At 48.6% G+C, this 282,340-nt stretch overlaps 4 protein-coding genes and 2 pseudogenes across 14 annotated transcripts; 4 read left to right on the top strand and 2 right to left on the bottom strand.

Moving 5' to 3' along the window:
- The first annotated feature begins 13,112 nt into the window (after positions 1 to 13,112).
- On the top strand, positions 13,113 to 40,933 carry EIF4EBP2 (eukaryotic translation initiation factor 4E binding protein 2). Its single transcript, XM_010362844.1, has 3 exons — positions 13,113 to 13,553; positions 32,179 to 32,364; positions 34,121 to 40,933. Exons 1-3 carry the CDS (start codon positions 13,409 to 13,411, stop codon positions 34,150 to 34,152), a joined length of 363 nt encoding a protein of 120 aa, XP_010361146.1. The 5' UTR covers positions 13,113 to 13,408; the 3' UTR covers positions 34,153 to 40,933.
- A 5,118-nt stretch (positions 40,934 to 46,051) lies between these two features.
- On the bottom strand, positions 46,052 to 55,711 carry NODAL (nodal growth differentiation factor). The gene is made up of 3 exons (XM_010362846.1): positions 55,482 to 55,711; positions 48,592 to 49,289; positions 46,052 to 46,402 (listed from the first exon to the last, which is right to left on the bottom strand). The coding sequence occupies exons 1-3, from the start codon at positions 55,672 to 55,674 to the stop codon at positions 46,250 to 46,252; spliced, it is 1,044 nt and encodes a 347-aa protein (XP_010361148.1). The 5' UTR covers positions 55,675 to 55,711; the 3' UTR covers positions 46,052 to 46,249.
- An 18,325-nt stretch (positions 55,712 to 74,036) lies between these two features.
- LOC104661994 lies at positions 74,037 to 87,691 on the top strand (annotated as a pseudogene).
- PALD1 (phosphatase domain containing paladin 1) lies at positions 74,099 to 186,291 on the top strand. Of its 9 annotated transcripts, XM_030941440.1 has the most exons (21): positions 95,144 to 95,520; positions 125,776 to 125,907; positions 143,165 to 143,378; positions 146,088 to 146,190; positions 146,750 to 146,929; positions 148,146 to 148,310; positions 149,474 to 149,634; positions 149,849 to 149,924; positions 150,672 to 150,823; positions 151,177 to 151,276; positions 151,492 to 151,596; positions 154,817 to 154,912; positions 155,288 to 155,416; positions 155,885 to 156,001; positions 156,085 to 156,240; positions 156,570 to 156,752; positions 158,098 to 158,238; positions 158,459 to 158,530; positions 164,432 to 164,572; positions 182,239 to 182,394; positions 184,398 to 186,291. In XM_030941440.1, the coding sequence occupies exons 3-21, from the start codon at positions 143,194 to 143,196 to the stop codon at positions 184,548 to 184,550; spliced, it is 2,571 nt and encodes an 856-aa protein (XP_030797300.1). In that variant the 5' UTR covers positions 95,144 to 95,520; positions 125,776 to 125,907; positions 143,165 to 143,193; the 3' UTR covers positions 184,551 to 186,291. The 9 variants fall into 9 exon arrangements, with proteins under 9 accessions (XP_030797302.1, XP_030797303.1, XP_030797304.1 ...); XM_030941442.1 differs by lacking the exons at positions 95,144 to 95,520; positions 125,776 to 125,907 and adding an exon at positions 74,099 to 74,207; XM_030941443.1 differs by lacking the exons at positions 95,144 to 95,520; positions 125,776 to 125,907 and adding an exon at positions 95,007 to 95,111.
- Positions 185,096 to 186,291, top strand: LOC104661984 (annotated as a pseudogene). The gene has a single exon (XR_747914.2). The product of XR_747914.2 is annotated as an uncharacterized LOC104661984 (transcript).
- Positions 186,292 to 216,331: 30,040 nt separating this feature from the next.
- PRF1 (perforin 1) lies at positions 216,332 to 223,321 on the bottom strand. Of its 2 annotated transcripts, XM_010362850.2 has the most exons (3): positions 222,431 to 223,321; positions 220,140 to 220,682; positions 216,332 to 218,632 (listed from the first exon to the last, which is right to left on the bottom strand). In XM_010362850.2, exons 2-3 carry the CDS (start codon positions 220,676 to 220,678, stop codon positions 217,504 to 217,506), a joined length of 1,668 nt encoding a protein of 555 aa, XP_010361152.2. In that variant the 5' UTR covers positions 220,679 to 220,682; positions 222,431 to 223,321; the 3' UTR covers positions 216,332 to 217,503. The 2 variants fall into 2 exon arrangements, with proteins under 2 accessions (XP_010361152.2, XP_030796826.1); XM_030940966.1 differs by lacking the exon at positions 222,431 to 223,321 and having other exon boundaries at positions 220,140 to 220,685.
- Between the last annotated feature and the right edge of the window lie 59,019 nt (positions 223,322 to 282,340).

The raw sequence follows: 282,340 nt of genomic DNA, 5'->3' as shown, positions 1-282,340 counted from the left end.
ATGGAGTTTCACTCTGTCACCCAGGCTGGAGTGCAACAGCATGATCTCGGCTCACTGCAACCTCTGCCTCCTGGGTTCAAGTGATTCTCCTGCCTCAGCCTCCCAAGTAGCTGGGACTACAGGCACCCGCTACCATGCCTGGCTAATTTTTGTAGTTTTTAGTAGAGATGGGGTTTCACCATTTGGCCAGGCTAGTCTCAAACTCCTGACCTCAGGTGATCCTCTCGCCTTGACCTCCCAAAGTGCTGGAATTACAGGTGTGAGTCACCGTGCCCAGCCAAAATTTTTTTTTTAATTAGCCAGATGTGTCCAGGCATGGTGGCTCACGCCTGTAATCCCAGCACTTTGGGAGGCCGAGGCGGGCAGATCACAAGGTCAGGAGATTGAGACCATCCTGGTGGTGAAGCCCTGTCTTGACTAAAAATAGAAAAAAAAAAAAAAATTAGCTGGGTATGGTGGTACGCACCTGTAATCCCAGCTACTCAGGAGGCTGAGGCAGGAGAATCACTTGAACCTGGGAGGTGGAGACTGCAGTGAGCTGAGATTGCACCACTGCACTCCAGCCTGGTGACAGAGCAAGACTCCGTAAAAAAAAAAAAAATTAGCCAGATGTGGTAGCATGGACCTGTGATCCCAGCTTTGTGGGAGGCTGAGGCAGGAGAATTGCTTAAGCCCAGAAGGTCTATGCTGCAGTGAGCCCAGATCACAAAACTGTACTCCAGTCTGGGCAATAGAGGGAGGCCCTCTTAAAACGAAAACAAAAACAAAAAGAAGGCCGGGCGCGGTGGCTCACGCCTGTAATCCCAGCAGTTTGGGAGGCCGAGGCAGGCGGATCACGAGGTCAGGAGATTGAGACCATCCTGGCTAACACGGTGAAACCCCGTCTCTACTACAAATACAAAAAATTAGCCTGGCATGGTGGCAGGTGCCTGTAGTCCCAGCTACTCGGGAGGCTGAGGCAGGAGAATGGTGTGAACCCGGGAGGCGAAGCTTGCAGTGAGCCGAGATCGCGCCACTGCACTCCAGCCAGGGCGACAGAGCCAGACTCCATCTCAAAAAAAAAGAAGATGCCAAGAAAGAACAAGGAAAAGCAGAAGAGACCAGTGTCCAGAAATTTGAGGGAGGACAAAGGGTCAAAAAAAGAGAACAGTCAGAGGAGGACCAAAATATCCACTGGATGTAACATCAAAGCAGTTTCTGACTGAGTAGAGGTCAAAACGTAAGTGAGGAGTGAATGGATGGAAATGAGACAGTGTTTGGCAAGTGTAGACAATGCTTTTAGGAAGCTTGGCTGGAAAGAAAGAGGAAAGCATGGTCATAGCTAGGACCTGGGGAAGGTTTAAGGCTGGAGAGACTTGGACATATTTAACCTCTGATGCCAACAAAACAGAAGGGACAGAGAAAGTCCAGTTGAAGATACTGGAGAACACAAGACTAAGAATGCTGAAGCCTCTCAACTTTATTTTTATAGCACAAAATGGGGCCTTTTGGATAATGCTTTATCTTAGCTCAGGCTACCATAACAAAATACCATAGACCAGGTAGCTTAGGCAATAGAAATGTACTTTCTCACAGTTCTAGAGGTTGAGAAGTCCAAGGTGCTGGCTGATGGTTCTGGTGAGGGCTCTTTTCCTGGCTTGTAGATGGCCACCTTCTTGCTGTGTCCTCACATGCTTACTCCAGGTTCTCTTCCCGTTCTTTTTTTTTTTTTTTTTTTTTGAGACAGAGTCTCACTAGGAGTGCAGTGGCATGATCTCGGCTCACTGCAACCTCCGACTCCCTGGTTCAAGTGATTGTCCTGCTCCAGCCTCCTGAGTAGCTGGGATTACAGGCACATGCCACCATGCCCAGCTAATTTTTGTATTTTTAGTAGAGATAGGGTTTCACCATGTTGGCCAGGATAGTCTCAATCTCCTGACCTGGTGATCCGCCCGCCTTGGCCTCCCAAAGTGCTGGGATTACAGGTGTGAGCCACCACGTCTGGCCTCTTTTCCTGTTCTTAAAAGGGCACCAGTCCTATTGAATTAGGGTTCTACCCTCACGGCCTCATTTAACCATAATTAACTTTTTATGGGCTCCATTTCCAAAGACAATCACTTGAAAGGTTAGGGCTTCAACATGAGAATTTTGAGGGGAATTCCATCCATAGCACCCCATGGACTCACCTTTCTATCTATCAGCTATTTGGCATTTTGTGGGCTTTATTACTGCCAAGCTGTAGCTCCCTCCTCCTCACTGCACCCCTCTCTTCTCCCCCTGCATTTCCCTTCTCTGACCATGAAGGTAGAATTCACAGGGAGGATATGGTTAAGAAAGTTATCTGGAGATCAGAATACAAGATGTTCTTCTAGAAGGAGGAAGGACCCTGGAGTTTCCAAGAGAAGCCAAGCCCTGGGGTGGCTCAGTGTGACTGTTTTATGGAAACGTATTCCCATCAAGGATGTTCCTAAACATGCTTTAGCTCCAGTTGTTCAGATATGTCACAATAAAAGTGAGTTTTGTCTGGGCACAGTGGCTCATGCCTGTAATCCCAGCACTTTGGGAGGTCAAGGAGGGTAGGTCACTTGAGGTCAGGAGTTTGAGATCAGCCTGGCCAACATAGTGAAACCTTGTCTCTACTAAAAATACAAAAATTAGCCAAGTATGATGGCAGGTGCCTGTAATCCCAACTACTCAGGAGGCTGAGGCTGGAGAATTGCTTGAACCTAGAAGGCAGAGGTTGCAGTGAGCTGAGATCACACCACTGCACTCCAGCCTGGGCAGCAAAGGGAGACTCTGTCTCAAAAAAAAAAAAAAGAAAAGAAAAACAAAACCAGTGAGTTTTTAGGACTACATCATTAAACTTTTCCGTGTGCCATTTTAGCCTCTAACCACTGAGCAATCCAGCCCCTGCCTATCACTCCACTTCTCCTCACTCTGAATGTCCTACAAATCATTTATTTATTCAAAAGATATTTATTGACCACCTTACATGTGCCAGACACTGTGCTAGTCCCTGAGAAAAAGTGGAGAATATGACAGGCTGCTTTCATAGAACATACAATTTTAGTGGAGGGGCAGATATTAATTGAATCCTCACACAATTATAACCGGACAGGTCCTGTGGAGGAGAGGCACACAGGGACATGAAAGCCTATCACAAGTAGATTGGGTCTTGGCAGAGAGGGTAGGGAGGGCTTCCCTGACAAAATGAATCTGACTGGGAATGGGATTACAAGGGGTGCATAGGAGTCAACTTGGTGAATATTAGAGAATACATTAGTTTCCTGTGCTGCATATAAGAAATAATAATGAATTTGCTCAGTCTTTTTTTTTCAAACAACAAGCTCAATGGTTTAAAATAACACAATTATTTTTATTATTATTATTTTGAGAAGGAGTCTTGCTCTGTCGCCCAGGTTGGAGTGCAGTGGCATAATCTTGGCTCACTGCAACCTCCGCCTCCCAGGTTCAAGCAATTCTCCTGTCTCAGTCTCCCGAGTAGCTAGGACTACAGGTGCTTGCCACTACACTGGCGAATATTTGTATTTTTAATAGAGATGGGGTTTTGCCATGTTGGCCAGGCTGGTCTTGAACTCCTGACCTCAGGTGATCCACCCGCCTCACCCTCCCAAAGTGCTGAGATTACAGGTGTGAGCCACTGAGCCCAGCAAAAACAACACAATTATTATTATCATTATTTTGAGATGTAGTTTTGCTCTTGTTGCCCAGGTTAGAGTGCAATGCCATGATCTCAGCTCACTCTAACCTCCGCCTCCTGGGTTCAAGCAATTCTCCTGTCTCACTCTCCTGAGTAGCTGGGATTCAGGCACCTGACACCACACCCAGCTAATTTATTTTTTTTTTAATTTTTATATTTTTAGTAGAGATGGAGTTTCACCATGTTGGCCAGGCTGGTCTTGAACTCCTGACATCAGGTGATCCACCTGCCTTGGCCTCCCAAAGTGCTGGGATTATAGGCGTGAGCCACAGCACCCAGTGAAAACAACAGAATTATTATTATTATTATTATTATTATTATTATCATTATTTTGAGATGGAGTTTCGCTCTTGTTTCCCAGGCTGGAGTGCAATGGCACAATCTCCGATCACTGCAACCTACGCCTCCCAGGTTCAAGTGATTTTCCTACCTCAACCTCCTGAGTAGCTGGGATTACAGGCACACACCACCACATCAGGCTAATTTTTTTTGTATTTTTTTTAGTAGAGACAAGGTTTCACCATGTTGGCTAATCTGGTCTCAAACTCCTGACCTCAGTTGATCCACCCACCTTGGCCTCCCAAAGTGCTGGGAGGTGTGAGCCACTGCACCCAGCCCAAAACAACACAGTTATTATATTGCAGTTTCTGCAGAAGTGGGTCCCTCACAGTGCTTCAATTAAGATATGAGCCAGGGATGAGTTCTCATGTGGAGGCTTAATTGGGGAAGGGTCCACTTCCAAGTTCTCTTGGTTCTTAGCAGAGTTTATTTCCTGTGGCTATAGGACTCATGTTTATTTAAAGCTGGTGTGCATGACAGAAGAATCTAGAGTGAGTCTACTGGCAAGATGGAATCTTACATAACTTAATATAAGCACAGGAGTGACATACCATCACCTTTGCCATTTGGAATCACAGGCCCAACCCACACTTAAGGATGTGAGCACCAGGATGTGGGGATCATGAGGGCAACCTTAAAGTCTGTTCACCACAGAGAACAACAAGGTAAAGGGAATAGCATGTGCAAAGACCTTAGAATGGGAGGAAGCATGGCCTGTTTGAGGAATCGGAGCACAGAAAGTGTGAGAGAGAGGGTAGGAGAGGAGGATAGACCATGCAGGGCCTTATTCAAGATCCCAAGAGTTATGGGGAACCATGGAAGAAAGAGTGATGGTGCAATCCAATCTACATTGCTCGTTATTGCTACCCCACAGCTTCTGAGTCCAGTTCAGTGTGGATAGATGAATTACCCATCCAAACCCAGCCAGAAGATACAGATGCAAGGAGCTGTCACCAAGGCAGGTGGATCCCATGGCTAGATGGGAACTCCATGAAGTCTGCCCTTGTTCACCCCTGAGTCCAAAGCCAGGGCCATACCAGGAGCTGGACAAATACTTCTGAATGAATTCATTGATGGATAAATGGAAGCCAAGTAGCTTGTCTAAAGCCTGCATGGAGAATCAGATGCCCAAGAGTCAAGTCAGCATCTTCCACCCTGAATCCAACAGTGCCCACCCAGTCATCGTAAAAATCTGGGCTCCACCCAAGAGAGGTAAGAGGTTCCCCTGGGCAGAGGGAGCCTCTTATCTCTTGCCTCAACTTGGTGAGGACTTGGCTCCCAGGATCTGTACGCAGTGTTCTTTGCCTTGGGCTGTGGCTGGCACAGAGCAGGGCACAACATTCACTGTTTGGATGACAGTGCATTTCCATTTCAAAAGTGCTCTCTCTGGTTGAGCTCAAGCTATGAAAACCAGCACATCCCACCAGGTATGGTGTGGCATTAAGCATCCTACCCACTTTGATGGTTGCTTTCACCTGAAGTCCAGGGGTTATGGGGAGTGGTACCCATGAAGAATCTTCTACTAAATATCAGGATCAAGAGGAAGAAAGACGTGAATGACAGGTGTTGAATTGTAGTAAGTAGGCAGAAAATAATACCGGTTTCAATAGATGACTTTATTAGGCCTATGTAACACTGAGCAAGCTGTACCTCATTTTCTGAAGTCTATAGCTACACACAAAAGGCATCACCTGACAAGATCTCCAAATGAGGGAAATACTAAAACTAAAGCATGGATCCCTCCAGCATACTGGGCAGACAGACACACTGCTAGCCTGCTACTCCTCTCCAGCCCTAATGCCCCTGGCACCTTCCTGAATCCAGCGTGGTGCTTAATTGCCTTTCCCATCAGCCATGCCTTGGCTAGGCCTGATAGTCAATCCTCAGTAGAGCGGTCTCTGAATGAAGGGATTTTCCTCCTATTTTTTTGGACAACAGGCTCAGAGCTCATGGTCATACAGCAAGCTGGTGTTTAGAGCTAGCATTTAAACCAAGGTATGCATGATGTCAAAGCCTAGGCAGGTATGCCTGATGTCAAAGCCTAGGCACAGTGACCTGTTCCCAACAACTGTGAGAGGCCAGAGAAATTTCTAGAGATACAGCAGATCACTCTGGACAAGGTAGCTACTCTGAGGCTGCTTCCTCCTTTGTAAAATAGGCATAATAATGCCTACTGTGTATGGCAGTGGTATTAGAGATAACATCTCTAAAAGACGCGTAACACAGCACCTGACACAGCCTGGACACGTAAACATGCTATCTGTTATTATGATCATTTTCTCAACACATTCTGCCTTATATTTCAGGAGCTCAGGAGATGGATGCTGCTCACCCCACAATGAGTTAAGCAGATGTGCTGATAAAGGGTGGGTGTCCAAGGGACACCTTGCATTCTTTAGGAGTGCAGGAAGCCAACAGGTGCAGGAGAAAATGCAGAGGGCCAGTAACCAGGATCTTGTGTTCTAGTCCCAGCTCCACCAGGTCCTGGCTATAGGACCTCAGGGAAGTCACTCAACCTCTTTGAGCCTCAGCTTCATCTGTAAAATGTAGATAAGAATAATAAGCAGGCTGCCTCCATCACTGGGCTGTGGCTCAGCTTAAATGAGGGTAATTGTTGTTAAAGTGCTTTGTGAAGTGGAAAAGTGTTATCTAAATGTAAGGGGCTATTATCCTTACAACGATATAGATCTAGCATGAGTGGCTACATCACAGAGGGTGGAAACCAGCTTCCCTCTTCCCCTGGGAAAGACACAACTAGAGGGAACAGGGGCAGCAGGTGATTGCAGGTGATTAGAAAGAATGGGTTTTGGGAAGCCAAAGTGGCTGAACATTGGAATCGATGACTGCAGAAGGGATACCCCTAGGTCAGGAACACTGGACCACTTCCTTTTTTTTTTTTTTTTTTGAGACGGAGCCTGGCTCTGTTGGCCAGGCTGGAGTGCAGTGGCATAATCTCTGCTCACAGCAACCTCCACATCCCGGATTCAAGCGATCCTCCTGTCTCAGCCTCCCAAGTAGCTGGGATTACAGGTGTGCACCACCACGCTCAGCTAATTTTTGTATTTTTAGTGGAGACAGGGTTTCACCATGTTGGCCAGGCTGGTCTTGAACTCTTGACCTCAAGTGATCCACCTGCCTCGGCCTCCCACAATGTTAGGATTACAGGCATGAGTCACTGAGTCTGGCCATTTTTTTTTTTTTTTTTTTTTTTTTGAGACAGTTTCCCTCTTTTGCCCAGGCTGGAGTGCAATGGCACAATCTCGGCTCACTACAACCTCCACCTCTTGGATGCAAGTGATTTTCCTGCATCAGCCTCCCAAGTAACTGGGATTACAGGCATGTGCCACCATGCCTGGCTAATTTTGTATGTTTAGTAGAGACAAGGTTTCACTGTGTTGGTCAGGCTAGTCTCAAACTCCCAACCTCAAGTGATCCACCCACCTCGGCCTCCCAAAGTGCTAGGATTACAGGTGTGAGCCACTGTGTCCGGCATTCATTTCTTTCAAACTCCAGTAATATCGATTAATTTAAAAAATTCAGAGACTGGGTTGCCCACATGTGGGATATCTTTCATGTTTGATCCTGGAAGTACATCAGGTATGAATCTAAAGTTTCCTGTGTCTGTGGGGTCACAATTGCATCAGCAGCTCCCCAGTCCCCACCTATTTAGATAAACTCATTCAGAGATAATATCCACCTGTACATTTGAGGCCATGTAGAGGGCCTCCTTGTCTCCCATGGTAGGCTCTGGGGATGGGGAAGAAATAGATTTATCCTTTAAATTCTCACCTGAGGCTGGACATGGTGGCTCACACCTATAATTCCAGCACTTTGGAAGGCTGAGGTGGTGAGAGGATCACTTGAGAGGAATATTTGAGACCAGCCTAGACAACAGGGTGAGATCCTAAAAAAAGTTTTAAATGGGCAGGGCACATGCCTGTAGGGTCCCATCTACTCTGAAGGCCGAGGCAGGAGGATTGCTTGAGCCCGGGAAGTTGAGGCTGCAGTGAGCCGTGATCATACCACTGCACTCCAGCCTGGAAAACAGCAAGACCCTGTCTCAAAAAATCAATCGATAATAAATAAAAAATATAAACTTGACTGGGTGCAGTGGCTTGCACCTGTAATCCTAGCACATTAGGAGGCTGAGCGGGGAGGATTGCTTGAGCCCAGGAGTTCCAAGTTGCAGTAAGATATGATCTCCAGCTTGGGTGACAGACCAAGAGACTGCCTCAAAACATATAAATAAATAAATAAATAAATAAATAAATAAATAAATAAATAAATAAAAATTCCTCAGCATAAGCTCCATCAAGTTTAAGACATTTTGGTCACTCCAGACCCTGTTTGCCTGGGTATCAGCAGCAGAGGTTAAAAAAAAAAAAAAAAAAAAAAAAAAAAAAAAAAAAAAAGACATTTTGGTGAAAATACAACTGCTATGTGCCTGGGCTATCTTTTGGGGGCAATAAAAATGTTCTGGAATTAGATAATGGTGATGGATAAACAACTTTGTAAACATACTAAAAACCACTGAATTGTACATTTTAAAAAGGTTGACTTTTGACTGGGCACGGTGGCTCATGCCTGTAATCCCAGCACTTTGGGAGGCCGAGGCGGGTGGATCACGAGGTCAAGAGATCGAGACAATCCTGTCCAAGATGGTGAAACCCCGTCTCTATGAAAAATACAAAAATTAACTGGGTGTGGTGGCACACGCCTGTAAACCCAGCTACTCAGGAGGCTTAGGCTGGAGAATCGCTTGAACCCAGGAGGCGGAGGTTGCCGTGAGCCGAGGTTGCGCCACTGCACTCCAGCTTGGAGACAGAGCAAGACTCCATCTCAAAAAAAGAAAAAAACGTTGACTTTTATAGTAGATAAGTATATCTCAATAAATCTGTTACCAAAAAAAAAAAAAAAAAAAAGCAAGTTTTTAGAAAGTGTGAAAAAATTAGTTGAGTGAGTTTTTCTTTTTTGAGACAGAGTCTCGCTCTGTCGCCCAGGCTGGAGTACAGCGGCGCTATCTCGGCTCACTGCACGCTCTGCCTCCCGGGTTCATGCCATTCTCCTGCCTCAGCCTCCCGAGTAGCTGGGACTACAGGCGCCTGCCACCACGCTGGGCTAATTTTTTTGTATTTTTAGTAGAGACAGGGTTTCACCATGTTAGCCAGGATGGTCTCGATCTCCTGACCTCGTGATCCGCCTGCTTCGGCCTCCCAAAGTGCTGGGATTCAGGCGTGAGCCACCACGCCTGGCCTTGAGTGAGGTTTTTTAGGGTTTTCTAGAGGTGAAGAAATCCATAGATACACAACCACACTCACACACATGCACATGCACACACACATTTTATTTCAAAAGAGCACAAAGGCAATTTTGTGCTGCTACTTCTGAAACCAGACAGTTATAGACTTTTTTGTTTTTGTTTTTGTTTTTTGAGACAAAGTCTCGCTCTGTCTCCCAGGCTGGAGTGCAGTGGCACTGCAACCTCCACCTCCCTGGTTCAAGTGATCCTCCTGCTTCAGCCTCCCAAGTAGTAGCTGGGACCCAATGTGCACCATGATGCCTGGCTAATTTTTGTATTTTTGGTAGAGATGGGGTTGGTTTCACCATGCTGGCCAGGCTGGTCTTGAACTCTTGAGCTCTTAAGCTCAAGTGATCCACCTCAGCCTCCCAAAGTGCTGGGATTACAGGCATAAGCCATTGCGCCTGGCCTGACTGTTGACTTTTAATTGAGGAAAAGGTGCAGGAGACACCAGAGGTCCTAATGGGAAAATCTAAAACCTCAATTACCAAGGCAGGAGGATCACTTGAGTTCAGGAGTTTCAACATGGTGAAACCTCGTCTCTACTAAAAATACAAAAAATTAACTGGGTGTGGTGGCGCGTGCCAGTAATCCCAGCTACTCGGGAGGCTGAGGCAGGAGAATCACTTGAACTGGGGAGGCGGAGGTTGCAGTGAGCCGAGATCATGCCATTGAACTCCAGTCTGGGCGACAGAACGAGACTCTGTCTCTAAATAAATAAACAAATAAAATTAAAACCTCAGCCGGGCGTGGTGGCTCACACCTGTAATCTCAGCACTTTGGCAGGCCAAGGCGGGTAGATCATGAGGTCAGGAGTTCGAGACCAGCCTGGCCAAGAGACTAGCCTGGCCAATATGGTGAAACCCTGTCTCTACTAAAAATACAAAAATTAGCCAGGCGTGATGGCAGGCACCTGTACTCCCAGTTACTTGAGAGGCTGAGGCAGGACAATTGCTTGAACCCAGGAGGTGGAGGTTGCAGTGAGCCGAAGATCACGTCACTGCACTCCAGCCTGGGCAACAGAGCAAGACTCTGGCTCAAAAAATAATAGTAATAAAAAATAACACCTCAATTAATTTCAGTATGACTTTGTCAAGAGGCAATTATTTGCGAAGCACTTTATATGCTAACTCACAGGGCTACCAGATGAGGTAACATGGTTATTGCCACATTACAGATGAGGCTCAGAGAGCATAGGTACCTTGCCTGGGGTCACATAGCTTGTAAACGGCAGAGTTGGGATTCAAATCCAGTCTCTTTGTTCCGAAACCTGTGCTCTCTTCACTTCCCCCAGGCTGCCTGGGAAAATAAATAAAAAGCCACCTGTCCCCAAAACTTCCAAATTGTACTTTGGTTCCTTTATTCCATTTCATCCCATCTTTAGTCCTAGCCACTGTGTCTTTTTTTTTTTTTTTTTTTTTTTTTTTTGAGATGGAGTCTCTCTCTGTCACCCAGGCTGGAGTGCAGTGGCACGATCTCGGCTCACTGCAATCTCTGCCTCAAGGGTTCAAGGGATTCTCCAGCCTCAGCTTCCCAAGTAGCTGGGACTACAGGCGCATGCTACCACGTCCGGCAAATTTTTTTTTTTTTTTTTGGTATTTTTGTAGAGACAGTGTTTTACCATGTTGGCCAGGCTGGTCTTGAACTCCTGACCTCAGGTGATCTGCCTACCTCAGCCTCCCAAAGTGCTGGGATTACAGGCGTGTGTCACCACGCCCAGCTTAACTTTTTTGTACCATCTTCACCCTTTGCTCTGGCCAGAAGGGTCTCTCCTCAGTGTCCCCAGAACACCCCCGGAATTTGTAAATAAAGACAGTTCAAAGAGTGATACACTTTATTTTTTAATTAATTAACTAATTTTTTTAGAGACAGGGTTTTACTCTGTTAGGCTGGAGTGCAGTGGCGCAATCATAGCTCACTACAGCCTTGAACTCCTGGGCTAAAGATATCCTCCTGCCTTAGCCTCTTGAGTAGGCTGGAACTATAGGTGCATACCACCATGTCTGGATAATTTTTTATTTATTTTTATTTTTGCAGAAATGTGAGAGGAGGGTCTTGCTTTGCTCTCCAGGCTGGTCTTGAACTCCTGGCTTCATGCCATCCTCTTGCCTGAGCTTCCCAAATTGCTGAGATTATAGGTGTGAGTTACTGTGCCCCTACTGGACTGATGCACTTTATAAACCACACACTGTAAGCTCTACACAAATGTAAACTAGTATCTTCTCCTTTCCTTCCACTAGAAGCGTCTCTGTTGGCATGTCCAAAGTCTCAGAGTTTTTCAAGGTTAAACTCAGTCCTCTGCAACTCTGGCAGCTTCCAGATGGCAGGATAGGCAGGGGACTGTTTTTTCTGGATTCTTGGGACACTCACCACAAAATCAGTACCATGTAATGCCCTGGCCTGCCCTGGGCTGCGTAAGTTCTTTTGTCTATGTTCTTGCTAAGGACCTGTTTGACCCTCTAAGCAGTGAAGCAATAGCTGTTTTCCACTCAACCTCTCTTACCCTTATTTTTCTCATTTGCAAAATGGGAATGATGGTAGCTATGTTGGCCTTACCCATGAGTCTCTTCCCAGTCCCACCTTGGGCATGTTGTGGGCAGAAGCAGTGCTGCCCTAGTGCAGCGGTTCTCAAAGTGTGATCTGCAGAGCCACTCAGGGATCTGAGACAATCTTCTTTTCTAACTACATACCTGTGTGAAGCTGGGTTTTCTTCATGTACTTGAATCAACACATTACAACAGCTTGAACACAGAAACAGATATGAGAATACAGCTGTCTTCCATTAAGCCAGATATTAAAGCATTTGCAAAAATATAAAATAATGCCACTGTTCTCACTATTTGTTTTAGATAATTAAAAAATATATAATGTCAACATGTAATAGATTATTATTTTATGAATTAATAAACATTTAAAACATTCTCAGTTTTAGTTTCTTTTTTTTTTTTTTTTTTTTTTTTTTAGAGACAGGCCTCACTCTGTGGCCCAGGCTGGAGTGCAGTGGCTATTCACAGGCACAATCCCACTACTGATCAGCAGGGACTCAGTTTTAATTTCTAATACAATAATTATCAATACATATAATCCACACAAACAAAAGCTCTTGGAAATCCTCAATAATTTTCAAGAATATAGAGGTACTGAGACCCAAAGTTTGAGAACCCCTCGAGGAAATAATAGAGTTCCAGATCTAGATTTTTTAGGTACTTCGTGGTCTAACCCTCTCCTATGCCTCAATTTATCTCTAATACAGTAATACTCATTGTTGTGGCGTGGGTGCCTCTTGGTTTCTTCCGTTTCCTAATGTTTAGATCTTGCTTTATGTGTGTATACGGGGATGGTCTTTGGAAGGATACATAATTAACTGGTACAGCGGTTGAGGGGAGTTCGGAAACTGGGAGAAAGTGGCACCATAAACCTTTCTGCTCTGTTTGATTTTAAAATACAGTACATCGTGGATGCAGTGCCTGAATTAATAATGAACAATTAAAAGTAAAATTACATTTGTAATGCATAGGAATGCATGAGAAACTCAAGTCTACTCAAGTAAAGTGTTAAACGACAAAGACAAACAATAAGACGAAGAAAGTTATCCTTGTCTGCCTTCACCGGACTCACAAACACTTAGCTCAGGTTCCCTCTGGCTCCTCTCCCGCCCGCTGGGGTTAAGCCACTCTCATCCTCAGCCCCGCCCCTCGGCCCCACCCCCTTCAACAACTGCAGCCACGCCCCTCACTGCCTCGCCCCGCCCCGCGGCGACGTCACCTCCGGCCAACCCGCTTCCCCAACTCCGTCTGGCTCCCGCCTTCGCCCGCTTCCGGTCGTCGTCGTCGCCGCTGCTGCCGCTGCTGCTGCTGCTGAGGCTGCTGGCGGAGGCCGGAGGATCGGGCGGCGGCGGCGGCGGCGGCTGAGAGGGCGGCGGCGGGAGCGGAGCGGGACGAGAGAACGAGAGGAAGCGAGCGAGGAGCGCGCAGAGCGCGCTTTTCCGTGCGCCTGAGGAGCCGAAGCAGCCCCGGCCCCGCCGCCGCCGCCTGGCCGCCGGACAAAGCCGAGAGCCCGCGCCCACAGCCATGTCCTCGTCAGCCGGCAGCGGCCACCAGCCCAGCCAGAGCCGCGCCATCCCCACCCGCACCGTGGCCATCAGCGACGCCGCGCAGCTACCTCATGACTATTGCACCACGCCCGGGGGGACGCTCTTCTCCACCACACCGGGAGGTGAGCGCCGGCCAGCCGTCCGCCGCGCCCGGTGTCCCGCCGCGGTCCTGTAACTCCTCGGCGTCTGGGTGCCCGGCCGCTTCGCCCCCGCCCCAGCTCCACCGAAGCCCCGGGGACGCTGCCCTTGGGCTCGCCCGAGCGTTCGGGATCCTTTACTTCGTGTTCTCTCTTGCCCGCAGCTCGAGTCCGCGCGCGCCCCACTCGGGAATGTGGCTGTCCTGTCGCGAAAAAGAGCTCTTGTTTCCGCTTCGTGGCAGGCTTACGCACTCGACCCAGTTTTCTCTCCCCTCTCTGCCTCCTTCCCGGGCGGATTTGGCTCCACTTGGCCTTGCATTCCATTCTACATTGCCTGTCTCTTGCAGATTGTGCAAATTAATGCGTGATTTTGAAGCTGGCTCCAGGCCTTTTTAAAAAAGAACTTTGGGAGAGGAATTCGGCCCCGGGATCCTGCGATGGCTTGTTTTGCTGCTTTTAGAACACCGGGAGGAGGCTAGAATGCCCAGTGTGGAAGCCTCACCCAGCATTATCCCGCTTTGACAGCATTGTTTACTTTGCTGGACGAGGCCCCACGGGTGAGGGGAATCCCCAGGCCGGGAGGATAGAGTGATAAAATAAAGCTCAAGTAATAGCCAAGGGAAAGTAGGTGGGGGTGGTAGGGCGCTGGCAGCTGTCTTTCGGCGGCGACGCCTTTTAAATGGATTGAAGGACCTTTGTCAAGGACACCCCAGTTGGGTGGGGTGGTTGCTTGATGCTGTGAAAGGGGCTAGAGAGAGGCAGTCCAGAGAGAGGGTGGTTCCCTGGCATTGCTTTTCAAAGCATGACCAGGAACTGTTTACAAATAAGTAACACTGGGGTAGAGGTGAAGCTTGGTCACGGGAAAAGAGCTCAAAGGTTGTCTGTGCCCTAACTGGGCTGTCCTCCAGAGGGAGGAGCCTGGAAAGCGATTTTGAGGAGCCTTATTGAAGGGAACGGGGCCTCCTTTTTAACTTCAGAACTTTGTCTTCTTTTGGTGCTGGGGTGGCCTCCTGCTAGAGGGTGGGGACTTCGCAGCTCCTGCCGTCTAGAAGATTGCTAGCCTTGTTCCTGTGGGCAGGGCTCAGGAGCCGTACCGCAACCAATCCGGTGCAGTTAGGCCTGGACCATCCTTAAATCAGTTGCACAATAGCAAGGCCTGTGGAGTAAGACCTTCTTGCCAACACCAAGGGATAAAAATCTAGGAGAGAGCTTTACAGAGAAATTCAGCCAGGCCGCTCTAGGTGGGGGGGCTGCCTTGGAAGGCTTTTTAAATGACCCAGGCAGAAGTTCATTAATATGTATGGAGAGCTGGGTTTAAGGAAATGTTAACTTTGCAGAATAGTGGAGTTATTAGGTGGCTTAACTCATGGAAGAAATCTCCCCCCCCCCGATGTGACCAGTTCAAGACCAAGTCATGTGTTTGAGCATGGGACAGAGTCTCGCTCTGTCGCCCAGTCTGGAGTACAGTGGCAGGACCTCGGCTCACTGCGTTCTCCACTTCCTGGGCTCAAGCAATCCTCCCACTTCAGCCTCCTGAGTAGCTGGGACCACAGGCACGTGCCACCACGCCTGGCTAATTCTTTTGTATTTTTGGTAGAGCCTGGGCTTCTCCATGTTGCCCAGGCTGGTATTGAACTCGTGGGCTCAAGTTATTCGCCCCCTCAGCCTCCCAGAGTGCTGGGATTACAGGCATGAGCCACTGCACCCGGCCAAGATCTTGCTTTTTAATCCTGAAAAATTTTGGCAGACCAGAATCTGCTCCATATAAGAGTTGTCTTGAACTGATAGCTTTTAAGAAATAGATACTGCCGGGCGCGGTGGCTCAAGCCTGTAATCCCAGCACTTTGGGAGGCTGAGACAGGTGGATCACGAGGTCAGGAGATCGAGACCATCCTGGCTAACACAATGAAACACCATCTCTACTAAAAAAATACAAGAAACTAGCCAGGTGAGGTGGCGGGCACCTGTAGTCCCAGCTACTTGGGAGGCTGAGGCAGGAGAATGGCCTGAACCCAGGAGGCGGAGCTTGCAGTGAGCTGAGATCCGGCCACTGCACTCCAGCCTGGGAGACAGAGCCAGACTCCGTCTCAAAAAAAAAAAAAAAAGAAAGAAAGAAATAGATACTGTTTTCTGAGGTGATGGAAAGGGATTGATAACTTCTTCCAGAATTCTTTGTGGTATTGCTCAGTAAATGCCTGTGCTTCCAGCAGTTCAGAACACTTCATAGTAACAACTGCACTCAGCTATAGTTTATTTGGGAAAGGAACTAAACTTTCAGCTATATATTAATCCCCTGAGGGAAGAGCCACCTAGACACGTTTTTGGCTTATGTCAAATAGTCAAGCTACCATGCTTTTAAAAATAAGGGCATAGTCTTTAAGCGTTGCTTCAAAGATAGAAGCCTGTCTCATAGCCTGGATTAATTCTTAAAGTGCTTTGCAAAGATTCTGCCAGAAATACTGATTCATTACCCCTCCTCCTAACACGCAATCACTGTTTTCTCAAATATCACTTAACTTCCCCCCAAATTGTTTCTACACACAGTTTTTTTTGTTTTGGATTTAAATACTTGTCATCTTGGCTCTTCTTTAATGTTGAGCCTGTATTTATTGGGAGAGCCCATCGTAATCTTTGGATTTTTTATTGTTTGTTTGTTTTTTGTTTTTTGGAGACGGAGTCTCGCTCTGTCGCCCAGGCTGGAGTGCAGGTGGCGTGATCTCGGCTCACTGCAAGTTCCGCCTCCTGGGTTCACACCATTCTCCTGCCTCAGCCTCCCAAGTAGTTGGGACTACAGGTGCCCACCACCACGCCCGGCTAATTTTTTATATTTTTAGTAGAGACGGAGTTTCACCATGTTAGCCAGGATGGTCTCGATCTTCTGACCTCATGATCCACCCTCCTCGGCCTCCCAAAGTGCTGGGATTGCAGGCCTGAGCCGCCGCGCCCAGCTGTATGTAATCTTTGAATTTTTAACATGAGGGCTTACCTAATATCTTTATAAGGACATGGTACTGTTGCAGTTGGATTTAATCACTATTACAGCAATGAATGCTGTTTAGGTGTTCTTTACTTACTGATTGAACTTCCCACTCTGATGGTTTGTGTATCTCTAATGCTACATTCATCTTCCTGTCACCATGTAATTTTATTTCCCTCAACCAGGGTGCAATAGTTTGTTATCTGGCCACCCCCAGATGCCTGGATTAATGTGGTTAGGTATCATTAGTAAATTTTGTGCACCCAGGGCAGTGGTTTGCACAAAAGGGGACAACAGACAAAAGTAGGAAATACAGTCCTTGGTCTGAACAGGTTTAAATTCTTGATTTGGGGGTAGGGGCAGACAGATAAGATTTTTAGTTCTGAAAGGGTAGAGTCAAGTGCTAACATGTATTTCAGACTTGAAAACATTTAGAAAAATGAATGGTAGGTTTGTATTGGAAATCTCTGTTTAGTAGGTAAGGGAGGGTATTAACATTTCCTGCCTCAAACTTCTGGAAACCTTCTGGAGGGTCACGTACATGTCAGAGCATTCCAGCATAACAACAGTTGATGGATCGAATGCCCTAAATGATCAGACTAAGCAGGGACATTCACAGCCTAGCAAATTGAGTTTCTCCCTCCTTGAAGAGTCCTTTATTCATTGGGGATCAGAGGAGATACAGCTTACCCTTGAGGTTTCTCAAAATTGCCTTCCTGTGGTTTGGGAAATGAGAAGTGGGTGAAAACACACTTGCTGTAACCTCTTGGATTTCTCATATTGCTAGAAGAGTACCCTTTCTCATTACAAAGGAAGAAGGGATTTTGTGTTGGGCAAATTTCAGGGCAAAAAAAAAAGCTCTTGGATTTTATTTTTTTTCTATCTTCCTGTGGAGGAGTGGATGATATTTGGTTCTTCCATTGAGAAGCTACTTCTGCCCTCAAAAGAAGGTAAAGTTACTATAGTCGGCTCCACTTTTAATAACACTGGTGACCTGGAAGAAACCTAATGCTTTCATTTTATTATTGAGAGAAACTGGGACCCAGAGAAGTTAAGTAACTTGTTAGTATTAAACAGCTAATTATTGTCCTTGGGTCCCTCAAATTTAATATCCTTATCACTATTCCATTTTTTTCCTCCACTATTTTGAGATGCTTATCTTACTAGGAAAGGAAGTTTGCAAACATTTTTAAAGAGACTTTTCTACCTCCAGAATGCTAGCTAATATGATTCTTTCTGCTACCTTATTTCCTTTCAAGGTGCTGAACTGCCTCCTTTTAGAAGAGTTGTTTTGCTCTGGGGAATGAGCGGAAACATAGACACGTCTTTTACCCTTTCTCTTTGCCTTTCTTTTCCAGCACAGCATTCTCATCAGCCATGGAAAAGTATGCTGTTACCATAACAGGGGCAACAGAGGGGAACTAACTGTGATGGTCTGAAATTTTGTCTGGGCTGTAGCTCTTCCTTTCTGCCTCTCGGATAGTTGATGTAATTGTTTCACTGGGACAGAATTTCATAAAGGCTGTTGGATGGGTTTGGAAAAAAGGAGAAAGCAGGAAGAAGGGGAAATAATCCACTTATTGTGAACTATCCCAAAATAAAGAGTGTTGGGGGTGAAGAGAACTGCTTTTTTTTTTTTTTCTTTTTTCTTTCTTTGAGACAGTTTCACTCTTGTTGCCCAGGCTGGAGTGCAATGGTGCCATCTCGGCTCACCGCAACCTCCGCCTCCCAAATTCAAGTGATTCTCCTGCCTCAGCCTCCCGAGTAGCTGGGATTACAGGCATGTGTCACCACAACCGGCTAATTTTGCATTTTTAGTAGAGACGGAATTTCTCCATGTTGATCAGGCTAGTCTCGAACTCCTGACCTCAGGTGATCCGCCCACCTCGGTCTCCCAAAGTGCTGGGATTACAGGCGTGAGCCACCGTGCCTGGCGGGAGCTGCTTTTTAATCTGGTTCCTTTCTTGGGAGGAGTAAGTAGAGTTCTGAGAAGGAAAGCCAGCTTCTGACCATGTCATAAAATTTCTAACTCGGTATCCTTGGGCTGAGTTTATTCTAGGCCAGTAACTTCTGAACCAACAAATGGTGCTTATTGAACTCTCTAAGTTATTAGCCAGAGGACTTCATTATTACATATGAGAAGTGCATAAACAACATAGTTTAGGGTGTTCAAACCCTTTGCCTTGTGTTTGAGGAAGATGGCATTTACTTGTATCAGAGTAACACAACGTATGTTGTCATTTTGTGGGAGATTCAACTTTAATCTCATATTCATCAGCTGCCAATATATATGTAGAAGAGAGTATACCTCAGTTTTTATGTTGGGTGCATTTTTGCTGGCAAGGGACTGAATTCTAAGCCTGAGGAAGGCAGTAGTCCTCATCCTCAAGGCAGTGTACTGTGTGGAGGGAGCGCCCCTGCCTGACCTAAGCCAGCTATAGTCTGGCAAGGGAGAAGAGCACAGGTGGATAGTGCAGCATGCACAACAGAGTTGTGCACAGCTCCCTGCCGCTCTCCTGAGGCCTGCTGTGTGCAACAGGAAGAAGGAAAAGTCACTAGCCTGTAAACTGGCACTACTAAGGTTATTCAGCAGAAACTTTTTGAGGATAGGAGTCTTAAAGACAGTTTTATAAGAGGGATCTTGCATGGTTTGGAGACTCTGTAGGCTTGATTGTGTGTGTGTGTGTGTGTGTGTGTGTGTGTGTGTGTGTGTGTCGATTTGCAGATCAGATGGGGTAAAGTTAACATGGAGAAAGTTAGTTAATCTGGTTACAGAGGAAGAGAGCCTGAGCAGGAGGACAGTTTATTGGTGAATGGCAGAAAAACTTTCATCAAATTGGTGTTTATAAGTTTTTTTTTTTTTTTTTTGAGATGGAGTCTCGCTCTGTTGTCCAGGCCGGAGTGCAGTGGCATGATCTCGGCTCACGGCAACCTTCACCTCCCAGGCTGAAGCAATTCTCCTGCCTCAGCCTCCCGAGTAACTGGGATTACAGGTGATTGCCACCACGCCTGGCTAATTTTTGTATTTTTTGTAAAGATGGGGTTTTACCGTGTTGGCCAGGCTGGTCTTGAACTTCGGACTTCAAGTGATCCACCTGTCTTGGCTTCTCAAAAATGCTGGGATTACAGGCATGAGCCACCGTGCTTGGCCTTTTAAAAGATTTTTGACATTTATTTTATTTTATTTTTTATTTTTTTGAGACAGAATCTCACTCTGTAGCCAAGGCTGGAGTGCAGTGGCATGATTTTGGCTGACTGCAATCTCCGCCTCCCAGGTTCAAGCAATTCTCATGCCTCAGCCTCTGGAGTAGCTAGGATTACAGACATGCACCACCACACCTGGCTAATTTTTGTATTTTTAGTAGAGACAAGATTTCACCATGTTGGCCAGGCTGGTCTGAAACTCCTGACCTCAAGTTATCCACGCACCTCGGCCTCCCAAAGTGTTGGGATTTCTGGTGTGAGCCACCATGCCCGGCCTGTGGGCTCAAAAGATCTGAAATCCATGAAAGAAAACCCTGTGCGCTCTCTTTAACACCAAGTAGCTGTCCACGCAGTATGTAGCTGGTTCTCAGGCCACAGCTTGAAGCCAAAAGCTCAGAAATCTTTGAGTGTTTACATTTAAATAAATAATCGTTCAGCTCTCTAGGACAAATGCTTTGACAAACAGAAACTGTTCATTTTATTGAGTAGTTTTAAAAAGTAAAAACTTTAAAAAGGATAAACAAGGATAAACTGGAAAATACAATTCAGTGCTTGTGTATTCCTTGGGATTTTCTGTATACAAGATCATGTTATCTGTGACTAGAGATCGTTTTATATTTTCCTTATCAATCTGGATGCTTTTAATTTACATTTCTTGCCTAATTGCCTTACCTAGAACCTTAAGTATTGAATAGACGTGAGTCATCAAGAATGGACATCCTTGCCTTGTTGCTGTTCCCTAAGAGGGGGAAAAACATTCAGTCTTTCACCATTTCACTATTAAGATGTTAGCTGTGTTTCCATAGATGTCCTTTATCAGGTTGAGAAAGTTTCCTTCTACTCCTAGTTTGTTTTTATCATGAAATGTTGTTGGATTTTGTCAAGTGCCTTTTTTCCCTCTATTGAGATGGTCATGTGACTTTTGATTTTCATTCTATTGACATGACAGATTAATTGATTTTGCGATGTCGAATCAGTCTTGGATTCCTTGGATAAATCTCACTTGGTCATGGTGAGATTTATGGTCCTTTTCACATATTGCTGAATTTGGAGCTGGGCATGGTGGCTCACACCTGTAATCCCAGCACTTTGGGAGGCTGAGGTGGGCAGATCACCTGAGGTCAGGAGTTCGAGACCAGCCTGACCAACATGGTGAAACCCCGTCTCTACTAAAATACAAAAAATTAGCCAGGCATGGTGGCACATGCCTGTAGTCCCAGCTACCTGGGAGGCTGAGGCGGGAGAATCACTTGAACCTGTGAGGCAGGGGTTGCAGTGAGCCGAGATCATGCTACTGCATTTCAGCCTGGGTAACAGAGCGAGACTCCATGTTAAAAAAAAAAAAAAATCAGAATTTGGGTTGTTAATATTTTGTTAAATTTTGCATGAGGGATATTAGTTTGTATTTTTCTTGTGATGTTTTGGTTTGGGTAATAGCAAATTCAATTTTAATTTTTTAAGAAATGGTCTGTTGTTTATAGCAAAAGTGCTGACTGTTTACTGGTGAAGATAGACCATTGCAGCTTAGGTTCTAAGAAGCACTTACCAGAAAGCATGAAAGGCTTGCAATTCTTCATTTTAAGATGTCATGATTAATCATTAGTGCCTCAGAGAGGAGCTCGTCTCATTATCAAAGACTGTTTATGTTTGTGTTAGGTGTTGGACTGCTTCTACGTTAAAATGGAACTGTTCTCTGGTCTGATAAGTTCCTAGAACTTTTATGAATTGGCAGCAGATAAAAATAGTAACCTAGACCAGGATATCCAATAGGATTATTTCAAGTTCCTTACTATAAGTAAAAATGGAAGATGTTGATAGATATCCATTATTTTATTTATTTGTTTGTTTGTTTTTGAGACAGCCTCACTCTGTCACCAAGGCCAGAGTGCAGTGGCATGATCTCAGCTCACTGCAACCTCCACCTCCAGGGTTCAAGTGATTCTCCTGCCTTAGCCTCCTAAGTAGCTGGGACTACAGGTGTGCACCACCACGCCTGGCTAGTTTTTTGTATTTTTAGTGGATACGGGGTTTCATCACGTTGTCCAGGCTGGTCTCGAACTCCTGACTTAAGGTGATCCACCTGTCTTGGCCTCCCAAAGTGCTGGAATTACAGGCATGAGCCACCGTTCCTGACCTACATATCCAGGTACCCAAGAGGAGTGAAAATGAATTTGGGAGGTAAGCAAATAGTTGGAATGAAAGCCAGATTTGAATCTGAATGTTTTCTGCATACCATTAGCAGTGATCTTTCTTTAATTTTTTTTTTTTTTTTTTTTTTTTTTGAGACAGAGTCTCTCCATCACCCAGGCCTGGAGTGCAGTGGCACCATCTCAGCTTAGTGCAACCTCCACCTCCCGGGTTCAGGCAGTTCTCCTGCCTCAGCCTCCCGGGTAGCTGGGATTACAGGCACCAACCACCATGCCCGGCTGATTTTTGTGTTTTTAGTAGAGATGGGGTTTTAACCATGTTGGCCAGGCTGGTCTTGAACTCCTGACCTCAAGTGATCCTCCCGCGTCGGCCTCCCAAAGTGCTGGGATTGAACCACCATGCCCAGCCCTGTTTCTTTTGTTAAGATAAAAATTGTCTCTGTTGATTTATTAGCACTTCAGGGATTTGATGGTTGTGCACACTGAATGTGGTTTGGCCACCACCCGTCTCCCTGGAGAATACAGAGTTAGGCAGCTTTTAATTTCCTCTGGGTTATTTGCCACAGAGCTTTTCAGGAGTCTCTCTTCATCCACAGTCTCCATGAAGAACAGATGTTTAAAACTGAAGTTCATTCATGAATGTTCTATAACTCAGTCAATAAAACATGGACCTTGTTTCTACCTAAGTTGAAAGAATAAAAAGCAGAGAAAACGCTTTGTTAAGTCCTTTCTGTTTTTTCCTTTCTTGTTTTCCCTTTTTATGGGGGTGGGAGAGAGAGAGACAGGCTTAGACTTCTTTTCTGAGTGCATTAGAAGCACTTACTGCTTGTTCATCTTGTATCTGTTTCTGATCTTTTGGTGGGCCCTTAACATGAGGCATAGCTGGAGAATTGTCAAGAATTCCTAGTAGAAAATTGAAGTTACATGCCAAATGCTTTGTCTAGGCTTGAAGGATACCTTCCTCCTCATGGTCCCTGCTGCCCTAGCAGTGTTGGTCTGTATGTATGTATTTATAAGATATTTTGTAAGCATCTTTTTTCTTCCTTATAATGATTTTTTAATATACTATCTCTTGATGTTTTAAACATACATAACAAAAATTTCCATTTTAGTCACGCAGCTCAGTGAGATTAAATATATTCACTGTATTTTGCAACCATCACCACCATCCATCTTCAGAACTTTTTTCATCTTCCTAAACTGAAACCTCATACCGATTAAACAATAACTTCCCATTAAGCACTACCACCGCAGCCCCCCGGCAACTAATCATCCTATTTTGTGTCTTCATGAATTTGACTACTCTAGGAACCTCAGTTAAGTGGAACCCTGTAGTTATTGTCCTTTTGTAAATGAACATTCATCAGTGTTCATGCTTTTTTTCCTCGCCATTTTGCTTTTTTTTTTTAACATTTTTTTTTTATACCTATGAAAGCAACAAAGTTTTAAAAGTCATATAGTCTTATTGGCCACACAACAAAAAGCAACATTCCAACGTCCCATTCCTTTATCTCCATTTCCACTCCCAGAGAAACCATTTTAAATTCATTTAGCTAATGTGCACTGCAGCCTTGACCTGGGCTCAGCCTCCTGGGATCACAGGAGTGCCACCAAGCACGGCTAATTTTTGAAATTTTTGTAGAAATGATTTGTCACCATGTTTCCCAAGCTGGTCTTGAACTTCTGGGCTCAGGTGATCCTCTCGCCTCAGCCTCCCAAAGTCCTGCCATTATAGGTGCGAGCCCCCATGCCCAGCCTATTTCTTAGTTCTGGATATTAACAGTTCGTTTTCTGCTATGGCAGATGAGGATTTAGTTGCTATATACACCCTTCTCGCAATGTATATACTTCTGTCCCCTATCCTCTTAATTTAACTTTCTTACCCTTTTTCGTTAAACTAACATGTATGTAGTATTTACTAAATTTAGGTAATATTGAATGCAGATGTGGCTGACATTGTTGGTTTCCTGCTCAATAGCCATTCCCTCTTCTTGCTTGCTGCCAGATTCCTTCAGTTTTTTAAATGGCAAGGTGCTAAGCCCCGGGATATACACCATGATAGCTCTAAGCCAGTCGTAGTTTCCCCAGTGTTTGGTCTGGTGTGCATCGGAACCATTTCTGGCCAAATGAGATATAAAGGAAGTCTGCTGGTGGCTTCTGAAATTTTCGCCTTTGACAGAGAAAGTCCCAGGAGGAAAGCCCTGTTTGACTTCATGTTCTCCTTTCCTGCTTGGAACTCTATTTTATGAGGATGTAGGTCCATCTCAGCCTTTTTGGAGGGCTTGTGGGCAAGTTACTTAATGTTTCCTTCTCCAGGCCGTCTATTTGCATGAGTAAATGCTTAATTCTAATTCTGGAAGCAGACTTAGTTAAATAGAATGTTATGATGTGGGGGGTCGTCTCTGTAAAAATATAGCTAACAACTACCCTGTAAGTTAACCATGTTGCTGGGCACGGTGGCTCAATCCTGTAATCCCAGCACTTTGGGAGGCCGAGACGGGCGGATCACGAGGTCGGGAGATCAAGACCATCCTGGCTAACATGGTGAAACCCCATCTCTACTAAAAAAAAAAAAAAAAAAAAAAAAAACTAGCCGGGCGAGGTAGCGGGCGCCTGTAGTCCCAGCTGCTGGGGAGGCTGAGGCAGGAGAATGGTGTAAACCCGGGAGGCGGAGTTTGCAGTGAGCTGAGATCCGGCCACTGCACTCCAGCCTGGGCAACAGAGCGAGGCTCCGTCTCAAAAAAAAGAAAGTTAACCATGTTCTAATGAATTTTCTCTGTGTGATTTTATTTCAGCTTACATAGTTTCTTAAGTATATAGCTTACTGCATGGATTATTTATCATTTAAAGTACTTGATATTGAAAGAGGCCCTTACGCTTGAATGACCTTGTTTCTATACTAGCCATCTTGGCAAGCATAACTTTGGGCTTTATTCATTGACCTTGTTTTCTGCAGTTTGAGAATCACTGGTGTTTAGATTCAAAGGTAGATAGGGTTTTCTCCCCTCTCTATCAAAGGGACTTAGTTTTACTCTCAAATTTCCCTAGTAATGTTAGTATCTAGAAAGTCCTGGATGAAAGTATTAGATTTATCCTAATATCTGGTCACTAAGGGATGAAAAATTTATAAATAGCGAATGTTAACCTAGATCTAAAGCTTCCTATTCTGAAATCCAAACAGGAAGACTAAGAAAAATATGTACATTTTTGAAACAAAACCAAAATTAAACTTAAACAGTGTAAAAGAGCATAAAATGCCAATAGACTGCTACTTTCAACAGTTTCTGTGTACAGTGCTTTTGCTGGCTACCATTGTTGCTGTAAATAATATATGTATACTGTGATTTCTTGATTTTTTTAACATTAGACAATACTGTTTTTAACATTAGACAATAATGTTTTTTAACATTAGACAATACTCCCCGTTATGAAAGATGAGGAATATAAGATACTTTTATTACTTTCTGTCTCGTTTCTCATCCTTTCTCAATTTACTAATTTCTGTAAATTGTATTATCATTTTTGGCTCTTCTAGTAGTTATCTTTAAAACTCTGAATAATATGTGTGTCAACCTGTCATCTTTAGCTCTTCACTATATAAAAGTACACCATTCACCTGTCTTCCTGCTTTTACTTTGCTGATATGTAACCTCATTATTTTTATAATATCAGGGTTTGTGGGCAGGCGTGGTGGCTTATACCTATAATCCCAACACTGTGGGGCCAAGGCAGGAGAATTGCTTGAGCCCAGGAGTTTGAGACCGGTCAGGGCAACACAGTGAGACCCTATGTCCACAAAATATAAAATTGGTTGGACTACAGTCCCAGTTACTTGGGAGGCTAAGGTGGGAGGATCACCTGAGCCCAAGAGGTCAAGGTTGCAGTAAGCTGTGATCGTGCCACTGCAGTCAAGCCTGGGTGATAGAGCAAGACCCTGACTCTCAAGGGAAAAAAAAAAAAAATTAGAGTTTGTAACATTTACATACTCTTCCTTAACTGTAATTCTTCTATGCTTTTACTATAGTTTGATTGTAAACGTTGAAAATCAAACAGCATATACAATATTGTGATTTTTTTCCCACAACTTTCCAATATAAGACTAAGGAGCATGATTATTTTCATAGAAAAGGAATGGAAAATTGTTTTTTAGTTTTTGTAACACTCCATCAATTGATCACAATCATGCCCCATTTTAATATTGTGTTATATGAGCTATGGATTTCTTGTGTAGTCTGTTTTCCTTCTTCAGTAGCTTAAGGTTAGCTTGTTTCTAGTTACTTATGGCTGCACTGGTTGACATTAAATTGAGCTGACATAGTGTTGGAGGGAGTTTGGGTGAAATGGGAATTGCTAGGAATTCCTTGCTTCAGAAAATGTACATCTGTGCATGCATATGTATAAGAGACCTTAAATATTTTAGATTTTTTAATAGATTATCTTGGAATTGATGTAAGTTTGTAGTAAACATAATATTCAATAAAGGAAATAAAGGGTTTTTTCCTGCCATTTTATCCATGATTGAATCTTAATTTTTTTCTTTGAATAATTTTGGTTTTTTAAAAGTTCAGTTTCTTTTGCGTTACACCCTAAAATCATTAGTGATTAACAAGCTGATTCCCTATTTTTGTTTTATACCCACTACAATTGAGTTTTTTTTAGCTTGCAGAGATTACTAAAATTCAAAAACTTATAAATACTATACTTTCATAGTCATATTTTCCCTGGCTATATTTGAGAACATTTACAGCATTAAGACACTGCTTCTTCACTGTGTCTTGTTGTCTGAATTATTCACTGTGTTGGCAATCAAAATCAAACATATCTTAGGAATGCATTAAAAAACTATTAGAAATCATAGGTGAGTTTGCCAAGGTTGCAAGATAAAAGAGCCATATAGAAAAACCAGTTCTGGGCCCGGCACAGTGGCTCACGCCTGTAATCCTAGCACTTTGGGAGGCCAAGGCGGGGAGATCACTTGAGGTCAGGAGTTTGAGACCAGCCTGGCCAACATGGTGAAACCCCATCTCTACTAAAAATACAAAAATTAGCTGGGCGTGGTAGCACATGCCTGTAATCCCAACTACTCGGGAGGCTGAGGCAGAAGAATCACTTGAACCCAGAAATGGAGGTTACAGTGAACTGAGATCACAACCTGCACTCCAGCCTGGGCGACAGAGGGAGACTCCGTCTCAAAAAACAAAAAACTGGCCAGGCTTGTGCCTGTTATCCCATCATTTTGGAAGGCTGAGGTGGGCGGATGGCTTGAGCCCAGGATTTCGAGACCACCCTGGGCAACATGGTGAAACCCTGTCTCTACAAAAAAATACAAAAAAAAAAATTTTTTTTTTTTTTTGGGTGATGTGTGCCTGTAGTCCCAACTGCTAGGGAGGCTGAGGCAGGAGGACTGCTTGGGCCCAGGAGGTATAGGTTGCAGTGAGCCAAGATTGCACTTCTGCCCTCTAGCCTGGACGACAGAGCAAGACCCTCTCTTGAAAGAAAGAATGAGAGAAAGAGAAAGAGAGAGAAAGGAAAGGAAGAAAAGAAAAAGCAATCCCACTTAAAATAGCATGAAAACAATCTGATAGGAATAAATTTAGTCACAAAGCATTAAACTTTTACTCTGGAAACTACAAAATATTGTTGAAAGAAATTAAAGAAGACCCAAATAAGTGGAAAGACATTTGGTGGTCATGGATCAGAAGACTTAATATTGTTAAGATGGTAGTACTCCACAAATTGACCTTCACATTCAGCACCGTCCCTATCATAATCTCAGCTGGCTTCTTTGACAAGCTGACAAAATTCGTACGGAACTTTAAGGGACCTAAAATAACCAGAACAATCTTGAAAAAGAAAAACTAAGTTGGAAGATTTACACTTCGTGGTTTCAAAACATATTACACATCAAGACAATGTGGTACTAGCGTATGGATAGACATATAGATCAATGGAATAAAATTGAGAGTCCAGAAATAAACCCTCACAGTAATGACCCATTGATCTTCAACAAGGGTGCCAAGACAATTCCATGGAAAAAGAAGAGTTTTCAACAGATAGTGCTCATACAACTGGATATGCACACAGAAAAACAAGGTGGACCAGATGGCTCAAAGACCTAAATGTCAGAGCAAAAGCTATTAATGTACAACCTTTAGCAGAAGACAGAGGCAAATCTGTATGACCTTGGATTAGGCCGTGGCCTAAGATACAACTCCAAAAGCAAAAACAAAAGAAATTTTAAAAAAAACATACATTGGATATCATGAAAATTAAGAACTTTTGTGCATCAAAGAACGTCATGAAGAAAATGAAAAGATAACCCACAGAATAGGAGAAAATATTTGCAATCATATAAGAGATTTATATCCAAAATAAAGAACTATCATAATTTAGTAATAAAGGTTCTGAATAGACAGTTTCTTCAAAAGAAGATATATGGTGGAATGGCCTGTAAGTACATGAAAACAGCATGTTCAACATAATTAGCCATCAGGGAAATACAAATTAAGATCAAACCACAGTGAGAAACCATTTCATATCTGCTAATGTTGGCTATAATATATAAAATTTAGAACTCTCACACACTGCTGATGGGAATGTAAAATGGTACAACCACTTTGAAAAACAGGCAGTTCTGGCTGGGCACGGTGGCTCACGCTTGTAATCCCAACAGTTTGTAAGTCTGAGCCGGGCAGATCATGAGGTCAAGAGATCGAGACCATCCTAGTCAACATGGTGAAACCCCGTCTCTACTAAAATACAAAAATTAGCCGGGCGTGGTAGCATGCGCCTGTAGTTCCAGGTACTTGGGAGGCTGAGGCAGGAGAATCGCTTGAACCCAGGAGCCCAGAAGGCAGAGGTTGCAGTGAGCTGAGATCGCACAGTTGCACTCCAGCCTGGTGACAGAGCGAGACTGTCCCCCCCAAAAAAACAAAAAAACCCGGCAATTCTTCAAATGGTTAAAGGTAGAGTTACCATATGACCCAGTAGTTCTACCCTTTTTTTTTTTTTTTTTTTTTTTTGAGACAGGGTCTCACTCTGTTAGCTAGGCTGAGCGCAGTGGTACAATCATGGCTCACTGTAGCCTACATCTCCTGGGCTTAAGTCATCCTCCCACCTCAGCCTCCCCAGCAGCTGGACTATAGGCATGCATCACCACACCTGGCTAAGTTTTCTATGTTTTTAAGAGACAGGATTTTGCCATGTTGCCCAGGCTGGTCTTGAACTCCTGAGCTCAAGTGGTCCACACACCTTGGCCTCCCAAAGTGCTGAGATTACAGATGTGAGCCATCATGCCTGGCCAATTACACTTTTTTAGTTTAGTATATACCCAAGAGAAAGGAAATGTGTTCACACAAAAACTTGTACGTGAATGTTATAACAGACAAAAAGTGGGAACAACCCATTTATCAGTTAATGGACTGTTGTTTTTATCGACTTGCCAGTCCATCAACTGATAAATCGATAAAGTGTGATATATACATACAATGAAATATTTGGTAATGAAAAAGAAATGAAGTACTGATAAATGCTACAACATAAACGAACTTTGAAGACATTATGAAAGTGAAAGAAGCAGTCACAAAAGACCATATATTGTATGATTCCATTTATATGAAATGACCAGAATAGGTAAAAAAAAAAAAAAAAAAATAGAAAGTAGATTAGCGGTTGCCTAGGGCCAGAGGGTGTGGGGAGATTAGGTGGCATCTAAGGGGTGGAGGGGAGGTTATGGGGTAATGAAAAGGTTCTAAAATTGATTATGGTGATGATCGTACAGTTCTGTGAATCAACTAAAGCTATTGAGTTATACACTGTAAGTGGATGAATTGTAAGTGAATGCTATTTCAGTAAACTTGTAAAATACCGTATCTTATCGGCTCTTTAAGATCATAGAGGTTCTTCAGAGTTTCTCTTACATCTCACACATTTAGGCAGAATCTGTACTACCTATATCCTAGTTGGTTTAATTGCAATTCTTTAATGTATGTGTTATTGCTGATACGTAATTTAGAAAGCTTGCTTCTGTGCTGTGCTTTTTCACCACGTCATCTCCACAATTGCCAGGCTTGATGTACTACAGAAGTAAGAATAATCTTGTTCCAATTTGCAGGTTGACTCATCTGTCAGTGAAACCTCACCCGTCTGAGATCTAACCATGAACAAAAATGGGGTAACTCAAACAGATAGGCAAAGTCCATCGATAAAGCTCCTTCCCTTTGTTCATTGGAAGACCATCAGACCCCCTTTCAGCCTATTTGCCCTTATTTTACATAGCGTGCTAATAAGCAAGTTGCTGATTTCCAAACACAGCAGACTAGAAACACCAAGTTAAGGGTGTTCAAGGTGTGCTATACAGATTGAATTGTGTCTCCCCCAAATTCTTATGTTGAAACCTTAATTCCCAACATGATGGTATTAGGAGGTGGTGCCTTTGGGAGTTAATTAGGTTGAGTTGAGGTCATAAAGGTGGGACCTTCATGATGGGATTAGTGCCCTTATAAGATGGAACACCACTAGAGCTGTGGCCCCCTCACCCCCATGTAAGGGACACAATGAGAAGGCAGCTACCTACAAGCCAGGAAAAGAGCCCTCACCAGAAACCATCTATGCTGGCACCTTAGTGTTGGACTTCTAGCCTCCAGAACTATGAGACAATTTCTGTTGTTTAAGTTGTGCAGTCTGTGGTATTTTGTTATGGCAGCCTGAGCTGACTGAGTCATAGTAGTAGCCTGGAAAAAAGGCAGCTCTTAGTCTGACAAGAGACAAGGACACTGTGGGGGAAGGGTGCACCAGCACAGCCTTGACCACCTGAACTCTGTATAGTGATGTTCAGCTCTACAGAGCATTAGCTTGATAGGGCTTGAGACTTCTTAGGTCACAATATAGTATAATAAACAATTTTCATAGTAATGACTGTGATTCCTTAAGAGGGTTGAATCGTTTTCTGTTGAAGGCCATAAAGGGCTTTAAAATCTGTATTAGAAGTATTTCCATTCAAGATAATTGAAGTTGTTCACCCTTTGAAAGTTGAACTAAGTTTTGTGCTACCCAGAATACCTTGTTCCTCGTAATATCTAGATGCCTTTTTGAGTGCTACTCTAGTTTTTGTTTTTCAAAGCAAAGAGGATGAAGGTAAGTTTCTACTTTCCTTGTCCTAAAATTATATTTGATTTAAATTTTGAGACAGGATCTTGCTCTGTTGCCCAGGCTGGAGTGCAGTGGTGCAGTCATAGCTCACTGTAGCCTCGAACTCCTGGACGCAGGCTATTCTGGCTCAGCCTCTGTGGTAGGGAGTTCAGACCAACAACACCTCACTTGGCTCTTTTTTAAATAATTTTTTTGGAGACAGGGTCTCCCTATGTTGCCCAGACTGGACTCAGACTCCTGGGCTCAAGCAGTCCTCCTGCCTTGGACTCCCAAAGTGTTGGGATTACAGGCATGAGCGACCATGCCCAGACTCTCTTGTCTTTTTGATAATAGCCATCCTAAGAGATGTGAAGTGATATCTCATCATGGTTTTGATTTGCATTACCTTGATGATTAGTAATGTCGAGCACCTTTTAATGTACCTATTGAACATTTGTAAGCAGCATTATTGTTTATCAGTTAAAGTGTATTCTTCGGAACTATTGTTTTTAAAACATTCAGGTAGTACTTTACTGGTAAGCAGATTGTTTTGTAGAATAGAGAGGGACTGCCAGTTTCAGCTTTGACAATAGCTGTGAGAAGAAAGTCTCAGTCCTTCTTTGGAAAGCCTTTAAAAGGGGCTGTTTATTTTTTCTCATACTTGTTTATTCTTTCATTTAAAATTTTTTCCTTTTTTTTTTTCTAGTATCATAAATTTAAAACTTTTTTTTCTTAAAGATGTTAATGTTAGGGCCTAGGTCACGTATAAATAAGACATAGCCCTGACATAAGAAACTCAGAGTCTATAGAGACAGATGGATAAACAGGAGTCCTGTAATACGTGATGTATGTAAGATAGAGAGGAAGAACCCTTTAAAAAAGTGAGGGGTGGGGATGGCTTCATAAAGGAAGTGATGGTTGGAGCTGAGTCTTGGAGGATCAGCAGGAGTGTCCCTGGCAGAAGAGAAAGAGGGCATTCCAGATGGCAGAGGAGCCTGTTTACAGGCAGGGAGGTTAGAGATTATGCTTTTGACTTCAATTGTAAAATCCTTAAAAGTTAGGATTACATGGGATTTAAATTAAATTGCTGGATAGTATTATATGGTGATAACCCCTTAAATTTTTTCAGACTCTTTTTAACCCTGTTTTCTAGGAACTCGAATCATTTATGACAGAAAGTTTCTGTTGGATCGTCGCAATTCTCCCATGGCTCAGACCCCACCCTGCCATCTGCCCAATATCCCAGGAGTCACTAGCCCTGGCACCTTAATTGAAGACTCCAAAGTAGAAGTAAACAATTTGAACAACTTGAACAATCACGACAGGAAGCATGCAGTTGGTAAGAGAATGGTGGTGGTGGGGACCTAGAGCGTGGCTCTTAGAATTTGAATGTTTGTTTGCTGTAGGTTAAGAAGCTATTGATTCTTCAGTTGTTTTTATTTTTTGTTTTTTTGTTTTGAGACACAGTCTCATTCTGTCACTCAGGCTGGAGTGCAGTGCACGATCTCAGCACACTGCAACCTCCGCCTCGTGGGTTCAAGTGATTCTCCTCCCTCAGCCTCCCGAGTAGCTGGGATTACAGCCTGCTACCACACCTGGCTAATTTTTGTATTTTTTAGTAGAGACGGGGTTTCGCCATGTTGCTCAGGCTGTTCTTGAACTCCTGACCTCAGGTGATCCGCCCGCCTCAGCCTCCCAAAGTGCTGGGATTACAGGTGTGAGCCATCGCGCCTGGCCAGTTCTTCAGTTATAACTAATACTCAGTTATATGTCTGTAAGGTTTCCCTCCTCCCCCAAAGGTTTCTTGAAATGCTCTGAAAACCCTGAGTTCTAAATCACAAATCTGATGTAGTTAGTAGGAGAAAAGAATCCAGAATCAGTATGATAAACCCCAAAAGTGACTTCTCAAACCATGCTTTAAGGACTACCTGGGCTTCACTGGACTAAGGATAACACAGAAAACAAAACAATTTCAGGCCGGGCGCGGTGGCTCACGCCTGTAATCCCAGCACTCTGAGAGGGCGAGGTGGGCGGATCATGAGGTCAGGAGATTGAGACCATCCTGGCTAACACAGTGAAACCCCATCTCTACTAAAAATACAAAAAATTAGCCAAGCGTGGTGGCGGGTGCCTATATTCCCAGCTACTAGGGAGGCTGAGGCAGGAGAATGGTGTGAACCCGGGAGGCGGAGCTTGCAGTGAGCCAAGATTGCATCACTGCACTCCAGCCTGGGCGACAGAGCGAGACTGCGTCTCAAATAAATAAATAGAAAGAAAGAGAGAGAGAGAGAGAGAAAGAACGGAGGGAGGGAGGGAGAGAGAGAGAGAGAGAGAGAGACAGAAAGAGAGAGAGAGAGAGAGAGAGACAGAAAGAGAGAGAGAGAGAGAGAGAGAGAGAGAGAGAGAGAGAGAAAGAAAAGAAAAGAAAAGAAAAGAATTTTCCTAGCCCCCATTTCCATCACCCTCAGGCAAATAGACCTTGTTTCTTATATGAATTTCTTTTTTATAGTATGAGGAAAAGCAGTATGGTTTATTTCCTCTATTTTCCAGAACTGCCTTTAAGATGTACCTAAATTACCCCTCCTCCAAAACATTATTTTATTCTTTATCTCTGTAGAAGCAGAATGGTGAGGTAGGAGTGGCCAACTCCTGAAATACTCCTCAGGGACTGTACTTAGTGACCCCCAGATGTGGGCCAGCATTCTGCTTTGTGATATTTCAGATGAGTTTTTTAATGGACAAAGTGTCAGTTTGGAGCAGGGCCAAGTCCAAAGCCTCCAGAAGAATGTGCTCTCCTGAGAGACAGCAAAGAGCTCCCCAGGAGCTGCTATTTATTCAACCTGAAGACAAAGAGACACTGGGGATGTTTTCACTTGTGTCCCTTTCCCCAAAGCTTCCCCCCATGGGCAGTGGAACTGCCATTCTTCTTTTTCAGATTAAGACCAGCCAAAGCAAAGCAGAGTAATTGTTTCAAGGCAGCAGAGAGTGGGACAGTTTGAATTATTTTTTGTCTCTCAGACAGAGGGAATGACAGTTAAAACTGTTGTGCTTTTTTGCGTATGTGCTAAACTCTTCATTTTATTTGTCCTAACTAGGGGATGATGCTCAGTTCGAGATGGACATCTGACTCCCCTGCAAGGATTAGAAGAAAAGCAACACTGATACTTGTGTGCACCTGATTTGGCCAATAGGATCAACAGTGAAAAGACAGAAGAGGCAATACCAGCAGTCCCCATTACAGTCTCCACCTCCCCCTCTTCCTCTGGGTGCCAAATGATGGGAAGATGAGCTTCATCTGACCATTTCTTCTCCCTGTTTCCTGTTCCCCTTCCCAGTTAAACAGGTTAGATTGAAGGCTGTGTTTCTGTAGAGCTAAGCAGCCCTTAGAGGACAACAGTTCAACTCTGACTTTCCTAGTTGTTTTTTTATTGAGAGCCACCCTCCTACCCTGTAATTTTGTCCCACATCGAATCTCAACCTACCAACAACTGCCTGTCTGGGAAGGGATACAGAGGCTTGGTGGGCGTAACACCATTCATGTTCCTTACCCTCTGTCTCTCCTCCGTGTATCCCACCTATGGTTCAGTGTTGCAAGAGTCTGGGCTTGGGATCTTTACTACCAGCAGGGGGAAATGATAAAAAAGAGAGCTGCTTTCCCTTTTACCTTGAGGTATTTGTCCCTCGGGACAGAGCACAGCTTGTGCAACTCTGGTAGCATTACCCTGTGACACTGTTTTGAGGTCCACTTTCTTTCCTCTGGGAGGAGTGTCTTCTGTCTTTGGTATTATAGTTCATCTTCCCGTTCTTTTACTTAGTGCATTTGTACAGATATTTTTAACTCTGTACATCAGAAGAGAGCCCTTGCTAACCAGTTTTGCTCTTCTTCTGCCACTCTTCCCTGCTTGCATTTTGTTGCTGGCAGAGTCCTCTTGTACTTCAAGAAAGCGAAGTGATTTTGTCTGCTCCTAAAGCAGGTCCATACCAAGTAATAGAGGCACTTTAGCCTCTACTTGGTGGGTAAAGCCTGATCATAGTATTCTGTCAGATAATGCCTAAGAATGACCTCTGAAGAACGTTGACCCATTTGAGTACCCGGTCTCAGACGTCATTTTTAAGTCCAGTGAGCATTGTGATAGTTGTTCTTAGATTGCAGTTTCTTATGTTTTGAGTTTGAAGTTGATTTTCAGAATGTTCTTAGAAAAGAACTGCATTTTTTCCTTTGTGGATCTGCTTTGTTTGGCTATTGGGATAGATAAGCATGGGCTTAAAAAATGTGTTCCTCCCAGTTTTCTTGCCTTTCCTGTTGTACTCTGAATTTCTCTCCCTACCTTCCTCACTGTCTTCCTCTCTCCTTCCTTTCCTTCCTTTTTCTCTACCAGGCCATTTCAAATTTACATCAAAGATACCTCAAGTGTTGGTATCTGAGAATATCTGTCACTCCTCTTATCTGAGAAGTGACCTTTTATTTTTAAGATGACTACAGACCTATTTTTAGATATGTTTTCAGTACAATTTTGAACAGCAACTTTTTAATTAAACATCTTCCAGTGTTAGGAAGATGAGAAATGTTCATAGGCGAGTCTGCTGTTCTATGTCACCATCTTTTGTCTCCCCTAGTCCCCCAGGAGCTCTTTCCTTTCCCCTCTAGTTTTGAGTGTGCATGTTTGGAGTTTGTAGTGGGTGGTTTGTAAAACTGGACCATTCTGCCTTGCTATGGGTTGTTCATGAAAGCCTCATTCTTTTCTCTGACCCTTTAGCTTTTGCATTCACCCTCCTTCCCACCTACCTCTCCTGGAACTATTGAGCAGCATAATAATCCCAGGAGAATGATTCCCCTCATAGAAAGACTAAAGCATCCATCCCCTTATAGTTAAGTAGCCACTGGTGTCCTGGGAATTTCTGGTTGGATTTGGTGCCCTGAACTTTTTATTAAAAAATCAGATCCCAGGGTGAGAGTAACAGCCATTTGGCCAAGAAAGAAACCTGTTTTTCTTTTGAACTATGAAAAGACCCTGTTTGTGAATACATTTTAGAAAGAAGAGAGGAAGGATGTCTGCAGAACTTTGTTCTGTTTTCTGCTACAAAAATGTGAATAGTTCAGAGTGAAAATCTTTTGTGATGGTTGATGTCTCAGGAATAAGCTGGATCTCCAATGTTTTGGGGATGCTTTGAGTCTCAAAAAAATTGATAATCAGAAAAGTATTTTTTGTTTGTTTGTTTAATGTATCCCTGTTCTGTTTAATTAAACTCCAAGTCTCATTTTACAAATTCTTGGAAAAACCTAAGTTGCGCTGTAATTTACATAAGAAGCATGCTCAGGACCTCTTTGCACCCTGGGGAGCCTGATTCTTTGGGAATGAAGCTTTTCGTTCTTCATACACTGGCCTTGGCATCCTGTGGAATTTGACCCAACTAGCAGCTAGTCAGTCAGTCCGTCAGTGAGCGGAAGAGTGAACTGTTCTTGATCTTTATTGCTATGTGTGAAAACTTGGCTTCCTCACTAAATGGTGGGGAATGGATTTAAAGCATGAGCTTTAGTAGTATCAAGATGCCATTTTCGTTTTTCTTGCCGTCTTGGGGAGCTTCTGCATGTGACCCCCTAATCAGAAGGCATGTTTTTAGTATTTCTTGGGAGTGTCAGCTGTATAATGCGGCAGCTGTTCAATCCCTTACCCTTCTCTGCAAGGACCTCCTTAAGGCTTGGTGCAGTTCTTCCCCAGAGGCCACCACTACTAGACAGTCTTTGACCTCCATAAGTTGGCATTTAAAAAATAATTTCACAAGATACGAGATAAACTTCCAATAGATGATACCTTTGTGTCATGCCTCATAGAATTATTTTTAGAACAGGCCAGAGTCTATTGGGTGGTTTGCCTCTGCATGTTTGGAGGGAACCTCACAGATGAAACCCTTAATGAATGTGTCCTGGGTTTTTAGAGGGAAGGAATACTCAAGTTACCACTTTGACTGAGACAGCTCTTAACATCTTAGTTCCCATTTGTAGTTTTCTTTTTGCGAGGAACCTATGCTTCTATACTTGTGGGGACAATTGATCTTAATGAGAAGTGACTTTCCTTCAAATTCCAACAGCAGACATGCATTGTCATGGTTCTGCCTTCTTTATAGTGTGGTTTATTGAGTTCAGCAGTTCTCACGTGCTGTTTAAATAGGTACAGCATTTTCAAGGGCACAGATACAGAGAAGCTGACTTTCTAGGTGCTGGGCTTCCAAGCCAAGAGTTTTGCCCTTCCACCTGTATTAGTTATCTGTTGCTGTGTAACAAATTACCCTAAATTTAGTATGTTAAAATAGTAAACATTATGTGTCAGTTTCTGTGGGTTAAGAATTTGGGAGTAGTTTAACATGATGGTTCCGGCCCAGGGTATTATGAAGTTACAGTCAAGATGTGAGCAGGGGCTGCAGTCAGCTGGAGCTGGAGATACCACTTCCAAGTTCTCTTTTTGTGGCCGTTGGCAGGATGCCTCAGTTTCTTCCCATGTGGGTCTCTGCATAAGGCACCTGGCTTCTCCCTGAGCAGCTGATCCCAGAGATTGTGGGGCAGGGCCAGGAGAAAGCTGCAGTGCCTTTTAAGAAGGACTTTTGGAAAGGACACACCATCACTTCTTATCCTAGTCTTTAGAAGCAAGCCACTAAGCTCAGCCTTCACTCAAGGAGAGAGGAATTACACATACCTCTACCCCAGTGGAGCAGTAGCAAATAATTTATGGACATATCTTAAAAGCACCACACCCCAACTGAGGATGAAAGTAGGTCAACAGGGAGGTAGGTTTAATGTAGATAGGCTGAAAGATAGATTGCTATCAAAAACAATTCTCCAAGATGTGCATAACCAAACTGGACAGAAGGCAAACTCCCCAAAGCTACCTGCTGGTTTTGAGAGAGTGGTAAGAAATGGCAATTCCTAGCAGTAGTAGAAAGTAATATACCTAACTACCAACAGCTCAAGTATGCTTATTTGCACGTCCTAGACTTGGTGTCCGTAAGACTTATTTACCACTTTTATTTTCCTGTAGCTAGGAATTAATGAAAGGAACTGGGGCCTTCCAGCTGAGCCACTAAACCTGTCTTGTTTGGAATGGGGACTGTCCAGCAAAGGGAGCAAACATGAATTAGATGTTAAGCTATTGAGCTGAAGAAAAGAAAGCAGTTCACATTTAGGTGAAATAGATGATGTTATCAGGAAGCCAGGTTCCCACCAGAGTGGGTGCTTGGTACCTGGTCTCTCCAGTCTCAACAGACTCAGGTCAGGTCTCTCACCCAGGAAGCAACCACTCAATAAAGTAGGGAACATCTGAGAATGACAAATGTCAGTGCTTGATTGCTCCTCTAAATCCAGTGCACAGGTTAACCCTGCATGCCCGCCCATCTCTTCCTGGGCTTCTTGATGGCAATGTGTTCTTAAAGAACTGGTCTTGTGTTCTCCCTCAAGACAAACTTAGGTTTTTCAGTTCAGCACATTCTAGTGAATGGCTACTATGTGTTTCTGGCACTCATTCCTAACCAAGTCTTCTTTCTTTTCTTTTCTTTCTTCTCTTTTCTTTTTTTTTTCCTGAGGCAAGAGTTGCGACCTGTCGCCCAGACTGGAGTGCTGGAGTGCAGTGGTGTGATCTCGGCTCACTGCAGCTTCTTGCCTCCCAGGTTCAAGTGTTTCTCCTGCCTCAGCCTTCCGAGTAGCTGGGATTACAGGCATGCACCACCACGCCTGGCTAATTTTTAATTTTTGTATTTTTAGTAGAGATGGGGTTTCATCATGTTTGCCAGGCTGGTCTTGAGCTCCTGGCCTCAAGTGATCCACTCACCTCAGCCTCCCAGAGTGCTGGAATTACAGGTGTGAGCCATCGCACCCGGCCAAATATGCAAATTCTTGTTTGGATTTATGCTCTGCCTCTTCCCAGCATTTTCTTATCTGTAGCCCTGATTGCTTGAGAGTATATTTGGATAAGAAGTACTGCTGTTGAGGGAACTATAAGAAAAGGATACTTCTTCCAGAAGTAAATAACTCATCTTTAGAGTACCTTTAAATGAATTTTGTTTTTCTTTCTTATTTTGAGGTGGATTGGTCTTCTCTTTTTTTGGGTTTCCAGCTCTTTGAGACTCTCAGACCTTATCTTTCCAGCTCAAACACCATTGGTTAAATTCCCTCATTCTCATTAGAATGCAGCCTGCTGAGTATGTGGGTTTCACTGCTGGAGTCCATCCTTTAGCCAGTATACATAGAGGGCCTGCTTCAAATCAAGGCAACTGGTGAAGGGCTCAGCATGTTGGCAGCAGTATCCAAGAGATTGAATCTGTTTCCATTTTCCTCATCTAGGATAACAGCTGCTTGAAGCCAGGGCTCTTAGCCCTTTGCATTCCCCTTTAGAGAGGAAGCCACACTGCCTTTCTGTGTCTGGTTCAGAGCTCTTCCTTCTTGGCATGTTTTCTGGACTACATGCACATGGGCAGCTATTGATTAATCTGCAAAACCCAGTCATTTGCCTACCCATAATATCTGGGAAGGCGTGGTATTTGTTTTAAAGAAACGTTTCTTTGGGAGGGCAGTTTCTGTCTAGACTTTGAGGTGGACTTAGTTACCCTACAGTTCTTTAACTCTCAGTTTTTAATAAAAGATGAAATCAGATATTGATGCAGTTGGGTCACAATTCTTTAGAATGCTTCTACCCCAGGGCTGCTTCCTGTTCCTAGTCATGGTTTTCCAGTTTAGTAGTGGAGTTTCTTGAGGCTAACTTACAGAAATTTCTAACTGAAAACTTTAAGAGTTATTGATACTTACTTGTTTTTTCAGTTAATCATTTACATCACCTTTCCTACTCTCTGGAATTTAAACTTATTTCTCTAGGCTGGTCCTGGAAGTTGATAACCTTTTGGCAAAGCTTAGATTTAGGAGAAGGCTTATGAGTCCCTGTCCAGAGGGTCTGTAGATTCTCTTTGCTTATGACTCTCTGCCTGCAGCCCTGGCAGACCATACTGTATGTCATGGATACCCAGTGGAAATATTACTGAGATGAAACACATTTCCCAGGGTATTTAAACTCTCACTCTGCCACCTTTCTAAGGGTGGGAGGCTGGCAGAGAGATGCTGCAATGCTTGATAATCATTTGGCCACACTGAAATTTCCAAAGGGAGCTTTTGCCGGTGCTTTAAAACCAAAACACCTGGACACTTAGAAAATTCCATGAATCTAGCACAAAATATCCATTCTTGCCCAAGTGTATCCCCTTTCTCTCCAGCTTAATCTTTTTTTTTTAAAGCCCAGGCCAAGGGTACTTTTAACTGGAAACCAGGGGAGGAGGGAAGAACACTAGCAGGGAGCTAAGAGGCAGGTTGCTGGGTAAGCCATCCTGCTCCTACCTGGTGCCTGTATCTGAATTGCTGAGTGCCGTGCGCCAGTGCCTTTCCTTCACCTGCAGATGGAGCCCATCTCTTTCCACCTGGGTGAGGAGACCCTCTGCTACTCCAGGGGTAAACCTTAAAGAAGGTGTCTTGAAGAGCCCAAAGGACACTCACATGCTAAGGTGTCCGTTTTATGCATCTTTAAAATATTTTATTTAAGAAAAAAATAGCCCTGCCCTGTCTTAGTGCCACTAATGGCCCAGTTCCATCCATTCTGAATGGAAGAGCAGAGACTGCCAGCACTTTCCTTGGTCTTCCCTTTGTCTCCCATGATGTGTTGTCCCCTCATCCCTCCCATCCATTTCACTGTGTGTGGATGGATAGCAGAGGGTACCACGCAGTCCTTGAGGCAGTCCTGTGTGATTCCATGATCAGTTGTTTTTGTATTCTAACTATCCTTCCAAACCAGCAGATGTTTGGAAATTAGGGAAAAAATTAAATTCTCATCAATGGTTGCTGTTATAGTTAAATCAATAAAGATCTTGAGTATCAACTTGGTGTTTTAATTTTTAAAAAGTATCAGGTGAAATCCTGCTAAGGTTATTTTACTTTTCAGGAGTTTAAGCTGGGAGATGGGCAGAGGTAGTTGGCTCTTTATCTGTTAGTTCTCCACACTTGGCGGAGCATGCACTTTGTCCATGTGGACCTGTGTATGCAGAGGAGATGGTGGGACTCTCAGGGAGCATGACCCGGCTCCTGTGCTCAGGAGCTTGGAAGCAAACATGTATATGCTGGGCTGACGGCACCCAAGCATGTCCTTCTCTTAAGTACTAGTCCTGAGGAAGCCCAAACAACTTTTCCTTTCTCAGAAGAGGGGCTGCCTGTGCCCCCGGGAGCACTGGTTAGATGTCCATCGTGCCTGCTATCTCAAACCAAGCTGTGCTGCATGAGCGTCAGATTCCCTGCTGTTACTAATCCAGCAGGTCTCATATATTAGTCCGGAGAACAAGAATTCTTTCATGTGAACAGAGGTCCACAGAATAAAACTGGACTGGAGGAAGCTTTCCCATTGGAACTGTGTAGAGGTTTGGGGCACAGGCTTTGGAATCAGGCAGCTTCAGTTCCAGCTGTGCAGCTTAGTAGCCGAATTACCCAGCAGAATTCTTACTCTACAAGCCTCAGTTTTCTCTAAACTAAGGTTAAGAAATAACTGTTTGGCCGGGTGTGGGGGCCCACGCCGATAATCTCAGCACTTTGGGAGGCCAAGGCAGGCGGATCACGAGGTCAGGAAATTGAGACCATCCTGGCTAACACAGTGAAACCCCGTGTCTACTAAAAATACAAAAAAATTAGCCAGGCGTGGTGGTGGGTGCCTGCAGTCCCAGCTACTCGGGAGGCTGAGGCAGGAGAATGGCGTGAACCTGGGCGGTGGAGCTTGCAGTGAGCTGAGATCGCGCCACTGCATTCCAGCCCAGGCGACAAGAGCAAGACTCTGTCTCAAAAAAAAAAAAAAAGTGGCCGGGCGCGGTGGCTCAAGCCTGTAATCCCAGCACTTTGGGAGGCCGAGACGGGCGGATCACGAGGTCAGGAGATTGAGACCATCCTGGCTAACACAGTGAAACCCCGTCTCTACTAAAAAATACAAAAATCTAGCCGGGCGAGGTGGCGGGCGCCTGTAGTCCCAGCTACTCCGGAGCCTGAGGCAGGAGAACGGCGTAAACCCGGGAGGCGGAGCTTGCAGTGAGCTGAGATCCGGCCACTGCACTCCAGCCTAGGCGACAGAGCCAGACTCCGTCTCAAAAAAAAAAAAAAAAAAAAAAAGTAACTTTTCCAGGTGGTTGTGAGGCCCAATTGATGTCATAAAGAGCCCAGTGCCTAGTACACTCAGTTCAGTAAACAGCAGTTAAAGGACTCAAGCACAGCCTGGTTGACATGGACACCCAAAGATTATTCAGCCCCCTCTCCCCTTCCCTCCAAGTGTGTAAGTTTAGGAGTGGAACAGGTTTGAGCACTGCAGCTACCACCTACTCATGGAACCTGTAGAAGAACTAAAGAATCTAAGGGAAGATGGGACCAAAACCTTAAAAGCCCTTTCCTACATCCTTTACTGTGCCCTAAAGGCAATTAGGATAGATAAGGATCTTACTGCTAATGAAAGGGAAGACTTTTTTTTTTTGAGACTGAATCTTGCTATGTCGCTCAGGCTGGAGTGCAGTGGTGGGACCTCGGCTCACTGTAACCCCTGCTTCCCAGGTTCAAGTGATTCTCCTGCCTCAACCTCCTGAGTAGCTGGGATTACAGGCGCGTGCTACCACACCCGGCTAATTTTTGTATTTTTAGTAGAGACGGGGTTTCACCATGTTGGTCAGGCTGGTCTCAAACTCCAGACCTCATGATTCGCCCGCCTCAGCCTCCCAAAGTGCTGGGATGACAGGCATGAGCCACTGCGCCGGCCCGAAAAGACTTTTAAAGATGGAGGCAAACCCCAGGTTAGGGGTGCTATCCCAAGGTCACAGCCACTCCCCACATCTCTATGGATCCCGTGCTTCTGTTTCTTAAACAATGTTTCTAATTTCTCCAGGCTTACATACTGCCAGGCCCACCCACTTGCCCAGCCAAGGAGTGTAATGTGTCCAACTTTTCTCACAACTGACTTGGCACTGCTTGAGAGCAAGTTAAAATAACTCTTGAATACTCTTAAAACCCTAGGTTCAGGCCAGGTGCAGTGGCTCACATCTGTAATCTCAACACATTGGGAGGCCAAGACAGCACCATAGCTTGAGCCCAGAAGTTGGAGACCAGCCTTGGCAACATGGTGAGACCCTGTCTGTACAAAAAAAATCTAAAAAATTAGTTGAGTATTATGGTGCATGCTTGCAGTCCCAGCTACTTGGAAGGCTGAGGTAGGAGGATTGCTTGAGCCCAGGATGGCAAGACTGCAGTGAGCCATGATTGTGCCACTGCACTCCAGTCTAGGTGACAGTGAGATCCTATCTCAAAACAACAGAAAACATCCAGGTTCAGACAGGACACAATTCTCCTAGGTAGTATTTCCTGTGACGTACAGAGCCTTCAGCAAGCACATGGCCTAGAGCATGGAGCTATTCCCTAGACTCCAGTACGTAGGCTTTGCCCCAATTACTTCTGTCCAGGCAACAGAATGACTCTGCTGCTGACGTAGCAAACACTGGGCTTTCAGCAGGGGTCAGCAAAACACAGAGTTTCACTACTTTGTGCACTACTTTTGTTTGACATGAGGCAATGCCCTGTCGTCAAGGGTTTGTTCTTGGAGTCAGTAGAGCCGCTGACTGTAAACACTCCCACAAGCTGTAGCTACAAATAGCTTGACCTTTTGCTCTCTGGCACCAGCCATGTAAGAAAGTCCTGGGGTGATTTTCGCTTCTAAGAACTAGTTCAGTAGTATAATTGGGTTCAGATTTTTGGTTAGGCTAAGCCTTGGATCCCAAGATAGGTGAGCACAAACCTCTAGTTGCTATTAAGCAGTAAGTGCCCCTAGGGCTCAAGAGACCAGAGCTCAGCTCTTGGCCCTGCCACCGCTAGCTGTGTGGTCAGGCCCCGAGGTCTCACTGGGGTCTCATTTAGGAATGGGGATCAGACAAGCTGACCTCACAAGTTTGCCCCTGCTCGGCTGTTCTGTACATGGTCAAATGCAGAATCCTGTTGTGATTCTGAATTGTTGGGTCTGGGCAGTCTATTTCTAGTCTAGGCAGTGAACAGCTGGATCAGCTTTGTTGTGGAATCAAGGCACTGAGGTTTCTCAAGCCCAGGCCTGGCTCTAGCAAATCCAGCCCCTTTCTGGGCCACGACTATGGTATTGACCCAACCAGGGTTCAACACAGTTCTGAGCTCAACAGGGTTCACAAGTGATTGGAATCATTTTCTTAAGGCTGTAGCGTAAGTGGGTAGGCTTCTTGGGAAAGCAGGATCTGGTAGATATACTGTGGGCTCATATTCCCAATAAAGTGGCCCCTTTGCTCCATGAAACTACAAAAAAAGTGTTTCTGCTTTGGCAGTGTTCAGTGAGATCAAGCTGTTAAGAGCAGAATTGCTTCTTTTGTTTGTTTTATTTAAATAGAGACAGGTTCTCACGATGTTGCCCAGGCTGGTCTTGAACTACTGGATTCAAGCGGTCTTTCCACCTCTGCCTCCCAAAGTGCTGGAATTATAGGCGTGAGCCACTGCACCCAGCCAGAATTGTTGCCTCTGAGGTCTTTTTACCTGGAAGATACTGTGGTCAGGGGTTTTGGGGAATAGAGCTGCCTCATTCAGGCTCCTTTTGCTGTGCTGCCCATGTGGAACCTGAAATTAAGTCCGTCTTAGAACCCTGAGTAACAGAAGAGCTAATAAAGGTTATATTAAGGGCATATGGCAGGGACTGGGTTTAGCAGGCTTTATAAGCTTTAGAGGGAGATAGGGATAAGGCAGACTTTCCTATTCAGTCTACAGCTTAAAGCTGATGGCTCTTCTGAGCCTGACAACAGACATTTAATATGAATGTGTTAGGATTCACCAGTGTTCCTTTTTCTTTTGTTTCTTTTTTTTTGAGACGGAGTCTTGCTCTGTCGCCCAGGCTGGAGTGCGGTGGTGCGATCTCAGCTCACTGCAAGCTCCGCCTCCCGGGTTCACGGCATTCTCCTGCCTCAGCCTCTGGAGTAGCTAGGACTATAGACACCCGCTCCGCCACCACACCCGGCTCATTTTTTTGTATTTTTAGTAGAGACGGGGTTTCACCGTGTTAGCCAGGATGGTCTCGATCTCCTTACCTCATGATCCACCCGCCTCAGCCTCGCAAAGTGCTGGGATTGCAGGCGTGAGCCACCGTGCCTGGCCCACACCAGCATTCCTTTTACAAGTGGAGTCTGGACAGTGAGTTGCTCACCTGAGGTCACACAGCTTCCAGTGGCTGAGCTGTGACCATAGAGCCAGTATCTTGCCACCCAGGGCAAGGCCTTCACTGCTGGATAGGAAGCTCAGAGGCCTCATTAATAGCACACATTGAGAGATTGAGGTGAATTGTCACCAACTTTAATAGATTCAGGTTGTGTCTGAATCTAAGCAGACTGACATGGGGATGTCTGAAGGCTCCAGCTTCTGTAACCCAACATGGCCAGTCCTCTTGGATGAGTTCCTGCCTCTGCCTTCACAAGCACCAGCTGGCCCAGGAGAACTAGACAATGGCTTTATTGTTGTACAGCTCATTAGCAGAAACCCACTCCAGTGAGCCTCTGGACACAGCCAGTAGATTGCCACTGGCCAGCCAGAAAGCTGTGGGGCTCCCCCAACCCAGCCTGAGGCAATGAGAGTGACGGACTCTTTTTAATCTATACAGCGATCCTTAATCTTTGGGGAGGGGCACAGGTCACACACAGCCTACTTTGGAGAATACATGAAAGCTATAGGTGACCTCATCCCACCTCCCACCATGTTGGGAATACATGCACGTATGTCTTGCATGTATTCTCAACATCCCACCATGTTGGGAATACATGCACGTATGTCTCAACTTTCACATACAGTTTCAGGGGGTTCACAGGTTTTTTAAAAATCCAGTAGAGAACTCAACGCACTTGTGCTTTTCCTCGCCACTGTCTTTTCAGTAAAGAGAACATACAGCAAGCCCCCTGCACGGGCTTCTTCCTCCCTCTTCCTGACAGCGGCCTCTGTGCTTGGCCAGACTCCACTGAGCCCTTCATTTACAGAGTGGGCAGCCCTTCCTCTTCAGTTCCGGTGGGCAGAGCAACTTTGCCCCTCTCTCTTTCTCCTTACTGGATTAGATGGCTATCATGTCTTCCAGGAGCTTCCCAGTCTTCTAGAGTGCAGGCAAATCCAGTCTCCCTCCAGGATGTCATCAGAGGCACCCACATTCTTCCACAATCATGTCTTTATGGTGATCTAGGAGCACTCTGCCATTGTCCACATACAGCATGCTCAGCGGCTTGGTCTTCACTGGGGCACAGCAAGTAGAAGGGACTCGGTGGGGCTGGTAACGTTTCAGCAGACTCTGTAAAGGAAAGGAAAGGAATGTCAATTCACATCCTGATGGACAGGTCAGAATAGTAGTATTTCTGGGTAAAGAGTAAAAAAGTTATGGAGTTAAAGTCATTTCCTGAGTGCAAAAATAGAAGAAAATTATTTTCATAAAGGAATTAGCTTGCCAATATATCATCAACTCTAAAGTCTAAACTAACTTTAGCTCTGTGCTTGTTTTGTGAAAACAGCCTTTAAACAGATTTTAAAAAATCACATGTATCTGGGTAGAGTAGTAGCTAATTTTTTTTTTTTTTAGTAGTAGCTAATTTTTATGTTCTCTTATTATTCTAATCTAAAGCAAATACCTTTTTTTTTTTCTTTTTTGAGATGGTCTTGCTCTGTTGCCCAGGCTGGAGTGCAGTGGTGTAATCACAGCTCACTGCATCCTCAACCTCCTGGGCTCAGGTGATCCTCCCACCTCAGCCTCTTGAGTAGCTGGGACTACAGGTGCATGCCACCATGCCTGGCTAATTTTTGTATTTTTTGTAGAAATAGGGTTTCGGCATGTTGCCCAGGCTGGTCTTGACCTCCTGGGCTCAAGCGATCCACCCACCTCAGCCTCCCAAAATGTTGGAATTACAGGAGTGAGCCACCATGCCCAGCTGTGAATACCAATTTTTAAAATATTCCAAGAAACTCATGGTTTAGTTCTAGAAATATGAAGCAGAATAGTTAGTCATGTGGAAATTCTTATGGGATTTGCTGTCAGCCAGAGAAGGACAGAGTCAATAGGAGGAAAGGTAACAAGACCTTGGCATTTTGGAACCAGGCCCTGTCCCTGTGGTCTAGTAACATCTTTTTAGATCAGAGTGTCAGAGTTGGCAATTGGAACTGCCTGGGTCTTTGTGGTGCTGCAGGTGGGCGATGAAAATCAGCGGGCTTGGGTGAGGCTCAGGACAGGTCCTTGGAAGCTCTAGCACCCCCGGTGACTCCTTGTATGACCTTAGCCCATGTGCTCACGCTCTCTAGAGACCCTGAACCCTGCCTGAGGCTTGGCATACTGAGGATATACTGCAAGTCCAGGAGATTCTCAGTCTAGACTTCATGGAGTAAAATGAAAACATTTTGGTCCCATATGACCTTTGACAGCAGGGCAGGGCCACCTATAACATCAGATCTACCATATTAGGTTCTATTTTCTGTTCTCCATCTTATTCTCTTTCTTAACTCACCAGCCCTGTTCTTCCTCCACCACCTCCTAGACCTTAGGCTGACTAGTGGCACCAAGTGGCAGCCTCTGGTCTTGTCTACTTCTTTTTCTTGTTTTTGAGACAGAGTTTCGCTCTTGTTGCCCAGGCTGGAGTGCAATGGCACGATCTCGGCTCACTGCAACCTCCGCCTCTTGGGTTCAAGTGATTCTCCTGCCTCAGCCTCCCGAGTAGCTGAGATTACAGGCACGTGCCACAATACCCGACTGATTTTTGTATTTTGTGTCACCGTGCTGGTCAGTCTGGTCTCGAACTCTTAACCTCAGGTGATCCACCCACCTCAGCCTCCCAAAGTGCTGGGATTACAGGCATGTGCCACCGCACCTGGCCGGCCTTGTCTACTTCTGTAGAATGAGTAGTCAATTCTCAACCAAAATACTGTAGCTGGAACAGTGTGATTCCAACCATGGCCCCATAATGCAGCCAAACGTGCCTGTTACCTACCAACTACTTTACATGTCATATGCATGTCATCTCATTAACCCTGCAGCATCCCTATGAAATATGGCATTGCCCTCCTCATCTTACAGGTGGAAAAATTGAAGCTTGAGAGAATAAGCAACCTAATCAGTACCACACAGCTAATAAGGAGTCAAATGCAGGCCTGCCTGTCCCCAAAGTCCAGATTCTTCCTTTCCTAGAATGTCAGGGCTAGGGAAGTGCTGAGACCCTCTGGTCTAACCCCATCCCCTAATTTTATGAAAGACAAGGATAAAGTCCCAGGGAAACAATGTGTTCAAGCCTACCCAATGACGCATGACCCCATACAGGCTTTATAAGGATGTTACACTCGGTCATCTCTACATCCCTGGTACCTAGCACAGGATCTGGCGCATTGGAGATGCTTGAATAACTGTGAATGCAGGAACGTAGTCATTTAATAGCTAAGCTAGAGCCCTGTCCCCCAAGGCTGGCTTACTGCCTCCCCTTCCCCTCATGCCTGGCATCCCACCTGGATGTATGCATGGTTGGTTGGATGAAACTCCTCCCCGACAGGATTAGGACACTCGCCCTCGCAGCGATAGGCATTGTACTGCTTGGGGTAGATGATCCAGGAGCCCCATCCAATCAGGTTGAAGTCCACCTGGAACTTGACCTTCCGACACAGTTGACTTCTGTCTGGCAAGTGATGTCGACGGTGCCTCTTGCCCCACTCCCAGGACAGCTGTCCCTCCTGGGCCCGCCAGGAGCTCTCGGCTTCCCACAGCAAGGTGGACCCACCCAGCCGTCTCTGCTCCTGCGAGAGGTTGGAGTAGAGCATAAGGAGCACATTGGTGGCAGGCGGTGTCGGGGGCCGCTGCCAACACTCTCCAGCTACCCTGGACATCTGCTTCTCCAGGGTCCCAGGGCGCTTCAGCCACTTGGAGAGTGGCCTGGTCACCTCCAAGACCATGTTGCCCAAGGAAAAGGTGACCTGGGACAAAGTGACAGTGAACAGGTCCATCTGAAACCGCTCAAAGCAGCTGGCTGAAGCCTGCTCTGTGTCAGGCTTTGGCTGGTGGAAAATCTCAACGGCAAATGAGCCCTCCGTGGGGAGGTCCATGGGGCTGGACAGCTGCAGCCGGAGCTCTGCCCATGCCAGATCCTCTTGTTGGCTCAGGAAGGAGAAGTCAAAAGCAAAGGTCCAGTTCTGCCCGTCCACCTCCACATCTGGGTAGAAGAAAACCAGGAAGGAAGCAGGGTGAGTGAGGGTCTCCCCCAGCCTCAGTCTGTGTCACAACCACCATAGCTCTTGCTGGAGGCCTTACCTTATATAGAATTACCTTCGAATTCTCACCCCAACCCTGTGAATTGGTAAGATTTTTGAGTCCCTTTTACAGATGAGGAAAACTGAGGCTCACAGTGGTTAAAAGACCTGACCAAGGTGTCATTCTTGGAAGGTGGCAGAGCCAAGAGTAAACCTGGATTTGCCCAACTGCCAAGCCTAGACTCCGAATCACTGTTCTTCCAGTCCCCCTTCCAAGATAACTTGTAAAGCCAGAGGACAGTCAGTAAAAATGTGATGAGTTGCATCTCCCCCTCCCCTCTCTCCTCTGGTATATAAAGTCTGACCAACATGGAGAAACCCCATCTCTATTAAAAATACAAAATTAGCTCAGTGTGGTGGTTTGCACTGGTAATCCCAGCTACTCGAGAGGCTGAGGCAGGAGAATCATTTGAACCCAGGAGGCAGAAGTTGCAGTGAGCCGAGACAGTGCCATTGCACTCCAGCCTGAGCAACAAGAGTGAAACTTCTGTCTCAAAAAAAAAAAAAAAAAAAAAAAAAAAAAAAAAAAAAAAAAAAAAAACAAGACAAAACAGAATGGCCTGTTTTACAGACACATTGAGTTAAATGTGAATATCATGGAAAAGCTCAGAGCTCTCAGGGAGGCACAGGCAATAGAAGCCAAAGACTGGGCCGGGCTCAGTGGCTCACGCCTATAGTCCCAGCACTTTGGGAGTCTGAGGCGGGCGGATCACAAGGTCAGGAGATCAAGACTGTCCTGTGAACGGTGAAACCCCGTCTCTACTGAAAATACAAAACATTAGCCGAGTGTGGTGGCAGGCATCTGTAGTCCCAGCTACTTGGGAGGCTGAGGAGGGAGAATGGTGTGAACCCAGGAGGCGGAGCTTACAGTGAGCTGAGATTGCACCACTGCACTGCAGCCTGGGCGACAGAGCAAGACTCCATCTCAAAAAAAAAAAAAAAAAAGGAGCCAAAGACTGGTCACCCTCTGCCCACTCCCCGGTTCCTAAGAGTTTTTGGCAACCTTACAAATAGGTTTCTAAAGGCTTTTTAGGCATGACTACCCACCTACAGGATGCTCGCCCATTCCTTTCCCAGGTCATTCACACACCTAGGGCACACAGCAGTCGCATGCACCCAGAAGCTTCCAGAAGGCTGAAAGTGGGAGTTGCCCCATTACAATGCAAGGTGGATTATTTCCCAAAGAAATTCACTTTCTCTCTGACCAAAGATACTCTATGAGACAATAGATGAATAAACTGTTAGATGCTCAGACTGGACCTACATCAGAGATCAGCACCTGGAAGACACACACACCCAGCCCTGTTCCACTCACCCAAGACAACCAAACCCATACTGGATGACAAGGAGTAGGGGAGCACACTCCATTTATTCTGGTCCTGGACTGATTTTCCCTGATGTCTGGGAATAGCACAGATTTGTGGATTTTCAGGTCTATAACTTATAGTGATGCCAGGCGCGGTGGCTCACGCCTGTAATCCCAGCACTTTGGGAGGCCGAGACGGGTGGATCACCTGAGGTCGGGAGTTTGAAACCAGCCTGACCAACATGGAGAAACCCCGTCTCTACTAAAAATACAAAATTAGCCGGGTGTGGTGGCGCACACATGTAATCCCAGCTATTCAGGAAGGCTGAGGTAGGAGAATTGCTTGAACCCAGGAGGTGGAGGTTGCGGTGAGCCGGGATCGCGCCACTGAACTCCAGCCTGGGCGACATCAGCGAAACTCTGTCACAATAAAAAAAGTGATGAACTTTCTTCAAGCTCAGTTTCTGTTTCTTTGCAATGGGAATAATGCTGCACCACCCTCTCTGATGATCACAAGGACCCAGGGAAATAAAGAGGTTTGAAGGTTTATTGCTAAATAAAAGTCAGGTGTTATTCATTAGAAATAAGACAGGGCGTTTGTAACTCTTTGTGAATAGACTCTGGAGGTAGTTATGATCTCTAATGTAGTTCTAGCCTGGCTGCATAACAGTTTATTCATTGACTATCTCCTAGAGGATCTTTGGTCAGAGAGGAAGTGAATTTCTCTGGGAAATCCAGCTTGTATTGTAAAGGGGCCACTCCCAATCTCAGCCTCATGGCAGCTTCTCCCAGCCCATCTCCAGCAGCTCTTTTTCACTTAATTTCCACTTCCCTCCTCATTAGCACCTATAGGAGGCAATAACCGGCCCCTGACTAGCAGCTTTCCCCAGAAGTGTGGGGAGGAGGCTAACATTACTCAGCACCCACTGCTGCCACCTGTACCTGGAGGCTTGGGGCAGTGAGTTTAAAAACACTTTATCTTGGCCAGGTGCAGTGGCTCACGCCTATAATCCCAGCATTTTGGGAGGCTGAGGCGAGTGGATCACTTGAGGTCAGGAGTTCGAGACCAGCTTGATCAACATGGTGAAACCCTGTCTCTGCTAAAAAAAAAATACAAAATTAGCCAGGCATGGTGGTGCACGCCTGTAATCCCAGCTACTTGAGAGGCTGAGGCAGGAGAATGCCTTGAACCCAGGAAGTGGACATTGCAGTGAGCTGACATTGTGCCATTGCACTCCAGCCTGGGCAACAAAAAGCAAAAACTGTCTCAAAAAAAAAAAAAAAAAAACTCGGCCGGGCGCGGTGGCTCAAGCCTGTAATCCCAGCACTTTGGGAGGCCGAGGCGGGCGGATCACGAGGTCAGGAGATCGAGACCATCCTGGCTAACACGGTGAAACCCCGTCTCTACTAAAAAAATACAAAAAACTAGCCGGGCGAGGTGGCGGGCGCCTGTAGTCCCAGCTACTCGGGAGGCTGAGGCAGGAGAATGGCATAAACCCGGGAGGCAGAGTTTGCAGTGAGCTGAGATCTGGCCACTGCACTCCAGCCTGGGTGACAGAGCGAGACTCCTTCTCAAAAAAAAAAAAAAAAAAAAAAAACAACTCTTTTAGAAGAAGGCACTCCTGCTCAATGGTTAAGAGCAGGAGCCCCTGAGTCCCCCCATGATGGCTCAAATTCTGTCACTTGCTGTTTGACATTGGTCAAGCTACTTTCCTTCTCTGAGCCTCAGTTTCCCTCCCTTAAAAGGGAGATGGTAAGAGTAGCCACCTCACAGGGGTGTTAGGATTAACTGAGATAATTCATGTAATGTGCTTTGCCCAGCACAACCAAAGTTCAATAAACACTGGCCATCATCAGCTGCCTCATTATTGCCCACGTCCAAGAGTTAGAAACGAAGGTGTCCAGACAGGCCACAAGGGACCTGGACAGAAGTGCAAAGTCCCCTGTGAACAGGATGGACAGTGGGCAAGGCTGGGTAGGGAAGAGACCGCTCCTTCCTGCTGAAAGAAGTCTGTGACTCCACCACCCTTCCTGCCTTCTCCCACTGCTGCCAGGGTGCCCTGGGACAGGGCTGATAGGTTCTCTGGTTCATCTGAGAATAAGAGTTCTAACATTGTGGGTGTCACTGGTGCCTGACACAAGGTAGGAATGTTCTCAGAAAAAAACAAACACATCCAAATACAACAAATGTGATTTTAAGGTGGGTATGAGGAAGGGGTTCATGGACACCCAAAAACCCATTCATATGCTGAATGCCGACTTAGCCACACAGATGCCCCTGATGTCCTCCTGGCCCACCTCCAGTTCTTTTTTTTTTTTTTTTTTTTTTTTTTTTTTTGAGAGGAGTCTCGCTCTGTGGCCAGGCTGGAGTGCAGTGGTGCAATCTCAGCTCACTGCAGCCTCCACCTCCTGGGTACAAGTGATTCTGCTGCCTCACCCTCCCGAGTAGCTGGGACTACAGGTGTGCACCACCATGCCCAGCTAATTTTTGTACTTTTAGTAGAGACGGGGTTTCATCATGTTGGGCAGGATGGTCTTGATCTCTTGCCCTCATGATCCGACCACCTTGGCCTCCCAAAGTGCTGGGATTACAGGTGTGAGCCACCGCGCCTGGCCCCACCTCCCGTTCTGAAGAAGAAAGTGGCTGGGCTCACGCCCTTGGGTTCTCTTCCTGTCACGGACACCACTGTCCCCAGACAGGGCTGTGAGGTAGGGCTGTGAGGGCCTGACACTGAGTGCCCACTCTACATTTTCATAAATTATAAGGGTCGTTACCACCAGTGGCTTCCCGTGTGCCAAGTGTTTCACAAGCATTCTCTAAATCTCCTCGCTGTTCCTCTCATCTCACCATTTGCAGATGAGAAAACTGAAGGTACAAGGCGAAGGTTAAACAGCAACAGATACAGATGTAAACCCAATCGGACTCCGACATCCCTTTCACGCAACTGCGGTGCAGCTTATTCGAAATAAACCCAAGATGGAAGAAGTGGGGCTAGGACATCACTTCTCCTCCAGTCTCCTTCCAGGCGGGCTCTTTCCACTGCTCTTAGAAAATGAGGCCGATTCACAACCTAAATGTGCCGCATGCTGCTATACACTCAAAAGCAGTGTTTAGGCCCGGTGCGGTGGCTCACGCTTGTAATTCCAACACTTTGAGAGGCCGAGGCAAGCAGATCACGAGGCCAGGAATTCGAGAGCAGCCTGGTCAGTACGGTGAAACCCTGTCTGTACTAAAAATAAAAAAAAAAACAGCTGGGCGCGGTGGCGCACGCCTGTAGTCTCAGTTACTTGGGAGGCTGAGGCAGGAGAATTGCTTGAACCTGGGAGGCGGAGGTTGCAGTGAGCCGAAATCGTGTCACTGCACCCCAGCCTGGGCGACAGAGGGAGACTCCGTCTCGAAGAAAAAACAAAAAACAAAAAACAGTGTTTAGCTGAAAGAGAGCAGTCTCCTAATTTACAGAAGGGAAGGCAGAAAGAGAACCCAAGACGCGCCAGGGACAACAGGGAATCAGGAGGCAGGATTTGAGGCCTAGAACCCAGTTTTCCAGATGCCTGTCCATCACCGCACACATCTCGAACTTTCCAGAAGGGAGTGAACTGGAAAAGCGCTCCCTCCCTTCTTTGACCCCTCCCATCCCCGGCCGCTTTTCGGTGGAGGGGCCGAGCAATTCAGCAAATTTCTCATTGCCCCGTCCCCGAGGGTGTCCCCTGGTCTGGCTGGTCCCCAGATGACCCTTCCGGAGAGGGTCACTGGCTGGCTGACCCCAGACGCGGGAGCGAGGAGCCCCCGGCACCAGGTCACAAGGGGCGGGCAGGCGGCAGGTCGGATCAGATTAGCCGATGTGGATTGCGCCCCAGTCCCGGGGAGGGCCGTCTGGCCCCCCCAGGCGGAGGGAGGCGCGGGCGGCCGCGACTGCCTAGGTGGCGGGATGTGGATTGAGGCGCGGAAGGGGCTCCCTCACCGCAGCACCCACCTGCTCGCCTCGCTGGGTGCCCAGAAAGCGCTGCCAGGTCCTCGAGGGCGATACCCTCAGATCCCTGCCGTCCTTGACACCCACTCCCCTGCAAATCATGGCCCCGAACCCGGGGTTAACTGAGACACTTGACACCTCCCCGGCGCGGCTAGAGGACCCTAGGCTGCCACAGTTCGCGACTTCGGGACAGCCCATCCCTGATCTCCGGACCGTGAGCCCGAATCCCCGATGTTACCAGCTCAGCTGCCGATACTCCCGACGTCACACCCCGGGACCCCTTCACCCTCACTCGCAGAAAGAAAAAAAATTCGCCAAGACAGAACCATTTCAGTAATACCAACGACCATTTACTGTGCCGTGCCGGGTACTGCGCTGAGCCTTTCGCGCGCATTCCACAGTCTGATAGACGAGGTGCTATTTATTACACCTATCCTACAGATGCGCAGACCCAGGCGCCGGGATAAGCAGCTTCACCAGACGGCAGCGATCAGCGCCTCCCACCCTTCCGCGCTGCACTCTGCGCAATCCCAAATCAAAACTCAGAGACTATGGTCCCTGTCGAGGACACACCCTGAACGCTAGAATCTCTACCCGACTCGGCCGTGGATACGCCCCCAGCCACCGACGCTGCTCCCGGAGCCTGCTGACGCGGAGACACCGGCAGAGCCAGGCCCTGGGCTCGGGACGCCCAGGCGGCCGCATACCCGGCTTGGAGCCGCAGCCCCTAACCCAGAGCACTTCCCGAGTCCGCCGGCTGGAAGCTGCGGAGGCGCCCCGGGGTGCCCAGCGGACGGGCGGCAAGCGGCATAGCCTACCTTGTGCCTGCAGGCTGCGGATGATGTCCGCCCGCGGCAGCGGGTTGCCGTAGAGGCTCAGCATATACGCCAGAGGCGACGACGACGAGGGTTGCCCCCGCGTACGCAGGTGCGCAGTGGCCACTGTCGCATCACCCGCCTGGAGCAGGGCCCACCAGGCGTGCAGGAGGAAGGGCAGGCAGTGGGCGTGCATGGTGGGCTGGCCAGGCCTGAAAGCAGCACCTCCAGCCCTTATATCCTGGGTCTCAGCAGCCGCCCCGCCCCCACCTTTACTCCCTCCGGGGAAGTTTTAAGATCATATAACCCCCGTCCGGAGGGTGGGGGGCAGAGAGACCTCCTGCTGGGGATGGGCGAGACTTGATCCTGGTGCGGAGGAGGCCCGCAAAGCTGGCGGAGGACCTAGTTCCAGGGACGGGATCTAGGGCTCCTGGTTTGCCCGGTCTGGACACCCTGGCACCCTGCTCCTCTAGGTACCAAAGGCCTTGATGCTGAGACAGAGCAGGCTTGTCCCGGCAGACTCCCAGGTCAGAACTGCGACTTCCTTACTCGGCCTCACCTGGGATCCCTGCCCCATCCTCTCCACTCAGGCTGCAAATGGACCGCTGGCTCCTCAAGAAGCAGGAAGAGTATGCCAAGGGATCCTCGCGGCCCTCAGGCAGACTTTGGCCCAATCTAGCCGGGGCAGCCTCCCTGGCCACTGTCTAGATGGCCTCGGGGAGCACCCTTGGCCCTACCAAATACTGAAGTGCTCTCCTGGGGAAGACAGAAGGCAGGAGGGACTAGGACGATGACTTCTTGGTCTGAAAAGGGAGTGTTCAGCAGAAGCTGGAGCCCGAAGGAGCCAACGGGATGATCCTGGTTCATCAGGCTCTTCCCCCACAGGCAGACATCACCCCAGTAATTTCAGGAGGAAAGGTGTTACCCTTGTTGCCCACATCCCCCAATCCCTGCCTGGTGTGGCAGGGCCACAGTAGACCTGGGTGTCGGCTCAGGGCCACTCACTTTGATCTCTGGGCCCTGCTTTCCTTATTTGCACAAGAGTGATCCTTGTCTGGCCTCCTCCCTTCCAGGTGCAAAGTCAAGTCAGGGCTGGAATGACTTTTAAAGAAATGTAAATCCCTGCTCCAGTGTCAGGCCCCATCCTTTTTCCTTTACACCTGAGGGCTCTTTCTCTTCCCAGCTCCCCCCACCTACCTAGCCTTGACAAGCACGTTAGCTGCTGGCCAACACTTACTGAACACTTACTAAGTGCCAGGCACAGAGCCAAGTGCTCTATACACCTGGCTTCTTTCACAAGATGCCTCTAGCTCAAAAGAACTGTAGGCTGCTGGCCCGGCACAGCGGCTCACACCTGTAATTTCAGCACTTTGGGAAGCTGAGACTGGCAGATTGCCTGAGTCCAAGAGTTCAAGACCAGCCTGGTCAACATGGTGAAACCCTGTCTCTACCCAAAAATATAAAAATTAGCCAGTCATGGTGATGTGCGCCTGTAGTCCCAGCTCCTCTGGAGGCTGAGGTGGGAGGACTGCTTGAGCCTGGGAGGCGAAGGTTGCAATAAGCCAAGATCGGGCCACTGGACTCCAGCCTGGGTGACAGAGTGAGACCCTGTCTCAAAAAACAAAACAACAACAACACAACAACAAAAGAACCATAGGCTGCGACCTGAGCAGGTGTTAGAAAATGGAGAAAGGTCCAGCAGGCTCAACTAGGAGCTCCAAGCCTTCGTCCTCTGTCTTAGGGGAAGAGGCTGTACCACCTAGCTGGGGGCCTCACCTAAGATTCAGGAGACCTGGGCTGTCCACCACACCAGCCCTGGACAGTCTGTTAGTTTCCTAAAGCTGGAACTGTCTTGTTCATCCTGCTGTCACACAGTATATACCATCATCATCATTGGAACTCAAAAATTCTGTGTTAAGTAAATCATTCAGGCCAGGTGTGGTGGTTCATGCCTGTAATCCCAATACACTGGGAGGCCAAGGCTGGAGGATAGCTTGAGGCCAGGAGTTTGAGACCAGTCTGGTCAACATAGCGAGACCCTCTTAAAAAAAAAGAGAGAAATTTAAAAACAAGTAAATAATTCAGTGAGGCCAGACGCAGTGGCTCACGCCGTAGTCCTAGCACTTTGGGAGGCCGAGGTGGGCAGATCACCTGAGTTTGGGAGTTCGAGACCAGCTTGACCAACATGGAGAAACTCTGTCTCTACTAAAAGTACAAAATTAGCTGGGTGTGGTGGCACATGCCTATAATCCCAGCTACTTGGGAGGCTGAGGCAGGAATATCTTTTGAACCCAGGAGATGGAGGTTGCAGTGAGCCAAGATTGCACCATTGCACTCCAGCCTGGGCAAAAGCGAAACTCCATCTCAAAAAAAAAAGAAAAAAAAAAAAATTCAGTGATAGGCACAGTGTCTGGACTTGCCTGAAGATAAGCATCACCTTGGTGTTTGTTAAACTATTGATTCCCCCCCCCCCTTTTTTTTTTTTTGAGATGTAGTTTCGCTCTTGTTGCCCAGGCTAGAGTACAATGGCACGACCTTGGCTCACTGCAACCTCTGCCTCCCCAGTTCAAGCAATTCTTCTGCTTCAGCCTCCCGAGTAGTTGGGATTACAGGTCCCCACCACCATGCCCGGCTAATATTTGTATTTTTAGTAGAGGTGGGGTTTTGCCATGTCGTCCACCCGCCTCAGCCTCCCAAAGTGCTGGGATTACAGGCGTGAGCCACTGCGCCTGGCCAAAGTATTGATTCTCAAGTCCAGACCCAGACCTTCGGATTTAGAATTTGGTGAGAGGGCGTGGTCATCTACATATTTCACAAGCACCCCAGTGATACTTTTTTCTTTTTTTGAGACAGTGTCTCACTCTGTCACCCAGGCTGGCGTGCGGTGACATGATCTCGGTTCACTGCAGCCTCTACCTCCCGGGTTCAAGGGATTCTCCTGCCTCAATAGCTGTAATTCCTGCCTCAGGAGCTGGGATTATAGGCACATGCCACCATGCCTGGTTAATTTTTGTACTATTAGTAGAGACAGGAGTTTCACCATCTTGGTCTCGAACTCCTGACCTCGAGTGATCTGCTCGCCTTGGCCTCCATAAGTGCTGGAATTACAGGCATGAGCCACCATGCCTGGCCCTCCAGTGATTCTGATCAGCCAACTTTGGGACCCACGTGGGCTAGGGTTCTTGCTGCAGTTTGTAACCCACCTCTCTACATTGTTTCCTCATCTGCAAAACATGCCTAGAGATTACTCCTCCCATGTAGACTAAAGGAAATGAATGTAAAAATGCTTTACTGGCCGGGCACGGTGGCTCAAGCCTGTAATCCCAGCACTTTGGGAAGCCGAGACGGGCGGATCACGAAGTCAGGAGATCGAGACTATCCTGGCTAACACGGTGAAACCCTGTCTCTACTAAAAAATACAAAAAAACTAGCCGAGCGAGGTGGCAGGCGCCTGTAGTCCCAGCTACTCGGGAGGCTGAGGCAGGAGAATGGCGTAAACCCGGGAGGCCGAGCTTGCAGTGAGCTGAGATCCGGCCACTGCACTCCAGCCCGGGCGACAGAGTGAGACTCCGTCTCAAAAAAAAAAAAAAAAAATACTTTACAAGCTCTAAAACCTGATGCCATTGTAGAGGATGATGCATGTGGGTATTATTGTGGGTGGTCCATGGTTGTCATCTGACTTCCCCAGCCTAGAGACTCAGCCTCAGCCCTCTGTATCACACCCGTCCCCAGAGGCAGAAGGCACCCTCATCCAGGTCATGCACATATAAATACAAAAATGACAGGTTGTGGTTAGTGCTGTGGGAGCCTCTGACCAGGACTCAGGTTCCAAGGATGGCAGTACAGGGAAGGCACAGACAACTAGATGGAGGTACGGGAGTCAGACTCAGTGAAACCAATTCCAGAACCCAAGTCTACCAAATCGCCATGTGGCCTAGTGTGTAGGTGGTCCCTGTTTAAACATGCTCAGCTCAGCTCAGAGCACCCTCATCCACTGAGACTGGGAAGGAACAAAAACGATGGCATGCTTTCCATCCTGGACCAGAAGCTTCTTCTTCTTCTTCTTCTTTTTGAGATGGAGTCTGGCTCTATCACCCAGGCTGAAGAGCAGTGGCACAATCTCAGCTCACTACAACCTCTGCCTCCTGGGTTCAAGCAATTCTCATACCTCAGCCTCCAGAGTAGCTGGGATTACAGGTGCCCATCACCATGCCCAGCTATTTTTTTTGTATTTTTAGTATGTTTAGTATGTTGGCCAGGCTAGTGTTGAACTCCTGACCTCAAATGATCCACCCGCCTCAGCCTCCCAAAGTTCTGGGATTACAGGCATGGGCCAATACACCCAGCCCAGAAGCTTCTTGAAATTAGGGCTAAAGCTTTATTCATCACATGTCCCTTGCACTACAGGCACTTAATGGGTGCTCACTAACTGTTTAAGGTAAAATGAATGATAACCATAGCTAACATTTATTGAGCACCTAATGCACCAGACATTCTGCTAATAATTGCATTGATTTTATCCTCATCCCCACTTCAGACATCATCAGAAAACAGAAGCTCAGATAATTTACCCAAAGCCACAAATTTACAAGTGGAAACAGCCAGTATGTGAAGGGTCAGTCTGCTTGTTGCCCAAACCCGTTGCTTCCCCATAGAAGAGGAGTGAAAATGTGCTTTGTACTAAGACTTTTAAGAAAACTCTCAAATAATGTCTTGCCTTTCCCAGGGTCCAACAGCTGCAGACAGCTCATTTCTGATGTGTATTGGCTTAGAGCCCTGTGGAGGCCTGGAATTTCTCTCTGACCCACAAGAGCAACTGTCTGACAAAGCTCATCCATCTCTGAACTTTCTTGGGCTCTGGCACTATCCCTGGAAGAACCTGAATCTCTGTTGCTTTTTTAGGACCGAGGCTAACAGTCACCCTCACTTTTTAAAGACCTTAGTTGGTCCAGGATCTCTTTCATATAAGAAAAACCAGAAGTGCCCTTTTCCCAGGTGAGGAATGACACCTTCTCGTTTCCTCTGCCCCAGACAGACTGACCGTCAGATTCCCTGACCTGGGAGATAACCTTTGAGGCCATCCCAGCTGGCAGGAGGGTGGGGGCAAAGTCTCTTGAGATTCTCAGATGCTTTCCAGTGCTCTCCATCGAGACATTTGGGACCCTCCCTTGACATGAGCAGCAATGTGTGACATGGTTAAGTGCTTGGACCCTGAAGCTGAGCCTCAGGAGGCAGAATCTGGATGCTTCTCTGTCACTTCCTACCTAGGGATATTAGACCAGGCACTTAGCATCCTGAAGCTTCTGCTTGCTCAGCTGTAAAATGCAGACAAATAATATCTACTGACAGGAATGCTATAAATAGTAAATGTGTGTGAAATGCATAGTGCACGTAGTATTTAGTCATTCATTCATTCATCAAACAAATCTGCTTGTCTAGTGAGTCTCTGGCAGGCTAACTCAGAGCTAGATTCTCAGGGAATCAAGGACATGTGTTTAGTGAGCATTTCCTGTACAGCCAGGGTGACACTGGCTGCCTTTGCCTGTATATGTTGCCTACATAAGCAATCCTGTTCACCCCTCACTGATGTTCTCTGTGTGGCAAGCCTTTCAGGGATGGAGAAACTGAGGTACCCAGGAATTAAAGCTTAAGCTGTGTGAGGGTGGAGAGCACCTGCTTCATCATATCCCTCTGTGCCTAGCATAGCTCCTGGCACACAGGTACCAGTGAGTATTTGTTAAGTGATTGAATGAACCCTGTATTCCCAAAGCAGGGCCCCCAAGCACCCTTGCCTTTCACTTGTTCTTTCCTCCTGCTGTTTGTACTTTATCTCCCCTAGTAAACTCCTAAACTCCTACTCATCTATCAAGACATAGTTTTAAAGTCTCCTCTTCTACAAACCTGTAACTGCCCCCGAAGCAATTTAGCAGAGCCTTCTTCTTCCTCCTCCTCCTCCTCTTCCTCTTCCTCCTCCTCCTCCTCTTCCTCTTCCTCCTCCTCCTCCTCCTCCTCCTCCTTCTCCTTCTTCTTCCAGAGTCTCACGCCAGGCTGGTTTCTTCTTCTGACAGAGTCTCACTCTGTTGCCAGGCTGGAGTGCACTGGTACAATCTTGGCTCACTGCAACCTCTGCCTCCTGGGTTCAAGTACTTCTCCTGCCTTAGCCTCCCGAGTAGCTGGTATTACAAGTGAGTGCCACCAGGCCTGGCTAAAGTTTGTATTTTGAGTAGAAATGGGGTTTCAGTATGTTGGCCAGGCTGGTCTCAAACTCTTGACCTCAGATGATCCATCCACCTCGGCCTCCCAAAGTGCTGGGATTACAGGTGTGAGCCACCGCGCCCGGCCAGCAGAGCCCTCTTCTAAGTAAAGCATCAGGGCGGAGTGTGGTGGCTGGTGCCTGCAATCCCAGTGCTTTGGGAGGCCAAGATGGAAGGATCGATTGAGACCAGGAGTTTAAGACCAGCCTAGACAACATGGTGAGACTCTGTCTCTACAAAAAATTTAAAAATTAGCCAGGCCGGGCGCGGTGGCTCAAGCCTGTAATCCCAGCACATTGGGAGGCCGAGGCGGGTGGATCACAAGATCAGGAGATCGAGACCATCCTGGCTAACACGGTGAAACCCCGTCTCTACTAAAAAATACAGAAAACTAGCCGGGCGAGTTGGCGGGTGCCTGTAGTCCCAGCTACTCGGGAGGCTGAGGCAGGAGAATGGCGTGAACCTGGGAGGCGGAGCTTGCAGTGAGCTGAGATCCGGCCACTGCACTCCAGCTTGGGTGACAGAGCGAGACTCCGTCTCAAAAAAAAAAAAAAAAAAAAAAAAAAATTAGCCAGCTTCTGCCTGTAGTCCCAGCTACTTGGGGGGCTGAGATGGCAGGAGGTCAAGGCTCCAGTGAGCCATGATCACACCACTCCACTCCAGCCTGGATGACAGAGTGAGACCCTGTCTCAGGAAAAAGAAAAAAAAAAAGGAAGAAGAAAATCAACAAAGTAAAGCAGGGGGACCCCTGACTCCTTTCTCTCTGAGACCCCAGCCCCTGGTTTATAACTGCCCACTGTTTGCTGGAATTTGCAACCTACGTGAATGAATTCAATCTCGCAAAGGCAGGTCTAAGACAAGTCTCTTGCTTCTACCTTTAGTCTGTGCCCCCAACTGTTGGTCTTGGAGGCTGATGCCCAGGCTGAGAGGTGCCATCCAGCGACTCTGCTGGGCACATGTGGCTGTCTGTGATCTCAAGCTAGAAATGAGCCTCCATCTTCCGCCCTGTTTTCCAGAGCCCTCCCCTGCAAACCCCTTGGAGCCCAGAAGCACTCCAGCCCCATGCAAACACCTGCCCTTCCCCAAAGTTCAAAGTGGTTCTTTCTCTGCCCAAAATGAGTTTGCCTCCTTTTCGTTCAACAAAACATTCCTATTTATCCCACAGATCCAGCCCAAGAGTCTCTTCTTCCATGAAGTTTTCCTTATATGATCTCTCTCCCCTCAGGCACTCTCCCCCTGAGACCCCTTCCTTATCCAGGCTCCGATCCCAGCCATTCTTTGTTTATGGGACAAGATCTTCGAGCCCCTGGGAGTTTCCCACCAGCAAGCCTGTTGCTGGTTTGCACTGTATTCTTCAAAGTGCTGGGCAAAGGGCCTGGTATACAGTAAATGGAGGTTGCAAACCATGCCTGCAGCTGGCCCTGGCTGATGCGGTGTTTTGTCTGCCACCAACTATGTTTTTAAAAGTTTTTTACTGACTGCCATGACTCACACCTGTAATCCCAGTAGTTTTGGAGGCTGAGACAGGAGGATCACTTGAGTCCAGGAGTTTAAGACCAGCCTGGGCAGCATAGCATGACCTCATCTCTAAAAAAAACAGAAAAGTACATCCAGGCCAACATGGTGAAACCCTGTCTCTACTAAAAATACAAAAATTAGCCGGGCATGGTGGTGCTTGCATGTAATCCCAACTATTTGGCAGGCTGAGGTAGGAGAATCGCTTGAACCATGGAGTCGGAGGTTGCAGTGATCCGAGATCGCGCCTCTGCACTCCAGCCTGGGTGACAGAGTGAGACTCCACCTCGAAAAAAAAAAAAGAAAAAGAAAAAAAAATTATCTGGGCGTGGTGGCCTACGCATGTAGTTTCAGCTATGCAGGAGGCTAAGGAGGGAAGATGGCTTGAGTACAGGAGGTTGAGGCTGCAGTGAGCCATGATTGTGCTACTGTACTCCAGTCTGGGTCACAGATTGAGACCCTATCTCAAACACAACAAAACGAAAACAAAAAGAAAAGTCTTGAAGATGCCGGGTGTGGTGGCACATGCCTGTAATTTTTGAGATTGTTCATAAAACGTTTTTGTTTTCTTTTCTTCATTTGAGAAATGGAAAGAAAGGTCTGGGCCCTCATTTCAAGACGGTAAAGGTTCCCTAAAGCCAAATAGTCACTATTTCCTTTAGGCAGGGTCTATTCTCTTTTTTTTTTTTTTTTTAAGACAGAGTTTTGCTCTGTCACTCAGGCTAGAGTGCAGTGGTTCGATCTCGGCTCACTGCAAGCTCTGCCTCCTGGGTTTACGCCATTCTCCTGCCTCCGCCTCCCAAGTAGCTGGGACTACAGGCGCCCACCACCACACCCGCTCATTTTTTGTATTTTTAGCAGAGACGGCATTTCACTGTGTTAGCCAGGATGGTCTCGATCTCCTCACCTTGTGATCCACCCACCTTGGCCTCCCAAAGTGCTGGGATTACAAGTGTGAGCCACCGTGCCCGGCTGGGACTATTCTCTTAAGTGCTAGAGTCAATCCTTAACTTATTACATCTATTTGCCTGGCCCTGGAGATCCTTGTCATATTTTACTTTATTTTAAAATTATTATTAGTTTTTTCTTTTCTTTTTTTTTTTTTGAGATGGAGTCTCACTCTGTCGCCCAGGCTGGAGTGCAGTGGTGTGATCTCCGCTCACTGCAAGCTCCGCCTCCCGGGTTCATGCCATTCTCCTGCCTCAGCCTCCCGAGTAGCTGGGACTATAGGCGCCCACCACCACGCCCGGCTAATTTTTTGTATTTTTTTTTTTTTTTAGTAGAGATGGGGTTTGACCGTAGCCAGGACGGTCTCGATCTCCTGACCTCGTGATCCGCCCGCCTTGGCTTCCCAAAGTGCTGGGATTACAGGCGTGAGCCTGGCCTATTATTAGTTTTTTGAGATGGAGTCTTACTCTGTCACTCTGGCTGGAGTGCAATGGACTGATCTCGTCTCACTGCAACCTCTGCCTCCCAGTTCAAGTGATTCTCATGCCTCAGCCTCCTGAGTAGCTGGGATTACAGGCATGTGCCAGTACGCCCATCTAATTTTTGTATTTTTAGTAGAGACGGGGTTTCACTTTGTTGCCAGGCTGGTCTTGAACTCCTGACCTCAGGTGATCCGTCCCTCTCAGCCTACCAAAATAGTGGGATTACAGGTGTGAGCCACTGCTCCCAGCCCCCCTTGTTACATTTTAGATGAGAGAAAGACACTCTGGAGTCAGTTAGGAGTGTTTGGGTTGGGCTCATCTCATTGTCCTTCTCCAAAGGGACTAACTCATGCATTGTGGGTAGGTGGCCCAGGCTGGACAAGATAGACATAATCTATTATTCTATAAATGCTTACCATAATGTGTTTGCACTCTCCTATCAATCCTATGAAGTGGATTGGATGGTTACTCCCATTTTACAGGTGAGGAAACTGAGGCTCAGAGAGGTTAAGCAGCTTGCCAAGGTGGAGAATCTAGCAGGTGGTAAAGTTGTGAGGGGCTCTAAGTCGCTGTGACTTGAGAACCCACACTGGATGCTCCCTTGTCCCAGTAGAGTCACTTATTATTACTTTCCTTGCACAGAGAGGTCTTTCCCAGCTTCCCCCATCTAAACTGACATCCTGCACTCTGTTCTATCACTGTTTATTTTCTCCACAGCTCTTCCATGGTCAGAAATTACCTTGTGGCTGGGTGCAGTGGCTCATGCCTGCAATCCCAGCACTTTGGGAGGCTGAGGCGGGCAGATCACTTGATGTCAGGAGTTTGAGACCAGCCTGGTCAACATAGTGAAACCCTGTCTCTACTAAAAATACAAAAATTAGCCGGGCATGGTGGCACATGCCTGTAAGTCCAGCTACTTGGGAGGCTGAGGTAAGAGAATCGCTTGAACCTGGAAGGTGGAGGTTGCAGTGAGCCGAGGTCGTGCCATTGCGCTCCAGCCTGGGCAACAAGAGCAAGACTCTGCCTCAAAAAAAAAAAAAAAAAAAAAAAAAAAGAAATTACCTTATTTTGTTTTGTACTGTGTGTTTCTTTTTTATCCTTTCCCCTCCCCAGCACTAGGCTGGCTGTAAGCAGCTTCTCTGCTTAGTTCATTGCTGGACCCCAGTCATTAGCACAGTTCTTGACACATGCAAGTGTTCATAGTACATGTTTGTTGAATGAATGCATTTAACCCGGTGTCTGCATTGCAGGACACAGAGGTAAGAAGGCAAAGACAGGGAAGGCGCTTCTTGGTCCGGTGGCCACTAAAAGGACATAAGTCCCTCAGGTCAGCAGCTTCCAATGCTTTCAAGTTCTTCCACCTCACTCTCCTGAGCACATGGTCGGGTACACAGTGGGTCTCAAATACTGGGTGCACTGCCTTGGCATGCCGACGTCTGGACATCAGCAAGACAATGCCTTCTGTGTCCCCATCTCCTTATGGACACGATTCATGTTACTGCACCTTCTGTGTGCATCACTCATGCCTCCAGTCTCTCTCATGGTCCTTGCAGGAGCTATGTGACCTAAGCAGGGCTGGTAACACCCTCAGACAGAGTGACTGGCCCCACATTGTCCAGCTGGCAGGGCCTGGCCTGTCTGACTCTGAAACTTAGGCTCCTCCAGCTCCCGTGGCCCCCCAGCCTCTTGGGGTGGAGCCAAGTCGAGGCTTGTGCTTCCCACAGGGTCAGGAGGTGAAGGCACAGCCTGGCCTTGGAACCCCCGCGGAATGGGAAGGTTTTGTGAAACAAACAGAGAGACCACCAGGAGGGTGCCCTCCCCTCCCACCCCGGAAGCTTCTCAGAGATTCCCACAGCCCAGCCAGCTGCCTCTGCCTTCTACCTTCCCACTTCCCCTCCACGGGGAGTCACTGGTGCTGAAGTTAAGCTGGAATTTGATGACCTAACTCTGAGCCTGGGGGTGGGAGAAAGGCTCTGTGCTTGAGAGGAAGAGAGAGAGAGAGAGAGAGAGAGAGAGAGAGAGAGAGAGAGAGAGAGAGAGAGAGAGAGAGAGAGAAGCCATGAATAAGAATCAGAACTGACAGGGCGCGGTGGCTCACACCTGTAATTCCAGCACTTTGGGAGGCCAAGGCAGGCGGATCACCTGAGATCAGGAGTTCAAGACCAGTCTGGCCAACGTGGTAAAACCCTGTCTATACAAAAAATACAAAAATTAGTCGGGCATGATGGTGGGTGCCTGTAATTCCAGTTATTCAGGAGGCTGAGGCAGAAGAATTGCTCGAACCCAGGAGGCAGAGGTTGCTGTGAGCCAAGATTGTGCCATTGCACTCCAGCCTGGGCAACATAGTGAGACTATGTCTCAAAAAAAAAATGAGGCCGGGCACGGTGGCTCACGCCTGTAATCCCAGCACTTTGGGAGGCTGAGGCGGGTGGATCACCTGGGGTCGGGAGTTTGAAACCAACCTGGCCAACATGGTGAAACCTCCTCTCTACTAAAAATACAAAAATCAACTGGGCATGATGGCGGGCGCCTGTAATCCCAGCTACTCGGAAGGCTGAGGCAGGAGAATCGCTTTAACCTGGGAGGCAGTGGTTGCAGTGAGCTGAGGTGGTGCCACTGCACTCCAGCCCAGGCGACAGAGAGAGATTCTGTCCCAAAAACAAAACAAAACAAAACAACAAACAAACAAACAAACAAAAACGCCAGGCGCAGTGGCTCACGCCTGTAATCCCAGCACTTTGGGAGGGCGAGGCAGGCGGATCACGAGGTCAGGAAATCAAGACCATTCTGGCTAACACAGTGAAACCCCATCTCCACTAAAAATACATAAAAGTTAGCCGGGCGTGGTGGTGGGTGCCTGTAATCCCAGTAATCCCAGCCACTCGGGAGGCTGAGGCAGGAGAATGGTGTGAACCCGAGAGGCGGAGCTTGCAGTGAGCCGAGATCTCGCCACTGCACTCCAGCCTGGGTGACAGAGCGAGACTCCATCTAAAAAAAAAAAAAAAAAGAATCAGAACTAAGAATAAACACTAAATAAACTAAGAATAACACTAAGCACTTAGGGAGTGCTTACTGTGTGCCGGGCACTGACTGTGCCAGAGTTTTAGATGTGCAATTAACTCATTGTCTCCCAAAATTGCTTGATGACGGTTATCACTGGGAGCAATTATTAATCATAAAGGGAGCTCTAAAAGTCCTAGTGCTCTGTTTTAGTCATATTTAATCTTTGATAACTTCAAAAGTATAAATGATAGAAACTTACAAAACCAGCTTCTGATAATTTATTGATATTTCTTTTATACTTATTTAGTTTTGCGATCTTTGAGTAATATATTTTAAATTTTATTGTTTTGTTTCTATCAACATGTGCTATCTTCAAAAAGCATTTATATTAAAAACATATTATTCAAAATTCAAAACCATCCAAAAGACCATGGATAATTCAAGTTCAAAGCTGAACAGATAATGACCAGGCATGGTGGCTGTGATCTCAGTACTTTGGGAGGCCAAGGCAGGAGGATCACTTGTGCCCAAGAGTTCAAGGCTGCAGTGAAATATGATCACACCACTGCACTTCAGCCTGGGTGACAGAGTGAGATCCTGTCTCTTAAAAAAAAAAAAAAAAGTGAATGAGTAAACAAATTGTGGTATATCCATATATTGAAATACTATCTGACAATAAAACGGAATGCGCTATTGATACACATGAAGGGGATGAATCTCAAAACAATGATACAACAATGATGTGGAGTGAAAGAAGCCCAACAAAAAGTAGTATGCACTGGATGATTCCATTTCTATAAAATTCTAGAAAATGCAGACTAATGTATAGTGACAGAAAGCAGATCAATGGGTTGCCTAGGGATGGGGGAGAGGGAGGGATAACAAAGGGCAGAAGGAAAGTTTTGGGAGTGATAAACATGTTCATTTTCTTTCTTTTTTTTTTTTTTTGAGACAGAGTCTCACTCTGTCACCCAGCCTGGAGTGCAGTGGTGCAATCTCTGCTCAACGCAACCTCTACCTCTGGGGTTCAAGTGATTCTCATGCCTTAGCCTCTGGAGTAGCTGAGGTCACAGGTGCGCACCACCGTGACTGGGTAATTTTTGCATTTTTGCATTTTTAGTAGAGACAGGGTTTCACCATGTTGGGCAGGCTGGTCTCAAACTCCTGACCTCAGGTGATCTGCCCGCCTTGGCCTCCCAAAGTGCTGGGATTATAGGCATGAGCCACTGTGCCTGGCCTATTAATTTTCTTAATCGTGGTGATGGTTGTATATATATATATATCAAAGCTTATCAAAATGCACACTTTAAATATTTGCAGTTGTAGCCTGGTCAACATGGTGACACCCCGTCTCTGCAAAAAATATAAAAATTAGTTGGGTGTGGTGGTGCATACCTGTAGTCCCAGCAACTCCAGGGGCTGAGGCAGGAGGATTGCTTGAGCCTAGGAGGTAGAGGTTGCAGTGAGCTGAGATCATGTCACTGCACTCCAGCCTGGGTGACAGAGTGAGACCCTGCCTCAAAAAAAAGAAAAAGAAAAAGAAAATATTCACAGTTGTGGGTTGATTATACCTTACTAAAGCTGTAACAATGAAATTCAATGTAATAAACTTTAGAACTATAAAACTTGGCTAGGCACAGTGGCTCATGCCTGTAATCCCAGCACTTTGGGAGGGTGAGGCAGGAGAATTGCTTGAGGCCAGGACTTCCAGAGGAGCCTGGGCAACATGATGACACTGCGTCTCCACAAAAACTACAAAAAGTAGCCAAGTGTGGAGGCAAGCACCTGTAATTTCAGCTACTCAGGAGGCTGAAGTGGGAGGATAGCTTGGTCTCAAGAGATTAAGGCTACAGTGAGTCGTGATCGTGCCATTGCACTCCAGCCTGGGTGACAGAGTGAGACCCTGTCTCAAAAAAATTACAGATATCTCTGTATGTATCTTATTTGAAACTCATAAAACTAATATGTGTAGAAAATTTAAATAAACTTTGATGTTCTTTGTAAGTTTGTAGCATTTATACTTCTGAAACAGTATACTCAATAGAATATACCTCTATTAGAGCTTACAAGTGCTCTAAAACTTTTAAGGATATCAGTCTTGTAGGTCTATTGCCTCGGGGGCCCTGGAGTGGGACCCAGGAATCCTTGCTCTTTCAAAGAGTCTTAGGTGGGCCGGGCGCGGTGGCTCAAGCCTGTAATCCCAGCACTTTGGGAGGCCGAGACGGGGGATCACGAGGTCAGGAGATCGAGACCATCCTGGCTAACACGGTGAAACCCCATCTCTACTAAAAAATACAAAAAGCTAGCCGGGCGAGGTGGCGGGCGCCTGTAGTCCCAGCTACTCGGGAGGCTGAGGCAGGAGAATGGCGTAAACCCGGGAGGCGGAGCTTGCAGTGAGCTGAGATCCGGCCCCTGCACTCCAGTCCGGGTGACAGAGCGAGACTCTGTCTCAAAAAAAAAAAAAAAGAGTCTTAGGTAAGATGGGAAACAGAGCATGAACTCTTCTCTCTCTCTCTCCCTTTCTTTCGCTCTCTGGCTTTTCAGAAACACATGAAATAGGTATTTCTAAAGATGAGGGATCTGGGGCTCAGAGAGGCTCGGTGACTTGCCCCAGGTCACACAGCTCATTAACAGCGGTGCTGGGATTGAAACCCAGGCAGTCTGACTCCAAAGTCCACACAGACAGGGGTTCGGGGCACTTACATCATCTCAAACTCCCCAGTCCCTATTCCTTGTTGGCCACTGACCCCAGAGCTCTCAAGAGCCCCAGGCTGGTGCATCCCCCACTAACATCAAAGGGCCGCAGGCTTCAAAGGCAGGTGAGGAAGATGCACATACCCCATACCTGGCTGAGTATGCAGGGAAGCCTGGGAGAGCTAATACGATTAAGCAGAGACCCAGTGGGGCCGGAAGTAGCTTCCCTGAGTAGATCATTCACTGGAAGTGACTTGCATACATTCTCACCCACCAACCACCCTCAGAGTCTTTCATTCTAGGTCTACTAACAAAACCTCTGGACACTTGGGAATTAGGACAGCAGTGGGGGCTGTGCCAAGTATGTGTCCATCCCATAGATGGATAAATTTGTTTGAAACCAGTTACTACCAAATTTGTGCCAGGCATGGTGCTGAGTGCTTCGGACATGTCTCATTTTTATCCTGAAATTAAGTACAGGGTAACCATGTTAAATGTATGACTCCAAGGAGCTCCTTTGATGTTGCATTCTCTAGGTATAATTATTCCCATTTTACTGATGAGCAAATGAAGGCGTGGAATACCTGCCCAAGGTCAAGTAGGTACTAAGTGGCTAGAATTGGAGCCCAGGACTATTTTGATTCTAACCTCCATTCCCTGCCTTGGCTGTCAGGAGGGAACAAACAGCTAAGACCCCAGCATGTTCTCCTAGCCCTTTCCCTTCACTCTGGGTGTCAGGAGTGGCAGGGGTTAACTCTGTGTCTGTTTGCCCACATATTACCCCACATATCTTTAGGGAATGGGAAATAGACAATCTAAAGCTGAGATCACCTCCTCATGATTCGAGATGTTACAAAACCACAAGGCCTCCCCGACCTTCTTCCATTGCTCCCATGTTCATGCCACCATCCCCCAATCATTCTCCCACCAACCTGCGCTGCAAACACTCCCTGACAAAGGCTGCTGTTTCAGAGCCAGAAAGTGCTGGGGTTATGAGGAGTGAGGGAGGCTCCAAGCCCAGGGCTACTTCCCCCCAGCTCCTGTCTTGGCCACACCAGCCTCTTTCCCAGGGGAGCTTCCAGTCCAACCTTCCCAGCCTATTCTTGCCTACTCCTGCCCTCCCACCCCGCCCCTCAGCTCTGTTTTTCTGTCCTCTCTGTCCCTGTCTGACTTTCCTTCCCCACTGGAAGATCTAAGGTCACATACCCTTTCTCTGCCTGTACCTGCCTCAGGTCCTAAGCTGGTTTAGCAGGGATGGTGGGGTCAGCAACAAAAATTTGGAGGGACCCGCCCTGCTGGGAAAATAGTCCTTGCTGGGAAAGTGCAGCCAAGGAAACTCCCTGAGGGCAGAGGTGGGGGAGCGGGAGGGTTGTTTAAATTAGTACCAGTTAGGCTGGGGTATGGGGGGCAGGACACCTAGATCCTGCTCCCAGCTCAACCCAGACCAGCACATGACCTTGTTGAGCCTCCGTTTCCACATCTAGGATGATTCCTAGCCCTGTCTCCCACTGTCTTGTGCTTGGTGGAACTCTGAGGCCAGCGGGTGGAAGTGTCTCCTAACATTCAAGGCCTGCACAGCTTCTTCACCCTCTCCTCTACCCACTCTTGGATGAAGTGCAGCCGATTCCCACACACACCAGCCCCTGCTCTCCCTCCCCCGCCTGCTTAGTTCTTATTTATTGTGCTATTGTGCTTTTTTTGTTTTGTTTTGTTTTGTTTTGAGATGGAGTTTTACTATTGTTGCCCAGGCTGAAGTGCAATGACGAGGTCTCGGCTCACTGCAAACTCCACTTTCTGAGTTCAACCGATTCTCCTGCCTCAGCCTCCCAAGTGGCTGGGATTACAGGCACCTGCCACCACACCCGGCTAATTTTTGTATTTTTAGTAGAGACAGGGTTTCTCCATGTTGGCCAGGCTGGTCTCGAACTCCTGACCCCAGGTGATCCACCTGCCTCGGCCTCCCAAACTGCTGGGATTACAGATGTGATCCAGGACACCCGGCCATACTGTGCCTTTTTTTTTTTTTTTTTTTTTGAGACGGAGTCTTCCTCTGCGCCCAGCCTGGAGGTGCAATGGAGCAATCTCAGCTCACTGCAAGCTCTGCCTCCCGGGCTCACGCCATTCTGCTGCCTCAGCCTCCGGACCACAGGCACCCACACCATGCCCGGCTAATGTTTTGTATTTTTTTTAGTAGGGACGGGGTTTCACCCTGTTAGCCAGGATGGTCTCCATCTCCTGACCTTGTGATCCGCCCGTCTTGGCCTCCCAAAGTGCTGGGATTACAGGCATGAGCCACCGCACCTGGCCTTTTTTTTTTTTTTTGAGATGGAGTTTCGCTCTTGGTGCCCAGGCTGGAGCACAATGGCATGATCTCGGCTCACTGCAACCTCCGCCTCCCAGGTTCAAGTGATTCTCCTGCCTCACCTAGTAGCTGGGATTACAGGCACCCGCCCCCATGCCCGTCTAATTTTTGTATTTTTGGTGGAGATGGGGTTTCACCATGTTGGTCAGCAGGGTCTCGAACTCCTGATCTCAGGTGATCCACCCGCGTTGGCCTCCCAAAGTGCTGGGGTTACAGGTATGAGCCACCGTGCCTGTCCTGTATTGTGCTTTTTAAACACAAAATGAACGCCTATTCGCTGTAGAAAATGTGCAGACTATATAACGGTATATACAGGAAGAGAAAAATCCCCTGTAACCCCGTGATCTAGATATAACCATGGTTAATCTTTTGGGGGTACATTCTTCCTGCCCCCTGCACTTAGGTATTGATGTGCACATGCATTTATGTGCACTTAGGAGAATCACACCATGTGAACTGTTCTGTAAACTACTTCTTTTATGAAACCTGAATATCTTTCCAGGCCATAAAGCATCCTCTCCACTACCATTCAAAAATAAACGTTGGCTGGGTGTGGTGGCTCATGACTGCAATCCCAGCCCTTTGGGAGGCCGAGGCAGGCAGATTGTTTGAGTCTGGGAGTTCGAGACCAGCCTGGCCAATATGATGAAACCTGGTCTCTACTAAAAATACAATAATTAGCTGAGCGTGGTGGTGGATGTCTGTAATCCCAGCTACCCAGAAGACTGAGGCAGGAGAATCGCTTGAACCTGGGAGGGGGAGGTTGCAGTGAGCCGAGATCTCACCCCTGCTCTCCAGCCTGGGCTACAGAGTGAGACTCCGTCTCAAAAAAAAAAAAAAAAAAAAAAAAAAAAAAAAAAAAAAAAGGTTGCTTAATTCTTTAGGCCTCCTCCTCCAGGAAGCCAGCCTGGAGGATTTCTCTAGCCCAGTCAGCCTCTCTCAAGGTCCTTACACCAACTTCTGTGTTATCCACTTTCTCTTGGACTGTGAGCTTTCAGGGGACAGAAGGCCCCTCCGGACCCTTTCACTCAGTGCCCGGTGTACGTAATAGGTGCTTAATAAATGAGGCTGGAAAGGGTACTTTTCTTGATTGCTGTCAGCAGGAGGAGGCCGAGGCAGAGGAAAAGAGCACTGGACTTGGAGTCGGCGTGCCTCCCTGTCTCTAGGTTCGCGTTCTTGTTTGCAGCGAAGGGGCATAGCGGTCCGTGCGACGCGGGGCCCAGCCCCGCTTGCCCCGCCCGCCCCGCCGCGCCTGGCCGGGCGCCTGGCACAGCCTAGGCGCCCAGCCGAGGCCCCAGCCATGGCAGAACCGACGGAGCCCGGTGAGGTGAGCGCGCCTGGCCAGCCCGCGGGGCTGGAGGCGGAGGCCCAGGCGCCCGCCCCCGTGGGAAAGCGCGCGGAGGGCGACCCGGGTGAGTCAGCCTGCTAGCAGACGGGCTGCGGAGAGAGAGGACCGAGGCCGGAGGCGGCGGTGAGTGTTCCCGCCGGGCGGGTAGCGTAGTCGCCGCCAAGGGGGACCCGCCCCTCTCCCTTCTTCCCCGCATTGCGGGTACCGCCGCCGGGGCCGGGGCACGAGCCTAGCGAGACAGAGACGCTCCGGCGCGAGCTCCCGCCCTGGCCCTGTGGTCCGGAGGGGTGGGGGTTACCCAGGGCTCTGCCCTCAGCAGGGTGTGTCCCCTCCCATCTGTCTCGTCCCCTCGCTGGGTTTCTGTTCAGTGGCCTCATTCTGTTGCTGCTGGTGGGAAGGGTGGATGTGCCTGCTTGGTAAATTGTGGGGCGCCACCAAACGCGGGTGGCCCCCATTTGGTGCCAGGTTGGGCCTAGTGCGTGGGCAGGAGAGGCGGGATGGGCTCTGCACACCATCACCGCCTTACCACGGTACTGCGCTACTAAACAAGGGGTTACTGCTGCTCCTGGGCTCAGGAAGAGAGCGGCTCCCCCACCTTTATCCCCCGCCATCCGCCTACCCACTGCTTCACCCTTCCCCCACCCCGCCCCACTCCAAGTCCCAAGGAGCCCACCCAGTTTATAAGAGCCACTGCCACCGTTTGTCCAGCGCTCACTGGGACGCTGCCTTGTTATAAACATTTTGCACAGTTACCTCAGTTAGCCCTCCCGCTGGCACTATACTGACGGCTGCCTTTTCAGATGAGGAACCAGGGCTCGGAGAGGTGAAGTCACTTGTTCAAGGTCACTGCAGTCAGAGGCGGAGTTACCCTGAGGCTAATTGAAGCTTAAGTTTCAGACCCTTGCAAGGCCCGGACCTAACTTTTGCATTTGTATTTTTGTGTTCTTTTCCTTTAGAAGCCCCCTCCCCCAACAGTAGGAGGGTCAAGCCCTTCAAAATGGATCTCTCTGGCCGTGCCTGGTCTGTCTGCTGTCCTCTCTGGCACTGCCCCGGATGGGTAGGGATGGGGGATTGCTGGGGCTGGGCAGTGCCAACCTGGCAGGGAGGGAAGGACGTCCAGATTTGGTCAAGGGGCCCACATGCCCTCTGCATGAGTCTTGGCAGACTCCAAACAGCCTGCTGTGTGCGGAGCCAGCTTAGGCAGAGCCCTCCTTGTGACGTTGGGATCTTCTCTGGGACTCAGCTGTCCTCATCTGAGTTAGGGGTGGTTATTATGGGGTAACTGCAGACAGGAGGTGAAAGTGGAAGGAACAGAGGCTGGAAAGCTCGGAGCCCTGCCTGTCCTGCATTCCCCCTCCCACTCCCCCCTCAGCCACCCCATAGGTGCCTGCCACTCTGCCCTGTGCCCTCGTCTTCACAGCCAGCCCTCTCCTCTACAGCTGCCGCATCTTCTCCACAGCTAAGTTGTCCGTGGTGCCGTCTCCCTACACTCCCCGCTTCACGGTCACCCTTCACCCCGTTCCATTGTTTGCCTCCTGCCTCCACCCACCATGGCGTCTGCCCTGGCTTGGGTTGTATAGGAGAGATTCCGTGTTACCAAATTGGCTCCAGCCCTGCCTGGCCGCACAGCAGCCTTTGACACGGTTGAAATGCTCCCCACCTCTTAGCTTTTGTGCGGCTAAGCTTCCCTTTCGCCGTCTGGGCCCCTGCTCAGTTCTCTTTGTCTTCTGAGCCTCTTCCCCCTGCCCCAGGCCTCCCCTCCCCTCGGCCCGCCCTCCAAGGCTGTGCTTGGACTTCTTTTTTCCCCTGCCACTACCTGCCTCTCCTAGAGACCCTCACCCATCCTGGGGCTTAAAACCCACCAATGCCCATGGTGCCCGGCCTTTGTCTACCCCAGACCAGTTCTCAGAGCTCTAGACCCCTGCACCCACCGGCCCACTCGTGCGTCTCCCGTGGGCTCCCTCACAGTCATCTCTGGCTCCACTCATCAAGACTGAACTCCTCTGTGCCTTCTCCAGCGTTCTCTCTGCAGCCAAGCCCCTGATTGCTGATTCCTTCCTCCCCCAACACCACAACATCCAACCCCAAACCAGCCCTGTGGATCCCGCTTCCAAAATGGCTCTCTAGAATCCACCTGCTCCTCCCCATCTCCTCTGTCACCACCTGGTCCCAGCCACCATCATCTCTCTCCTGGACAACTGCAGGGGCCTCCCTGCCTCCACCCTGACCCTCCAGAATCCACTCCTCTCAGGAGCTACTGCGCTAGATGGGATGGCATCACTCCCCTCACTGACACCTTCAGTGCCTCCCATTGCCTGTAGGATAAAATACAAGCTCTAGGCCGGGCCAGGTGGCGCACGCCTGTAATCCCAGCACTTTGGGAGGCCGAGGTGGACAGATCACCTGAGGTCGGAAGTTCAAGACGAGCCTGACCAACATGGAGAAACCCAGTCTCTACTATAAATACAAAATTAGCTGGGCATGGTGGCGCATGCCTGCTACTCAGGAGTAGTAATCCCAGCTACTCCGAAGGCTGAGGCGGGAGAATCGCTTGAACCCAGGAGGCAGAGGTTGCAGTGAGCTGAGATCGTGCCACTGCACTCCAGCCTGGGCAACAAGAGCAAAACTCTGTCTCAAAAAAAAGAAAAGAAAATGCAAGCTGCAGAACCCCGGCTGGCGGGCCTCAGCCTTCTGGGCTCATTGCTGTGCAGCTGCAGCAGCCTTCTTTCTGCTTCTGGAGTGTGATGTGGGTGTTCCCATTGTAGGGCCTTTGCCCCTGCTGTCCCCTCTGGCTGGAATGCCCTTTCTCCCACTCTTTGCCTGGCACACATCTAATTAGCCTTCAAGTCTTAGCTTAAGGATGACCTCCTTGGAGAGGCCTTCCCCACGACCCCCTGTCACACTCCCTAAAAGCACCCTGAGTACTTACTGTCAGCTGGAATTATGCCTTTATTTCTAGGGCTATGGGTTAATGTCTGCCACCCTCACCAGACTGCAAGCTCCACAGGGCTGTCTGGTTTACTGTCTGTGTTGCTCTGCCTCTCCCGTGCCTAGCATGGTGCCAGGCACACAGTGGGCACCCAGGAAACACGTATGAAGGAGAGGCGTGGAGACCCAGCTGCCAAGGTTGTCCTGCTGCCATCTGTCCAGCAGGTGGCCTCCCAAACCAGAGCTTCACCTCTGGAGCTGGGTACCCATGGCAGTCCTCAGATTTTGGAACAGCTCCTATGCAAATCCTGGGGCCCCCACTTGAGAACCACATGGCAGATGTGTCTTCAGTACCAGAGAGCCCTTGGCACTTGCTTTTTTGAGATTTACGATTTAGCATTGTGACTTTTTTTGTTTTTTGTTTTTTTTTTATTTTTGAGGCAGGGTCTTGCTCTGTCACCCAGGCTGGAGTGCAATGGCACAATCATGACTAATTGCAGCCTCAACCTCCCTAGCTCAAGCCGTCCTCCCACCTCAGCCTCCTGAGTAGCTGGGACTACAGGCATGTGCCATCATGCCTGGCATATTTTCATTTTTTTTTTTTTTTTTTTTGAGGCGGAGTCTCGCTCTGTCGCTCAGGCTGGAGTGCTGTGGCGCGATCTCAGCTCACTGCAAGCTCCACCTCCCGGGTTCACACCATTCTCCTGCCTCAGCCTCCTGAGTATAGCTGGGACTACAGGCCCCTGCCACCACGACTGGCTAATTTTTTGTATTTTTAGTAGAGATGGGGTTTCACCGTGTTAGCCAGGATGGTCTCAATCTCCTGACCTTGTGATCTGCCTACCTCGGACTCCCAAAGTGCCGGGATTACAAGCGTGAGCCACCATACCCGGCCATATTTTCGTATTATTTGTAGAGATGGAGTTTCACCATGTTGCCCAGGCTGGGCTTGAACTCCTGATCTTAAGCGATCGTCCCACCTCAGCCTCCCATAGTGCTGGGACTACAGGTGTGAGCTCCCACCCTCAGCTTGGCATCAAGATTATCTACCTGCATGTCCTGCAAGGGGACTAGGGGCAACTCAAGCCAGAGACCTGATCTAACCTGTCTTTTTTTCCTTGCTAGTGCAGAGCTCAGAAAACGAATGACTAGTAGGGAAACTGAGTGACTCAGTCAGTGGAGAGACTGCTCCTGGAAGTTAACATTAAGGCTTTGGAGCCCCATGCCTGGGTTCTAATCCTGGCTCTGGGGCTTCCTCGTTGTGAGGCTTAGGCGAATTGCTTAACTAACCTATGCCTCCCCTGTAAAGTGGTAATACTACCTGCCTCAGGATTGTTGTGAGACTTGAATGAGGAAATACATGAAGAGTATTTTTTCTGGTGCCTGGCACGTAATCAATGCTCAGTAAATGGGAGCTTGTATCACTGAACAATTCTTTACCCCTACTGGAAGCCCAGTCTCAGCTGGGGAGAGGCTGCCCACTGTTGCACTGGGCACAACTGTGCATGCTTGTGCAGGGCATGCACACACATATGCAGGAACAACACACAACTCTCCCAGCTGTGGCGTGAGCTGGCCAAGGTGCCTCCCTTGCCAGAACAAGGGAGCCTGGCAGATGCCTTGTGCCCCCCAGCACTGTGCCTCCTGTGCCCAGTGCCATTGGCTTGGCAAGACAGGTTGCCATGGCAGCAGGTGATTGGGCCTGCAGGCGGGGACAGTGGCTGGCCTTGGCTGAGCTCTCTGGCTTTTTAGAAGGGGGTGGCTTGCTGCCAAGGCACAGGCTTTCCTGTTACTTGGCTGCATCCATGGCCACACCCAGGAGCCCTTGTGGGCTCCCAGCCCTGGGAACTGGGAGACTGAGCCAGCCACTCACTCTGGGCATTCCCCCAGGCCTGGACACATGCCCCATTGTCCATCACTCACACTCCACTAGAAAGATCTGGCGTGGGTCTTTTTCCTCTACCCCATGGTGAACTCCTGGAGAGTTCAGATTGCACCCAACACATTGTAGGTCTCTCTGGAATGTTTGTGGGGTGAATCAAAAAACAAAAAATGAACAGGTAGAGCAGGTAGAATTATGACTTTACTCTCTACTCACCACCTGGAGGAGAAGAGGTGGTGAGAGGAGTGTAAAGTCTCCAGACACAATTCTACCTGCTCTAGACATTAATATCTAATTAATAATATTAATGTAGTACCCACTGTGTGCCAGACATTGCTCTAGGTGAAGCCAAGATTTGAACCCAGATGGATACATTCCTGCTGTCATGGAGCTAATATCCTAGTGGAGGGAGACAGACAATAAACAAACAGTCAAACAAAACCAGGAAAACATCAGATAAGGACTACAGGTGCTATCTGAGAATTACAATAGGGGATGCAGTAGGGAGGAGCTGAGTGGCCGCTTTAGATGTGGGGACAGGGAAGGCCTCTCCAAGGAGGCGACATTTAAGCAAAGACTTAACTGGAAGAAAGGAAGATCTGGATGGGGAGCCTTCTAGGAAGATGTACAAGCTAGTGCAAAGGCCCTGAGGACAGACCACACTTGACCAGTGTGGAAAGAAGTGAGGTTGAACTTAGTAGGTGAAGGGGATGATGAAGATACACATACAGTAAAATGTACTAATCCTAAAGTTACAACTTGATGAGTTTTCACACATGCATTTGTCCGCATAACCCCTACCTAGATCAAGCTATAGCACCCCAGCACGTTTCCTCAGGTCCCTCCCAGTCAGTGTTGCCACTCACCCATGGGCTGCTCTTCTGGCCTTGATGATTGTCATAGGCTAATTTTGCCTGTCCCTGGACTTCATATAAGTGATGAGATCTTATGTTGTATTCTTGTTTGTATCTTTTTCTTTGTTTTTTTTTTTTTTTTTTCTTTTTTCTGAGACAGTGTTTTACTCTTGTTGCCTAGGCTAGAGTGCAGTGGCATGATCTCGGCTCACTGCAACCTCTGTCTCCCGGGTTCAAGCAATTCTTCCACCTCAGCCTCCTGAGTAGCTGGGATTACAGGCATATGCCACCATGCCCAGCTAATTTTTTTGTATTTTTAGTTGAGATGGGGTTTTATCATGTTGGCCAGGCTGGTCTTGAACTCCTGACCTCAGGTGATCCGTCCGCCTCAGCCTCCCAAAATACTAGTATTACAAGCATGAGCCACTGCTCCTGGCCTGGCTTCTTTCATTCATCATTAGCTTTTTTTTTTTTTTTTTTTTTTTTTTTTTTTTTTTTTTTTGAGACGGAGTCTTGCTCTGTCGCCCGGGCTGGAGTGCAGTGGCCGGATCTCAGCTCACTGCAATCTCCGCCTCCCGGGTTTAGGCCATTCTCCTGCCTCAGCCTCCGGAGTAGCAGGGACTACAGGCGCCCGCCACCTCGCCCGGCTAGTTTTTTGTATTTTTAGTAGAGACGGGGTTTCACCGTGTTAGCCAGGATGGTCTCGATCTCCTGACCTCGTGATCCGCCCGCCTCGGCCTCCCAAAGTGCTGGGATTACAGGCTTGAGCCACCGCGCCCGGCCATCATTAGCTTTTTGATGTTCATCCATGATGTTGCTTTGTATCGGCAATTCACTCATTTCAGTTGCTGGGGTATTCCAGGCTAAAACTGTACCTCCTTTTTTTTTTTTTTTTTTGAGATGGAGTCTCGCTCTGTCGCCCAGGCTGGAGTGCAGTGATGCAGTCTCGGCTCATTACAGCTTCCACCTCCCAGGTTCAAGCTATTCTCCTGCCTCAGCCTCCCGAGCAGCTGGGATTACAGGCACATACCACCATGCCTGGCTAATTTTTTGTGCTTTTAGTGGAGATGGGGTTTCACCATGTTGGCCAGGGTGGTCTCCAACTCCTGGCCTCAGGAGATCCACCCATCTTGGCCTTCCAAAGTGCTGGGATTACAGGAGTGAGCCACCATGCCCGGCCTCTACATACACTTTTAAGTAGCTTATATATGCTGGTGAAAGTTCCCCTGGTTCTCTTCCATTTTACAGGTGGGGAAACTGAGGCTCAGAGAAGGGAATAGACTTACCCCTGGTTACTCAGGCAGTTAGCGGCTGACACTGGTACTGCTGACTCTGCAGAAGTCAGAGGCCCTGGGTTCCAGGGAGGGAGGAGGAGAGAATGAATATTTACTAAGCACCTACTATCTATCAGGTCCTCCATAGGTATTATGTCATTTGCTGTCATCCTCAAAATAACCCCACCAATTAGGCGTGATTATGTTAGTTTTGCAGGTGAGGGGCCTAAGTCTAAGAAACATATTTACAGAGTGGAGTCAGGACTCAGGCGGGCCAATCTGACTCCAAAGCCTGACACCCTCCAAGACATCACGCTGCCACTCAGGGAGGGGTAAAGCCTCCATGTGCCAAGGCTGCACAGGCAGAATGCAGAACTCACAGGTGAATGAAGAGCTTGAGGGGGCTCGTTGGATTAGGCTGGTCCCTCCTCAGGATGGAGGACAGCAGGCAGAAAGGTCCTGGTCTTCTGTTTTGAACCCTTGACAGGGTCCCACAGACATTTACCCTCTGAGGCCCCAGTTTCATGGTTAACTTGCTGTTAACTTTGAGCCTGGTACTCCCTCTCTGGCTCCTTTTAGCTCTGCTCTTCTGAGTGGGGTTTGGACTGGGAGTCTCTTGCCCTTTACTGTTCTGATCCTGCCCCATGCCCCAGGGCTGTTACCGGGGAGGCTGGAGGGGAGAGGGGCTTTGAGACCTCCAGGGTCTCTACCTCCTCCACATGCTGGTCTTCCTGATTCAGAACCGGACCTCAGGCACCCTTGGGACTTTGTGGGGAGGCCTTTTGTTGGAGGAGGACAATTATTTTCTTGCATTTGGTGGGTTGTCTTTAAAAAAAAAAAATTGTGTGGCCGAGCGCGGTGGCTCAAGCCTGTAATCCCAGCACTTTGGGAGGCCGAGACGGGTGGATCACGAGGTCAGGAGATCGAGACCATCCTGGCTAACATGGTGAAACCCCGTCTCTACTAAAAAATACAAAAAGCTAGCCGGGCGAAGTGGTGGGCGCCTGTAGTCCCAGCTACTCGGGAGGCTGAGGCAGGAGAATGGCGTGAACCTGGGAGGCGGAGCTTGCAGTGAGCTGAGATCCGGCCACTGCACTCCAGCCCGGGAGACAGAGCGAGACTCCGTCTCAAAAAAAATAAATAAATAAAAAATAAAAATAAATAAAAAAATAAAAAAATAAAAAAAAATTGTGGTAAAATATACATAACATAAAGTTTGCCATTTTAACCTTTTGTTTTTTCTTTTGCTTTTTGAGGCAGAGTCTTACTCTGTCGCTCAGGCTGGAGTATAGTGGCGCTATCTTGGCTCACTGCAACCTCTGTCTCCTGGGTTCAAGCGATTCTCCTTTCTCAGCCTCTGAGTAGTTGAGATTATAGGCGCCCGCCAGCATGCCTGGCTAATTTTTGTATTTTTAATAGAGACGGGGTTTCACCATGTTGGTCAGGCTGGTCTCTAACTCCTGACCTGGTGATCTGCCCACTTCGGCTTCCCAAAGTGTCAGGATTACAGGTGTGAGCCACTGTGCCTGGCCATTTTTAACGTTTTTAATTAAACGCTACAGTGGCATTAAGTACATTCTTGTAACTGTGCAACCATCAGCACCATCCGTCTCCAGAACCTTTACATCTTCTCATCCTTACCCATTAAACAATCACTGAGGCTTTTAAAATAGTGGTTTTTGGAGATGGCGGACAGCCCTCCTTGAGAAGCGTGGGGGAAGTTGTAAGAGAACGTGAGAGAATGTGGAACACTCTGGGGAGAAGGGGCAAGAATTTGAGAGGAGAAAGCAAGGGCCCCGGGGCAGGCAGGCTTAGCAAGTTCACCTCCGGGATGCTGCCAGGGCTCCAAGAGTCCCCTGCATGGGCCCTTTCCTTCCTTCCACAGCCACCCCAGCCCACCATCCTGGACTCGCCCTCTCTCCCTGTAAGGAAACAGTGGGCATTTTAACAATTTCGCGGCCGGGCGCGGTGGCTCAAGCCTGTAATCCCAGCACTTTGGGAGGCCGAGACGGGCGGATCACGAGGTCAGGAGATCGAGACCATCCTGGCTAACACGGTGAAACCCCGTCTCTACTAAAAAATACAAAAAACTAGCCGGGCGTGGTGGCGGCGCCTGTAGTCCCAGCTACTGGGGAGGCTGAGGCAGGAGAATGGCCTAAACCCGGGAGGCGGAGCTTGCAGTGAGCCGAGATCCGGTCACTGGACTCCAGCCCAGGAGACAGCGAGACTCCGCCTCAAAAAAAAAAAAAAAAAACAATTTCGCTTCCTCCTGCCAGGAGCAGCCCACTCCTGCACCCTCTTCAGATACTTGAAGTTGGGGACAACTTCTGACGGGCGGGCCTAGTGGGTGCAGAAAGGGACTGGTCCACAGGTCTCTAAGTGTCAAACATCAAGTAGGTGTGAAGTCAGAGCCAGGAGACCAGCTTCTGGGGGGTATGGGAGGTGTTGAGTGTTGAGAGAGCAGGGTTGCATTCTCTTCTTGACCCCCTTGGGAAAGAGGCCCCCTGGGGAGCTGGAGGTGGAATCACAATTAAGGCCTCTTCTGGTCCTAGAGGTTCCCACCAGCCTTTGAAAGTCCTCGGATGTTTAGCTGGAGAAGCCTGGGGGACGGGGTATGAGATGGTGTTTCTCAAATATTTGAGAGGCAGCCCCCTGGGAGGAGGTACCTATGCTCTGGTGGTCCCAGTGGCGGAGGTGGGGGGTGGGAGGCAAGGGGAAGTAAAAGACTAGCTGGAGAGTGAGGGGAGCCACTGAGATATGGATGTCGGGTTCATGTGTGGAGAAAGGTGAAGGACATCCTAACACCCAGCACGCATCTCAGAAGCGGATGGCCTCTGAAGGAGTAAGATCGCTGTCACTGGGAGGATTCAAGTCAGGCAGCAGTTTAGTAGCCGAACACAAGAGCTCTGGAGTCAGAGAGGGCTGGGGGACATTGAGCAAGTTCCTCAATTGCTGTGTGCCTCCATTTCTTCATTTATAAAATGAGGATAGAAATGGAATCTGCTCTAGGGGTTTTGTGAGGAGTGAGTTCATGATTCTGACACAGTAGCCAGCACTGAGAACACACCCAGGACAGGACAGGAGTGCATGGAGGGGATTCTTGGATGAGGCGGACAGTTAGATTAACTCCTCACTATGAGCTCCCCTGCCCTGATTTTCATGGAAGGAGTGCCCTGGGGCTCATTGTGACAATGTCCCTAGGTTATCGGAAGTGCGCCACCTGCCACCAAATGGGCAGTTTACCCGCCCCTCCCACCGCCTCCCACGGATGGGGTCTGAGGACAGTACCTTGTGATAACGCACAAGGCAGGGGTTATTTATCCCATTTTACAGATGAGGAGACTGAGGCTGAGAGGCTCCTTGGCTTTCCCAGTGTAGACGTGGGGAGGCAGGAATGAGACGAGGATTCGGGTTTCCAGAAGCCTGGTCAGGGGCCTTGACCTGTCGTGGTGGCCCTTATGGAGCCTGGCCCCTGGGCTTCCCTCTGTCAGAGTAGTTGCCTGTCTTACTAGGAAGAAGGCAGGTGCGGTACACCAAGCAAGGTTTTTTTTTGAGATGTAGTTTCGCTCTTGTCGTCTAGGCTGGAGTACAATGGCGAGATCTCGGCTCACTGCAACCTCCACCTCCTGGATTCAAGCGATTCTCCTGCCTCAGTCAGCTTCCTGGGTATCTGAGATGACAGGCACCCACCACCACACCCAGCTAATTTTCGTATTTTTAGTAGAGACGAGGTTTCACCACATTGGCCAGGATGGGCTCGAACTCCTGACCTCAGGTGATCCATCCAACTTGGCCTCCCAAAGTGCTGGGATTACAGGCTTGAGCCACCGCACCTGGTCACCAGGCAAGGTTTTTAAGGAAACTTTCTTTCCCTAGAACCCGTGTGGAGCCCCCCTTCCCTGCCTTTGCCCCACAAGGAGCCCCTGCCCAGGACTTCTTATGGACAGGGTATAGTGGGCAGAGCACAGCAGCCTCACCCTAGCCCATGAGGCAGGACTCTGTGTGTGTGTGTGTATGTGTATGTGTGTGTGTGTATTTTTTTTTTTTTTTTTTTGAGATGGAGTCTCACTCTGTCGCCCAGGCTGGAGTGCAGTGGTGTGATCTTGGCTCATTGCAACCCCTGCCTCCCAGGTTCAAGCGATTCTCCTGAGGCAGGACTCTTATTATGGCCTATAGTAGATGAAGAGACTGAGACTTGGGGCACACAGCTGGTAAGGGACAGAGCTGGGATTTAAATCCGGCAGCCTGGCTTTAAAGCTTGCCTTTGTCTACCCACAGTGGAGGGGGCACAGTACCATCTCAGAATCCATTACCTCTAGCCGCGGAAGGTACCTTGGATTTAGGGGCTGCATGTATTCCTTCTGAGCCTTGGCCAGCACACCCTTAAGAGGAGCTGGCATTGCTGGGGCCCCTGCCAGCTGGAGTTGGGAACATCTCACCCCAGGCTGGCAGGCGGCTAAGGGTCCCTTGGAACATGGATTCTCAAATGTGAAACACTCTACCATGGCCTTAAACCCTCCTAGTGGGCTTTCCCAGGCTCAGCTCTGGAGATTCTGGCTGAGGAGGGCTGGGCGGAGCCTGGGAGTCTGTCGTGTAACCCCTCTGCCAGTGATTCAAATGCACACACAGGCAGGCGGGGGAACAACTGTTTACTCCTAACTGCCGGACTGTGAATGCCTGTCTCGGATTGTCTGGGGGTGTCTGGAGGGGCCTTCCAAGCCAGCGGAACTCCCGCGTCTGCTAGTTGAAGTGAATGTGCATTGCATACATTATGCTTCTGAGTTTGCTGTAGAGGTGAGCAGGCTGATAAGCTGGGCTGGGTTCCCCTGGGCCACCCTGCCTGCTGCTGGGTGCCTGCAAGATGCAAAGGGTGGGTGGACTGGCTGGTGTCTGTGCCTTCTGAGAAGCCTAGATCTCAGTCAGCACCACAAGGAAGGAGACTGAGTCAGGTTGTCAGTTCCTCATTGCTGGGAATAGTCAAGCAGAGGCAAGGGGGCTTAGTAAAGGGCTGCTCCAGGTCTGGCAGGGTTCACTGACTTGCTTCTCCAACTGTTTCTTTTTTCTTTTTCTTTTTTTTTCTTTTCTTTTTTTTTTTTTTTTTTTTGAGACGGAGTCTTGCTCTGCTGCCCAGGCTGGAGTGCAGTGGCCGGCTCTCAGCTCACTGCAAGCTCCGCCTCCCGGGTTCACGCCATTCTCCTGTCTCAGCCTCCCCAGTAGCTGGGACTACAGGCGCCCGCCTCGTCGCCCGGCTAGTTTTTTGTATTTTTTAGTGGAGACGGGGTTTCACCGTATTAGCCAGGATGGTCTCGATCTCCTGACCTCATGATCCGCCCGTCTCGGCCTCCCAAAGTGCTGGGATTACAGGCTTGAGCCACCGCACCCGGCCCTTTTTTTTTTTTTGAGACGGAGTCTCGCTCTGTTGCCCAGGCTGGAGTGCAGTGGCGTAATCTTGACTCACTGCAACCTCTGGCCCCCAGGTTCAAGCTATTCTCCTGCCTCAGCCTCCCGAGTAGCTGGGATTACAGGCGCCTGCCACTACACCTGGTTAATTTTTGTAGTTTTAGTAGGAACATGGTTTCACTATGTTGGCCAGGCTGGTCTCAAACTCCTGACCTCAGGTGATCTGCCCGCCTCGGCATCCCAAAGTACTAGGATTACAGGCATGAACCACCACGCCCGGCCCTGACTCTGTTTCTTTTCTTTTTTTTTTTTTTTTGAGACGGAGTCTTGCTCTGTCGTCCGGGCTGGAGTGCAGTGGCCAGATCTCAGCTCACTGCAAGCTCCGCCTCCCGGGTTTACGCCATTCTCCTGCCTCAGCCTCCTGAGTAGCTGGGACTACAGGCGCCCGCCACCTCGCCCGGCTAGTTTTTTGTATTTTTTAGTAGAGACGGGGTTTCACCGTGTTAGCCAGGATGGTCTCGATCTCCTGACCTCGTGATCCGCCCGTCTCGGCCTCCCAAAGTGCTGGGATTACAGGCTTGAGCCACCGCGCCCGGCCTGACTCTGTTTCTTTAAACTGCATTTGTTATGTCTGTTGTATTCTGATGGAGGGAGGGGTGAATGGTGTGATATTTGGGGGCTGCTTTAAAACACTCCAACAAGGAAAAGGAAAACAGTAGATGAAGCAAGTGTGGCAAAATCTTGATAACTGTCATATCTGGACAATGGGTATATAGAATTGATTATACTATTCTCTACATTTGTGAATATGTAAGAACGTTCCAAATTAAAATGACAAATGACTTAATTATTAGAATGTCAGAAATGCATGGTGTAAAAAACTCAACTATACAGTAGGATAGTGGGACGTCAGTCTGATCTCCTCTCCCAGGCCCCAGTCCCTTTTAGGACTAAGTCCTCTTTCCAGCCTCTTCTACAGCCTTCCAGAGGTTGACCGTGTGTATACAAGCCTATGAGTGTAAGTGTGGTTTATTATTTTATTTTTTTTTTGACACAGGATCTTACTCTGTCACCAGACTGGAGTGCAGTGGCGTGATCTCGCTAACTGCAGCTCTGCCTCCTGGGTTCAAGCGATTCTCCTGCCTCAGCCTCCCAAGTAGCTGGAACTACAGGCACGCACCACGACGCCCAGGGAATTTTTGTATTTTTAGTAGAGACGGGGTTTCTCCATGTTAGCCAGGCTGGTCTTGAGCTCCTGACCTCAGGTGATCCATTGGCCTTGGCCTCCCAAAGTGCTGGGATTATAGGCATGACCACCTCGTCCAGCCTCAGTAGTATTATACATTTATTACTCTTATCCCTGGATACTGGGTTTCCAAGCTCACTGCATATTTCTGTGTGTGCACCTGGGTGGGTGTAACTGTTGGGACAGGATTCTGTGGTTGGAATCCATGTGACTTATTCATCACCCTAGAGACAGATACCGAGGCTGCCTCCAGCACCCACTGTCATGGTCAACACCACTGTGGCCATCCTTGTCCACGTCCACCTCTGAACCTTGCCCCTTACTGTAGCAAGCATTTTTTCTCAGCCCACATACATCTGCCTTGGGTTTTATAATAGCTGCATGGTGTTCCTCATGTTGGATGTTCCATAGTTTAGCTAATCACCTCTCTATTGACAGACCTTTCAATCTTCTCTTTCATCATCTCACTCAAACTATGAATAGCCTTGTTCAGTTGTCAGTTTGCACACATGCAAGCACATTTTTAGGCGAAAGTCCTAGGGATGGAATTGCTGAGGCAGAGGGTCTGTGTCCTTGTCATTTGCATGGATACTGTCAGAAAAGTGTGAGAATGTCTCTTTCCCACCCATCAGCAAAGCTGTCTTCTAGCACTCAGGTTCTTTGAGACTCAGAGTGGTGGCCTGGCTGGGATAACACAGCCAGTGAGGGTTGGCACTGAGCCTGGCATGCAGGAAACTGAACCCTGGCCTTTCCAAGGCACCACTTCAGCTTCTTCATGCCCAAAGCTTCACAGAGTCTGGGACCTTCCTAGCAAGTCTATGGGCCTCAGCCTTTGGAATGTGCCCGGTAAGCAACCCCTCCAAGTGTCCGCTAGCCTAGAGCAGTGTCAGCCTTGGAGCTCGTCACGTGAAAGCCCCTGGGAGGTTGTGTCAGGCCCAGCCTCCGTAGATCCCTGACCCCTTCCCCACCCCCACCTCCCCTGCAGCGTCTTCATAAATGGCTCTGTCGGAGTTAGACATCCTTGGGAGCCCGGAGTGGGGTTGCCTGGAGACAACTGGCAACAGATCTGAGTTATTTATTTATTTATTTATTTATTTATTTATTTATTTATTGAGATGGAGTTTCGCTCTTGTCGCCTAGGCTGGAGTGCAATGACGCGATCTCGGCTCACTGCAACCTCCATCTCCCGGGTTCAAGTGATTCTCCTGCCTCAGCCTCCCCAGTAGCTGGGACTACAGGCGCCTGCCACCATGCCTGGCTAATTTTTGTATTTTTAGTAGAGATGGGATTTCACCACATTGGCCAGGCTGGTCTCAAACTCCTGACCTCAGGTGATCCGCCCGCCTCAGCCTCCCAAAGTTCTGGGATTACAGGCGCGAGCCACTGTGCCTGGCCAGATCTGAGTTATTTAAAGGAGGGAGAGGGTGGGAGGGAAGGGGTGACAGCCTGTTTATTCAGGGATGGATGGTTCCGCTGCTGCAGGGTTTGGCAGCCCCCTCCCACCCCTCGTCTTTCCCAGTGTCCAGAGCCGGGGACTCTGTAGCGAGACCCAGTAGAAGGCCACTTGGAGCATCTGTCTGATGGCAGTAGGGGTTGAAGAGTCTCTGCATGCCCCAGGGGGCTCTGTACGAGTGCTGGCTCGGGGAGCGAGGAGGTGTGGGCAGAAGGACCAAGCCTCGGAGAGAAATCTTCTGATGTCGATAACCACAACTCCTATTATGAGCTTCCTCTCAGACAGCTTTTCGATAAGAATTTTAAATTTATTAGTTTATTTGATCTCAAAACTCATCAAGGTTGGTATGACTATCCCCATTTTACAGATGTGGAAACTGAGACTCAGAGACATTAAGTGACTTGCCTGAGATCACACAGCTAAGTGGCAGAAACCAAATGAAAACTCACGTCTGTCTGATGCAGAAGCCAGAACAAACCTCCGTATGTTGCTAGAGATGGCAGGGCCCTTGAATGCACCCACGTCTCCCCACCCCGTGCTGACCTGGAAGGTTCTGCATCCTGCCCTGCTGTGTGCCACCAATCGTGTTTCTCCAGCACCCTGGTCCCACCCCAACCCTGCAGGAAACACAGGGTTCTGAAATGATCCGAGACTTGTCTGCTTTTCCCACAGGTCTGTGAGCACCTCGAGGGCAGGGCAGGGTCTTACTCATCTCTGTGTCCTGAGCCCAGGGTCAGGCACATAGTGGGTACTTAAAGAGCATTTCCACACGGAGCTTGGATGTTGGAGCAGCTCTCCCTCAGACAGGGGCCAGCTGTCTATCTATGGGCCCTCACTCTCTCCCCGATAGCCCTGCAGGGACCAGAAGAAATGATCCTTCTTTTTTTGTTGTGTACTTGTTTACTGTCCTCCCAGCCCACTAAAATGTCAGTTCCATGAAGGCAGGAACTTGTCTGCCTCATTCACTTCTCAGGGGATAGAACAGTCTTGGAATATAGAAGGGGCTCCATAAATGTTTGTTGACAGACTGACTGACTAATTTTTTTTTTAATTGAGACAGAGTCTTATTCTGTTGCCCAGGCTGGAGTACAGTGGCGTGATCTCAGCTCACTGCAACCTCTGCCTCCCAGTTTCAAGTGATTCTCATGCCTCAGCCTGCCATGTAGCTGGGATTATAGGGGCGTGCCACCATGCCTGGCTAATTTTTTTGTATTTTTAGTAGAGATGGGGTTTCGCCATGTTGGCCAGGCTGGTCTCGAATTCCTGACCTCAGGTGATCCACCCGCCTCAGCCTCCCAAAGTGCTGGGATTACAGGTATAAGAAACAGTACCCTGCCTGACTGACTAAATAAATGAATGAAATATATTTGTGGAATGAATGAGCCAGGATTCCTTCCTCCTTTTCTCTCTTGATCTGATGGCGCATCTCCTGAAGAACGTTCTGGAGCTAGAATCACCCTCCTGCCACATGTCCTGGGTGCTCTTCAGTCAGGCCCTTAAGTGGTCCCGTGGGGAGGGAGGGGAGCAATATCTGGTGCCTGCTCTTAGGAATCTCATTGTTCTGTGCAGCATGTTCAAACTGCAGGTCACGGGCAAAATCAGTGTATTGCCCTGCAGTCAGCAATAACAAAAAGAAATAGAATAAGATAGATTAGAGGGCCGTGCGTGGTGGCTCACACCTGTAATCCCAACACTTTGGGCGGCTGAGGCAGGTGGATCACCTGAGGTCAGGAGTTCAAGACCAGCCTGGCCAACATGGTAAAACCCTGTCTCTACTAAAAATACAAAAATTAGCTGGGCATGGTGGCGGGAACCTGTAATTCTAGCTACTCAGGAGGCTGAGGCAGGAGAATTGCTTGAACCCAGGAGGTGGAGGCAGCAGTGAGCCGAGATTGTGCCACCGCCACTGCGCTCCAGCCTGAGACTCTGTCGAAGGAAGGAAGGGAGGGAGGGAGGGAGGGAAGGAAGCAGGATGCATCCAATGCAGTAAGGCTAAGCGTTTTTTGTGAATAACACACATTCACATATCTGTGTAGCCGGCCCCGATGTAAAATGTATTTACTTTGGGTCTTGGTAAAAAAAAAAGGTTTGAATCTTGTGTGTGAATTTGGGAGTTGGGGGATGTAATCCTTAGGCTTAGACCCAAAGAAGGGTATAACCAATTAAATGAATAATCCTGCCCATAGTATGATGCCGATAACCGAACATGTATCCTGTGCCAGGCGGGGGTGCTCGGGTCCCAGTGCCTGGCAGGGAAGGGAGGGGAAGGAGTCCTGAGTGGACAGAGATCCCATGGGCAGATAGGGGAGGAGTCCAAGGCAAATTGCCTGGAGGAGGAACCTGAACTCAGGCTCCAAACACCCTTCTGCCCTGGCAGGTTCAGGGCTAGGTCATAGTGTGAGCTTGGGTGGCAACAGTAATGACAGGAACAGTTGTCATCAGTAAGTACTGGCTGAGTGCCAAGCACCTTTTATCCTCCAGACTTTCCCAGGAAGCAAGAACTGCTCTTCGCATCATTTTACAAATGAGGAGACTTGGAGCAGTGTGGTAACTTGTAGCATAGGGGTCACATGGTGGTAAAGTTGCTGTGGCTAGATCCAAGCCTAGGTCTGCCCTGCTTAAAGCCCTTGTCTTTAGGATTGCACACAGAAGGGGGCCGAAAAAATGGGAGTGCTGGATGCTGGAGATGGGGCAGTGGGCCTGGAAGGGCAGATGGCAGACAGGGGATCTGTCTGTGTGGGGACTCAGGCATCAGGGATGAGTTTGCCTGAGGCTCAGAGACCACTGGGCTCAGGGGGAAATCGCAGGCCCCAAAACTCCCACCCTGGAGGGTGCACATGATTCCTGTTCTTGGCAGTAATGCAGTTACAAGGAGCAAGGCCAGGCCAGCCCGTGTTCTGATGTTGTCCACTCCTCAGGCCCAGTGTTCCCCAGCTGTGGCAGATGTCAGGGGAGTGGGGAGTAGAGAAGAGCAGCTAGGGCCTGTTTCCCGTCTTTGATCAAGATTCATCTTTGCTGGTTTGAATCCAGCTCCTCTGCTTTCCAGCGAGTCATTTGTGCCTGTCAGGAAATAATTTTTGGTTTAAGCGCTCTCTCGAGGGAATCTGGGGTTCCCACAGCTCATGTTTCTGCCCAGGGACTGAACTTGGGAGCTCTCTCCTGAGAGCACCAGCACCTTGCTTGGGCTGATGGGGCAGTGGACGACCACAGGCAAGTCTGTGGGGGTATGAGTAACAGGTTACTTATATTCTTTGCAGCAGCAGCTCGTCTGGTTTTGGACTGTGGCAGGTGCTTTGTGTGTGTGCTACACGTAAACACACATACACCCATGCTCACTCATAAAGCCACACTCGCTCCCACTAGACACTTGCACAAACATGGATCCCTGCAAATATGAGTTCACACACGAACAACACAAGCATGATAACATGGTGTCTTGGGCGCTTGTGTGTGTGGGAGGTGGGTGCTGGCAGTGCTGGTGGAGTGCTGGGTGAGTGAGGGTCAGTCCCGACTTCTCTCCTTCCTGAGATCCTGGTCTGGGACCCATGAATCTTTTCTCAGGGGATTTTGGGCTTCTGCTCTGAGCTTCCAGATTTCTCAGGAATCTTCTGCTGCAGTTTGAGCCACTCAAATTGGCTCAACTGAGAGCTAGCTCGACTGATTCTTTCTGCCTGGGGCTGGGGAGACAGCAGAGTGCCTTCTCTTCGGTGTACCCAGGGCTGCTCTGTGGCCTTCTCTCCTTCAACATTTGGTCCTTGTTCCTCTCCCAGGCCCAGGGCGGGTCAGATCTGACTGTGAATCTTTCTTGTGGTTGCAGGAACTCTCCTAGCCCCATGGCCAGCAGATGGCCAGGGCTGCAGGACTTGCTATTCTGAGTAGGGACTTGGCAGGCCCTCTGTGGGGCTGGTGGTGGGCTGGTGAGGCTGGGCACTGTGGTTTGGATGCAGTCTGTGGCTTGACCTCGAGGAACCTCCAAGCCCTCAGCCCCCTACCTACCAGCTGAACCCTGAGGCTGTTAGAGCCAGAAGGGTTGTGACTGCAGGCTTTCCTGAGAACATCTTGTCCTGGGCTTTTCTGCTTGGTTCAACAGGAACACCTACTGTGTGTGTGGTGAGTACAAATGAACGTATGAAGACGTGCCAGGCACTGTGCTGTGGACCAAAAGACAGGTCAGACACAGGTAGGACATAGCTTTTGTTCTCTGGGAGCTAGAGAGGCACACAGTCGTGGATCCCAGCATCTGCCGGGCAGGGGGTGAGGTGAAGGGAAGCAAAATGTGTATATTTGTATGTGTGTATGTGCATATGTGTATATGCTATGTTTATGTATGTATATATATGCAGGCATGCCTATATGCTGTTTATGTATGTATATATGTGTGTTGGCATACATATATGTGCACGTATGTGTATACATGTGTGCATATGCATGCACATGTATGTAAATGTGTATTTTGCATCTGCTCACACACATGCCTGCCCCTACCTTAGTCCTGGCTTAGAGGAGGGCATTATCCTGGAATGCATCCTCAGGATGGCAGGCTTCAGTTGGGGAGTCTGGCAGGGGGTGGGATGGGATACCCGGCTGTGGCAAGAAGAAGAAGGAAACTGTGGCCCAGGATGGAGTCCTACAGTGTGCCACACATGATGCCTGGACATTACTTGCCCAGCTCACTGGCTTCTCAAACACCTCTTTGAAGGAGGATAAAGCCATCTTATGGATGCAGAAGTTGGGAATCTGAGAACTTACATCACTTTTCCCAGACCACACAGCCAGTAAATTGTGAGCCACTTTGAGCCTAGCTCTGCTGAACTCTGAAGGTCAGGTCTGTTTCCCAAGCCCACTATGGGATTTTCTCTGCTGCTGTCGTTTTTCACACACCTTGGGTGGCGCAGGAGGAGGTATGGAGCTGAGGGCAAGTTTCCCTGGGCCTGTTTCCTCATTTGTTAAAATAGGGATCAGAAAAGTATTGACCTTACAACATCGCGAAGCACTTAAGACCTAGGTGCTCGGGACATGGTGAGACCACCACAATGGGTCATTTCTCTCAGCGCTCTCCAGCCTGACAGAGGTGGTGCCTACATTGCCTTCATTCTGGGGCAACCCCAGCTCGCCCAAATCCCGCTCCGTCCTGAAAGGGGGTGAGGCACGTGGTAACAGGTGAGAAAGAAGGATTTCCCGAGTGTGGAGCGGCAAGAGGGAGGAAGTGACTCACCAACCACAACAAAGCCCATCTCTCCGCGAGGAAGCACCAGCCAGCGAGGAGTGAACGCATGCACGTGGGTGCATTCACCCACGTGCTCGCGGGGGCGTGTGGGGCCCTCGGGGCTGGCTGCCACCTAGTGCTAGTCCGCGCGGGTGGGGTGAGGGGTGGTGGGGGGCAGGCCTATGGTGCGGGTCACTGCCTGAAACCGCATGATGGGGTGGGGGCAGAGGGACCCCTCTCCATCCAAAACTCTGCTCTGCCGTTCCCCTTTCGCCTCTGGGGGCCGAGGGGCGCGTTTTCTTAGGACCCCGGGGCGTGGGATGAGCCCCTGCTTGGGAGGACAGTCTGCTGTTTAGGGGCTCCCCTTCGACACGTGGGAGGCAAAAGTCCAGGGCGCACGATCGTTTAGCTCCGGTCGCACAGCACAGCGAGGCCAGCCTGGAGCCCACGTGCTGGGCTCGGTCCCGCCGAGGCTCGGCCTGCCTGTAAAGCAGAGAGGGGCGAGGGAAGCCGGGCCAGCGGGTCTCGCCGGTAGACGGCGTCCGGGACGGGGTGTGGCGCCCAGAGCGCTGCAGCCTCTCGCAGCCAGGAGGCTGGATGTAGTGTTTGGGTGTCTTCCAGAAGGAGCCGCACTAGCGACGAGGGAAGAGGAACTGGCTTCCCGGGCAGTCTCCCCCGCCCCAAACTTTTCCTCCTCGCGGAGGGAGGGTGGGCGGGCGGAGGGAGGAAGCGCGGCCGGGGAAGGTGGGGCCCGCGTTCCGCCCGCCCAGGGGCCGCGGCTGGGGTGAGTGTGTCTTTAAATCCGAGCCCCCCGCCCCTCGCGGTGGGGCCGGGGCTAGCGGTCCGGGCGGGGGCGGACGCGGTGATTGGCGGCCCGGCCGGATCCGCCCCTCGGCGCTGGGGACGCGGGACGCGGGGCGCGGGCAGCAGCTCGGCGCGCAGGGGCCGGGGCGCTCAGCTCCAGTTGCCGGTGAGTGCGGGCTCCCTCTCGCGTGGCCTCGCCGGGTCCGCCTGGCCTGTCCACCTCCGGGGCCGCTTCTGCCCCCGCATGGGCTGGGGAAGTTGGGAGGAGCGAGCCGGAGCCAGAGCCCCCGCCGGACGCGCCCCGCCGCTGCCTGACTCGGCGCCCGCAGTCCGGGCGCAGCGCGCCTGCCGTAGGAGCACGGATGTCCCCCGGAGCCGCGGGCTGGCAGGTACAGACGTGTCCCGGCCTGGGGCTGGCGAGGGGCGGGCAAATCCAGAATCCCCCGGCAGCCCCCATTCCGAGGCTGCTCCAGACACCAACTCCCCATCCTCTGGGGAGGTGAGGTCCTGGGCCTTCACCCCACACTAGCTCAGTATTGGTCGCTGGGAGGCAAGAGGGACTCACAGGGAGCAGTTGCTGTGTGGTTCTGTGTGTTGAACCTTGGGCTACCCCCTCTCCCGAGTTCCCTGGGTTTGGTGTAGCCATGGGCTGGCGACAGTTCCACTTTTCATTGCCAGACCTGGGAGCACGGCCAGGAGCTAGGGTTCCCCGCAAAGTTAGGGGGAGATTGGGGAGAGGGAAGCCGCTTCATGACCGAGATGGGGTCCTGGGACTCATCGCTAGGGGGCGTGAGGCCCGCAGATCCAGGATGAGTCCAGAAGTCTCAGCGGGCACACGCTTTGATTCTTGGCCCAGTCTGGCCCTCTTCCTCTGTAGGCCTGGGTCTCTGAGGAGAGTACATTTTTCAGTTTCAGAGGGTTTTCCTGAAGGGGCAGTGACCTGTCAGAGAGAGAGTGGCCTATGGGAGACCGGCAGCACCGGGCTCCTGAAGGTGGCCGGAATGGTTGGAGCTCTTTCATGTCTCTTGGGTTGTCAGAGATGGGAGTAAAGCTTCATGGCCCCGGGAATATTCTGGGCATCGCTACTCTCCCAGCCAGAGGCCCAGGCACCAACTCCTTAGCTTCTGGGTAGAACAACCTGAACCCAGTGGCTGAGCACCTTTTAAATGCCAGGCAGGGCACTGGGCCATACCCCTGGAGTGTGCGGGTTGGGGAGATTTGGAGGATTCTGTCCTCAGGAGGCTCAGCCTCTGGGAGGAAGACAGGACATAAACACACAAAGTTCCCCGATACAGGGTTTTGATACCAGTCCTGGACTGGTGATTGTGGAAAGCCAGGAGGCTACACACCATTAATTGCTACATGAGTAATACAGGCTGCGAGACTGCCAGGGCAGCAGAGATCCAGTTCCATGCAAGCAAGCAAATGTGCTGAAATGTTCCAGCTCCATGCCCACCCTTACTTATTACCCTGCTCCAAGGGCAGGGAGCAGCAGGGGCGCTGAGGAGGTTCTCCTGCACCCATCCCCACCCACTCCCAGGTTTGTTTGTTTCCTGCTGGTGGATTTCTGAAGTAACCCATTTGGTTTCTTGGCTTGGACTGAGCATGGGACTCTCCTAGTTGCCCTGTGGCTCCTGGGGTTTGGGATCTAGAGCCAGCCTTGTAGGAGGTTCAGAGGCAAACAGGAGGAAGTCCTCACTTCCTTTCTGAACAGCCTCCATCGCTGGGGGTTGGGGGTAGGTTGGGAGGCTGGCAGGCACTGGGTCAGTTTCCTGTGAGTGCAGACAGACCCCAGGTGGTGCATGCACCCCTCTCTCTTCCCTGGCCAGTGTTGGGGGTGGGCACAGTAGGGCCCAGGTGGCTTCAGGTGGGTGGTTCCTGGCACAGCTCTGACCTCACATCTGTGAGGCTTTGCTGTATCTGGAGCCCTGCCCCCTCCCTCACTGTCCCTGGCAGGTTTCTGTTTTTCTGGAGCACTTTGCGGAGGTGGCAGTGTGCTCATGCTCGTGGCCTTGGGTGCAGTTCTGGGAGTGGGAGTTGCTGAGCTCACCCGAAACCCTTGGCTGGCACTGTGAGAACTTGTGTGAACACACTTGCCTGCCTCAAAACAGGTGGTGCACAGACGTGGGTTACCCAGGCACCTGTGGGGGATACCCATGGGGGCAGAGACGTGAGTGCACGTGTGTGCTCAGGTTTACAGCTGCGTGGGCAGAGACATAGAGGAACTGGATGCATATGTACATGAGGATAGACACAGGAGGATGATGGGGGTGAGCAAACTACCCGGGGACTACAGACATGTGCGGGGACAGACATACATGAAGGCATCAGCGTGGGCCACATATGGCCTGCAGACACGTGTATAGAGATACACCATCGCTGGGATCTGAATCTCCCCACGTGGGAGGCAGACATGTAAGTGGACAGACATATAGGTAGACCCACCAGAGCACAGACGGGGGTGGGAACCGACATTCTTAGACATAAGACTTGGAGCCACAGGGAAGCTGCTCAAGTACCTGGGCAGAATGGAGTTGGCTGTGAGCTCCTGGGGGGCACAGACACATATGCTTGCCAGAGCCAGCTGACAGCAGAGGCCTGGAACCAGACACAGGTGGGTTCTGAGAGGTGGGCCGAGGTACGCGTTGCCTGGGTATCACCCTTTCCCTGCGTGACACAGTGCCTGGGAGTGGTCCTGTTTGGGGTGGTGATGCTACAGGTGCTCTGTGGTGGAGCTTATTACTAGACTCTCACTTTGGGGTTTGAGGACCCCCAAAAGCTCAGTCTCCTGTGTTTTCCTCTGAGAGTCATTTGGCCTTTCCACCTCTGCATTACAAGCCTGGGCTGTGCCTTAAGCGCCAGCAGGTGCTCTTTGAATTTTGATTCTCATCTTTTCTGGGTCTCCAGAGGCTTCCTGAAGTGAGGCTGTGTGGCCTGGGTGGAGTGCTCCAGCTATTCTTTGCCTACCAGACTAGAGGAGGAACTGCCTGGGGATTCTCCTGAACCCAAGCCTGCGGGTCTTTGACAGGGATGGGAGATTCCCCAGGGGAGAGAGAGAGCACATAGGGCTGCATCTGTGATGAGAGCCACTGCCTTCTGGGGCGGGCTCCTTCTCCACTAAGCCCCGGGCTTGCACAGGGAAGGGGTCCGCCACCTTGCTATGCTCAGGTCTACCTCTGCTCAACCTGGCACCTGAGAGCCAGCCCAGATTCTAGATATGGTTTGATACTAATGCACCATGTAACCTCCAGCAAGTCAGTTAATGTCTTGGTTTCCTCATCTTTAGAGTGGGGCCACTAACCTCTACCTCCTTGTGGGTTCAGTGGGAGAAAATCAGTGCAAAGTATGTGGCCCAGTGCATGGCCACATGGAGTGAGTGCTCAGTTGATGTCGGGGTGGGGGCCTTTGATTATGAGCCGTCCCCTGTGGCCAGGACTCTGTCCGGCTTCCTCAGCAGCTGGGTGCATGGCCCTGGGCCTCTGGGTGAGTCCTGGAGCAGGCTGGGTCAGGCTGGGTGGGCCAGGCACCTCTCATGTGAAAGCTGGAGGGCTTTGTCCTCAGTCTATGCCCACTAGTCCCTCCTTAGCCCTGTGGGACCTCCATACACGGGGTCAGGAAATGGCAGGCTGGGCAGGCGTATGGAAGCTTGGGCCTGCTGCCTGCTGGGCCTCTGGGAGGGGAGCCAGTGGTTTGCTAAGAATAGTCCCGAATCATGGCTCTCGCCTCCCAGAGGGCAGCCCAGCCATGTGCCACCCCTGTCTCGGGCCAAGGCACTTGCAGATGGGCTTTTTATGTTTCCTGTAACTGGTGCTCAGCACAGGATTCTGCCTGGGAGCAGCAAGCTTAGTCTGGGAGGAGGCTCTGTTTGCCTTCCGAGGCTTTTGACTGGGACCTGGGGAAAGAGAAGGTCTGGAAGCACTGGCCTTTATAATCCCTGAGTTCCTCTTCCACTCAGGGCTTTTCCTGACACATCTGCCTTGACCATCTTCCTACCTGCAAATAGACCTGTTGTGATTAAGAACACTGGCTCTGGAAAGAAACCACCCGGGTCTGAATTTCTGCTCCCTCATTAGCCGTGTGGCCCAGGGCAAGAAACTTAACCTCTCTGTGCCTCAAGTCCCTTGTGTCACAGGGTTAAGGATAACAGCTCCCTTATGAGAATGTCACAAGGATGAAAGGAGGTAATTGCAGAGAGCCCCCAAGGCACTGGCTCCTAGGAAGTACTCCATAAACATTAGGTGCTTCTGTTGTTACCATGATATTATTCTCTCGGCAGAGGCCAGGGTGCTCAGCACAGGACCAGGTGGTGGGAAGGGACCAGAGTGGCATCTTGATGTGGGTTCCTGAGCTTTTTGGCCCTGGGTTCAGTATGAGGTGCAGGGGCTTCGAAGGTAGATTAAACTCAGTCCCCACCAGGAGGTGAGCGAGGTACATGCAGACGCATGTCTGGTTCTGTGATGGGGTCTGTGCTGGTTATGGTTTGAGCCGGAGGGAGGAAATGGCTGGCATGGGGGTGTGTGTGATACTTCACATGGGCTTTGAGGGATGGCCAGGAGTTTGCAAAGGGGGAGGGCAAGGCTTCCGCAGCAGAAAGAGCAGCGTGGCAGAGGTATGACAGCCTTGGGAAGCGTTTTGTATATTTCCCGTAACTGGCATGTGGGCTGGCTTTGGCTTTAAGGGGTGCGCCTGCTTGGGCTGAAGCTGAGCACTGATGAGAGAGGCAGGTGGGGTGTCTAGCTCATCTGCACACCTGTGGAAGGCAGTAGGGAACATCTTTGGGAACTGGGTGTGTCACTGCCAATGCTCTGGGCTCCTAGGGAGTTGGGGCTTTCAGAAATTCCATGAGGAGGGAGGATGTGGTGCTGCGAGGGCTGTGGGTACCCTGGGAAATGGCCAACAGGCTGGGTATGGCCCATGGGTGGGGAGAGGGGTGGGTGCCCTGAGATGACCTGGGACCCTGCCAGCTTCTGCATCCTGCTGAGCCCCAGGCCCTTCCTCTCTGTGGGCTGTGCTGGCCTCTGTCTGGCCTTCCCAGAGTGGAGGCCTGGGACGCTGGGACATTTTTTGAAGATTCTATTTAGAAAGCATAGAGGGGACTTCTCCTCCCCTTTTCCTTTTCCTGGAATGGAGAATCTCCTGAAGGAGTTAACCCCTTTCCTGCTGGTCACAGAGTGGCCCGTAGATGTGTCCCCCACTTTTTTTAGGATCACTATTTTATCGTTGCCCTTTCTGTTATGCGGGATGTGTACATCAGGTGCTGAAAGGTACAACACATTCTGCAACTGAGCGCCACCTTCCGAGACTGAACCGGCAAAGAAAGTACACTGAACATCAGCATGTGGCGATATATATTTTATTTGTTTGTTTGTTTTTTTGAGATGAAGTCTTATTCTGTTGCCCAGGCTGGTGTGCAATGGCACGTTCCCAGCTCACTGCAACCTCTGTGTTCCAGGTTCAAGTAATTCTCGTGCCTCAGCCTCCTGAGTAGCTGAGATTACAGGTGCCCACTACCACGCCCAGCTAATTTTTGTATTTTTTTTTTTTTTTTTGAGACAGAGTCTCACTCTATCGCCCAGGCTGGAGTGCAGTGGCGCAATCTCGGCTCACTGCAAGGTCCACCTCCCGGGTTCACACCATTCTCCTACCTCAGCCTCCCGAGTGGCTGGGGCTACAGGCACCCGCCACCACACCCGGCTAATTGTTTTGTATTTTTAGTAGAGACAGGGTTTCACTGTGTTAGTCAGGATGGTCTCGATCTCCTGACCTTGTGATCTGCCCGCCTCGGCCTCCCAAAGTGCTGGCATTACAGGCGTGAGCCACTGTGCCTGGCCTGTAATTTTTGTGTTTTTAATAGAGATGGGGTTTCACCACATTGGCCAGGCTGGTCTCAAACTCCTGACCTCAGATGATCTGCCCATCGTGACCTCCCAAAGTGTTGGGATTACAGGTGTGAGCCACCATGCTCGGCCCCAATATTTTTCTAAAAAAAGACTAAAATGGATTTAAATTGATTAGCACTGTTAAATCACATCTAATATTTGATACTACATGGTTTAATATAGCTGAATGATGCAATGATGGAAAATGTGTTTACATCAAAGAATACAACCAAAATGAAGATAGCAAACAAAACCCATATTTTTTTTTAAACAGGAAAATACTTTTGAAGTATACATGTAACCGCCCATTCTTTTATTTTATTTTATTTTATTGTGTTTTTTTGAGATGGAGTCTCACTCTGTCACCCAGGCTGGAGTGCAGTGGCGCGATCTTGGCTCACTGCAAGCTCTGCCTCCCGGGTTCAAGAGATTCTCCTGCCTCAGCCTCCCAAGTAGCTGAGACTACAGGTGCGTGCCACCACACCTGGCTAATTTTTGTGTTTTTAGTATAGACAGGATTTTGCCATTTTGACCAGGTTGGTCTCGAACTCCTGACCTCAGGTGATCTGCCTGCCTTGGACTCCCAAAGTGCTGGGATTACAGGCATGAGCCACTGTGCCTGGCCAAAACTGCCCATTCTTTTAAAGAAAATTCACTGCAAGCAAAGTTATCAACCTTCAGAAAATACACACATAGCATTGCTAAGCATCCCCCATTCCAATATGCATACTTGGAAAATACAAAGTTAAATTGTAAACAATAGGTGAGCTTCATATTTGTAAGAATATGGAAAGAAATCCCATTTTTAGCAGTGTCGTATAAAGAACTGTCTTTTCATGTGAAATTCATGAATTGTCCTTCTGTTGGGATCATACTTCACAAACCACCATGTTTTTGAGATGAGATTACAGTGCGAGATAGAACATCTTAGCAATGTTATCTTATTATTAAAGTTAAATTTTTTTAAACTATTTTTCAGAACACCTCCCTTAAGTATGTAGGATTCGTTTTTAAAATTCTTCCTAGAAAAAATATACAAACGAGAGGTATGTTTATTCCCTGTTATACTTCTGGAAGGCACTTCTATGGTGGAGAAAGGGCTTCTTTCTCTTCTGTTCACTGATTGTTTTTGTCCTTGGTGTGTGTTAAAATGTAAGATTTCAGGTTAGTTGTCTGAGCAGACTTTTTTGTTGTTGTTTTTGGGACAGAGTTTCGTGCTTGCTGCCCATGCTGGAGTGCAATGGTGTGATCTCAGCTCTCTGCAACCTCCACCTCCTGGGTTCAAACGATTCTCCTGCCTCAGCCTCCCAAGCAGCTGGGACTACAGGTGTGTGCCACCACACCCGGCTAATTTTTGTATTTTTTTTTTTTTTTTGAGACAGAGTCTCGCTCTGTTGCCCGGGCTGGAGTGCAGTGGCTGGATCTCAGCTCACTGCAAGCTCCGCCTCCCGGGTTTACACCATTCTCCTGCCTCAGCCTCCCGAGTAGCTGGGACTACAGGCGCCCACCATCTCGCCCGGCTAGATTTTTGTATTTTTTAGTAGAGACAGGGTTTCACCGTGTTAGCCAGGATGGTCTCGATCTCCTGACCTCGTGATCCGCCCGTCTCGGCCTCCCAAAGTGCTGGGATTACAGGCTTGAGCCACCGCGCCCGGCCAATTTTTGTATTTTTAGCAGAGATGGGGTTTCCATGTTGGCCAGGCTGATCTTGAACTCCTGACCTCAAGTGATCCACTTGCCTCAGCCTCCCAAAGTGCTGGGATTACACGCGTGAGCCACCATGCCCAGCCACAAACTTCTTATTACAACCACGGAAGGGGCACACATGGGTCCTGTCTCCGGTATGGATTCACACACATGTGCGCAAATTGAAGTCCAATAAAAAGTGTTTCCCGCAGACCCACCGTGTGCCATGAAAGAGCTTCTTTCCAGCACAGACTGGTTGGTGTCGTTCTGGTTTTGAGCTCTCAACAAGAGCTTTGCCATGTTCTTCACAGATGAGGACTCTGGGACTGTGGCTGTGCAGATGTTTTGTCATTGCAGAGTTATCCAAGAACATCTTTGTGCTCCCTTTATGAGGGCAAGCTGTTGTTCTTGGAGCATTATTTTATTTAATTTTTTTTGGCTTCATTCTAGCAAGTTATGCCCATTGTTTAGGATTTGAGAGGTTACTGCCAGGTGCTCCTCCAGGAGGAGGTTTCAGGAGGCAGGTTATCTTCAATGGTCAGTCATTCAATCACTGTTGACATATCAAGGTCAATATCTTTTTTTTTTCCTCGGGGGACCACATGGTGACCAAGAACTTGCCCTCCAGGTTCTTGATCTACACCTGCTTCTGCTCCCACTTCTTGTTGCCTAGGTTGGCACCATCACCACCCACCACATTTCCACGTTGACGTCTGCCCTGTAGTGACTGAGCCCTTCATCCTGGGACCATTGAGGTTGGTGCCAACCCCTGCACTTCCCAGGGACAGCCCTCTCTCAGGGCCCCGGGACCCTGGTTGGCAGGGCCTAGAAGGCTTCGTCAGCCAGTCAGGCACTGTGGCTCACACCTGTAATCCCAGCACTTTGGGAGGCCAGGGCAGGCAGATCACTTAAGGTCAGGAGTTCGAGACCAGCCTGGCCAACACAGCGAAACCCCATCTCTACTAATAATACAAAAATTAGCCAGGTGTAATGGTGGGTACCTGTAGTCCCAGCTACTAGGGAGGCTGAGACTGGAGAATAGCTTGAACCTAGGAGGCGGAGGTTGCAGTGAGCTGAGGTCGCGCCACTGCACCCCGGTCTGGGCAACAGAGTGAGATTCTGTCTCTCAAAAAAAAAAAAAAAACCCAAAAAACTCATCAGCCTGATCCGAGTGGTGGTTTAGCTTTGCCTTTACCATCATCTTCAGGTGTGCTCCCTCCCTTCCTCCCGAGGCAGCCCTGTCTGCTGGAGCACAAGGACTTCTGGAGTTTCCTGCAGGTGTTACCCTGCTGGCTCACCCCAAGGCCTGGTGGGAAGCTGATTTCTGAATGCCTCAGAGAGAAGGGCCCGCCATAGAGACGAGCCCCAGAGTTGCAGAGCCCTTTGGGGAGGTGTGGAGTAGTCTCTGCTCCAGGGGGCTCTGAACTGGGCCCTAAGGCATCAGATAAATAAGCCCTGGGCTGGCATTTGACTGTCTCTCTGAGCCTAGTTTTCTCACCTGCATAATGGGTGTGAACATTTTCCCCTGCCTATCTTTAATTGTTTTTTTTTTTTTGGAGACGGAGTCTCACTCTGTTGCCTAGGCTGGAGTGCAGTGGCGTGATTGCCGCTCACTGCAAGCTCCGCCTCCTTGGTTCATGCCATTCTCCTGCCTCAGCCTCCCGAGTAGCTGGGACTATAGACGCCCGCCACTACCCCTGGCCAATTTTTTGTATTTTTAGTAGAGATGGGGTTTCACCATGTTAGCCAGGATGGTCTCGATCTCCTGACCTCGGGATCCTCCCGACTTGGCCTCCTAAAGTGCTGGGATTACAGGCATGAGCTATTGCGCCCGGCCTAATTTTTTGTTTTAACTGAGGTGAAATCCATTTAAGTAAAATAAACCATTTTAAAGCCCACAATTCAGAGGCATTTAGTATAGTCACAATGTTATGCAACCACCGCTTCTATCACATTCTAAAACATTTTATCACCCCGAAGGAAAATCCTGTACCGATTAAGCCGTTACTCACCATTCCCTTCTCCACCACTGTACTTTTTTTTCTTTAAAAAAAAAAAAAAACAGTTTTGTTGAGATATGTACACCATAAAATTCACCTGTGTGAAGTGTGTACTTTGGTGAGTATTGGTAAAAGTCATGGGCATGCAGCCACCTCCTAGACAAGTCTGGCAACATTTTCCATCACCTAGAAGGGCCCTATATTCCCTTGTAGCTGGTCACCACTCCCACCTTGGGCCCAGGCCCACTCATCTACTTTCTGTCACTATGGATTTGTTTTTTCTGGATTTTTCACATACATAGACTCATATAAAAGGTAGCTTTTAGTGACTGGCCTCTTTACTCAACGTGATGTTTTCTGAGATTCATCTCTGTTATTGGATGATTTAATCAGTTCCATTTCTTTTTTATTGGTGAGTAGTATTCCAGTGTGTGAGATATGTTAAAAATAGTGTAGGCCGGGCGCGGTGGCTCAAATCTGTAATCCCAGCACTTTGGGAGGCCGAGACGGGCAGATCACGAGGTCAGGAGATTGAGACCATCCTGGCTAACACGGTGAAACCCCGTCTCTACTAAAAAAAAAATACAAAAAACTAGCCGGGGGAGGTGGCGGGCGCCTGTAGTCCCAGCTACTTGGGAGGCTGAGGCAGGAGAATGGCGTAAACCCAGGAGGCGGAGCTTGCAGTGAGCTGAGATCCGGCCACTGCACTCCAGCCTGGGCGACAGAGCGAGACTCCGTCTCAAAAAAGAAAAAAATAGTGTAAAATTTCTCTTTGTTTTTTTTTTTTTTACAAGGGCCTCATTCCTATTACCCAGGCTGCAGTGAAGTGGCGCAATGTTAGCTCACTGCAGCCTTAACTTCCTGGCCTCAACGGAGCTTGCAGTGAGCCAAGATCCGGTCCCTGCACTCCAGCCTGGGCGACAGAGCGAGACTCCGTCTCAAAAAAAAAAAAAAAAAAAAAAAAAAAACTTCCTGGCCTCAAATGATCTTCCCACCTCAGCCTTCTGAGTAGCTGGGACTACAGGTGTGCATCACCACGCCCGGCTAATTTTTGTATTTTTAGTAGACACGGGGTTTTGCCCTGTTGCCCAGACTGGTCTTGAACTTCTGGACTCTAGTGATCTGCCTGCCTTGGCCTCCCAAAGTGCTGGGATTACAGGCGTGAGCCACCATGCCTGGCCTAAAATAATGTTCACAAAAGATTCAAGTAGTAGCTTCATAGAAAGTAAAATGTCAAAGTCCCCTTTCCCCTCCTTCCCCTCTCTCTGGTCCCTGGAAGTGACACTATCAGCAGTGTGCCGAGTGTCCTTTGGTCTTTTTTCTGTACCTCTACATGAATTTGTGTGGTTTTTGATTTTTGGGTTGAGCTCAAACTCAGTCTATGTCTGTGGGGCCTGCTTTCATCCGGCCATGTATCATGCAGAGGGACCCCAGCACTGCCATGGGAGTTCTGAGCATGTGCCCTGAGCTGGAACCCAGCGAGGCTTTGGGAGAGATGGGAAGAAGCCTTCCTGGAGGTGGTTAATGTAGAGCAGGTCCTGGAGAAGGGTGGCATTGGATCAAACAGCATCAGTGTCCAAAACAGCCTCTGTGGTGACCCGTCCTGGTGGTCTGGGTGGATGTGTCCTCCTGCCGCTTCACCACTGACCCCAACTTGGCTGCCACTGGTGGGGGCTTCTTCCCGTCTCTCTGAAGTGTCACTGGAAGGAATAGGTCCAGGACAGGGCAGTTTGTTGGGTTGACAGAGGAGGGACCCTTGGGAAGTTGCCCCTTGCCAAAGTCTCTTTAGGCAGCTTATAGGGGCCTCCCAGTAGCCGTCTTGCCTGGCCTGCGTGGGTGGAGGATGGGATGCCCGTGGCCTCTGAGGAAGGGGCTGCCTGGGCTCAGATTTTCACCCTCCTGGCTCCACCCCAACCCCAGCCAGTGAGACCGCAGTCAGTGGGGTCCCAGGGGCTCTGAGTCTTATGTTATGCTGCTTTCCTTGACGCTGCCGTCAATGTGTAAATGAACCCCATCCCTTGCATCCTAAAGTTGGTTGTTTTCATTGTTTTTAAGTCTTTCCTAACTTAACAGTTCAAAGTAGTGCCTTAATTGTAAGACATGGGTTCCAGGAGATAGGAATCCTGTGTGGTGGTTCCAGGGCAGCCACCTGCTCACCCAGGATGGGGTTGTCTTGTGACCTGGGGTCCCATCCTGGGCTCAGGAGTCCTGTAGGGGGAGGGGGAGGACCTGGCAGGGAGCTCTGCATAGGTGGGTTTGTGGATGTCTCCCTTTCTCCAGCTCAGTGCTGCTCAAATGTGGGTAATACATGGACTCCCAATTCACAGCCCTATTGAGATCTAATTCACATGCTGTACAATTCACCCATTTAGTAGGTTTTTTTTTTTTTTTTTGAGACGGAGTTTCACTCTGTGGCCCAGGCTGGAGTGCAGTGACACGATCTGGGCTCACTGCAAGCTCCGCCTCCTGGGTTCACGCCATTCTCCTGCCTCAGCCTCCCCAGCAGCTGGGACTACAGGTGCCCGCCACCACGCCCGGCTAATTTTTTGTATTTTTTAGTAGAGACGGGGTTTCACCATGTTAGACAGGATGGTCTGGATATCCTGACCTCGTGATCCACCCGCCTCGGCCTCCCAAAGTACTGGGATTACAGGCGTGAGCCACCACGCCCAACCATTTAGTAGCTTTTAATACATTCAAAGAGTTGTCGTCTCACCACAGTTTAATTTTACAACATTTTCATCAACCTCAAAAGATACCCTGTACCCATTAGTAGTCATTCCCCACCCCCAGCCCACTAGCATGCTCTCTGTTGCTATAGATTTGCCGATTCTAGACATTTCATATAAATGAAGTCATACAACATATGGGTTTTTTGTAGACTCCCTCTCTCTCTCTCTCTTTTTTTTTTGAGACAGAGTCTCGCTCTGTTGCCCAGTCTGGAGTATAGTGGTGTGATCTCAGCTTATGGCAACCTCTGCCTCCCAGCTTCAGGTGATTCTCCTGCCTCAGACTCCTGAGTAGCTGGGATCACAGGTACCTGCCACCATGCCCAGCTAATTTTTGTATTTTTAGTAGAGATGAGGTTTCACCATGTTGGCCAGGCTGGTCTTGAACTCCTGACCTCAGGTGATCCATCTGCCTCGGCCTCCCATAATGGTGGGATTACAGGCGTGAGCTACCGTGCCCGGCTCTCTCTCTCTCTCTCTCTTTTTAAAGGTCTCACTCTGTTGCTCAGGCTGGGGTGCAGTGGTGCAGTCATGGCTCACTGCAGCCTCAACCTTCTGGGCTCAGGTGATCCTTCCTTCTCAGTCTCCTGAGTATCTAGGACCACAGGCGTGTGTTTAAAATTTTTTCTTTTTTTAGACGGAGTCTGGCTCTGTCGCCCAGGCTGGAGTGCAGTGGCCGGATCTCAGCTCACTGCAAGCTCCGCCTCCTGGGTTCACGCCATTCTCCTGCCTCAGCCTCCCAAGTAGCTGGGACTACAGGTGCCCGCCACCTCACCCGGCTAGTTTTTTGTATTTTTTTTTTAGTAGAGACGGGGTTTCACCTTGTTAGCCAGGATGGTCTCGATCTCCTGACCTAGTGATCCGCCCGTCTCGGCCTCCCAAAGTGCTGGGATTACAGGCTTGAGCCACCGCGCCCGGCCTACAATTTTTTTTTTAAATAGAAACGAGGTCTTGTGTTGCCCAGGCCTTGAACTCCTGAGCTCAAGACTCCCTTTTGAACAACAACAACAAACCCCTCACTTGCTGATTGACATTATTCTTACTGTACTATAACTGAAATGTGTATAAGACCAGGCATAAACACCTTAGACTTAAAGTTTTTACAAAACTATTTAAAAATCCAGGAAATAGTAGTAAAACTAGAAAGCCAACTCATTTCCAATGAACAATATGACTTTAATTGGAAGGATGTTAACTGCACCTACACTGCCAACCTTGGGTTGATGGAGAGAACTGTGCCCTTGGACTTCTCCTGTGTCCCCTGCCTCTGTTTCTTGGGCCTGCTGTACAGGAAAGTATTAATAATGTTGGGCTGATGGGACGGTTTGGTGTAATCAGACCTCACATTTAAGCCTAGACTGCACGTGAGCAATCCCTGAATGTCTCTTTTAATAGGGCATCGCCTGATACCTGGAAAGCTGGCTTGTTTGATTGAAGATAAGCATGGAATAGTGGCATTATTGAAATCTGCTTGTAGTGGCTCTTAAACCCACTTCTTGTAGGAACCAGGAATTTGGCACAGAGATGGGCTTTGCTCAGTTCATGCAGATGCTCTCAACATGCACATGGTCCTGACTGCTAAGAAGCTGGGCCTTTGAATGGGCACCTCCAGGCTGCCATGGGCTATGGGGTGGCTCTGTTCTTCCTCCACACCCCCTTTTATTCCTATTTGAATCACAGCCTTTCTTTGTGCTGTGTGAGATGATACCATTTGGCCTTCATGGAGAAGGAACTGGATTGTAAACACAGGAGCAAACTTGAGGCTCAAATTGTAGGGCACTGCTTGCTTATGAGATGATTATTCAGAGGACCAGGGGATGCTCTCATTACTTTTTGAAATTAACATTAAAAATAATCCTTTTAAAGTGTACAATTCAGTGGCATTTAGTACATTTGCAATGTTGTGCAACCATCACTGCAAACATTTCCAGTTCCAAAACATGTTCATCACCCCAAAAGGAAAACCCCATCTATCCATTAAGTAATCCCTCCCAGTTTCCCCTCCCCCAGCCTTCGGCAACCATGGATCTGCATTCTGTCTCTGGATTTACCTATTTTGGATAGTTTGTATAAGGGGAATCATGTCATATGTGACCTTCTGTGTCTGGCTTTTTTCACTTAGCATAGTGTTCAGGGCTCATCTGTGTTGTAGCAAGTATCAGTACTCCATTCCCTTTTATGGCTGAATAACTTTCCATTGTATGGATAGGCCACAGTTTGTTTATTCATTTATTGTTTGATGGACATTTGGGTTGTTTCCACCTTTCAGCTATTGTGAATAGCTGTTTGGCTGCTATGAATGTTCATGTACAAGCATTTGTTTGGATACTTGTTTTTGATTCTCTTGGGTATACACTCAGCAGTAGGATTACTTGGTCATATGGTAAGTCTTTAACTTTTTGAGTTTGATGTTCTGGAATTAGACAGTGGCGATGGTTGTACAACTTTGTGAATATACTAAAAAACATTAAGTCATATACAGACGGTCTCTGACTTACGATGGTTCCACTTAACGCTTTTTCAACTTAACGATGAGTATATCTGGATATAACTCCGTGGTAAGTCAAGGACCTCCTTACATCCTGCGATTTGTATCACTCTACCATTGTAAAGTTGAAAAAGTGTAAGTGGAACCATCGTAAGTCAAGGACTGTCTGCTGTGTTACCAGAATTAAATACGTGTTTGACTTTTTTTTTTTTTTTTTGAGACAGAGTCTTGCTCTGTCACCCAGGCTGGAGTGCAGTGGCGCGATCTTGGCTCACTGCAACCTCTGCCTCCTGGGTTCAAACGATTCTCCTGCCTCAGCTTCCTGAGTAGCTGGGATTACAGGTACCCACCACCACGCCTGGCTAATTTTTGTGTATTTAGTAGAGATGGGGTTTCACCATGTTGGCCAGGCTGGTGTAGAACTCCTGACCTCAGGTGATCCGCCCACATCAGCCTCCCAAACTGCTGGGATTACGGGCATGAGCCACCTCACCCGGCCTTGACTTATGATATGTATAATTTATGATGGGTTTGTCAGAATGAAACCCCATGGTTACATCAAGGAGCATCTGTACTTTAAAGCGTGAATTTTGGGTATGTGAATTATATCTCAATTTAAAAATTTCACAGATCCCTAAGCAGACATTCATGGAGTCTGGATTGAGTCATGTTCTCAGTTTTGGCAACCCAGGGTCCTGCATCACCTCTTGGGAATCCTGGGGTCTCCCTTGGTGGGTGAGGACACTGTGTCTCACTCCATAGTCCCATTTTTGGGGGTCGTCGGTACGAGCTATAGGAAGCAAATGGGCTCACTGGCTGCCTGCCCCCCTACCTTGGCTCATTCTGGCCCTTTCCAGCTGCTGCTGCTGCTTCCTTGTTTTGAGTCAGGGCCTTGCTCTGTTGCCCAGGTTGGAGTGCAGTGGCATGATTGCAGTTCACTGCAACCTTGAACTCCTGGGCTCAAGTGATCCTCCCACCTCAGCCTCTCAAAATGTTGGAATTACAGGCATGAGTTACTACTTGTAGCCCATTTCTGGCGCCTAAACAAGAGATGCTTACTGTAGAACTGTTTCCTTAGTTTCCCCACCCGTGGAGTGGGTCTGTGAGCAGCCCAGCCATGGCCACAGCCTGGGCTCTGCAGACAGTGATGTCTGTCACGGGTCAGACATGCCGTGCTGACTTCCTCTCCGGATCCTCTTTTCCTCTGTCTTTTGTGTTGCTTTCCACAATGGTCTGTGTGAGCCTCAGGACCAGTTCCTCTTTTCCGATGCTGCTTCCTTCTAAGATTGCAGCTGAGGGTGGCGGTGGCCCCCTTCCCTTGTCTCTCTGTTCAGTCCTCACTGCACACTCACTTCCCCCCAGTCTGGCCCGTCTCAGTTGGCGGCAACCCCATGCTTCTGGGTGTCCAGGCTAAACACTGCAAAACTGTCTGTGGTTTCTCTCTTTCTCTTACACTTCAGAAAAGACGTGCCAGGAGGTTCACTGGCCTCACCTTCAGCATGGATACAGGATGAGCCATGTCTTCACCTGTCCTCTGCCGCCGGCCCCACTTCCAGCATCACCTGCACTGTTGCAGTGCCACCTGATGTTTCTGCTGGTTTCTGCCCTTGTCCCCAACCAACTCTTCTAACACAGCAGCTAGCAGACCTTGTCAGAACTTAAAACTCAGGTCAGAGCACTTCTGTGTTCCAAGCTCCCTAGGGGCTCCCTGTATCCTTACAGTGAAAGCCAGTGTCCTTACTGTGGCTTGCAGGACACCACCATCCAATACCCAGCCTCATGCTCACCTTGTCGCAGCCCCACTGGCTAGCTCATGACTCTTTCAGTACCCTAGGATCACCCACCACAGGACATTTGCATAGGCTAGCCCCGCCACCTGGGGTGCTTTTTCTCCAGAGAGGCACAGGGCTGCCGCGCCACTTCCTTCAGGTCTTTACTCTCATGTGAGGCCTCCCCTGCATACCTTGTCTAAACTTTCACTTCTTGCCTGCATCTCCTTGTGTACTATTTTACTAATTTATATAGTTTATTTCTGTGTCTCTTGCTAGGATGCATGAGGCAGGGATTTTTGCTCTGTATTTCTGGCTCTTAGAACAGTGCCTCACACATAGGTGGTGTCCCAGAAATGTTTGTAGGATGGCTACAGGAAGAGAGAATGCATGAGCCCGTTTTACAGATGAGAAAATGATCCTCAGAAAGGTGGAGTGGAACCTGGTCTCTTGACTCCCTGGCCAGGGCTCTCTGGCTGAACCACAGTTGCCACCTCTTCTTCCTCATATCCCTGACTCCAGAACAGCCATGTGAACCTTGTGGGTTTGAGCGTTCAGAGCTCCCTTAGAAGTTCCCCTTGTCAGCGGGGTAATGATGGAACTGGCAGCTACCTCTGGGCATTTGCATGGAAAGGATGGTAAGAGCCTGCTCCTGTGGACAGGGGCTTGCTCTGTGTGAGGCACTGGGCTTGGCAGATTACAGGGATTTCTCAGTTAAGCCTCACAGCATCCTGTGGAAGGGAACTGGTCATGTCTCCCATTCTGCAGACAATGAAGTAGGGAGCTTTTATGTGGGCAGAAATGAAAAAGATTGGTAACATGTTGAACTAGGCAGGATGTGGGGGAGCTGGCTTTCTTAAGCATGAAGCAGCGTTGGTTGCTGTATAAAATGCAACAACATTTTAGAAAAGTAATTTGGCAATATCTCTGAAAGTTGTTTAAGTGCACATCTTTATCTCAGCCTCCCGAATTCTGGTAACCTGTCCTAAAGAAGTAAACTATCAGGATGCAAGGCTGTGTGCACAAGGATTTCGCAGCAGTAAACCGGAGACTCGCTGTCTCCTTTCAGTTCTGTGTTTTTCCCACCGCAGGGCATCTGCACGGGCCATTCCCTCTGCTGCTGGGCATGCATCTTCACATGGCCAGGGCCTTCCTGTCTTCATACGTCAGCATAGGCCTTCCATGACTGTCATATCTAGAATATGTCCTTTCCCTATCTTCCCCATCTTCTAGCTCAGCCTCAGCCCCTGGTAGCCCACATCACAATGTATACAGTGTATCATAATCGTGTCCCCTGGTGGACTCCCTCCCTCCCTCCCTCTCTTGTTGGAAGATCTGCTCCATGAGGGTCCGGGTCTGTGCCTGTCTGGTTGACAGGGTCAGTACTTCGCAGCTATTTGTTGAATGAGTGGTGATGCAATGAAATGGCTTGCCACCATTAAGCAGACAGGGTTGGAATTACCTGTATAGGCTGGGAGGGGTGTTTGTATTAAAACACTGGTTTTAATACACCAGTGTTGGAATTACCTGTATTGGCTGGGAAGGGTGTTTGTGTTGTCCTGTTAAGGGCAAAAGCTTGTTGCACAAGGAAGCTTAAGAGGTGGACTTGGATGGGGATGGGAAGGGCATAAGCATTTTCTGTATAGACCTTTGACTTGTGACAGTAAGTACAAGTTACTTTTGTAATCAAAAATCTCAGGCTGGGTGTGGTGGCTCACACCTGTAATCCCAGCACTGTGGGAGGCTGAAGCAGGAGGATCACTGATGCCCAGGAGTTTGAGTGGAGCCTGGGCAGCACAGTGAGATCTTTGTCTCTACAAAAATAAAAAAAAAATTAGACCGCTGTGGTAGAGTGTACCCATAGTTCGCCAGATACTTGGGAGGTTGAGGTGGGAGGATTGCTTGAGTCTGGGAGGTCGAGGCTGCAGTGAGTCATGATCGCACCACTGCATTCCAGCCTGGGCAACAGAGGGAGACTCTCAAACAACAACAACAACAACAACAACACCTGGTTAACCAACAACAAAATAAAAAAAAAAGGGGGAAAGAGTATCCCATTAGGGAGTATCAGAACTTGAACTCTGGTCTTTCGGACTCCCAGCCCATGTTCTTACCCATAACCCAACCCTTGCCATATTTCCACACACAACCTCTTAGTATAGCCTCACTGCAGTCCTCAGGGGAAAGCAGAGTATGAGTTATTAGCTATTTCTATTTTATTTTGTCAATTGAGATCTAATTTCCAGATAGTGAATCAAGGCATAGCTTGATGAGTTGCTGCGGTTGTATCACTTGTGTCTCCCTACCCAGATCAAGGTGTAGAAGATTTCCAGTGCCCCAGAGGTTCCCTGGTGCCCCTTCTCGGTCCTTTCCCCCAGCCTCCCACCCCTGCAGGTAGTCACTCTCCTGACGGCTTTCCCCAGGATCAGTCCTGCCTATTCTTGAACTTTGTACAAGTGGACTAACACGGTATGAGCTGCTTTTATCTGGTATCTTTCATTCCACATCAGCCCCGAGGGAGTCACCTGTGTGGCTGCAGGTATCAGTGGTTTGTTCCTTTCCTTGCTGAGTAGGTTTCCTTGGTAGGGACAATTTGCTGATTCTTGTTCTTATTGTTGGGCCTTTGCCGTGTTTCCATTTTTGTGCTTGTGGATAAAGCTACTGTGAACATTTTTGTGTCTTTTGATGAACATGAACACCCGCTTCTCTAGGACGTAGAGCCAGGTGTGAACTGCTGGGTGCTGGGGTAGAATCCTCCTTTCACCAAGAGGGAGATGGAGGAGGTTCCAGAGGGTCTGAGAGAGGAAGAGCCTTGCCCAGGGTCACATGGTAACTCGATTAGCCTGTCTAACCGTCTTCCTCCCTTCACCTTCCAGTCTTACCAACCTCCCACCCCCAGCTGCAGCCTCGTGGGAGAGTGGTCAGGCTGGAGTTGGGGGTGAGGAGCTTCTGGAGGGCCATATTTCCAAGTCTCGTTTCACTGTGTGTGCCCATGAAGCAGCAGTCTTCTCTGCCTTCCTCGCCTGCCTCCTTCCCCATCCCTGGCTCCAGAGAGAGTGGCTAGACTGTAGTTTGCCCTTGTGGTGGTTGGTGCTGGAAGAGATGAGGAGGGCTTGCTGTTTGTGGATGTTGGTGCTATGGGCTGGCCAGGCACAGACCCCAATCAGCACATAGGGGCTGTACTGGCATCTTGAGCCTGGGACGGTGCACATTCGTGAATGAAGATCTGAGCAGGGCCCCACACACACCTTCTACTCACACGTGCTCCTGGAGGGTGCAGGTGTGCACAGATGCCTCGCTCAGACCCAGCCTGTCTGGGGCCAGTGCACGCCTAGCCACGAGGCCGCCAACTCCCTGACCCGAGGTAGCATTTGGGTCTTTCCTCAACGCCTGTTGCACAGCTCTCCTGACTGTGCCAACTCTATGGGTGGTGATGCCTTTAGCTCTTTCCATATCTGCTCCATCTCTCCATCCTGAGCTGTGCAGGGGTGGAGACGGAAATGAACAGAGGCATTAAAAACTTTTTTTTTTTTTTTTGAGACAAAGTCTTGCTCTGTCACCCAGTCTGGAGTGCAGTAGTAGCACGATCTCAGCCCACTGTAACCTCCGCCTCCTGGGTTCAAGCGATTCTCTTGCCTCAGCCTCCTGGGACTACAGGCATGTGCCACTGTGCCTGGCTGATTTTTTTGTGTGTGTGTGTATTTTTAGTAGAAACAGGGTTTCACTGTGTTAACCAGGATGGTCTTAATCTCCTGACCTCATGATCCGTCCGCCTCGGCCTCCCAAAGTGCTGGGATTACGGGCATGAGCCATGTGCCTGGCCTATTAAAAACATTTTTTAATGAGGCCTTAATTTTCTTTTACGATGGTAAAATATACATAGCATAAAATTTACCATTTTGGCCATTTAAAATTGTATAATTTAATGTCATTAAGAACATTCACATTGTTGTGCACCCATCACCACCATCCAGCCCCAAAGCTTTTCCTTCTTTCCAAACTGAAACTCTGCACCATTAAACACTAACTCCCCACTCCCTCTCCTCCAGACCCTGGCACCCACAGTTTGACTTCCTGTCTCTGAATATGACCAAGGTATCTCATATTAATGGAATTGTACAACATTTCTTCTTTTGTGTCTGGCTTATTTAAACATGTAACATAATGTCCTCAAGGTTCATCCATATTATAGCATGTGTCAGAATTCGTTTCTTTTAAAAAATGTTAACATTTATTTTTCTTTAGAGATGGGGTTTTGCTCTTATCACCAAAGCCAGAACGAGCACAGCGGCATGGTCTTAGCTCACTGCAACCTCAAGTTCCTGGGCTCAAGCAATCCTCCTGTTTCAGCCTCCCGAGTAGCTGGTACCACAGGAGCGTGCCGCCACACCCAGCTAATCTTTAAAATTATTTTTTATAGAGATGAGATCTTGTGTTGCCCAGGCTGGTATCAAACTCCTGGCTTCAAGCAGTCATCTTGCCTAGCCTCCCAAAGTGTGGAGATAACAAGCATGAGCCACTCTGCCTGTCCTGTTTTGTTTTTTTGAGGCTGTAATTGTTCTTTTGAGTATATTTGAAAGGTATTGCACAGACCGGGCGCGGTGGCTCACTCCTGTAATTCCAGCACTTTGGGAGGCCGAGGTGGTAGATCACTTGAGGTCAGGAGTTTGAGACCAGCCTGGCTAACATGGTAAAACCCTGTTTCTACAAAAATACAAAAAATTAGCCAGGTGTGGTAGTGCACGCCTGTAATCCCAGCTACTTGGGAGGCTGAGGCTGGAGAATTGCTTGAGCCTAGGAGGCAGAGGTTACAGTGAGCCGAGATCGCCCCATTGTACTCCAGATTGGGCAATAAGAGCAAAACTTTGTCTCAAAAAAAAAAAAAAGGAGAAAAAAAGGTATCATACATCTTTGGGATTGAGTGAGGGGATCAGCTTGATGGTGAGAGTGGCAATAAATAGCATTTATTATGTTTACCAGGTGCTAGCACTTTCCTTACATTGTCTCATGTAATCCTTACCACATCCCTATGAAGTAGGTATTAACATTATCCTTATTTTACAGATAAGGGAACTAGGCTCACATAAGTTCAGTAACTTAGCCAAGGTCACACAGGAAGTTGTGAGCCAGCTAGGTTTGGATGCCAGTTCTACCTGGCTCTACAGCCAGTGCTGTGTGTTCCTGATCCCAGCTCTGGCTCTGGCCCTTCCTTCAATACCAGGCTTAGAGTTATTTCTTCAAATCCTTCTTGTCACCTCTCTGGCCTGAGTGTGGAGTTGATTGGTGCCATGGTATGGGCCCCTTCTCCCAGCTCCAGGTCCCCTTCCTGGGCCCCAGCTTCTTCTGAAAGCCTCTTTATGTAGCCTCTGGGCCAGGCGGGAGTGTCTGCAGGGAGGTGGGCCTCAAAGCCTGTAGTGTGAGGCTGGCAGGGGAGGCCTGGCCTGGGGCGGCCACACGGCAGGATGTCCCTCTTGGCAGGACTTTCCGTGCAAAAAACAGCTACCAGGACTTCAGGATGGAAGGGACCGATAAACAGGAAGAGGGAGAAGCTTAAAAATATTTTTCTTCCTCTCCCGTGGCCTGGCATTTTCTCCCTGCCCCTCCCTCTGCCACTGGAGGTTTGAGGTGGTAGAGCGCTGCCTAAAGCTGCCTGGGGGCCTAGAGAGCCACAGCTGGCAGGTGCAGGTTTCAGTCTTGTGGGTTTTGTTTTGCCTGATGGGCTGGTGTGAGCCTAGGCATTGGGGGCCAGATGGCCTGAGTTTGAATCTTTGCTCCACTGTTTCTTTGCCGTGAGTTCTAGGCCAAGTCACTCAGCCTCCTGGTGCATCAGAATGGCCACAATCTGTAGCCACAGGGCTATTTGGAGAAATGATATGGCAGTGACTCTTTGCCACGCCCCAGCTGTGGCACTCAGGTGGATCTGTACAGAGGATTTCTCAGTTAGTCCCCGTGGCCTCAGAGGTGGGCGTGGACATGGGCTTCACTGACAGATGTTGAAGCATAGAGAGGTGGATCTTCAGTCAGGGGCATCAGGCTGCTCATGGTGGAGCTGAGGCTCGAGCCCAGGCAGTCTGCACTCAACACCCTGCTTGCTCGTTGGTCTGGCATGTGGTACAGACCTTGGCACATGGTACTGTTGGTACTGTGAACTTCTTTCTTAGTTTGATTGGGGTTGGTGGGGTGGTGGGGTGAGCTTTGCGCCCCGGATGTCACAGAGCAATACCCACCCCCTTGTTCAGGTGCCTCCACATGTTGCCTCCTCCCTGCAGCCCCACTAGGTGGACACAGGCCGTGGTTGTGCTTCTATCCCATTGCCACAGCTGGGCAGCACATCACACCCCGCAGAGCAACACCTAAGATCCTGGCATGGTCCCCAGGGACTGGGGTTCGGCCTACCCCACCTCATCCTATATTCTGGCCTCACAAGCTCCTTAATTCTTCCCACAATACTGTGCAGGAAGCACCTCTGTCTCCATGCTGCTCCATCTGCACAGAGTGCGCTTCCTCCCCTTTCCTGTCTGTCAAATGTTGCTCATCCTTTAGGGCCCAGCTCAGCTACATCCTCTTTCAGGAAGCCTTCCCCAAGTTCCTGACCATCAGTTAACATCTTCCACTGTGCAGCTCAGTATGATGGGACAGGTGCTGGAGTCCCTGTGCTTCTGTCAGCCTCTCCAAGCCTCAGTTTCCTTATGTGTGGATTGGGGATTGCAGGGGTGGGGGAGAGGAGAAAGCTTGAACTCTTTTGCTCTGGTCCATGTGGAGTTGGCTGGAGCCGGTGCAATATGGCCCACTTAGGGTTAAGTTCCTCCCATGCCAGGGGCGGAAGTGAAGAGGACAATGTGTGAAATGAAGTCACTTCCCTGCCGGGGGTCTGCCGTGTGCCTGGCCTTCAGCAGTAAATCCTGCTTCCTCCTTGGTCTCTGTATGCCTACCCATTCCTGGCTCCCATGACCCCACAGGCCACCAGCAGGTGGGGGCTCCTGATGGAATGTCTTTCATCCGGCGAGGTCACTTCCTGTCTGGATAAGCCATCCCACTGTTCCTGCCACTGAGGGAGGCTACATGAGGTCAAGTGCAATGCCCAGCCTGCTCCTTTTACTCCTGGATATGCTGAGGCCCAGGGAGGGGAGAGGATTTCCTGGGGTCAGGCCTCCGGACCACACTCCAATTGTGGGGAGGACTTTGTGGGCCAGGGTGCCTCCTGTGGTTGTTTCTGGGGAAAACCAGGCCTCACAGGCCCACTGCATGAGGTGAGGAAGTTTCTCGGCCTCTGTGGGCCTTCTTGGAACCTGGGGGAGCCTGGGTGTAACAGCTACCCTGAGAACTAACCTGGTCTGGACAGGACATCGTGGCCTTATTTAACCTTCACTGCCCTGCAGGAAAGCAAGGCTCAGAGAGGCCAAGCCATGGGCCTCTGGTGAGGGACGCCGCCAGGGTCTGCGAAGCTCCTTCTGACCCCACTGGCCAGTTTTCCCACAGGAAGGTGTTGAGCGTTCCAGCACTGGCACCTCAGGAGCGTCCTTACCCCGTGGGGTCAGGGTCTCTTGGGCTGTAAAGTTGATGCAGAACCATGGTTGCTGGTGTCAGTGGCCACTGTGTAGTTTTTTTTTTTTTTTTTTGTCTTTCTTTTTTCTCTAAATAGTGTATTTTTACTGTAGGGAAATGAGAGAAAATAAAGATATCCAGGAAGCTGAGAAAAATCATCTGAGATCCCATTTTCCAGAGATAACCACGGTTCACCATTGATGTTTTGAGATTCGTCCTTCTAGACATTTTTCCTGTGTGTGTGTGTGTGCGCGCACGTGCGCGTGCATGCATATCTATGTTCATGCACATTTGTATACAAGAGGCCTCCCCCTTTTTAATGGAACAAAACTCTAAAATACTGTGGTGTCTATTTGTTTTTAAAACTAGACATATAGTAGATACTTTTCTACACCAGTAAATAAGCTGCTACTTCATTCGAAGTTTAACATCCATAAAAGAGCCAAGGACAGTGGCTCATGCCTGTGATCCCAGTGCCCTGGGAGACTGAGGCAGGAGGATTAGTTAAGGCCAGGAATTTGAGACCAACCTGGGCAACATAGTGAGACGAGACCCCCATCTCTACAAAAAACACAGACTTCTGTATCCCAGCACCACACCCTCTTCCTGCTCTCAACAGGACTTCTTGCCTGACTTTGAACATCATAGACTAGTTTTGCCTGTTTCTGAGTTTTAGATATATGGGATCATGTAGTATTTGCTTATGTTGGCTTTTTTCGCTCCATATCCTCTTAAGGATGTTCATCTGCTGCTCCATCCATTTTCATGACCTTAATGATGTCCATGATACATTCAACTTCAAGCACTGTTGGTGTGAAAGACATTTCTAATCTTTCACTAATATCAACAAAACGGTACTGGATACCTTTGTGGCCCTGTCTTTCTCTGTTTCCTTTGGATACATTGATAGAAGGATTGCAGGGTCAAAGGGTCTGCAGGACAGTTTTGTTGATATTAGTGAAAAACTAGAAATATCTTTCACATTCATGGTGGTTGAAGTCGAATGTATCATGGACGTCATTGTGTAGTCATGAAAATGGATGGAGTGGTGGATGAATATCCCTAACAGGATATGGGGCGGAAGAAGCCAACATAAGCAAATACTACCTGGTTCCATTAATCTAAAAAGGCCATTTTAAAGATATTTTAGAATTATTACCGGTTTACATCCTGCCAGGTGCTCAGGAGAGAGCCCGTCCCCAGTGCCCATGCTCACATGGGCGTTTCCACCCTGGTTCACTTCCAATGTGATGATGGACACTGCATGATTCTCATTGTTTCTGGGTCTGGTCTTTTCTCTCCCCTCTCCTCCCCTTCCCTCCCCTCGCCTCGCGTCTCCTCTCCTCCCTTCCGCTCTCCTCTTTTCTTTCAGAGTTTCGCTCTTGTTGCCCAGGCTGGAGTGCAGTGGCATGATCTCAGCTCACTGCAACCTCCACATCCTGGGTTCAAATTCTCCTGCCTCAGCCTCCTGAGTAGCTGGAATTGCAGGCATGCACCACCATGCCCAGCTAATTTTGTATTTGTAGTAGAGACAGGGTTTCTCCATGTTGCTCAGGCTGGTCTCAAACTCCTGACCTCAGGTGATCTGCTTGCCTTGGCCTCCCAAAGTGCTGGGATTACAGGAGTCAGCCACCGTGCCCGGCCGATTTCTAGGTTTTCCATTACAAGTTAGGTTGGACATTGTGTCTCATGTTCATTGACCATTTGTATTTCTTCTCTTTCTATTTTGCTTGTTATTTTTGGTCTGCTTTACTTTCAAGATGTACTTGTTTTCCCATTTGTTTGAAAAATAATCCGTATGTTGAATGAGATAATAGGCCGGGCACGGTGGCTCATGCCTGTAATCCCAGCACTTAGGGAAGCCAAGGTGGGTGGATCACCTTAGGTCAGGAGTTCGAGAACAGCCTGGCCAACATGGCGAAACCCTGTCTCTACTAAAAATAAAAAAATTAGCCAGGCGTGGTGGCATGTGCCTGTAGTCCCAGCTACTCAGCAGGCTGAGACATGAATCGCTTGAACCTGGGAGGTGGAGGCTGTGGTGAACCTGTATCACGCCACTGCACTCCAGCCTGAGTGACAGAGTGAGACTGTCTCAGAAGAAAAAAAGAGAATGAGAAATAATAAAAATACGTTGAAAATATTTTTATCCAGTTTGTCATTTGCCTTGTAACTTCGTGTTTTGTTTCTTCTGATTGGTCAAAAGCTGATTTATTTTTTATGCAGTCTGATCTATCCATCTTTAACTATGTGTTCTGCCTCCAGAATTTTGTGTAGAAAGTTCTTTTCTGCCCCAAGATTATACAAATATTTACTTACGTTCTCTTCTTTCATGTCTGTGGCTTCCCTCGTATCACGTCTTCTTTTATCCTTCTGCACTTCCTTTGGGAGAGTAATGTAAGATGAGGGGCAGCTATAAAGAGCATGCCCGGGAAGCCTGGCTGCCTGACTTTGAGCCCTGCTCAGCCACCTGCGCACCCTTGGGGCAAGTTAACCCTGACTGTCTGGGCCTCAGTGTCTGCACCTGCAAAAATGGGAGTGAGGTAAGGGTTATGAAGGTGAAATCAAACTGTTTGTAAACGTATTCTCAGGGCTCCTTTACACTTAAAAATTGATGACTCTAAGAGCTTCTGTGTGGCTTATATACATATATCAATAGCTACCACACTGGAAATTGAAACAGTTTATTTAAAACACATATTTTGGCTGGACACAGTGGCTCACGCCTGTAATCCCAGCACTTTGGGAGGCCGAGGTGGGCAGATCACCCGAGGTCAGGAGTTCGAGACCAGCCTGGCCAACATGGTGAAACCCTGTCTCTACTAAAAATACAAAAATTAGGCATGGTAGCACGTGCCTGTGATCTCAGCTACTCGGGAGGCTGAGGCAGGAGAATCGCTTGAACCTGGGAGGTGGAGGTTGCAGTGAGCCGAGATTGCACCACTGCACTCTGGCCTGGGTGACAGATCAAGACTCCGTCTCAGAAAACAAACAAAAACACATATTTATAAATTCATTTATAACAAACCTATTATATGGCAATATAAATAAAATCTATTATTTTTCCTGGAAAATATATGTTCCAAAACAAAAAATTGAATGGGAAGAGTGGCATTACCTTACAGATTTGCAAGCCTCTTTCGTGTCTGGCTTAACAGAAGACAGCTAGATTCTCATGTCTGCCTCTGCACTCAATCTATTGTGATACATTGTTTTGACTGAAGTATGGTGAAGAAAATTGGCTTCACCACAGATACGTATTGTGAAAAGGGAGGAATATTTTATTAGCTTCTAGATATTTTCCTTTGCTCCTACATAAAAATTTGACAGGTGGTTGATTCTTAAAGCTAGTTGAAATGCGGAGTCTGAAAGCACATTAATGAACATTTTGTACCTCGTCACGTTAAGATCCTCTGGCCTGTGTTGCAGTGTGAATGGCTCTGTTACGGGATTTTGTAATATCAGGCATCTGTCTTTGGGGAAATATTGGCCCTGTGTGTTACACAGATCTTCCAAATGTGGATACGTTTCCTGTCAACATTAAAAAAAAGTCACATCTGTTACTATCAACACACCTATTATCAGAAAAATCTTTCTGTTTTCAGCAGCTTTTGAACTCACAGTGGGTGACACACGCTTTCCAAAATGATAATTGTCCCTCGAAAGCTCCCAGCTCCAGCTTTATTATTGGCAACAAATTCAGTCAGTTGTTTTCTTTGAAGGGACAGGTTCATTTTACTCATTTTTGTGAAAATATCTGCCATGGTCGGGCGCGATGGCTCATGCCTACAATCCCAGCACTTTGGGAGGCCGAGGCAGGCGGATCACCTGAGGTCGGGAGTTCGAGACTAGCCTGACCAACATGGGGAAACCCCATCTCTACTAAAAAAAAAATACAAAATTAGCCGGGCGTGGTGGCGCATGCCTGTAATTTCAACTACTCGGGAGACTGAGGCAGGAGAATTGCTTCAACCTGGGAGACGGAGGTTGCGGTGAGCTGAGATTGTGCCATTGTACTCCAGCCTGGGCAACAAGAGAGAAACTCTGTCTCAAAAGAAAAGAAAAGAAAAAAAAAAGTCTGCCAAATACTCATATCTGAAAACCCACTGTTTGTTGGTCATTCTGTCAAGTAAAAATGGTGTTCCCGGCCAGGTGCAGTGGCTCGTGTCTGTAGTCCCAGCATTTTGGGAGGCTGAGGCAGGCGGATCACTTTAGCCCAGGAGTTGGAGACCATCCTGGACAACATGGCCAAACCCTATATCTACCCAAAATACAAAAGTTAGCCGGGCATGGTGGCACACACCTGTAGTCCCAGCTATTTGGGAGGCTGAGGTGGTGGGAGGATGGCTTGAGTCCGGGTTAAGGATGTGGTGAACCATGATCGTGCCACTGCACTCCAGCCTGGGTGACAAAGCAAGACCCCCATCTCAGAAATAAAATAAAATAAAAACAATGTTCTTTGGACCAAAGGCTGGGTCAACTCCAACTGTGATGAACTCTGTGTGATTTCTAGACCCCTGTCATTCTTGGGCCTTACATGCACTTCCCATTTTATCACATAGAATGTCAAATGGGCATGTACCCAAAGGCTAAGATTCAGTGAAACTAATCATTTTTACTGCCTCATCATGGACCCTTATGTGACACTGGCGAATTTTGTCACTGTGAGTGCATGTCTCTGGGAACACAGTGAGACTGGCCCATTTTGGGGCTGCTGCCTTGTTTCTACTGAGCCTCTAGCAGTTTCACCCCCCCATGGCTTTTGAGCCACCAAATGTCATTCCAGTGAAAGGCAGTGACGCGTTAGTGCTGCCGTGAGAATCCTGTTGACCCCTGAACCCCTGGAAGGAAGGCACTGGGCCCTGGAGTCCGTGGAGCCTGCTTTCAGAACTGTAGGATTAGATGACAGATGCACTGCTGAGCCCGGTGCCTGGCACGCTCTTGGAGTTCAGCACATGTTACCTGCTGCCATTATTATCCATTCCCCCAACGAACCTGAAAGACACAGCCTGGGGGGTGGAGGTGGAAGCCATTGGGTTAAGAATTCAGTGTTTGTGATTTCAAATCCTGCTCAAGGTGCTAACACGTTTGGTCGTCGGGAGTGAGTGAGGGGCCCAGGGGACTTGATAAGTGCCCCATTTTTCTTGCCCCTCTGAGTGGCGGGGAGGGCACGACTCATTGAGAGACCCAGGGGTCTCAGCCAGGCAACTCCCTCATGGGTGGGATCTGCGTCTCAGAGAGGAGCCCCCTTAGAGTCACTCTGCCCTCCTTCTGACCTGAAAGGGCTTCCCTGACTTCTGACCTCCATGTGTCCTCCTCCTTAGCCTTCTCACCTGGGGGTGGGGGCTGTCAGAGGTCAGCGCCTTCCACCCAGCGTTTTCTTTTAGGCAGTCAACACATGGTGGCCACTTATGGGCTGTATGTTGTATTCTGGGACCTGGGCTAAAACCCCATCTGTGCTGTCTGGTTTATTTTCACAACACAGACACCTGCAAAGTTGATCCTTTAAAAAAACATCTTTTTATTAAAAAAAATTTTTTTTAGGCCAGGCATGGTGACTCATGCCTGTAATCCCAGCATTTTGGGAGGTCGAGGTGGATGGATCACCTGAGGTCAGGAGTTCAAGACCAGCCTGAACCAGCCATGGTGAAACCCCGTCTCTACTAAAAATACAAAAAAAAAAAAAAATTTAGCTGGGCATGGTGGCGGGTGCCTGTAATCCCAGCTACTTGGAGGCTAAGGCAGGAGAATCGCTTGAACCCAGGAGGTGGAGGTTGCGGTGAACCGAGATCACACCACCGCACTCCAACCTGGGTGACAAGAGCGAAACCCTGTCTCCAAAAAAAAATTTTTTAGAGGGTTTCGCTCTTGTCGCCCAGGCTGGAGTGCAGTGGTGTGATCACAACTCACTGCAGCCTTGACCTGGGCTCAAGTGATCCTCCCACCTTAGCCTCCCAAGTAGCTGGGACCGAAGGTGTGCGCCACCACACTTGGCTAATTTTTGTACTTTTAGTAGAGATGGGGTTTCGCCATGTTGCCCAAGCTGGTCTTGAACTCTTGACCTCAAGCTATCTGCCAGCCTTGGCCTCCCAAAGTGCTGGGACCACAGGTACATACCACCACGCTGGCTAATTATTACATTTGTATGTATGTGTGTGTGTGTGTGTGTGTGTGTGTGTGTGTGTGTGTGGTGTATGTATGTGTTAGAGATGAGGTCTCACCATCTTGCCCAGGCTAGCTTTTTATTGTTTTTTAAAAATTTTCCCAGTTTTGTTTATCCAAGTGGCTCCTTTGTGCCAAGAACAGGCCAGGCCCGGAGGATGCCATTGAAGGCGAGCCCTAGCTCCTGCCTGGTGGTCCCCCAGGGAGACCCCTGTGGTGGGAAGGAATGGAGGGGAGGGTAAGGAAGGCCCCTGGTGCAGGGAGTGGGCTGGACAAGAAGGCTGAGCCAGTCAGGAAGATGTGTAATGAGTGAGTTAGGGGCTGGTGTGTGGCCCTCAGACTTCCACTGCTCCACAGAAGAAACAGCAGCATCTGTTCTGTCGCTGCAGGAAAACTGGCTGGACCAGACCATTTGAGAGACGGCCTAGCCTTGTTGTTTATGGAACATGTCAAGGATCTTCAAAGGCAACATTTCTGCCGTAAACAGACTGCAGAACACCCCGCTCCCACCCCCTGGTCCAGTAAGATGCTCCTCGGCTTTCATGTTATTTTTGTTATTGATGTTGATTATTTGCCAAGGCCTGTTGATGGTGCCCATTCTGCGGACTGTGAGGAGGTGCACTGGCTGGAGTTTAGGGCATGGGAATTGGGGAGCAGCAGGTTGGAGAAGGGCTGGGCCAGCCCAGTGTGCTCCTGGACTGCCACGTGCTGTACCCTGAGTCCAACTGATACGCTTAAAGTGGAATCTGCCTCCTTGGGATCAGGGTGGTCTCTGGCCCTGGCTGGACGTGCCCAGTGATGCGCATGAGCGGGGGGTGCCATAGAGAGTGAGGAGCAGGAGACGCCTGTCCCAGCACCACCGCCCACTGTTCTTATGACTGTGGGCAGGTCTCCGGCCACCCGTGGACCGTTTCCTCCTTTGTAAAATGAAAGGGTCAGACTTGGGTCTCAAAGGTACTTCTGGCTCTCAACTCTAAGACACACATGGGTGCCCAAGGTGAGTTTCCACTCTCTACGGCGTGTGTGTGTGTGTGTGTGTGTGTGTGTGTGTGCAGGCCTGTGGGAGCTGCGGGACCTCTGTGTGTGTGTGTGTGTGTGTGTGTATGTGTGTGCAGGCCTGTGGGAGCTGCGGGACCAGTGTATGTGCATGTGTGTGTGTGTGTGTGCAGGCCTGTGGGAGCTGCGGGACCAGTGTGTGTGTGTGTGTGTGTGTGCCGGCCTGTGGTAGCTGTGGGACCAGGCCCAGGGCAGGTGAGGGGCTGGTCTGAGCTGCTGCCCTTGGTACAGACCTGGACGTTTCATGTGCCCTGCACCCACAGTAGGGGAACACTGCAGCAGGGCAGCTTCCTCTGGGTTTGTTCTCCAGCTGAGGCAGATGTTTCCTCCAGCTGGCCACTCAGCCCCCTGCCATCCCCCAGAGTTGGGCCCTATTTTTAGCTCCATTGTTACTCACTCTGGGCATCTGGCTGCCAGGGGCGTGTGAGAGGCCGTGGCTCTGGAAGGGGTACTCTCCCCCTGGGTCCCATGTGTTCTTTGCCTCCTGCCAGTCCCTGCTCTAAGCTTCCCAGTGTCTGTTGGGAAAGCTGGGGTGGCTTCTGCAGAGGAATGAGGGAGTGGTAGGTGGAGTGCAGGAAGAGCCAGCTGAGGAAACGGAGGCTGGGCTCTGTCTTGTCTTGTAGAGAACTCTCTGGCCTGTTTTTTTCTTTTTTCTTTTTTTTTTGAGAGGGAGTTTCGCTCTGTCGCCCAGGCTGGAGTGCAGTGGCCGGATCTCAGCTCACTGCAAGCTCCGCCTCCCAGGTTTACGCCATTCTCCTGCCTCAGCCTCCCGAGTAGCTGGGACTACAGGCGCCTGCCACCTCGCCCGGCTAGTTTTTTGTATTTTTTAGTAGAGACGGGGTTTCACCTTGTTAGCCAGGATGGTCTCGATCTCCTGACCTCGTGATCCACCCGCCTCGGCCTCCCAAAGTGCTGGGATTACAGGCTTGAGCCACCGCGCCCGGCCAGGCCTGTTTTTTTCACCTGCTGGAAGAGACAGTTGCCCTGTGCTTCTCTCTTCCTCATAAGGTTGTCCTGAAGTTCCAATGAGATAGCCAGTGCGAAATGCACTTGATAAAGTGACATTTGGAATCTACAACTATTATAGGCTGAACGCTGTTAGTGGGGCTGCCCCACAGAAGGAACATGAGACCTGGAGTGGGGAGGTGAGGCATGTACTTAGGAAACGCCAGGCCACTGGGGTCAGGGCCAGGCTGGGTGGAGCACGGGCTGAGTGCTGCTCGGCTTGGAGCAGGAGGCCCATTCATTTCCACTGGATGTTGATGGATGTACTGAAGGGGGTGAGGGTGGGCTGGCATGCCTGGTTGTGGGACCCACAAGGGTGAGGGCAAGGAGGGGCCTTATGTCCTGGGAGGGCCTTGAGGGCCTTGAGCAGCTCTGTGGGGCAGCTCTGGAACTTCTTCTCTCTAGGAGGGCAAAGGGTGGGTCTCAGGGCAGGAAGTGCTGTAGCTTCTTCTGAGTGTGCAGCCAGTATACCAGCTCTGCTCCTGGCTGTTTGACACACAGGGCTTTCAGGAAACATTGATTTTGCACAAAGAATTCAGCTGCTGAAATGTTTGAAAGCCACCCATCTATCTCGTCCAGATGGAAATAAGCGCGAGCTGTGCTGAACTCTTGGCAAGTCAGGGCTGGAGGAAAACTTCTAGTCGGGCTTTTTTTTCTGTTCAACACTACAGGGCAGCTGGGATCTAGATTTGCCTAAAATATTGGGGATGTGTGGGGCAAATTCGTGGTGTTGAGATAAGAGTGGGTAAGGGGGTACTTGAGTACTGGGCAAAGGAGTTTAGACTGGAGGCCACAGGGATGGGTGGGATGGAGACAGATGCCCAGAATCCAGGTCATGGTTCTCCCCAGCTCCTTGAAATGATTCTTTAGGTCCCTGCGAGATTGCTGGAGGTTGGAAGTGGGGCTGAAGCATGCTCTCCCACTGGCACTCTGGGCCTACTCCCTGGTGGCAGCCAGGAGAGTGTCAGCAGGGCAGAGCCCTGGGTGAGGTCTCAGGTCACTCTGAGTTCCTGCTGACCTTGAAATGTCCAAATGCCCGACTTCCTGGAACTGAGCACATGAGCATTCCAGATACTCTTAACCCTATTCTCCCTGGGCCCCCCACCCCAAAGGCATTTGCCCCCAACACCTGGCTGCGTGGAACCTGGAGATGGACAGGAGCTCAGGCTCTTTCAGGAGAAGAAGGCATTGCCTTTCCCTGAGTTGACCAGCTCCTTCCTAATTGTTACACACCGCTCCCTCTGCTCCTTCCTGAAAGAACCAACAGGGCAGGGTCCCTCCCATCCAGATAACACCTTCTTGCTTCCCAGGGACATCCTTGGCTCAGAAGGCTCCCTGGAGGGCAAAAGAGAGACTCTGCCCTTCAGATGGAGAGAGGCTTGTGGTCTTTCTCTGCCACTTTGAAGCAGTAGAGGCCACGTCTCTATCTATAGAGTGGAACAAACATTTAGCAGCTTAGGACTTTCGAAATCTCTGCCGCTGACTCAGGGAAAGCTGCTTTACCATGCTGTCTCGCAGTTAGTTGATGGTGCTCTAACAGTACGCATCTCATGTGTGCATATCCTCAGCTATCTTGCAGGCCCTGGTGGGCAGGGATTATGTCTTCTGTGTTCCGTACACTGCGCATGTGGATCCTGGACTCTCAGGATCCTGGAGTCACTCTGCCCAAACATGGAGCTGCCAGCCCACAGTGTAGCCTGGCTTTCACCGGTGGGGAAACTTGACATTCTCCTGCAAGAGGAGAAAGAAATAAATTCTCTCCTGTTCCCATGTGGCTTGTGATCACCGAGGGCCAAACCTAAAAATAACAGAGTGCATTAATCAGGATTAGATTTGGCTGCAAGTAATAGGAAAAGCCAGATAACAGTGGTTTACACAAGTTGGAAGTTTATTTCTTCGTCTTGTCTAAGCCCAGAGTTTTGCAGACCAGGTCTGGTATAGTAGCTCTACCCTAGTTTCCTTGGGGAACTTGATGTCCACTGCACCGTTCCCAGGTCGTGGCTTCGAGGGCTCATGGTTCAAGATGGCTGTGAAACTTTAGTTATCACATCTGTGTCCAGGCAACAGGATCGAGACAGGGAGGAAAGGGGTCTTGTAAGGAAGGATTCCAGAACTTGGCATCTTATACTGACCCTTATGTCCCTGTCTTAGTCCATTTTCTGCTGCTATCACAGAATACCATGGACTGGGTAATTTATAATGAACAGAAATTTATTTGACTTACAATTCTAGAGACTGGGAAGTCTAAGAGCACAGCACTGATATCTGCTTGGCATCTGGCACGGGCCTTCTTGCTGTGTCCTCTTATGGCAGAAGGCAGAAGGGCAAATGAGCATGTGAAACAGATAAAACTCACTCCCCAAATCCCTCTTTTAAAAGGCATCGAGCCCTGGGCATGCTGGCTCATGTCTGTAATCCCAGCACTGTGGGAGGCCGAGATGGGTGGATCATGAGGTTAGGAGTTTGAGACCAGCCTAGCCAACATGGTGAAACTCCATCTCGACTAAAAATACAAAAATTAGCCGGGTGTGGTGGCGGGTGCCTGTAGTCCCAGCTACTCAGGAGACTGAGGCAGGAGAATGGCTGAACCCTTGAGGCGGAGCTTGCGGTGAGCCGAGATCATGCCACTGCACTCCAGCCTGGGCAATAGAGCGAGACTCCCTCCCAAAAAAAGGCATGGAATCCACCGTAAGGACAGAGCCCTCAAGGCCTAATCACACCTCTTAAAGGCCGCTTAATAGCCCCAGGTCGCTGTTAGGGAGGTGGGGAATGCAGTCTTGGCTCTGGGCAGCTGTGTTCTCAGCCGACTGTCCCTGCTTCTGGGGGATGAAGGCATTGTGAGCTTTTTGATTAAATCTGGGCCATTCCCAGGCTGAAAAGCTGGACCAGAGCTTCAGGGCTTGAGTCTGTCACAGAGAGATTTCCCAGTGGGGATATCAGTCCTGCCTTGGGACCAGAAAACCCATGCTTTTGGCCAGGAAGCAGGAAGCAGGGGCCGAGCCTGAGGGAGAAAAGCTTTAGAGGTGTTAGCAGACAGCTCAGTGGCAGTGGTTAGAATTAGGGAGGCAGTGACCTCTTCTTAGTGTGGTCAGAGCATGCCAAGAAAGTGTGGTCTGTGTCTGGGCTCCTGAGGCCTGAGGGCAAGGGCCAAGCTCATTCATAGGACAGTGGCCAAGAGGCCAGGGACTGAAAGGCTTGGGAAAAGCGAGGAAGCTCTGCAGGTTCTGGGACACAAGTGAACATGGTACAGCAGTGGAAGGCCCACCCCAGGACAGGGTTAGACTGGGATCACAGTCCCCTTCTAGCCCGCAAAAGGCCAGGGCAGGGCCCAAGTGCAGTGTGGAGGCCCAGCCAGTCTGGTAGACTGCCGGGATCCCTGCCTGAGTCCAACTCCCACTCACCTCCTCCAGTGGCACCTTGTTGTTGCAAATTTTTTAATTCACCAAGAGAAGCCAGAGATCTAGATTGTGTGTGTGTGTGTGTGTGTGTGTGTGTGTGTGTGTGTGTGTGTGTTTAGTAGAGACAGGGTTTCACCATGTTAGCCAGGATGGTCTCGATCTCCTGACCTCGTGATCCACTCGCCTCGGCCTCCGAAAGTATTGGGATTACAGGCGTGAGCCACCGCACCCGGCCGAGATCTAGATTTTTATTTGAAATTCATTGATTTCAAAGTACGGGTGGCTAATTAGCATGGGAAGTACAAAACTATGAGGATCATACAGATCGCTCCTGAAAGCAACCCCTTTTGGCCTGTGGGCCACAAGCTGTCTCCCTCCAGTTAGGGTGCGTCCTCTGGGTCCTCGGGCAGAACCAGAAGGAATCCATGGAGCACTTCTCATAAGACCCCTTAACACTTCTCAGTTTTATTTTTGAAATTTTTTAACCCCCATTTTTTTATTTGGAAAAATTTTAAACCTACAGACAAATTGAAAGAGTTCGCCGGACGCGGTGGCTTATGCCTGTAATCTCACCACTTTGGGAGGCTGAGGTCGGTGCATCATTTGAGGTTAGGATTTCGAGACCAGTCTGGCCAACATGGTGAAACCCCATCTCTGCAAAAAATAAAAAAATAAAAAAATTAGCCGGGAGTGGTGGCACTTGCCTGTAGTCCCGGCCACTCGGGAGGCTGAGTCAGGAATTGCTTGAACCTGGGAAGCGGAGGTTGCAGTGAGCCGAGATCGTGTTACTGCCCTCCAGCCTGGTGACAGAGTGAGACTCCGTCTCAAAAAATAAAAAATAGGAAGAGTGCAGTAAGTAAACTGTCTCCTGTCTGCCAATACCAGGTAAGATTTGTTCCATTTACTTCTCTTTCTAAATCATATGAATGTCAGACATCAAGAGGCCTTACCCCCAAACGCTTCAGCCTGTATTTGCTAAGAACAAGGGCATTCTCCTTTTAGGCACAATCTGAGGACGTTAATTTATCCAGCATATACTCCATCCTCAGATTTTCCCAGTTGTCCTCAGAATGCTTATTATAGCCTTTTCCCGCTTCCCAATCTGAGATCCCATAGACAGAACAGCAGAGCAGACCCACTTGGAGGCAGGCAACTAGGGGTGCTGGAAAAGGTCCTGAATTCCAGGAACCTGCAGGCCCGTGATGGCTGGCCTGCACCTGGTGACCGGGGACCGCTGCTGGCTGTGGGGCAGGCTTTGTCATCCTGAGAGCCTGTCTGCCAGGTGAGCTGAGAGGGAGGCTTGGCCCTGCTCGCTGAGGGCAGGCAGGGACTTCCCCATCCCTCCACAGCTTCTCCCAGCCCAGTGGGCCGACCTGATTTGCATCCCCACACTCTGCTGGCCCTGGGTACTGGCCTTCATGTGCCACAGTACCTCTGCGGGCCGTCCGGTCATTCTGTCCAACTTTGCCCACTTCCTGCTCCATGCCCACCTTGACTTGTCATCTCAGTGTGTGACAGCCATGAGGCCTCCTTCCTGCCAGGACTCAGCGCTCACTTCAAAGGCTCCCCAGGGATTGCAGGCTGAAGCCTGGAATTCAGGGCTGCCCCCCCAACAGTGGCAGCCCCGCCTGCAGAGCAAAGGGCTGCATTTCCACACGTCCTCTATTTTCTGTTTTTAACTTTTAAACTTTTTTTTCTAGTTTAGAAAAATATAAAAACACTTGAGAAAGAGATAATTTAGCAGGTGAAGGGTTCCTGTGATCCCAGCCCCCAGACAACTTTATTTTAGCTTTTATTGGGCTCTTCCTAGTTTTAAAGAGAAAGAGGCTGAGGAGCAGAGGTCATGAAGGACGGGTCTGTGGGACCCCCAAGAGATGAAGGAGTCGGGGCCAGGAGCCTCTGCCTCCATGAAGCCTGTCACCTGGGAGGTTCATGTCTGACTTAGCTCAGCTGTCGCCTCTTCTGTAAAGTGGGATCCTAATTCTCGGCTCCCTTGAGGGTTGTAGCAAAGACACAAAAATCCTACCAGGCTGTACGAGTGGAATTATTGTCAGGGGAACATGTGCTGCAGTGGGCAGAGTGCGTCTGGGCGGAGGGCCAGGGTTAAGGACACGGGGCTGGAGGAGCATGGGGTGCTTTGGGGTGGGCAGGGTGAGGGTTCTCTGGGTGAAGAGTTGTGACCTTTGTCCAACTTGGAAACTTATACAAATAACTTCACTTAAAAAGAAAATGTTCCTGACTGGGCGTGGTGGCTCACGCCTGTAATCCCAGCACTTTGGGAGGCCGAGGCGGGTGTATCACGAGGTCAGGAGGTTGAGACCATCCTGGCTAACATGGTGAAACCCCATCTCTACTAAAAATACAAAAAAAAAAAAAAAATTAGCCCGGCATGGTGGCAGGTGCCTGTAGTCCCAGCTGCTGGGGAGGCTGAGGCAGGAGAATGGCGTGATCCTGGGAGGTGGAGCTTGCAGTGAACCGAGATCGTGCCACTGCACTCCAGCCTGGGTGACAGAGACAGACTCTGTCTCAAAAAAAAAAAAAAAAAAAAAGTGTTCCTAGGGTAATCATGTTCATTGTAAGATACTTAGAAGTGATGGATGAGCAAAACAGGAGAAAATTAATACCACCCTACAGCTCACTACTCAGGAATAAGTACCATTGCTGTTGAAGTAGATGGCCCCGTCTTTGGTGCCTACTTTGGTCTTTGGTTCTCAAGGTTGAGAACCAGCCTTGGCCCGTCATCAGTAACCAGAGAGGGTGGAGAGGTAAAGTAAAGGCGAGACTCTGCCCTGCCCTCTTGGATCAGATTCGAAAGGGAAGGAGATAGGCCAGTCAGGTGCTAGAGGCCCAAATCTGGTGGGGGCAGAGGAGAGAACTGGGCTGACTCGGGCTGTGCACCTGTTCTTCCAGGGGTGGAGGACTTGCCCCAGGGCCCAGAGCAGAGCTGGGGCCTCCTGGTTCTTGAGGAAGGCCAGGAGCAGATGGAAACCTCCCCTGAATGGCTTCCCGGACAAAGCGGAATGAGGAGAGTGATGTGATGATCGTGGTTGTTAAGGGAGGGTGGCTGCTGTGGCCCAGCCCAGTCCAGCTCTGCCCTGCTGGCTGCCTAGGTTGAGAGCCAGGGACTGCTGGCCATTCACAGATGGCACCTGGGCGAGGCCCCTAGTTCTAGTCTTGGTTCTGAAGGTTCACGTCGGTGGGAGCTGGCGGTTGCTGGGAGTTCAGTGCAGGGTCAACTGTGGTGTGGGGGGATGAGGTGAGGGCAGCTGAGGAGTTGGAGCCCTTGCTGTGCTGTGCATCGAGCCATCCAGGTGTTGCTCTGCACACATTCACTGATTTCATCTTCATACGGTCCAGCAGGGGAGGTACCAGTGGTCCCTGGTTTACAGTTGGGGAGACAGTTTAGGGAAATTAAGTCATGAACCCAAGATAATGTGACTAATGCATGATAGAAGTGGGGTTCAGCTGGTGTCCTGCCCAGAGCCTATGATTCACAGAGCCTAAGCCCTGTGTCCCCAGCCAGGGGTCAGGATGTGAGAGTTGCCACTCCTGCAAGCCCTCACTTTTCTTTTTGTTCAATGGGAATGAAAACACCAACTTTCTGGGGCTTTTGCATGCCTCTAACATATATTTATTAAACTCTTACCTGCAACAGGCACTGGGCTCAGTCCTGAGTACCCTGAGGTGAGCAAGAGGTGTCCTCAGGGTCACAGAAGACTTAAGACTCAGAGTGTGCCACCCAGTAGAAATCTCACAGGAGCCATGTGCAGCACTTTATTTTAATTTTTTTGCGACAGAGTCTTGTTCTGTTGCCCAGGCTGGAGTACATTGGTGCAATCTCAGCTCACTGCAACCTCCATCTCCTGGGTTCAAGCAATCGTCCTGCCTCAGCCTCTTGAGTAGCTGGGACTATAGGCATGTGCCACTACGCCTGGCAAATTTTTGTATATTTAGTGGAGATGGGGTTTTACCATGTTGACCAGGCTGGTCTCGAACTCCTGACCTCAGGTGATCTGCTTGCCTTGGCTTTCCAAAGTGCTGGGATTACAGGCGTGAGCCACCACACCCGGCCTAAGTGTTCGGTTTGATCAGCATTGGCAAATGTATGCTGTTGTGTGGCCACCACATTCAGTATCCCCAGCAGTTCCATCCCCCAAAATGTACCCTTGTGCAGTTGAGTCCCTCCTCCACCGACCTGCTCTCTGCTCCTGCAGTTTTCATGGGGTTATACAGTGTAAGTGTCTGGGGCTTGGCTTATTTCTCTTGGTGACAGTTTTGAGATTCACCCATATTGTTGTGTCTATCTGTAGTTTGCTCCTTTTTGTTGTGTTGTTGTTGTTGTTGTTGTTGTTGTTTTGAGACGGAGTTTCACTCTTGTTGCCCAGGCTGGAGTGCAATGGCACAATTTGGGCTCACTGCAACCTCTGCCTTCTGGGTTCAGGCAATTCTCCTGCCTCAGCCTCCTGAGTAACTGGGATTACAGGCATGCACCACCACGCCTGGCTAATTTTGTAGTTTTAGTAGAGACAGGGTTTCTCCATGTTGGTCAGGCTGGTCTCGAACTTCCAGCCTCAGGTGATCCGCCCACCTCAGCCTCCAAAGTGCTGGGATTACAGGCGAGAGCCACTACACCCAACCGCTGTGTGGTATTTTATGGTGTGGATCTACCACATTGTGTTCGTCTATTCATCAGTTGATGGACATTGAGTTGGGCTCAATGTTTGCTGTTATGATTATGCTGCTGTGTACAAGTCTTCTTCTGCGCATATTTGTATTTCTCCTGGATAGGTACCTAAGAGTTGAATTGCTGGGTCATATGAGAAGGGTATGTCTCCATTTGTAAGAAACTACAAAACTGTCTTCCAGAGTGGCTGTACGCTCTCACTGCTCACCAGCAGTGTATGTGAGTTCCAGTTACTCATATCCTCCCCAGAGGTTGGTATCGTCAGTCTTTTAAATTTGTCATTCTAGTGCATGACCCTGATGACAAATGATCCTGAACATCTTTTTAATGTGCTTATTTGGCATTTGTATGTATTTTCAAATCTTTCGCACATCTTCACATTTTTAAAAAATTGACTTGATATTGAGTTGTTAAGAGTTGGCACCTCTTTTTTGGGTCGGGATTAAATGAGATAATATACGTCAAGTGCGTTGCAGTCAGAGATTCACCCATTGGCCCTCCTGGTGTCCCCGTCTCTGCACTCAGGGTCTCTGGCTCTCTAAGGCAGCTGTTCAAACCCCATCTCACCTCCAGTGAGTCCCCCCACCCCTGCCCCCTGGCAGGCATGTGAGTCACACGCTCTCAGCCAACACACAGTGACTGACTAGCATAATTCCATACTGGCACATCTCTGTGTGTTCACAACATAGTCTTCCCCTTTGCCTTAGGCCAGAGGCAGTGCAGCCCAGCCAGGGAGCCTTGGGTCTGGAGAAAGGAGCCCTGAGTCCCAATTCTGTCCTTGTGGCCACTTGCCATGTGAATGGGGGCATATCACTCTCCTGTGCCTCAGTTGCCTCATCTGTGGAAAGAGAGCATTTTACTATGTTTTTTTATTTTTTATTTTTTGTAAATGAGACGGGGTCTTGCTATGTTGCCCAGGCTGGTCTTGAACTCTTGGGCTCAAGCAGTCTGCCCACCTCAGCCTCCCAAAGTACTGGGATTACAGGTGTGAGCCACTGCGCCTGGCCCCTAATATTTTAGTGCAATCAGGCTGCTATGCCAAAACACCATGAACTGGGTAGCTTAAAAACAACGGAAATTTATGTTTCACGGTTCTAGAGGCTGAGAAGTGCAGGACTAAGGCATTGATTCAGTATCTGATGAGGGCCCACTTTTTCATTGATCTTGCCTTCTTGCTGTATCCCTCAGAAGGTGTGACAAGGCAGCTCTCTGGGGTCCCTATTATAAGGGCACTGATCCCATTCCTGAGGGTTCTGCCCTTATGAACTAATTACCCCTCCCCACCTAAAGCCCCCACCTCCTAATACCATGACCTTGGGGATTAGGATTTCTTTTTTGTGTGTGAGACAGAGTCTGGCTCTGTTGCCCAGGCTGGAGTGCAGTGACGCGATCTCAGCTCACTGCAATCTCTGCCTCCCAGATTCAAGCAATTCTCCTGCCTCAGCCTCCCGAGTAGCTGGGATTACAGGTGTGTGCCACCACATCAGGCTAATTTTTGTATTTTTGGTAGAGACAGGGTTTTGCCATGTTGGCCAGGCTGCTCTCGAACTTCTGACTTCAGGTGATCTGCCCGCCTCAGCCTCCCAAAGTGCTGGGATTATAGGTGTGAGCCACTGTGTCCAGCCTGGGGTTAGGATTTTAACATATGAGTTTTTAAGGGCAAAACATTCAGACCACAGCAGCTAGATGACCTTCAGGGATGTGGCCAGCTCTGAATCTGCTTTTTGGGGGATACAGGGCAGGGGCTGTTGAGTGGTTAGGCCTCAGCAGCGATAGGGTCCTGCAGTGACAGCTGTTTGTGGAGATTGCTGTGGTCTCAGCATCTCTAAGGTGGGTCTTGGGATTGTGCCAGAGGGTCTGGGATTGCGGCGGGCAGGGAGGGCAGGAAAAAGCGACGGGGCTGGCATGGTGGCTGGGGTCAATGGCAGATAGCCACCTTTCTGCTACAGTCTGAGAAGCCAGACTCTACTTTGGAAAAGCTACCAGTCATCTTTTTCAAGCCCACTGGGCTTGACATGCTGGGAGGTTGTGGCTGCTGCACCCTGGCAAGGACAAAGAAAGTGGGGGTTTGTGAGCTTTGGATTTGAGGTGGGGAAACCAAGATTGGAATGGTGATGGATCATTTCCACCAGAACCGTACACAAAGCAATGGACTTCTACTCCCAAGATATTTAGGAATCAGCTCTTAAACCTCTAGCCTATTGTCGCTACCCTAGGACCCAGGATGGGCATCTCTAGCTTCCCCTGGGCTTGAATACTGCCATTGACAAGAGGCTTACCACTCTGGCTGGTTGGGCGAGTACGTTGGAGCATCAGGCAGCTAGTGGGTGAGTTGGAGCTAATGTCCCACCTTCTGAAGCTTGAGTCCTCTTAAGGAAATGAGGTAACCTCTCTGCCAGGGACTCCATAGGTCATTTTGTTTCTTTTCTTTCTTTCTTTCTTTTTTTTTTTTTTTTTTTTTGGCGCGGTGGAATTTTGCTCTTGTTGCCCGGGCTGGAGTGCAATGGCGCGATCTCGGCTCACTGCAACCTCTGCCTTCTGGGTTCAAGCGACTCTCCTGCCTCAGCCTTCCAAGTAGCTGGAAATACAGGCGCCTGCTGGCACACCCAGCTAATTTTTGTATTTTTAGTAGAGATAGGGTTTTGCCATGTTGGCCAGGCTGGTCTCGAATTCCTGACCTTAGATGATCTGCCCGCCTCAGCCTCCCAAAGTGCTGGGATTACAGGTGTGAGCCACCGCGCCCAGCCAGTTTCTTTTCTGACTGCCATGAGAGGCAGGAGAATGGCATGTCTGTGTGCCAGACTTTCTCAAATGCCATTGGAGCTGCAGTCTGGATGATTCTGTGGCTTTTTAGCTGGATACTGAGGGCTTCCGTGGGTGAGATGGGTCCTGGAGTCCCCGACCATCTGTTGGAAGCTGTGTATCTCTCTAGGAGGCCTTGTCAGGGTGTTCCCACAGAGAATGGAGTGAATGGGGTTGGGGGTCATTCAGATCCAAGAGGGAAGGGGACAGTATGAGCTGCTTTTGCTGGTAGGGTGAGGTCTAAAGAGGCAGGGAGGAAGCTGAGGGGTAGTTATCAACTGCTGCCCCTTCCCAAAGACCAGCTGTCCTCATCTGAAAATGGACACAATGAGGCCTCATCCTAATAGGGTTCTGGGGATCCGTATGACAAAAAGCATCCAGCAAGGTGCCTGGCACTTCATGAGGGCTTTGGAATGTTAATAACAGAAGCAGAGAAGGTGGAAGAGGGCCTATGTTTGCAGTGGGGAATGTTATTCCCTTCAAGCAAGGTTTCCTCTTTTTTCTTTTTTTTTGAGATGGAGTCTTTCTGTCACCCAGGCTGAAGTGCAGTGGTGCCATCTTGGCTCACTGCAATCTCTGCCTCCTGGGTTCAAGCGATTCTCCTGCCTCAGCCGCCCCAGTAGCTGGGATTCCAGGAGCCCGCCACCATGCCCGGCTAATTTTATTTTTAGTAGAGACGGGGTTTCACCATGTTGGCCAGGCTGGTCTCGAACTCAAGTGATCCGCCTGCCTCGGCCTCCCAAAGTGCTGGGATTACAGGCATGAACTGAGCCTGGCTGGTTTCCTCTTTTTTTTTTTTTGTGCCAAGGACCCCCAAGCAGAAGCCCATGGACTCCTTCTCAGAATGCTTTTAAATGCATAAAATATGTGGGGTTACAAAGGAAATATGTTTCATTGAGAGAACTATCAAAATATTTAAACACATTGTGTTTAAACAGTAAACAAATGGTAATATTTGTCTTTAGGTATTATTGTACTAATAAGATAACCCATTAGGCAAATTAAGGTTACATTTTTCTTTTGAAGAGACTCATCAGTGACAAGGCTGCAGTGGCTCAGCTTCAATGGGGGTGTTAAACTGGGGAGTGTCTTTGGGGGAAAGGCCCACGCCCCGCATGGTGGACACCCAGGCCATCGTGATATTTTTGTTTTGAGGTTTCCCAAGTATTGCAAATCCCACTTCGCAAATGTAATTGCAGCTTCTTTGTAGCTAGTTTTATAAGGCAAAGTCAGGCTTCTGTCTAGGATCACTAGGATTCTCCAAGCTTGTTGAGTTAACCTGAATTGTGAGGACCCATAGTGGGAGTGGGGAGTGGTTTAAGAGTACCAGGTACAGAGTTACTCGAAGCTGGCCAGGTGCGTCAGCCCAGTGTCTGTAGGCAGGGGACCGGGAACTCACGTGGTCCCTGGTGGGTCTGATAATGACTGTTGTTTAGAAGAGTGGTCTCATAAGCGACACCTCCAGATCCCACTGTGATGTGATGTGAAAATGGCTGTGAGCTCCGGGGGCACTGCCTCACACTCCGCTGTTCCTGCAGGGGCAGCCCTCACTCATGACAAAAGGAGAGTTAGAAGATAGGAAATAAAGGCATAAACCGTTCACCAACCATGCAGGGACATCTTATCCCAACCCACTTCCCCCTGTCTTTCCCTAGCAGAGGTTTGAGCACTAGGCACCCCACCTGCACCCCCACCTTTGCTGACCCCGTCCCTGGCAGATGACAGCAGTGCTGTGACCACTAGGACCACTGATCTGAGGCGCCAGATCCCCCTGAAGCTGGAAGGGGCTTTCGGACCATCCCACCCTTCACTATCATTTTACAGTGGCTGTGGACACTGAGGCCCAGAGAGGGGAAGGAAGTGGCTCAAGGCCCCTCAGTGTGTGGCCAGCAGGAGGAAGGCCCCACGCTGGCGAGGTTCTTTCTGGCAGAGTTGAGAGAGATTTCAGGGTGAGAGCTACAGTGTGACAAGCCTGGGGTTGCCCCCCCCCCCAGATATTTTGGAGGTGGGCTCGATTTTCAAAGGACATTGTCCTTCTCCCACCCCAGCTGCCTGTTCTACCCCTGCGGCCCGCAGCTGTGAACATTTGTGTCGTCTCTGGGCCACCCTTTCAGGGCACCAGCTGCAGCCTGTCATTGCCTCTGGAGCCCATGAGAGGTGATGGTGGCTGGAACTGGAGCCGGGGGGCAGGCAGGGGAGGAGAGGTGGAGGTGTCAGGCCGAGTCCAGCCCTGTGGGGACGGGCCCTGATAACCGGCCTTGGCCTGAAGCTGTGGCCAGCTGTTGCCTTCTGTAGACCCTTCTGTGTCCTGCCCATCCTCTCCCCTGGGAGAGCTGCCCTGAGCCCTTGTTCTCCAGGCTGTTCCCACATGTCTTTCTGGCCCAGGCTGCTGGGAGGGGTCTGGGAAAGTTTGATGAGAGCTGTTGGGGCCTGCCGGGGCTGGTGAGGTGGAGAGAAGGTTCCGCTCTGCTGTTGGCCAGTAAGGGGACCACTGTGGAGCTCCTTCCCCTCTCTGATCTGCCTGTTTTTCTGTTTGGAAACATAGAGGCTCATTCCCTCCACCCTTGCCAAAAAGAGAGAGAAAGAGAGGGAAAAATTAGGGTGTGGAGCACCATGGAGATGGGGCTCTTATAAACACAAGGTGTGTATGTTAACGAAGCTATCACGAGGCTCCTGGGAGTTTTCAGGGGTGACAGGTATGGGTGGGGGTGGGGGATCTTTCCAGACTGGAGAGGGACGGGTGCCTGTTTGAGAAGGTTCTGGGAGGGCCGATGAGTCTGGAGTTGTTCTCTCTGAGAGTCCCTGAATGGGAGGTGGCTCTAGGGTAGGAGTCTGAGTGCATGGTGCAGAGGACGCCTGGGGAGCACCCACCTGGGGACCAGAGCTCTGGTTCAGGACCTGGGGAAGAAAGGACAGTGAGCTCAGCCTTCAGACTGACCTGACCCCAGCTTCATGCTGGCCCCATGACCCTACCTTCCACTTCTTGAGGTGATGGTGCTGCTTATGGGAGGCCCGAGGGGAGTGTGGATGGTTGGGAGCAGACAGTCCCTACTGATGTGGAGCAGCTTGTGCCTGATGAGGGCAGCTGGGGTGGTTGGTGTGCTCTAGGGATGCTTATTGTCCTCGTGCTTCTGCAGAGTCAAGGGGTGGCGGGCTGGCAGGGCAGCTTGCCCTGATCCCCAATCCTGGACCATCAGTGCTATGTGGGGCCAGTGGCCACTGAGCTCCCAGAAAGTTACCTGAGCCTCTGTCCATGTGGAATTCCCAGCCCCCTCCCTCCTCTACAGCTCTGGCTCCCGGACTCCTGAGCCATTACTCCTCCATCCCTTGACCAGCCCTTAAAAGATGTCCTAGCCATCTTTCCTAGCCATTCCTTTATTCTTTAAATAGGTTTTAACCATATTACCCAATGTTTGGAGGAGAAAAATTAGAAAATACAGATAAGCAAAAAGGAGAAAATAAAAATTGTCCGTAATCTCATCACTTGTAGATAACTCATGCTAGCATCCTGGTGTCTGTCCCCCGGACTCATCCTGACGCCCTTTCTTGAGTTAAGGTGGGGCTGTGCCCGCACTTGCTATGCAACCTGCTCTGTCCTAGATGTCTCTCCGTGTCAGCCAATATGATTTTTTTAATGACTGTTTAACATTCTACCCTATAGATGTCTCATTATTTATTCAGCAAATCCTCTGCTGCGGGCTGAAGGTTGTTTCCAGTGTTGTGTGATTATAAACAACACCCCAGTCAACAAAACATCGTGGTACCCACTTTGTGCACACATCCTCAAGTGTTTCCTTAGGAGGGAGACTTGCAGGAGGATTGCCAAATCCCTGAGGGTACCCGGCGTTCTTCAAGTTGGGTGGGAGCTGTGCCTGTTGAGGATATTGATGTTGATTCAGATTTTTTTTTATTTTTGTTTTTATTTTTTTTGAGATAGGGTCTCACTCTGTCACTTAGGCTGGAGTGAAGTGGCTAGATCTCTGTTCACTGCAACCTTTACTTCCAGGGTTCAAGCGATTCTCGTGCCTCAGCCTCCTGAGTAGATGGGATTATAGGTGTATGCCACCATGCCTGGCTAATTTTGTACTTTTTTTTTTTTATTAGAGATGGGGTTTCACCATGTTGGCCAGCCTGATCTCAAACTCCTGGCCTCAAGTGATCTGCCTGCCTCGGCCTCCCAAAGTGCTGGGATTATAGGCATGAGCCACCACTCCCGGCCACCAATTCAGATATGAATGTTGATGTTGAGTTGGGGGCCTGGTATTTTCTTTGAACACTTGATCTGCTGAGAGCTCACCTAATCTGGACTTCCCTGGCCTTATTTTATGACATTCGTGGCTGTATGTCCTCCTGCATCCATTCCCATCCAAAGCCTTCAAATCCAATTCTGACTTCCCTCTTTGCATCTGTCTGCCCCTGGTTCTCCTCTCTTGGTGACATTTCCTGCTTCTCCTAGCCTGGAATGTCTGGCCTTTGTCTATACCACCTGAAACAGTCACTTTGAACTCTAGGCCCTGGCCTGCTGTGGATGATTCACCTCTTTCTGTCTCATTTTCACCAGAGGAGTGCAAACTAAAGGGGTTGGGGACTACATCTTTATGTCTCTCTACGTCCATGACTCCTCCAAAGCATCGGTAAAGGGCCGGGCATGGAGCAGGCACTCTGTGGGCATGTCATCTTCTGGGCCCCAGGGTGTAGGTGGCAAGCCTCCCTCTGTCTCCAGCTGCAGAGTGAACTGCCTCCCTCTGTATGATGAAGGGCGAGAGGTGGGTCAGGTCTCCTGCTGTGGCTTTTCCCATCCCCTCCTTCACTGCACACCCTCTTATTCCACAGGTCTGGGGTCCTGAGGCTGCCAGCAGACTATGGGTACAACGGCCAGCACAGCCCAGCAGACTGTCTCGGCAGGCACCCCCTTTGAGGGCCTCCAGGGCAGTGGCACGATGGACGGTCGGCACTCCGTCAGTGTCCACTCCTTCCAGACCACTAGCTTGCATAACAGCAAGGCCAAGTCCATCATCCCCAACAAGGTGGCCCCTGTCGTGATCACGTAAGTGGCAGGGGGAGTGTGCCCATGTCCCTGGGAGACATGGTGGGCAGGGGGACCTGCCTAGGGGTACAGTGGCATATAGCACTTAATGCGTGCAGGCTGGATTCAGGTTCACAGATGATGACATGGAGGCCCAGGGAGATGAAGCAGTTCATCAGGAGTCATGCTGCATGCACCTGGCAGAACTGGGTCTCTGTCATGGGTCTCTGAGCCCATGCTACTCACCACATCCACAGTGCGAGGGAATGCGGAGGAGGCGGCGTGGCTGGGGGACCCCCCCCTTTGAAAATAATTTTTGGCTTAACATTTTCAAAAGAAGTTTATGTACTTGATGGATGAAATTGAGATTTCTTTTTCACCAACAATAATCTCAGCTCAAAACTGAGGCTAACACTAGGCTGTTGAAGGGCCTTGGGCTGAAGGAGCTGGAAGCTGCTAGTTGGCTCTCCTAATGATGCCCATCAGGGCTTGTTCTGGCAGCATGTTCTGGTGTTCTGAGATCTGGACATACTGCGTGCGTCCAGAGGAAGAGGGTCATGAGGTGGGCCCTGAAACCCTGTCTGCCCTGTGGGGCTTGGAGGAAGGGGTGGGTGCTGGACAGCTGTGCTGGGGAGGACAGGAAGATGAAGGGGACATTGGATCCATCTCCTGGTGCGTTGGGAAGCCTTGTACTTTCCACAACTCTGCCCACTGTGCTTCCCTCCTCTGGGTCTTCCAGGAAGCAGGAAGCAGGAGATGACTAGCTAGGAATTAAATGTGTTCCGCACATCAAAGTTTGGCAGAGACTTAGCAGATGGGACATTCTGTGTAAGGAAACCTGAGGGTGGGAATGATAAACCCTGCCTGCCAGCTCTGGGACCTGCCAGGAAAACTGTCATCATAATCAATTCTTGGGCTTCTGATAAGGAGAGGAAAAGGGATATCATATAAAAGAGACTTGATATGTAGTCTCTGTACTGACAGATGACAAAGGTGGTTTGGGGCCTGAAGGTAGCATAGAGACTCATGCCCCAGGCCTGGCTCTGCCCTTGCTTTGTTCTGTGACCTTGCAAAGTCCCTTACCCTCTCTGGGCCTCAGTTTCCTTATTAACAGAAGCAGAGATGACATTCAGAATATTTAACCAAGTGGTGTGTCTCAGAACAGTTGCTGACCAGCTGTAAAAATCCTGTACACGGCGCTGTGCTTAGGGCCTGGAGCCAGCCATGAATGCAGCCCTTTTTGGGAGTATAGAATGTTTGAAGTGGAAGGGACCTCTGGAGATCATCCAATAGAGGGGCCAGCAGACTACATCCTGCAGGCCCAATGTGGCCTGTTTTTTCAAATGAAGTTTTATTGGAATGTTGACACTTCCTTTCACTTACACAGTATTTGTGGATGCTTAGGACCTCGATGGCAGAATTGAGTAGTTGCAACAGGCACTGTATGGCCCACAAATCTTCAAGTATTTACTGTGTGGCCCTTTCCAGAAAAGGAATGGCAACCCCTGATCTAATGCATTTTAGCTCAGATGTGAAAACTGGGTTTCAGGGAGGTAGAGAGACTTGCTCCCCATGGGTCACGTGGTAACAAGGAGGCAGAGCTGGAGTGGGAACCCAGGCCTCTTCTAGTGCTCCTCTGCCCCACCCATTCCACCCCCTGCCTTTCCAAAAGGCACTTCTTTTGTCAAGAGGACCTAACATCAGATCATGAACTCTGGGAGGCCCTGTCATATTCATTGTTATCATCAGCAAGGGAGCTGTTGTGTCTTGAGGGCACAGTAAATCTTGCTTGAGTGGTTGGGACTCTTGCCTGGTTTAGCATCTGCAGAAATCTTGATTTTTATCTGTGGGTTTTGTTTGAAATAGCCCTGTGTGGAGGTAGAACTACAGTTATATTAATAAAAGCTTTCTGTGCTCCCAGGCACTGGGCTAAGCACTTACAATCATTATCACATTTAATTCTCAGGACAGTCTTGGGAGTAGGAATTCCTGGAAACTGAGCTCCTTGTCCAAAGCTATAGAGTTACCAAGTGGTGGGTGGAGTTGGGCTTCATGCCCCAAGCCTGCATTCTAAACCATCTCCCTGTGTGTGGAGTTAACAGTGAAGGGATTGTCCCTCCGACACAATCTGATGGAGGGACCATCCAGTTATGTTTCTTCTTCCGGGTACAGGCTAGGCCGCTGTCAAAGTAACCCAGATAGGATGCCTTCCTCAGGACAGAAGCTCATCTGTTACATGCAAGTCCAGGAGGATGTCCAGGCTGGGATGGCTGCTCCGTGATCATCCAGGCCCCTTCTCCCTCATTGCTCCAACATCCTCAACATGTGGCTTCCTCTTATGATTTAAGATGTTCTACCTCTGCCATCACTTCTGGATTTTAGCCAGGAAGAAGGGGAGAAGACAAAATAGAAGGCACTTCTTCTTTTTGGGAATGGCTTGGAATTTGCACACTTTTCCTCACATCTCATTGGCCAGAACTCAATCATGTGACCACAATGAGTTGCAAGGGAGGCTGGGAAATGTAGTCTTCAGCTGGGTGGCTCAGTCCCCAGTCACAGCCCTGGGGCTCTCTTGTTGAGGAAGAAGGGAAGAGTGGATATTGAGGGACAGTGGGCAGTCTCTGCCACAAATCGTAGCCACAGGGGTTTCCCTGCCGTGGGCTCTGTGAGGGTGGAGCTGGCCTTGACCATGGAGGTTCCTTGACTTAGTTTCCATTCTGCCCCCCACAGGTACAACTGCAAGGAGGAGTTCCAGATCCATGATGAGCTGCTCAAGGCTCATTACACGCTGGGCCGGCTCTCGGACGCCACCCCTGAGCACTACCTGGTGCAGGTGAGCTCAGGCGTTACCATGCCAGCCCACCCGCCACCTCCCGCCCCTGTCTCTCATGAGTTCCCTCCCTCACGTCCCTCTGGCTCTCCCCCACTTTCCTCATCTCTCTGCCCATCTTCAGAACTGGCAGGGCCCTAGGATGGAGCTAACACTGTGGTCCTCTGGTTGATTCCTGGTTCCCCAGCTCTGCCTTCCTACAAAAGCCCCTTTCAGGGACCTCCTACCCAATACCAGCTTTGCCTCTGGAAAGCATCTCCCTGCTGTTTCCTCCAGGCCTGGCTCAGACGTCACCTCCCACATGAAGGAAGCCCTCTCTGATGTCCCCTCTGGAGGAGCTGTCTTTCCTTTTCCTGCACTTTATGACACCCTTCCCCAGATCACAGAGAGTTATATATTGTGTCTATGTTTTCCATGAACTGCAGGCAACTTGAGGGCAGGATCATGTTCTTCTTGCCCCCATTTCCCCCCTCCCTGTCCCCTGGAGCCCAGAACAGAGCTCCATCTGCAGAAAATACCCCTGAGCTATCTGAGTGACCTTCCGGTGGCTCTCCCCTGCCAGGGTCGCTACTTTCTGGTGCGGGATGTCACTGAGAAGATGGACATACTGGGCACCGTGGGAAGCTGTGGGGCCCCCAACTTCCGGCAGGTGCAGGGTGGACTCGCTGTGTTCGGCATGGGACAGCCCAGCCTCTCAGGGTTCAGGCGGGTCCTCCAGAAACTCCAGAAGGACGGACATAGGGTAAGCATGTCACTTCCCAGGCAGAAGCCAGGCCCCCAAAGCCAGGGTGAGGGGCACCTCAGAGGGGCAGCTTTAGAGGTGCTGGAGGGGCCTGCTGCATGCTGGGGAGGTAGGGTGGTGGCCTGGACCAGGCCCTGCCTACCAGGACGGTCACTGCGGTTGGTCTGGTTGGGAAATTCTGGTAGATGTTGATTGCACGTCCTGAGTGGACGGCGGGGCACAAGGTCAGAAGCCTTCATAGACCCTACTTGGGAGTCTCGGGGGAAGTAGGGGGCATGACCGGGTGACAGGAGGAGCCAGCTCATAATTTGACAGCTTGCTGAATGGTGATCACCGCTAACACTTAAGTCCTGATGTTAGTCCTGTGATGGAGTGGCAGTTTGTCTCCCATTTTGCAGAGGAGGAAACAGGCCCAGAGAGGCTCAGTGACTTGCTCCAGGTCACACAGCTCATGAGTGGTACCCCAAGACTCAAACCCGGGCAGCTGAACTCCCAAGTGCCTGCTTTCAAAGACTGTTCTTACCTGCCAAATGTCAAGGCAGGGTTTTGCGTGTCCCTAGGACACAAGCTGAGGCTCTGCTGCGATTGTAGGTTTCTTGGGTGCAGCTGCATCTGAATTGACCCTGGGGTTAAGGTGGAAAGGCTTTGAATGAGACAGAATGGGTTGGGGGTGTGGGCTGTGTGCAGGTCCCATCTTCCTATCTTGATGATAAGTTCCTCAAGGGGACCGTCTGCCCACATTTCCCTCTGCCTGTATGGTGCTCAGTGAATGAATGATTGCATGGTCATGGGGCATTCTTTTCTTCAGCTGATATTCATCAAGCACCTGATTTATCCAGGACATCATGCTAGGAATTATGGGTACATGTAAATGACCAGGACATGATTTTGCTTACGAGGAACTTGTGGTCCATCAAAGGGGAAAAGATGCATTCATTGATAATACAAAGCAGGAATTAATGACAGGAGATTCAGATGAAGGACTCTTGGCCCTGACAGGAGGGAGGGGTCACTGCTGACCGGAAGGGTCACGATGAGGTGGCATTTGGACTGAACTTTGCTTCTTGGGTAGAATTCAGGTTGCAGGGATGGCGTGGGGTGCAGGGCCCTTGAAGAGGAAGGAACAGCTTGGGCAGAGGCCCTGTGGTGGGGCAGTGGTGCGGGTGTCTGTGCGGGATCATGGTGATGGTTTTCTTCCCCGTCGGGCTCCTGGCAGGAGTGTGTCATCTTTTGTGTGCGGGAGGAACCTGTGCTGTTCCTGCGTGCAGATGAGGACTTTGTGTCCTACACACCTCGAGACAAGCAGAACCTTCATGAGAACCTCCAGGGCCTTGGACCCGGGATCCGGGTAGAGAGCCTGGAGCTGGCCATCCGGAAAGAGGTGAGGACCAGTGCGGTGTGTGGGAGACCCCAGCCCACAGCCCAGTTTTGCAGATGCTCTTTCTGGGGCCAGGCCACCTGCTCTTACTGGCCCATGTTATGCCCTGCTTGGGTGAGTGGCTGGCTGCAAGGCTGGCTTACAGGCAGCCAGAGGAAGGACTTCCTATTCTAGCTCTCTTTGCCTCTGCCCCTTTCCCACCCTGTTTTTCTCCTTGATGCTCAACGTCTTTATTTAGAAAGGGTTCTGGCGGGCCAGATGCATTGGCTCATGCCTGTAATTCCAGCACTTTGGGAGGCTGAGAAGGGCAGATCACCTGAGGTCAGGAGTTCAAGACCAGACTGACCAACATGGTGAAACCCCGTCTCTACTAAAAATACAAAAACTTAGCTGGGCGTGGTGGCACATACTTGTAATCCCAGCTACTTGGGAGGCCGAGGCAGGAGAATCGCTTGAACCGGGTAGGTGGAGGTTGCAGTGAGCTCTGAGATCACACTACTGCACTCCAACCTGGGCTGTAGAGTGAAACTATCTAAAAAAAAAAAAGGCCGGGGGGGCGTTCTGGGCAAGTGAAAAGAGCACTAGACCAGAAGGACCAAGGCTGCAGTTCAACTCTTTGAGAGCCACGAGGCTCTGAGTCAGTTCCCTCGGTGGGTCTGTGGGCCTGTTTCAGGATCCTCTGTCCTCCTCCTTTTCCATAATTGTGGAGGCCTCTGATACAGCTGACACACTACGGAGGTGTGTGAATAGAGTGTGGGGTCCCGGTGCCCCCAGAAATTTCATGGCAGGAACCAAGGCTGTGCCGGCACCCAGCTCTCTCCCTCTCCCATCCCCTCCAGGCCTCCTGTGTGCTCTGCTCCCCTCAGCTCCAGCTCTCAGCTGACCACACCTCTCCCATCCTGGCACTGGTGGCTTTGTGAATTCCTACACCCACTGGGCAGAGTGCTCCTGCCTGGCCACTGTGTGGGCACCCCGATTCCTTCAGAACTCCCAGGAAGGGCATAGAGAGCACCTCTGGCCATGTAGTTCCCTCGGGGCGGGAGGCGGGAGCAGAAGCCTGCCTGTGGCCTCTGCATGGCCTGGTCACTCCAGAGCTCTCAGCCAGAACACTCAAGGAGAGACCTGAAGTTCAGGCATGGCCCTCTGACCCCCACACCTCCCTCTAGATCCACGATTTTGCCCAGCTGAGTGAGAACACATACCATGTGTACCACAACATCGAGGACCTGCGGGGGGAGCCCCATGCTGTGGCCATCCTTGGTGAGGACGACGTGCATGTGACAGAGGAGGTGTACAAGCGACCCCTCTTCCTGCAGCCCACCTACAGGTACTCAGGCCTGGCCCCACGTGCTGGCCATGGGTGCTGCAGGTCCTGCTCTCCAGCTGCAGCTTCAGTTTCACCATCTGCAGGTTGGGCCGAGTGCCCCCGACCCATGTCTCCCACGGTGGGGCCCGTTTCCAAACAGTGCCTGGGAATAGGGAGTGAGGGGGATTCCCAGAGTGGGTGCCTGCCCAATGGGCTGCTCTCCCTTACCTGGCAGGTACCACCGCCTGCCTCTGCCCGAACAAGGGAGTCCCCTGGAGGCCCAGTTGGATGCCTTTGTCAGTGTTCTCCGGGTAAGTGGGGTGGGCACAGGGGAGGAGTCTTGAGAGTCGTCCCCACGGAGGTGCTCTCCTTCTGTGGTGTGTGTGTGAGCACGTCAGGGTGGACGTATGGTGGTGTCTATCTCCGTGTATATGTCTATGTGTGTCAGCGCCTTTGTGTGTGTCTCTGGGGAGTGTGTGTACATGTCTAAGTGTCATGTATCTGTGTGTTCCTGTCTGTGTGTCTCTGTGTGTGTGTGCACCTGTATGTAGGTGTGTGCTTGTGCATTCTCTTACGACAGAGCCCATCACTGACCACTGGCCTAGCTGCTGGCTGTGGCCGGGCTGCCAACTTGCTGTGTGGTCCCAGACTAATCGCCTCACCTCTCTAGATCTCAGTTCCTCATTTCTTTAGTGGAGCGAACAACTCTTGCCCTATAGACTCTTCAACTGACATTTCCTGAGTCCTGGCAGTTTCTGTCCAGCCCCCTTCGGGATGTTATCTCATTTCACTGGCATCTCGCAGGAGGTGTTAATACTGGCCTGATGCCCTCGGAGTTGCTCTCACTTCCAGTTCTTTGAGCTCCTCCAAGGCCTGGGGAGGGAGCAGGCGGAGCTGATGAGGCTGTGGCTTTGGCAGAAGAGGCCGAGACACCTACTGGAGCCCACTTTGTTGCAGATGGTGGGGCAGGGTGGGCTGATGGCATGCTTTCCCCTGCTCAGGCCTCAGCCCAGGACTTCCTGGCCTCACTGGGGCCTGATCCTCATGGTCTTTCTCAGGAGACCCCCAGCCTGCTGCAGCTCTGCGATGCCCACGGGCCTCCCCCAGCCCTCGTCTTCAGCTGTCAGATGGGCGTGGGCAGGACCAACCTGGGCATGGTGCTGGGCACCCTCATCCTGCTTCACCACAGTGGGATCACCTCCCAGCCAGAGTGAGTGGCCCAGGGCCCAGCGTCCTGAAGGGCTGTGGGGCCGAGGAGGGGACAGGCTGCCCCACAATGTGGGGACATGTCTAGGAGCCCAGAGCCAGAGCTGGAAATTTGGCATCTGGGGTTCATTTCCTGGTTTGCCATAAGTCTTGCTGGGAGACCTGGAGAAAGTCACCTGACCTTTCTGGGCCTCAGTTTCCCTAGTTGGGGAAATGTCCCCTGCTTCCCACAACGTGATTCAGAAGGAACCTGTAGTCTGGTGTCCCCCAGCGGCCATATGAGTGGAGACAGCAGGCAGGTGGCTGTGTGAGACCTTTGGAAGAGCCCTGCTAATGTACTGACCCCTCCCTCGACAGGGCTGCCCCCACACAGGCCAAGCCCCTGCCCATGGAGCAGTTCCAGCTGATCCAGAGCTTTCTCCGCATGGTGTCCCAGGGAAGGAGGATGGTGGAGGAGGTGAGCTAGGGACACCAAGGGCCTGGGGCAGGGGTGGTGGAGGGGGACGGTCACTCCTCTCACTGGTCGGGGCTCTCTTCCTCCCCGATACCCTCCCCCACCTCTCTGCCAATCTTTTTCTTTCCTTCTCTTTTCTCTTTTCTCCTGCCATTCTGCCTTGACCCTGCTCCCCACCCCCCCACCTCCCTCTTCCTTGCTCTGGTCCCTGGCACCAGGTGGACAGAGCCATCACTGCCTGTGCCGAGTTGCATGACCTGAAAGAAGTGGTCTTAGAAAACAAGAATAAGTTAGAAGGTATCCGACCGGAGAGCCCAGCCCAGGTGAGGCATGGAAGGATGTGTGAGTACCCTGCTTCCCTGTGAGCCCCACAGCCTGATTTCATTAGGCATGTTGACTGACTTCTTTCAGACTGACTTTTTCTGGCTGCTGCATCTCCCATGAGAAGAGCAGTTTTCAAAGGAAGGGGAGATAGCGGGGCTGGGCCCGCAGGAAGGACAAAGAAGAGGGGAAGTTTACTTTCCCTGACCAGGTCCCTTCAGCTGCAGAATAAACAGGACGGAGGAAGGGGCTGCTGGCCAGGGCTGCAGGGGCCCCTGGACTCAGATGCTCCCCAGGCCACTCATGGCCTCCCACTAGTGAAACTCCTGGTGTTTCTTTGGGAAGACTGGAGTTTGGTCCAGCTGGCTGCTTCTGAAAGACTTACGGACTCTAGGATGTCTCAGCAGACCCTGTCCCCATGCCCTAGCGAAAGGAGGTGGGCTTGATAGTGTTTATATCATACAGTGCATGGAAAGAATCTAAAAGCCACAGAGGTGGCTGCTGCTGCTTCTTTCTTGTTTCTTCTTCTCTTCCTCCTCCTCCTTCTTCCTCCTCTTCCTCCTCCTCCCCCTCCTCCTCCTCTCCCTTCCTTCTCCCCCCTCCTCCTCCCCTTCCTCTTCCTCCTTCCTCCTCCCCCCTCTTCCTCATTCCTCCTCCTTCTCTTCCTTCCTCCTTCCTTCTCCTTCTTCCTCTTTCTCCTTCTCCCTCTTTCTCCTTCTCCTTTTCCTCCTTCTCCTCTTCCTCCTCCCTCCCTCTTCCCTGCCTTCTCTTCCTCCTCCTTCTCTTCCTTCCTCCTTCCTTCTCCTTCTTCCTCTTTCTCCTTCTCTCTCTTTCTCCTTCTCCTTTTCCTCCTTCTCCTCTTCCTCCTCCTTCCCTCTTCCCTGCCTTCTCTTCCTCCTCCTTCTCTTCCTTCCTCCTTCCTTCTCCTTCTTCCTCTTTCTCCTTCTCTCTCTTTCTCCTTCTCCTTTTCCTCCTTCTCCTCTTCCTCCTCCCTCCCTCTTCCCTGCCTTCTCTTCCTCCTCCTCCTTATCCTTGCTTCTTCTTTTTCTTCTCCTCCTCCTTCTTCTCCTCTCCCTCCTCCCTCTCTTCTCCCTCCCTTCTTCTCCTCCTCCTTCTTCTCCTTTCTTCTTCTTTTTCTTCTCCTCCTTCTGCTTTCTCCTTCAATAGGGTCTCGCTCTGTTGCCCAGGCTGGAGCACAGTGGTGCAGTCATAGCTCACTGCAACTTCAAACTCCTAGGCTCAAGGGATTCCTCTACCTCAACCTTCTGAGTATTTGGGACTACAGGTGCATGTCACCACACCTTACTTTTTTAGAGATAGGGTCTTGCTATGTTGCCCAAGCTGGTCTTCAACTCCTGGCCTTAAGCAATCCTCCCGCCTTGGCCTCCCAAAACACTGGATCTTTTTCTTTTTAAAAATATTTTTTAAAGGCCGGGGACAGTGGCTCACACCTGTAATCCCAGCACTTTGGGAGGCTGAGGCAGATGGATCACTTGAAGTCAGGAGTTCGAGACCAGACTGGCCAACATGGTGAAATACTGTCTCCACAAAAAATACAGAAATTAGCTGGGTGTGGTGGCACCCATAGTACCAACTACCAGAGAGCTGGTGTTTGCCCAGTAGTACCAGCTATCAGGGAGGCTGAGGCAGGAGGATCCCACAAGCCCAGGAGTTCAAGGTGCAGTGGGCTATGATCGCGCCACTGCACTCTAGGCTGAGCAACAGAGCAAGACCCTGTCTCAGAAAGCAAAACAAAACAAAAAAACCCAAACCAAAAAAAAAATCCCATACAGTACTTAAAGCCTGCCAGAGTCCCTGGAATGTCACCCCTGCTGTGATTTACTAAACAGTCCCCCTCTTCTTGGACAATTGAGTTGCTCCAGTTCCCCATCAGTGTAAATACTTCTTTGTTTGAGCAGCTTCATGAGAATGAAGGCTGTTGTGTATTTAGGATTCTTTCTCCCCCTAGTCTAGATTAGGCATCAGCAAACTATGGCTTTTAGATCAAATCCAGCCTGCTGCCTGTCTTTGTAAATGTGTTACTGGAACACAGTCTTGCTGTTCTCTTCTGTACTGGCCCACGACTGCTCTTATGCTAGGATGACAGAGTTCAGTAGCTGCAGCAGGGACCCTGAAGCCTGAAAGTCTAGAGTATTTATCGTCTGGCCCTTTGTGGAAAAAGTTTGCCAACCCCTGGTGGAGATTCCCAAAGATGGGATTAAATTTCACCAAAGGGCATGGCCCTTCTTAGGGCCTCTCTGAATCTCACTTGCCCTCCAAAGGGTATTGACCCAGCAGGAGAACCTGGAGATCCGAGGGCCCTTGGGGTTCTCTCTGACAACCCACCATGTAGAGGAAGCTGGGCCGGAGTCAGGAGACGGGGAATCTAGCTGTTTGCTGTCAGCTGTGTGACTTTCAGGAAGTCACCTCGTTTCTCTGAATCTCCGTTTCCCTCTGTAAATTAGGAGTAATTAGGATGGCTCCCCTGGAGCACTGCACTGCTGTGAGGGTCTTTGTATTTCTTGTGGAGAGACTCCAGTTCTTTTTTTTTTTTTTTTTTTTCCATTTGTTTTTTTGAGATAAGGTCTCGCTTTGTCATCTGGGCTGGAGTGCAACAGTGAGATCATAGGTCACTGGAGACTCAACCTCCCAGGTTCAAGCGATTCTCACACCTCAGCCTCATGAGTGCCTGGGACTATAGGCATGTGCCACCATGCCTGACTGATTTTTGTATTTTTTATAGAGATGGGGTTTTGCCATGTTGCCCAGCTTGTTTTGAACTCCTGGGCTGAAGCGATCTGGCTGCCTCAGCCTCCCAAAGTGCTGGGACTACAGGCGTGAGCCCTTCCAGGTTCCAGTTCTTAAGGGAGGGCCTCTGGCTTGCGGAAGGGTGTTCACACACTTGTCTTCCTCAGCACAGTGGGTGCACAACCCTGACCTGTTAGGTGTCACTGGAGCTAAGTGAGGGAGCCCCTGCCTGTGTCGGGGCTGGGAGCCTGCTTGGGGAGACCAACCCTGCACCCAGAACCATAGTGCCTGGTGTGGTCACCCACATATCTCCCCGGACCGCAGATAACCACAGCAACTGGGATAGGGTGAGACACTTAGAAGAACTTCCAACCCTTCTGGAGAGTTCCAAGGCTTAACTCCTGCCCTTGCAGGGATGGGGACAGGGACAACATGGGGACAGGCCCTTCCTTAACACCCTGTCCTCCCTCTCAGGGAAGCGGCAGCCGACACAGCATCTGGCAGAGGGCGCTGTGGAGCCTGGAGCGGTACTTCTACCTGATCCTGTTTAACTACTACCTTCATGAGCAGGTGGGGCCCGGGAGGAGCAGACCCATGTCCCCTCCTCCTGGGCCTCTTCCAGCCTCCCCACTGCAGTGACTGACTTGCTGTGGAGGGAGACCCCCCACAAGGAACTGGGGAGGGAAGGGAAACCAGGAGAGACCCAGATTCAGGAGTAGTCCCTGAGCAGCTGGGGATAGGGAGGCCCCACCTCTTTCCCCTGGGCCCTCGTTTCTGTTCTTAGCCAGGACACCAGATGTCCAGGTCTTCTCTCAGCCACTCTCTTGTCCCTGCCCCGGGCCATGTTGGCTATCTCCTGGGGCTTCCCCTGCCATGGTGTGGGCAGGGAGATTTCAGGATGGCCCTGTGCCCCTGAATTCCTCGTCTCTCTGCCTCGGGCTGCAGTATCCGCTGGCCTTTGCCCTCAGTTTCAGCCGCTGGCTGTGTGCCCACCCTGAGCTGTACCGCCTGCCCGTGACGCTGAGCTCAGCAGGCCCTGTGGCTCTGAGGGACCTCATTGCCGAGGGCTCCTTGGTGAGTGTGACTGGCATTCGGGGAAGTGGGTATGGCTGTGTACTGGCCCTGGCCCCTGAACACTGGATTCCTGTGGGTTTGGGGTAAGCATTGCACTCGCGGGTAAACAGGAGAGGCTGTGGGTGTTGGGATCCTCTTGTGAGCAGAATGGGATCATGCTCAGGCACCAGCAAGTATTTGCAGCTTTGGCCGCTATTCTGGTACCTTCTCCTCAGTCTCAAACCCAAGAGCTCTGGGCAGGTGTCTGGGATCTTTGCCTCCAGCTTCTTGTCTTTGAGCCTCAGCTTCCTGGTCTGGAGAGTGAGCACCATTGCTCTTCTTGCCAGGGCCGGGGGGAAGCTCCAAGTGCTTTGTAAACTGTGAAGCTCAGGTTCCACCCCACCCGCTGCCTGCCTTGGGCCAGGTCCTGACCCTTCCTGTGGCTGCAGTCGGCTGCTGTGGGTCCCAGGCTCGGTGCTCTCCCCACAGCGGGAGGACGATCTGGTCTCCCCGGATGCGCTCAGCACTGTCAGAGAGATGGATGTGGCCAACTTCCGGCGGGTGCCCCGCATGCCCATCTATGGCACAGCCCAGCCCAGCGCCAAGGTGACCCCTCCTCGGGGCCTGGGTCCCCCAGTGGGGTTGAGGAGGGAGGGCTGAGGGCTCACTGCCGGCCCTCCCGTGCCCAGGCCCTGGCGAGCATCCTGGCCTACCTGATGGACGCCAAGAGGAGGCTGCAGAAGGTCGTCTGGGTGAGCCTGAGGGAGGAGGCCGTGTTGGAGTGTGACGGGCACACCCACAGCCTGCGGCGGCCTGGGTCCCCTGTGACTCCTGACCAGCTGGAGGTGAGGCCCCCTGCCCTCTAGGCACCCCTTCCTCTGAGGCTTCTGGGGAGTGGCCTGGGAGGGTCTTCAGAAGGCCCCACGCTCCTGCATACAGATGGAGAATCTGAGGCCCTGGGAGGAGCAGTGTCAGGGAGTGGCCAACTCAGGATTCCCACTAAAGTGCTCTAGTAACCTGCCTGGCTTTGGGGGTGGTTGTGACCCTGAGGCTTGGAAGGTCAGGGATGGGACTGGAAGCCAGGGCCAGGCCTGGCCATGGCAGGCTCTGGCCTTTCAGGGCTATCCTAGAGCCTGCCCCAGTGGCCTGTGTCCTCCCTCCTGCCCTTCCCCAGACCCTGGAGGCCCAGCTGAAGGCCCATCTAAGTGAGCCTTCCCCGGGCAAGGAGGGTCCTCCGACCCACAGGTTCCAGACCTGGCTCACCACGCAGGAGGTCTTCAGCCAGCACCGCAGGACCTGCCCCGGCCTCACCTACCACCGCATCCCCATGCCGGACTTCTGTGCTCCCCGAGAGGAGGTGAGGGTGATGCTTAGGCTGAGGCCTCTGGGGAAGGATGGGAGGCCTCCCTGCCTCCCCTCTGGCTTGGGCTCTGGGAGAATGAAACGGCCCCAGCTTCTCTATGGGGCCCAGGGATGGTCTCATGGGGTTTTTCCGATTTGGCCCAAGTGGTTTATTCACATCCCTTCTAAGCTTTTTGTGTGTGTGTACATGTGTTTATTATGTGTTGTAGGGTGTGTGTGTGTGATAGGTGTGTGTGTGTTAGCGGGGTGTGTATTCTGTTACATGTGTGCATATGTGTTATAAGGTGTGTGTACGTGTGTTGTGTGTTGTAGGGTATATGTGTGTGTATTGTGTTATGGGTGTATGTTATAGGTGTGTGTGTGTTATCAGAGTGTGTGTGTATTCTGTTACAGGTGTGTGTGTGTATTTGTTATAAGGGGTGTGTGTGTGTGTGTGCTGAGGGTGAGAGCATGTCCATGGTGTCCGTGGTGTGCATGTCTCAGTTGGGGACTGTGTATGGAGTGTGTGGGTGGCGTGTGGAGTGTGGCTATGTGTGTGCATGTGTTTTTATGGAGTTTGTGATGTCTCCCTTGTCTGTGTTGGGGACTGTGTATGGAAAACCATCTTTAGGGGAGTGGTGTGGTGTGTGTGGTAGGGTTTGTGGAGGGATCGTTAGGAATGCTTGTGTGTGGCATCCGTAGGTCTGTGACTGTGGGTGTCTCTGTAGTGTGTTTACGGGACGTGGATCCCTGTGTGGCATTGTGTGTCTGGCGTGTGTTGTGGTGCGTGTGTTGTAGGTAGGTCGCTGTGTGCTGTGTGTTTCTGGCAATGGGGTCCGTTTCCTGCCTGAGCCCTTCCTGGCGCATCGCTCCGCGGCTCTCACTGCCTGCGGTCTGCTGCCCCCCGGTGGCCGTGTGCTGCCAGGCTTCTCTGAGGTCAGGCCCCCACCCTCATCGTGGGACCAGGGTTGGGTCCAGTTCAGGTGGGTGGCAGGGCCAGCGGTCCATGTGCAGCCCAGGGGCGCAGTACACAGGCGTGGCGTACAGGTGCATGTCCTGCCTGGTGGAAGGTGGGCACCTTGAGCCCCAGGTGCATACTGTGTTGGCTCACACGTCCTGTCCGGGTGCTTGGTGTGAGGGTGGTTACAGCTGCACAGGTGCAGCTGTTGACACGCACATAGTCTCATGTACTCTGGTGAGTTTTGTTTGTGTGTGCAAGCTTGGGGGCCTGATAGTTTCTGGCCCAAGGACAGTGGCTGGGGCTGCCATGTGGATGGGGCTGCCATGTGGATGGGGGGCCCCATTGGGGTCTGGGCATCCAGGAGGCACCCGCTGACCCAGACCTTGCTCTCCCCACCCAGGACTTTGACCAGCTGCTGGAGACCCTGCGGGCCGCCCTCTCCAAAGACCCACGCACTGGCTTCGTGTTCAGCTGCCTCAGCGGCCAGGGCCGTACCACGACTGCGATGGTGGTGGCTGTCCTGGCCTTCTGGCACATCCAGGTACGTGTGGCCTCTCCAGGGAGATTAGAAATTTGCCCAGAGGGGAGTGGACTCTCAGGTCCCAGGCACACAGGTCCTGCAGGAGGGTATGAGGGGCACAGACAGCCTGGTGTGGTCCCAGAGCCCCTTCCATCAGTTTTGGGCAGCCCCTCAGTCCTCCTCAGCAAGGAGCTCCTGGCATTGGGAGGGGGCTTCTGTCTTAGCAGCTGTCCTCCCTCAGGGCTTCCCCGAGGTGGGTGAGGAGGAGCTCGTGAGTGTGCCTGATGCCAAGTTCACTAAGGGTGAATTTCAGGTGAGCATGCCCTGCGGGGTCCCTGGGGCACCTTGGGATGGGAGGGGGAGGAGGAGGAATCCTGCTCACAGGTCTAGGGGTCCTCAAAGCACGTCCCAATGCTGTCACCTCTGCCACCTCATCATATCAGTGCTTCCCTGTTCCCATTTTATAGATGAGCCCAGCAAGGCATGGGACAGCTTGGCTCTGGGGCCCTGGCAGATGGCTGGCCATGGAGATGTGGGCTGGGCCCCTCCCTGCCCAGCCTTGCTGCTGGGCTGCTGTGTGCCTTGGGGAGGTCACTGGCCACCGTCTTGTCTGGGTAATGTTGATAAGAACCTCTCAGCACCTTCAACCCAGCTGTGGTTGATGACCTTGTGTGGGTCACCAGCCTACTCTGCTCTGCGTGTTCCCCTATTTCAGATTAGGGTACTGGATGGCCAGCCACAAACATTCCAGATATAGTCATCCATGTATTGTGCACCTGCCACATGCCACAGGCCTTCTTCTCAGGCATTCCAAGAGTCATGGCAACGTCTCTCAGAGTTGACCCATGGCTGACCTGCAGTTGGCAGCACAGTTGGCTCTTGTCTCACTGGCTACCTTCGCTACTTGCCCCTCCCCTGCCCTCGCCACAGTCCTGAGGCCCTGACTGCCGTGCAGCACCTCACACTTCCCAAGCTCTTGCAGCCTCTGGGCCTTTGCATATGCTGTGCCTTCTCCCTTCCTTCTTCTGGCTGATTCTCTGATTCTTTCCTTTTTTCTTTTCTTTTTGTGGTAAAATATGCATAACATAAAATGTACCATTTCAACCATTTTTAAATGTACAGTTCAGTGGCGTTAAGTACATTCACGTTGTTGTGCAACCATTGCCACAACCCATCTAACTCCTTCATCTTGCAAACAGAACTCTGCCCTCCTATTCAGTAATAATTCCCCATCCTTCCTCCCAGCAGCCCCTGTTCTACTTTCTGTCTCAATGGATGTAACTACTCTAGGAATCTTCTATGAGTGGAATCATACAGTATTTGTGTTTTATGACTAGTTCATTTCACTGAGCATAATATTCTCAAGGTTTACCCACATTGTAGCATGTGTCAGAGTTTCTTTCCTTTTAGAGGCTGAATAATATCCCATTGTATGGATAGACCACATTTTGTTTCTCCATTCCTCCATCAAGGGACACTATTTGCTTCCACCTTTTGGCTGTCATGAGTGATGCTGCTATGAAGTGCATTGTACATGTAGCTGAGTCCCTGCTTTCCGTTCTTTTGGGCATATACCCAGGAATGGAATTACTGGGTCCTATGGTAATTCTCTTTACTTTTTTGAGGAACCAGCATGCTGTTTGCCACAGGATATGCACCATTTTACATTCCTACCAGCAACACACAAAGGTGCCAATATTTCCACATCCTCGCCAACACTCAATTTCTGTTTTTTCTTTTCTTTCTTTCTTTTCTTTCTTTTCTTCCTTTCTTCCTTTCTTTGTTTCTTTCTTGAGATGGGGGTTTCACCATGTTGGCCAGGCTGGTCTCGAACTCCTGACCTCAGATGATCCACCTGCCTCGGCCTCCCAAAGTGCTGGTATTGCAGGCGTGAGCCACCATGCCCAGCCAGTTTTTTTTTTTTTTTTTTTTTTTTTTTTTTTTTGGATGATAGCCATCCTGCTGGATATGAAGTGGTATTTTGTGGCTTTGATTTGCATTTCTCTAATGATTAGTGATGTCCAATATCTTTTTATGTGTTTATTGGTCACTCGTATATCTTCTTTGGAGAAATGTCTGTTCAAGTCCTTTGCCCATTTTTGAATTGGATTGTTGTTGAGTTTTGGTTCTTTGTATATTCTGGAAACTAATCTCTTATAAGAGAGGTTATGTGTAAATATGTTCTCTAATATGTGGGCTGACTTTTTACTCATTCATAGTGTCATCTGATGCACAAAAGTTTTTAATTTTGATGAAGTCCAGTTTGTCTGTTTTTTCTTTTGTTGCCTGTGCCCTTGGTGCTGTATCCAAGAAATCATTGCCAACTCCAGTGTCATGAAGCTTCTCCCCTGTGTTTTATCCTAAGACTTTTATAGTTTTAACTCTTAGGTTAAAATCCTAAGTTTTACGATTTTTTTTTCTGATCCATTTTGAGTTAGTTTTTGTATATGGTGTGAGGTAAGGGTTATCTAAGTTTATTCTTTTGCATGTGGGTATCTGGTTTTTCCAGCACCATTAGTTCAAGAGTCTGTTTTTCCCCATTGAAAGGTCTTGGCACCCTTGTTGAAAGCCGCTTGACCATATATATGAGGGTTTATTTTCCAGCTGAATTTAGTCTTCACATCAGTCCTTCGAATGTGATGGTTAGGCCTCTGCTTCCTCACACCAGGCCCTGTGCTGGGAGCTATGTGTACTCCCCCTGTCCCCTTTCCCAGCCCCCAGGAGGTAGGTGCTTTTACTGCTCCCAGTTTGTAGAGGAGAAAATGAGGCCTGGGGAGACAAGTTTATTACCCTAGGGCCACATCAGAGACGTGGGGCTGGGGTATAAGCCAGGCTGTGAACCTCAGAGCCTGTGTTCCAAAGTTACATCATGTGACCTGAAGACACCCCTGTATACCCCATCCTCACCCACCCCCAGATAATCTAGACCAGCTTCTTTTGCAATTAGTTCAGCATTTGCTGAGCCCACAGTCTATTGAGGAGAAGGGAATATTCAGTAGAGTGTGAAGAGGCCCAGAGCAGACACTGGTTTTAAGGGCCAAAAGTGCAGCTGAGGGAGCCTGAGAGGGCTTCATAGAGGAGGCAGCATTTGAGTGCCTTTGGGGAAGATGAGTGAGTATGCTTGGTGAGGAGAGGAGTGTGTAGAAGGATCAAGTGTGCAAAGGAGGGATTCTGGAAAGGACAGGAACTATGTAAGGCTGTGATTTGTCAGAAGGGAAGCAGGCAGGACTGAGGGGTGGGGGCCCAGATTGTGAAGGCCCTGGAGGGTTGCACTATGTGTTTGACCTTGACTGTGAGGCCAGCAGGGAGGCAGAGGAGGTTGTGATCAGACTCTCAGTCTGGGGTTCCCAGCAGGCAGTTGTGTGGTTTGGGGAGTGGAGGGAGAGGCAGGAGCTGAGTGAGGAGGGGCTGCAGGGTGAGCAGGAGCAGTCCAGTCCTCACTGGTAGGCCTTGTGGGCTCCTGGATGTGGGGTGACGAGGGCACTGAGGACGACCTCGAGTTTCTGGCTTTGCGGTTGTGACAGCTGTCGAGATGTGGAATTCAGGGGAGGAACAGCTGCAGCAGAGGCCAGGAGTTGGGTTCCCTGTGAAAAGCTGCAGTCCTCTGTCTGAGGTGGCCCCCAGGGGACACAGTTCCCTGCACCTTCCTGGGGACCTGCCTAGAGTCTGGGATTGGGGGTGTGGACTGGGCAGCTCCCTCCTGCTCCCCTGGGCACAGCCTGAGCCAGATCTGCCACTAGTTCCTTCCAGACTTTTCCTTTTTCTCCTCCCACTTGGCTACAACTCCATGCCTGCTGGGGTGCCCAGCCCCAGGCCAGGACTCTCTGAGAAACACACAAGTTGGGGAAAGGCCTTCTTTCCCTGTTCTTAAGTTGTAGCTAGAGAGAGAAGAGGGCGAGTTAGGTGTTCATTCATTCACTGGGCAGCTGTTGCTGGGGCATCGGGCAGGTGCCAGCTGCCACTCCAGGTGCTGGCAGAAAGCCCCTCACTTAGTGGGGAGCGGGCATGAAAGCAGAAGCAGATGAGCAGGTGGCTGTCGACCATGGGACAGGGCTCTGCAGGGACCTTGCAGAGTGGTGGGGGTGGGTGGTGGGAGGGGTTATGGGTGAGGCTGGAGAAATAGGCTGGGACCAGGTGGTGCAGGGGGCCTTGTAGGCCCCAGTTTCTGTGCTGAGTGCAAGGGAGCCATGAAGAGATCAAAGCCTGGGAATTATACAAACATGGGTTCACATCTATACTTTTGTAAGACCTCTCTGGCCACCAGGGAGAGGGAGGGTGGGGAGGAGGCGGAGACGCTGGTCAGAGGGGTACTGATGTGGAGGCAAAGGGGGATGGAGGTCTGGATCAGGTGCCAGCTGTAGAGAGGTGCAGTGTAGACAGATTTGCAGGGGAACTCAGCACAGGGTGGCTAAGAGGGCCTGTGGGGGAAGAGCCATAGAGTGACCTAAACAGGCTTCAGTTTTCCCTTGCAATAAAGGGTAGATTATATCATTTTTTTTCTTTTTCTTTTTTCTTTTTCTTATTACTCAGAGATGGGGTCTCACTATGTTGGCCAGGTTGGTCTTGAACTTCTGGCCTCAAGCGATCTCTCCACCTCGGCCTCCCAAAGTGCTGGGATTATAGGCATGAGCCACTGCACCTGGCCTGGGTGGGGGATTATATCAGATGAGTGGTGTCCAACTCTGAGCGTCTGCGCAGTACCTGGGGCTCCTGCAGGTTACCAGGAGGGTAGGGAGGCTTCTCACACCCCCTCGTCACCCCTCCAGCCCTAGTATGTGACAGCTATCTGTTTTAGAGATCAAAGTTCTGCATGAGGCCTTGTTTGAAGCAGGATTTCTACTGCTTAAAAAATAAGCACCTCAACCAGGCGTGGTGGCTCACGCCTGTAATTCTAGCACTTTGGGAGGCTTAGGTGGGCGGATCACCTGAGGCCAGGAGTTCAAGACCAGCCTGGCCAACATTGCGAAACCCTGTCTCTACTAAAAATACAAAAATTAGCTGGGTGCAGTGGCAGGTGCCTGTAATCCCAGCTACTTGGGAGGCTGAGGTGGGGGAATTGGTTGAACCCAGGAGTCGGAGGTTGCAGTGAGCCGAGATCTTGCCATTGCATTCCAGACTGGGTGACAGGGCGAGACTCCATCCCAAACAAAACAAAACAAAACGCAACAAAAATAAGCACCTTAGGTCAACTTAACATTCCATGGGTGCATTGGGGTAGTTTTTATATCGTGTAATACAGAGCATACAAAATCGCAATTTGGAGTCACGGTCGTGCATTTAATATGTCTTGAACATCTTAAATCACTTCTGTTCCCAAGTTTTTTTGTAGAATTATTTCCTAACGAAAACCACTTCTTGATTGTGGCTCTCCTGTGAGAACTGGGTGCACTCTGTGATGTCTTTGGCTGTGGCAGTCCTGTTTTCTTAGTAACTCTGTTGATGTGCTCTGACACTGAAAATCTGTGTAGTGTACAAGATACTAAGTTGTGGATTGGTGGGGCTTTTATGCCACAGCTTATCAGAACTTGAAGATACTGGTACTTAATACCCTCTTAAGGAACAATTTACCTCCAACTTTTAGGCTGGAAAATTAATGGAATAACTTCCCAGCACTTTGGGAGGCTGAGGGCGTGGATTGCCTTAACCCAGGAGTTTGAGATTAGCCTGGGCAACATGGCAAAACCCCGTTTCTACTAAAAGTACAAAACATCAGCCAGGCGTGGTGGCATGGGCCTGTAGTCCCAGCTACTCGGGAGGCTGGGTTGGGAGGATCACCTGAGTCCAGGAAGTTGAGGTTTCAGTAAGCCCTGATCACGCCACTGCACTCCTGCCTGGACGACAGAGTGAGACTCTGTCTCCATAAAACAACAACAAAAACTGTCAATGGAATAACTAAAAAGGAATTATAATCCATACCTTTTTTAGATTTTCAGTACAAATTGCAATGTCTGTGTACTGATTCTCAACACAACCAATAAATCCCAACTGTGGAGAAAAAAAAAAGCACCTGGGTAGCCTGGCCCCTGAGATGTCCAGGATCCCCCTGTCCTCCCTCAGTCTGAGAACTGAGGATCAGGCAGGGCTCTGTGGTCAACACCTGGGCCTTAGGCCTGCTGTGGCCTTTTGGTGAGGGTGCAAGCCTTGTGCTGGGGCTGTGGGTTCTCACCTGCCCCCACCAGCTTTCTGTCTGCTCACCCCCGTTCTCTGGCCCCAGGTAGTAATGAAGGTGGTGCAGCTGCTGCCCGATGGGCACCGTGTGAAGAAGGAGGTGGATGCGGCACTGGACACCGTCAGCGAGACCATGACACCCATGCACTACCACCTGCGGGAGATCATCATCTGCACCTACCGCCAGGTGAGCCCCTGCCCCACCTCGCCCCACCCCAGCCACCCTTCCAGGTGTGCACGGCCCAGGGAGTGGCTGATGTGGCTTTGGGGTTGCTAGGGGTCCTAGGGGCCCCTCCTTGGCTCCTGGTCACTTTTCCACCTTCTGGAAGTAGAAGTGATCCATGAAATGGACACATCCCCAGCCCCAACCCACTCATACCAGATTCTGGAGTGGTGGGGGGGGATGTGTGCAGGGGCCATGTTCAAAGCATTCAACAACTGCTGCAGCCCTGGGACCAATCAAGGATGTGGCCAATCAGAGTGAACACCCAGGAGCCCTGTGGTGCCAGGCATTAACCCTCTAGTTTCTGGGTCCTGGCAGGGGGACCAGAGGTCCCAGACAGGAGTCAGGTCATGGTGGGTGGGGACCCTCAGGGTCTTGGAGTGGCTGTTTCACAACTAGCATGGAGGCCGTCATCTCGGGATGTGGGTGTGTCTGTGCTGCCCTGGGGCTGGGGCTGGCTCCCAGATGGGGTGTTTTTGGTCTGCTCAGTAAAAATTGTTTTTTAATAACTCATCACATTATAAAAATAAAGTTTTGGCCAGGCACGGTGGCTCATGTCTGTAATCCCAGCACTTTAGGAGGCCAAGACAGGCAGATCACCTGAGGTCAGGAGTTGGAGACCAGACGGGCCAATGTGGTGAAACTCCATCTCTACTAAAATACAAAAATTAGCCAGGCGTGGTGGCAGGCGCCTGTAGTCCCAGCTACTCGGGAGGGTGAGACAGGTGAATCGCTTGAACCCGGGAGGCGGAGGTTGCAGTGAGCGAAGATCGTGCCATTGCACTCCAGCCTGGGCAATAGTGAGACTCCTCAAAAAAAAAAAAAAAAGTTTCATAATAGTCCAGATTTCATGTAATAATCTGGATTTTCAACCTATCTGGAAAGAATGTGCCCTTAAGCCTGCCTGGGTCCCCAGTACTCCCTGCTCTGTCACTCAGCCCTACTGGCCCAGTCCCATGATCACAGGCTGATGTGGGCTGTGGAGTTTTCTTCCTGGGTCTCTGTGTGGAGTGCTCACTTCTGTTCCTCTCTGGCCCAGTGAATCTGATTGCCTTCTGGGACAGAGGCAGGTGCTGAGTGGGAGGGGCAGTGGTGCGAGCCGGTGGGTAGGGGGTGAGGACTTCATGGTGCTGAGAGGGGGCTATATGTGCCAGCCATGTGTTCCCCTCTGCTGGCCAGCAATTCTTAGAAACAGCTCTTGCCTGTGGCCCCTCCAGAGGGGGCCTGCCCCAAGCCAGCCCTGCGCTCGGCTGTAGCTGTGCACACATTGGGGCAATGACTGATTGGGCCCAGCTTTTGCTCAGGGTCATGGATCAGGCCCTAACTGGGGCAAAGGGTGGATGTCTAGCTGGAAGGCAGGGTAAGGCATCTGGGGTCAACCTGGGTCCAAGATCAGAGGTCAATTGGGAGGGGAGTTTGGAGAGATTAAGGGGCTGCCAGGCCAGGGGAAGAGTGACTCACACCTGTAATCCCAGCACTTTGGGAGACGTAGGCAGGAGGATCACTTGAGGCTAGGTGTTTGAGACCTGCCTGGGCAACATAGCAAGACCTTGTCTCTATAAAAAAAAAAAAAAAAAAGAAAAAAAATTAGCTGGGCATGGTGGCCTGTGGTCCCAGCTACTTGGGAGGCTGAGGTGGGAGGACTTCTTGAGCCTGAGAAGTAGAGGCTGCAGTGAGGTGTTGTCACTCCACTGCACTCCAGCCTGGGTGATGGAGAGACTGTCTCAAAAAAAAAAAAAAAAAAAAAGGCTGTTAAATGTGGGGAGGGGAAGGTGGTTTTAAGGAGTTTCAGAAGATGGACTGGTGAATTTAGGAAGAACTATTTTCTTCAGGGCCATAGTTAGATTGGATCCTGAGTCTCCTTTTGAGTTACCTTTGGGTCCCTCTCACAATGGTCTTGTGGCAGCAATGAGCTAAGAAGCTGAGCTCCTCCCACTTTCAGAGGATGCTGAGAGGGTTGAGAATCGAGGCTTCCAGTTCAGTCTGCAGCTGAAGGCCCAATAGTTGAAAAAGGATGCCTGCTTCAGAGCATCTTAGACCCTCCATCCCATGCTGGCCAGGGTCTGTTAGCCCCTACCTCCCTGACTTCTGAAGCTGATAGGCCTCCCTTCCTCTGATCTCCGCAGCCCTGGAAGTCCATTGTGAGGCACCCAGAGGGTGGAGCAGGGAGCATGACAGGGCCTGAGCCGTGGGGAGAGAGGAGGGTTCCCCCAGAGGTGGCCTGGAGCAGTGTCCTCAGAGAGCCTGGGAAGGCGCGTCAGGTGGGAGGGGCTGCATGGCAAAGGCCAGGGGGCCGAAAGGTGCACAATGAGTTTAGAGGCAGCAAAGGTGGTTTGGTGCATGCATCTGATGACATAGAAATTGTTGGAGATGAGTTGGTGTGGGTGAGTTGGCGCTCCTCCTTGGACATTGGAGAGGGAAAGGTGGCTGGGGCTGTGAGAGGTGATTGCTTTACTCTGGTGGCATTGGAGAAGGAAGGTGGCTGGGGCTGTTAGAGGTGGTCACTCTGGCTGCCTTCTGAATGTGAAGTGTTATTTAATGAGAATGTGAAGTGTTATTTAATGAGGAGGGAGGAAGCAGAGCCAGCTGAGGATTCTTACCCGCTCCCACCAGGTCACCCACCCCCTTTCCAAAGGCCAGGTTGGTTGTGACCTCTGCAGTTGGGCGGGGATCCCTGAGCCCCACAGCCCCTTGGAGGGCCCAGAGGCAAGATGTAGAGTCATTCCAGAATATGGCCACCAGGGGGCGCCAGTGACCTACCTGGCCAAATTCTTAGAGGCACTGAAGAGCAGAGGGACTGAGACACCCTCTGGTTCAGGGCCTTGCACCCCGCATGTCCAAGAGACCTGAGAGCTTTAAACCATGCTGTGGCAGAGCTCCATTCCTAGAGAGTCTGATTTAGTTGGTGGGGGTGTCTTGGCCAGGGCACGGGTCTTGTTTTTGAAGTCTCCCAGGTGATTCCAATGCACAGCCAAGGCTGAGAGCCACATAGTCTAAGCAGCGCTCCCCAGCTTTAGTGGGCTTCAGAATCACCTGGTGGGTTTGTTAAAATGCAGACTGCTGGGCCCCACTCTGGAGCTTCTGATTCTGGAGGTCTGGAGGTCTAACACACTCCCAGATGATACTGATGCTGGCAGGGACCACAATGGGGGACCTGCCATCCCCCCACAATCTCCGTTACAGCAGCTTTATTGACATACAGTTCACGATGTATATAATTCACGTGCCATGCAATTCACTCATTTATGGTGCATGAGTCCGTGGTTTTTAGTACATTCACAGAGTTGTGCATCCAGCACCACATCAAGTTTAGAACATTTTTCATCACCCTGAAAAGAAACCTCACACCCACTAGCAGTCGCTTCCCCTCCCCCACCCTCTGGCAGCCACTGATCTTTCTGCCTCTATGGATTTGCATGGTCTGGCCATTTCATATAAATGGAATCATACAGTCTGTGGTCCTTTGTGTCTGGCTTCTTTCACTTAGCATAATGTTTGAAGGTTTATCCGTGTTGTAGCATGTATTCTTCATTTTTATGGCTGAATAATATTCCATTGTATAGAAATACCCCATTATGTCTGTCTATTCATCAGCTGATAGACATTTGGCTTGTTGTAGAACTTTTTGGCTATTATGAATAATGTTGCTGTGAAAATTCATGTACAAGTTTTTGTGTGAATGTATGTTTTCATTTCTCTTGATTATGTACCTAGGAGTGGAATTGCTGGATCATATGGTCATTCTGTGTTTAACCTTTTCAGGTTAATTCACCATGAATTGTTGACTGAGTGGGGATGAAGGGCAACGGTCTTCACTCCCAGCCCACGTTCCTCCCCAGACCATGTTGTCCTTGACCCAAGGATCTCATTCATGTTGCTCCAGTGGGCTGCTGGGAGGTTGTGGAGGCTTTAGAAAGGCAGCGGCCCCTACCACCCCTTCCCTCTAATGGTGACTTCTGGAAATTGGCAGTCAGGTCTCACCTGCAGTATCAGCTGTCCTTCTGGTTTCAAACCAGAAGTCCCCAGGTGGTCTCCAGCAGGGTCTGTGGTTCACTGCTCAGAGCAGGCCGGGTGCTGGGTGTGCAGGGGGTGCCATCAGCCTGGTCAGATCCCCCACAGCCTCTGGATGTAAATGAGCCTGAGCTCAGGCTTGGGCAGGGCTTTATCCCCTCCACTGGCTTAATTTGCCTGGGAATGTTCTAGGTTCGGTCCACATTTGGCCCATCTGATGTTTTCCAAAATCCCGAGAGTCCACTTGGGATCCTGAAATTCAACAGCACGTGTCTACTTGGCTTCCTGCCCCTCACTCCCCAGAGCCCCCAAATGGTGAATTTCCTTTTCCTGGCCCCCTGCCAGCTTCAGCAGTCAACTTATGCTTTAATAATAAGCAGTTAAGAACACAGTTCCTGTGTTACGGCATTTGTGCTTCTTCAGCAATAAAGCTATTCCAGGGCCCTCGGTTGGGAACAGTGGAAGAATTTGGAGGTCAATTTCCTTTTGTGGGTCAGAGAGGAGGGCTCAGAATGTGCATGAATCTTCATTTGCACCCTGAGGTTGCGCAGCACGAATAAGGACAGTAAGTACCAAAAGCTTAGATGGCCCAGGGAGAGCAAAGAGTCTCCCAGAATCCTGATAAGTCAGCGATGATTTTACTTTTGCCCTTTTCTTTCTGGGCTTTGTGCACTTGCATGCAGCCTCTCTGGAAGCTGTGATTGCGGCAGGCCCACCGGACGTCTCTGGCCGCTCACCTAGGCTGTGTTTGTGCATTTCAACATGTGCCCAGCCAGCACGTGCTGCCTCAGCGCTGGGCCCTGTGCTGACACTGAGCGGGGGCCAGTGATGAAAGGTGCACAGAGCTGACGTTCTAGTAGGGCAGAGAGAGGCAAAATTAAGCAACAGCTCCGGCTCCGGGCGTTTTGTTGTGTTTGTCGAGGAGCCCTTACATCATCGCATTCTGTGTTCACATACCACGCAGTGAGTGGAAGTGCTGTTTCCCACGCTGTTCCTGTGTATAGCATGTGTGGCCGGCCCTTCACGTTCATTCCTGTCATCTTCTGGGATAGGGGTGACGTGGACCTCGTAGCGCATGTGGCTCTTCCTTTGTGTGGATTATTTCTGTAAGGCTGATGCTTAGAAGTAGAATTATTGAATGAGTCAAAATGTAGGAACTTATATTTTTAAGTATTTTGGAATGTTTCAAACAAAATTTCAAAGCAGAGAGTATAGTTTCCTCAGCCCTCGTGTGCCCGCCTCCCAGCTGCAGTAAGTACCCATCTCAGCCAGTCTTATTTCATCTCAAGCCCTCTGAGCTCTACACTGAATTATTTTAAAGCATATCCCAGTCCTCACACTACTTCTTCTGTGCATATTTCAGTACGTACCTCTAAAGAAGGGGGATCTTTTAAAGAAGGTAATCACACCGCCGTTATTGCCTCTTAAACAATGGACAGTCGCTACTTACCAGCAAATATCTGGTCAATGTTTAGATGTTTCCACTAATCTCACAGGCCTTCTGCAGCTGGATCAGGATCCAAACAAGATCCACATGTTGCATTTGATTGACGTGGCCCTAAGTCTCTTTTAATCTCAAACAGTTCTCCTTTCCCCCCCTGAAATATATTTGTGAGGTGAACTGGTTGTCTTCCTGGGCTTCCTGGAGCTAATTTTGCTAGTTGCACCCCCTAGATTTAAGTTGGCCTGTGCTTCTTGGAAATGGTTCGCATCCAAGGCTTCACAAGATTCCGGCTCATTGTGGCCGGAATGGTTACTGGGGGTGCCATATGCTGCTGTTGGGGCCAGAAGGTCCTGTTGTCTCTCCTGTTATGACTGGCTTCTGGGCATCGCCAACTTGCAGAATGGTGATCTGCTGGCTCTCTCATTCCATCTACGTTAATTAACTGCAACACTTCCAGAATGAGAGACTTCCCCTCAGGTGTGGTGGGGACAGACAGGCAGGTTCCATGCTTGCTGTTTCCTTTGATTTCCCTGTCTCCAGTGGATGGGTTGGTTTGGGAGATGCTTGTCTAAAAATGAGGGAAAGATGTTGGCTGCAGCAAGGCCTAAGGTTCCTCCAGATTTGGATGTGGTTGGAGTCTGTGAGGAGGGTCTGGGTGACTGGAGTGAGAGCCGGCAGGGAGAGGGATGGGGTAGAGGCTCATGTGGAGGGACGGGGAGTCACTAGAGACCCAGTGCTGGCCACACATGTCCTGATATCTCCTTGACCAACTTGGAACTAGTCCGAGAGGTGCCCATGCTGGGCTGATAGACATTTTCACCACCTCAGTCCTCACTTTGCCTGTGTGTGATAAAGAGCGTACTAATGTTGGTTCCGGTTTTACATTTGAGGAGGGAGGCACTGAGCTTGCCCAAGAATATGCTGCTGGCAGATTTAGGAAGGGGGCAAGACCCAGCCCCTGGCTCCCAGATTGGGCCTCTCCGCCATGCCATATGGCCTCCCAAGTGGGAGGAGGCACCATTTCATCTCTCCCTGTCCACCTTGAGCCCTGCTGCAGGGAAACAGAACTGGAAGCCATGGTCCTTGCCCTTGAGGAAGTCGCAGACTGAGCAGGAGAAGGACGAGGGAAAGAACACATACCAGACACAGGTTGTGGGTGCAGCTGGGAGGTGGTGGAGCTGAGCCTAGGCACATATTTTCCACTGGGACAGACCTTCCCTGAGGGAACAGCCTCGACCCTTCTCTCTGCTTATGCCTGTCTCAAGCAGCCTGACTTCAGGGGCTGCAGCCTATGGCAATGCCCCTCTGTTCTCCAGTGTAAGATTGAGTCAAGGCTCGGATGCCCCGTGCATGTGAAGGGACCAGATGCTTGGGGCATTTTAAGAACTGCCTCAAGGCCGTGCACTCTGGCTCATGCCTGTAATCCCAGCACTTTGGGAGGCCAAGGCGGGAGGGTCACCTGAGGTCAGGAGTTCAAGACCGGTCTGGCCAACATGGTGAAACCCTGTCTCTACAAAAATACAAAAATTAGCTGAGCATGGTTGCGCACCTGTAATCCCAGCTACTTGGGAGGCTGAGGCAGAAGTATCACTCGAACCCTGGAGGCAGAGGTTGCAGTGAGCTGAGATCATGCTACTGCACTGTAGCCTGGGTCACAGAGTGAGACTCCATCTCAAAACAAACAAATAAACAAACAAACTGCCTCAAAAGGAAAAAAGAAAGAAAGAAACCCATTGAACTAAGCCACTTCCGGCGCTTTGGATGGAAGTGAGAATTCCAGGCCCTGGCTGAGGAGAATCCAACATGGCCGCCAGCCTAGGGCGGTGACACCCTCAGCTCACCTTGTCATTTCCTTTTGGGCTTGGAAAGGGAAAATATTTATGACAAAAACCAAAGTTAGGGCACCTGGAGGAAGCCCTGCTAGAATCATTAATGCCAGTGGCACTTTTCCTGGGCTTTGGCTGGTGACGTTATTTCTTAGTGTATGGTGTTTAAAACAGCCTGTGTCTCCTGTTTTCCCTTGGGAAGAGTTTGAAGAATAGCTGAGGTGAAGGGAGCCACACAGGGAGAAGGCAATGTCGTCTGGTCTCAAAGCGAGATTTATTGTATAAAGACTGTAGTGCTTTAACTTTGAGCAGTACTTTTTAAGCGTCCCCTTCCCTCCCCTCCCCTCCCCTTGCCTCCCCTCCCCTCCCCTCCCCTCACCTCGCCTCCCCTCCCCTCCCCTCGCCTCCCCTCCCCTCGCCTCCCCTCCCCTCCCCTCGCCTCGCCTCGCCTCCCCTCCCGTCTCCTCGCCTCCCCTCACCTCCCCTCCCCTCGCCTCCCCTCACCTCTCATCCCCTCCCCTCGCCTCCCCTCACCTCCCCTCCCCTCCCTTCACCTCCCCTCCCCTTGTCTCCCCTGCCCCTCCCCTTGCCTCCCCTCCCCTCCCCTTTCTTTGAGACGGAGTCTTGCTCTGTTGTCCAGACGAGTGCAGTGGCGCAACCTTGGCTCACTGCAATCTTTGCCTCCCAGTTTCAAGTGACTTTCCTGCCTCAGTCTCCCAAGTAGCTAGGATTACAGGCACTTGCCACCACCACTCCCGGCTAATTTTTGTATTTTTACTAGAGATGGGGTTTTGCCATGTTGCCCAGGCTGGTCTCAAACTCCTGGACTCAAGTGATCCACCTACCTCGGCCTCCCACAGTGCTGGGATTACAGGTGTGAGCCACTGCACCTGGTTGCTATTTGAGTTTTCTAAGAACTCACCTTTTGTCTTTTGTGGTCCTCAGACAGATGGTGAGACCAGGACAAATTTTATTAGACCCATTTGAGAAGAAACTGAGGCCTAATGAAGTTTTGTGATTGGCTGGAGGCTGGACCAGAACCTGGCTCCCAACTCCTCGACTTGCTGTGGCAGCCACAACCCAGGGGCAATCTTGTGATGGCAGAGAAGGGAAGGGTTGGAAGGGAAGCTGCCAGCCACTACTGTGTGACTACCTGGGTTGGTACAGAGTTGGCCCTGCGACCAAAGGAGCTGCCAGGAGTTCAGAGAGACCAGCTGTGTGTCCCAAGGGCTGAAGTCATTTCTTAAGAAAAATAAAAGGCCAGAGAGCTCTGGCTCTGAGCCCCAGGCAGGGTCTCTCTCAGCCTCTTCAAAACCCTGGCTGTTGGCCAGGCGCAGTGGCTCCCACCTCTAATCCCAGCACTTTGGGAGGCTGAGGCGGGCGGATCACGAGGTCAGGAGATCAAGACCATCCTGGCTAACACGGTGAAACCCCATCTCTACTAAAAATACAAAAAAAAAAAAAAAAAAAAAAACTAGCCGGGCGTGGTGGCGGGCGCCTGTAGTCCCAGCTACTTGGGAGACTGAGGCAGGAGAATGGCGTGAACCCGGGAGGCGGAGCTTGCAGTGAACCGAGATGGCGCCACTGCACTGCAGCCTGGGCGACTGAGCGAGACTCTGTCTCAAAAAAAAAAAACACCCTGGCTCCCTGGCTGCCAAAGTTGTTCCCCAGAGACATGGTTCCAGTAGGTAATGTGTCTCGGGAGGAGGTCTGGAGTAATTAGGGCAGCCCTGCAATGCTATGAGCTGTCACATAAAATAGGACCCAAGCAAAGGCTGTTTCCTGGCCTTTTCAAACCCAGCCTAGAACGGCTTCTAGAACGGAGTATGTGTGTGAGTGTGCATGTGAGTACACGTGTGCCCTCGTGTGTGTATGCGTGTGTGTAGGACACATGTTTTCAGTAGCCGAGACCTCTCTCTCTCTCTTTGAGACAGGGTCTTGCTCTGTTGCCCAGGCTGGAGTGCAGTGGTGCAATCATAGCTCACTGTATGTAGCCTCAGCCTCCTGGGTTCAGGTGATTCTCCTGCCTCAGCCTCCTGAGTAGGTGCACTACAGAGATGCACCACCACGCCTGGCTAATTTTTACATTTTTTTGTAGAGACAGGGTCTTTGCTGTGGTGCCCACGCTGGCCTCAAACTACTGGGCTCAAGTCATCCTCTTGCCTCAGCCTCCCAAAGTGCTGAGATTAAAGGTGTGAGCCACCGTACCTGGCTGCCGAGACCGCTCATCTCTCTTCCTTCCCATTGTAGGGCAAGCTGCTATTTCCATTCTCCAGGAGGACTTTCCTGCTTTATTCAACAACAAACATCCACTGAGCAACTGTGGTTTCTAAGTGTGCACCATTGGGCTTAGAATTGTTGGTGGACTTGGGAGGGGTTTAACCTCAACTCCAGCCTCACCGCCTCCCTCACCCCCTGCGTAATCCCCAGAGACCCTGCCTCGGTGCCTGCCACTCTCATTGTCCCGATTGTGGTTGTTACCAGAGATCCCTGTTTCTGCTGCAAGGTCCACCTCTGAAATCCTGACTCCAGAACCCTGCCCGGCACAAGTAGGGGCTCTGCAAATGTCTTTCTAGTGAGTGGATGGAGGGAAGGTTGAGTAAATCATTGCATAAATAAATAGGAAAGCCTGACTGCACCTTCATTATTAACGCTTTTGGTTCTTTGTCCACATTGTTTGTCTTCTAGGACAGGGCATTCTTCTGCAGCAAGCTAAAGAGCCCTGGGTCAGGGGTTGGAAGCCTTGGCTCCAGCCCTGGCTCTGCCAGTAACTCCCTGTGGAACCTTGGGCAAGTCACTTTGGCCTGCCTGGACCCCTGTTTTTCCATCTGTCACCTGGAATTGTTACCCTTGCTCTGCGTGCTTTGAGGGATGGTGGTGAAGACCAGTCTGGGGCCCATGGGAGGTGGGATGGGGTGTGTGGGGTGTGCAGGGTAGCTGGGCTGCCAGGCAGGCTCCGTGGGCTACCTGTGGGCACAGTGGGCCTCTTGAGGAATGAGACTGTGTCCTCTCAACGTTAAATCTCTGTGCCTGGCCTAGAGGTGCTGCTGAATAGTGTCTGGTGAACTCATGGCATGCAGAGTGGCCCATGGCACCAGGCCAAGTCCCTTCACACTTTGAAATTACTTAATAAAATATGATGTCACCTTTGGAAAATGGGTTACCCGTATGAATTGAGGGCGATTTTCTCCCTTCCAGAGGTTAGGTACTTCCTGTACTGGGGTCCCACCGCTAGGCTGGCCTGAGGATGCAGTTTGCAGGGACTCGGTGGAGACCTACCACACACAATGGCTGCTGCTGCACTTGGAAAGAGGGTGTGCTGCCGGCCCTGGAACCTGCCCTTCAGCCACTGGCCGTCTTTGGGGACTGTCACTTGCCTCCCCAGCCTGGGCCCCACCTCAGCTGGAGGCAGAGGTCACCAGGCCAGGTTTCTTTCTTTTGAGTCGGTGAGTGAGGGGATACCAAAGAGGCTTCAGGCTTCAGTAATGGCAGAGGGTGGCAGGGTGGGGAGAGTTGCTCTCTGGCTGGCTTGATGAAGACCCTGAGCCTGGCCTTGTTGGCTCTTTTTTTTTTTCCTTTCCCTTTTTTTTTTTTTTTAGAGACAGACTCTCGCTCTGTCACCCAGGCTGGAGTGCAGTGGCGCAGTCATGGCTCACTGACTGTAACCTTGACCTCTTGGGCTCAAGCCATCCTCCCTCCTGAGCTCCCAGGCCTGAGTGGCTGGGGCTACAGGTGCGTGCCACCACACCTGCCTCTTTTTTGTTGTTCTTTTGGTAGAGATGGTCTCCTTCTGTTGCCTGGGTTGCTGGCTCTTCTTATTTCTCCTCTGGGGCTGTCTTCTCCTGAGCCTCAGCTGCATCCGGGTCTTCAAGCGTGTGGCCTCCCCGGTGAACCCGAGGCCTGGGTTCCTGCTTGGGCTCTATTGCCTACTCTTCATGTGACCCTGGCAGGTCATTTCACCTCTTTGACCTCAGCCTCCCTTTCTGAAAGGCAAAGGGGTTGGCATAGGCAACCGAGGTGTCCTGTGAAGCTGGGATGAGTGAAAATGCAAGATGCACGTGTTCGTCATTCATTGATTTGACAAACAGTTATTACACACCTACCAAGTGCACTGCGCTAGGTGCTGGAGATGCCACACAAACAAAGGGCAAAAGCCCCCGCCCTCAGGTAGTCTGTACTCTGGTGAGGGAGACCTGCGGCAGGCAGCACATACATCGGGGCCGTGGTCTGTTGGACAGCGGGGTGTCCGTTGGGAGAAGCGGAGTCTCTAAGTGTCACAGGTTGCAACTATCTGAGGCTGGTATTACATGGGGAGTAAGAAGAATTTGCTAAAATTCTTCTTACTAAAGAAGGTAAAGGGCTGGTTGTGGTGGCTTACGCCTGTAAAAAAAAAAAAAAAAAAAAAGTAAAGGCACATTTTTAGAGAAAGTATGTAAAAGGTAAAGAAAGGCAGATTTTTAGAGAAAGTATGGAAACACGTTGCAAGGGTGCAGTGGGCAAGTTAGCAAGAGAGGAGCTGGTTGCAAGGAGACAGAGGCTGGCGGGGATTTTTTTTTTTTTTTTTTTGTCTTCCTTTGTCTTCCTCTGTTGCCCAGGCTGGAGTCCAGTGGCGCGATCTCGGCTCACTGCAAGCTCCACCTCCCGGGTTCACGCCATTCTCCTGCTTCAGCCTCCCGAGTAGCTGGGACTACAGGCGTCCGCCACCACACCCGGCTAATTTTTTGTATTTTTAGTAGAGACGGGGTTTCACCGTGTTAGCCAGGATGGTCTCGATCTCCTGACCTTGTGATCTGCCCGCCTCGGCCTCCCAGAGTTCTGGGATTACAGGCATGAGCCACCACACCTGGCCAGGCTGGGGATTTTTTAGGACGGTGCTTGTGCTGTTTGCTGAAGAGAGCTTTGTGCAGTACTGATAATGCCGAAGTTGCAGTGAGCTAAGTTGCATTTTTCTATCAGCCGAGGGTCTGGTGATAGCTGGACACTGGTAGATTGTGTCATTGGCGTAGGAGGACCGTGTCCTGGACCATGAAGAAAGGCAGACTTGGAGCTTATCTGCTTTCTCTGTTTGCTTTTTCCTGGTCCTGCCAGCCTGACTCCTTTCCCTAATTAGGACTCCACAGTTAGGAGGTGCCGACGGGGCGGTATGAGGGCTTGCAGTTTTAAATAAGTGGGGTGGTTAGGCAGGGACTCCATGAGAAGGTGGCGTTGAACAGACCTGAAGGAGGAGCCGTGCTGGCGTCTGGGGGAAGAACAGTCCAGACAGAGGGTGTGGCTTGCGTGCGGTCCCCGAGGTGGGAGCTGCCTGTGTGTTTGAGGAGCAGAGTGAGGGAACGGGAGGGCAGGAGAGGAGGCCAGAGGTTATGGGGACAGGAGGCAGACTGTAGGGCCTTTTCTGGGATTGCTGGGACTTTGGCTTCTACACTGAGTGCAAAGGAAGAAATTGCACGGTTTGGGGCAGAGCCACGCACTTACTGTTTGTAGAGTCACTTAGGTGCTATGTTGCAAATAGACAGCAGGGGGCAGGAGTGGTGGCAGAAGACCAGCCAGGGGCTGTCACTGAGTGGAGGGTATCTGGGACCAGGGTGGTGAGAGGTGGTCAGCCTCTGGAGGTGTTTTGAAGTGGAGCCAGTGGGGTTTACTGATTGGCCGTGGGGTTGAGAAGGGCGAAGTGAAGGAGGAGTCCCGGGTTCTGGCCTGTGTACCTGGGAGGATGGAGTTGCCACTGAGATGGGCAGGCTTATGGGCGCAGCAGGTTTGGGGTGCACTCAGGAGGTTCACTGGGACATGCTTTGTGGGTTTGGGCTGCATGACCCTTATCCATGTGGAGCACTTGAGCCGCTGACATGTCCCAGTCTGCAATCCTCAGAGTCTGTCTAGGATCTGGATTCAAGATGATACTAGAAGCCATGAGCCAGCACAAGAGGGGCCTGGGGAGGAGTGCTCAGTGAGCACCTGCTGCATACCAAGTTCTGTGCAGACCCCCAGTGCGGTGGGGAGAAGGGGGAGGGGTAAACCTGGTTATGGGCTGGTGCCCGCCCCTGGGTTTATGGTTGTTTTGAGACAGCCCCTGCCTTGATGAAGCAATTAGAATCTGTTAAGGTGGAATTTAGTGCAACTTTTAATTGAAAGGTTTGGCCTGAGGGCAGAGGAGACTGAGAAGGGCAGGGCTGTTGGGCTGGAAGGCTTGGAGCAGGCCGCTTTGCTTTGGGAGAGTGGGGGGCTTATCATAGGCCTGGAGGAAACCCGGCCAGGCAGGAGGAACAGTGTGGGTGAAGGTACAGAGACAAGAGTGAGCAGGGAGTGGTGGGCTTGACTGTGGCCAAGTGGGGGAGGGTGGTAGGAAGAGGTGGGGTCTTGGGGTTCATCTCCCAGCTCAGAACTCTGAGTTTGGGCAGGATGCCTACTGTTTGAAGGGTTAATTAAGCATGTGCTAAAACAAACAAACAAACAAACAAACAAAAAACAACCTTGCTGAGCCTCATCTGCAAAATAGGATAGTCTCACCTCCTTCACGGGGTTGCTAGGAGAATGTGTTAGGGTCTAATCCTCAGGTCAGGATGTGACGTGCTCGACCCACAGGTGGCACTCAGTAGACCCCGACACACGTGCTCTGCTTGTGTGGTAGCCTGGGGAGGCTCCCCAGCCCTGCCTCAGTGGGCCTCTCCCTGGTGGCCTGGCAAATAGCAGAGCTGGCAACGCTGGGCTACCTCGATGCCAGGTGGGCTGGAGGTTTGAGAGGCCCGAAGTACCCAGTGGCCCAGCCACCTCTCCTGGCCCTCTTCTATTTTAGGGCTCAGTCCAATGGGTGAGGAAGCCTTGTCCGGCTCCACCACAGCTAATGACAGCCTGGCCTGCCAGGCCATTTATAAACAACTCTACTATTTTTATCGACAGGAGGTGGCTGACCCATCCTCCTCCCCAGGCAGTGGTGCTAACATGGGACGGTGTTAAGGAAACCAGGGCCTTGACAGGAAGATGGGCGTTTGTCTCAAATCACAGACCTGTGATCCAGCAAGATGTGCCCTTGGAACCTTCTGGGGGCGGGGGTCAGGCATCACCTGTACACAATGGTCTGAATTTGGAGATAATTCTACCTTTGCCAGTAGAGTTCATAAGGAGCCACTCCACCTCTCACCCCAGAGAATCTTCCTCAGACCTAATCCTTACCCGTGTCTCCTGCAACAGACAGCCCCCATCCCCATGGCTGTGGAAGAGGATGGTGCTGGTGTGGTCATGTCCATGGCACAGAGCCAGAGCTGAGGGTGTTTCACGCCCATAGCACATTGCCTCTGAGCTCTTTAATTGAAAGTAGTTTAGAATGGCTCTTGCCCAGTGGAACTGTGGGTGATTTCCTTTCCTTCCTTCTAAGAAAATGTTTTGAAGTAGGCTCTAGGCTTTGAGATGGAGCTTGGGGAAGGATAGAAGCAGCCTAAGGGATGGGGTGGAGAGCAGCCAGTTGCATTGTGGTGCAGACCGTCCATCCTTGCAGATAGGCAGGGTTGCATTGTAGTGGCTGTGGTTTATATTTAGGTAAAATCTTTTTTGTTGTTGTTCACTCCCCAGTCTCTAAAACAAATCCTGCCCCCAGCGGCCCCATCCCTTCTGCGGCAGCCACAGGCCATTCCCATCCTCAAATCCCCAGAAGCCCTCACTGGCCTCTGTCTGCAGAGCCAGGCCTTGGCTTGGCCTCCATACCCACTCCAGGCCTGGCCTCTCACCTTCACCCCTCTCTTACTGCCATGAGCTCTTCCCCCTCTGCCCACCCTGGGAGGGGGTACTCTGGGGACTTATCTCATTCTTGGGCCCCCTTCCTGCCTTTCATGCCCTCCCCCTCTCAAGACACTGTTCTGCCTCCTCTCTGTAGACCTCACCCACCCTGGATGTCCCCTCCTCCTTGAGCCCTGCTCTCCCCCTTCTGTCATCCCGGAATCCAGCTGTTCTGGCTGCTTTGAAATGATTTCCATCCCCCTCTGGGCACGGAGGGCAGGGCCTGTGAGTAGTTCATCTTTGCATCCCCAGTTTGTGGCTGGGTGATAGGCATGGTGGGCCCCTCCCTGCTGGATGGATGAGTGGATTAGTGAGCTTTCTGTGGTGCACAGATGCCTTCTTATCCCTCACTTTGCTGAGAAATCCTACCTCCACAAACCTGGGGCCTGTGAGTTTAAATGGCAGAACCAGGACCTGAACCCAGCTTATGGGACTCACATCTCCCAGGGAGTCACAGTGCTGGCTCTAGTCCCCTCACCCCTCTTGGGCACAGCCCACTGTCCACCTTTCACCCCTGCCCCCATCTCCAGGGCCCCAGAGCTCCTTCTGGGTGGATGGGTGGGCAGGCTTTGCAAGTTACCATCTACTCTGTGACCCTGGAGGCAAAGACAGCAGAGGCCGTGGAGGTAGAAGTGGGAGGTTGGGGACCACAGGCCCTGCTCAGGCTACTCCAGCTCTGATTCTTGGGACTGTGGGCCATGCCACGTCTGAGGCCGCAGAGCCCACCCCAGGGCTGAGGAGGAGATGCATGTAGGCTGACGTCGTGTTCCTGTGCGGAAGGCCTTCCAGCTGCAGCCCAGCTGTGAGGCGAACAGCCCTTTCCGGCTCCCAGAGGCTGGGTCTTGCTGTGTCCTCGCACAGATGTTCGTGGTGCCCGAGGGATGACCCCTGTGCCACGTCCTTTTCCTGGAGCAGGGAGAGCTGCTGTGGGCCTGGGAGGTGGGGTGAGAAGGGGATGAGTGTGAGACGAGGTGTGGCCTTCACTCTCCAAACTCCGCTTCCATAGCGTGCAGGGGAGGGTGCTGGGTGGGTGACATGTCTGTGAGGGGTGGAAGGAGCAGGGTGGGCAGGGTGCCCTGTAGGAGAGCCTGGCTGTGCATGTCCTGGGTCTTATCCCCTGGCCTGTGGCCTGTCCCCTGACCCCCCACACTGTGGAGAACCTAGAAGCCACCCTCTTTTTAAGCTCCCTTCCTCCTGAGCACAAATCTCCCATACATCTTCTGTTAACGGGCCACTCATACTCCCAAACCTTCAATGGCTCCCCAGTACTGAAGCCATAGTGTGCCACCTTGGCTATAGAGAGTCACCCAGAGGACAACCCCGATGCCCAGGCCACACCTTGCTGAGATTCTCATTGGATTGTTCTAGGTGGGGCCCAAACATCTGCATTTTAAAGTTGCTCATGTTTCTCATGGACAGCAAGGTTGTGAACTGCTGACCTGGGGATAGACTTTCTAGGTGACACAGGTGGCTTTCATAATAGATCCAGCCCAGCAGAATGGCAGAACCACCTCTTATCCCTCCTCATTCTCCCTCCAGCCAGGCCAGCCCCTCTCAGCCCCCATACTCCAGGCACCAGCCTCACCTCTGTGTTTCCTCCATCTGGTCCACATTCTGTCTGTGCAAATCCACCAGGCCTCCACGGCCCAGCAGCACTCCCACACTCTCTGGGAAACCTCTCTAATTGACTTTGCTGTCCCTCTCGCCCCAGCACGTGGCCTGGTGCCATTTCCCATGAAGATGCTTAGGCTTGCTTGCTTAAAAGATCGATGCCCCACAGTCTCCCCTGCGCCCACACCTCCTCTCCCAGACCCTCTCCTCAGCTGCTTCCTCTCTTGCTGCTCCTTGGCCAGGTAGCCTTTCTTGTTACCTGTCACCAGCCTTGGAGAGGGTGAGGGCTGTATGTGTACCCCTTTCACTTTTGGAAGTCACTTAGGGACCTTTGGGCCCAGAGGCTAAGAAGGGGTTTCTCCCCTTCAAGGCTGGAGGATGAACTCACCCACCCAGTAGGCCCAGTGCGGGAGCGGGTTAGTCGGGGGGAGGAGGTTGATGTGCATCCACATTTCAGAGCCCCAAGAACGCAGCCTTAATGACCCCTGCCATCGGCACCTCCCAGGCCACTGGTCAGAGCCCTCATTCCCTCCCTGCGGGAGGCCTGAGAGGCTGCAGAGAGAGGAGTGAAGCCTTTCCTCTGGTCCTTGGAGGATTGGGAGTTGGCAGGAAGTGGCAGTAAGGGTCCTCCCACCCTGGACATGGATCCTGCCATGCGGGAGGGCCTCAGTGCACCTCAGGCACCATGGAGGGTATCTGCAATGAGCTCTCCTGCTGTCCCCGTTCACCCCTCAGAACAGGACAGTGGTTGTGATTCCATGATGAGGAGAGGGAGGCCGGGAGGCCACCCATGTCTCTCAGGTGGGCAGTGGGCTCCTGACCCGCAGCCCTGGCTCGCTCGTCCTGTAAGTCAGGTGGAGGCAGTGCCCTTGGCTCTGAGGTTGGATCAACCTGCCCTGGCGCTCAGGGCAGCAGGGTGGTATGTTTGTGTGTTGGGGGGCACACTGACCCCACCCTGTCCTGTCCTCCAGGCAAAGGCAGCTAAAGAGGCGCAGGAAATGCGGAGGCTGCAGCTGCGGAGCCTGCAGTACCTGGAACGCTATGTCTGCCTGATTGTCTTCAATGCGTACCTCCACCTGGAGAAGGCCGGCTCCTGGCAGAGGTCCTTCAGCACCTGGATGCAGGAGGTGAGGGGAGGCTGAGGCCGAGAGGGGCCAGGCGATGGCTCCTGCAGATGGAGCTGGGTCACAGCCGAGCTGTGCCTGTGACAGGCGGGAAGAGCCTCCATCCCCCTTTCTGCAGGAGGCTTCTGTTTGGCCAAGAGTTTGTCTGATCTGACTTTGGGTCCCCAGCAGTTTGTCTGCACCTGGCAGGCAGTTGATGAGTTTGATGAATGAACAGGTGAATGAGGAGGAGGGAGGGACAGAGTGGTGGGGGACAGAGCAGGGCAGCCTTTGGGACTGGGACCCAGTAGCACACATCAGCATAGCCACCCTTGCGTGGATGGCGGCTCTGGGCACTTCATGCCCACAATTGTGGTCAGCCCTCACCTGTGCTCTGCGAGGTGGCCCTGCCCCTTTCTCCCTCCAGCCATGGCCTTGTACCAGTGAGCCAACTCCTCCACAGCTGCTGGCCTTAGCACTAACATGGAGGGAATGTGATCCTGCGGGTGCCAGCCCTGAAGGCTGCCGTGGGGATGCGGGGAGACACACAGTGCTGTCTGCTGGAGCCTGTACTAGGCAGATCTAGCACGGTGTGATTGTTGCTCTCCCATTTTACAGAGGTGGAGACAGCATAGAGAGGGTGGGTGACTTGTTCAAGGTTGGTATTAGGGCTGACTGATTGGCTCCAGAGCCCACTATATCCTGACCTAAGACACCACCCTCGCTGTCCAGCCTCCTGGATCCTCTCTGTTTGGCCTCCTGGCTCTTCTTCCACTTGGCTGTTTTAGAGGCAGAGCTGCCACCTTGGCACCTCTAGGTCAGAAGAGAGGCCTCCTTCCCTCCTTGGCAAAGCAGCCTGTAATTACTCCTCTGCCAGGAAGCTGGCCCCTCCAGACCTCACCAGCAGATCCTGGCAGTTCTAATCTGGACTAGAGGCTGGAATTAGCTCCTGGGAAGTGGGTGGGTGGAGAGCAGGGGCTGGTGACCCGGCCAGAGTGGGCACAGGAAGGGTACGGGGACTGAGGCAGGTGTGAGGTAGACTCAGGGCTATGAAGGAGTGGAGGCAGAGTGGCAGACTTTGAGGGTGGGCCTCAGGTCGTCAGGTGGAGAAGCATTTGAAATGCCCCCAGTGCATGTGATGTGTGTTGAGTCAGGAGACCTGATGCGGTCACACCAAGGCCATGTCGGGGCCACCCTCTTGAGCAGGCCTGGGCTCAGCTTCATCTGTGAGCCCCTGGGGAGGGGTGGAGGTGGAAGGGGATGAGGACACTTCCTGCTTGGTTCTGCTTGGAGAGCGGAAGCTGGGGGAGCCTGGGGCCGAGAGGAAGCTTGATCCCCTCCCCAGCTGAATCCCCTACTGGGGGAGGTCGAGGAAGGAGGGCTGCCAGTCCAGGCCGGAGTGTGGGTTCCATCCTCAGGGGACCTCAGCCCCTCTCTCCTGCGGATGAGTGGAGGGTGGCAGTGAGAGCAGCCCCAGAGCCAGAGCGGGACAGACCCATTCCTTTGTTCTAAGTGGAGGCTGCACCCTCCCCATCCCCAAGATGGTGGAGAAAGAAGGGGACTGGTTGTGGCTGGTTTGAGTCTGGCGCCAGGGTCTGGGCTGCTGGGCGGCAGGCCTGAGTGTCCAGGGGAGCCACCTGGGGCAGAGGCCATAGCCTTACTTGCCCCTGCATCCGTGTTCCTCCTCCAGCCCTCTCTGCAGGTCCACTCCTGGGCGTCCATGCAGGAGCATCGAGCTACATAGGGCCCAGCGTGTGCCTGGCCTCCCTCGCTGCTCTCTGCATGGAGCATTCACTGTCTGCCCAGTACTTTCTGTACGTGTAGAGTCCTCCTCGAGGTAGTTCTGTGAGGTAGAGCCTTTTTCTTGCTATGAGGAAACTGAGGCCCAGAGAAGTTAACAGAAGTCAAGGTGCAAACTTGTTCAGGTCACCAAGTTCACGGGCCACAGGCTCATCTTCAGAACTCAGTGGCCTGAGTGGCATCCTCCCTTCCCTGAAACACTGCCCCTGCCTCTGCTCTCTTCCCAGGTGGCATCGAAGGCTGGCATCTACGAGATCCTCAACGAGCTGGGTTTCCCTGAGCTGGAGAGCGGGGAGGACCAGCCCTTCTCCAGGCTGCGCTACCGGTGGCAGGAGCAGAGCTGCAGCCTCGAGCCCTCCGCCCCCGAGGACTTGCTGTAGGGGGACTTACTCCCTGTCCCCCACCCGTAGGGCCCCACGCGGACCTGGGGTGTCTGAGGTGCTCTTGGCTGGGAGTGCCCTGAGGGGTGCTGGTCTTGAGGAAATGATTCCCCCACTTCCTGGAGAGACTGGGCGGAGTTGGGAGTCTTTTTAGAAAGAACTTTTTATAGGACAGGGAGACAGCACAGCCATCCCTTGCAAACCACCAAGGTGTGTGGCTGACCTCCAGGGAGGAGCACTCACTGGAGTGCTCACAAGGTGCACACTGTTGTGTGCACCTGCAAACAGGCTGGCGTTTGGCCTCCAAGGAGCTCACTCCCCCAGTTGCCAGACACTGTGGATCTCTTTGTCCTCTTCTCCCTGCTCTCAGATTGGCCTGGCAGCCCCTGGCACAGAGCAGACCTGTCCACTGGTAGCTCCCCACTTCCTTACTCCTGCTGCTCTGCCATTGCCGCTCCCCTTCTTGCTGCCCAAGCACTGCCCTTGGGCGTCTGGCAGCCTGAGGTGGGTGGAGGGACAGTGTTCTGGATAGACCTATTATGTGAAAGGCAGCTTCACCCAGTTTTCTGGACTCTCATGCCCCCATCTCCAACCTGGGAGACTTCAGGAAGGACACCTACCTGGCCTGGTGGGGCTGGCAGGATGGTGGAGGTTTCTCAAGGAGCTGGAGACCTTGGGGAGCCCCTCTTGGGGAAGAAAGAGCTTCCAGGATGCGGACGCAGCACAGTGGAAGAGGCCTGCTCCACTTGACTGGGAACTTGGGCAGGAGGCACAGAGGAAGCCAAGGCCTGGAGCTGCAGGTCCCCCGGCACCTCTCCCTGTCCCAGCAGCCCAGGATGGCCTGGTGCCCCCACCTGATGCAGCAGGAGCCCCAAGGAGTGCTGACCGAGGACGGTTGCTGGGGTGGTCCTCATGGACAGTGAGGTGTGCAGGGGTGCACTGAGGGTGGTGGGAGGGGATCACCTGGGTTCCAGGTTGTCTTTGCTGAGCGTCTTTGAGCCTGCCTCCCAGTGGAAGCAGAAAAGGCCAGACCCTGCTGAGTTAGAGGCTGCTGGGATCCACTCTGTCAACACAGCGGGAGGGCTGCTGGCAACAGGTGGTAGAGAAGTGCCATGTTTGAGTTGAGTCTTGTAGCTCTTCCAGCTGGGGACTGGTGCTTGCTGAAACCCAGGAGCTGAACAGTGAGGAGGCTGTCCACCTTGCTTGGTTCACTGGGACCAGGAAAGCCTGTCTTTGGTTAGGATCGTGTACTTCTGCAGGAAAAAAAGAAAAAAAAAAAAAAAGGATGTGCCATTGGTCATGAGGTTTGAAAAGAGGAGGAGGCTGAAGTTGTTCCTGTTTACCCAGTATTGGAAAATATTTGACCCCCTTGGCTGAATTCTTTTGCAGAACTACTGTATGTCTGTTCATTACCTTTTCAGGTTTATTGTTTTTATTTTTGCATGAATTGAAAGTTTTAATTTCTTTGCAGATAAGGTCTAGATGCGGAGTCAGAGATGGTACTGAATGGGGAGGGATCATTTGTATTCTCATGGTTGGCTCTGGCTTTCAGCTGAACTGGGACCACTGGCTGATCACATCACCTCTCTGCCTCAGTTTCCCCATATCTGTAAAATGGGAGAATAATACTTGCCTACCTACCTCACAGGGGTGTTGTGAGGATTCATTTGTGATTTTTTTTTTTTTTTTTTTTTTTTTGTACAGAGCTTTTAAGCTTTAAAAACAGCTAAATGTGAGTGCACCTGGCTGCTAACGCGTCTCTAGTGTCAGACATTCTGGAACTGGTACAACAGGCTGGGGTCCTTGCCCCTTCAGAGTAAGGGTGGGCGGGCAGAGTGGGTCAAGAGCACCTGTTCTTGGCACTTCCAGCTCTAGAGTGGTCGGGTTTTTGCAGACACGCATTCCCAGTTATGCCTCACCCTCTTAAACTGGATGTCAGACTGAGCTCCTCCTTGAAGAAAGCAAAGGAACCGGTGGATTCTTGCTAATGTATGAAGGACTACTGCATCTAGGGAAACCGTATAGAGCAAAGTGGAACTGGGGGCCTGTGAAGAAATGTGGATCTCAGCCTCCACTTTCTCCGCTAACCCCTGTGGGCCCCACTGGACCCCTTCGGGCGCCTGGTTGATTGAACACACCTCACCCCTGGTTGAACGCTGGCATTTAAAGAGGCAGTGGGGAGGGTGGGGTAGAGAGAGCACTGACTCCAGGCCTCTCCCCCCGCGCTTGCAGGGTTAGGGGAACAAGGTTGTAGTTCTGAGGTCAGCTAGGGTGGGCAGAATGGAACCCAGAGCCCCCACCGCCCCTAGGGTTGGTGCTTTCCTCAGACTAGGAGAGAAGGCCCCGGGGATTCTTGCCCAGCCCAGCAGGGTATGGAATTTGTCTTCTCTGGGTCCTAGAATGCTCTGTGTGGCTTCCACACACCAGTGTAGAGCTGTGTACACTGGGGTGGGGGAGGGGGCGGGAGTGGGGTGGCTCTGCAGTTCTCTCCCTGGGATGTGGGGAGGGGCTGGGTGGAGACACAGGAGTGAGTGGGTGTGCCTGTGTGTGTCCCCAAGTTGCCCTGGGCCTGCTCTAGCCTGTGGGAGGGCGCTTAGCAATGACATGAATGGCACTGACCCACATTTCAGTAGCTCCTGCTGGCCAGCATCGTCTCAGCCCTCTTGTTAAATGAGTGAACCCAGCCCAGCAAAGGAGCAATCAGCAGTTAGGGAGCCTGCCAAATAGGAGACAGCATTTGCAAACCATCCATCTGATAAGGGGTTAATATCCCAAATCCATAGGAAACCCAAACAATAGTAAAAAAGCAAGTAACTCAAAAGAACACACACAAATGACCCACAGGCATGTGAAAGAAATGTTCAGTATCACTAATCACCAGGGAAAGGCCAGTGGAAACCACCTCACACCTGTTAGGATGGCTGTAGGAAAAGACGGAAGAGAAGTGTTGGCGAGGATGTGGAGACAGGTAACCCTCACACCCTGTTGGTGGCATTGTCAGTTAGTACACACGTTCTGGAAGACACTGGGGGGGTTCCTCAGAAAACCAAAAATAGGACTATGTATGATCCAGCCATCCCACTCCTGGGTATACCTGCAAAGAAAATGGAATCTGTGTTAGAGAGGTGTCTGCACCCCATGTTCACTGCAGCGTTATTCACAGTAGCCAAGACATGGGACCAGTGTGTCCATCAGTGGATGAATGGATAAAGAAAATGTGGTCTGTATACAATGGGATACTATTCTGCCTTTGAAAAGGAAATCCTGGCCAGGCGCAATGGCTCATGCCTATAATCCCAGCACTTCGGGAGGCCGAGGTGAGTGGATCACTTGAGGTCAGGAGTTTGAGAGCAACCTGCTCAATATGGTGAAACCCCGTCTCCACTTAAAATACAAAAATTAGCCAGATGTGGTGGGCGCCTGTAATCCCAGCTACTCAGGAGGCTGAGGCAGGAGAATCGCTTGAACCCGGGAGGTGGAGGTTGCAGTGAGCTGAGATTGCGCCATTGTACTCCAGCCTGGACCATGGAGCAAAACTCAGTCTCAAAAAAAAAAAAGAAAAAGAAATCCTGTCATTTGTGACAACACGAGTGAACCTGGGGAACACTATCCTAAGTGAAATAAGCCAGGCACAAAAAGACAAATAAATCACGTGATCCCATATGTGGAGTCTAAAAAAAATCCAACTCAGAGTAAAATGGTGGTTACCAGAGGCTGGGGTGGAATGGGGTGAGGTTGGGGAGATGTTGGTCAAAGATCACAACATTTCAGTTAAGAGTAAGATCGAGGGATCTATTGTATATCATGTTTCCTACAGTTGATAACAGTGTTGTATATTTGAAATTTGCTGAGAGTAGATTTGAAGTGTTCTCGTAACTTGGTAGCTATGTGTCACCAAATGATAAGTGTGAGGTAAGGCGCATGTTAAATATCCTGACTTAGCCACTTCACAATGTGTATATATATCACAAGACATCCTTTTATATACCATAAACATACACAACTTTTACTTAGCTCATTTTAAGAAAGTACCATTGAGTCTGATATTTCCTCTGTGTTAATCTAAACTAGCAATTTTTTTTTTTTTGAGACGAAGTCTTTTTTTTGTTTTGTTTTGTTTTGAGACGGAGTCTCGCTTTGTCACCCAGGCTGGAGTGCAGTGGCACGATCTCGGCTCACTGCAAGCTCCACCTCCTGGGTTCACGCCATTCTCCTGCCTCAGCCTCCGAGTAGCTGGGACTACAGGCACCCGCCACCACGCCCGGCTAATTTTTTGTATTTTTAGTAGAGACAGGGTTTCACCGTGTTAGCCAGGATGATCTCCATCTCCTGACCTCGTGATCCGTCCACCTCGGCCTCCCAAAGTGCTGGGATTACAGGGGTGAGCCACCGCGCCTGGCCTGAGACGAAGTCTTTTTCTGTCGCCCAGGCTGGAGTCCAGTGGCGCGATCTCGGCTCACTGCAACCTTCACCTCCTGGGTTCAAGCGATTCTCCTGCCTCAGCCTCCCAAGTAGATGGGATTTTAGACACGCACCACCACACCCAGCTAACTTTTGTATTTTTAATAGAGACAAGGTTTCGCCACGTTGGCCAGACTGGTCTCAAACTCCTGAACTCAGGTGATCCACCTGCCTCGGCCTCCCAAAGTGCTGGGATTACAGGCATCAGCCACTGTGCCCGGCCACTCGTGATGTTTTGTTACATCCTTTGTTATGTCTCTTTCTTAAATACCAGTACATATTGCTGAATTATAATCATAAAAAATGAATTAATACACATCTAACCTTTAGGACAGTGCCTGACAGTGCCTGTGAGTACACAATCAGTTTTAGCTGACTTTGCCCAGTCTCTCTCTCCAAGCCCTGTGAGTGCTCAGAAGGAGTCCCCCATTGACCTAAACTTGTGGTCACTGTCATGTGGCATCCTCACTGCTTCCAGGGTTTCAGACAACCCTGACCCCACCCCCACCCCCATTTCAGGTGGGCACCTGGGTGGCTGCGCGGTGTCAGGTGGGATGAGACTGTGCCTACTTTCAACCAAGGATTTGCGCAGGTCCCTGTTTGAGCCTCCACCCTGTCTTCCCTGCTGCCCTGGTGGAGACCCGGTACCCCAGCTAGCAGCCTTGATATGCCTGGCTCCCACTCCCTTAAGACATGTTCTTTTCTGGAAGCCCCTCAATCTTCTGGGGGTCCTGTCACACCAGTTTGCCCAGACTAGGCGGGCATCAGCTGGGTCCACCCGGGACACACACCCCTGAGTGTGGTGTTGAGTGCCCTTAGTGTTCTGTGTATAAGGGGACTTGTGCAAGGGGGAGGTCTGTGCATATGGGCTGTGGGCAGTGATGCAGCAGATCACTGCAAAATTGGGCATTTACACAAACTAGGCACCATGCCAGGCACCATGGAGCTGTGGACAGGGACAGCCTGCCTTCCAGGAGCTGGTGGCATTGTAGGGACAAGAGAGAATGAACAAATCATTTTCGCCAGGTGTCGTGAGAGCTAGGGCAGGGCAGGGTTTGGAGAACAGTGGCAGTGTGATAGGCCAGAACCAGCCAGGACCCCACTTCCCTCTCTTCCAGAGTTTCTAGAACAAGGAACCAGCGATGCTGTGGACCGAGGGGGAGCTGGGGGGCCTTTGGTGTCGGGTGGGACCACCACACTCTGAAACCATATAGCACTGAAGGTCTGAGCTCTTCTCAATCTCTGCACCTTCCCTCCCATCCTTTAGCCAGTCTTCAGATCTGGCCAGACCCTGAGAAGGGCCCATCCACAAGAGGCCTTTGGTTTCTCTACTTGTCACAAGAACTGGTTTTGGATGAACAGGAAGAATGAAGCTGCCCACCGGCCATCGCCTGCCTGGTTCTTTCCTGTGGTGTTCAGTAAAGAAACCTCAAACTGTATCTGCAGAATTGGCACACATGTATTGTAACTGGTTTTCTCTTACAAAAAGCTGTTCATCTTTTATTCACCCAAGTACAGTGTAACCATCCACTAGTTGTGAAAATTCAGCCAGTATCTTTATCTCCCTCCCTGTTCTCACTCCTACTCCCTGGGCTGTGGTTTTAAAAGGTATCATTGTGACCCATGCAGCCCCGTGGGTGTTTGGGCCTTTCTCCTCTCTGCACTGTCCCTGGCTGTGTGGCATCCCCGCCTGCTTCTCTGGCCACCTAATACTATGTGCTACACACACCCCTTTCTGCTCAGCCAGCAAGCGTGGTTTCACATCCATCCACACAGTGAAGTAGTTCAAAAGAGCTTGGGTAAATCATACTGCCTCTCTGACACACGATGTCCTCAACTGTAAGTGGGATTAAAATGCTTATTTTGGGCCAGATGTGGTGGCTCGTGCCTGTAATCCCAGCACTTTGGGAGGCCGAGGTGTTTGAATCACCTACGGTCAAGAGTTCAAGGCCAGCCTGGACAACATGGTGAAACCCTATCTCTACTAAAACTACAAAAATTAGCTGGGCATGCTGGTGGGTGCGTGTAATCCCTGCTACTCAGGAGGCTGAGGCAGGAGAATCACTTGAACCTGGGAGGCAGAGGTTGCAGTGAGCGAAGATCATGCCACTGCACTCCAGCCTGGGAGACAGAGTGAGACTCCATCTCAAAAAAAAAGAAAGAAGAAAGAAATAAAAAGGAGAGAGAGAGAGAGAGACAGAAAGAAAGAAAGGAAGGAAGGAAGGAAGGAAGCAAGGAAGAAAGAGAAAGGGAAAGAAAGAAGGAAGGAAGGAAGAAAGAAGAAAGAAAGAAAAAGAAAGAAAGAAAAGAAGAAAGGGAGGGCGGGAGGGAGGAAGGAAGGAAGGAAACGAAAGGAAAGAAAAAGAAAAAGAAAGAAAGAAAATGCTTATTTTGTAGGGTAAGTGGAAGGATCAGAGTTTATAGCCGTGAAGTTCCTATTGCTGAGCCTTACGCACAGCAGGTGCTCACTGCAGAAATGGTCCTGTTCTGTAGAGTATGTTATTAGGAGTCCTGGAGCAGAAGAGTCCATCTGAGGAGTATCTGAGTTAGTGGTATGGAAGTGACATTACTCATGAGTGATGGCAGGGGTCAGGGGCAGAGGGCACCACTGGCTCTCAGAATGCAGCACCTCAGCTCAGGTCTGGCATTAGAGGAGCCAGTAAGAGGGATGAAGGCATTTCTTAGTATTTCTTGGGGGAAGCCATGCAGAATTATCTAATGATGAGAGCAGAGGTGGGGTTGGTGGGCCAGGGAGAGTCACTGGGAAGGTTAACTTGGTGGTTTCCCAGAGGAAGCCAACAGCAGAACACTTGGCACATCGGCCCTGGGAGAGTGTAGCAGGCATTTCCATAAATGTGTTGCAGTTGGGTTAGGGCAGACGGCCTGGCTTCCGGAAAACCTGCCTCCTTTGCATTGCCCAGGACAGCAGGTTTGGGACAGGAAGCTCCAGAGTGACTTTAATTCTAGAGCTTGCTGGGGACCTTGGCCAGTCACTGCCTTCTCTGGGTGGTGTCCCCTTCCTTTGCAATAGCAGACTGATCCTTGCCCCTCTTGCTTCTAGGCAGCCCAAGGGAAAAGGAGAAAGAGCACTTCTCCCTCTCCACCTTGGCCTAAAGGAGGGCAGGGCAGATGGCAGGGTCTGTTGGGCACTGACTGTGTGCTGAGGCCTGCGCTAAGTTCTTTACACACAACATTGAAAACGGGCTAATTCCATCAGGTCTACCTACCCTGCTTGCTTTGGCTTGCTGCTTTGATTCTCCCCCTCCCAAGCTTTTTCTATGAAGCTGAAGGCTGTGGTAGCTGAAGGCCTCGCCGCTGAACACTGGAACTTAACCGTCACTGGCTACTTTATAGATAACATTCCTAGGTCACCATGGTAATGTTCACTTCAGTTGTTTTTCAGGAACTTGGCCAGCGCCTGTCCAGTTCAAACTAGCTGAGACCCCGATCCTTCACCCGAGACTGCCCAAGTGCCCAAGAGGTGGCCTTTTGATGTCAGAGGGCTGACAACTCCACCCTCAGATCATGCAAATGCTGCCATTTTTTTTTTTTTTTTTTTTTTTTTGAGGCGGAGTCTCGCTCTGTCGCCCGGACTGGAGTGCAGTGGCCGGATCTCAGCTCACTGCAAGCTCCGTCTCCCGGGTTTACACCATTCTCCTGCCTCAGCCTCCCGAGGAGCTGGGACTACAGGCGCCCGCCACCTCGCCCAGCTAGTTTTTGTATTTTTTTTAGTAGAGACGGGGTTTCACCGTGTTAGCCAGGATGGTCTCGATCTCCTGACCTCGTGATCCGCCCGTCTCGGCCTCCCAAAGTGCTGGGATTACAGGCTTGAGCCACCGCGCCCGGCCTATGCTGCCATTTTTGTTACATGCACCCTATGAAGTGCCATGAAGCCTGACTACCCTTGCTCAGGAGGAACCTGTGACTTCATTTTTTCCCAATGCCAATCACTTTTCCCTGTGATTTAGAACATCCCACTTCCCCTACCTGTAAATATCCATAACCCTTATCCTCAGGGGTCGGGTGGGGGTGGTTTTCAGAGCTGTTCTCTCACCTCCTCATGTATTGCCCTTGCAAATAAATCTTTCTCTTTTGCAAAACCCATGTCATCATGGTTTATTCACTGCGCAGAGGCAGAATGAACCTGGACCTGGCCAATCTTGCAATTTTTGTATTTTTAGTAGAGGCAGTTTTCACTATGTTGGCCAGGCTGGTCTCGAACTCCTGACCTCAAATGCTCCATCCAGCTCAGCCTCCCAAAGTGCTGAGATTACAGGCATATGCCACTGCACCCAGCCCATTTGATGAGTTTTTGCAAATGCATACACCTGTGTAATTCAAACCTCTAGCAAGATATATAGACTTGCATTGGGGTTTTTAATGTTAAAACTTATAACAATACTTCAAATAATAATGTCTTCCAACACAAATCTTTGTGCAGGTAATAATTAGACCCCTTTGGGTGACATGTTACAGAAAATAGCCCCAGCTAGCTGAAGCAAAGAGGAAGAGTGTAAAAAATATGACTGCCGGGCGTGGTGGCTCACACCTGTAATCCCAGCACTTTGAGAGGCTGAGGTGGGTGGAATCACGAGGTCAGGAGTTCAAGACCAACCTGGCCAAGATGGTGAAACCCTGTCTCTACTAAAAACATAAAAATTAGTGCCAGGCACCTGTAATCCCAGCTACTTGGGACGCTAAGACAGGAGAATTGCTTGAACCTGGGCAGCAGAGTTGCAGTGAGCTGAGATTGCACCACTGCACTCCAACCTGGGTGAAAGAGAGAGACTCTTATCTCAAAAAATATGTATATATATAAATATATATGTGTAAATATATATATAAATATGTATAAAATATATATGAATATATATGTAAATATATATAAAATGTATATGAATATATACGTAAATATATAAAAAATATATGAATATATATGTAAATATATATAAATATATATATGAATATATATGTAAATACATATATATATAAAACCAGTAGAGGACCCTGGCAGGAATGCAGCAGGGACTGGGACTAGGAGGCTGCCCGGGGAGTCCTGGAAGCTCCCTCTGTGTCCTCCATAGGGGTGCACCACTCACTTCTCCCCTCAGGACAACCTGCTGCTGCTGCAGAGAGAACAGTTGGACCACCTTCCAGCAACTGCACCTCTGTATGCAACACAGTGTTCGTGCCAAGGCCCTGGTCCCCCATCTAGCACACTCCACCCACAGGCTGCTGACTGAGCAGGGCAGGGATATAGAGCTGGCTGTGTCTGCCCCTCCATCCTGCAGCCTGGCTGGGAGCCTTCCCATTGTTCTGGCCGAGGGTTGCCCAGAGCTACCCTGCAGTGTCAGGCTTGTGTCTACTGAGGAAGGATGAAGTTCATACACATTTGGAAAGGAGAGCTTTATTTCTCATAAAGGGTTGCTGCCTGCTGGGTGGTCATTCTGACAGGCCAGGAAACGTAGCCTCTGGCCAGAAGCCAGAAACAGACACTTCGAAGGTGGGGAGAATAAGACAGGGATTTATGCTGAACAGGGTGTCCAGATACACATATTCAACAGGTTATAGGAGCAGCAATGAATATTCACAAAGGGGAGGCAAGGGCATTCGTAGTAGGGTAACATGTATGTAACATGTGTCCCGGATTCACTTTGGGGTGGAGACCTAACATTTAAATGTATTACAGTTAGTCCCTCTACATTAAAAAGGGAAGCAGAGGACATGAAGGCCCTCTGGGTGCAGCTTCTGTAGACTGGCCAGAACCACTCTGTGGTCAGTGGCTTTTTTTTTTTTTTTTTATCAGGAAAGAATGCTTAGTGGTTGCTGTGTCAAGCTGCAAAAGGGGAGGGGCTGTGTTAGGCAGTTGGTTGGTTCCAGTGTGAAGCAGTGGTTTCTGTTTAACCCTTACAGAAGAAAACCTAATGGTTAGCGAGGGAGGGGGCATAATGAGGCCTGTCCAACCTCATGTTCCATCATGGCCGGGAATTCAATTTTTAAGGTTTCTTAGGGGTCCCCTAGGCCAAGAGGTGGTCCATTTGGTCAGTTGAGGGGCTTAGTATTTTATTTTATTTCTCTGGCTCTTCTTTGCCTCTCTCTTTTTGTGGGTATTAGACCCACACTGTGGTCTGAGGGCCCTTCCTGCTGCCTTCCATTTCCTCCTTTGTTCTTCACAGGTGTTTTCTTGCACAGACCTGAACAACCCACCCTCCACCTTGTCTCAACCTCTCTGGGCACCTGCTTTGTCTCTGAAGGCCAGCACTGCTGTGACACTGCTTGGTGAAAATGACCACCCTGGTTTCTAGCTTCACATGGTACAGTTCCAGCAGACTAAGAGCTGGTTCTTGCCCTGCCCTTCTATGCCATCTCAAGAGAGGGGGCAGTCCTGTCCACAATGGTGGCCATGGGTCAGGGAACTGTTGCTTAATCTTCCCTGTGGATGGAGGAGGCTGTAGCCATCTGAGTTCGTGCCTCCAAATCTGTGGATGGAAGTACAAACCTCTGGTTACCTCCTAAATAAAGGGAAGCTTCATTTTGAAGGCTTTCCACATGTACCTTCAGTTTGTCGTTTAGAAATGCCCTGTTTCAGAGTCTCAGCTATCAGTGAGTGGGCATGCTCATTCCCAGCCTTGCTAGCACTGCCCACAGTTTTATGACTCAGAATAGAATCTCGTATTTGTTTAATTGTATTTCTTTTTAACTAATAGTGAAGTTGGATTTTTTTTTTTATGTGTATTGGCCTTTTTGTTTTTCTTTTATGGATTGTTTATGTCCTTTGCCGACTTTTTCGTTTAGGCGTTTGTTTCCCTCCCTCCCTCCCTCCCTTCCTTCCTTCCTTCCTTCCTTCCTTCCTTCCTTCCTTCCTTCCTTCCTTCCTTCCTTCCTTCCTTCCTCCTCTTTCTTTCTTTCTTTCTTTCTCTCTCTCTCTCTCTCTCTCTCTCTCTTTCTTTCTTTCTTTCCTTCTCTCTTTCTTTCTTTCTTTCTTTCTTTCTTTCTTTCTTTCTTTTCCTTCCTTTCTTTCTCTTTCTTCTTTTTCTTTCTCTTTCTCCTTTCTTGCTTGCTTGCTTTCCTTCCTTTCTCTCTCTTTCTCTTTCTCTCTCTCTCTTTCTTTCTCTCTCTCTCTCTCCCCCTCCCTCCCTCCCTTCCTTCCTTCCTTCTTTTTTCTTTCTCTTTCTTCTTTCTTTCTCCTTTCTTGCTTGCTTGCTTTCCTTCCTCTCTCTCTCTTTCTTTCTTTCGTTCGTTCATTCATTCTTTCTTTCTCCCTTTCTCCCTTTTTCTTTCTTTTCTTTTTCTTTTTTAAATTCTGTGCTGCTTCTGGGACACAGTCTTCCTTTGTCACCCAGGCTAGAGTGCAGTGGTGCAATCATAACTCACTGCACCCCCAAACTCCTAGGCTCAAGTGATCCTCCCACCTCAGCCTCCAGAGTAGCTGGAACTATAGGCACATGCCACCATGCTCAGCTATTTTTTGAATTTTTTTTTTTTAGAGATGGGATCTCACTGTATTGGCCAGGCTTGTCTCGAACTTCTGGGCTCAAGTGATTCTCCCACCTCAGTCTCCCTGTAAGTGTTGGGATTACAGGGTGAGCCACCACACTTGACCCCTTTCCTATTGATTTGTTAAGATGGTAACTCTATCATATAATGTTGCCTTTATTTTTTAGCTTTAAAATACCATTAGATACACATGCTCTCTCAGAGCCTGTCCTCTCCATTCCTGTGTGTCTCAGTTTATGCTGGAACTGACCTAGTTTCAGATCAGTAAACTTTGCTTATTTTATGATGTGCTTTATTAGATTACTTACTTTGTCAAGCATTATATCTGGGTTCTTTTACAGTCATCATCTCGTCCAAGCCTCCAACAACACCACAAGGTGTTATTTTACAGCTAGAGGTACGCGTGTCTGATGCCAAACCCTTGCTCATTTCAGGGCTGGATATGGGAATCCTCTCTGCCATTTTCGATGACAGGTTGGGGGCAAAGAAAGGTGGATCCTGGAAGAGTGCCCAGGCTGGGGTGATTCGGGGAGGAGACTGAGGGGAAAGCATGATGACTTTGAAAGCCCTCCGTCAAATTCTTGTGGTTCTCTGACTTGATGTTATTTAAATCGCTGTGTACTTTCAAGAGGTTCCCCTCAACAGCCACAAGAATGGGAAATGGCTTGTGTCCTCTGAGTCACTTTGGTAGATTATCTACGGGCCTGTTGAGTTTCACTTTGCACCCCTTCTTGGCTATTCTTTCCTTTTCCCACATCTGCCCACCTCACCATCAACAAACCTGCACAGTGTCTTTGCCCTTCAAAAGTAATTGTCATTCTTTCTTTTAACTAATTGACGGCATCTAAGCTGAATTACACACTCATGGCCTTTCACAGTTTATGAAAGTATCCATTTCCCCATTCCCGCTTTAACATTTGAGGTTGCCAATCCTTTTAATTTTTGCCAATCTGATAAGAAAAAAGTCTTTTATTTTTATCTTAACTTGACTTTTCCAGATCAGTAACGAGGTTGGAACATCCTTTCATATGTTTACTGGCCGTTTGAATTTATTCTGTTATGTATATGCCCATTTTTTACTAGGTTGTCTTTTTTTAATTACCAGGCATGAAATTTTAGTATAATTTGTTTTGTGGGTAAGTAGATAGATATACAGTCAGTTCTTTCTCCCAGTTTGTCTCAGGTCTTGTAACGTTTTTAGTGTGTTTTGTCATAGAGAAGTTGTTAAATTTATACATGGTGTATTTTGTGACTTGTGTTAAGTAGGCACGTAGTCAAATTAAAGAAATTTTCTTTTATTCCTGGTTTGCAGATTTAAAAAAATTATAAATGGATTTTTAATTTTAAAAATGTTTTCTTGACATCTATTGAGGTGGTGATATATTTTCTCCTTTAATATGTTAATTTTTAAAAGTACATTAGCAGATTTTTCAATGTTGACTAAAGCTTTGCATTCTTCCCTACCCATGGTTATAGATCTCTTTCCTGTTTTCTTTGAATATTTCTACGGTGTTGTCTTTTATGTTTAATGCTTTAATTCATCTGGAATAATTTTTTGTGAATGACATGAGATAGTGAATTTTTTTTTCCGAAATGGATATCCAGTTGGCCCAAATTTATTATTATTTGTTATTATTATTTTAGAGATGGGATCTTGCCATGTTGCTCAGGCTGGTGTCGACCTCTTGGCCTCAAGCAATTCTCCTGCCTCAGCCTCCCAAGTAGCTGTGACCACAGGCACGTGCCACTGCACCAGGCTGGCCTACGTTATTTATGGAGTAGCCACATTTTCCTACTACTGGAACTACGGTTTTCATCATATGTGAAGTAAGCACTTATACCTGAGTCCATAGAGTAGACACAGGGTTGTTGTTGCTCCTGGCCTCCATTCATCCTTCTGGTAACCATGTCTGATTTTTCCCATCCCCAGGAGAACAAGAATTAAGGCTTGAGCCAATTTGTGCATCTCATTGTCCTGGCACTGCCATTGGCCCAGGGCTGACCATGTGCTTCAGCCAGCCAATTACACCCAATCAGAGCTTATCCCTGGCATTTGTCTGAGTGACTGGAATAGTCTTAACTATTCTTGTGGAACTTAAAGGGAGAGGCCAGACATGGCTGCAGTTGTCATACAGCCACAAGGTGAAAACAAATATGAAAATGAAACCAACACACCAAGGCCAATGGAATTGAGCTGAGGCAACTGATGTTACCCTTAAGCTTCCATATCCTATCATGTCTAGAGCCAGGTTACCCCTATGCCCACAAAACTTTTAACCCACAACCCAGATCCCTTTGTGAGCTGGGTTGGGTTTTCTGTCATTGCAAGGGAGACGTCTTCTATATCTGTACTCTGTTCTCTCCATTGATTTTTTGGAGGTCTTTTCAAGTTCTTGCTCTTTCTTCCTTCCTCCTCCTGTCTCCCATCCTCATTCTCTCCTTCTTTCATTCATTCTTTCTTTTTCATTCTTCTATACTTCTGGAGTGTTCTAGTGTACTTTCATTTCCAAATGGATTTTAGAACCAACATATGGGCTTCTATTTAAAAATCTCATCTTGGTATTTTGATTGAAATTACATTTAATTTATTGACTAATTTAGGAAGAATGGGCACTTTTATAATATTGTGTGTTCTCATTAAAGAATAGGTTTTTTCCTATGTTTATTAAGGTTTCTTTTGTGTCTTTTAATAATAAAAGTTATTAATACTCCTCTTTTAAGTCATACCTATTTCTCATGAAATTTATTACTCATTTATTTTTTGAAATTATGTTTTTTCTTTCTTTTTTTGAAACGGAATCTGGCTCTGTCACCCAGGCTGGAGTGCGGTGGCATGAGCTTGGCTCACTGCAAGCTCTGCCTCCTGGGTTCACGCCATTCTCCTGCCTCAGCCTCCCGAGTAGCTGGGACTACAGGCGCCCACCAGCACGCCCGGCTAATTTTTTTTTTTTGTATTTTTAGTAGAGACAGGGTTTCACCACGTTAGCCAGGATGGTCTCGATCTCCTGACCTCGTGATCCGCCCACCTTGGCCTCCCAAAGTGCTGAGATTACAGGCGTGAGCCACCGCGCCCGGCCGAAATTATGTCTTTTTTCTATTACAGTTTCTGATTGACTAATTAATGTTCATGTAGGAAAAAATAAATATTTCTCTTTGTTTGAATTTGGCCATATTCTTGAACTCACTTAATAATTAAATTTTTAAAAACTTGTCTTGGGTTTTGAAGATAGATGATGATATTATCTGCAAATAATAACTATTTAATTTCTTTCTAATATTTATAATTAGTATTTCCTTTTCTTGTATTTTGTTATAAAGGCCAGACCTTCCTGTACCATATTTGGAATAGTGACCATTCTTATACTTTCTATGTCTAATGGGAATATTTCACCACTAAATGTAATTTTTGATCTAGGTTTCAAGTAGGCACATAGTCAAAGAAATTTTCTTTTATTCCTGGTTTGCAGATTTTAAAAAATTATAAATGGATTTTTAATTTTAAAAGTGTTTTCTTGACATCTATTGAGTTGGTCATATATTTTCTCCTTTAATATGTTAATTTTAAAAAGTACATTAGCAGATTTTTCAATGTTGACTAAAGCTTTGCATTCTTTTTTTTTTTTTTTTTTTTTTTTTTTGAGATGGAGTCTTGCTTTGTTACCCAGGCTGGAGTGCAGTGGCATGATCTTGACTCACTGCAACCTCCACCTCCTGGGTTAAAACTATTTTCCTGCCTCAGCCTCCCTAGTAGCTGGGACTGCAGGTGTCTCACACCTGGTTAATTTTTGTATTTTTAGTAGAAACAGGGTTTCACCGTATTAGCCAGGCTGGTCTCAAACTCCTGACCTCAGGTGATCTGCCCGCCTCAGCCTCCCAAAGTGTTGGGATTATAGGTGTGAGCCACCGTGCCTGGCCTACATTCTTAAATGCTGAGATCCTAACCCAGCAGTGCTAGAGGAATTAAAGACACACACACAGAAATATAGAAGTGTGAAGTGGGGAATCAGGGGTCTCACAGCCTTTAGAGCTGAGAGCCCCGAACAGAGATTTACCCACATATTTATCAACGGCAAACCAGTCATTAGCATTGTTTCTATAGATGTTAAATTAACTAAAAGTATCCCTTATGGCAATTGAAGGGATGGGCCATATTAAAGGAATAGGTTGGACTTAGTTAACTGCAGCAGGAACATGCCCTTAAGACACAGATCGCTCATGCTAATTGTTTGTGGCTTAAGAATGCCTTTAAGCGGTTTTCCGCCCTGGGCGGGCCAGGTGTTCCTTGCCCTCATTCCCCTAAACCCACAACCTTCCAGCGTGGGCATTAGGGCCATTATGAACATGTTACAGTGCTGCAGAGATTTTGTTTATGGCCAGTCTTGGGGCCAGTTTCTGGCCAGATTTTCGGGGGCTTGCTCCCAACACTTAAATATTTATTACTTGGTCATGGTGTTTTCTTCTATCATATTGCTGAAACTGAATTTCTAATATTTTATTTAGGATATTTGCGACTATGTTTATGAGTGTTTTTTTCACCATGTTATCCTTTTGAATTTTGTTGTCAGGGTTATGATAGCTTTATACAGGTGTTAGGTGGTTTTGTCTTTTTCGATATTTTGGAATAGTTCACATAACTTGTGGATCATCTGTTGCTTGAAGTTTTCATAGAACTCAATATTGGACTGGTCTTTTTTTAGGTACGAATTTTTCATAAACTTTTTTTCTTCTATGTTTATTAGTCTTTTCGGGCTTCTTACTTTCCCTTGGGTCAGTTTTGGTAAAAAGGCAACATTTTCTTAGAGTAACATATAGACAGCAATCTTTTTCAAGATTTTCAAGCCAGGCATAGTGGCTCACACCTGTAATCCCAGCATTTTGGGAGGCTGAGGGAGGAGGATCACTTGAGGTCAGGAGTTAAAAATCAGCCTGGCCAACATGGTGAAACCCCGTCTCTACTAAAAATATAAAAAGTGGCCAGTCATGGTGGTGCACACCTGTAGTTCCAGCTACTCGGGAGGCTGAGGCAGGAGAATTGCTTGAACTCAGGAAGCAGAGGTTGCAGTGAGCCGAGGTCGCGCCACTGCACTCCAGCCTGGGTGACGGAGCGAGACCCCATGTCAAAAAAAATATTTTCGGCTTGGTGTGGTGGCTCATGCCTGTAATCCCAGCACTTTGGGATGCCAAGGTGGGAGGAGTGCTTGAGACCATGAGCTCGAGACCAGCCTTGAGCAACACAGCTAACACTCCCCTTTTACACCTCACCCCCCAGAGCGGTAGCACTCACCTGTAGTCTTAGCTACTCAAGGGGCTGAGGTGGGAGGATCACTTGAGCCCAGGAGTTCAAGACTACAGTGAGCTAGGATTGCACCACTGCACTCCAACCTGAGCAACAGAGTGAGACCCTGTCTCCAGAAAAAAATAAAATAAAATGCCTCCTCTGCATCTGTATTTTTGTCGTCATTCTCCATTTCAATGTTTATGAATATTTTATGTGTTTTTTTCTTGGTCACCTTTGCCTATTTTATTGTCTGTTTATTATTATTATTATTTTAAAAATTTTTAGATGAAGTGACTTTAAGACACTACACTGTCCTTATTTTGCTCACTTTGTCCATGACTGGCGACATGTCACTGTGCCCAGCATGTGGAAGCCTTGCTTGACACTGAGAACTAGCTGCTTAGGCTTCTGTCCTGGCAGCTCTGGTGAGTTCTCCCCAAAAAGACATGTCCTGGAGCTGCCTGGGCGTGGGTTCTGTTGTATCCCTGGGTGGCATTTCCATTGAGGTGGCTTCCTATGGCTGTTTTCTGGGCTTGAAAGATGGGAATGAACTTGGATGTGTTTGTACTTCCCATGGGAAGGTTATGTCATTGCTCTTTTGGCTAAATTTATAAAAGGGTTTTGAGAAAGAATTCAAAGCACACAGGCTCTGAGTGACCAAAGCATCCTGCTGCTTCCAACCCCTTGGGAGGGGAGCCCTGGGTGTTGGGGATTAGGGGAGGCATGGAAGCCCTGGGTAGGTGGGTACATCTAAGTCCTAGGTGCTGGAGGGGTCCATGGAAATCCTGTGGGGGGAGGGTGCTGTGGAGTTCCTGGGGGGAAGGCTGTGGCCGTGCAAGATGACACTATCCCCTTGGGGTTGCCTAGGACCCTCCCTCCCTCCCTGCCTGCCTTGGGTACCAGGCCATTGCAGTGGGACCAGGCCCTTGGACCGCCCTCTGCCCCCACCCCCTTCCCGGGTGGCTGACGTTCTCCCACTGTCTCCTTGGCTGAGGACAGGCAAGGTCATAGCTTCATAAAGAGATTTTCCAGGGAAGATTTTTGGCAGGGGAAAGTTGGCCCCTGCCGGAGCAGGTCTCTTGGCGGGAGGTGAGAACAGCCGCAACCACAGAAGCCATTTGCAGACGGACGGGTGTATCTCTGCATCCCCATGGCACTGCACACAGGAGAGTCTGTGAGTGTTTCCTGAGTGAATCGCTCCACTCTCCTGGCCTCAATCCCTTCATCTCTAAAATAGAATTGATAATGCTTTCCCCGCAGACACCTCTCAGCACAGGCAGGATTTCCCAGCCGTCAGAGGAGCTGGGGCAGGACAGGCGTCAACCCAGAAGCAGAGGCCTTTCCAGTGTGGCTCTGAGAAAGCCTGGAGCTGCTTTTACATTAGGGCCTCCCACATGTGAGCACATGTGTGATCTCAAAGCCTGCTTTCACCGGTAATGTGCACAGGCTGCATACGAGGAGCTGGGGACTCGGAGGGGAAGCCACTTGCTGAAGGACACTCAGTATAAGGGGCACAGCCCACACCACACTTCTGGTCTGGGAAGGCTTTGGGAGCGCTGTGTACTCCAGATGGTATCAGGAAGGACCCTTATGCCCAGGTCTGTTGAACAAAGAACAACAAAGACAACCAATAAACAAATGCTTTTAGGAAATAGCTGGGAGACATAATTACGGGAGAAAGTCTAAATCATGAAGCCTTTTTCTAGAAAGTCCTAGTATTGTTAGAGGAACCCCTGCTTATTAGGCCTCTGGTTTAATAAAACATGACTAGAGTGACTCCATCTTAAAGTGAATAGCTGGGCACTCACAAGGCACCTATAAGGTTAATGCTTATGGTCTGGAAATAGCCATATTCTAAGCTGACCACCAATTATAACTCCAAAATATTTATGGCCATACAGGACATCTCCCACTGAGCCGGCAGAATGTCCAAATGTTCTAAAAATCCAGCCTTCTTTACACTTTTTTTTTTTTTTTTGAGACAGTGTCACTCTGTTGCCCAGGCTGGAGTGCAGTTTGGAGTGTAGTGGCACCATCACGGCTCACAGCAACCTCGACTTCCTTGGGCTCTGGTGATCCTTCGACTTCAGCCTCCTGAGTAGCTGCAACTACAGCCGCTTGCCACCAAGCCGGGCTAATTTTTTGTATTTTTTGTAGGAACAGATCTTCACCATGTTGCCCAGGCTGGTCTTGAACTCCTGGGCTCAAGGAATCCACCCACCTTGGTTACCCAAAGCAGGTGTGAGCCACTGCGCCCGGCCTGTTTCTTATAAGTGGAAACACTAACAAAGGAGGGTGCGTTCCTCCTCCTGCTTTCTGAGGATGCCCTGCTCTGTCACGAAGGAGTTTCCACTGCATTTCTTTCTTTCGGTGTGCTCTGTGACTTGTTCCCAGTTTTTTCCTGCACAAGACCCAGGAACTGTCCCTGGGGGTCTGGATCCGTACCCCTATTTTTCTGGCAACAGTGTTATTTTCAAACACGCTACAGATAATGAGCAAGAATGAGCTACTGCACTGCCCTGCGGGGGTCTTTGCAGTACCAGCTTCCAGGAGCATGTCAGAGTCATGAGGGATTACTTACTCAGGGTTTGTAAACTAATCTGCATGGTTTGCTTAATAAGCAAAACTGCATGGTCTAAATGGTTTCCAAAAAAACTTGAAAGCAATTTGGGTTCTTTAGAAAGTTACATAATTCCTTGCCATCTCATTTGCCATGTCGTGGGGTCCGAAAACCTTGTTTTAGTTTTGTTTTTTAAATCATAAACGGATGTTCATGTCTAGACTGCAGGCTCCGGCTTAGACCTGGGCTCTTCATGTTTCCCGTGCCCAGCTTGCTCTGTTAGCAGTGGGGAGGGGCTCCTGGCAGACTGGAGACCTGGCCACTCCCTCAGCACTCAGCTTCCTGAGGGAGGGAGGGTGTGAGTGATGGGGAGTGGGGCCTTCTGGCCCATCCACATGGGGCCTGGAGCTAGCTCTCCTCCTGTTCTGCCTGTGAGGTCCTCACTGCCAGCTGAGAGGGTTGGAGTGACAGAGAGGGGATCTGGCGTGCCTGGCATGGTGCCTGACATGGGGGTACTCAGGGCACACTCCTTACTTTTCCCTCAAGCTCCCTGGAATTCCCATTTCCAGTCTTGCCCACCTTCTTCTGGTCCCAAGAGTGGGCATGGGCGCTGGGGTCTGCTCAGTGAGTGCCCCTAGCTCTGGCCCCCGGAGAGCTGGCACTGTATGCCACCCGTGGGCGTCACTTCCAAATGCCCAGGGGAGTAGGGAGCAACAGCCAGAGGAGCTAAGATTAACCAGTGTGGAGGGAGGGCCCTGAGGAGTCCCCTCTGCCCTGGCCAGGAGGAGAAGAGTGACTTAGGGCACCCGGGCACCGCCTCAGACCCTGCAGCAGCTGAGGGGAGGACATACCCAGTGCCACTGGCTGCAGATGCTGCTTGTCCAAATCCTACCCTTTGCAGCAATTAAGTGAGCGGGGGACTTTGGGCAAGCTATCAGACCTCTCTGAGCCTCAGCTTCCTCATGTATAAAAGAGGCCCTTAGGAAAATAAAGTGAGATCAAGCATTTATGCAGGGCCTGTCCTGCAGTAGGCACTTAGGCAGTGGTAAGTAAAGGTAAACACACGAAAACCCCTGAAAGTGCTTGGCATTTGTGATGAGTTTGTGCCTCTTAGGCATGTGTGCCAGGGGCAGGGAACCTCGACTGGCTCTGGGCCAAGTCCCTTCCTCCAAAAGTATTGTCTCCCTCAACTGTGAGTCTCCAGTCGTTTCCAGGTAAAAAGGAGAAGAGCTGGCCTTTCCGGGTGGGAGAGAAGCAGTGAGAAGGGGGCTGCTCCTCTCTGCAAGGGAGCCCTGAAGATGACGAGGTGGGAGGGGAGGGGACAGGAGCCCAGGCCACCTCTTCTTAGCTTCTTCTCAGGAGCAGGGCTTGGAGTTCCTCTATCTCCCCCACTCTCTCTCTCTCTTGTTCTCCTTCCCTCCACCCCTCCAACAATCTGTTCTCAGTTCTCAGTCATTTTAATTCACTTTGGTCCAACAAACGTTTCCTTGTTTGTGAATTTCCCTTTCAGACCAGGCTTTGTGGGAATACTGGGATGAACAAGCTGTGGGCCCTACCCTCCATGAGCTCACAGTCCTGTGAGGGGGTGAGGTGAAGTGGGAACATGTCAGCATTCATTCATTCATTCATTCATCAGTATGCTGTGCCAGGCCTGTGCAGGGGCTATGGAGACAGAGAGGCATCAACAGAAGGAGGTGGCACCAGGGAGAGAAGCCTGGGACCCAGTGTAGGTGCCCACCCATGCAGCTTCCCGTTCTCCCTGCCTGGCCAGGGCCTCCACTCCAGAGGACAGCTTAAGTGAAGGCAGTGTAGGCGGACGGTGGCTGCAAAGGCCTTCCTGAGTAGAGGGTGGACTCCTTGATGCTGGGGAGCTGAGCAGGACCCCTGGTCAAGTCCTGATCTCATGGGTGTGTGAGAGGAAATTAATTATTGGGACCCCAAAATCACTAAGCCAAAGAGAAAAGCCAGCTGGGAATTGCTTAGGGCAAACCTGCCTCCTATTCTATTCAAAGTGATCCCCCTGCTCACTGAGATGAATGAGTATCTGATTGCCCCCTTTGGAAAGGCTAATCAGAAACTCAAAATAATGCAGCCGTTTGTGTCTTACCTCCTTATGACTGGGAAGTCCCTTCCTCACTTCCAGTTGTCCTGCCTTTCAGAAGGGAACCGATGTTCATCTTACGTATGTTGATTGATGTCTCATGTCTCCCTAAAATGTATAAAACCAAACTGTGCCCCGACCACCTTGGGCACATGTTCCCAGGACCTCTGAGGCTGTGTCACACACGCACGCCCTTAGCTTTGGCAAAATAACGACATTTACTGAGACCTGTCTCAGATATTTGGGGTTCACAGGTGGTAAGGGGGTCTCAGGAAGGCCAAGGCAGAGGCTAGCTGAGAAGCTAGAAGCAGACTGTGGAAAACAGTTTGGTGGTTTCTCACAAGGTTAAACATAGAACTACCATATGACCCAACAATTCCACTCCTTGGTATATATTTAAAAGAGTTGAAAGCAGGGACTCAAATAGATACTTGCACATCAATGTTCACGGCAGTGTTATTCACAATAGCCAAAGGGGGAAACAAGCCGAGAGTCTGTCCATTGATGGATGAGTGGAGAAGCAAACTGCGCTCTAGACATACAATGGAATATATTCAGCCACAAAAGGAATAACGTTTTTTATCTTTATTGTTATTTTTTAAGAAAGAGTCTCACTCTGTTGCCCAGGCTGAAGTGCAATGGTGCAATCTCAGCTCACTGCAACCTCTGCCTCTCAGGTTCAAGCAGTTCTCCCACCTCAGCCTCCTGAGTAGCTGGGATTACAGGCACCCACCACCACACCTGGCTAATTTTTGTATTTTTATTAGAGATGGGGTTTCGCCATGTTGGCCAGGCTGGTCTCGAACTCCTGACTTCAGGTAATCTACCCATCTTAGCCTCCCAAAGTGCTGGGGTTACAGGTGTGAGCCACCGTGCCCAGCAGGAATAAAATTTTGATACATGCTACAACACGGATGAAGCCTGAAAATTGTGCTAACTGAAATTAGCAGAAACAAGAGAAATATTGCATGATTCCACTTATATGACATACCTAGAATAGGGTGAATTCATACAGACAGAAAAAAGAAAAGAGGTTACCAGAGGCTAAGGGAAAGTCATTTTTTAATGGCTGCAGAGTTTTTGTTGAGGATCTTGAAAAATTTTAGGTGTAGATAGTGGCGAATGCATTTAATATGACTGAACTATACACTTATGAATGGTTAAAATGGTTAAAATGAAAAATGCTGAGTTGTGTATATCTTATCAGATTTTTAAAAAAGCAAGTGTCAGGGTAGCGTGGGGAGATGGCCCCCCAAGGACATTCCCCTAAAGTGAATCCTTTCCAGCCACTGTGTTGAAGATGGCTGTGAGGACCAGGAAGGGATGGCGTTAGGGGAGGCTGCGAGAACACTGTGGGCATTCAGGCGTCCTGCAGTGCAGCTGCTGGAGAAAGTTCCGGGCAAATGTGAGGGGAAAAGCCAGAGTTTTCTGGGCTACTTCATTTCTAAAATGGGGATAAGTATTAAGTTGGTGCAAAAGTAATTGTGGTTTTTGCTATTAAAAGTAAAGTAATTGTGGTTTTTGGCATTTAAAGTAATGCCATTTAAAAGTAATGGCAAAAACCGCAATTACTTCTTTTGCACCAACCTTATTTGCCTTACAGCGTTGTTGGGAAGACTAAAGGAGCTAATATGTATTACATATACATGTTGTATTTACATGTCACGTAAAACAACATGTGTTGCATGTATGGTCCTTAAAACACTATAGTAAGTGCTCAAGAAATATTTTTTAGTATTTTACTTCTGGTGTTTGTGAGAAAAAAATAATGGAAGTGAAGGGCAGGGAAAGGGAGTGAGGTCTCTCCATTTCTCCAACTTGGAAAAATGCTTTACGAAATGAAATCACATGAAGTCCTAGAACCCACACTACCATGGTGGAGGACAGGCGTGTGCAGTAGCTATGTCCCCTCACAATTACTGCCTTCTGCCACTGGCGGAGCCTTGTGTGAAGGTCCTAGTGCCTGATGGTGCTGATTCCTGTGAATAAATGTAACTGTGAAAATGAACCTGAAATGCCCTGTGGGTTCATTTTGCTGGCTGCCCAGATAGAGCTGATTTTCAAGACAGGGGAATTGCAATGAAGAGTTTAATTCACACAGAGCCAGCTGAATGGGTGACTGAAGGTGTATTACTCAAATCAGCACTCTCTAAAAATTCAGAGGCTGGGGTTTTTCAAGGATAGTTTGGCAGCAAGGGAATGGGTGCTGCTGATTGGCTGGGGATGCAATTGTAGAGGTGTGGAAAATGGTCTCTGTGCTTGTTGAGTCTGCCTCTGGAGTGGGGGAACCACAGGAGCAGTTGAGCCAAGAGTCATGGGTCCAGGCGGGGCCATCTGGTTGTCAGAAATGCGAGTCTAAAAGAACATCTCCAAAGGCCAGTCTTAGGTGTTCTTCAGTAGTTAGGTTATGTGCAGGAGTAATTGCGGAAGTTGCAAATCTTGTGCCCTTTGGAATAATGGGGGTTAATCGTTTATGCCTACATCTTAGCAGAATTCAGGCTCCTCCTATCCTCCTAACCTGATGGTTTTTCATTAGTTTTACAAGGCAGTTGAGTTTTGGGGAAGGGCTAGTATCAGTTAGACTGTAAACTAAATTTCTCCCAAAGTTAGCTTGGCCCAAGCCCAGGAATGACCAATGGCACATTGGAGGTTAAAAGCAAGATGGGAGCTAGTCAGATCAGATCTCTTTCACTGTTACAATTTTCTCACTGTTACAATTTTTGCAAAGGCAGTTTCATAAAGAGGAAAGAGAGACAAGTATGTTTTCTTCAGGGTCAGCCTCCTTTTGTGTTGGTTGAGTCTCACAAGGAGTTTGGGTTTCCCAGGGAAAAATCCAGTGTCCTGCCTGCCAGCAAGCTGACGTCACTGCTCTTTTAAGAGGAAACTGGGAACCAGCTGCTGTGGAGATTAACTATGAGTGCAGATGCACAGTTGGAGCCCACAATAAACAAAATATTCTGATTCTGCCTCACCAAACAACAGCAGCTGCTCTGGTTCTGCTTGGGCAGGGTTGAGTATCTGAGCCTTTGGGAAGAGAAAGTTAATAGGATCAGGGCTTCTTCCAGCATGAGAAAGATGGTGTTGTTCATTGGATGTACCCATTGTGCAGACTGGCGAGGGCAGGGCTGCTGGGCCCACCTGTTACCGGACGGGGGTCCCGTTCCAGACCCCAAGAGAGTGTTCGTGGATCTCGTGCAAGAAAGAATTTGAGGTGAATCTATAAAGTGAAAGCAAGCTTATCAGAGAAGTATAGAAACAAAAGAATGGCTACTCCACAGGCAGAGCGGTCCCAAGGGCTGCTTGTTGGTTATTTTTATGGTTATTTCTTGATTAAATGCTGAATAAAGGTGGATTATTCATGAGTTTTCTGGGAAAGGGGCAGGCAAATCCTGTATCTGAGGGTTCTTCCCCCTTTTAGACTATATAGAGTAACTTCCTGACATTGCCATGACATTTGTCAACTGTCATGGCGCTGGTGGGAGTGTCTTTTAGCATGCTAATGCATTATAATTAGCATATAATGAGCAGTGAGGAAGACTAGAGGTCACTTTCATTACTATCTTGGTTTTGAGGGGTTTTGGCCAGCTTCTTTACCACAGCCTGTCCTATCAGCAAGGTCTTTGTGACCTGTTTCTTGTGCTGACCTCCTGTCTCATCCTGTGACTTAGAATGCCTACCCTCCTAGGAATGCAGCCCAGTAGGTCTCAACCTCATTTTACCCAGCCCCTATTCAAGATGGAGTCGCTCTGGTTCAAACACCTCTGACACACCAGGCCATGCCACTGAGTGTCAGGGACTAGACAGCTTGCGGGATCAGGGCTGAGACTCTCCAAGCTGAAAGCTGCAAAGAAATCACAGTTCCAGCCCCCTTATTTGCAGCTGGGAACTCAAGTCTGGAGGGAGAGTTTTATGTGCTTGCAATGTACAAGAGAACTGATTGCGGTTGGGAATCTGTCTTGGGCCAAAGTCGGAATTCATACGATTAGACTGGTTTCTATGACTGGGTCTCCGGTGAGTGTGGCTGGGGTCTTTTCATTTGTGGCTTAGGTTGGATGTCAGTCCCTGGTTGCTCTCCAGGATCCTGTCTGTGACTGAGACTATCTCTGTGCATCACTAACTCTAACCACCCCCTGAAAATCTCACCTGTGACCTTGGTCTCAACTGCACCAGTCACATCCTCCTGCCCTCAATGGTGAAAACCTGGCAGATGCTCAGCCTGCCCCCGCCCTAGGAGTGCTGTGGTCAGCTGAGCTGTGGAAGTCAAGACTGGAAAGGACCTCATCAGCCAGTGTAGGCGAAAGGAGGGGAGGAGATCCTGTGAGCAGACTAAGGTGGTAGACCTTGTCCCTCTGTGGCCAGAACCTGCCCAGGCCAAGTAGGCACCAGCTTTGCCCAGAGAAACAGCTGCCCTAGCTGCAATTGACCCCAGTTGGTGATGAGGTCTACTGAGGAATGAAGAATCAAGAGCAAACAACCAAGAGCATCCATCCCTCCCAGGAGGGGGTCTCACTTCTGTTGTCAGCTATAGGGAAGAGGGGCGGCTGGCTCAGCCCCACCTCCACCTTCTCCTGGGCAGTGTCTGGCCCTTCCAAGACTCCTTCATAGAAGGAGAGTGAGGGGAAGCTGCTGCATGGACTGGAATCAGCCCAGTGGTCCTTCTGCCTAACCACATTGAAAACAGGGCCAGAGATTTATGTATGTATGTATGTATTTTTAGAGACTGGGTCTCACTCTGTTGCTTAGGCTGGAGTGAGTGCAGTGGCACGATCATAGCTCACTGCAGCCTTGACCTCCTGGGCTCAAGTGCTCCTCCTGCCTTAGCCTCCCAAATAGCTAGGACTAACACATTTGGCTAAAACCAGAGTTTTACATGTATAGAATCCTTGAGCCACAACCAGGACTGGATGTTAGGCTTCTGTGGTAGGTAGCCTACTGTGTAGGCTTCTATGTAGGAGGTTTGCTTCTGTGTAATATGAGAGCTCATGGTTAGAACCTTCTAAATGTGGGACAGTTACCGTAGGAGGTAATGAGCTCTCTGTCTCTGGGGGAGTTCAAGCAGAGGCTGGAAAATTCCTTGGTGGGGTTCATTCATCCACTCATTCATCTTCCATCTACTTATCCATCCAATATTTTTTATTTATCAAATTTATGCCAGGTGCTGGACTAGTTGATTCAACCATGAGTAAGATAGAAATGGCTTGTGGCTTCACAGTGCTATGATGGGGAAACGCTGGGGACTACAGAAGAAGGGTGGAGGACGGCATGATCTAGATCTGGCAGTCAGGGAAGGCTTCCTGGAGTAAGTGATCTTTGAAGTGAAGGCTGAAGGGTGAGGAGGACTTAGCTACAAGGAGTCGATAGAGTGTGAGCCAGTCAATGACACAGTCAGATGTGTGTCTTAGCTGGTTTCCTCAGAGGCAGACCCTGAGGCACAGACCCACAAGTATATAGTTTCCACTGGGGGGGTGACTCCGGAAAATACCAGTGAGGGGGTACGGTAGTGAGACAGGAAAGGGAGGCAGCCAAGATGGTGTATGTGGTCAAGCAAGTCACTTCTGTGTGCAAATGGAGCTTCCACCTGCTGTAGAACTCTGGGAGCCAGTGTGGCATATGTCCTACAGTTATTCCCTGGATGGAGTGAGCTGGGGCACTTATACACCAACTTTCCTCAGCCACTGGTTGCGGGTTTTTCTGGACTGAGCGGGACATGGACACTATTCTCAAATACTTCTGGCCTCTTGATGGGGCAGGCAGGGTGGGCCCCAGCATAGGCCTTAGATAGAGGTGCAGGGGCTGGTGGTTGTGGTGGGGTCTGAGGGGATCTGTGCAGGGTGCTGGCATCACCGTGGCTGCAGGGTGAGTGAGGGGCATGCACGAGCCCTGAGATCAGTGAGGAGGCCAAAGGCGGAGAGGGCCAAGCTAGTGATGCTGGGGGCCTGGGCTGGAGAGGCTGTGGTTATGAGGAAGCAGCAGATGTCAGGATGTGGAGTGGTGTGGAGGAATGGAGATGCTGGTGAGCAAGAGGAACCACAGCCTCCCAAGGCTGCAGCAGACCCCTCACCACAAGGAACTCCCTCGCTCCCTCACCCCTACACCACCTCCCCTCCAGCAGGCACCTCCTCTGTCTAAACACATCAGAGATGCCAGGCTCACTGTGCAGGCTTGTCAGGACCACAAAGCTGTGTGTGGAGGGAGATGATGGTGCTGTAGCAACTGCTTAAAAAACAAAAGCTGGGGCTGGGTGCGGTGGCTCATGCCTGTAATCCCAGCACTTTGGGAGGCCAAGGTGGGAGGATCACCTGAGGCCAGGAGTTTGAGACCAGCCTGGGCAATGTGGAGAGATCCTGACTCTGCAAAACATTAAAAAATTTGTGCATGTCTTTATGGTGCATGCATAAAAGGCATGGTGGTGCCTGCCAGCTACTCAGGAAGCTGAGGTGGGAGGATCACCTGAGCCCAAGAGTCAAGGCTGCACTGAGCTATGACCGTGCCACTGTACTCCAGCCTGGGCAATAGAGCAAGACCTCGTCACTAAAAACAGAAAAAACAAAAAACCTGGGTTGTTGTCAATGCCAGCCCCAAGTCTTGGAAGAGACCCCTTAGACTGTGTGTGCATATGAAAATGAATGTCATCCTGACTACCTGTAGCTTCCAGTGTGCCCACGTCTGTCTTCCTGTCGGATGCAGCCCTCAAGGGGACAGGTGCTCGGCATGACTTTCTGTCCTTGGGGGCCCCAAGACCTGGATCACAGAAGAGGCAATCAGTAACTATCTGTCAGATGATGGAGAACGTGAATGGACCCCTGCTTCTGTGCTTCCTGCCATTGGGAGGGAGGGGATGGGGGACAACTGTGTGATGGTTCCAAGGGTATGACCCCACTAGTGTTGGGGAAGGGGATGGTGTTGTTAACCAGGGCTTTTAACTGCGGGCAAAGGAAGCCAAGTCTGGATGAGATAAGTAGAAAAAGAATGTATTAACTGGGCATCTCACAGAGTCACCTGGATGGCTGGGCAGCCTGAGCATCCAGGAACAGTGCCCCTAAATCCTGCCTTGGACTGGCCCAGGGGGGACACTGCTGCAGAGCCCTAGCTACTCTGGTTGTTCGTCCGACCCCATAATCCCTAGATACTCTCACCAGCAGTCCCAGGAACTCCCTCTTACTGCAATGACAGCTCCAGATTCCATGGGGAGCAAGGTCGGCACCTGCATCCCCTGGGCCATATCATCCCAGCGCAGGTTCCTACATTTGGACTCAGCCTCTGCCTCTTCCCCTGAGGGTTTTCCCTGGCCATTGGACTCTGCTCTGCCTGCCCCTTTGGTGGAGTAAGGGGGAAATTAACATCCATGTCTGGGAGCAGACACACATGGTGTATGAAAATACCCTGGCTCCCTCAATCCTTGGCTAGAGGCACGTGTCCTTCTTTGTCTCCAGGACAGCTCTGGCTGCTCAGTGAAGATTTGTGGGAAAATGCACTGTTTTTTTTTTTTTTTTTTTTTTTAAGAATTTGAGACAGAGTCTCACTTTGTCGCCTAGGCTGGAGTGCAGTGACATGATCTCGGCTCGCTGCAACCTCTTCCTCCTGGGTTCAAGTAATTCTCCCGCCTCAGCCTCCTGAGTGGCTGGAACTACAGGCGTGCACCAACACACCCAGCTAATTTTTTTGTATTTTTAGTAGACGCGGTTTCACCATGTTGGCCAGGCTGGTCTCGAACTCCTGGCCTCAAGTGATCTGCCCGTCTTGGACTCCCAAAGTGCTGGAATTCCCACGCTCACAGGCATGAGTCACCGCGCCCAGCTGAAAATGTACTTTTTATTGGCTACCCTCCCTGCCAGCTCACTTCTCCTCTCCCCTACTAGTGCTTCCTGGGATCACCTCTGCATAAATTACCTGCACTCAAACCCTTATTTCACTGCTTGCTTCTCAGGAAATCACATACCTAGGCAGCTGTACCTGACTGGCAGCCCCAGTCCCATGTCCTTTCCTAGGTATCAGGGAGGGTGGGATAGACATCATTGGGCATTTTCAGCTTCATGGGGAGGTGGGCTCTGCTCCTCACCAGACTCATAAAGAGGATGACCCTGTCATCGAGGGCCCCAGTAGGATGCCAGTGGCATATTCAAATTACAATAATTGGTGGAAGGTTTATTCAGACTTAAGCTGTAGGGAGTGGAAGAAATAGTGCAGTGTCTTAGGATGAGCAGCGGCAAAGTTTTCCAGCCCTAGGTCTGAAGGGACAAGGGGCAGGGGCAGTGACTAGAACAGGGAAAGAAAGAGACGTGCAGGCCGGGTGTGGTAGCTCACACCTGTAATCCCACCACTTTGGGAGGCTGAGGTGGGAGGATTGCTGAACTCAGGAGTTCAGTAACATGGAGAAACCCCGCCTCTACCAAAAGTACAAAAATTAGCCAGGCTTGGTGGCACGCGCCTGTACTCCCAGCTACTCAGGAGGCTGAGGTGGGAGGATCACCTGAGCCTGGGAGGTCAAGGCTGCACTGAGCCATGATTATGCCAATGCACCTCCAGCCAGGGTGACTGGTGGTGTTGTGGCAGAGGCAAAGATGGGACCAAACAAGCTGCATTCGGAAAAAAAAAAAAAAAAAAAAAAAAACATAAAAAGAGAGAGTGAGATGTGCAGAGGTCCCTGGAGAGGTGCAGTGACACGAGGGACACAGCCAGCCCAAGCCCACCTCACTAGGGACATGGAGGGGAGCAAAGGCCCTACTATTTGTACTCCACCTCCCTAATCTGCCCACTGACAAGGCTCAGATAGGTCAGTCCCCTGGGTCGGAGCAGGGTGGAGTGGGTGGGGACAAGATCTGAAGGGCAAACGGAAGGTGACTGGCACAGTGGAGACTTCCCCAAACAAACAAGGGGGCCTCAGGTGTGCCAAAGCATCCCAATGTCCAGGCGGGGTGGAAATGAAAATGTAATGCTGGGTCTTGAGTTAGGGTTGGCTCTTTCTGGCACTAACTTCTTCTGTGACTGCAGTTAAATCCCCTCCTCCTGCTAGGTCTCAGTTTCCCTATGTATGAAACCAGACGAACCTCCAGCACCCTCCTGTAGCACCAGGAAGGCTCAAGGCAGTCCTGAGAAGGGACTAAAACAGACTGTCCTTTTGGAGAAACCGGGGCCTAGGAGGCAGAGAGACTTGCTGGGGGTCACTGATCACATAGATATTGAGCAAGACTTCCATTTCTTGTCAGGGCTGTCCCCTGAGCCAGGCCCACCCTGGCCTTGTGACTCTGCTTTCCCCGGGGGGCACTGCCCACCCCCATGTTTGTTTCCAGTGAGTGCAGCAGCCACTGTGAAGTGTCGAGGTCTCTCTCATGCTCTCATTTGAGTGTGTGTCTGTGAATGGGACATGTGGTAACAGTAGTTTCACCCAGGCTTTTGGTCCTTGGTCACCCCTCCTGCCCCACCTGGGGATTTAGGGTTAGTGTAATGTCACTGCTTGGCATTTGGGCCTGTGGGTCCCATACAAACTTCAAAGAACTTAGCTTATAGGGAGTTTCAAAGAGAGTCGGAAGGGCTGTGCCCGCTCCTCTGGACCCTCTGACAATGACCCTGCACAGCCTGAACAGCCGTGTCCAGGAAGCCGCCTGGAATCTTGCCACCCACTCCATGGGACTGTGTGCTGAGGCCTATGTCCCAGGCATGTGAAACAAAGACCATTTCATCTTATGTTGGAACCCGAGACTCTGGGTTTTCTGCATCCAAGGCCTAGGAGGCCCACAGAGCCCACCTTGTTAGAACCAATGCTCCTTTCCTTGAAATTGTGAGACAGGGGAGAGCTTTTCAGCTTTGTGCAAAATGGTTCTGTTGAAAGTAAAACTTTCAAAACAGATAGCCCTGGATCAATTATGGCCCACACGCATGTTCTCTTTAGCTTGTACCATGTTTGCCCACAGAGGTTTATTTTCACAAAGTGAAATTAACTGTCACAGTTAGAAGTCAAATTGTGGTTTGACTTTTAAAAAGTAGAAGACCTGGCAGTACGGGGCTCACGTTCCTGCATGAAATGTTTGGCTGGAGCAGCACTGCAGCCCCTCCCCCGCACATAAGATGCACGCTCTTCAGTTCACCACAGTCCTCACCATGCCCTATTGTCTTCCAGCTGGGAGCTGAATGCCTGTTGCCATTTATCACCACGTTTATGCTGCTGCTTTCTTGAGTCAGAGAATTATGAGGAAGGTAAAATATTTTGGGTCCCCACGTTTCTGACAGAAGTGGGAAAGCAGTTTATATACGTTACCTGCCCGCCTGTTTTCACTGGGTTGCTAATGTAGAAGTTAATCTCTGGAGTTTGTTTGGTCCCATCTTTTCCTCTGCCACAACACTGCCATGATGATCACCAGAACATCATATTTATTGGCCCTTTATCAAGCTATGTACACGGTGAGACAGGTCAGGACAGGCCTCCATTTGTCTGAGGGGCAAAGCATTGTGGGCAAGGAAGACAGAGCAGCTGGAGCTGATGGGACTCCAGTTAAAGCAATGAAGTGGCTTTGCCACACCACAGAGGGCTCAAGGGAAGGGTCCTAAAAGACCAGTCCTGGGCAGCCTGTTGGGAGCTTGGCCTTTCTGCCCAGCTCCTGGCTGAAGCTGTGATTTGTGTAGCTGTGACTGCAGGGCTCGAGAATGACGGAGGGCTTAGGCAATTTGGACAGGGTGAATTGGGGTTGGCGTGTACACCCAGCCACCTCCCTGAAAAATAGTCTGAGTCTCCCTTTTCCATCTATCTCATGGGTGTCCAATCTTTTGGCTTCTCTGGGCCACATTGGAAGAAGAATTGTGTTGGGCCACACATAAAATACACTAACACTAACCATAGCTGATGAGCTAAAAAAAAAAAAAAAAATCGCAAAACAAAAATCTCACAATGTTTTAAGAAAGTTTGCGAATTTGTGTTGGGCCGCATTCAAAGCTATCCCGGGCCACATGCAGGCCTCGGGTTGGACGAGCTTGGTCTAATGGGAATACGAAGACAGCCCTGGCTCCCACTGTAAGAACCCCTTCAGTCCAAGCACACTAGTCCTCTCCAAGCTCACTGTTCTCACCACACGGCCCCACTCCGGTTTCCTGGAGGCTCCCCCAGAAGCATTTGCGGGATGTAGTCCAGGCAGGTGCCTCCTCCCAGGTGGGGCAAGCACCTGGCATGATAGCGGAATTTCAGGTGGCCATGTTTCAGGTTGCATCTCCCCTCATGGGAACCAGACTTGGGAGCCTGATCACAGGTGCCAAGGAGGTCATCGTCCCAGCCAGAGTCCTGATCCCAGACCTGCAACCTCAGGGGCCCCCCTGTGGCCAGGAGCACATCCCCAAAATCCAGCCGCATTGACCAGATGGGGTTGTTATTGTTCCACTCGGTGTTGGTCCTGAGCTCCTGGCCACCAAAGAACACCTTCACATAGGCATCCGTGGCAGTGAACCAGTCCCCCCACACGCCCCACGCTTGGATGAAGGTCACCTCCAGCTGGGCCAGGCCCCTCTGCCGAGGGCAGCAGTCCTGGGTGGTGACCGCTGAGCCATGGCACACACACTGGCACGGGTCTCGGGGGCTCTTCTGCCTCCCGGGCGGGCACGGCCGGCTGCAGTCCCTCCAGCGAGCCCTGTCCGTCAGGTACTGACTCAGGGCCCTCCTCAGTGCCTCCCGCCGCGGGTCCTGGCTGTCCAGCAGCACATGCAGGGGTTCCAGGCTGTAGTCCACCAGGCCAGGGCTGCCGAGCAGCGAGTTCACCCAGGCCGAGTACTGCTCGGGCCCGGCCTGGCTCCCGAACAGCAGGTCGTTAATGGAGGTGTGATGGCCGCCAACCACTTCCGAATGGCGCTCCCGGTAGGTTTGGTGGAAGGAAGCCGTCATCTTGTGCTTCTTCTTCTTCTCCTCACAGTCTTTGGCTTCGGCTGAGGAGCTGCCGCGGGCGCCTATGTTGACCTGGGCCTCGACGGTCAGGCAGTCATCCACCTCGTCGTCCGTGAGCCCTTCCAGAGCCAGTTCACAGGTGCGCAGGGCAGTGAGGGCCGAGATGCGGCCGCCCAGCTCCACAGCCCGGATGAAGTGGGTGCCGTAGTTGGAGATGAGCCTGAGGTAGGCGGGCTGAGTGGAGGCGTTGAAGTGGAGGGGCAGGTCCCCGAGGGCCCTCTTGAAGTCAGGGTGCAGTGGGGGAGTGTGTACCACATGGAAACTGCAAGAAGAGAGAGACCTCAGCTGGGCCCAGGGATAGTATTTCCGCCATTCAACGAAACAACTCCTTCAGGACTGCTCAAGGTCACACGTAAGTGGGCAGAACTAGGACTGGAACCCAGGGGCCTCCAGAGTGCAAGCGCTGTGGCATGGGGCTGGCAGGGAGGCCTCCGCTCTCACCCCTCAGGGACCTCAGTGCTCTGTGTATGTATTTTCTCTTTTCCTTTTCAAAATAACATTTTTTTTTCCTTTCCTTTTATTTTCTTATCATAAAAGCAATGATCCTGGCCAGGCAAGGTGGCTCATGCCTGTAACCGCAGCACTTTGGGAGGCTGAGGTGGGAGGATCACTTGAGCCCAGGGGTTTGAGACTAGCCTGGGCAACATAGTGAGACCCTATCTCTAATTTTTTTTTTTTAAGAAAAAGTAAAAAAGAACATAAAAGTGGCCGGGCGCGGTGGCTCAAGCCTGTAATCCCAGCACTTTGGGAGGCCGAGATGGGCGGATCACAAGGTCAGGAGATCGAGACCACCCTGGCTAATACGGTGAAACCCCGTCTCTACTAAAGAATACAAAAAACTAGCCGGGCGACGAGGCGGGCGCCTGTAGACCCAGCTACTTGGGAGGCGGAGGCAGGAGAATGGAGTAAACCTGGGAGGCGGAGCTTGCAGTGAGCTGAGATCCGGCCACCGCACTCCAGCCTGGGCGACAGAGCCAGACTCCGTCTCAAAAAAAAAAAAAAAAAAAAAAAAAAAAAGAACATAAAAGCAATGATCCTGCACTGATGGTATCCATCGGACTTTGGAACCTAGTCATATGGCCTTCATCCATCTGTCCCTCTGGATGGGTCCCACATGCCCGGGATCCTGACAGCTTGGGCCATACTCGGCCTCTCTGTAGAGGAAACGTGGCCTTCAGGTCTGAGGAATCAGAGCAGGTGACTTGGGGCTGGCCCACAAACACTGTGCCTTTCTCAGATGTGGAATCTGGGTCCCAGAACTCCTACTCCCAGGGGCTAGGGTAGCAACTGCTGTTGCTCAGCAGTGTGGCCCTGCCACAGGCAGATGTGAGTATTTGTTGAGTGGATGATTGAAGCTCAGAGAGAAGTGAGATGCTCAAGGTTACACAGCAATGAGGAAGGATGACCCGGCCAGGTCTCCTGCCTCTGTCCCTATCCAAGAAGGACTCCATGGAAGGCTGGCTGTGCCCAGGAAAGGGAGGGTTGAGTACTCCCTAGACCTAAATGGCACCCTGTTGGCTCTCAGACATGGTCTCACTCACTTTCTCTCTACTTGGTGTCTCACTGGGCACTCCCAGATTGGGGACCTCGTGGATGAGAGGAGGCCACAGGGCTGAATCACCTGAAGTCTGGGAGCCAGGACTGCAGTTTCCTCCTAGTAGAAGCAGCCTCCAAGTTTGATTGGAGGACTCTGCCTTTCCAGGGCTCCTAGACCACCTAGAGTTTCCCACACCTTTTCCAGCCCTCCACCCCCTAGCCCCAGCTCTCACCTGTAGAATCGGCACTCCACTGTGTCAGTGCTGAAGCTGTACTGGTCCTGGTGGGTCTTCTGGGCTGCAAAGTTGGCTGCCTGTGAGTGTGAGCCAGCCACAGACACATGCACGTTGCCGGTGGGCTGGGGAGTCACATCCAGCCCGACCTTCCAGTCGTTGCGGATGCTACGAGCCGCATCCCGGGCCACAGCTTCAGCGGAGCTGACTTTGGCCCTGGTTACATGGCGCTGGCAGCCAGAGCCCTGGGCCCGCCAGTTGGTGAGTGCCAGGGGCAGGCGCTGGAGGGTGCCCTCCTGTAGGGCATTTTCACAGAGGGTGCAGGTGCCGTCGGGCCGCAGGAACCTTTGTGTGTCTACTGGGAAGGAGCCCGAGCGGCGGAGGCTGGTCACGTCCACACCCTCCCCGGCCAGCCATGCACCAGGCACAAACTTGTGGCTGCGCTTGCACTCTGAGCGTGTGGCTGTGTGGCAGGGAGCAGGGACCGGCAGGGGCAGCAGCAGTAGAAGGATGCCCAGGAGAAGCAGGCAGGCCGCCATGGAGCTGCAGAGACAGGGGACACTTGGGCTCTGGGAAGCCATGGGTGGAGGGATGGAGGATGACTGCTCCCTTCCCCCATAGCCATGGATTATCAGGGCACATGGAAGAGGAGGGGCTGAGATATCTCTTAAGTCATTATTCAATGAATGTCAGAGCTGGTATGTCCCTTATAGGCCTGGTTCAGCCCCCACATTGTACAGATGGGCCCAGAGAAGGGAAAAGCCCTGTGCAGGGTCACACAGCCAACGGGAGCCCCTTGCTAGAATTCCCCTAAGGTCTAATGGGGATCTAGGTGGATGACTCTGTCCCCAGGACACAACTGTGGGTGGTGGGGAGGGGGCTGTGGCCACAGAAGAGGGGACAGAGTTGCTGTAGCAGATTTGGGGAGGGGCCTGGGGACCTGAGGAAGCCTTCATTCTGGAGAAGTGTCATTTTTGGCCCCAGAACAAGCCACCCTTTGCCCACCCTGACTCACTCTGCTTCTCTGTCTCTGTCACTCTCTCTAACATCTCTCCCTCCCACTGAGCCCTTAACAGAATTGGAAGAGAAATGAGGTCCTATATTGCCCCATTCTTCCCATTTTCCCTTTGGGGCCCTTCCTCGGAGCTTTATGGAAGAACATCAGCCCGAATTCTAGAATAAAAGCTGCCGACCTGACCAGGTGTGGTGGCTCACACCTATAATCCCAACACTTTGGGAGGCCGAGGCGGGTGGATCACTGGAGGTCAAAAGTTCGAGACCAGCCTGGCCAACATGTTGAAACCCCGTCTCTACTAAAAATACAAAAATTAGCTGGGCATGGTGGCAGGTGCCTGTAATCCCAGCTACTCAGGAGGCTGAGACAGGAGAATCACTTGAACCAGGGAAGCGGAGGTTGCAGTGAGCCAAGATCGCACCATTGCACTCCAGCCTGGGTGACAGAGTGAGACTCTGCCCCAAACAAACAAACAAACAAACAACAAAGGAAAAGCTGCCAACCTGACCACACCCTTGGATCCTGTGTGGGGAGAGGCCTCGAAGTTTGCTCTTCAGATCCCCTCCTGCTGCCCCCCCCCTTTGCCACTCCCTGCCAAGCTCTGCGGCCTTTAGCAGTGACAGGGGCCCCCCTATTGCCTACTATGGGCAACGATTGTTTAGAAAGTTCTTCCTAATTTTAAGGTGTTTCTGGGGCCTCCCCTGGGCCTGTTTACGATCTGGAACCTCCTTTCTCTAACCTTATCCAAGGTGAGCTCTTCAAAGGTCTTTCCCCTTGGGTACCACAGGCTTTGACACAGGAGGGCTATGGAGAGCCCCCATTATAGCTGGAGCCTCCATGCCCTGCCCAAAGGCGTGACTTGAAGGGTGGAATTCCAGGCAGCATAACTCGCCCCAGGGAGGCAAAGAGGCCAGGGGAATCTTCAACGGCCCTGGGCTCTTCCCAGCTAGGAGGTGGGCACGGTCATAACCCTAATCCAGGGAACTCAGCCTTCATCCTGACTCTCATGGTATTCTGTCCCTGGGAGCCTCTTTCCATCTTTCTTAGAAGCTTTAATGTCAGCTCTTGCAGGGCCTTAGAAACTGCACGCTACCTCTTCATTTCATATATGAGGAAACTGAGGCCCAGGGTGGGCACAGGGCTGCCCAGCGAGTTAGTGATTGGCAGTGTCTGTGACCCAGGTGTCTTGTCTTTTAGGTCACGGTACTTCCTGCTCCATCAGGCTCTTCCCCTCCACCCAGAGCCCCAGGCCCCCAGGTCCCTGCTCTCTCCTTACCTGGAGTCCCGTATGGAGAAGCGGCTACACAGGCGGATGTCCTCTCTTCACCGAGGCTCCTAGAATGGTGGCATCAGCCCCCCAGACAGCCCACTGTGGCTCCTTGCACCAGCCACCACTCAGATCACTTCTACTTCCTGCCCCGCCCCCCAGCTGTGGTCACAGGTCCTTTGTGCTCTCCCCTCCCACGAGCACCCACCCTGTCCTCAGCCCTCATCCGGCCCCCCACTGACAGCCCTCAGGAAGCGAGCAGCAGGGCCAGAGGCTCATCTGCCGAGCAGAGCTGCTGGGGCTCCGGGACTCAGGACACACAGGCGGAGGAGGACGGTGCGCTGAGGACTTCCAGACTCAGCCCTGGTGTTGATGATCAGGCCAGCAGGGCCATCTCCTCGCTTCTGACGCACAGCATCACATGTGTGGGATGTAAGAGGCATGCAGAGGTGGCGCTGAGAGCGTGGGCCTGCACGCCACACTGCCGAGTCTTGGCCAGCTCGGTTATGCACCAGCGGTGTGGACTGGTAGGGTTCTTCAGCCTCACTGTGCCTCAGTTTCTTCACTGAACAATTGGGATAGAAGTCATGTAGACCCTAGGGGTTGTTGTGAAGGGCTTGGAACTGTGCCTGGCCCTTCTTGAGTGTCAGCGCCTGTGGCCATTCCCTCCTCCCTGAGTGGGGAAAGAGAGATGTTGCTCTAATCTTGCCATCCACTTCCTGCTCAACCTGCATCCCAGTCTAGCCCAGGCTCCGAACCCCAAGCATGTTCCTCAGACAGGCTCTCCTGCTCCTCACTTTGTGAGAACAGCCAGTGGTCTCCACGCTGGTCCCAGCCCTGCTGAAGTCATGGGTGCTGGTGAGAGTGGTCTGGTAGCACCAGAGGACGTGTCTTCTGTACTCTGCTTTGCTTGAGGTCAGGGTGGGGTGAAGTTTCCATGGGTGGAGTGACTCACTTACGGGGCACTGGGGGACAAAATCACATGGCTTCTGGGGTGGGGGCAGCTGGGTAAGCGGGGAGGTGGTTCTCACAACTTGTTCTCATAACTGTGTATATGATGGGAAGAAGTAGCGGCTCCAGACCACATGTGACATCATGTCTCATGGGTCACACTTTGGGGCTCATCCCTTGCGTTTATGTCCCTGCTTGCATCCCTACTCTTACAGGAACAGGGGCTTATGCTATCTTCTCGGAATCTGGCCCCATCTTCTCTCTGCGGTGTCCCCTGCCTCTTCTAGAAATTGCAGCCTCCTGATCCCTTTCCAGCTCTCACCCATGGCTTGACTTGGATGCTAAGCCTGTGAGGAGTTTCTTTCCTGACCATGACGGGAAGGCCAGTTTGAGGGACATAGAAGTCCTACAAAGTATCTGCAGGAAAAGAGAGGCAAAGTCTAAACAGGTTCTGATCCCAGCTTCACCCGAAACTTACTGTATGCCTTACGGCAGTAGATATCAACCCCCTTTCTGAGCATTAGTTTCCTCATCTATAAAATCAAAGAGATGACTTTGGAATTCTACAAATCCTTCCAGCTAATGAAAAAATGTGCATATGGCAGGTTTCAAGTGGCTTACGAAGTGGCTAATGCCCAAGAGATACTGGGTTGTTAGGGTATCCATTAAAGAGCCAAAATGACATTAAGGTTGATGACTGTTTTTGGCTCGTTTAGCTGATGACAGCTGTCCTCCTGTCCCTCTGAAACTTGACACTTGAATGTGCATTAAGCACAGTTTTTGCTCAGACACAAGTTTCAACAAGTGCATAATTTGTTCAATCACCAGACACCATGTATATGGTTTTCTTTAGTAGCAACTTTATTGAGATGTAATTCAAATACCATATAATTCACCCATTTCAAGTATACAATTCAATGGCTTTTAGTATGTTCGCAGAATTGTATAGCCACCGCTACAGTCAATTTAGAACATCTTTATCACACTCCATAAAGAAAACCTATACCCACTGGTGGTCATTTCTCATTTCTTTTTCTTTCTTTCCTTTTTTTTTTGAGATGAAGTCTTGATTTGTCACTCAGACTGGAGTGCAGTGGGGTGATCTTGGCTTATTGCAACCTCTGCCTCCCAGGTTCAAGTGATTCTCCCACCTCAGCCTCCCTAGTAGCTGGGACTACAGGCACATGCCACCATGCCTGGCTAATTTTTTTTTTTTTTGTATTTTTAGTAGAGATGGGGTTTCACCATGATGGCCAGACTGGTCTTGAACTCCTGACCTGCAAGAGATCTGCCCACTTTGGCCTCCCAAAGTGCTGGGATTATAGGCATGAGCCACCGTGCATGGCCATTTCTCATTTCTTCATAACATTATTCTACTTTATGTCTCTGTTAATTTTCCCATTTTTGACAATTCATATAAAAAGAATCATAGGATACGTGGCCTTTTGTGTCTGGCTTGTTTCATTTAATATGATACTTTCAAGTTTCATCCATGTTGTAGCATGTATCAGTACTTTAGTCCATTTCTTGGCTGAATAATATTATATTGTATGGACATACCACAATTTGTTTACCCATTCATAATTGATGGATGTTTGGGTTGTTTCTACTTTTTGGCTGTTATGAATAATGCTGTTATGAACATTTGTGTACAGGTGTGTACATATGTTTCCATTTCTCTTGGGTATATATCTAGGAGTGGAATTGCTGGGACATGTGGTAACTCTAGGTTTAACTTTTTGAGGAACTGTTTTCCAACGTGATTGCATCATTTTGCATTTCTCCAGCAGCTTATGAGAGTTTTACTTCCTCCTTTCCAAATCAAACCAAGGGTCCACTAGTTCCTTGCCAAACCTTGATTATAGCCATCCTAGTGGGTGTGAAGTCCTACCTCATTGTGGTTTTGACTTGAATCTTCCCAGTGGCTAATGAAGTTGAACATCTTTCCATATGCTTATTGGCCATTTGTATACCTTCTTTGGAGAAATGTCTATTCAAGTCCTTTACCCCTATTTTGAACTGAGTTATCTTTTTATTGTTGAATTGTAATAGTTTTTTCTACATTTTGGCTTCTAGACCCTTATCAGATATAGAATTTGCAATTTTTTTTTTTTCCGATTTTGACAGTTGTCTTTCTTTTCATTTTCTTGAGGGTGCCCTTGAAGTATAAATATGTTTTGTTTTGGGCCAGGCATGGTGGCTCACACCTGTAATGCCAGCACTTTGGGAGGCCAAGGTGGGAGGATTGCTTAAGTCCAGGAATTCAAGACCAACCTAGGCAATGTGGCAAAACCCTGTCTCTACAAAAAATACAAAAATTAGCCAGGCGTGGTGATGTGTGCCTGTAGTTCCGGCTATTCGGGAGGCCGAAGTGGGAGGATTGCTTGAGCCCAGGAGTTCAAGATCAGCCTGGGCAACATGGCAAGCCCCTGTCTCTAAAAAAAAAAAAGAAAACAAAACACCAAATTTGCTGGGAGTGGTGGCACACCCCTGTAGTCCAAGCTACTCAGGAGGCTTAGGTGGGAGGATTTATTGAGCCTGGGAGGTCGAGGCTTCAGTGAGCCAAGATTGTACCACTTTGCTCTGGCCTGGGTGACAGATCGAGACACTGTCTCAAAAAAAAAAAAAAAAAAAAAAAAAAAAAAAAAAAAAAAAAGTTTTACTTTTGTTGAAGTTCAATTTATCTATTTTTTCTTTTCTTGCTTATACTTTTAATGCCATGTCTAAGAAGGTTCTGCCTAATCCAAGATTATGAAGATTTATTCCTATGTTTTCTTCTAAGAGTTTTATAGTTTTAGCTCTTATATTTAGGTCTATTATCCATTTGGAGTTAATTTTTGTGTATCGAAAGGGGTCCAATTTCATTCTTTTGCATGTGGATATCATATATGGTTTTGATTTTTTAAGTTATAAAATATCTACTCTAGATAGAACAGTGCCATAAATCTTGCTATCTTGGAACGTTCATGTCCCTCCAAGATTCATGTTGAAACTTAATCCTCGATGTAATAGTATTCAGGAGTGGGGTCTTTAGGAGGTAATTACGTCATGAGGGTTCTGCCTTCATGAATGGGATTAGTGCCCTTATAAAAGCGCTTGAGGGAGTCTGTGTGTACCTTCTCGCTCTTCTGCCCTTCCACCATGTGAGGTCCCAGTAACAGGCGCCATCTGTGGAGCAGAGAGCAAACTTGCACTAGATACCACATCTGCTGGTACTTTGATCTTGAACTTTCCAGCCTCCATAACTGTGAGAAATAAATTTCTATTATTTATAAATTGCGCAGTCTAACATATTTTGCTATGGCAGCAGGAGTAGACTAAGCCAGAAATTGGTGCCGGGAGTGGGGTGCTTCTGTAACAAATACCTAAAAATGTGGAAGCAGCTTTGCAGCTGAGTAATGGGTAGAGGCTGGAAGAGTTTGAGGTTCATGCTGAAAAAATCTTGTATTGCCGTGAATGGACTATAAAGAGTTTTTCTAGTGAGGGTTCAAAAGAAGAGGAGAACTGTGGAGAGAGCTTCGATCATTTTTGAGGTTATTTAAGTGGTTGCAAGTGGAACATTGGTAGAAATATAAACAGTAAAGACTATTCTGATGAGGTCTTACATGGAAATAAGAAACATCTTCTGGTTAAGTGAAAGAAAGGTGATCCTTGTTATAAAGTGGCAAATAATTTGGCTGAATTGTGTTTGTGTTCTAATGTTTTGTGGAAGGCAGAACTTATGAGAAACGAAATAGCATATTTGGTAGAAAAAATCTCTAAGCAGGCCGGGCGCGGTGGCTCAAGCCTGTAATCCCAGCGCTTTGGGAGGCCGAGACGGGCGGATCACGAGGTCAGAAGATCGAGACCATCCTGGCTAACATGGTGAAACCCCGTCTCTACTAAAAAATACAAAAAACTAGCCGGGTGAGGTGGCGGGCGCCTGTAGTCCCAGCTACTCGGGAGGCTGAGGCAGGAGAATGGCGTAAACCCGGGAGGCGGAGCTTGCAGTGAGCTGAGATCCGGCCACTGCACTCCAGCCCGGGCGACAGAGCGAGACTCCGTCTCAAAAAAAAAAAAAAAAAAAAAAAAAAAAAAAAAAAAAAAAAGAAAAAATCTCTAAGCAAAGTGCTGAGGATGCAGCATGGCTTTTCTTGATTGCTTATAGTAAAATAGAAGGTGAGAGAAATGAATTAAAGGTGAAATTTATAGTTAAAAGGGAAGTAGAACTTAAAAGAGTTGGAAAATTCTCAGCGTGGCCAGGTTGTAAAGAATGAGAAAGTGTTTGAGAGAGAATTCCAATGGTGTGGCCAAGTGGATGTTTGATAAAGAGATTTGTATGGATAGTAGAATGCCAGGTGATATTCATCAAGACTATGAGAAAATGGCCCCCAAGGCATTTTGGAGATCCTCAAGGCTGCTATTACAGGCCAGAGTGCCAGGGTTTTGTGGTTGGAATGGTTTCAAGGGAGGGACCCAGGATGCCTTTGGGGCTTTGGGGTTGGCTGCCCCGGGCTGCGTCAGATTTCTACCCCATGCATTCTGGCACAGAGTTCCTTGGTCACCTCAAGTGTGGCTGGCTAGTGGGCCCAGGGGCAGCGTAGTCTACAGTGGTTGCCCCTTTGGTTGCCCCATGGATCCCATGCTCCATGGCTGGAGTGCCATGCTTCATGCCCACAAGTGTGAAATTGGATACATTGGAGCATGGTGTCTACGCAGTGTTAAACTGCAGTGGGGGCATGGCTACGACCACCTAGATCTCAAAGGATGTCCTAGAGAGCCTTGGGGCCCAGGGAGAGAACTATCATAGATGTGAGACCACTTCAGAGAGCCCCCACTAGGGAAACGCCTAGTGGACCCGTGGGGTTGAGGCCACCTCAGAAAGCCCCCACTAGGGCTCCCAGTGGATCCATGGGGGCAGAGTGACCCTGGAGATGGCAGACCAGGAGAGCCACCAGCATGTAACTCCATTGGAGTCTCAGGGACTGGACTACAATACATGAGGGCCACTGCGTGGGTGGTGCCAAGCAAAGCTGTAGGGACAGTGTTGCCTAGGGGCATGACTCCCATGCCATTGTATGCAGAAGGTGGGGCATGGAGTCAAAGATTATTTTCAAGTCTTAAGATTTACTGTTTGCTCTGTTGGGTTTTGGACTTGGTCAAGGCCTGTCTCCCCTTTCTTCTTTCCTATTGCTCCCTTTTGGAATGGGAATGTCTATCTATGCCCATCCCACCATTGTTTTTTTTTTTTTTTTTTTGAGACAGACTTTCCCTCTTGTCATCCAGGCTGGACTACAAAGGCGTGATCTCGGCTCATTGCAGCCTCTGCCTCCCAGGTTCAAGCGAATATCCTGCCTCAGTCTCCCAAGTAGCTGGAATTACAGATGCCCACCACCATGCCCAGCTATTTTTTTTTTTTTTTTTTGTATTTTTAGTGGAGACAGTGTTTTGCCATGTTGGCCAGGTTGGTCTCGAACTCCAGACCTCAGGAGACCTGCCCACATTGGCCTTCCAAAGTGCTGGGATTACAGAAGTGAACCACCATGCCTGGCCCCACCATTGTATTTTGGAAGCATATAACTTTTTTTATTTCATAGTTTGACAGTTGGAGAGCAATTTGCCTCAGGGTGATTTTATTTTACTTTATTTTATTTTTTTGAGACAGAGTCTCACTTTGTTGCCCAGGTTGGAGTGCAGTGGTGGGAATCTCGGTTCACTGCAACCTCTGCCTCCCAGGTTCAAGCAATCCTCCTGCCTCAGCCTCCCGAGTAGCTGAGACTACAGGCATGTGCCACCACACCCGGCTAATTTTTCGTATTTTAGTAAAGATGGGGTTTCAACATGTTGGCCAGGCTGATATCGAACTCCTGACCTCAAGTGATCTACCTATCTCAGGATTACAGGGGTTAGCCACCATGCCTGGCCTGCCTCAGTTTGAATTAAATCTGAAGTCTCACCATATGTGATTTAGATGATACTCATTTAAAATTTGTCATTTCATTTTCTTTTTTTAAGTGACTGAGTCCCACTCTGTGGCCTGGGCTCGAGTGTAGTGGTACAGTCTCACTGCAGCCTCAAACTCCTGGGCTCAGGTGATTATCCTGTAGCAGGACGAACCGCAGACAAAGCTCCTCAGACACTGGATTAAAGAAGGAAGAGGTTTTTTATTCAGCCGGGAGCGTCGGCAGACTAATGTCTAAAGAGCCGAGCTCCCCGAAAAAGAAATTCTTGGCCTTTTTAAAGGCTTACAACTTTAAGGGATCCATGTGAAAAGGGGTCGTGATAAATCGAGCATGAGTGGGAAATGTGACTGGGGGCTACATGCATAACTACATACTACTGTATGTAGTTATATGCATACTGTAGTATGCCTACTACTGTAGAACACAAAGTTTTACAATGCTTTTTTCATACAGTATCTGGAATTTACAGATAACACAAGTAGTTTAGGTCAGGGGTTGATGTTATTATTATTACTTTTTTTAACTCCTAGGGCCGGGTGGTGGTGCTAAGGTCGTCTGGCTATTTATCTTACTTTTGTTTCTTTCTAACTTTTTGCTTTCTCTCTTTCCTCCTGTCTTGTGAATTAGGCAAGGTGGTGGGGAGGAGGCAGCAGGAGTAGTAGTGGTCTCCTTCCTTAATCCCCCCTCAGCCTCTTGAGTAGCTGGGACTATTCAAGATGATATTCAGATGAAATGTAGACTGGACTTAAACTTTAAAGTTGATGGTGAAGTGAGTTAAGACTTTTGGGGATATTGAGATGGAATGAACGTATTTTGTATGTTAGAAGGACATGAGTTTTGGGGGCACCAGGGGTGGAATCTTATAGTTTTCTTTTTTTTTTTTTTTTTTTTTTTTTGATATGGAGTTTCCCTCTTGTTGCCCAGGCTGCAGTGCAATGGCACGATTTCGGCTCACTGCAACCCCTGCCTCCTGCATTCAAGTGATTCTCCTGCCTCAGCCTCCCAAGTAGTTGCAATTACGGGCATGTGCCACCACACCCGGCTCCTGCCTCAGCCTCCCAAGTAGTTGCAATTACAGGCATGTGTCACCACACCTGGCTAATTTTGTAATTTTTTTTTAGTAGGGATGTGGTTTTACCGTGTTGGTCAGGCTGGTCTTGAACTCCTGACCTCAGGTCATCCACCCGCCTCGGCCTCCCAAAGTGTTGGGATTGCAGTAGCGAGCCACTGCGCCTGGCCTGGAATGCTATCTAGTTTGAATGTTTGTGTGCTTCCAAAATTTCTGTTGACACCCCTCAGTGCAATAGTATTAAGAAGTATGAAGAGTATTAAGAGGGTCCTGCCCTCATGAGTGGGGTTAGTGCCCTTATAAAAGGGCTTGAGGGAGTCTATTAGTCCCTTTTGCCTTTCTACCCTTCTGCTGTGTGTGTGAGGACAAAAGGTGTTGTCTATGGAGTAGGGCAAGCCTTCGCCGGACACTGAGTCTGCTGGCACCTTGATCTTAGACTTCCCAGCCTCCAGAACTGTAAGTAATAAAGTTCTATTATTTATAGATTACCCACCCTAAGGCCTTTTGATATAGCAGCAGGAACAGACGAAGGCAGCACTGGACATAGAATGCACGAGGGAGATACAGCGTGATTGCATTTGCTGATGTGCAGCACCTACCACATAAACTACAGCTGTGACCTGAAATCAAAGAGGTCCTTTAACAAAACTAGTTTAGATGGTAATTATTGTGCATATATTAAAGATCCAAAATGCAGTCACAGGTGGTGTTTTCTTTACCCTGAGATAATTCTTTAGTGCCTTTTCTTTACAAGTTTGTGAAACTTTGAGGTTCTTCTCCCTCAGCCCTCAACAGTGTTACCCGCAGTTCTTGTTTTGCCCTTTGTCTCATAAAATGAGACAAAAGAACTGAAGAAATCTTTCCTTTTTTTCCATTCTGCAAAAGGCTTATAGAAGATTGGCACTCTGTTGGTGTGATTGGGTAGATTTTAAACTACTGGGTCCATGTCTTGGATCCAGTAGCTCTCTTCAGGTTTTCTGTTTTGTTTTCTGGTATCAGTTTTGGCAAGTTATGTTTTTCTGAATCCTTCACACTATCTAAAATTTCACACTTGTGGGCATGAAGTTGTTTACAATGTTCTTTCTCTTAAAAACAAAATCTTTATGAGTTGGTAGTGATGCCCTATTTTGATAAAAGATTCAAAAAATTGCTTTTTTCTTTTTTATGGATCAGTCTTGATAAAGATTTATACATATCACATTAATTTTTTCAAACAACCTACTCTTGGCTTTATTGATTTTCTCCAGTGTATTATTATTTTCCATTTTGTTAATGTCATAAAAAAATTTTTTTTTCACTTCCTTCCTTTTCCCTTTTCTTTGGGCTTCTTCTGTTGTTCTTTTTCTAACTTCTTGAGTTGAACCCTTAGCTCATTAATTTTCAGTCTTTCCTTTTCTTTATTTTCAGTAAGGAAATGCTTCTGTAAGTAATCTTTTAAGCCTCTACATTTCTAAGAATCTTTTTAACTGTGTCTCTAAAGTTTTGGGATGTGGTATTTTCATAATTGCCTAGTTTTAAAATATTTTCTACATTTTCTTATAATTTCTTTTTTGGCTTGTAAGTTATTTAAAAGTGTGCTTTCCACGTTTTCAGTCATGGGGGTTTTAAATGCTGTCTGTTGGTTATGAATTTCTAACATAGTTGCATTGTCGTCAGAGCATGTTGTCTGTGTGACACCCATTCATTAAGGTTTATTGACATTTTTTCTATGGTCTACCAAATGTTGAGTTTTGTAAATGTTCCTGTGTACTTGAGAAGAATATGTATTTGTTAATTTTTGGAAGCAGGGTTCTATGTTCAAATCTGTGGTCTTTTGAGACAGTCACTGAGAGAGCCATGTTGAAATCTTCTACAATGAAGGTAGATTGTTTAACTTCTCTCTATACCTTTCATTCTGTCAGTTTTTGCTTTATATGTTTGGAAGCTGCTTTATTAAACAAGTTTAGTATAGTGTTGGCTTCCAGGATTGAACTCTTTATTATTACGTAGTGGCTCTTTTTATCTCAAATAATGCTTTTTGCCGAAATGTCTATTTGGTCTGGTATGAATAGAGCTATTCCAGCTTTCCTTTTTTTAGTATTATTTTTAACTGTGGTAAAATATATGTAACATGGAATCTACCATTTTATTTTTATTTTATTTTATTTTTGAGATGGAGTCTCACTCTGTTGCCTGGCTGCAGTGCAGTAGCACGATCTAGGCTCACTGCAAGCTCTGCCTCCCGAGTTCAAGTGATTCTCCTGCCTCAGCCTCCCAAGTAGCTGGGACTACAGGCACACGGCACCATGCCCAGGTAATTTTTTTGTACTTTTAGTAGAGACGGGGTTTCACCATGTTGGCCAGGATGGTCTCGATCACTTGACCTCGTGATCCGCCCATCTCGGCCTCCCAGAGTGCTGGGATTACAGGCGTGAGCCACTGCGCCTGGCCTGTTTTAATAATTTTTAAGTGTACCAGCTTTCTTTTGATTGGTTCCCAGCATGGATGTATTCCATCTTACTTCCAAATTCGCTGTGCTCTTACATTTTAGGTAGGCCTCTGTTAAACACAATTAGTTGGATTTTGTTTTGTCATCTAGCCTGAGGGACTATCTGTTTAACTATGTGTTAAGTCCGTGTATATTTATTGTGATTACTGTTCTAATAGAGTTTGTTTCCACCATAATATTTTATATTTGTTTATTGTCTTGCTTTTTTCTGTGTGTTCTTCCTCCCCTCCTTCCTTCTTTCTTTTAGGTTGACTGAACTTTAAAAAAATTACATTCTTTACTCTCTACTAGTTTAGCTCTTACAACCTCTATTTCTGATTATTTGGTGGTTACCCATAACAATGCTAATATGCATTCTAAACAAAGTCTAAAATTGTTTACTACTTCCCGCCTTCCCAAGGATACAAAGATCTCAGAATGCTGCTAACTAAAATCACCTTTTGGCCGGGTGCAGTGGCTCACACCTGTAATCCCAGCACTCTGGGAGGCCGAGGTGGGTGGATCACCTGAGTTCAGGAGTTTGAGACCAGCCTGGCCAACATGGTGAAACCCCGTCTCTACTGAAAATACAAAAATTAGCCAGGCGTGGTGATGTGCGCCTGTAATCTCAGCTGCTCGGGAGGCTGAGGGGGGAGAATCGCTTGAACTCAGGAGGTGGAGGTTGCAGTGAGCTGAGACTGCGCCACTGCACTCCAGCCTGAGTGACAGAGTGAGACTCCACTTCAAAATAAATAAATAAATAAAATAATAAAATCATCTTTTGTTATTCTGAAAGTTATTTTTGTCCAGTATTTTAGTTCCATCTCATTTTTCCTCTGCTAAATTATTTATTAGTACTATTGTTTGATATAATCAATATTTGTCTGTATTTACCCATGTTTACCAGGATCTTTGCTTATTTATTCTTTGATCTAGCTTTCTTTGGCGATAATTTTTCTTTTCCTTGAAGTGGGCGTTAGAAGTGCTTTCAGTGAATCTCTCTGGTAGCACATGCTCTCAGTTTCTGTTTGTCTGAGCTGTCTATTTCATCCTTGTTCTTGAATTATCATTTGAGGTGGTTGACCCTTTGAAGTTATTGCTGGTTGACTCCCGTCAGCGCTTCTAAGTTATTATGTCACAGTTTCTGGCTTCCACTGTTGCTACTGCTTAATTGTCATTCTTTGTAGGGAATTTGTCTTTTGTGTTGGGGAGGCTGTTTTTAAGATCTTTTTGGTTTTGGTTTTCTGAAATTTTACTATGAAGTACATATCTAGAGATGACTTCTTTAAATGTATTCTGTTTGGGATCTGTGGTGCTTCCTGAGTCTGAGGATTCACATCCTTTAACATTCTGGAAAAAATCTTGGCTGTTATAGTGTCGTATATTCCATTTCTCGCGTTTGCTATTCCTTTTGCTTTTTTTTTTTTCTGATACAGGATCTCACTCTGTTGCCCAGGCTGGAGTGCAGTGGCACAATCTTGGCTCACTTCAAACTCTGCCTCCCAGGCTCAAGCTATCCTCCACCTCAGCCTCCTGAGTAGCTGGGACTACAGGCACACGCCATTAGGTTTGGCCTATTTTTGTATTTTTGGTAGAGAAAGGGTTTCACTATGTTGGCCAAGCTAGTCTCAAACTCCTGAGCTTAGGTGATTTGCCTGCCTCAACCTCCCAAAGTGCTGGGATTACAGGCATGAGCCACAGTGCCCAGCCTACCTTTTGCCTTTTTGAATGCCACTGGTGATATAATAGTCCTTTTCACTCTCTCTTCCATGTCTGTTATGTTTTTTTCTTATTTCCCACTTTCTGTCTTTTTGTACTGAGTTGCCATTATTTTTCTCCTGTTCTTTTCAATTCATGAATTGTTGCTTCAGATGTGTCTAATGTAAGATTAATTCATCCTTTGGGTTTTAAGATTAGGTAATACACTTACCAAGATGCACAAATCAAAGTGGTGGAAAAAAATATATAGTGAATAATCCTTCTCTGGCTCTTTCCCCATTTGTTCTAGTCCAACTGACCTCCATAGGTGCCACTGTTTTTTTTTTTTCCTAATTTATTTGGTGGCCTCTCAGAGTTTCATCATGCCAATAAAAGCAAATGCAAATATAAACAGTTTTTAAAAAAATTTTTTCTCCTTTCTCACACAAAAGGAACACTATTATACATCTTGCTGTGTACTTTGTCTTTAGTTTTACTTAATACAGTTTGGAAATCTTACCTTATAGCACATAATTTCCTCAATCTTTTATTTTAAAGAAATGTTGCATAGTATTTCGTTATATGGATGAACCGTAACTTATTGGGCCAGCCTTTTAATAATGGCCATTTGGGTTATTTATAGTCTTTTGTTCTAATGAACAATGTTGCAGTAAATAACCTTGTACACACCTCCTTTTGGACATGTGGAGGATATCTGTAGAATAAATTCCCAGGAATTGAATTGCTGGAACAGAACAGTATGCATTTTCAACTTTGTAATAAATTTGCCATAAATAGCCCCCATAGGGACAAGCACCAGTTTTCACTCTTTTTTTTTTTTTTTTTTTTTTTTGAGACGGAGTCTTGCTCTGTCACCCAGGCTGGAGTGCAGTGGCCAGATCTCAGCTCACTGCAAGCTCCGCCTCCCGGGTTCACGCCATTCTCCTGCCTCAGCCTCCGGAGTAGCTGGGACTACAGGCGCCCGCCACCTTGCCCGGCTAGTTTTTTGTATTTTTAGTAGAGACGGAGTTTCACCATGTTAGCCAGGATGGTCTCGATCTCCTGACCTCGTGATCCGCCCGTCTCGGCCTCCCAAAGTGCTGGGATTACAGGCTTGAGCCACTGCGCCCGGCCCCAGTTTTCACTCTTACCAGCAAAGCATAAGTGGCCTCATTTCCCTCAGTATTACCTATGAAATTTTTTTGTTTAGTTAATTTTTGCTTTTAATGATTTATGTGTAAACTCTCTGTTTCATTCTTTTTCCAAATTTCATGACTATGTCTCCTAGTTATTGAAACAAATTTTAAACATGTCTATGTATTCATTTTGGGTTTTATTATCTAGTTATGCCAATACATAAAACCTTTGGTGCAGCTCATTCTTTATCTTGTTATACAGCTGAATCTTCCTGCTTGGTGGATTGTCTCCTTGAGGGTTTTGCTTGCAGTGTTAGATTGTGAGCTCATTCTTGGCTGCCCTTTACCTGTGGGAATCCTGCAAAGCTTAGGATTGAGAACATTCCTCCAAAGTGGGTTTGCACATGCTTTTATGAGACACCTTCCGCTTTTACCGATTCAGACTTATTTATGCTTATTTTTTGGCTTGGCATGTTCTGACGCACGCAAGTGGCATATGGAAAGGTAGACCTGTAGTTCTGATGTTTAAGGAGAGACCATCCTTCCGCTCAGATTTAAGACTAAGAAAAACGAGTTTTTTTCTGGACTCCCTTTCCCAGTAAATAGATCCTTTTAACAGCCTATCCTTTGATTGACATTATTAGCCTTTTGAGTATTTATTTAGGTTTTTACGTAGAGTGGTCTCAGCTTCAATTTCCCTACTCTGCAACCCTGCCCGACCTTATTTCCTATTGTTCCTATGGTCACCGTAGCCTGAGGTCCTGGCTTCTCTGGCCTGGCCTGCGTCCTCAGGGCATCCCTGGCTGTTGGCCTGGTTTACCCTCTAGTTTTTGCTTCTTTGTTATTTTTGGCTCCTTAGTATTTCACTTACTTTTTTCCAATTTTGTTTATGCTTTTTGACATGTGTATTATGTACATTTTTGATATATGTATTATGTACATTTTTGATATATGTATTTAATTCTGTCTTTCTAGGTAACAGAAGTGGGTTTTCTAATGGAGAGCTTTTAAGGATAGCTACTCTGTAATATTTGTTCTTTATTCTTCATTCAGTGAATATTTATTGACTGCCTACTATGTGCTAGATTATTCTGTTCTTTCTGTTTTACTTTAAAAGACTCAAAGGACTCTGGTAGGTATAGCAACTACTAGTAAATTCGGATGAAGGCGTTTTTTGTTTGTTTGTTTTGTTTGTTTGTTTTTTCCTGTTTTAACATGGAGATCTTTTTTCTTGTTGTTGTTGAGAGGTAGTCTTCTTATATCACCCAGGCTGGTCTCAAACTCCTGGGCTCAAGGGCTCCTCCCATCTCAGTCTCCCGAGTAGCTGGGATTATAGGCATGAGCCACCATGCCCGGCTCCTAGCACAGAAATCTAAGCCCATGATGGTGAGGGCTATGACCAAACCTATGGTGGTTACAAATTCATACCGACAACATTTTCATATGAGATTGACCCAATTTAGGGAGCACAAAGAGAGCATTTCTAACACCTTTGGTCTGAGGTTCACCCCAACACATTAACTCTATCAGTTAACCAAACAAGAACCTAGAATGCGAATGTGCATGTTGTGGAAATGAGTAGTAGAAGTAGACTCTCCCGCTGTAATGACTGAATGTTTATGTTTCCACCAAAATTCATGTGTTCAAATCCCAACCACCAATGTGATGGTACTAGGAGGTGGAGACTTTGGGAAGCAGTAGGCCATGACGGCAGTAATCAGGTCATAATCCCTTACGAATGGTGTCAGTGCCCTTATTAGAGAGGCTCCAGAGGACTGGAATGAAATGAGGTGACAGCCATCTGCAACTCAGAAGAGGGCCCTTGCCAGAGCCTAGCAAGCTGGCACCCTAATCTCAGACTTCTGGCCTCCAGAACTGGGAGATATCAATTTCTGTTCTTTTAAGTCACCCAGTCTGTGGTACTTCCATTATAGCAGACTGAACAGATGAAGAGACCTGCATTTGTTTTGTTTGAAATCAATGTTAACACTGAGGATTGCTATAAGGCTTACTGTAGGAATCTCCCAGAATGAACCTATACTTAGAGGAACTGGAAAGACATCAGGGTCCCCTTCTCTTCTGTCCCTTCTGTAGCTCCTGTTCAGATTTTGTAGCCTTTTACCTCCTTTTCTTTCTCCTCTTCATCCTTCCCTTTCACCAGATTGCCTTCTTGCCCCTCATTTGCTTCAGGAGACCCATGGTAGCTGTTTAGAAATGGTAGCCCCCATCTTCGCATTTGGCTCCATGACCCCTACTCTTGATTTTGTCTGACACAGACTTTACAGTTTACAAAGAGTTTTGTGTGTGTTATTTCATCTGCACCTAACAATGTTGTGACATAGGCAAAATATTGTTATCCCCCTTTTTTTTTTAATTAAAAAAACTGAGACCCAGCAATAAGTACTTGCCCAACATTATACAACCAACAAGTGGCAAAGCAGGGAGCAGACCTAGGTTTTCTGGCTTGAGGCCAGTGCTCTCACAGGAGCCTGGCTCATACAGCTGGCTAGTAAATCCACATTCAAGTGAAATTCCAATGTCTGGAAAAATTGGATTTCTAACTCATCCCTGAGCTCCCAATTTTCTGATATTTCTATTAAAGAACAGTAGGTCTGTTACTTCTCTGTGAGAGCAGTGACCTTAGATTATACAGTTAAAAAATTTGGTGTGGGTTTTGGGAATGTTCTGAGGGTCTGTCTACTATTGGGTCTGGCCAACCAGCCATGCTGAGCCGTGGTTGGGGTTTTCTGATGGATTACTAGTGGCCAAGGGCTTGTGAAAACATAAATGTCTCACTGAGTGCAAACCTGAATGGAAAAAAAGAAAAGAAGTTCTGAGTAAGAGTCTGACTAATGACTTCTTGGAAGAAACTGAACAGTGTCTGAGACTTTTTCATCTGCCTTTAGCTAGCAAAGTTTCTTCCGAAAGCCCCACAGCCCCATGCATTTGACCAGCACAGGTGGATTCGTACATTCATCCACCATGCTATTCACTGATGGTCTTTAATGAACGCATATTATGCACGAGGTGTTAATGATCACAGAGAGGGCTACAAAGACGCATAAAATAGGGTTCCATCCTTAAAGGAGCCTACCATCCATATATACATTTTGGCACCATAATTGAACTTACAGTTCTGAGAGCCAGACTGCCTGGTCAAAATTCCAGCTCTACCGCTTTCAACTAACAACAATTAACCTTGTATCCAAGTATTTATCTCTTTAAACTACAGTGTCCTCATCTGTAAAATAAGACCGACAATGGTACCCATCCAACTATGCCTCTAACTCAGAGCACTGCTGTGAAGATGAAATGAGGTAATAATGTGTTTAAAGAGTTTGGCGCAGAGTAAAAGATCAAAATAAAAGTGAGGTCATTGGCATAAAAATTTAAGGTGGTTTGGGATGTGTGGCTTAGCAATGAAGAGCTATCGTGGTTCGGAGGGGAGCAGTGGGTTTGGGTCTCTATGTTACCAGAACAAGATGCACGTGAAGGATTGGCAGGTAGCAAAGACTGTGCAGAGGTTTTCAGGGCGGAGAACAATAGGGTCAAAGGCATGGAGACAAAAAAGAGTGACTCACATGAAGGGAACAGCATGTGTTTCTGGGTTGGACTAGGATGTAGGGATAAATGAGTGGGTATTAATCATTATAAGTGTAAGTATCCCATATTTAACATGCACTATCTGCCAGGCACCTTGTGAATTTATAATTATCATGTAAATTAATCCTCCCAACAACCCATGAAATCTCCCCATAAAATCTTGAAACTTGCCAGCTAAATATCCTTTCTAGGACAAAACCTCACACAGAGGCAAAATGGCTGGGAGTAGACTCTAAACTGAGCAAGACAGGGAGCCACGTAAAGAGAAGGTCCAGACAAAACTGGGGGAGGGCTACAGAGGAAGTCATTTCCAGACACTTCAGCCCCTTTTAAAGACATTTTTCAGTACAACAGAAGAGGGAGCCCTAGAGTCATGAATCTTGGCCAAGAACTCTTTTCCCATTCTCCCCACTGAGGACTGCCCGAAAATCTATCTCATTTAAACAAAAGCAATGTAAAAGGATTGCAGAGGAGAAATCCAGTCCCATTCAGTTTTTTTTTTTTTTTTTTTTTTTTAAGAAAAAGAAGTTGATTAGCATAGTAACAGGTCATCAGGCAATGATCTCTAGAAAGACATGCCCTACAAAATAAATAAAAATTTTCATTTGATATTTTTTAATGAAGTAGAAGAGTTTTTAAAATGACAGAATTTAGGAAACTAAAGCATAAGTCAGGATTCAAAAAATTAAGAGGTGAGATAATTGGACACAAGGAAAATTTGAAAAGAGCTCACACAGAATTTAGTTAAAAAAAAAAAATTTTCTTTTCTAAAAAAAATCCCAACCATTTTAGAAATAAAAACAAGCTAGAGTGAATAAATAATATAAATAATATCATAAGAGAAATAAAAGGTGAAAAAGAGGAAATTTAAAAAATCAAAAGTGGAGACTGGTTAAAAAAAGATATAAAAGTGATAGATGGGGAAGATAGAGAGGATCCAACCCATGTATAAAAGAGACCCTAAAGAAGAAAACTGAGGTAATGAAACAGAATAAATACATAGTGTAGTTAAGTATGTTAACGTACCTCTCTCTTTAACTGATAAAACAAGTGGACAATAAATCAGTAAAGATACAAAAAAATTGAACAATACAATGATAAGCTTGACCCCATTGACATATATAGGACACTGTACACATATACCAAAGTGTTGATGAAAAGGCTGAACTTTGTAAAATATTTAAAGAGGTTTATTCTGAGCCAATATGAGTGACCATGGCCCAGGATATGTTCTCAAGAGGTCCTAAGAAAGTGTGCCCAAGGTGGTTGGGCTACAGTTTGGTTTTATACATTTTAGGGAACAAGAATTGCAAGCAGAGACATAAGTCAATACATGGAAGGTGTACATTGGTTCAGCCTAAAGAGGTGGGATGTCTTGTGGGGAGGGGGACTGCTTCCAGGTCATATAGGTAGATTCAAAGATTTTCTGATTGGCAATTGGTTGAAAGAGTAAGCTTTGTCTAAAGGCTTAAGAAGTCAGTAGAAAGGAATGCTTGAGCTAAGACAAGGGGGTTGTAGAAGCCAAGGCACTTGTTACATAGATGAAGTCTCATAGGTGGCAGCCTGCAGAGAGCATGTGATGCCATACCAGAGTTAGGTTGGAATTTTGTGTTTTATTACCACAAAGAGTCTGTTTTGTCAGTCTTATGATCTCTATTTTAATATTAATGCTGGCCAGTTGTGCCTAAACTCCAAAAGGGAGGGGGCATAATGAGGCCTATCCAACTTCCCTTCCCATCATGAGGAATTCATTTTTTCAGGTTTCCCTTGGCCCAGAGGGAGTCCATTCAATCAGTTGGGGAGCTTAGGATTTTGCTTTTGGTTTACAAAAGAAATATGTCTTTTTTTTCAAGAGCATACTGAACATTTACCAAAATTGGCCATTTACTGGGCCATAAAATATCTCAAAAAATTTCAATGGATTAAAAATTTACAGAGAATGTTACTTAATGGATTAAGCAGGAAATCAATAACAAGAACAAAAAGTAAACAAAAAAATCAAAATGTTTGAAAATATACAAGGGTTAAATTACATTTAGCCTAAAGCTGCCTCCTTACATAGTTCAAATTTGGCCTAAAGGTTTCTCGGTAAGTAATGAACTGTAACCTAACTGGATGTGTAAACAGACTGTAACCTACTCTTTTTTTTTTTTTTGAGACAGAGTCTCACTGTGTCACCTAGGCTGGAGTGCAGTGGCATGATTTTGGCTTACTGCAACCTCCACCTCCCAGATTCAAGTGATTCTTGTGCCTCAGCCTCCCGAGTAGCTGGGATTAGGTGCGCACCACCATGCCCAGCTAATTTTTATATTTTTAGTAGAGATGGGGTTTCACTGTGTTGCCCTGGCTGGTCTTGAACTCCTGACCTCAGGTGATCCACCCACCTTGGCCTCCCAAAGTGCTAGGATTACAGGCGTGAGCGACCATGCCTGGCCTTGTAACCTACTCTTGTAACAAGTAGATCTTAGTCAATCACAGCAGTCATACTTCAACCACTTACAGGCGACTAATGGTTCAAACCATGCTCAGATAAGGCGAATGCTTAGTTGCCTTTTGGATTGGCTGCAAAGCAACTAATCTGGCTGTTTCCACATCTCACTTCCGTTTTCTGTATTTCATTTTCGTTTTTCTGTCCATAAATCCTTTCCAACCACCAGAGTCACTTTGAACCTATTCTGGTTCTAGGGACTGCCCGATTTGTGAATCATTCTTTGCTCAATTAAACTCTGTTAAATTTAGTTTGTCTAAAACTTTTCTTCTAACGCCAATATCCTTCAAAATAAGTTCCAAGTCAAAGAATAAGTCAGAAAATACTTTTAACTGAATGATAAAAATATGATACACCAAAATACATGGGCTGCAACTAATATTATGTTTAGAGGGAAGTTTATGGCCATAAATGCACATTTCAGAAAAGGAGAAAGATTTACTATTGTAAAAACCCAAAATATGTTACTCTAAAATACGGCTTTAGCAGATCAGAATATGCTACTCCAAAGTATGCCTTTGGCATAAGAATGATTTTGAGCTGATTGTTATTATTATTATTATTTATTTATTTATTTATTTTGTGAGACAGAGTCTCGCTCTGTCACCCAGGCTGGAGTGCAGTGGTGTGATTTCAGCTCACTGCAAGCCCTGCCTCCTGGGTTCACGCCATTCTCCTGCCTCAGCCTCCTGAGTAACTGGGACTACCGGCACCCACCACCATGCCCGACTAATTTTTTTTTTTTTTTTTTTTTTTTTGTATTTTTAGTAGAGATAGGGTTTCATCATGTTAGCCAGGATGGTCTCAATCTCCTGACCTCTTGATCCGCCTGTCTTACCCTCCCAAAGTGCTGGGATTACAGGTGTGAGCCACTGTGACTGGCAAAGCTGATGATTTTTTATGGCCGTGGCTGCTGCCATCATGCTGGCTGCAGCAGGGAGGCACGGCTTTGGCTGCATACTCCGTAAAGCTGGGGAGTCTTGCCCCTTCTGAGTTGGGAGGAGAGCTCTCTGGGTGCTGCTGTAACTGCCCAACCAGCAACTTCAGACCCATACCTCCTGCTCTACGGAGCATGCCGGAGACTCACCATCCTGGGTAGGGCTACAGCCATCCAAACTGCAGCTGTGCTCTTTGGGGAGGTCTGGGAGCAGGCAGGATCTGCCTTCCTGGGTGTGGCTGTGACTGCCTTCTCAGGTGCAGGAGCTGGGTATCTCTGCAGGCTGCACCCTCAGTGGCCTTAGGAAGGACACTCCCCTATCCCTCCAAGCTCAGAGGTGTCTTTTCCCACTGCCTGGCTTCTCTCCACTCATGGTGCCTCCTCTGATCTTCGAGGGGGTGTTGGGGCAGAGCCCAGGGGCCGTGAATAGCAGCAGGAGGCAGATTGATTTCTAGGTGGAAGGGAGCTGGTCCCCAGTAAGGCCCCACCTTCAGGCCAAGGAAGGTCTGAAGGCTGGGGGCTGGGCTGCCAGTCCTGCAGACTGGCAGACTGGTGGGGGGACTTGTGGTGCCTCTTCTGGGCCTCCCATGGCCACCCATGGATGAATTGGCATGCACTTCCTTCCCTCTGAGGCCCATAAATGCCCAGGGCTCAGCCAGAGTGGGGCAGAGGACGAACAGGGCAGAGATGATGGGAGGACCAGCTTCAGAGAGGAGTACTCGCTCTGCTGATAGCTGCAGAGACCTGCAGAAATGTCCAAATGACCTGCCTGCAGAGGGGAGCTATCCTCTCCAGGGCCTCTTTTCTGTGGAGAGCTGAACACTGGATGGGATGACTTGCCTACAGAGAGGAACTATCCACTCGTCTAAGCTGTTCTAACACTAAATAAAACTCTTCTTCACCCTTCACTTGTCTGTGTACCTCATTCCTCCTGGATGCAGGACAAGAATTTGGGCAATGGTGCTGTGGCCACAGAGGTTTCTGCCAGAAAAGGCAACACCCCAGAGATCCCGTAACATTTTGAGAAACTGCAGACATGGGAGAAGCTGTGAAAACAGAGTAAAAATTACCCTTTTATAAGGGAAATTCAAAGCCATAAAGGAAATCTCCATTTGTAAAGATGTTTCCTGCCCAGTACCAGAAACAGAAGGATGATGCTAAATCACTGGAAACTCTCATCAGTGGAGAAGGTATCAACTTAAATCTGCCTAACAAACCTTATCCTATTTCCTATTTTCTTTTCTTTTCTTTTCTTTTCTTTCTTTCTTTTTTTTTTAGACAGAGTCTCATTCTGTTCACCTAAGCTGGAGTGCAGTGGCACGATCTCAACTCGCTGCAACCTCCATCCCCTGGGTTCAAGCAATTCTCCTGCCTCAGCCCCAGGCTGGTCTCAAACTCCTGGCCTCAAGTGATCTGCCTGCCTCGGCCTCCCAAATTGCTGGGATTACAGGCATGAGCCACTGCCCCCGGCTTGAGATTTTCTTGGGCATCTTCCCACAGCTGGCCTTCTTCACACCCTTGTATTTTTGTTTCCTATAGCTAGAAAACAAATGTTTTCTTTTTAAAAAGTTGAGACTTGTGTATCATAAGACTTACCCTTTAAAGGTGTAAGATTCAGTGGCATTAAGAACATTCACAATGTTACACAATCATCATCACTATCTAGTTGCAGAACATTTTTACTATCCCAAAAAGAAACCTACTAATTAGTACTCATTCCCCATTTGCTCCTCTGCCATCCTATCCCCAAGGCAACTGTTAATCTACTTTCTCTCTCTATGGATTTGCCTATTCTTGACATTTCATTTAAGTGGAATTGTACAAGATGTAGCTTGTTTGTTTAGCTTCCTTTACTTAGCATAATCCTTTCAAAATTCATCTATGTTGCAGAATTTATCAGTATTTTTCTTGATATTTCTGAATAATACTTCATGGTGTGGTTACACCTCATCACTTGATGGGTTTTTTCTATTTTCTGATTATTATGAACAATGGGGCTATGAACATTCATATATATGTTTTGGGTGAACATACATTTTCATCGCTCTTGGGTATGTTACTGGAAGTGGAATTGCTGGGTCTTATAGTAATTCGAGGTTTGACATTTGGAGCAATTGCCAAACTGTTTTCCAAAGCAGCTGCACCACTTCACATTCCCACCAAAAATGTACGAGAGTTCTAGTTTCTCCAAAACCTAGCCAACTATCTTAGTCAGTCTGTTTGAGCTACTATAACAAACTGCCTTACACTGGGTAACTTATAAACAATAGATATTTATTGCTCATAGTTCTAGAGGCTGGGAAGTCCAAGATCAAGACACCCACAGATTCAGTGTCTGGTGAGGGCTCACTCACTCCATCATAGATGGCACCTTCTTGTTGTATCCTTACATGTGAGAAGGACAAACAAACTCTCTTGAGGCTTCTTTTATAAGGGCACTCATCCCATTTCTTAGGGTAGAGGCTTCATGACCTAATTATCTCTAAATGCCCCATTTCCTAATACCATATTGGGAATTAGGTTTCACCGTATAGATTCAGGGGCTGGGGGACACAAAAATTCAAGACCATAACATTGTCTTTTTGATTGTAGCCATCTTAGTGGCTGTGAAGTGACATCTCATTATGGTTTTGATTTATGTCTCCCTAAGGACTAATGTCAAACGCAGTTTCATGTATGTATTGGTAATTTTGTATATGTTATTTGGAGAAATGTTTATTCAACTACTTTGTCCATATTTTATTTCAGTTATTTGTCTTTTTATTGAGTTGTAATTTTTTTAATGTATTCTGGATACTAGATCCTTGTTAGATATATGATTTGCAAAAACTTTTCCCCACTCTGTAGGTTGTCTTTTCACTTTTTTGATAAGGTTTTTTGATGCACCAAAGTTTCAAATTTTGATAAATTTCAATTTTTTTTTTTTTGGCTTATGCTTTTGGTGTCATATCTAAGAAACAGTTGCCTAATATGAAGTTGTAAAGATTTGGGCCTATATTTTCTTCTAAGAGTCTTATAGTACAGTTGACCTTTGAACAAGACAGGTTTGAACTGTGCAGGTCCACATATATGTGTATTTTTTCCAATAAATATATTGGGAATTTTTTTGGAGATTTATAACAATTTGGAAAAACTCACAGATGAACAATGTAGCTTAGAAATATTGAAATATTGAAAAAATAAGAAAAAGTTAGGTATATCATGAACACATAAAATGTATGTAGATACCAGTCTTTTATTATTTACAACCATAAAATATACACAAATCTGTTATAAAAAGTTAAAATTTATCAAAACTTACAAATACACAGACCTTATAAGGAACCATTCAGAGTTTAGAGAAATGTAAACAAATGTAAAGATACAGTATTAAATCATAACTGCTTAAAAACAGCTGTAGTTCATGCTGTGCTATTGTGATAACTGCATAGCCACCTCCTGTTGCTATTGCAGTGAGACCAAGTGTGAGTATCTGCTTAAAACACCATGTGATACTAATCACTCTGTGTGGGCAGCTCATCTCTCTAAAAAGTGATCTCTTGGCCAGGTGCAGTGGCTCATGCCTGTAATCTCAGCACTTTGGGAGACCAAGACGGGAGGATCACTTGAGCCAAGGAGTTTGAGACCAGCCTGGGCAACATAAGGAGACCCTGTTTCTACAAAAAATAAAAACAACCAGGTGGTGGCACAGATCTGTGGTCCCAGCTACTAGTGAGGCTGAGGTGGGAGGATTACTTGAGCCCAGGAGGTTGAGGTTGCCTCTGCCATGATCATGCCACTGTACTTTTTTTTTTTTGCAATGGGGACAAGATCTAACTCTGTTGCCCAGACTGAGTGAGAATCTCTCTGGTTCTCATGTTTTGTTTTGTTTTTAATTGCGTTTAGTGCAATACCATAAATCTTGAATAACACCAGGGGACCCATATGAAGTGCCACTAGAGATGCTGGAGGTATTCCCTAGTATTAGAGAAAAGTCATTACATTACAATGAAAAGTTGAATTGCTTGATATGTACCATAGATTGAGGTCTGCAGTTGTGATTGTCCATCATTTCAAGACAAATGAATCCAGGATAAGGGCTGTTGTAAAAAAAAAAAAAAAAAAAAAAAAAGGAAATTAGCAAAATTGTTGCTGCAGCCACACCAACAGGCATAAAAACTGCACTTGTTTTGAAATACCCTTGTATTTAATATTTAAAATTCAGCTTTTATGTGTGTGCAGGATTGCTGTAATAAAGACATACCTATAAACTCTAATATGATTCAAGAAAAAGCAAAGACATTATATGACAACTGAAAGCAAAAAGAAGGTGAAGGATCAAAAGCTGGAGAACTTAATAGCAGCAAAGGATGGTTTGATAATCTTAGAAAGAGGTTTGGCTTAAGAAATGTCAAGATGACAGGAAGAGGAGCTTCTGTTGATCAAAAGGCAGCAGACAACTTCCCAGATACCTTTAAGAAAATCATCGTGGAGTCTGGGCATGGTGGCTCACACCTGTAATCTCAGCACTTTGGGAGACTGAGGAGGAAGGATGGCTTGAGCTTAGGAATTTGAGACCAGCCATGGCAACATAGTGAGACCTCATTCCACTAAAAATAAAAATAGTTAGCCAGGCATGGTGGCACGCATCTATAGTCCTAGATACTTAGGAGGCTGAGGCAGAAGGGTCACTTGAGCTGTGAGGTCAGGGCTGCAGTGAGCCATGATCACACCATCGCACTCTAGCCTGGGCGACAGAGTGAGACACTGCTTCAAAAAAGAAAAAAGGGGGAAAAAATGGAAAGAAAATCATTGTGGAGAAAGGAAATCTGTCTGGGAAGAATGTTTTTTTTTTTTTTTTTTGGAGACAGAGTCTCACTGTGTCACCCAGGCTGGAGTGCAGTGGTGATCTTGGTTCACTGCAACCTCCACCTCCCGGTTCAAAAGATTCTCCTGCCTCAGTCTCCTGAGCAGCTGGGATCACAGGCATGTGCCACCATGCCCGGCTAATTTTGTATTTTTAGTACAGATGGGGTTTCTCCATGTTGGTCAGGCTGGTCTCGAACTCCTGACCTCAGGTGATCTGTCTGCCTTGGCCTCCTAAAGTGCTGGGATTATAGGCATGAGCCACTGTGCCTGGCCTTAGAAGGTTTTTAATGAAGACAAAAGTGGCCTATTCTTTTCCCATAAAGGACGTATGTTAGTAAGGAGAAAAGTCAGCATCAGGATTTACTCTAGGAAGGGATAAACTAACCCTACTATTTTGTGCAAATGCAGTCAGACATATGATCAGGACTGCCTTTATCTATAAGGCTGCTAACCCCTGTGCCATGAAGAGAAAAGATAAACACCAGCTGCCAGTCTTTTGGTTGTACAACAAGAAGGCTTGGACAATGAGAACCCTTTCTGGATTAGTTCCATTGATGTTTTGTCCCTGAAGTTAGGAAATGTCTTGCCAGTAAGGACTGTCTTTTAAAGTTCTTTTGATATTGGACAATATTCCTGGCCACCCAGAACCCCATCAGTTCAACACTGAAGGTATTGAAGTAGTGTACTTGCTCCCAAATACGTCTCTAATTCAGCCTCTAGATCAGGTGGCCATAAGAACATTTAAGGCTCATTACATGCCACAATCTATGGAATAAAGGATTGTCAACGTGATGGAAGAAAACCAAGACAGAGGGAATATCACGAATATCTGGGAGGATTACACCATTAAAGATGTCATCATTGCTACAGAAAAAGCTGTGAAAGCCATCAAACCTGAATCAACAAATTCCTGCTGGAGAAAACTGTGTCCAGATGTTGTGCATGACTTCGTAGGATTTATGACAGAGCCAATCAAGGAACTCAAAACAGAGATTGTGGTTGTGGCAGAAAGGTCGGGGGATGGGGTGAAGGGTTTCAAGATACGGATCTTGGAGAAATTCAACAGCTAATAGATGCCACATCGGAGGAATTAGTAGAAGATGACTCGATGGGGATGAATGCTTCCAAACCACTGCAAGATGATGAGGAAGAAGACACAGAACAAATAGTGCCAGAAACAGACTGACATTAGACAATCTGGTAGAAGGGTTCCAATTATTCAAGACTGCTCTTGACTTTTACAACAGGGACATTCTACAGACACTGAAACTAAAGCAAAGGGTGGAAGAAGGCGTGGGACCATATAGAAGCATGTTTAGAGAAATAAAAAAGCAAAAAAGTCAAATCGAAATTAGGATGTATTTCTGTAAAGACACTGAGTGTGCCTTCCTTTCCTGCCTCCCCTTCCACCTTCTCCATCTCTTCTGCCTCTGCCACCCGAGACAGCAAGGTCAACCCCCTCCCTTTCTTCAGCCTACTCAACATGAAGATCAAGAAGATAAAGACATTTATGATGATACACTTCTATTAAATGAATAGCAAATACATATGCTTTTTCTTATTATTATCTTTACATTTCCTTTCTCTAGCTTCCTTTATTGTAACAATATAGTATATAATATACACAACATACAAAATACGTGTTAATCGCCTGTGTATGTTAAGGTAAGGCTTCTGGTCACCACCTAATCACCTCTTAAAAGTGCCACCTGGTCTCATCTCTTTTTTTGTTTTTGTTTTTTTAAAATTTGAGACAGAGTCTTATTCTGTCACCCAGGCTGGAGTGCAGTGGCACGATTCGGCTCACTGTAACCTCCGCCTCCCAGGTTCAAGCAATTGTCCTGCCTCAGCCTCCCGAGCAGCTGGGACTACAGGCATGCACCACCACGTCCGGCTAATTTTTGTGTTTTTAGTAGTTTTACCATGTTAGCCAGGCTGGTCTAAAACTCCTGACCTCAAGTGATCCGCCTGCTTCAGCCTCTGAAAATGCTGGGATTACAGGCATGAGCCACTGCGCCCGGCTTGGTCCCACCTCTTATACTGTCCCAATGACAATTAAATTCCGACATGAGTTTTGGAGGTGACACGCAAACCATAGCAGTCCTGAAGACAGGAGGTGCAGCACGCCATGCAGGGCCACATGGGAAAGATGCCAGGGAGGGCAGGAGGCAGAAGACAGGAGCAAGGGACAGACTGGGACCAGAGCCTTTCCTTGGGAGAGGGAAGGCAAGGCAGGATGAACAGTTTAGGACTGGCCGTGTTGAACCATTTCAGTGGGCTTTGGGCTCTAGGGGTGTACCCAGTCGTCTGGCACCTGGCCCTGGGATGAGTAAGGCAGAGGAGTGAGTAAGGCAGAGGCGTGGCTCTGCATTGGCTAGTCTGCATTTAAAAGACACACTCCCAGCAGGGCCTTTTGCTGTCTTTTAGAATTGGCTAACTAGTTGGAGGGGCAGTCTCTCCCCAGTTAGAAATGTTTTTTTCTCTTTGTTTTTATTTTAAATTTGATTTTTAGGATGTCAAAATATTATAATATTGTTATATATAAAGTTTTGGTGCCGCAAAAGGAATAGCACTCGAATATAAAATTTTCCTTTTAATTCTCAGCAAGGCAAGTTACTTCTATATAGAAGGGTGTGCCCTTACAGATGGAACAATGGTGAGCACACACTTGGACAAGGGAGGGGAAAGCGTTCTTATCCCTGATGCATGTGGCTCCTGCTGCCGTATCGTTCCCCTATTGGCTAGGGTTAGACCGCACAGGCTAAACTAATTCCAGTTGGCTAATTTAAAGAGAATGATGGGGTGAATGCTTTGGCGGGAGTCAGGGCAGAGCAGGTAGCAGGTAATTGGAATGAGTTAGGGTGGAGCAGGTGATTGGAATGTAGGGTGGAGCAGGTGATCAGAATGAGTCAGGGTGGAGTAGGTAATTGGAATGAGTCAGGGTGGGGTAGGTAATCGAAAAAGGTTGCTTTAAGAGGAAGTTTAAAAGTAGAAGGCAAAGAATTGCCAGTATTGACATATTAATTATTTGAAAAGAAATTTAGAACTCATATCTAACAATATGCAGAAAATTTAAAACATTTACACTAAAGTTTATTTCTGGATTCTCATTTCATTTCTTTTTTTTTATCACTCAGGCTGGGGTGCGGTGTCGTGATCTCAGTTCACTGTAACCTCTGCCTCCCAGGTTCAAGCGATTTGCCTGCCTCAGCCTCCCAAGTAGCTGGGATTACAGGAGTGTGCCACCACATCCAGCTAATTTTTGTATTTTTAGTAGAAATGGAGTTTTACCATGTTGGCCAGGCTGGTCTTGAACTCCTGACCTCAAGCGGTCTGCTTGCCTCCACCTCCCAAAGTGCTGGGATTACAGGCATAAGCCACTGTGCCTGGCTTGGATTTTCATTTCTATCCCATTGATCTTCTATGTTTATCCTTTGGCAATACCACGAAGTCTTAGTTACGATAGCAGAAAATCCATGTATTTATTTATTTTTGAGTCAGGGTCTCGCTTTGTCACCCAGGCTGGGGTGCAGTGGCACCATCATAGTTCACTGCACATTCTGTGGGGTCTCTCTTCAAACTCTTGGCCTCGAAGGATTCTCCCATCTTGACTTCCCGCAGTGCTGGGATTATAGGCCCAACCCGCTGTGCCTGGCCAGAAGATCAATTTAATCTGTTAAAAAACAAATAAACACACACACATACACACAAACAAACAAACGCATTCCTACAAATATAACTCTAGGCCTAAACTGTGGGTGTCAACCAAATATTTAGGGGCAATATAACAATCTTACCTAAAACTTTCCGGGGAAAACAGTTCCCAATTCATTTTATGAGGTCAGAATCACTTTGATCACAAAACTTCACAAGAATATTATAAAACATAAAAATTACAGGTCAGTCTCTCTCATAATCATAGATGTAAAAATTCCAAAAATATTTTAGCAAATTAAATCCAGCAGTATATACAAAAGATAATAAGACATGACAAAGCTAGGTTTATTCCAGCTTTGGAATGGATGCAAGGATGGTTTATTATTTGGCAATTAATCAACATAATTTATCATATAACAGAAAAAAAGGATAAAAAAATCATATGGTAATCTCAGTAGATGTAGACAAAGCATGTGATAAAATTCAATACTCTTTCATGATTAAAAAACTCAACAATTTAAGAATGAGAATTACAGGTAGCATCATACTTGAAGGTGAAATATTAAATCATTTTTCTTGGAAAATAGAATAGGACCAGGGGGCCTACTTTCACCAGTTATATTCAACAGGCACTGGGTTGCAGCCAGTATAAGCAAGAAAAGGAAATAAAGGCCTATGACTGGAAAGAAATAAAACAATCATTTTTGAAGATGACATATTGAGTAAATTGAGAATGGAAAGAATCTAATAAAAATGATTCAGTTAATAAGTAAATTAGTAATGCCACTGGATTCAAAGTTGACATACCAGCAACAATCATAAAATGAAATACAAAGAAAGATTCAATTTATGGGAGCATCATAATACAACAGATTCCTAGGGATAAGTTTAATGAAGGATGACTGCTATACAAAAACTCCAAAACACGTACCGAGGGAAATCACGTAAGCGAGAGATATGTCAACATTCGTGAATTAGAAAATTCAAGGTGTAGACAAGTCATTGCTCCCTAATTTGATCTGCATTTGTAATGTAATCCCAATAAAAACTCTAAGATTCTGTTATGGAAATGTACATGCAAATTCTAAAATTTATAGAAAATGCAAAGAGCCAAGGCTAGTCAAGAATAAATAGAAACCAAAGTTGGAATGGAGAACTTGTACCACCAAATATAAAGACTTGTTGTAAAGCTACAATAACTAAATCAGTGTGGTATTAGCATAAATATAGAAAAATAGGCCAATGGACTGAATAAGATCCAGAAACAAATACCCACACATGGTCACCAGAATGGTGACATACGAGTCACTGAAATGCAATGAAAGAATGTTCTTTTCAATAAATGGTAGATGAAATCTGGATACCCAGAGAGGAAAAAGATGTATCTTGAATCTCACTGTACCCCATATGAAATAAATTCCAGCTGGATGTAGAACTAAATGTGAAAAACAACAAATCCATAAGAAAAAGGCAAAAAGCGGCCGGGCGTGGCAGCTCACGCCTGTAATCCCAGCACTTTGGGAGGTGGAGGTGGGTGGATCACTTGAGCCGAGGAACTCAAGACCAGCCTGGGCAACATACGGAGGTTCCATCTCTACAAAAAATGCAAAAATTAGCCGGGCTTAGTGGCGCACGCCTGTAGTCCCAGCACTAGGGAGGCTGAGATAGGAGAATCACCTGAGTCCCAGGAGGTTTGAGGCTGCAGTGAGCCTGCCTCAGCCTCTCAAGCAGCTGGGATTACAGGAGTGTGCCACCACGTCCAGCTAATTTTTGTATTTTTAGTAGAAATGGGGTTTCACCATGTTGGCCAGGCTGGTCTTAAACTCCTGACCTCAAGCGCTCTGCTTGCCTCCACCTCCCAAAGTGCCACTGCACTCAGTCTGGGCAACAGAGTGAGACCCTATCTAAAAACAAACAAACAGAAAAAGAAAAAGGAGGCAAAAAAATCAAAATGTTTAAATAACTATTTGGTAATATTTTTAAAAGGTAAACATACATATACCTATGAGTAAGCAGTGCCACTGCTGCCCCCATAGAAATAATTGCTTATGTCCAACAAAGGATATGGACAAGACTGGTCACGGCAGTGCTGTGCATAAATAGCCCAAATGGAAACAACCCAAATGCCCATAAACAATAGGATGGGTGAAGAAATGATAGAATATTCATGCAGTGGAATTCTATACAGCAGCCAAAAAATGATGAATGACTGATACAAGAGACACGTATGGATGAATCCCACATAAAAATGTTGAGTTCGAGACCAGCCTGGCCAACATAGTGAAACCCTGTCTCTACCAAAAATACAACAAATTAGACAGGTGTTGTGGCGGGCTCCTGTAATCCCAGCTACCTGGGAGGCTGAGGCAGGAGAATGGCTTGAACCCAGGAGGTGGAGGTTGCAGTGAGTCGAGATCACACCATTGCACTCCAGCCCGGGCAACAGTGTGAGACTCCGTCTAAAAAAAAAAAAGTTGAGTGAACAAAACCAGACACAACAGAATACAAACTGTATGATACCATGTAAATGAAATTCAAAATGGGGAAAATTAATCTATGGCAACAGAAGTCAGAAGTCAGAAGACTGGTTATTTTGTGAAGCAGTGTTAGGGATGGAGAGGGTAGGTACATGGAGGGGCTTTCTGGGCAGCTTATGATCCTTCCTTCCTCCCTTCCTCTCTCTTTCTTTCTCTTTCTCCCTCCCCCTCTTCTCTCTCTCCCTTTCTCCCTCCCTCCCTCCTCTCTCTCCTTCCTTCCTTCCTTCCTTCCCTCCCTCCCTCCCTCCCTCCCTCCTTCCTTCCTTCCTTCCTTCCTTCCTTCCTTCCTTCCTTCCTTCCTTCCTTCCTTCCTTCCTTCCTTCTTTCCTTCCCTCCCTCCCTCCCTCCCTCCCTCCCTCCCTCCCTCCCTCCCTCCCTCCTTCCTTCCTTCCTTCCTTCCTTCCTTCCTTCCTTCCTTCCTTCCTTCCTTCCTTCCTTCCTTCCTTCTTTCCTTCCTTTTTTACAGAGTCTTGTTCTGTTGCCCAGGTTACAGTGCAATGGTGCAATCATGGCTCACTGCAGCCTTGAACTGGGCTCAAGTGATCGTCCCACCTCAGCCTCCCAAGTAGCGGGGACCACAGGCAAGTGCCACCATGCCCAACTAATTTGTAAATATTTTTGTAGAGTTGGCGCCTCCCTACTGGTCTCAAACTCCTGGACTCAAGGGATCCTTCCACCTTAGGTTCCCAAAGTGCTGGGATTACAGGGGTGAGCCACCGCACCCCATCTGATGCCTTATTTCTTGATCTGGGAAGGGGTGATATGGATTACATGCATATATTTCTTATATTCTTTGAGCACATACTTATTTGTGTCCACTTTTCAGCATGTATGTTGCACTTCAATAAGGAAGTTTACTTTCTATAAAGAGATCTTATACTTACAGGTACTGAACTATTTACAATTTGTCTCAAAATAATCCAGTGAGAGGTAGAGTGTGTGAGTGTGTATGTGCAGGGGTGTGGGAAATATATAAATGAAGGTTAGCCACAGCTTTATTATTATTATTTAGTGACAGAGTCTCACTCTGTTGCCCAGGCTGGGGTGTAGTAGTGCGATCATAGCTCACGTCAACCTTGAAGTCCTGGGTCTCAAGTGATCCTCCACACCCGGCTAATTTTTTAATTTTTTGTAGAGATGGGCTCTTGGGTCTTGCTATCTTGCCCAGGCTGGTCTTGAACTCCTGGCCTCAGGTAATCCTCCTGCCTTAGTCTCCCAAAATGCTGGGGTTACAGATGTGAGCCACTGTGCCCAGCCTTGCAAGTTAACCATTAAATCTGGGTTATGGCCTGGGCGACAGAGCGAGACTCCGTCTCAAAAAAAAAAAAAAAAAAATCTGGGTTATGACTTATACATGAAGCATAATTATACTCTGCTTTTATGTATATTTGAAATTTTTCATCATTAAAGAGTAAAAGCTAAAGGCAAAAACTCTTAGGAGGCTGAGGTGGGAGGATTGCTTGAGCCCAGGAGTTCAAGTCCAGCTTATCTTTGAGGAAACTAAAAAAGCAAAACGTCCCAACCATCAAGTTTAGCAAGAAATGTGGTGGAGACGTAATTTGTGCATGGACCCATATTGGAGAGCAGGGCAGACCATTAGAAGTGTCATTTGCTGAAAGATTCCTATGGGAGAATGTGTTCAAGTCTGGACGCTCACGCCTGGGACCAGGGACTGGAGAGGTGTGTACAAAGAGAGTTGAAGATAGAGTCCTGCTCCAGAAGGTAGTCGCTGAGTACCCCAGGAACCACAAAACTCTCTCTCAAAGGGCAAAACTTCAAGCTATTGGGAATCATTCTGCCTTCAATTTCATAGTCAAGCTTTTCTTCTCACTGTTTGTGCTCACTGCAGAATCAGCCCATCCATCCCTGTGGCTTCATCACCATCCCGAGGTTGATGGCTCTCTGATCTCTTTCCAGCCCAGGGAGCACCCGGACCCAAGTGCTCAATGTGTGCTGGGTGCGGATTCCCTTGAGTGAGTCCCAGAAACCTTAAACTCACTTTATCCCAAACAAATTCTTTCCTTTCACATCTGACTGTCTCTTCCCCATTTTCAGGGGATGACTCCCACCCACTCCCAAGGGAAGAACCAATGAGCGCATCTCTATTTGCTTCTCTTCCTGATTGTCCTGCCCCCAGCAGCTGATAGGTGTTATCTAGTATATTCACCAACTTCTGGTTTGCAACTCTTTCCTAGACCTCTACCTCGTGGGTTGGATCGCCATCTTTCCCATGCCCTGTTACACAGCCCCTTGTGTGCTCAGATTCCTCCTCTGGCCAACCCCGTCCCATGCCCCCATCACCTAAGGTATAAACATGCAATTTGGGAAGGGTGCCAAGTAGAAGCCAGGCATCTAAAAGAAGGAGTATCTCAGAACCAGAGAGCTGGCAGTAGGGGGTGGGTACATAGTGTGGAAATGGGAGGATTAAAGATTCAAATTTATTTTATTATTATTATTTTTTGAGGCAGAGTGTTGCTCTGTCACCCAGGCTGGAGAGCAGTGGTGCAATCACAGCTCACTGCAACCTCCACCTCACGGGTTCAAGTGATTCTTGTGCTTTAGCCTCCTGAGTAGCTTGCAATGATAGGCATGTACCACCATGCCTGACTAATTTTTGTATTTTTAGTAGAGATGGGGTTTCACCATGTTGTCCAGGTTGGTCTTGAACTCCTGGGCTCAAGTGATCTGCCAGCTTTGGCCTCCCAAAGTGCTGGCATTACAGGTGTGAGCCACCGTGCCTGGCCTAAAGATCAAATTTTAAAATATGGTTTTGAACATTGACTGGGAGCAGACATTGTGTTAAGCACTCAATGTGCATTATCTCATCTAATCTTTACCAGGACCCTACTACATAAGTCACACAGTAAGTGGCAGAGGTGGGATTTGAACACAGGATGACTGAGTTCAGAACCCTTGCTCTTAACTACTAGGTGACTTCCTTTGCCACCTAGGGCTAGAACAGTTAGGGTGAAGTGCCAGGAATAATTCTTGCCTAACAGCCTCTGGCCCCCTTGCCCCATATTTTCTGATCCTGCTTCTCATTTTGTAGATGAGGAAAATGAAACAGAGAGGTCTCAGAGCAAGCAGGAAGCATAGCTGGGACTGACACAGACTGCCCCCAGGAGTTTCCTGGGAGTGGTGATCCTATACGATGAATGTGGCACTGGCCAGGGCACTGACCAGGGAATCTGGAGACCTGGCTTCCAGGCTGGGTGCAATCATTTATGCAGGAACCAGTGATGCTGTGGAAGTCTCCTGAGTGTCCACTTCTCTGTCCATGCCCAAGTTAGCCCTTTCTACTGTCAGGGCTATAGTGAGGGTCAAAGTGCTGGAGCCTGTCCAAGTGCTCTAGGAACTGGGAAGCACCCTGTGTGTGAATAAAGGATCATGAGCAAACTTTACAGAGTCCTTACTGCTGTCCAGCACAGCCTCACTGAAAAGGAAGGATGGTTGCCCTGAGTGCTCAGAGTAAAGGCTAGACCCGCAGGTAGAAGAGAGGCCAACTTGAACTTAGGGTAAGAAACCAAGGTTTTTTTGTTTATTTGTTTTGTTTTTTGTTGTTTTTTTGAAGCAGAGTCTCGCTGTTGTAGCCCAGGCTAGAGTGCAATGCCATGATCTCGGCTCACTGCAACCTCTGCCTCCTGAGTTCAAGCGATTCTCCTGCCTCAGCCTCCCGAGTAGCTAGGATTACAGGAATGTACCACCGTGCCTAGCTAATTTTTGTATTTTTAGTAGGGACAGAGTTTCACCATGTTGGCCAGGCTGGCCTCGAACCTCTGGCCTCAGGTCATCCTCCTGCCTCAGCCTCCCAAAGGGCTGGGATTAGAGGTGTGAGCCACCATGCCCAGCCTATTATCTTGTTTTTCATGCCACATATATAAAGGAAATTTGTTTGTCAATTGCATCATTCTTGCTATGAACTATCATCATACCTTTTACATTTAAAAGTCATCTGGCACAAATTAACCACAATCATATTTTTTTAATAGGTCGGGCGTGGTGGCTCATGCTTGTAATCCCAGCACTTTGGGAGGCCAAGGCGGGAGGACCACTTGAGGTCAGGAGTTCCAGACCAGCCTGACCAACATGGTGGAACCTTGTCTCTACCAAAAAAATACAAAAATTAGCTGGGCATGGTGGCGTGCTCCTGTAGTCCCAGCTAGTCAGGAGGCTGAGATGGGAGGATTGCCTGAACCTGAGAGGTCGAGATTGCACCACTGCACTCCAGCCTGGGTGACAGAGACCCTGTCTTTTTTTTTTTTTTTTTTGAGACGGAGTCTCGCTCTGTCGCCCAGGCTGGAGTGCAGTGGCCGGATCTCAGCTCACTGCAAGCTCCGCCTCCCGGGTTCACGCCATTCTCCTGCCTCAGCCTCCGGAGTAGCTGGGACTACAGGCGCCTGCCACCTTGCCCGGCTAGTTTTTTGTATTTTTAGTAGAGACGGGGTTTCACCATGTTAGCCAGGATGGTCTCGATCTCCTGACCTCGTGATCCGCCCGTCTCGGCCTCCCAAAGTGCTGGGATTACAGGCTTGAGCCACCGCGCCCGGCCGACCCTGTCTTAAAAAAAAAAAAAAAAGAAAGAAAGAAAGAAAGAAAAGAAAAAAAGAAAAAGTGAAAATAATTGTCCTATTATAAAATAAGCACCCTTGGGAGGTAGTGAACTTTGCATCACTGGGGAGATGCAGACAGCTGCTGACGCCTGTGCACTGGGAAGAGGAGTAGGCAGGGGTGGAGTATGCGCACTGCGGGAGAAATGGGGCAGGTCAGACCAGTGCACGCTGAGATTCTACTTTTCGGAGACTCTGCTTCTCACTATAAAGTGGAGTTCTGAGATTTTAGACCCTTTTATGTTTTTAAAAAATTATTATTATTATTTTTATTATACTTTAAGTTCTGGGGTGCATGTGCACAATATACAAGTTTGTTACATAGGTATACATGTGCCATGTTGGTTTGCTGCACTCATCAACTCATCATTTACATTAGGTATTTCTCCTAATGCGATCCCTCCCCCAGCCTCCGACTCCCGACAGGCCATGATATGTGATGTTCCTGCGCTGTATCCATGTGTTCTCATTGTTCAACTCCCACCTATGAGTGACAACAAGCAGTGTTTGGTTTTCTGTCCTTGCGATAGTTTTCTTAGAATAACAGCTTCCAGCTTCATCCATGTCCCTGCAAAGGACATGAACTCATCCTTTTTTATGGCTGCATAGTATTCCATGCTGAATATGTGCCACATTTTCTTAATCCAGTCTATCATTGATGGACATTTGGGTTGGTTCCAAGTCTTTGCTATTGTGAATAGTGCCACAGTAAATATACGTGTGCATGTGTCGTTATTGTAGAGTGATTTATAATACTTTGGGTATATGCCTAGTAATGGGATTGCTGGGTCAAATGGTATTTCTAGTTCTAGATCCTTGAGGAATTGCCACACTGTCTTCCACAATGGTTGAACTAATTTACATTCCCACCAACTGTGTAAAAACGTTCCTATTTCTCCACATCCTCTCCAGCATCTGCTGTTTCCTGACTTTTTAATGATTGCCATTCTAACTGGCATGAGATGGTGTCTCATTGTGGTTTTGATTTGCATTTCTCTGATGACCAATGATGATGAGCATTTTTGCATATGTCTGTTGACTGCATAAATGTCTTCTTTTGAGAAGTGTCTGTTCATATCCTTTGTCGACTTTTTGATTTTTTTTTTTTCTTGTAAATTTGTTTAGTTCTTTGTAGATTCTGGATATTAGCCCTTTGTCAGATGGGTAGATTGCAAAAATTTTCTCCCATTCTGTAGGCTGCCTGTTCACTCTAATAATAGTTTCTTTTGCTGTGCAGAAGCTTTTTAGTTTAATTAGATCCCATTTGTCTATTTTGGCTTTTGTTGCCATTGCTTTTGGTGTTTTAGTCATGAAGTCCTTGCCCATGCCTATGTCCTGAATGGTATTGCCTAGATTTTCTTCTAGGGTTTTTATGGTATTAGGTCTTACATTTAAGTCTTTAGTCCATCTTGAGTTAATTTTTGTGTATGGTATAAGAAAGGGATCCAGTTTCAGCTTTCTACGTATGGCTAGCCAGTTTTCCCAGCACCATTTATTAAATAGGGAATCCTTTCCTCATTGTTTGTTTTTGTCAGGTTTAGTCAAAGATCAGATGGTTGTAGATGTGTGATGTTATTTCTGAGGCCTCTGTTCTGTTCCATTGGTCTATATATCTGTCTTGGTACCAGTACCATGCTGTTTGGGTTACTCTAGCCTTGTAGTATAGTTTGAAGTCAGGTAGCGTGATGCCTCCAGCTTTGTTCCTTTTGCTTAGAATTGTCTTGGCAAAGTGGGCTCTTTTTTGGTTCCATAGGAACTTTAAAGTAGTTTTTTCCAATTCTGTGAAGAAAGGCAGTGGTAGCTTGATGGGGATAGCATTGAATCTATAAATTACTTTGGGCAATATGGCCATTTTCAAGATATTGATTCTTCCTATCCATGAGCATGGAATGTTCTTCCATTTGTTAGTGTCCTCTTTTGTTTCACTGAGCAGTGGTTTGTGGTTCTTCTTGAAGAGGTCCTTCACATCTCTTGTAAGTTGGATTCCTAGGTATTCTATTCGCTTTGTAGCAATTGTGAATGGGAGTTCACTCATGATTTGGCTCTCTTGTCTGTTATTGGTGTATAGGAATGCTTGTGATTTTCGTACATTGGTTTTGTATCCTGAGACTTTGTAGAAGTTGCCTATCAGTTTAAGGAGATTTTGGGCTGAGACAATGGGGTTGTCTAAATATACAATCATGTCATCTGCAAACAGGGACAATTTGACTTCCTCTTTTCCTAATTGAATACCCTTTATTGCTTTCTCTTGTCTGATTGCCCTAGCCAGAACTTCCAACACTGTGTTGAATAGGAGTGGTGAGAGAGGGCATCCTTGTGTTGTGCCGGTTTTCAAAGGGAATGCTTCCAGTTTTTGCCCATTCAGTATGATATTGGCTGTGGGTTTGTCATAAATAGCTCTTATTACTTTGAGATACATTCCATCAATACCAAGTTTATTGAGAGTTTCTAGCATGAAGAGCTGTTGAATTTTGTCGAAAGCCTTTTCTGCATCTATTGAGATAATCATGTGGTTTTTGTCATTGGTTCTGTTTATGTGATGGATTATGTTTATTGATTTGCGTATGTTGAACCAGCCTTGCATCCCAGGGATGAAGCCGACTTGATCGTAATGGATAAGCTTTTTGATGTGCCGCTGGATTTGGTTTGCCAGTATTTTATTGAGGATTTCTGCATCGATGTTCATCAGGGATATTGGTCTAAAATTCTCTTTTTTTGCTGTTTCTCTGTGAGGCTTTGGTATCAGCATGATGCTGGCCTCATAAAATGAGTTAGGAAGGATTCCGATTCCCTCTATTTCTATTGATTGGAATAGTTTCAGAAGGAATGGTACCAGCTCCTCTTTGTACCTCTGGTAGTATTTGGCTGTGAATCTATCTGGACTTCTTTTTTGGTTAGTAGGCTATTAATTATTGTCTCAGTTTCAGAATCTGTTATTGGTCTCTTCAGAGATTCAACTTCTTCCTGGTTTAGTCTTGGGAGGGTGTATGTGTCCAGGAATTTTTCCATGTCTTCTAGATTTTCTAGTTTATTTGCGTAGAGGTGTTTATAGTATTCTCTGATGGTAGTTTGTATTTCTGTGGGGTCGGTGGTGATATCCCCTTTATCATTTTTTATTGCGCCTATTTGATTCTTCTCTTTTTTCTTCTTTATTAGTCTTGCTAGTGGTCTATTTTGTTGATCTTTAAAAAAAAAAAACCAGCTCCTGGATTCATTGATTTTTTGAAGTTTTTTTTGTGTCTTTATCTCCTTCAGTTCTGCTCTGATCTTAGTTACTTCTTGCCTTCTGCTAGCTTTTGAATGTGTTTGCTCTTGCTTCTCTAGTTCTTTTAATTATGATGTTAGGGTGTCAGTTTTAGATCTTTCCTGCTTTTTCTTGTGTGCATTTGGTGCTATAAATTTCCCACTACACACTGCTTTAAATGTGTCCGAGATTCTGGTACATTGTGTCTTTGTTCTCATTGGTTTCAAAGAACATCTTTATTTCTGCTTTCATTTTGTTATTTACCCAGTAGTCATTCAGGAGCAGGTTGTTCAGTTTCCATGTAGTTGTGCAGTTTTGAGTGAGTTTCTTAATCTTGAGTTCTAATTTGATTGCACTGTGGTCTGAGAGACAATTTCTTGTGATTTCTATTCTTTTACTTTTGCTTAGGAGTGCTTTACTTCCAATTATGTGGTCAGTTTTAGAGCAAGTGTGATGTGGTGCTGAGAAGAATGTATATTCTGTTGATTTGGGGTGGAGAGTTCTGTAGATGTCTATTAGGTCTGCTTGGTGCAGAGCTGAGTTCGAGTCCTGGATATCCTTGTTAACTTTCTGTCTCGTTGATCTGTCTAATATTGACAAAACGTTGTAAAGTCTCCTATTATTACTATGTGGGAGTCTAAGTCTCCTTGTAGGTCTCTAAGGACTTGCTTTATGAATCCGGGTGCTCCTGTATTGGGTGCATGTATATTTAGGATAGTTAGCTCTTCCTGTTGAATTGATCCTTTTACCATTATGTAGTGGCCTTCTTTGTCTCTTTTGATGCTTGCTGGTTTAAAGTCTGTTTTATCAGAGACTAGGATTGTAACCCCTGCTTTTTTGCTTTCCATTTGCTTGGTAGATCTCCCTCCATCCCTTTATTTTGAGCCTATATACATCTTTGCACGTGAGATGGATCTCCTGAATACAACACACCGATGAGTCTTGACTCTTTATCCAGTTTGCCAGCCTGTGTCTTTTAATTGGGGCATTTAGTCCATTTACATTTAAGGTTAATATTGTTATGTTTGAATTTGATCATTATGATGCTAGCTGGTTATTTTGCTCATTAATTGATGCAGTTTCTTCATAGCGGCAATGGTCTTTACCATTTAGCATGTTTTTGCAGTGGCTGCTACTGGCTGTTCCTTTCCACGTTTAGTGCTTCCTTTAGGAGCTCTTGTAAGGCAGGCCTGGTGGTGACAAAATCTCTCAGCATTTGCTTGTCTGTAAAGGATTTTATTTCTCCTTCACTTATGAAGCTTAGTTTCGCTGGATATGGGATTCTAGGTTGAAAATTCTTTCCTTTAAGAATGCTAAATATTGCCCCCCACTCTCTGCTGGCTTGTAGGGTTTCTGCCGAGAGATATGCTGTTAGTCTGAGGGGCTTCCCTTTGTGGGTAACCCGACCTTTTTCTCTGGCTGCCCTTAACATTTTTCCTTCATTTCAACCTTGGTGAATTTGACCATTATGTTCTTCTCGAGGAGTGTCTTTGTGGTGTTCTCTGTATTTCCTGAATGTGAATGTTGGCCTGCCTTCCTAGGTTAGGGAAGTTCTCCTAGATAATATCCTGAATAGTGTTTTCTAACCTGGTTCCATTCTCCCATCACTTTCCAGTACACCAATCAAATGTATATTTGGTCTTTTCGTGTAGTCTCATATTTCTTGGAGGCTTTGTTCATTTCTTTTCACTCTTTCTTCTCGAATCTTGTCTTCTCACTTTATTTCATTAATTTGATCTTCAATCACTGATATCCTTTCTTCCACTTGATCAAATTGACTATTGAAGCTTGTGCATGTATCATGAAGTTCTCATGCCATGGTTTTCAAAACCATCAGGTCATTTAAGGTCCTCTCTACATTGTTTTTTCCAGTTAGCCATTCGTGTAACCTTTTTTCAAGGTTTTTAACTTCCTTGGGATGGATTAGAACATGCTCCTATAGGCCGGGCGCGGTGGCTCAAGCCTGTAATCCCAGCACTTTGGGAGGCTGAGACGGGTGGATCACGAGGTCAGGAGATCGAGACCATCCTGGCTAACACGGTGAAACCCCGTCTCTACTAAAAATACAAAAAACTAGCCGGGGGAGGTGGTGGGCGCCTGTAGTCCCAGCTACTCCGGAGGCTGAGGCAGGAGAATGGCCTAAAACCCGGGAGGCGGAGCTTGCAGTGAGCTGAGATCCGGCCACTGCACTCCAGCCTGGGCGACAGAGCAAGACTCCGTCTCAAAAAAAAAAAAAAAAAAAAAAAAAAAGAACATGCTCCTATAGCTTGGAGAAGTTTGTTATTACCGACTTTCTGAAGCCTGCTTCTGTCAACTCATCAAATTTATTCTCCATCCAGCTTTGTTCCCTTGCTGGCGAGGAGCTCCAATCCTTTGGAAGAGAAGAGGTGCTCTGTTTTTTGGGATTTTCAGCTTTTCTGCTTTGGTTTCTCCCCATCTTTGTGATTTTATCTACCTTTGGTCTTTGATGCTGGTGACCTACAGATGGGATTTTGGTGTGGATGTCCTTTTTGTTGATGTTGATGCTATTCCTTTCTGTTTGTTAGTTTTCCTTCTAACAGTCAGACCCCTCAGCTGCAGGTCTGTTGGAGTTTGCTGGAGGTCCACTCCAGACCCTGTTTGCCTGGGTATCACCAGTGGAGGCTGCAGAACAGCAAATATTGCTGCCTGCTCCTTCCTCTGGAAGCTTCATCCCAGAGGGGCACCTGCCTGTTTGAGGTGTCTGTCAGCCCCTACTGGGAGGTGTTTCCCAGTCAGGCTACACAGGGGTCAGGGACCCACTTGAGGAGACAGTCTGTCTGTTCTTGGAGCTCGAATGCCGTGCTGAGAGAACCACTGCTACTCTCTTCAGAGCTGTCGGACAGAGATGTTTAAGTCTGCAGAAGCTGTCTGCTGCCTTTTATTCTACTATGCCCTGCTCCCAGAGGTGGAATCTATAGAGGCAGTAGGCCTTGCTGAGCTGTGGTGGGCTCCACCCAGTTCGTGCTCTTTGTTTACACTGTGACCTACTGAAGCCTCAGCAATGGCAGATGCTGCTTCCCCCATCCAGCTGCAGTATCATAGGTTGATCTCAGACTGCTGCGCTAGCAGTGAGCAAGGCTCTGTGGACGTGGGACCCACTGAGCCAAGCATGGGAGGGTATCTCCTGGTCTGCCAGTTGCTAAGACTGTGGGAATAGTGCAGTATTTGGTCAGAAGTGTGCCATTTCTCCAGGTACAGTCTGTCATGACTTCCCAACCCCTTGCCCTTCCAGGTGAGGCAACGTCCTGCCCCGCTTCAGCTCACCCTCCATGGGCTGCACCCACTATCCAACCAGTCCCAATGAGATGAACCAGGTACCTCAGTTGCAAATGCAGAAATCACCTGTCTTCTGTGTTGATCTTGCTGGAAGTTGCAGACTGGAGCTCTTCCTATTCGGCCATCTTGGAAGTGACCTCCAACCCTTTTATGTTTGAAGGCTTTTTGTCAATAAATGGGGGAAAATGCCATTTTAAATTTATGAGCAACTTTTTCTGTTCCTTTTGGTTTGGGGTAGAGTTACTAGGCAATTTATCTTTGGGGTAAATATAGAGCTTTTGTTAAAAAACAAAAACAAAAACACGAGCCTTTGGAGATGCAGAGGTGCAGGCCAGATCTCCGTGACTTTGGGCTGGAGTCTCTGTTTCTACATCTGAAAACAGAGGAATTAATATCCACCTGCCCAGCAAATCAGAGGGTCACTGTGAATGTGAAATGACCTAGTGGGCTGCTGACGTTTTGGCCATCTTCACCTTTTGCTCTTTCCCTGGTGGTGAGGGCTCAGTCTGTAGTCACATGGCCCTCACCCTGCTGTAGCTCTGCTTGGGGCTCTGCTCTCAGGCCCTTGTGATGGCAGCGTGTTTGCGCACCCTATAGTCATGAACAGCATCTCCTCTGTCACCTGCATAGCTCTGTACAATTGTCAGAGGGCCATCATGCTCATCCATGATCTCATTTAGAAAAAAACTGAGCACAGAATCTACCAAAGTCCCCAGACCTCGGTGTCTTATTTTGTAATTTGCTCATTTAAAGCAATAATATCAAATGCAGTCAGATTAACAGCCATTTGTTGAATCCTTACAATGTACCAGGTGCTCTGCGAAACACTTTCCATACATTTCACCCTCACCACAGACCAAGAAACTAGGTCAATGATGTCCCTATTTTCCATGTGGAGAAACTGAGGCTCAGAGGGTTTAAGAAACATCCCCTAAGTCACAGAGCTGTTAAGTGGCAGAACCAGGACTCAAACTGACCTCTGTCTGACCCTCATCAGCACAGCTTACTTGCCTAAAACACTTACAGATCCTATATGTCTCAGGGGCAGTGTGTGGAATCCCCCTGCTGAGGGATCTAGTGCTCAGGTGGCGGTACAAAGCTGCTGATGTTGGAGAGAAGATGGAAAAAAGAAAGCGGAATTGGTCAACAGGGCACCCCTGGCTGGAGTGGGTACCATGGACAGGGTGTTGGGGAACCTGGTTTGGAACATCAGAGCTTACATTCTCCCACAGCATGACCTTGGCCCATTCACCTCCACTTTCTGCTTTCAGTTTTCCCTCCAGAAACACTGTTACAATCACAGCAGTCATCATTTGTGGTGGAGCTCCTTCATGATTGCTTAGCACGGCCCATGAATCATTGGATTCATCTTCAGAAGATCCCTTGTGAAAGGATGCAAAGGCATAAGAATGATACAATGGACTTTGGGGACTTGGGGGAAAGGGTGGGAGAGGTGAGGGCTAAAATACTACACATTGGGTACAGTGTACACTGCTCAGATGATGGGTGCACAAAATCTCAGAAATCACTACTTAAAGAGCTCATTTATGTAACCAAACACCACTTGTTCCCCAAAAACCTATTGAAATAAACAAAGATCCCTTACGAGTGGATACCACTATTCTTTTAATTTTACAGAGAAGGAAATTGAGGCACTTAAAGGTAAAATAACTTGTATCAACTCACCTGGATGGTTAGTGTTGGCACCAGGACTTGAACCTGTGCCACCTGATTCCAGAGTTTTGTGGAATTGTGGAATTGGTGGAGCCCTCAGGTTCCCACTGTTATGGGTGGAAGGTATCTGAGTCACCTGGCAGGGAATCCATATAGGTCTGCAGGAACCTCAATTCTTTTTTTTTTTTTTTTTTTTTTGAGAAGGAGTCTCGCTCTCTCACCCAGGCTGGAGTGCAGTGGCCAGATCTCAGCTCACTGCAAACTCCGCCTCCCGGGTTTACACCATTCTCCTGCCTCAGCCTCCCGAGTAGCTGGGACTACAGGCGCCCGCCACCTCGCCCGGCTAGTTTTTTGTATTTTTTTTAGTAGAGATGGGGTTTCACCGTGTTAGCCAGGATGGTCTCGATCTCCTGACCTTGTGATCTGCCCGCCTCGGCCTCCCAAAGTGCTGGGATTACAGGCTTGAGCCACCGTGCCCGGCCGGAACCTCAATTCTTGCCTCCTCCTCAGAAAGAATTTGACTGAGGGGCATAAGAAGGAGAGACCAACGCAAGTTTCAGAGCCGGAGTGGAAATTTATTTAAAAGGTTTTAGAAAAGGAAAGAAAGGAAAATATGCTTGGAAGAAACCCAAGCAGGCACGTGAAGGTCAAGTGTAGTGTTTAGCCCTGATCCTAGGACTTTCTAGGCTGGCTGCTTTCCCATGATTCTTCCCATTGGGTGGGCTGCCCATAGGCACAGTGCCCTCCTTACACTCAGAGGTGAGCATGCACAGTGTGGTTAGGAATTTGTATGCACACCTATCTGAAACTTTCTTCCCTTTTCCGGTGGAGTGCCCCATGAAGGTAGTACTCCACCATTTTGTTTCCTGATGCACATGCCCAGGCTCACTAGTCCAACACCTGAGATTTTGTTGGAAGCCCCTTTTTGCTTCTCCCTGGCACCTGCATTCAATTAACACTTTAATGCAACAGATGTGGACCATCAGGAAATGGCCACTCCCTGGTGCTGACTGCCAATTTATCACTTTTAGAGAGACAATGTGACAACTGCCAAATGATCATTCAATGTAGTAGGTGGAGGAGAGCTCTCTCCTGTCCCATGCATGTCTGTCTACCTGTAACACCATCAGCTGGAGTTCCCTGGGGCCTTTTCTCCTGCTAGGGTGAGGAAAGTAATGAGGGACCCTGGGGCAGAGGAGGAAGCCCTAAGGGTAGGGGCCTCTGTGGATGGTCACCAGGGTAGGGGTCCTCTGTCATCAATGGCCAAGAGAAACGGAGGAGGGGTTGTCAGCTAAGTCAGAGGCTGCCCCTCAGTGGCTTCTCCCTTATTAGTTTGATATGGTCTTGTAAGTGCCCACCCCTCCCCGGCCGCCTTCCTTCTCCACAACCCAAGGTACCTGGCTCCCCTACTAGCCCTCACCCAGATGGTCTCAGATTCTGCTTCTGGATGCTCTGGTCCCATGCAAGGCCCAGGGAAGAAAAGCCTGTTGCTCACTGCTTGCCCTTGTACTTAAGGAGACAGGAGGCCTCTTGCCTCTCAGCTCACAGGCTCACATTAGCCCCAACAGTATCTGTTGGGAGACAATTCCCTTGGATCTGTTGTGTGTTGTCACAGCTTTTGTTCCAGACTATCTTTTCAAGGATTTTTGTATAGCAAGCAGAGTTGGAAATGGCCTTGGAAGATAAAGATCTTGTCTTCAGGGTGAAGGTCAGATTTGTTTGCTGTCCCCCAGGGTGGGGATGTTGCAGTGTAAGGGAAATGGCTGCACTTTAGTCATGAGTAAGCTGAGGTGGCCTTCTAGTGCAGCATGACTCAACGGGTTTGGAGTGCAAGCACACAACTCCACACATTATGTAACCATGCTGCATGAGGCACATTAGGTGACCACTCATGTGAGCTTGTGCTTGGCTCAGAGCCACTATTGTCTATAAAAGGTATCATTACCCTGATGACACTGTATGCACAGCTCGTGCCCAGGCTCTTGCCCACAGAGATAATAAAGCCATATCAAAACTGCCTACAATTCTTTAAGTGTTTTTCCAGCTACCTGCCACCTGCCCACTGACTCCCCTCGGACCCAGTTTGGTCTAGAACCTGACAATTGGCACTGTGAGCAGGATCTCAACATAAGTGAGCTTTCTGTCCCCACCAATTCCAGGTTGGCCATGTGGCAGCAAAATAGACTGTGGTACCTGGTGGCAGCTGTGCTTCTTGGATGGGCTCTGGTGGAAACCTGGGTGGCAGTAGATGGGTTCCCCCACAAGCGTGGAGAAGGTGCTGAAGCAGCAGGAAGCACAGAGCACCAAGGAGCAAACCTTTGCTGGCAGAGTTGGATGGGCGTTTTTGACTGTGCAGTGGGAAGTACACACACAGTCTCTGAGGGATGTAGTGCAGGTAAGGGACCTCCAGGCTCAGGTGAGGCACCTGGAGGCCCAGCTACAGAGCTCAGAAAGAGTTAGAGGCTGCTGTGAATGGGGACCTCCAGGTGCAGGTGAGGTGCCTGGAGGCCCAGCTACACTGATCAGAAAAAGAATTAGAGGCTGCAGTGAATGCAGGCCTGGGTCCACCATCTTGACCTGAGGCCCCCACTCAGTCTGATATTGAGGAGGAGGAACTCTTGTTGTGGGCTTACCCAGTGGTTTGTCAGAAGATAGATCATGAACAGCCGATGGGGCCCCAAGGGCAGACTCAGGGACTCCCCCCACCATAATGCAACACACTTCGTATATTCCCTGTACCCCAACTGGGTTTCAGAAATTAGGTAAGCAGTTCCGCTACCATCCAGGGGAACCTCTGACTGCCTGGATGCTTCGTTTGTGGAACAAGGGAACAGATAGTATCTCTTGTTCTGTCTCTGAGATGGAAGAACTGGCCTCCATCATGACTCATCCCACTCTCTGTCAGCAGTTGCAAGTGAGCAGGTGGTGAGCAGCAGGGCAAGGTGACCACACCTTGACTGTGTGGCTATGGGCAGCCATATAGACTGTGTGGAACAATGCTGGTGAAATACCCAAAACTGTGAGCAAATGGCAGTCATGTGCCAATATGGTGCAAGCCATCTGGGAGATGGGTATGTGGCAGGCTATGTTTGATCTGAATAATTGGGGGTCAGATGGTGAATGTTTCATCTCCCACATGAGGGATCTCCTTTTGGGTTCTGCATCCCCGAGCTGCTGTCCTCACCCCATACATGGGGCACCACATACACGAAGTGATCACTGCTATGGCGGCCCTCAGGGAAACAGAAGGCTGTCAGCAGGACTGAGGGGTCCATGCTGTAAAGAAGGGGAAGGTGCCTTTCCCACAAGGGGCTCCCCCATGGGACAAAAGGGGGCCCAATGAGTGACATGCTCATAGATGTGGATACTTTTGATTTTGGCCAGGGTTGACTGAGAGAAAATCGATAAACAGCTAATGAAGTACTCTTAACTTTGTGGAGACACTTGTGTCCAGAGCAGCAATTCCAGAAAATGCCCAAGGGGGAGAAGGACATTACTGCATGACCCAGTCCCACCTGGGTGCTCCAGATCAAAGACTACCTGCTGCAGCCAGGCGGAAATGTAGAGCCTTTTCTCTTGGATTAGGGCACTGGCTGAGGTGCCCAGCTTAGGGGGACATCAGACGACTGGAGGCCACATGTGGAATTGACAATCCACTGGTCCCCCACGAATGTATGGTGGGTGCTGGCACTGGTAGATACTGGAGCAGACTGTAGCCTTGTTTATGGGAACCTGGATGAATTTCCGGACAAAACTGCATACAATGATAGTTATGGAGGCTGGTCAGTGAAAGTGAAACCTGTATCTCTACACCTTGGCATCGGCCATTTGGCTCCAGTTTATATACTGTGTATGTCTCTCCCGTGCTAGAATACATTCTGGGGGTGGACATTTTACATGACCTGGCATTACAAACCACAGCTAGGGAATTCAGACCTTGAGTTCATGTGGTGAAGCTGGTGCTGTTGGACATACACATCACCAGCCTCAGGTTCTGCCACAACCCTGATGGGTTACTTCCACCCATTAATACTGTTTGCCAGCTGGGTAGGTGGAGATAACTGAGACAATTAAAGAGCTAGAGGAAGTGCAGATAATATATAGGACCCACAGCCTCTACAACTAACTGGTGTGGCCAGTTACAAAGCCTGATGGAACTTGGGAGATAATGGTGGACTGTGGGGAACTGAATAAAGTAATACTCCCTTTGCATGCATCTGTATCATCAATCATGAATTTGATGGACTATTTGATGATGGAACTGGGACAGTATCACTATGTAGTGGACTTGGCCTTATGTACCTGCCACTGTTCTCTCCACATTGCCTAGATACCTACATAACCAGGAGGCTCTATGCTCTCGGGTTTTGCAAGTACAACGAACCCCTTGGTGGTTCTACCCCCTGGCAGTGACTATCCCTGGAGTGGGTGTCATAACTGTAGAAGCACAAGTTACTGCTTTTGCAGAGCACACTGCTCAGGCTCTGAATTACACCTGAGTGGCCCTCCTCCTATTAATGGATGAAGCTGATCACATAAGAAAGGTGGTGTTGCAAAACCAAATGGCCTTAGACATAGTAATTGATGCCCAACGAGGCACCTGTGCCCTTTTAGGAACACAATGCTGTACTTTTATTCCTGAAAACACTTGGCAGAACATAACAGCAGCCCTTCAAGGGGCCTCACAGGAGATTAAGGCAGTCGAGAGCCTTACTGACAACCTCCAGCAGAGATGGTGGGCATCCCTGGGCTCTGGCCTATGCTGGGCCCTAATAGTCATAAGTAGCAGAGTTGGGATCCTAGTAGTGAGCTGTTGCTCTCTGTATTGTTGTGGGTCGTGGATTCAGGGATCTGCCCTATGGGCACGTATCCCTACCTGGAAGATGCCCTTGGCCTAGGAGGTAGAGTGTAAGGGAAATGGCTGTGCTTTAGTCAGGATTAGGCTGAAGTGGCTTTCTGGCACAGCATGACTCAGCGGGTTTGGAGCGCAGGTGCACAACTCCACACATTATGTAACCATGCCATGTGAGGTGCATTAGGTGACCACTCACGTGAGCTTGTGCTTGGCTTGGAGCCACTATTGTCTGTAAAAGGTATAATTACCCTGCTGATGCTGGACATACGGCTAGTGCCCAGAGAGAATAAAGCAATGTTGAAACTGCCTATGATTCCTTGAGTGTTTTTCCAGCTACCTGCCACCCACTCACTGACTCCCCTCAGACCTCAGTTTGGGCTAGAACCTAACAGGCACGTTTGCTAGCAGCCCCCTTTTAAGACTGGAGGTTTCTTCTGCTGTGTCCCTCAGCTGTGACACAAAACCATGGTAGCATCCACATGGGCCTGCCTCCACATTGGCCCTGTGGGACTGGGAGTGTGAGGGTAACATGAAGATCTTGCTGCCTGCTGTGCCCTGAGCAACAGAGTCCTTAGTCTCTGACCCAGGACTTTTGTGTCTTCTGCCAGGAAACTAGATTAGCTTAAAAGTAGAGCAACATCTCACACACTTCATAGCTCTTTATAGTTTTGGCAACAAGGATGGGTGCTGATGGAGACATGGCTTTCTGGAAGACCCCGTGGATCTAGTAACAAATGCTCTCACCCAAGTGGTGGGTGAGGGTTGTGGAGTAGGGATCCCCCACTGTTCTTATTAATGAGGCTCTCACTTTGCCTCAACAACACTTTTTTTTTTTGCCTCCTGCAAGCAGGAGGAGGAAGGGCCAAGGAGTCCCCAAAACTGATAGAGAGCTCCAGGTGGGACCAAACTGAGCCTAGCTGGTCACAGGGCTGCTAAAACCCAAAGCATGGGGGCATTGCCCTCCCAGCAGATAGACTACCCGAACTTCCACTACTGACATTTCTTCAGACTGATAAACTTAATCTGTGTCTTGTGTTTGGCTTTCTGGACATTGACAATGGTGCACCTTTCATTACAAAAGCTACTCACCAGGGATTGAATTTCTGACTCTACCTCCCTTCCCACATGCCCCATCTTAGTAAGAATCTTAGGTCATGGGATGTGGCAGCCTCCACAGAGAGAGAGAGAGAGAGAGAGAGAGAGAGAGAGAGATCTCCTCCTCTCAGCTGCTCTCTAGGTACCGGGGCTGGGGTGGTGTGTGTACCTATTTTGAAAATTCAGTGGTCAGTCACTTCTGAGTAGGAGGAAGCTTCCTCTTGGATGGTTGGAGAGGACTCTGGGAAGCACATAGCTCAGGGGCCCTGCTTTTGTATCTCATAATGTGCAATCTAGAGTCCTTTTTTAGCTCGTTCTGGATGTGGGCCTTCACCCTGTACTTTACTTCTCTGGGTGCTTTGCTGTTGCCATGACCTTGTCTTCCAATGGCTCTCTATAGCCCTCCACCCAAGGCCTCTGCTCAGCTCCACTGGCCTGAGGTAGCCATCTGCTGACTGAGTCAGGGGCCCTGGGAGAATTCCTGACCTGGTTCCCACCCCACAAGCTCCCAGCTTTCCAGTGCTGACTTGGCTAATTGATCTGGAGGCCTTGCCAAAAATCATATCCTGCAGGCCTGTGGAGCCATAAATGTGGAGTGGCTATACAGACCAGCTGGGCTCAGCTGCTTGGAGTTATAAAAAGAACCGCAGTCCCTGTGGTGGGTGGGTGATTAATGTGGCCACTTGGGGAGTCGTCATCAGCTGTTGGGTGAGGTGATGTGTATTAGGCCACACTCAGTTCCCAAGGTTCGACCCTGGAGGCTGATCTCCTTTCTCACCCCCTTAGTCTGGGCTGCAGGAGAGATTTCTGCCTTGAGCACAGAACTTAAAAAGTGGCTCACTGTCTATCCTGAGATATCCAGCTCTAGGCACAGTGGCAGGCCATGCACTATGAGGAACTGTCATGAAGTGAATGATTTGGTGAGAGATGATATGCTGACAGTTTGCAGACACTAAAGGAGTGTGAGGAGAGAGGAGTGGATTTTGGAGTCTGAAGAGCTATCTCCACGTCCCAACTCTGCCGCTTACTGGCTGTGTGACTTTGGGCTGGTTATTTAACTTCTCTGGACCTCAGTTTGCCTTGTCTGTGAAATGGAGGCAATACCTACCCCATTAGGGTTACATGAAAAAACATAGTAGAATCCATTTTAATCTGACCTTGAGTCCTAAGAAAAGGAAAAAGGAGAAGTTATCCCTGGCTGGATGACACTTGGCTTATCCAGCTGTCCCGGGTGAAGCTCTTAGCAGAAGCCCTGTATTTTTTTGAGATGGAGTCCTTCCCTGTCGCCCAGGCTGAAGTGCAGTGGCGTGATCTCAGCTCGCTGCAACCCTTGTCTCTTGGGTTCAAGCGATTCTCATGCCTCAGCCTCCCAAGCAACTGGAATTACAGGCATTCACCACCACACCCAGCTAATTTTTGTATTTTTAGTAGAGACGGAGTTCCGCCATGTTGTCCAGGCTGCTCTCAAACTCCTGACCTCAAATGATCTGCCCACCTTGGTCTCCCAAAGTGCTAGGATTATAGGCATGAGCCACCGCACCCGGTCAAATACAGCCTTTTAACAGCAGCCTGCAAGACCCACACTTTGCGCCACAAATATATCAGTATTACTATTGTTAGGGTGGTAGGAGATGTTGTCTCCTTGGGGACGTTTTTACTTAAGCCTGGACCATAAACCATGATAGTAATGGTCCTCTTGTTTGTGGTGGCACATCCATACAGGTGTGCAGCAACCTCAGTTCTTGCCTCTTCAGAAGAAAGAATTTGACTGAGAGGCATAAGTCAGAAGGAGAAACCAAGGCAAGTTTTGAAGCAGGAGTGAAAGTTTATTAAAAAGCTTTAGAGGCTGGGTGTGGTGGCTCACGCCTGTAATCCCAGCACTTTGGGAGGCTGAGGCAGGCGGATCACTTGAGGTCAGGAGTTCGAGACCAGCCTGGCCAACATAGTGAAACCCTGTCTCTACTAAAAATACAAAAATTAGCTGGACATGGTGGCAGGTGCCTGTAATCCCAGCTACTCAGGAGGCTGAGGCAGGAGAATCACTTGAAACTCTGCAGTGGGCTGAGATCGTGCCTCTGCACTCCAGCCTGGGCTTCAGAGTGAGACTCTGTCTAAAAACAGCAAAAACAACAACAACAACAACAACAAAAAACCCCAAAGCTTTAGAGCAGGAATGAAAGCAAGGAAAGTACACTTGGAAGAGGCCCAAGCAGGTAACTTGAAGAACAAGTGCAGGACTTGACCTTTTGACTTGGGGTTTTATATGTTGGCTTGCTTCTGGGGTCTTGCATCCCTTCTCACTTGATTCCTTTTTTTTTGGCGGGGGGGATGGAGTTTTGCTCTTGTTGCCCAGGCTGGAGTGCAATGGTGCAATCTCAGCTCACTGCAATCTCTACCTCCCGGGTTCAAGTGATTCTCTTGCCTCAGCCTCCTGAGTAGCTGGGATTACAGGCGTACCCCATGCCTGGCTAATTTTGTATTTTTAGTAGAGATAGGGTTTCTCCATGTTGGTCAGGCTGGTCTCTAACTCCTGACCTCAGGTGATCTGCCCACTTTGGTCTCCCAAAGTGCTGGGATTACAGGCATGAGCCACCACGCCAGCCTTCTCACTTGATTCTTCCCTTGGGGTGAGCTGCCCGCATGCGCGGTGGCCTGCTAGCTCCTTTGGAGGGGAGCATGCACAGTGTGTTTACTGGAGTCGTATGCGTGCTTACCCGAGGAGTTCTTCCCTTTTACTGGTGGAATGCTCCTGTAAGGTCAACTCTGTCATTTCGTGTCTTAATGCACATGCTTGAGTCCACTCGCCCAACTCCTGAGATCTTATCAGGAAACTGATGATCACCAGTTTTAGGTGTTTTCTGTCTGTAGGGAGATTGCCTTTCCCTGGTGCTGGTTGCGACCTAGGATTATTTTAGAGAGGCAGTGTGACAATTGTCTAACCATCACCTAATGATTGCCTGACTTGCCTGGTGGGATGTGGGGGCCCTCTTCTGCCCTGTTCATGTCTGACTAGCTACCCACTGTAACACTCTTGAGCACACTATTGGAGCTGGTGGGGTTTTCTTTGCAGATGCCACTGTGTCACCCGTAGCTTGGCCTGCAGGTCCCTGCACTAGTGCCAGTGTAGATATTTTCTTTCCAAATCTAATCCCTAATTTACAAACCCTTTGTGATGATGAGCTCAAAGTCTTAGAGAAATTGTTTAGCCCCCTGGAGAGACTGCTCCCCCAGTGTGGAGGGCTGGGGCTGGGGTCACATGTCAATATTGTTCAATGTGACACGTATTTACTGAGCACCTACTCAGTGCCAATCCCTGGTGAGACAAAAAGTGAGCGAGGAATGGCCCCTGCCCTTGAGAAACATACAAGAAATGCTTCAGCAAGAAGTGTGTGTCTTTCTCTCCACCATAATATCAATCCCCTAAAACTGGAGTAGAGTTAAGAAATCATAAAGAATTAGTTCATGCACGTGTTCATTGATTCACGAAGCCTCTATAGGGCCTCTACTGTGTCCCAAGCTCTATGCTAGACAGTAGGTAAAGCTGAATTGCAGCTTTTATTTTGTAGTTATTAAGCCTGTGAATAATTTCAGCATAGGAAGCCTACTGTGCCTTTCAGCACAGTTGACTTATGTCCAAGGTACAGTTGTGGAACAGAAGAGAGAGTATTGAATTATTTGCTGTTGGGAGAGCAGGATGGTTCTGTGTCTGGGAGTGCTTCACAAAGGAAGTGGCTACTGAAAAAGGATTCAAAGACTCAGCTTTGAATCTCAGGATTTGAAGACTCAGCTTGCCAGGTGGATGCATGGGGAAGAGGCATCCCAGGCTGAGGAAACAGCCTGTGCAAAGGCCTGGGGGCTGAGTCATGGACCAGCAGGGCTCACAGGCTCCGCAGAAGTGATCTCATCCACCCCCTCATAGTTTAGATGAGGCTGGGATGCAGAGAGCGGAAGGCACTGCCTAGAGCTACTCAGCCAGTTAACCACAGAGTTTTGATTGGAACCTGGCCTCCTACCTCCCAGCCACAGCTGGTGTTTTCTCCTGCTGGGGAAATGCTACACATCATACACAATGCCATCTTTACCACTTGATGAATCACAAGCAGGTATACGTTCAAGTCATCTGAATTTAGTTCAATGTTTGCAAATGGAGAACAGAGTTAGAGGGGCTGGCTGTGCTTTCCATGAGTCCAGATATATAGTGGGTGCTCAGTAAGTGTCTGTGCCCTCCTTTATGGCCAGATGTGGTTAGAGCAGGGGGCGGGGGCAGTAAAGGCAACTCCCTGTTCTAGAGGGATACGTGGATGACAACTTCCAACTTAGGATGAGTTGAAGCTGGGCTTGTGAAGGCTCTGAGCAGCCAGGCTTGGAAGGCAATAATTTCTCAGGCAGAGTATGAGTACCTCTCTGTCTCCCGGTTTGAAAGGCAGCAGGTCATCCTGAAAATAAGCAAATGTCAGTTCACCACTGACCTAGCTGCCCTTTCAGTGGGCAGCGAATAAGGCCTTCTCAGTCATTCCGGGCTTTCAGTTTATGGTACTAAGAAAAAGGCAGAAATGCCAATAATATACAGTCGTATCTTATTTTATTATGCTTTGCTTTATTATGGTTGGCAGATACTCCGTTTTTAAAAAACAAAGTAAAGGTTTGTGGCAATCCTGCTTTGAGCAAGTCTATTGGTGCCATTTTGCCAATAGCATGTGCTCAGTTCCTGTCTCTGTGTCACATTTTGGTAATTCTGGCAGTATTTCAGACTTTTTCATTATTATTATATCTGTTATGGTGATCTGTAACTACTGATCTTTGATGTTACTATTGTAATTATTTTGGGGTGCCACAAACCATGCCACTAAGACAGCAAATTTAGTCAATAAATGTTGTGTGTGTTCTGACTGCTCCACCAACTGGCCATTCCTTCGTCTCTCCCTCTCTGTTGGCCTCTCTATTCTCAAGACACAACAATATTGCAATTAGGCCAGTTAATAACCCTGCAATGCCGCCTTAAGTGTTCTAGTGAAAGGAAGGGTGGCATGTTTCTTGCTTGAAGTAAGAAGTTGGACATGATGAAGCTTAGTGAGGAAGACATATGGAAAGCAGAGAAAGGCTGAAAATGAGGCCTCTTGTACCAAACAGTCACAAATGTAAAGAAAAAGTTCTTGAAGGAAATTCAAACTGCTACTTCAGTGAACACAGGAATGATAAGAAACTGAAGCAGCTTTATTGCTGATATGGAGAAAGTTTGAGTGGTCTGAATAGAAGATCAAACTAACCACAACATTCCCTTAAGGCAAAGCCTAATCCGGAGCATGACCCTAACTCTCTTCAGTTCTATAAATGCTGAGAGAGGTGAGGAAGCTGCAGAAGAGAAGCTGGGGCTGGGTATGGTGACTCACATCTGTAATTCTAGAACTCTGGGAGGCTGAAGCAGGTGGATCACTTAAGCCCAGGAGTTTTGAGATCAGCCTGGGCAACATGGAGAAAACTTGTTGCTACAAAAAAAAAAAAAAAAAAAAAAAAAAAAAAAAAAAAAATTAGCTGGATGTGGTGGTGCATGTCTGTGGTCCCTGCTATTTGGGAGGTTGAGGTGGGAAAGTCTCTTGAGACCGGGAAGTGGAGGTTGCAGTGAGCCATGATTGCACCACTGCACTGCAACCTGAGTGACAGAGTGAGACCCTGACACACACACACACACACACACACACATACACACACACACACACACAAAAGTTGGAAGCTAGCAGTGGTCAGTTTCTGAGGTTTAAGGAAATAAGCTGTCTCTTTGATGTAAAAGTACAAGCAGCAAGTGCTGATGTAGAAGCCGCTGCAAGTTATCCAGAAGATCTAGCTAAGACCATCAATGAAGGTGGCTACACTGAACAACAGATTTTCACTGGAGACAAAGCAGCCTTATATGGGAAGAATATGCCATCTAGGACTTCCATAACTAGAGAGGAGAAGTCAATACCTGGCCTCAAAGCTTGAAAGGACAGTCTGGCTCTCTCGTTAGAGGCAAATGTAGCTGGTAACTTTAAGTTGACGCCAGTGCTCAATGGCTATTCTGAAAATCCTAAGGCCCTTAAGAATTATGATAAATCTACTCTGTGCTCTAGAATTGGAACAACAAAGCTTGGATGACAGCATATCTGTTTAGAGCATGGTTTACTGAATGTTTTAAGCCCACTGTTGAGACCTACTGCTGAGAAAAAAAAGATTTATTTGAAAATGCTACTGCTCACTGACAATGCACCTGGTTATCAAGAGTTCTGATGGAGATGTACAAGGAGATGAACATTGTTTCCATACCTATTAATACGTCATCTATTCTGCACCCATGGATCAAGCAATTTTGACTTTCACGTCTTATTGCTTAAGAAATACATTTCATAAAGTGACAGCTGCCATAGATAGTGATCCATCTGGTTGATCTTGACAAAGTAAGTTGAAAACCTTCTGGGAAGGATTCACCATTAGAGATGCCATTAAGAACATTCATGACTCATGGAAGCAGGTAAAAATGTCAACATTAACAGGATTTTTTTTGGCTGCCCCATGCATATAAAAGTTATATTTATGCTATTACATGTACAATAGCATTATGTCTAAAAAACAATGTATGGACCTTAATTTAAAAATACTTTGCTGCTAAAAAATGCTAATGATCATCTGAGCTTTCAGCAAGTCATAATCTTGTTCAAATCTGGAAGTCTGGAAGAAGTTGATTGCAACCCTCATGAATGATGCTGAGGGATTCGACATTTCAGTGGAGGAAGTAACTGCAGATGTGATAGAAATAAGTGAGAGAACTAGAACTGGAAGCGGAGCCTGAAGATGGGACTGAATTGCTGCCGTCTCATGATCAAACTCGAGTTTGATCGAGTTTGCTTGAGGGGTTGCTTCTTTATGGATGAGCAAAGAAAGTGGTTTCTTAAGATGAAACCTACTCCTGGTGAAGATGCTGTGAATATTGTAGAAATTACAACAAAGGATTTAGAATATTCCATAAACTTAGTTGATAAAGCAGTGGCAGGGTTTAAGAGAATTGATTCCAATCTTGAAATAAGTTACACTATAGGTAAAATGCTATCAAATAGCATTGTGTGCTACAGAGATGTCTTTTGTGAAAGGAAGAGTTAATCAATACCGCAAATTTCGCGGTTGTTTTATTTCAAGAAATTGCCACAGTCACTCCAGCCTTCAGCAACCACCACCTTGATCAGTCAGCAGCCATCATCATGGAGGCAAGACCCTCCACAGCAAAAAGATTATGACTTGCTGAAAGCTCAGATGGTCGTTAGCATTTTTTAGCAATAAAGTATTTTTAATTTAAGGCATGCACTTTTTTGAGATATAATGCTATTGTACATGTAATAGCATAAATATACCTTTTATGTGCACTGGGCAGCCAAAAAAATTGTATGAGTCACTTTATTGCAATATTTGCTTTATTGTGGTGGTCCGGAACCAAACCCGCAACATCCCCAAGGCATGCCTGTATGCTTTTACTGCCCTTGTTTTTTTTTTTGAGACAGAATCTTGCTCTGTCGCCCAGGCTGGAGTGCAGTAGCATGATCTCGGCTCACTCCAACCTACGCCTCCCAGGTTCAAGTGAGTCTCCTGCCTCAACCTCCCTAGTAGCTGGGATTATAGGTGCATGCCATCATGCCCCACTAATTTTTATATTTTTAGTAGAGGCAAAGTTTCACCACGTTGGCCAGGCTGACCTCATGATCCGCCTGCCTCAGCCTCCCAAAGTCCTGCGATTACAGGTGTGAGTCACCACGCCCAGCCGCCTTTTCAATCTTAACTAAGCATTTATTATGTACTATGGCTGTCACTTTTGCAGTTTGAGGTGTGACAGCAAAACTAGCATGAACTTCTTTTTCCTTCTTCACAATTTCACAGACAGAAGTTCTCAGGAATCTCCCTGTACAATTTTTTTTTTCTTTCCTAATTAAGTTGAAAACTTTCACCTTTTCAGTTAAAAGAAGCATGATACGGCTTCTCTTTGGCACAGCTGCATTGTCAGTATCACCACTCTTGCGTCTTGGGGCCACTGCTAAGTAAAGTAAGAGTTACTTGAACACAAGCAAGACTGCCTAGCTGATCTGACAACTCAGATGACTACTGATGGACTAATGGGTGAGTAGTGTAGACAGCACGGGTACGCTGGACAAAGGGATCATTCATGTCCCAGGCAGGATGGATTGGGACAGTGTAAGATTTTGTCACACTATGTTGAACAGCATGCAACTGAAAACATGAATTGCTTATTTCTGAAATTTTCTATGTAATATTATTGGACTGTGACTGACCATGGGTAACTGAAACCACAGAAAGCAAAACCATGGATAAGGTGGGACTGCTGTATATAGAATAGTCTATGAAATTATATATTAAATATATCATAAGTAATACATTTTATATTATAATATAATGCTTTATAGTATAAACTATATGCATTATATATTTAAATAGAAATTACATATTTAAAATATAAATATAAAATATAATATAAAGACATGTATTTAATATATATATGAAATGTTTCAAGAAGGCAGAGCGTAGCACGATAAACACCCTCCCACTCCATCTTAACAGTTTACCCCTGTTGTCTCTACACCAGTACACAACTATGGTTGACTGTAACGCCTTGATGTGAGTGAGAAATTTGAATGCAGATTTTACATCTGTGGCTTTTTAAGTCCCAAAGCTGCTCCTGCCTCCTAATAGAATCCTCCAGTGGCTACTGAGAGCCCTCTGGATAGGCCAGACTCCCTCACAGGGTCTTTCAAGGCTTGTGAGATTGGATCCCTGCCCACATCTCCCCACCAGCTCCTCACGCTCTGGCTCCTGTTTGGTTCCTTCCACCAGGCATGTGGCTGTCTCTGCCTGGGAAGTTCTCTCCTTCTCTTCCCCTTGCTAACTCCTGATTATCCTTCAGGCCTTGGCTGAAATGGCATTTCCTCCAGGAAGCACTTTCTGACAGCTCTAACATGGCTGTGGCTACCGCCCTCCAGCATGGTGCCTGCCCCGGGCCCAGCATGTCAGTCCACCCTCCCCCAGGGACTGCCTGACCCCGCATCTTTGACTCTCACTGTTTAGTGGCTCTGGCACAGGGATTGGCCTGCTAGGGTCACCTCTGCACCCCCGTGTCCATCATAGAACTTTTAACAAGGTGGTGGGCACATCACCTCTACTTGTTACATGTTAAACATGAGCTGGAAGGTGGCACAGGGAGTGTGCTGGAGGATGAGGGGACCCTGAATGGGGAAACCTGCTGAGGAAGGCTCAGCCAGCTCTAGCATCGGCTGAGTTGGCCCATTTTGAAAGATTGGAACCGTCCTGGTTTCCCATTCACTTTCTTCCCCTCTTTCTGATAGAAACCCGACTTTGCTCATCTTCGTATGAGCAGCCATATGTTTCCAAAGAGGAGGCTCAGCCCTCATCAGAAACTGGCCAAGGCATGGGCTTGGGGCACTCTGGACAGTAACACTTCAGGGTGATTCTGCCGCTGGGGGTCCCTGAAGCCTCACCTTATTCTTCAAAAGGGACACAGGAATGTGGGGGAATTCTGTAGGACAATGTCTTGGCTTTCTCAACTTAAAAAAAAAAAAGATGCTGGGGAGGGGAAGAGAGGGAGAGAGGGAAACTGTTTAGATGAGGGGTTAGTACATTTTTTTCTTCCAAATGCCAAGCAGTAAATATTTTAGGCTTTGTGGGTCCTACTGTCTCGGTAGCAACTGCTCAGCTTCGCCTCCAGCAGGAATGAACCGTGGAACACGTAAACAAGCGGAGGTGGCTGCCTTCCCGTGAAGCT

Source organism: Rhinopithecus roxellana, chromosome 11, assembly GCF_007565055.1.
Source record: "Rhinopithecus roxellana isolate Shanxi Qingling chromosome 11, ASM756505v1, whole genome shotgun sequence".
In the NCBI taxonomy this organism is placed as follows: domain Eukaryota; kingdom Metazoa; phylum Chordata; class Mammalia; order Primates; family Cercopithecidae; genus Rhinopithecus; species Rhinopithecus roxellana.
The sequence above is the reverse complement of the archived record's forward strand: the minus strand, read 5'-3'. Positions and strand labels throughout refer to the sequence as shown.

Coding starts and splice junctions, on each gene's coding strand:
- PRF1 (XM_010362850.2), bottom strand. CDS start 220,678: ATGGCGGCCTGCCTGCTTCTCCTGGGCATCCTTCTACTGCTGCTGCCC. Junction 218,633..220,139: donor GTGGAGTGCCGATTCTACAG/GTGAGAGCTGGG, acceptor CTCTTCTTGCAG/TTTCCATGTGGTACACACTC.
- NODAL (XM_010362846.1), bottom strand. CDS start 55,674: ATGCACGCCCACTGCCTGCCCTTCCTCCTGCACGCCTGGTGGGCCCTG. Junction 49,290..55,481: donor CCGCAGCCTGCAGGCACAAG/GTAGGCTATGCC, acceptor TCTTCTACCCAG/ATGTGGAGGTGGACGGGCAG. Junction 46,403..48,591: donor CCAACCATGCATACATCCAG/GTGGGATGCCAG, acceptor TTTCCTTTACAG/AGTCTGCTGAAACGTTACCA.
- PALD1 (XM_030941442.1), top strand. CDS start 143,194: ATGGGTACAACGGCCAGCACAGCCCAGCAGACTGTCTCGGCAGGCACC. Junction 146,191..146,749: donor CTGAGCACTACCTGGTGCAG/GTGAGCTCAGGC, acceptor CTCCCCTGCCAG/GGTCGCTACTTTCTGGTGCG. Junction 182,395..184,397: donor TCAGCACCTGGATGCAGGAG/GTGAGGGGAGGC, acceptor CTCTCTTCCCAG/GTGGCATCGAAGGCTGGCAT.
- EIF4EBP2 (XM_010362844.1), top strand. CDS start 13,409: ATGTCCTCGTCAGCCGGCAGCGGCCACCAGCCCAGCCAGAGCCGCGCC. Junction 13,554..32,178: donor CTTCTCCACCACACCGGGAG/GTGAGCGCCGGC, acceptor CCTGTTTTCTAG/GAACTCGAATCATTTATGAC. Junction 32,365..34,120: donor CGACAGGAAGCATGCAGTTG/GTAAGAGAATGG, acceptor TGTCCTAACTAG/GGGATGATGCTCAGTTCGAG.